At 45.3% G+C, this 236490-nt stretch overlaps 3 protein-coding genes and 1 long non-coding RNA gene across 10 annotated transcripts; 2 read left to right on the top strand and 2 right to left on the bottom strand.

The window, feature by feature from the left end:
• The first annotated feature begins 4426 nt into the window (after positions 1-4426).
• LOC144894251 (uncharacterized) lies at positions 4427-39583 on the top strand. The gene is made up of 4 exons (XM_078786522.1): positions 4427-4566; positions 17498-17561; positions 37274-37372; positions 39001-39583. Exons 2-4 carry the CDS (start codon positions 17519-17521, stop codon positions 39231-39233), a joined length of 375 nt encoding a protein of 124 aa, XP_078642648.1. The 5' UTR covers positions 4427-4566; positions 17498-17518; the 3' UTR covers positions 39234-39583.
• Positions 39584-54830: 15247 nt separating this feature from the next.
• LOC137436561 (uncharacterized) lies at positions 54831-61654 on the bottom strand. The gene is made up of 2 exons (XR_010986308.2): positions 61563-61654; positions 54831-56115 (listed from the first exon to the last, which is right to left on the bottom strand). It is a non-coding gene; the product is annotated as an uncharacterized LOC137436561 (long non-coding RNA).
• On the top strand, positions 61650-145782 carry ZBTB11 (zinc finger and BTB domain containing 11). 2 transcript variants are annotated; one of them, XM_068130439.2, is made up of 16 exons: positions 61650-62144; positions 63664-63787; positions 63951-64138; positions 65879-65998; positions 73599-73713; positions 100392-100559; positions 100751-101952; positions 116574-116708; positions 117024-117212; positions 119257-119401; positions 120480-120594; positions 125789-125947; positions 129702-129877; positions 130699-130931; positions 140316-140384; positions 145236-145782. In XM_068130439.2, exons 1-16 carry the CDS (start codon positions 61956-61958, stop codon positions 145404-145406), a joined length of 3498 nt encoding a protein of 1165 aa, XP_067986540.2. In that variant the 5' UTR covers positions 61650-61955; the 3' UTR covers positions 145407-145782. The 2 variants fall into 2 exon arrangements, with proteins under 2 accessions (XP_067986540.2, XP_067986541.2); XM_068130440.2 differs by lacking the exon at positions 117024-117212 and having other exon boundaries at positions 61792-62144.
• Positions 145783-155616: 9834 nt separating this feature from the next.
• Positions 155617-212824, bottom strand: LOC137436560 (1,5-anhydro-D-fructose reductase-like). 6 transcript variants are annotated; one of them, XM_078786525.1, is made up of 12 exons: positions 212670-212824; positions 204191-204237; positions 186609-188010; positions 183738-183854; positions 183462-183539; positions 178503-178619; positions 175297-175397; positions 169176-169251; positions 165479-165562; positions 161078-161166; positions 156077-156135; positions 155821-155926 (listed from the first exon to the last, which is right to left on the bottom strand). In XM_078786525.1, exons 3-11 carry the CDS (start codon positions 186741-186743, stop codon positions 156099-156101), a joined length of 834 nt encoding a protein of 277 aa, XP_078642651.1. In that variant the 5' UTR covers positions 186744-188010; positions 204191-204237; positions 212670-212824; the 3' UTR covers positions 155821-155926; positions 156077-156098. The 6 variants fall into 6 exon arrangements, 4 of the variants coding, with proteins under 4 accessions (XP_067986546.2, XP_067986548.2, XP_078642651.1 ...); XM_068130446.2 differs by having other exon boundaries at positions 186609-186776; positions 212670-212819; XM_068130445.2 differs by lacking the exon at positions 161078-161166 and having other exon boundaries at positions 155617-155926; positions 186609-186776; positions 212670-212819.
• Positions 212825-236490: the final 23666 nt, after the last annotated feature.

Raw genomic sequence — 236490 nt, 5'->3', positions numbered from 1 at the left:
TCATTCACCACTCAAATAAAACATTTAGCACAGCGTCACGTGTAGAAGAAGAGTCTCATCGTTACATTTATTCGGTTACATATACAGTTATACATATTGGCCGAAGGATGTTATAGGGGTGAGTTAGGTGTTTGGTTGACGTTGACAGAAATGTGGTTCGTTGTAATTAACTAACCCCCAAACGCTCCGAAACAACATAAAACAAGTAGAGCTAGAGCTACAATTTCCAAGTACGTACACCGCTCCCATTCCAAATAAATAAACAAGAAAAAGAGCAATTAGAGATTGCAAACCCTCGCCAGGATGTATTTTCAGTGTTTTTTTAAAAAGGCTTTTGTGTTAAAACAAATATGGCGGCCAAACCACGTGACTGATGACGTCATCTTTTTTTTTTCTAAACGAATTTATTCCTAGATTATGCTCAAGAAATTTAATCTTGATCGATGAAGTTTTATACTTGTCGAATTATGACGCCATAATGGAGGCACTTATGACATCACCATTAGAACATGGAGAGTTCTTTTCAATGAGCCTTGTCTCAATTTTTTCTATTCAGCGCTTTCGGAGATATAGAGGTGCAACGTTTTTCGGTTTTTCCAAGATGGCGGCCGAACCACGTGCCCTATGACGTCATAATTATCATAAAAAAATTCTACAGGTGGAGTTGCACCTATGGTGAAAATTTCCTGTCAATCGGACTAACGGTTGCAGAGAAAATCATATTTATTCTGTGTGGACAAACAGACAGACAGACAGACAGACAGACAGACAAACGGACTCAAATGCAATACCCTCTCCTCTGGCGAGGGTAATAATAACATACCCTCCAGCGCAGTAATTGCGTAATTAAACTAAACAAATAATAATCATAAAATAATTTCTTAATCAATTGGCGAATAGCATACCTCAACCACCAATGTTTCATCCGAAGCTGTAACTTTTTGCAAAATAATTAAATAAGTCATTAATCGGGAATTTTTTTTTGATTAATCAATATATAATAAATCGATTAAGTGATTAATCAATAAATCAAAAATAACCTTTATAGCCACATCACTTGGTCACTGTCGTGTCCGAATATTAGCTTCCTATCTCAAAAGGTGCCTGAGATATTGCACAGATGAGAAAGAAAATAAATAAATGATTAATAATGAAAATAAATAAATAATAATCGCGACATAATTAATGAATTTATAAATTGGCTAATAGAATAGGTAAACCACCACCGTTTCATCCGAAAGTGTATCTTTTAACAATCCTGCTGGTCCGACTTGGCTGTTGTCTTGCTTTTCACCCCTTAATCCTGTCGATGTCACAATTGGTGACGAGTTTGACGCATTGCAAACTTTGGCATCCGTGGGAATTCTGTCTGAGTACCAGTCAGATGAGGACTGGGAATATTTAGTAGATCTTTTTTTTTTTTTTTTTTTTTTTGTATACTGAATCGAGGCTCGTGAAAACAATGATCTAGCAAGATGATGGAAGAAGAAGATGTTGATTGGTGCTGGGCCGTTCTGCTTACCGTGTGTGGCAACTCAACATATGCCCCGAAGAAGGACCTCATTCCCTCTGATAAACGGAAGGACAAAACCTATGATTCACTTGTCGAGATGCCAAACACTACAAGCCAAAATCGGGAAAATTGTGTCCGAAACAAGTTCTACCCGCACCGGAGGAAGCAAGGTCAGTCGGTGTCTGCATTTGTTGCTGACCTCCACCAGCTTGCTGAACATTGTGAGCGAAACTCCCAGTAGAGTTAATTTCATGTGAACAACATGAACTCGTCAACGTCAGCTGAGAAGCCCAGTAAACCTCACCTGGGCATCTATGCGAGATGTGTCACCTGACATCCCAACATGGTGCAACTCACCACGTGATCGATTTGGCTGCACCAGTGGTGGTGAAGCAACACCTGCTGCTTCTGAAAGGTATGATTTGCTCGGGAAGTGAAGGTCACATACAATGATGTGTCACGGAAACTACCCTGGTGGATCATACTGGGCAATGGGCCTACACTATTTGTGTGTAATTGCCTTGATTTTGGACGTAACTGGCTTGAATCCATCAAACCTGATTGGCCTGCGATCGAATCGATTGTTTGTGATGTTAATAGCAATGCCAATCTTGGCAAATACCCATAATTGTTTGAAGGTGGTGTCGGCACCTTTAAAGGTGTTAAAGGCAAAATCTATGTGGATGAGATTGCTAAACCCGTTTTCTGTAAAGCTAGGTCTGTACCTCAAATGGTGTGTCCTTAAGTTGAGCCAGAGCTTGACTACCTGCAGAAGGAAGGTGTTATCAGTCCTGTTGAGTTTAGTGATTGGGCATGTCCAATAAATTGTCCCTTATATTGAAGTCTGACAGTAGTGTTGGGATTTATTGTGATTACAAACCAACAATCATTCAACAGGTATTCCAAACAGGTATTCCAAACAGGGCCATTATCCTCTGTCCAACACCGATAACTTGCTACACTTTTTTTTTTTTGTATACTGAATCGAGGCTCGTGAAAGAGCTAACATTTATTTCACAAACAAATCAACCAGACAAACAAAATATACAAAAAGAGGGAGCGGAAGACAAGATGGGGAGAGAAGGGGAAGCACACAACCACAACATTTGAGAGCAGGGAGAAGTGTGGGAGGGAGGGGGAGGGGGGCTGGTGGAAAGACATTTAGCCACATGGATTTGGAATCTTCTTTCACGCAAATGGTACTGGATCAGGGCTCCAATAAGTATACGTGTTCTAACACTCACAAGGAGTTGTTTGTGTATAATTGCTGTCCTTTCGACATCAAAACGGCCGCTGCCATATTTCAACATAACATGGAGAATCTGCGAAAAAACTTTTATGGCCATTCCCCAATGTTCTATTTTTTTCAAGATGATGTTTTGATCACTGGTCACTGATGCTGAACACTTGTGCAACCTTGATGCGGTTCTCAAATCTTGTCTTGTTGATGCGGTCAAATCTTGATGCGGTCTTGTCAAAGCCGATGTTGAGGGGAAACGTGACAAATGTAGGTTTTTGGTACCAGAAGTTTGCAAGTCTAAGACTGAGGCTATCAGTGATGCTCCTATTGCTACAGCAACGAAACGATGACAGTGTTCTACAGCCTGTAGCTGTAGAATGATGAATAATGAAGGGTGACGTCATCTTTGAAGGGGGATAGAGTGGAGTGGGGATAGGGCGGTGGGGGTGTTCAAAAATAGAATAATGAATGAAGGCATCACACACTTTGGCAGCTGTTTTTCACCACTTTTGGTGTTCAAAAAATTCCAAAATTACCACTTTTTAAAAATACACCATTTTTGATAAATATTCACCATTTTTGAAAAAAATTCACCATTTTTGAAAAACAATCACCATTTTTTATTTTAAAAATTCACATTTTTGAAGGAAATAATCAGCATTTTTGAAAAAATTCACCTTTTTTGATAAAAAAAATTCACCATTGTTGAAAAAAGAATCACAATTTTTGAAAAAATTCAGCATTTTCTTTTAAAAATTCACCATTTAAAAAAAATCACCATTTTGAATAAAAATTCACATTTTTGAAGAAAAGTCAGCATTTTTGAAAAAATTAACCTCTTTTGATTAAAAAAAAAAAACATTCACCATTGTTGAAAAAAAATCACAATTTTTGAAAAAATTCTGCATTTTTGAAAAAAAATCCATTTTTCAAAAGATTTCACCATTTTAAAAAATCACCATTTTCAATAAAAATTAACATTTTTTGAAGAAAGTAATCAGATTTTTTAAAAAACACCTTTTTTGATAAAAAAAAAAAAAATTCACCATTGTTGAAAAAAAAAATTCACCATTGTTGAAAAAAAATCACAATTGTTGAAAAAATTCAGCATTTTTGAAAAAAATTATCAGCATTTTTGAAAAAAATTATCAGCATTTTTGAAAGAAAATTCACCATTCAAAAAAATCACCATTTTAAATAAAAATTTGCCTTTTTTTTTTTAAAACAGCATTTTTGAAAAAAATCTCCCTTTTTCAATAAAAATTCGCCATTTTTGAAAAGAAATCAGCATTTTTGAAAAAAAAATCATTTTTGAAAAGAAGTGTAAATTTGCACTTTCACTCACCTTATGTTCATGAAATGTGTTTTCTTGCATTTGCAATAAGAAAAGTAAGTGTTCAGGAAGATTTTCTTTTAAAGCTAAACATGTCATGATAATTTTAAAATAAACGAACTGATAAATCAAAAGCGTACAGTTTTGCCACTCTCTCTGTATTCGAAAGAATAATGATCCCTGTGGTTGATTGTATCAGACAGGTTTCCCTACAAAACACATCGATTCACATTGCCTCTAATTGCCTCTTGATGAAGGAGAATGCAGCTCACATATGAATATGATTTATATGACGAAGGGGCTTTGGAGACATTCCTGGAGGGACCAAGACACGCCTCCCGCCCTTCCCAATGCGGACGAGCAGCCAATGGGCGTGAGGAATAACGGGTCTCGACGCCAAGTGCCCGCCCATTGCGAGCTGAGCCTGTGTGAGTGAATTGGCAGAAATCTAACTCATTGGAACAGAGAACCGTTTTCTTGGTGAGACGTGATTTACCCTTTGTTAAAGTTTCGTGATTGCATTTAAGACTAAGATAAGGATGAATTGACTATTGGATAACGTGGTTGATTATTATGGTGATTCTGTGAAGGTTGACCTTTGTTTTGGATGCCGCAGTGCTTTACATTTCTGTTTATTGTTGAATTTCCAACCACGTAACTCATTCTTCGGCGGATCTGTCGAATAGTCCATTTCGTCTGCACTCCATATGTTGAGGAATCTGATCTGTCCGACAGCCGACCTGATGATTTATGAACAAGGGCGCCACTGTCTCACTGCCTTCCCCTTTTTCTCCGAAATTCCTTATATGCCTTTTTTTTTTGCAGTCGGTTAAAATGAAGAATTTAAAAATGAGAAAAAGAGAACAAATAAGATCGAGGTGAATGAGTAGAGAAGGAATTGGCAGGGAAGGGACAGGGAGTGGAAAGCCATAAATAAACAGATGGAAATGATATGTGTTGGGCGTATGAAGAGGTGAACGAATGTCAAAAAGATTGCTATTTTGTAAATGTAATAAATATTCGCAAATGCGTTGCAACTTTACATTCTCTATTCTTACCCCACTCCCTCATCCCTATCCCCCCTCCGCCCTCTCCCCACTCAGTTGTATTCCCACTCCTCCCTATCCCAACTTCTCCCTATCCCAACTTCTCCCTATCCCCTTCCACCCTATCCCCATTCTCCTTATCCCCCCTCCACCCGATCTCTCCCTCCCTATCCCCACTCCGCCCTATCCCCACTCCGCCCAATTCCTCCTCTCATCACTATCCCCCTCCACCCTATCCCCACTCCTCCCTATCCCCACTCCTCCCTATCCCAAATCCTCCCTATCCCCACTCCTCCCTATCCCTCCTCCGCCCTATCCCTACTCCTCCCTATCCCCACTCCACTCTATCCCCCCTCCTCCCTATCCCCACTACACTCTATCCCTTCTCCTCAATATGCCCCTCCTCCCTATGCCTACGCCACCCTATCCCCCCTTCTCCCTATCTCCACTCCACTCCATCCGCCCTCCTCCCTATCCCCCTCCTCCCTATCCCTCCTCCTCCCTATCCCCACTCCACTCCACTCCATCCCCCCTCCTCCCTATCCCCCTCCTCCCTATACCTATCCCCCCTATTCTCCCTATCCCCCTCCACCCTATCCCCCACTCCTCCCTATCCTCCTCCTCCCTATGCCTACGCCGCCCTATCCCCACTCCGCCCTACCCTCCTCCTCCCTATCCCCACTCCACTCTATCCTCCTCCTCCCTATCCCCCTCCTCCCTATCCCCACTCCGCCCAAACCCAACTCCACTCTAGCCCCCCTCCTCCCTATCCCCACTGCGCCCTACCCCCCTCCTCCCTATCCCCACTCCACTCTATCCTTCTCCTCCCTATCCCCCTCCTCCCTATCCCTCCTCCTCCCTATCCCCACTCCATCCCCCCTCCTCCCTATCCCCCTCCTCCCTATACCTATCCCCCCTATTCTCCCTATCCCCACTCCACTCTATCCCTACTCCTCCCTATCCCCCTCCACCCTATCCCCCACTCCGCCCTACCCCCCTCCTCCCTATCCCCACTCCACTCTATCCTCCTCCTCCCTATCCCCCTCCTCCCTATGCCCACTCCGCCCAAACCCCACTCCACTCTAGCCCCCCTCCTCCCTATCCCCACTGCGCCCTACCCCCCTCCTCCCTATCCCCACTCCACTCTATCCTCCTCCTCCCTATCCCCCTCCTCCCTATCCCCACTCCGCCCAAACCCCACTCCACTCTAGCCCCCCTCCTCCCTATTCCCACTCCACTCTATCCCCATTCCTCCCTAACCCCACTCCACACTATCCCCCCTCCTCCCTATCCCCACTGCGCCCTATCCCCACCCCACTATATCCCCCCTCCACCCTATCCCCACTCCACTCTATCCCCCCTCCTCCCTATCCCCACTCCGCCCAAACCCCACTCCACTCTAGCCCCCCTCCTCCCTATCCCCACTGCGCCCTACCCCCCTCCTCCCTATCCCCACTCCACTCTATCCTCCTCCACTCTATCCTCCTCCTCCCTATCCCCCTCCTCCCTATCCCCACTCCGCCCAAACCCCACTCCACTCTAGCCCCCCTCCTCCCTATTCCCACTCCACTATATCCCCCCTCCACCCTATCCCCACTCCACTCTATCCCCCCTCCTCCCTATCCCCACTGCGCCCTATCCCCACCCCACTCTATCCCCCCTCCTCCCTATCCCCACTCCACTCTATCCCCCCTCCTCCCTATCCCCACTGTGCCCTATTCCCAGTCCACTCTATCCCCACTCCTCCCTAACCCCACTGCACCCTATCCCCACTCCACTATATCCCCCCTCCACCCTATCCCCACTCCGCCCTATCCCCCCCGCCCTCCTCCATACCACCTCCTCCGTATGTCTCTCCTTCCCTACATCTGTTTTGGCCTATTTATTATCCACTTTTGTCCATTTCCAGGCTATTTATTATTTATATATTAATTTTTCCAAACATCTTCCTTCCCCAGCCAAATCCCACCTTCCAACACCACAACGTATCCCTCCATTAAACCTCTCCCTGTACTCTCCTCCCATTTTTCTCTCCACTGTATCTGCCTTTTCCATCCTTTGTGGTTTTTTTGGATACACAGTCCAGGCTCGTGGAAGAGCCGGAACACCGAATGGATCAGGACGCAAAGGACAAATGGAACGGTGTGGGGTGGGGGCGGAAGGGTGAAGGGCAAAGAAGCACTAACATTGGAGCTGAATGACAAAATAGATAGAGAACCGGACAAACTGGTTGTGGGATGGAATGTGGACAGTATATAAATACAGAAGGAAAATCTGAAAATCTGGAAGGAGGAGGGATTGGGGGTTCTTTCCATGACTAACCTTCTAATTGCGTCCCTTCTTCCATTCTGCCCCTCCCTAAAGGGGTAGCTTAAAGCTTGGAAAACGTCCTGCCTCTCCCTTCCTTTGGCAAATACTCTCTGAGCCTTTTCTCAAAATTTCCAGTTGGTTGCGTCGTTGTTGTAGTTTTCCATTTTGTGATGATCTCATCTTTTAAAAACTCTTCAACTACATTTTTCTTTTGGTACATCTTAGACTTGCAGTTAAATCGCATGGAAGACACAGACATTAGTATCGATCAGTGTATCCATAACTTTTTTGGGATATCGTGCTACATCTCGTTTTTGCCTCATTTCTCTCTCTCTCTCTCTCTCTCTCTCTCTCTCTCTCTCTCTCTCTCTCTCTCTCTCTCTCTCTCTCTCTCTCTCTCTCTCTCTTTCTCTTTCTCTTTCTCTCTTTCTCTCTTTCTCTTTCTCTTTCTCTTTCTCTTTCTCTTTCTCTTTCTCTTTCTCTTTCTCTTTATAATAATAATAATAATTCATTTATTTTGTATAGCGCTTTTCCAGAAGCCCAAAGGCGCTTTGACAGAGTGGAAAACATAATGCATAACAATACATGAAAACAACAATTGCAAAAAGACAAGAATCAAGAAAACAAACAGCAGCGATATACGGCATATATATAAGACAAGAATCAAAAAGACAAGACAAGAATCAATAGGGAAAAATTTAAAGCAAAAGGAGGGAGAAGGAGAAGAGATAGTCAGGGGTTAAATGCTGTGGGTTGAATGTTGAATGCAGCGTTGAACAGGTGGGTCTTTAGTGATGTTTTGAATGTGGTGAGTGAGGAGGAGTCTCTGATGGTGTGAGGTAGTGAGTTCCAGAGGGTGGGAGCAGCGATGGAGAAGGCCCTGTCCCCCCAGGATCTGAATTTGGTCCGGATGGAGGGGGTCAGGAGGTTGGTACCAGCAGAGCGGAGGTTGCGGGTGGGAGTGTGTCTGGAGAGGAGGTCAGCCAGGTAGGATGGGGCCAGGTTATGGAGGGCTTTGTATGTCAAGAGGAGGATTTTGTACTGGATTCTCTGGGGGATGGGGAGCCAGTGAAGCTTGTAAAGGACGGGGGTGATGTGGTCACGGGTCCGGGAATGAGTGAGTAGACGGGCAGCGGAGTTCTGAATGTATTGGAGTTTATTGGTGATTTTTTAGGGTGAACCATAGAGGAGGCTATTGCAGTAGTCCAGACGGGAGGTGATGAAGGCGTGGATGAGGGTTTCTGCAGCCGTGGAGGAGAGGGATGAGCGGAGACGGGCAATGTTTTTCAGGTGAAAGAAGGCTGACTTTGTGATCTGTTTAGTGTATTTGTCGAAGGAAAGGGTTTGGTCAAAGATGACGCCAAGATTCCGGATGTGAGGGGAGGTGGATACTGGGATACCGTCGATGTTGAGGGCAAAGTTATGGGTGGATTTTGTGAGCGTTTTTGGGCCAATGATGATTATTTCAGATTTATCACAGTTAAGCTTGAGGAAGTTGATTTGAAGCCAGGATTTTATTTCAGTGATGCAGTTTGTCAGGATAGAGTGGGTGTCGGTGGAGACGGACTTGGTGGAGATGAAAAGCTGGATGTCATCGGCGAAGCAGTGGAATTGGAGACCATGACGGCGGATTAAGTGACCGAGCGGGGACAGGTAAAGGATGAAGAGGAGGGGGCCAAGAACTGAACCTTGGGGGACACCTTGGGGGAGGGGAGCAGTGGGGGATTTGCAGTTATTGATGGAGATGAACTGGCATCTGTCAGAGAGGTATGATTTAATCCAAGAGAGGGCAGTGCCGGTGACGTTAAAGGTGGATTCAAGTCGGGTGAGGAGGATAGTGTGATCGATGGTGTCAAAGGCAGCGCTGAGGTCGAGGAGGACGAGAATGTTGAGGTTGCCAGCGTCAGAGGAGAGGAGAAGGTCGTTGGTGATTTTGAGGAGAGCAGTTTCAGTACTGTGGTTGGAGCGGAATCCGGATTGGAATGTTTCATACAAGTTATTGGCAGAGAGATGATGTTTGAGTTGAGTGGCTACAGCGCGTTCCAAAACTTTTGACAGAAAGGGTAGGTTGGAGATGGGTCTGAAGTTGTTTAGGGTGTCAGGGTTTAGACCAGGTTTTTTTAGAATGGGGGTAACAGCAGCAATTTTGAGGGAAGGTGGGACGATGCCTGTAGACAGGGAGGAGTTTATTGTTGCAATGATAAGTGGAGAGAGAGCAGGGAGGGAGGCTTTGACAAAGCTGGAGGGGATGGGGTCAAGAGTGCAGGTGGCAGTTTTCATTCCTATGAGGAGTTCAGAGAGGTCAGTAGGAGAGATTGGGGAGAACCGAGACAGGGGATGGCAGGACAAGGGGGGGCAGGTGGTTGGAGGGGGAGCGGGTGCGGCGGTGGTCAAGCTGTTGTAGATGTTGTCAATTTTGCGTTGGAAGAAAGAGAGGAAGGAGATGCAGTTGTCTACTGTGAATGACTGGGTGGTGGTGTTCAGGGGGCGGAGGAGTTTGTTTATTGTCGAGAAGAGTGCTTTTGGGTTTCCGGAGCCAGAGTGGATAATTTGAGAGTAGTAGGCAGAGCGGGCGCGGGAGAGGGCATCTTTGTAGTGTTGTATGTGGTCCTTGTAGGCTTGGGAGTGAACTGTGAGACCCGTTTTATTGCGGAGTCTTTCAAGTTGGCGAGCACGAGTTTTCATCAGGTGGAGTTCAGGGGTAAACCAGGGAGCAGAATGGGTGAAAGAAACTGTTTTGGTTTTTACAGGCGCAAGCTGGTCAAGGCAGGAGGAGAGAGTGTGGTTGTAGTAGTCAGTGAGGTCGGAAGGGGTGTGGAGGTCAATGAAGGGAGAAGTGGACATTTTTTCAGAGAGGGTGGATGAGAATGAGGTAGGTGAAAGAGCGTTTAGCTTACGGAAGTTGATTGTGCGATAATGCCTTGGTGTTGGGGCGGGGATGTTGATGGTCAGAGTGATGGCTAAGTTTCTTTCTCTTTCTCTTTCTCTTTCTCTTTCTCTTTCTCTCTCTCCCCGAATCGTTTAAAAATTCTCGTATCCAGATCCGGATCTTCACCAAAATCTTGTCATTTCGGTCTTGTCACACACTCAACGTGTTATCCAAGTTTCGTCTTCCGAGTCCGTCATTTTGAGATGTGCTCTCAGACAGACAGACAGACAGGAGTGAAAACATAACCTTCATGCGCTTCCTATCGCTCGCCAAGCCACAAATTCTTATCGACCATTTCGTTGCTTTGCTTCCTTGAGTGCTGAAGCCACTTTTGCCTTTTACTCCCGCCAGGGAGTAATGCATTCGATCGTGTGTGTGTGTGTGTGTGTGTGTGTGTGTTCGTGTGTTTGTGAACAAGATATCTGGAAACGTTCTGAACGGATTTGGATGAAAGTTGGTGGGATGATTGTCCTTGGGATAAGGAAGAATTGATTAGTTTTTGGTGAAGCTCAGGATATTATTCCCGATCCAGGAATTTTTTACCATTGGAAGATAGGGCTCTTTTTTTTTAACATTATCTTCTATACATTCTATATTTAACATTGTGATATGAAAATAGTTTTCATATTTGTTGTAAATGTAGTTTAAACTCGTGGTTATGCGTTAGAGCGGTGTATTTTTTTTAGCAGCGTCGTCTTCAATGTCCTTTTTTTTCTTTTCTAATAAAGATATAATCTGTCATTTTAAAACCACCAAAGTGTGTATTAGGTTTCCCCGTTTCATAAAATGTATCGTTTGATACGTGTAATGCTTTAAAACTGTTTTTTTTTTTTACCTCAGAACAGAAGAGATATCAACATTTAGCTCAGCGAATGTCATTCGCGGTGTCAGTATTTGATGAACTTATAAAGACTTAGTTCCAGATTTGTCAATGGCTGAGGTATATTAACAAACGAATAAAACAGATTTGGCAAAATTCCAAATTTTTTTTAAAAGATCGCATATTCACCCAGGGTTGTGATGGGCTGAAGAAGAAGAAACCTTGCATGGGCTTCCCAGACCAAATAAAGAATTCTGGTTCTGGCTCTGCGATTTTCAGGCGATTTTCAGGTTTATTACTCCCGCCAGGGAGTAACGCATTCGATCGTGTCCGTCCGTGTGTGTGTGTGTGTGTGTGTGTGTGTTCGTATGTTCGTGTGTTTGTGAACAAGATATCTGGAAACGTTCTGAACGGATTTGGATGAAAGTTGGTGGGATGATTGCCCTTGGGATAAGGAAGAATTGATTAGTTTTTGGTGAAGCTCAGGATATTATTCCGGATCCAGGAATTTTTTTTGGAAATTTTTTTGGGAAGATTTTTTCTGTTTTAACTGCATTAAAGCTTTTATTCTTATTCTTAAATGATGTTTTTCTCCTCCAATTCTGAGATATATCAAAATAAATTGTCTGACAGTTAGGGCCTACTTTATTTTTCATTTATTGTTTTGGGGAGAGGGGATGTTAAACAAAACGTATTATTCCAACTAAACCCACGGCGGGAGTATGCGCTCCACTGAGTGGCGTTCTAGTTTATCTTTATATTTTAACTTGTCAATTTTACCCTTTCAAGACAGCAAGTGTAACTTTGTAACTGGTCATTTACAACTCGACAAATTCTATTTTTTTGGTCAACGCCCATCCACCCACTCCTCTGACCAACTTATTCCTTGCTCTTTTCCAAATACAGTATAAGGGCTTTTTAACAGCAAATAAACATTTTTGCTCAATTAGTCATAAACTTCCCTTCAAAAGGCTCCACTAATAAGCCTAAACCGTTTCCCATGGGATGGACAAGGACCAATTCGCCTGTCTGTTCTGCAACGGACGAGGCTAATTAGAAAACTACCAAATCTTTTGACAGTTCTCCAACCTGTGCAGGGAATGGTCAAAGTATTTGGTAGTTTTCTTGGGTCCATTGTTGCCTCCGCCACCGAAGGTGGATGGAGGTTATGTTTTCACCCCTGTCTGTTTGTCCGTCCGTTTGTCTGTGAATAAAATATCTCAAAAAGTTGTGGACGGATTCGGATTAAATTTGGCAGAGATGTAGAGTATGTGACAAGGACGAAATGATTAGATTTTGGTGAAGATCCGGATTCGGATCCGGCTAGTAGAATTTTTAAAGTGATTCTTCACCAGTGGGAGATAGGGCCAAAAACGATACATAGCAGGATATCTCAAAAACATGTGGATGGATTTGGACGAAACTTGGTGGACAGGTTGTGTGTGTGACGAGGAAGAATCGATTTGATTTTGGTGAACATCTGAATATGGATTCCGATATGATAATTATTTAATTTTTAAAGTGATTCTTCACCATTGGTAGATCGTGCCAAAAACGATACATAGCAGGATATCTTAAAAACTTGTGGATGGATTTTGACGAAACTTGGTGGACTGGTTGTGTGTGTGACAAGGAAGAATCGATTTGATTTTGGTGAAGATCTGAATATGGATTCGGATATGATAATTATTTAATTTTTAAAGTGATTCTTCACCATTGGTAGATTGTGCTAAAAACGATACACAGCAGGATATCTCAAAAACTTGTGGATGGATTTGGACGAAACTTGGTGGACCGGTTGGATGTCTGACAAGGAAGAATCGATTAGATTTTGGTGAAGATCTGATTATGAATTCAGATATGAGCATTATTTAATTTTTAAAGTGATTCTTCACCATTGGTAGATCGTGCCAAAAACGATACATAGCAGGATATCTTAAAAACTTGTGGATGGATTTGGACGAAACTTGTTGGACAGGTTGTGTGTGTGACAAGGAAGAATCGATTCAATTTTGGGGAAGATCTGAATATGGATTCGGATATGAGCATTATTTAATTTTAAAGTGATTCTTCACCATTGGGAGATAGGGCCAAAAACGATACATAGCAGGATATCTCAAAAAATTATGGATGGATTTGGACGAAACTTGAGGGACAGGTTGTGTGTCTGACGAGGAAGAATCGATTAGATTTTGGTGAAGATCTGAATATGGATTCGGATATGAGCATTATTTAATTTTTAAAGTGATTCTTCACCATTGGGAGATAGGGCCAAAAACGATATATAGCAGGATATCTTAAAAAATTATGGATGGATTCGGACGAAACTTGTTGGACAGGTTGTGTGTGTGACAAGGAAGAATAGAGTCAATTTTGGTGAAGATTCGGATCCGGCTAGTAGAATTTTAAAAGTGATTCTTCACCATTGGGAGATTGGGCCAAAAACGATACATAGCAGAATGTCTCAAAAACTTGTAGATGGATTTGGACGAAACTTGGTGGACAGGTTGTGTGTGTGACAAGGAAGAATCGATTTGATTTTGGTGAAGATCTGAATATGGATTCGGATATGATAATTATTTAATTTTTTAAGTGATTCTTCACCATTGGTAGATCGTGACAAAAACGATACATAGCAGGATATCTTAAAAACTTGTGGATGGATTTGGACGAAACTTGGTGGACCGGTTGGATGTCTGACAAGGAAGAATCGATTTGATTTTGGTGAAGATCTGAATATGGATTCGGATATGATAATTATTGAATTTTTTAAGTGATTCTTCACCATTGGGAGATAGGGCCAAAAACGATACATAGCAGAATGTCTCAAAAACTTGTGGATGGATTTTGACGAAACTTGGTGGACTGGTTGGGTGTGTGACAAGGAAGAATCGATTTGATTTTGGTGAACATCTGATTATGAATTCGGATATGAGCATTATTTAATTTTTTAAGTGATTCTTCACCATTGGGAGATAGGGCCAAAAACGATACATAGCAGGATATCTTTAAAAATTTATGGATTGATTTGGACGAAACTTGTTGGACAGGTTGTGTGTGTGACAAGGAAGAATCGATTTGATTTTGGGGAAGATCTGAATATGGATTCGGATATGAGCATTATTTAATTTTTTAAGTGATTCTTCACCATTGGGAGATAGGGCCAAAAACGATACATAGCAGAATGTCTCAAAAACTTGTGGATGGATTTTGACGAAACTTGGTGGACTGGTTGGGTGTGTGACAAGGAAGAATCGATTTGATTTTGGTGAACATCTGATTATGAATTCGGATATGAGCATTATTTAATTTTTTAAGTGATTCTTCACCATTGGGAGATAGGGCCAAAAACGATACATAGCAGGATATCTTTAAAAATTTATGGATGGATTTGGACAAAACTTGTTGGACAGGTTGTGTGTGTGACGAGGAAGAATAGCGTCAATTTTGGTGAAGATCCGGATCCGGCTAGTAGAATTTTAAAGTGATTCTTCCCCATTGAGTGATTTGGCCAACCAGGTGGAGGTTTGCTCTCTACTGAGTGCCCTTCTAGTTATAGTCTGAAATCTCCACACAGACTGCTAAAAATAAACCACTCCTTTGGACAGTGGCAGCTCTTGTGATGAGATGAAATAGCTCCTCTGTTCAATGCAGCATTATCTCATCCAACATCTAATTAGCGTGTCCATTTTTCGAACATAAATTGGTTGTGTGGGTTGAGGGAAAAATTTAGTGACGTTTCTTTCTGTCTTTCTTTCTTCTTTCCAGCCTAATGTCTGCACTGATGACGTGATGGGTTATTCAATTGAGGCATTTGTTCAAAGTACCAATCAAGTATTGGTGCCATACATACAGATTATAGACAAAAGTCTGTATTTGGTTACCTCCATCACCAAAGGTTATGTTTTCACCCCTGTCAGTCTGTCTGTCTGTCTGTCTGTGAACAGGATATCTCAATTTGGACAAAAAAATGGTGGACAGCTTGGGTTTGTGACAGGAAGAATTGATTCAATTTTGGTGAAAAGTTTAATCCGGATTCGGATCAAATAATTTTAAAATGATTTTTCACCATTGACTGATCGGGCTCGAAACGATATGTCAAAAGGTTATGGACGGATTCGGGCTAAACTTGGTGGACAAATTGGGTGTATGACGAGGAAGAATCAATTCAATTTTGATGAAGATCCGGATTCGTATCCGGCCCATCAGTTGGATACAAAACTTAAACTGTTCAGCCTGGCGCAGTTATTCTCTGTACCGAGTGTCGTTCTCGGTTTGATATATGCTTTTATTGAAGCCTCTAGACAGAAACACATGTAAGACAAGCTTAAGATGGTTGTTGTTTCTGAAATCTCCCACATCCCTTTTCATTTCAACCCTCTCTGCACATCCTTTATATCCTTACTCTCATATCTTCAATATTGTACACCGCTCCTTTCCTATGCCATCTCGAGGCATTGCAAATCGTCATTGCCGGGCACCGAAGGGGGCTCGGCAGTGACGCACGCTGAAAGGGAGTACTCAGTTTTCACTCTGGTTGTTTCTTGTACACCGCACCTTTCCTATGCCATCTCCAGGCATTGGAAATCGTCATTACCGGGCACCGACGGGGGCTCGGCAGTGACGCACGCTGAAAGGGAGAACTCAGTTTTCACTCTGTTGTACACCGCACCTTTCCTATGCCATCTCCAGGCATTGCAAATCGTCATTGCTGGGCACCGAAGGGGGCTCGGCAGTGACGCACGCTGAAAGGGAGTACTCAGTTTTCACTCTGTTGTACACCGCACATTTCCTATGCCATCTCCAGGCATTGCAAATCGTCATTGCCAGGCACCGAAGGGGGCTCGGCAGTGACGCACGCTGAAAGGGAGTACTCAGTTTTCACTCTGGTTTGTTTGTTTGTTTGTTGTACACCGCTCCTTTCCTATGCCATCTCCAGGCATTGCAAATCGTCACTGCCGGGCACCGAAGGGGGCTCGGCAGTGACGCACGCTGAAAGGGAGTACTCAGTTTTCACTCTGGTTGTTTGTTTGTTTGTTTGTTGTACACCGCTCCTTTCCTATGCCATCTCCAGGCATTGCAAATCGTCACTGCCGGGCACCGAAGGGGGCTCGGCAGTGACGCACGCTGAAAGGGAGTACTCAGTTTTCACTCTGGTTGTTTGTTTGTTTGTTTGTTTGTTGTACACCGCTCCTTTCCTATGCCATCTCCAGGCATTGCAAATCGTCACTGCCGGGCACCGAAGGGGGCTCGGCAGTGACGCACGCTGAAAGGAAGTACTCAGTTTTCTCTCTGGTTGTTTGTTTTCTTTCTTTCTTGTTTGTTTGTTTGTTTGTCCGGGCGATATCTCAGCCATCCTTTGAGCTAGGAAGCTGAAATTTCGGCACAATAGTGAGCAAGTCCTTTGTCAAAAACAGAATTTTTTGTTTTTTGATTAATCAATTAATTGAGGAGTTATTTAATTATTAGCGATTAATTAAGTACTTATTTAATTAATCAAATTTACTTTCTCTTCTGACCATTAACTCAGGCACCTTTTGAGTTAGGAAGCTGATATTTGGACATGCCAATGACCAGGTGATTTGGCTGCAAAGGCTATTTTTGATTTATTAATTAATCAATTAATCAATTAATCGATTCATTATTTAATTATTCGATTAATGACTAAAAAAAATTTTATTTTTCATTTACAGATTCTGATGAAATGGAGGTGGTTTATGTGTTCTCTGACCGAATTGATTAATAATTTAATTTTTTAAGGATTATTATTTATTTATTTTCATTATTAATCATTTATTTATTTTCTTTCTCATTTGGCCAATATCTCAGGCACCTTTTGAGCTGGGAAGCTAATATTTGGACATGACAGTGACCAAGTGATGTGGCTATCAAGGATATTTTTGATTTATTGATTAATCATTTAATCGATTAATTATTTATTGATTAATTGATTAATTATTTATTGATTAATCAATTAATTATTTAATTTTTTATTAATGACTTATTTAATTAAATTTCTAAAAGATACATCTTCGGATGAAGCACTAGTGGTTTAGTTATGTTATTAGCCAATTGATTGAGAAAATATTTTGTGATAATCTTTTATTGATTTTAATTATACAATTAATCAATCAATCAGTGTACACCTCTCCCTCCCAATGCAGCCTCTATGAGCTGCACTGCGGTATTGCCGGGCGCCGGAGGCGTCCCGGCAATACCACGCTGTAGGATATTTAATTATTTGGCATGGGCGCGGTGTACTTTGAATGTATCTTTACTTGTTTCACTTCTGTTTGCTGCATGCAGGTAGGAGCAAACAAAAGAAAAATGTATCTCTCCATTGCTGTTTCTCTGGCACTGCTTACTGCAGGTAAGGAAAACAAATTCATATATTATTGTATATACGTATTTAGTAGTTAGCCTAAGCCTGGTGTTAGCTTAGTGGTTAGGGTGCCGGCTTGGGATCCTAGGATCCTGAGTATGAATCCCGGTCGATCGTTGAATTAACACCAGGGGGTATTACTCAGCCTGTCATCCTTCAGAGGTCGGCAAATTAAGTACCAGCTCACTGGTAATTGGGGCACTGCATCAGCGGCCCAAACGCGCCTCCAGAAAAATGATGCAACCAGCAGCCACAGCTGCAAACGAAACAACAACAACAAATGGTTAACCTGAGAGTCGACGTTGGCAAAATAGTCAACTAAAAGTATCATTACATACGGTTCTGATTTGTTCACTGAATCATCGAATGTGCTAGCAATAAAAGGTAATGTTAGGCCGGCTATCCCATCTCCTTGCAATCACTTGGGGATGCCAAATATCATACATCTTTATGCTATGAGGAGCCTGGACATTACCTTCACTCAGTCCAAAGTTCTCTGTATGCTTTTTATTTTCTTAGTAGGGTTTATAGGGCTCTATAAGGATCTTAAAGGGTGTAAAGGTCTTCAGGAGTATAAGGGGTCTAAAGGGTTTTAAAAGGTCTAAAGGGTCTCGTGCCTTTGATATGGTCTGGCACCCTGCCCTGCTCACCAAACTCTCCTCTTATGGTATCCATGGAGATCTCCACACATGACTCGCAGACTTCCTCTCCTGTCGTCGTCAACGTGTGGCTCTAAATGAAATTCTCTCATCTCCCCTTCCTGTTCAGGCTGGAGTTCCCCAAGGCAGTGTTCTGGGCCCTGTGCTTTTTCTGGTCTTCATTAATGATTTCTCCAACTCTCTGGAAAATCCACTCTATCTTTTTGCTGATGAATCCACCATCTGCCGCTCCATATCTCAACCCTTAAATTAGCAGGTAGCAGCTTCTTCACTTTCTGCAGACCTGTATAAAATCATAAACTGTTCAAACAAGTGGAAAATGTCTTTCAATCCTGACAAATCTCACACTCTCACTATGTTTCTCCAAAAAGATAATCTGGACAACCCTCCCTTCTACTTTCCCAACAATCCTCTCCAAGAAGTTCTGTCACTCAAGCTCTTGGGTCTCACAATCTGCCATGATCTTTCCTGGGAAAACCGCATTTACAAGCTGGCCTCCAAAGCCAGTTGCCGACTGGTCATCCTCCGTCGTGCAAAGTCCTTCTTTGGCACACCTGAGCTCCTCACCACATACAAAGCTTTCATCCCCAGCTTGATGGAATACTGCTCTCCCTTCTGGGCTGGTGCTCCTGCCTCACACCAAGCTCGGCTTCACGCTGTAGAAACCAAAGCTTTCAGAATCATTGGTATGTCCCACCTTTCACTCTCTCACCACAGGCAAGTAGGCAATCTTTCTGTGTTCTACAGACTCCCCTTCGGCCTAGCCTCCCCAGCTCTGTCTGTGCTCTTATTGCCGAGTTATTTTCTTCACGACCCTCTGTTAACTTCTATACTGATGTGAGTTGGACTCAAGTGCTGTCATTTTGTTCTTAATGAATTAATGAATGTCTTCTGCTTATCCTTAATAACACTGCTTTCCTCCCAGCTCATCCGTCCTGCTTTCTTTCTGTCTCGACCTTTCCACCTCACCGGAATTTTCTGCATCCTACACATTTGCTCCTTGATGTTTGTTAATTTCGCTGATGCAGACTGCCCATATGTTAGGTTCTCCCAACTTAGAACACCTAACGTTCCTCTCATTACCTTTCTGAAATCAAAATGTCTTATCTTACTATCCCAAACTCCATATCTTAACAATAAAGTTCCTTCCTTTCGATTTTTTCTTTTTCTGTATTTCTTTACATACTGTACACTCATTGTTATAATCGGAAACTCATTGTCCAGCAGAGAACATTTAATATTTGACATAACTTGTGCCATCTTGCTTAATTGTGCAGGAAAAACCTATTTCCGCACTCGTGATGCCCTTTATTTTCGTATCCGTGTATATGTGATCAGTGTCCGATTTCCCGCATGACTTTGTTGTATCCATGTATATGTGAGCGTTATCCTTAAGGTATACCACTTTACTTACTGGGTATTGATTGTCAACCTCATAATGGAAAATTATGAAAAATAACTTAAGAATAATGATATCTTCTTTCCATCAATTTGTGAAATATTCAAACTAGCAACGGTACCCGCCCTATGGGCGGAGCTTCAATTGGGAGGCCCAAATGAAAAGGCAAAATTTCAGAAATTGAAGGCTTTTTTTATTTTAAACGATTCATATAAACATCCGTTGAATCATATCACATGCAAATCATCAAAATCTAAACAGTACATGATGCCCATTTTGAAAAAAGATTGAATTCTGCAAAACGGAAGTGGTCGCTACACATCTTTCTCAGTCGCACGTTTATGTGTGAAGAGTGCGTGCCGAATCAGTAACACGGAAGCGGCCGCTGTTTCTCAGCTGTTTCTGTTTCTCTGTTTGTTTCTCTCAGCTGTTTCTCAGTCGCTTTGCACACGCTGCCGTGTTACTTTGGAGCCGCACGTTTATATAGGAAGAGTCTCGACCTTTCCACCTCACCTCACCTCCTCACCTCCTATTTGATCATGTGCTTGTCAAAGTGGACATCTCTCTGGCCATTCTCAGAGAGCCTCCTCAGCGTCGACGAGTCTGGCATTTCACTCAGGCCGACTGGGACGGTCTTCAAGCAGCCATCAATCGTCTGGATTGGTCTCCCATCTCCACTGCCTCTGACATCAATTCTTCCTGGGAATTCTTCCAAAGCAAACTGATCTCTCTCATGCACAGATTTATCCCATCTCGCCTTCAGTTGTCTTACCCTTCCTCCCGTCCATGGTACACTGAATCTTGTGGTGAGGCAGTTGCCCTGAAACAACTTGCCTTTGCCTCTTGGAAGGCTAATCCAACTGAAGGAAATCTCAGTTCCTTCCACCAAGCTCGGAACAAGTGTGTGTCTACCCTCAGGAGTGCCAGGAAGCACTATCTCTCCTCACTCAAGAATGAACTCTCAAACCTGTCTCCTTCCTCCAAATCCTGGTGGCATCTGGTCAAATCCGTTTCTGGTGTTTGTTCCCCCTCCATCCCCTCCCTTACCTCAAATGGCCACACAGTTGACATCGCACGTGACAAAGCCGAATGCCTCAACTCTGTGTTTGCCTCAAAATCCTTAGTCCCAAACCCATCTCTCTCTGTTCCCACCTTTCCCAGTCGAACCAAACTGCTCCTGGACTCTGCGACCTTCTCTCCTGACAAGGTGGAGGAGTTTTTGTCAAACCTCGACTCTGATTCTGCAACTGGACCAGATGGCATCAGCCCACGGGTCCTAAAATCCTGCTCTGCCGCTCTATCTCACCCTCTCTCTGTTCTTTTCACCCTATCTTTTGCTCAAGGTCATCTGCCAGCATCCTGGAAATCAGCAAACATTACCGCTTTACACAAAAAAGGTGCAAAAACAGATCCTTGCAACTACAGACCAATCAGCCTGCTCCCAATTATCAGCAAAGTCATGGAATCCATCATTGCTTCGGATATGAAATCTTTCCTCTTCTCCAATGGCTTGATCTCTGATCATCAATTTAGTTTCAGACCAGGTCACTCTACTCTGGACATGCTGCTTCTGCTGTCTCAACAATGGATGGAGGTCCTCAATGCCAAACAGGAAATCAGAGCTGTCTCCCTTGACATATCACGTGCCTTCGATACGGTCTGGCACCCAGCTCTGCTCACCAAACTCTCCTCCTATGGTATCCATGGAAATCTCCATGCATGGCTTGCGGACTTCCTCTCTGGTCGTAGTCAACGTGTGGCCCTGAATGGATTTCTCTCATCTCCCCTTCCCGTTCAGGCTGGAGTTCCCCAAGGCAGTGTGCTGGGCCCTGTGCTTTTTCTGGTCTTTATCAATGATCTCTCCGACTCTCTGGAAAATCCTCTGTATCTCTTTGCTGATGACTCCACTCTCTGCCGCTCCATTCCTCTTCCCTCAGATCGGCAGTCTGCAGCCTCCTCACTCTCTGAAGACCTGGACAAAATCACAGACTGGTCAAACATGTGGAACATGTCTTTCAATCCTGACAAATCTCACACTCTTACTATGTCTCTCCGAAAAGATCGACTGGACAACCCTCCCATCTACTTTCTCAACAATCCTCTCCAAGAAGTTCTGTCGCTCAAGCTTTTGGGTCTCACCATCTGCCATGATCTTTCTTGGGAAAACCACATTTCCAAGCTGGCCTCCAAAGCCAGTCGCCGACTGGGCATCCTCCGTCGTGCGAAGTCCTTCCTAGGCACACCTGAGCTCCTCACCACATACAAGGCTTTCATCCGCAGCTCAATGGAATACTGTTCTCCCCTATGGGCTGGTGCTCCTGCCTCACACTTGGCTCGGCTTCACGCTGTTGAATCCAAAGCTTTCAGAATCATTGGAATCTCCCGCGATGAAGCTATCTCTGAGGGCCTTTCACTCACTCACCGCAGGCAGGTAGGTGGTCTTTCTGTCTTCTACCGACTCCTCTCCGGCCTTGCTCCCCCAGATCTCTCTGTGCTCTGTCCCCCAAATATTCCTACAGGTCGCACAAGATCTGCCAGCCACCCTCTGATGGTTAAACTGCCGAAATCTCGGCTCTCTGCTCACCTTCACTCTTTCATTCCTCTTTTCTCCCGCCTCTGGAACAAACTCCCACACTCACTTCAATCACACTCCTCCCTCCAGGTCTTCAAAACAGCTGTTCACCACCAGCTCTTATCTTCCCCCATCCAAAACCTTGATCTTTTCTACCCCCACTAATTCACCCCAGATCCACCTTGTTTGAAATTCCAACTTCTTTCCTGGAAGTCTTGGCAGTGTCCATATGTTTTATACCTCTCCCACCCCCCCCCTTCCCATGCCTACCCCCCAAAGCCCTCTCCCTCCCACAGTTCTCTCGATGTCTCCATGTCTCTCGGTCCCTGCTCTCAAATGTTGTGTTTGTGTCCTTCCCCCTCTCTCCCCATCTTGTCTACCGCTCCCGATGTTATTTGTTTTGTGTGTCTGTTTGTCTTTCTGTGTGATTAATGTTCGCTCTTTCACGAGCCTCGATCTTGTATACAAAAAAAAAAAAAAAAAGTTCTCAGGAGTCGATCTACTCTCTCCTGGTATGTAGAATTTCAACAAAAGCCACATCACTGTTCATATCGGTAAATATTATTCCATCATGTTTGGAAAAACTGGAAAATGGGAAAACTTGGAAAAATTGGAAAAACAATATGGCCTATTTTACTCCAAGGGGGCCCAAGGATTACCCATCCAAAATATTGTTGCAATCGGTTCAGCCGTTTTTGCGGTACCTTCAGACGGATGGACATTTGGTGAATTATAGTAAGACTAGTGAGGTACCCGTGCTAAGCACGGGTGGGAGGCCAGAAGTAAACCGACAATGCAGAAACGGCGAATGCTAAAGCATAAAACCAATAAATTCGACATTGCTGTAGCACTTTCAGTCACACGTCAGACATGGACAGCAAGTTCGTGAAGGACTTCCATGAAAAACGTACCCGTTCGCAAACAAACGGGTACGTTTGTTCCATACGCAGTCAATGGCGAATCTGCATATGGCGATCCACGAATGTCACGTTTAGAAAGTAAAAACCATCACGGCATTCCGTCATTCACTTGAACTCGATATCTCTTTTTTCATTCCAAACAGCATAACTCCAATCACAAATTAAATAAGATTAATATAAAAAATAAACTTTTAACAACATTCGTCACATAAACAAATATTTAAATCCTGATGTAAAGTTCCGTACGGTTGGGTGAATACAATTACGAATTCAAAATCGTAATTGCATTCACTCAATTCCAATCGTCAATTGATACTTTAACAAACCGATTAACACGATTAACGTTTAACGATTAAACATTACGATTGAATGATGGTTGTATTGGGATATTATCAAACCCGCGCATTGCGTAATCTGTCCACTTCCGGATTTGCTGCAGGTTTGTAATTCTCATCAAAATCGAAACAATATTTGTAGAATTTCAATAAAAGCCACATCACTGTTCATATCGGTAAATATTATTCCATCGTGTTTGGAAAAACTGGAAAACTTGGAAAAATTGGAAAAACAATATAGCCTATTTTACTCCAGGGGGTCCTAGGATTAGCCACCCAAAATTTTGTTGCGATCGGTTGAGCCGTTTTTGCGGTACCTTCGAACGAACAGACGGACAGACATTTGGTGAATTCTAGTACGATGTGCTCCGTTGAAAAACTAGGTAGTTTATTATCTTAGAATTTGGCAATATATTCTGTATATAGTCTATTCTGTATAAAGTCTATATATATATAGACTATATATATATATGTAGTCTATATATATATATATATATGTCTATATGTATATAGTCTAGATATAGTCTATAAAGACAATTCTGTATATTACTTTCGTTTCTTCTTTGGTTTTGGTGTACATAATTAGTAAATATCTGGTATTCCTTTACTTTGGTTTCATTCTCCCCCGATCGCTTTAGTCTTTTCCCTGATTGAATACCTGTGGCATGATTTGGCCAAACGCTCGGAGTCGGGTTAGTCCTTTGTTAATGGCTCGAGCTGCGGATTGCTAAACCGCTCGGCAATCTTCCATCTTATCCGCGGCTCGGGTGGGGCTCATTTCCTCGCTTAAGCATAAGTCACATTTGCTCTACGGCTAGGATACGGCGGCCGTACCCCCCCTAAATTGACAGAAACGTGCGGCGGCCGCAGAGTTTCTGAGGTGGCCTCAGGGTGGCCCTAGGGCGTATGGCTATCTTTTACAAGCCGTAGGGGTCGCCGTGGAATTATAGCGCGGAGTTATAACTTTTTTCATTTCTAGGGTGGCCGTAGCAATTCGACAAGCCGTAGCCATGACAACTGTAAGTGCTGTATACATATGAAAAAGAACTGGTATATATACCCACTCGTTACCGTCCGTCTGGCCGCACGTTCGCCCTAGGGCCCCCCTGCGGTCACCTTGCGGGCACCTTGAGGCTACCTTGCGTCTGCCTTGAAAATTCTATGGCCGCCGCAGGGACGCCCTAAGGTACACCGTGCGACATCAAATCAAATACCGTACGGCACCCCCACGTTTTCGGTCTCCACAATTTCTAAATACCCCGTGCGGCTACCCGAAAAATAAAAACATATGTGACTGCTACATTGTGTGACCGTGGAAATACTGCGGCCGCCCTATAATTGCTAGTGGCCGTAGATTTTTTAGACCCTACGGCCGCCGAGCCAAATGTGACGGAAGCATTACTGGAAGGTGCTGGTAATTAGGTCATAGGAATAATTGGCCTACTACCCTATTCAGCGCTGACCGGAAGTGACGTGATAGCTCCAGGACCGGCGGAGACGGCTAGCTTAACAGGACAATGGGGTTAACCCCCCCTTGCTAACGGGAGTGCCGTCCCCCGGATCCATAACAATTGGAGAGTATTTCTTTATTAGAAGCGAGTATCCACTGTTTTTATCTTTTTTTTAATGCTTCTGCCACCGAAGGTTGCCAGAGGCATTATTTTTTCAGGTTGTCCGTCCGTACGTATAATAATAATAATAATGCATTTATTTTATATAGCGCTTTTCAGGAAGCCCAAAGACGCTTTGACAGAGTGCAAAACATAATGCATAGCAAAACATAAAAACAATTGCAAAAAAAGAAGAATCAATAGGGAAATATTCAAAGCACAAAGGAGGGAGAAGGAGAGGAGATAGTCAGGAGTTAGATGCTGTGGGTTAAATGTTGAATGCAGTGTTGAACAGGTGGGTCTTGAGTGATGTTTTGAATGTGGTGAGTGAGGAGGAGTCTCTGATGGTGTGAGGTAGTGAGTTCCAGAGGGTGGGAGCAGCGATGGAGAAGGCCCTGTCCACCCAGGATCTGAATTTGGGTGGGGGGGGGGGGGGGTCAGGAGGTTGGTACCAGCAGAGCGGAGGTTGCGGGTGGGAGTGTGTCTGGAGAGGAGGTCAGCCAGGTAGGATGGGGCCAGGTTATGGAGGGCTTTGTATGTCAAGAGGAGGATTTTGTACTGGATTCTCTGGGAGATGGGGAGCCAGTGAAGCTTGTAAAGGACGGGGGTGATGTGGTCACGGGTCCGGGAATGGGTGAGTAGATGGGCAGCGGAGTTCTGAATGTATTGGAGTTTATTGGTGATTGTTGAGGGTGAACCATAGAGGAGGCTATTGCAGTAGTCCAGACGGGAGGTGATGAAGGCGTGGATGAAGGTTTCTGCAGCCATGGAGGAGAGGGATGGACGGAGACGGGCAATGTTTTTCAGGTGAAAGAAGGATGTCTTTGTGATCTGTTTAGTGTATTTGTCGAAGGAGAGGGTTTGGTCAAAGATGATGCCAAGATCCCAGATGTGAGAGGAGGTGAATACTGGGATACCGTCGATGTTGAGGGCAAAGTTATGGGTGGATTTTATGAGCGTTTTTGGGCCAATGATGATTATTTCAGATTTATCATAGTTAAGTTTGAGGAAGTTGATTTGAAGCCAGGATTTTATTTCAGTGATGCAGTTTGTCAGGATAGAGTGGGTGGCGGTGGAGATGGACTTGGTGGAGATGAAAAGCTGGATGTCATCGGCGAAGCAGTGGAATTGGAGACCATGACGGCGGATTAAGTGACCGAGGGGGGACAGGTAAAGGATGAAGAGGAGGGGGCCAAGAACTGAACCTTGGGGGACACCTTGGGGGAGGGGAGCAGTGGGGGATTTGCAGTTATTGATGGAGATGAACTGGCGTCTGTCAGAGAGGTATGATTTAATCCAAGAGAGGGCAGTGCCGGTAATGTTAAAGGTGGTTTCAAGTCGGGTGAGGAGGATGGTGTGATCGATGGTGTCAAAGGCGGCGCTGAGGTCGAGGAGGATGAGAATGTTGAGGTTGCCAGCGTCAGAGGAGAGGAGAAGGTCGTTGGTGATTTTGAGGAGAGCAGTTTCAGTACTGTGGTTGGAGCGGAATCCGGATTGGAATGTTTCATACAGGTTATTGGCAGAGAGGTGATGTTTGAGTTGAGTGGCTACAGCGCGTTCCAAAACTTTTGACAGAAAGGGTAGGTTGGAGATGGGTCTGAAGTTATTTAGGGTGTCAGGGTTTAGTCCAGGTTTTTTCAGAATGGGGGTAACAGCAGCAATTTTGAGGGACAGTGGGACGATGCCTGTAGACAGGGAGGAGTTTATTGTTGCAATGATAAGTGGAGAGAGAGCAGGAAGGGAGGCCTTGACAAAGCTGGAGGGGATGGGGTCAAGAGAGCAGGTGGCAGTTTTCATTCCTATGAGGAGTTCAGAGAGGTCAGTAGGAGAGACTGGGGAGAATTGAGACAGGGGATGGCAGGATAAGGGGGGGCAGGTGGTTTGAGGGGGAGCGGGTGCGGCGGTGGTCAAGCTGTTGTAGATGTTTTCAATTTTGCGTTGGAAGAATGAAAGGAAGGAGATGCAGTTGTCTGCTGTGAATGACTGGGTGGTGGTGTTCAGGGGGCTGAGGAGTTTGTTTATTGTAGAGAAGAGTGCTTTTGGGTTTCCGGAGCCAGAGTGGATAATTTGAGAGTAGTAGGCGGAGCGGGCGCGGGAGAGGGCATCTTTATAGTGTTGTAGGTGGTCCTTGTAGGCCTGGGAGTGAACTGTGAGACCTGTTTTATTGTGGAGTCTTTCAAGTTGGCGAGCACGAGGTTTCATCAGGCGGAGTTCAGGGGTAAACCAGGGAGCAGAATGGGTGAAAGAAACTGTTTTGGTTTTTATAGGCGCAAGTTGGTCAAGGCAGGAGGAGAGAGTGTGGTTGTAGTAGTCAGTGAGGTCAGAAGGGGTGTGGAGGTCAACGAAGGGAGAAGTGGACATTTTTTCAGAGAGGGTGGATGAGAATGAGGTAGATGAAAGAGCGTTTAGCTTATGGAAGTTGATAGTGTGATAATGCCTTGGTGCTGGGGTGGGGATGTTGATGGTCAGAGTGATGGCTAAGTGGTCAGAGAGGGTGAGGTCAGAGCCAGAGAGATGGTGCAAAATTAGTCCAGTAGAGCAGACAAGGTCCAAAATGTGACCATGGTTATGGGTAGGAAAGTTGACATGTTGAGTTAGGTTAAAGCAGGTGAGTAAATCAGTGAAGTCAGTGGTTATCGTGGAGTCAGTGGAGTCCATGTGGATATTGAAATCACCAAGGAGGAGGATTCAGGGGTAGAGGGAACATAGCTGGGTCAGAAAGTAGGAGAAGTCAGACAGGAATGATGGGTGTGGTTTGGGAGGGCGGTAGACGACAGCCATGACTGACTGTGTGTGACCAGAGAGTTTAAAAGCCAGGTGTTCAAATGATGGAGCAGATGAGATGGAGATGAGGTTGGGATGGACGTATGTCCGTCCGTACGGGCTAAACCTCGTTTTTCTCAGGAACCACATGCCTGATTGAGATGAAACTATCAGGGTAGGATTGACACCCATGTATAATGTTTTTTAAATGATAATTGTGATGTCATGGGTCACGTTGTATGGCAGCCATCTTTGATTAAACTCAAATAATTTGTTTTTTATTTCTCAGAAACCTTAATGTGACACTTGGCACATTAAGTACTCCCAATGGGGAACAAAAGCATAATAATAATGACATCATAAGTGAAGTGGTATACCAGTGTTACATGCTCCTCCCCAAACCCCGGTCACAGTGTACCTCCGAGCCCCGAAAGGAGTCACGGCAGAAAGATGTGCTATTATGTGTGCCAATGACCAATGGTGAAACCACACCAATCAGTTGTTACCAAGAACCAAGTATTGTATTAGTATCGCACAATAATAACAGCACAAGTACAATATACTTCATTTGCACAACAAAATACCATACAATTCCTATGATGGTACCACCAGTTTCTTTACTCGATAACTCACGGTGCTCCACGTGAGCGAAATGTAACACCCCCAAAGTCACTGTCCCGGCACCAGGCCAAAGTCGATCCACGCTCTGGTGATCACAAGAAAAAGGTCGTATCGAGACCAGAACCCCGGATGGCTGACAGTCAATGCTGCCGAAGAGCCGCTGGGTGGGTGTCGGGCCGACATCGGTCAGGCAAAAGTTCACCCAAAAGGCGAATGGGAATTCACACCTTCAGTTCACCAGATAAGGACGCTGATATGAACGAGCAGCGGCTCCCAAGCGGAAAACCGTGAATTCCCAGGCGAAATCCACGTCACACACGCGAACCAGGCTAACGGCTGGCTCGAGGTGAAATGGCTCGTGCGAGGCAAAATGGCGGATGGGCCCGTAATGGAGGCGTACCTGCTCTCCAACAATGATTCACTTTTTGGAATCAACAGCAAAACCCGTCACGCAGGTTTATCTGCCGCAGCGACACTGTCACAGGAATCCCTTTCCCGGAGAAACCAATATTCGCTTGTGACCAGCGTTCGCCAGCGTCCGCTCGACACCTCCAAGCAGATAGGTGCCGGATCTCCTCTTCGGATCTCGGATCTCCTTCGGATCTGCCGCCGGCCTTCTCCCCTTATCAAGGGGGGATTAATCTCCTTGTCTATACTGACCTGGCTCGACCCGAGACCTATTACGTCCCTTCCGGACAGCGCCAAATAGAGTTTCGGGACCAAATTCGCTCGTACCTAAGTAATAGCACTGCCCTGGAAGCGAGAAAATAAGCCTCGCATGAATCACGTGTGATGGTGATACGCCGAGCGGTTTGCGTACACGTGATCCGCGCCGTTATAGATAATGGAACCCGATTCAAGCGATCTTATTCATGCCATGCTTAGTCAATGGAGAAATCATGGAGACGATTGAATACAGAAGAAAAGGAAGAACAAATATGTTTAATTATTATGCACGTATTTACAGCTCAGGACGAAGAGACACAGGGAAATCCTTAGACAGTCTTATTCTTAATACCCCAGGACAAACGGGCCCGTCTCACTCACACTCACACGGGGATTGCAGATGGGCAGGATGATGTTCACCAGCGCCGCGGTGGTCGTCCAGGATCGGCTCCGTCTCACTCTCCACAGTCCTCGGCACGTCCGGCGAAGATGGAGGTAGGCAAAGGCAGGAACTCGTATCGTGTCGCTCGAACAAACGGGTAATAATCTCGGGGCAAACGGTAGAGGGCGGACTTTGCGTGGCTGGCGGTTATTCAGCCGCGTTCACTCGCTTTGGCCGAACCGCGTAAGTTATCAACGCCCTGGCTGCGCCCACGTATTCCTCGTAACAAAGTTCATACAGCACGAATGATTCTCTTCAAGTGCGTCTACCTTCTCAGAACTCAGAAGTCACTCCAGCGCACCTCTCCCATAACTCTGGGGGCTCCCGACTGAACTCACGCGCAACTCAACTCAACTGAGTACTGACGAGCGCCTCTCCCATAACTGGACTAGCGCCTCTCTCATAACTGGACTAGCGCCTCTCCCATAACTGGACGAGCGCCTCTCCCTTCTCATAACTTGACGTGGGGGCTTTGCGCGATCGGTTTTATTGCCACGCCCTTAGCCCGATCGATGTTCCAACCACGCCCTGTGACGCAGGGCTGCAGCCACACACTGTGAGCCCTGATTGGTGACTCATGCTTACCATCCTCGCCTCGCTGCTGCGACGACCTCAACCCTCCTCCACCTGCCGAGGCCCACCTCGTGTTAACTCGACTAGTGAGCAACCAATGCTTAACAAACTGGATCGAGCCTGTAGAGGTGGAATGGTTTGTAGAAGTAGGGCCTATACTCCTGTCTTTACAACAACGCAGGATTAACACTGGAAGGGGCCTACTCTCACATATACTCAGACACAACTATACTACAAATGAGGCTACATGTTGCTCGTGTGACTATCTATGGGGGGCAACTTTTAACCTTTATTGAACTTTACTCTACAAATCTCAAAACCGCAGCACTGCCCCCCTCCCTCGTCAGACTCGTCCCCGAGTCAAACCCACACAAGTGTGAACGACCGGTTTTGAGAAAGACTTGGGACTAGTTTTTAATTACATGCGACACTTAGATGTGGTTCCCCCTAGCGTTTAATCTAACCCCGTGTATGCGACAGTTTTACAACACTAAATATGTCCCACCTACTGCGTTGTGTAACTAACTAACAGGCTCGCACCCACAACTAACCGAATTGCGGAATTAATTCTCAAACTACACATAAAGCCGGTGGGTAGCATGTTATTTACAATCACAGAACCTAATTATTTACATTTCTATAACCCAGGACCTGTTCTTTTTGTGGAAAGAAGATTGGAGGGGAGAAAAAGCACAGCAATGCACCAATACACAAAACACATTCATAAAAAGAGTTCACAGTTCACCATTTGCTGCTGGGCCGCATCTTCTTCTTGCTTCATATTCTGTGTGCAATAAAAACTTAAAGTTCTTCTTTCCTGGCACACCAAGAATAAAATGTACAAGAACCCGTGTTCGTTTTTATTTGTCAGCAGGGCCAACCCTATGTGGTCCAACTGCGTGACATTGATGCCACTCAAAATACATGGTCCGAAGATGCAAGGTAAGTTTGCAGCAAATGACTGCTCAGCAAAGTGTAAAGCCACAAAACGTGTGGTCCATGTGTAATGTGGTGCAACAAAGTGTCTGTGCACATGCAGCAAAATTATAATAAGGAGTACGGCAGCAAAGAACTGCGCAGTTCATCTGCACGGGTGTAGCAATGTGCAGCCGCACAGGTGTAGCATGATGCAGCTGCACAGATGTAGCAAAGTGCAGCCGCACAGTTCGAGGTTGCTGCACAACTCCTCCAAAATGGGTCCATGGGTGGGGAAGAGAGACAAAGCACAGTTAGCAGAGGAAATGGCGCAACGGTACACATCAATCAAGGCAATGCAACATGAGGGTCGCGGGAGAGCGAGCAGAGCAAGCTCGTCCCTAACCGTTCGTACCCCCCCCCCCCCCCATGTGAGCTTACACTACCCTTGCCCTTCCCTGTATTTACAAATTACAAATCCGTCACTACGTCTTGTCTCCCATATCCCCCTCTATACCAAATTCGTCGTCCAATCCCTCCCAAGAAGGAAGGAATGGAATAACACACAATGTCACATCACGTCGAGATGCGTCTTACTTACTCAAATCATTGCACTTGGTGCTGGTGCGGAGCTTTGTTACCTTGTGAATGAATGTGGATGGTGCGAAGGGAATTCCTCATCCTAACTACACCAGTTACATTAACTCACTTACACTACCCCGGGGTCATGTCCTGCCAATCGGCATTTTAAAACTATGTGGTTCTAAAAACCAATTCCCATTGACCACTCTGCGATGCCCATGAATTTGGGTCTCACTCCCAAATTTTTCAATCTGTGCCTTTGCACAATTTCGGGGCTGGGTCGTGTGGCTCCACTAGCAGGTCTACATACCTGCGCACCTCCGTGACTGAAGTCGCCACCCGAGCTTACCTTGCTCCTTGCGACTACCTAAATTGGGGAAGGCCCCTCCTGGCTCTCTCACCCCCTGATGCCCTCTCTGGCATTGGGATACCAGGGTCCTTCCCTAGGATCCTCGGGCCCCACTGAACACTACTCATAACTCTAACTGGCTCCCAGAGCCTACCTGCGGCCTCACCTGGCCGACAAACTACCAGTGGCGGAGTGCTCCAATAACCATACGCACCAACAAAGCCCACACGCCCAGCCATTTCATAGACTCATGCACCCATCCAAGCACTTCATTGCCACTACCTGCACCGCAGGTGTCGATATCCAAACAATTTACCTGAGCCCTCTACCTAACTTTAAACTACCAACCCCGGGTATTCGTGAAGGGGTCCATCTCCCCCCATTCACTCCTTCGCACCATGCATTCCACACCTTTTACTTCACACTAAGCATTCCACACCAAATATTCTCACACGCACCAAGTTCTCTTGCACACCTCTTGTGCTCACACACCTGTCCCCCACTTGCACACCATGCAAGTCAATTCACTTCAACACAACTCCATTCGTCCTCAATACACCACCTCTGGTTATCCCCAACCAATTCCTCATTTGCTCAAGCTCAGCACACACAGTGATTCTCATTCAATTCCTCATTTGCTCAAGCTTATCCACACACAGTGATTCTCATTCAATTCCTCATTTGCTCAAGCTCATCCACACACGCACAGCATCATCTAACTAACTACTTCTCCCCCTAATACTCGTGCTCCCCTGTCTTCACTTACACTAAGCACTCCCTCGTCATTAACAACCAGCTAAGTTAACTACGTCCCCTCTACCTGTACCAATGTCCCTACTGAAACCTTGTCCCTACTGTCATTTCTAAATCCCTAACAATTATCCTAGCCCGCCCTCGGCTAGTTTACACTGCCACCCCATAATCTAGTGCTCATGTGCCCCAAGATTCGTGAGGAAGGGCGAAACTTCCATTCCTACACACCGAGCACCATTCGCCGCCAACACTATTGCTATTCCAGTCCTCTGAACTATGAGCCTCTCCGTGCGGAAATACATTCTCGTCACAGCTCGGCTTCGAAAAGCCGAGCAATGCATGTGGGTGGTTGGTCTCCTGTTGGTTGGGTCCGTCCGGCATTTTCGATTTAGGGGAAGAGGCATGCTTGGGCCAAGGCTCCAGGTGCCATCTCTGCGCGGAGCCTTTCGGCCCCCTGCACGATGGCCCAACCGCCCACGGTCAGAGCACCGCAGCCGCCAGGGGGTGCGGTTCCGACCTCTCCTACCCCCCCCCCCCCTCGAATCGTACCGTTTGCCTCTTTCGCCACGGCACGGCACTGACCATACAGGGCGGGGCCCGGCACGAATCGTGCACGCCGCCGCGGCAACGATCCCCGCTGATCCACACTGCACACAAAGCACACCACGCACTGAGGGCTCGCGTCGGCTATACGTCGCCCTAACCGCTCCCCCGGTCTGCGTCGATGCTCGAGCCGCGTTCTCAACACACGCGACCCGTTCCACTCTCGCACATCGAGGCGCTCCAGCGCCTTCCATACATTTCATACATTTCGTTAATGCACTCTCCCGTGCATTCTCTTCTCTTGCACACTCAGGTGCACACCACACAGGCACACTCACGCCGCTCGCACACTCCATTATCACACATCCTCGCACACACCCTGGCGCACTCATACTACTCGCGCACTCCGTTACACACTTGGCCATCGCACAACCTCGCACACACTCTCTTGTCACACCCTCAGTAACAACCACGGGTGTGCACTCTCCGGGTACACACCCAATCACGCGCTATGGTGTGCACTCCTGCACACTCCCTACAACACGCTCCGGTGTGCATTCGCTCTCACTCTTGGCCATCGCACACTCTGTATCGCACTCTTCTTTGACACACTCTTCCCACTCACACTCCGTCATACACTCACGCTTCGGTGCACACTGTTTTTGCACACGCGCGCCATTCACTCGCGTACACCTCACAAAGGACCTTCCACGAGCGCCCAGGTTTCGTCGCGATCCCAAGCGCGCCAAAAATCTTTTCGCGCCAAACACTTTCGCGCCATACACACTCCTGCTCACATTAAGGACCTTCTTCCGTGGCAGCACCTGCGAACCTTCATTGGGGTTAGCAAGCACGGCATCACAATGCGAACAAGGACTTTGCGTGCATTCCATTTCTTCCCTCGATTTAATCTCTAACTCTGCCTCTCTTCGGCCCCAATTTCAATTATAATTTATTTTTCCTCGACGACCGCCGGCGCCAATAAAATTTCTTTTTCCAATTCGGCGGCCGTCGGCTTTTCCACACCCCGAGTCGGGATTTCTATCCCCCCGGTCAATTTCCCCGCGCTCTGCTCTACCCCGCTCTCCACGCGTTCCTCACATTGCGTTACCTCGTCGCGTCCCTTTGCGACCTCCTCGCCCAACTTGCGCCCTATGTCCTTCCCCATTTCTTTTTTCCCCCGGATGTATTTGTCCCCCAATTCTTTCAATTGGCCACCCATGTTGTTTTCCAGCCCCAATAACCCATCTTTCATCTCCTGGGTGGATTTGTCACTCTGGGCATCCAATTTTGCAGTCAACTCGCCCTTGCTACACCTTGCATCGTTCCTCATTTCTTTCAGGCTATCCTCCGTTTTTGCCACAAAGGCCATCATGTGTGCCATAAATAGGCCCATGTCCATTGGTAGCGCGGGCTCAGCTCTCGCCGCCATGTGCGAGGCGCCGCAATTTCCTACCCCTGCGGCCAGCCCTTCATCAATTGCCTCTTCTTCCCCCAATTCTTCCTGTGGGTCCTGGGTTATCAACTCTTCCTCTTCATTTACCCCCACCAGCATTTGACTGCCTTGGCTAGCCATGGCACGAATACAATTTTGTATTTTTTTTTTAAACGAAATTTTGGTCGCTCGTAATTTGGAGTGCGTTAAGCGCACTTTGGGTCCTATCCCAAACTCCTGACACCAAATGTTGCGGCCAACATTACATTTGGTGTCCAAAATTTTGTCTAACAAATTTTGTCCCAGGTTCCAAATCCCACTCCCCGACACCAATTGTTGCGGATCTGCCGCCGGCCTTCTCCCCTTATCAAGGGGGGATTAATCCCCTCGTCTTTACTGACCTGGCACGACCCGAGACCTATTACGTCCCTTCCGGACAGCGCCAAATAGGGTTTCGGGACCAAATTAGCTCACACCTAAGTACTAGCACTGCCCTGGAAGCGAGGAAATAAGCCTCGCACGAATCACGTGTGATGGTGATACGCCAAGCGGTTTGCGTACACGTGATCCGCGCCGTTATAGATAATGGAACCCGATTCAAGCGATCTTATTCGTGCCACGCTTAGTCAATGGAGAAATCACGGAGACGATCGAATACAGAAGAAAAGGAAGAACAAATATGTTTAATTATTATGCACGTATTTACAGCTCAGGACGAAGAGACACAGGGAAATCCTTAGACAGTCTTATTCTTAATACCCCAGGACAAACGGGCCCATCTCACTCACACTCGCACGGGGATTGCAGATGGGCAGGATGATGTTCACCAGCACCGTGGTGGTCGTCCAGGATCGGCTCCGTCTCTCTCTCCACGGTCCCCGGCACGTCCCGCGAAGATGGAGGTAGGCGAAGGCAGGAACTCGTATCGTGTCGCTCGAACAAACGGGTAATATCTCGGGGCGAACGGTAGAGGGCGGACTTTACGCGGCTGGCGGTTATTCAGCCGCGTTCACTTGCTTTGGCCGAACCGCGTAAGTTATCAACGCCCTGGCTGCGCTCACGTATTCCTCGTAACAAAGTTCATACAGCGCGAATGATTCTCTTCAAGCGCGTCTCCCTTCTCAGAACTCAGAAGTCACTCCGGCGCACCTCTCCCATAACTCTGGGGGCTCCCGACTGAACTCACGCGCAACTCAACTCAACTGAGTACTGACGAGCGCCTCTCCCATAACTGGACTAGCGCCTCTCCCATAACTGGACTAGCGCCTCTCTCATAACTGGACTTGCGCCTCTCCCATAACTGGACGAGCGCCTCTCCCTTCTCATAACTTGACGTGGGGGCTTTGCGCAATCGGTTTTATTGCCATGCCCTTAGCCCGATCGATGTTCCAACCACGCCCTGTGACGCAGGGCTGCAGCCACACGCTGTGAGCCCTGATTGGTGACTCATGCTTACCGTCCTCGCCTCGCTGCTGCGACGACCTCAACCCTCCTCCACCTGCCGAGGCCCACCTCGTGTTAACTCGACTAGTGAGCAACCAATGCTTAACAAACTGGATCGAGCCTGTTGAGGTGGAATGGTTTGTAGAAGTAGGGCCTATACTCCTGTCTTTACAACAACGCAGGATTAACACTGGAAGGGGCCTACTCTCACATATACTAAGACGTAACTATACTACAAATGAGGCTACATGTTGCTCGTGTGACTATCTATGGGGGGCAACCGTTTAACCTTTATTGAACTTTACTGTACAAATCTCAAAACCGCAGCAGTGACCAACGTTCGCCAGCGTCCCCTCGACACCTCCAAGCAGATTGGCCTTTTCTCTTCCCGATCTCACTTGTTCCGCTCAGCCTCCTCCTCCTCTCCTTCCGGTTTCTCCCGATCCATTTCGTTTTTCTTTTAAAACACGAATTTTTCCTTTTGAAAACAGTTATCTCCATTTCACTCAAACTATAACAATAATAGTATAGGAAACTAAAAATGCTTCCAGTGGATGAAAACCACAAAGACGGAAGTGACGAATCCGTAACAACCAGCCATAAATGTTTTAATCGAATATATATCCTAAAAATCTGAAATTGCATGCACATGATCAATTTTGCATCCGTCTTGGAAAGAAAAACGAACCTTATCCGATCAACACGAAACTTCACAAACGTGATCCCCTCCCCTTACATATGCAGAGTGTACATTTTTGATGTCATAAGTCACGTGGTTTGGCAGCCATATTAGCTTGAAAACCGATATTAAAAAATCCCTTCTCCAAAATGGCTTCACCGATTGATGTGAAACCAGTCATGTGGTAAAAATGTGAAACTTCAAAACAGCTGAAGGGAGTTAAACCAAACTTGTTCACTTTTAGGACAGTGAACAAGGGCATATACCCATTGTCACGGGCAGGGACTACGCGGAGGCATATTGGCGACACAGTCGCATTGCTCTAGTTTAATGTTCAGATGCTTTATGACACCACATGTGAGAAATGTATTCACAAATAAGATTGTGGGGATAACGTTTAATTTGTTTTCATTCATTTTTGTTTGCTTGTTGTCATTGCAGTGACAGGATTACAATGCTATGAAGGCAAGGATGGCTATAAAGTCAGTGAGTGTGCACCTTTGCCAACACCTGCTTGTTTAAGCCTTGAACTTCAGGCAGGTGAGGCTTATTCATCTGCAAGCCCAGTTCAATAGCCATACATGGTTAATGCTTAACTACGAGTCAACAACATGATCTTTTATTTCACAAGCAACAAATTGAATGAAGGATTTTAAAATGGTTTGTCAGAGGCCTCCTCTGACGATATCATTATTGCAACGTCCAGTGGTGGGTACCAGAGCATCTGCTCTTAAAGGCCTGTTGATCGCCATTGCTCTCTCTCTCAAATAAATGTTTACACAGCCACAGCTGGCTGAAAACAATGACTGCCATTTCCCACATTGTTGACTTGATTACCTTCCGGCTTCCAGTCAATGCATAATAAGATTTTGATGAAAAAAAAACCCACCGTTTAGAGGCCATTTTTTCCCCGCAAAGCTGGGGTTGGCCTTTTCGGGGACCGTGGTAGTTGTTGTTTTTTGGTCCCCTTTTTGAAGCAATGTTTTACGGCTGGATGCCCTTCCTGACGCCAACCCTTTTTGCCGCCTTCAACGACAAACAGGGAATTACCAGTGAACTGGTACTCAATTAGCCGACCTCGGAAGGATGACAGGCTGAGTCAACCCCCCTGGCATTAATTCGGCGATCGACCGAGATTCGAACCCAGGATCCTAGGATCCTAAGCCGGCACCCTAGCCGCTAGCCCAACACCAGGGATTTTGATGATTTTGATGAAAGACGAGGCCAAATTCCAGCCCTGGTATCCAGCAGCCATTTTTACCTGATTTGTAACTAATTTCTTGCCATGTGCTAAAGAATGACATTTTTAGGGGTGTCAGGATAAAGCCACACTAACATGACTGGGGTTCCGCTCTTTCTTTCATGACAAGTGACGTTTTCTCATATTGTGAAGATGTACACGATTGCATCGGCGAACATTTTCCCACTCACACTTTCGTGGGCAAAACATGTTGTTAATCGAACCATCACTCAAGCATAAATCATCGATGCTTATTGGGATTGATGCCTAATCTACCATATAAAACACAATGTCAGTTTGTCTGCTTGTACAGATGTCTGTCCCCCTTCATAAGGGTTGGTTTTAAAGGGCAATCTTTTAACATGAATTAATGTTCACTACGGTCTATTTTTGAGAATAAAACAAACTCGCAAAACATTTTCCATAAAAGAGTAATTATGTCTCTTTTATTGGAATTGTAGATGGTGGCTTGCAAACCGAGCCTCAAGGGCGGTGTACAGAAGCGTTTTTTAAAATAACAATAAATACAAGGCACAGGGAGGTGAAATTTGCTGCACATGATGTGCAATGAATACAGAGTAAAATGAGTGTTCATTTACGTCCGTATGATGTCTAATAAATAAAGATTTTTTGAGCACACCTGACACAGGCCGAGGCTTCAGACTTTGGCAGGCTCACAAACAAGGCTGCATAGTCGAATAAACTCTTCCAACCCATCATTGCATTGCATTGCAATTGTTGTTTTCATGTATTGTTATGCATTATGTTTGCCACTCTGTCAAAGCGCCTTTGGGCTTCTGGAAAAGCGCTATACAAAATAAATGAATTATTATTATTATTATTATCATTTTTGATGGACTTTTTACTTGTATACAATATCAATTAATTGATTGACAATTTTATGTTTTCTTTTGCTCCATCCTTTTAGCGGACACGACCTCATTAAGAGCATGCTCACAGAAAACGGTATGCGATACAATACAAAACGAGGAAATCCTGAACGAAATTGCTAAGGGAATGTTTGATGTCGCCAAAATTACTGGGCATTTGAATGCATATTGTTGTTTCTCAGACCTATGTAACAATGCTGAGAGGTTTTATTCCTCCAGCTTTCTCTTGGTCTCTCTTTCCCTCTTCCTGACTGCCATGTATATTCTGTAGTGCCTGCAACCTGTTACTACTTTGCTACAACCACTTGTTTAAATGCAACAGTTTGCTTTACAACCTTCATTTAGCATCTACATTTTCATACCTATCGCACTGATATAAAAGGGTAGGCAGCATTTGTATTTGAATGTGTCATAGGGCTGCTGTTTGAAAAGTTTATTATGAAGTTGTGCAAAAGAAAATGAACATCTATCTTGAATAAGGACAGCTTGTCTTATGAACATAAAATCTTTGCCACCGCAGCATTTAAAACCAAGCCCAGTATTATGTGATGTATGACATGCACGGGTTTGTATTCTGAGCTCTGAATTCCTAATAAAAGCAGAATGCTTCTTTGATTTTCATTTTTTGAATTGTGAATACTTACTAGAAACACATGCTCCCTTCTGGAGCATTGGCAAGTAGTCTCCTTCACCGCCCCTCCTCGCAAGGGGGTTGGGGGATTTTTTTCCTTGTGCATAGGAGCTGACCCTGGGTGTTACCAACACGTATGGAGAATTTGGTGGGGATCGCGCCAGCCATATTTTTTTGTATGATTTTCAGATGTGTACACACACACACACACACACCAAGATGGCGGTGAGGGGGAGGTGGCATAGCTTGGGGCCCGTGCTTTGGGAAACTCTCTCTTGCAAAGTTCCGACTATTGAGGATGAGAGAGACTGAGGTTTGTGGGATCGAGGACCGTGCCAAATACAAAGGTTTTGATGGGAATGAGAATCGAGCCATGCACAACAGCTTTGTTGAGGCAGATGTCTGTGCACGTGGTGCATGAAGTCATGAGGATCATTTGGGATGTGGCCTGGTCTTGCGGCTTGTTGCATTTTGCCAACTCCATCATGCTGAGAATGAAAACCCGAGCTTTGTCCCCCTTCGGTGCCTGGCGATGATGTCATGCAGCACCTGGAGATGGAATAGGAAAGGAGGGTTCCTGCACAATAATTGGGTTGTTCCTGCTGGAGTAAAAGGTAGGGCAAGGTATTTAAAAATGCATTTTGGAAGCGTTTTTTTTTTTACCCTGCGTTTGTGAAGTGAAAAGCTAGGGTTAGGCATTTGGTTGCATACGTGTGGTGTGCGTGCGTCTGCATTAAAAAAAAATCATTTTCTGGGCGACGGTTGGTCCAATTGACACGAAGTTTTACCATGGGAGTGCCTCTGCCTGTATAATTTTTTTAAATCATAATTATGACGTCATAGGTCATGTGGTACGGACGCCATCTTGGAAAAACGTTACACCTTATATCTCCCAAACCGCTAAATGGAAAAAGTTGAAACAAGGTTCATTGTTAAGTACTCCCCATGAGGAATAAGATATGTTGATGATGATGATGTCATCAGTGCCTTCATTATGATATAATTCAACAAGTACAACGCTTGATTTGATCAGTTTGAAGAAAAAAAATTCCTCTGCAACTGTTAGTCCAATGGACACGGAATTTTCACCCTAGGAGCGCCTCGACCTGTAGGTCCCCTGCCTTTTGTGTGGTATGAGGAATATATCTGTGTGATATTGTTTTGGAATCGGCTTCAGGGATTACCACAAGGGGCCTCCTCAAACCCTCTGCCTGACCTCCGGACCTAAGGCCGCCAACCATGGATAACTTCACAGTCCGGCAGGTTGCCTGGCAACCGCAGACGTCAACTGAAATCACCAAACTATGCAGGGTCCTTGCTGATTAACTACCATGCTACCTTACCGGTGGTTTGGTGGTCCCAATTGGGAAACCACACCCTTAATGTCCACCTGTCTACTTAATTTGCTGAGCTGAGCGAACTATGGATGAACGTTGGCTATTGGTACAAGCGAATTTGTGGGGTAGAACGGCCCATATATCTACTTTTACACACTATGTCAAACCAATAAAGAAAAGGACTATTGAGCAGGTTGGAAATATGCTTATGAACAGCACTGAAAGCATTTATTATGAAAGACACAAAAGAACAGTAATTTTACTCCCTTAGAACATCTGAAGCTCCTTCTGCGATCTTACTTATTCTATACACAGGACAGGTGCACTATCATATAACCATTCCATGAAAACGTAGAGAGCAAGAAGAAGAAAGAAGCAGAGCGAGGCTTGGTTGCAGCGTCTTACTCACCTCGGCGCTAACATGCGGGCCCACACAAATCCCAAAGTGTAGGGAAGGAAAGGAATGGAAGGCAGAGGTGTGTGGATCCGATATTATAGGAGTGGAGGGTCTCGGGTCTAGCCTTTTCAGTCTCCCGGGCCAGGAGGCGGGAGGAATGGCGTGGGAGGGAGGGGGTTGGGTGTTGTAACTGATACAGGGTGTGAAAAGCAATTTTGAGGTGGCCCAGTGAATAGAGGTTCAGGAGTGAAATGGCGAGTTATGCGAACGGACTATGAGTGGATGATGTGATGGATTGAAAAATGTATAGTGATTGGAAGATGGATAGATGGAAGATTGAGTGGGAGAATTACTATAAGGGGAAAGCCTAGCTAAACCCACACAATGCATTTGTCCCCCATCCCCTATGCAACGAGCAAGGGATCAAACTAAGTACACAGACTACTGAAATAACCAATTCTGTGAGATTCTACGTGTTCATGGATGCTCTCCCCTGAGGTCCGGTTCCACAACCGTCGCAATATGAAAGCTAAATCCTGAACGGTTTTTGAAATAGTGTACACAATAGTTCATGGACAGATAGTTGGTCGGATGGAGCTCATTTTAATGTCCCCCATGTCATACTCTGTATCACTCATCTAGTTCTGGAGTTTTTATGTGCACAGTTGACATTGAAGGGACCAAGGCTGTCATGGAGATAGGTACGTGAGTGTCTCTGGAAAATAGACCACCATTTCTTCGTTCTCTCCGTACTATTGAGACACTCACTGGTGAAACGTCGAGGTCAGTAACAATCATTGCGAGTGGTTGTTACTTAAAGTGGCCCAAGTTTATTGGGCAGGAACTGGCATGAACAGCTGAAGATTAACTTGGCGATGAGATGAAGCAGCTCAATATGCATACATTTTTTTGGGGGGGTATACAAGATCGAGGCTCGTTTAAGAGCTAGCATTGATCACAAAAAGACAAACTGGCACATAAAACATATAATAAAGGGAGCGGGAGACAAGATGGAGAGCAGGGACATCGGGAGATCTGTGGGATGGAGCGGGCTTGGGGGGAGGAGGCATGGGAAGGGGGGGGGGGGGGGGTGGAAGAGGTAAAAAAAAACAAAAAAACATGGACACTGCTAGGACTTCCAGGAAAGAAGTCGGTATTTCAAAAAAGTGGATCTGGGGTGAATTAACGGGAGTAGAAAAGATCAAGGTTTTGGATGGGGGAAGATAAGAGATTGTGGTGAACAGATGTTTTAAAGACCTTGTATTGAGGGATAAGTAGGATTGAAGAGAATGAGGGAGTTTGTTCCAGAGGCGGGAGAAAAGAGGAATGAAAGAGTGAAGGTGAATAGAGATCTCCCGATGTCCCTGCTCTCTACTGTTGTACTAGTGTGCTTCCCTCTCTCTCCCCATCTTGTCTCCCGCTCCCTTTATCTTATATTTTATGTGTCAGTTTGTCTTTTTGTGATTAATGTTAGCTCTTACACGAGCCTCGATGTTGTATACAAAAAAAAAAAAATGGTAGTCAACTCTTAAGCCAGCAGAATGTAATTATGCGCAGATTGATAAAGAAGAGCCGGCCATCATTTTTGGAATTGAACATTTTCACCAGTATGTTTGCGGATGTTAGACTGAAATCCATACCGACTACAAGCATTTGCTTGGGTTGTTGGGTGAAAACAAGCCTGTACCACAGTTGGTTTTCCCGAAGGTTATTACCTCCGCCACTGAGGGTGGATGGAGGTTATGCTTTCAGCCCTGTCTGTCTGTTTGTCTGTCCGTTTGTTTGTACTGTTTGTGAACAAGATATCTCAAAAAGTTGAGGGCGGATTCGGACGAAATTGAGCGGAGGTTAGTAATGGGACAAGGATGAAATCATTAGATTTTGGTGAAGATCCGGAGCAGGGAATTTTTTTAAAGTGATTCTTTACTACTAGGGCATGCCCGTACTATATCTATATCTAAAATTATATCCCCCCCTCTATTTACATGAAATGGTTTGGTCCATGAAATGTTTTGGTCCATTCGCAACGCCAAAGCGAACGGCGAACGCTTTACATGAAATGGTTTGGTCCATGAAATGTTTTGGTCCATTCGCAACGCCAAAGCGAACGGCGAACGGCTTGCGAGTACAGTGACAATCCCCCCGGGGTTTTAATTAGTTTTAAAACGGAGCTTGGCAACCGCTGGCGTTCTTTAGCCGGCAGCTTCGCCCGCCCGAACGCCGTTACAGTACCTTCGACCGCGGGTTGCTCGGACTTCACTTGGCGGTCAGGCACTTCCGCCATCTGCTCGTGCGAGTACAGTGACAATCCCCCCCCCCCCTCTATTTACATGAAATGTTTTTTATTAGTTTTAAAACATAGTTTAACGCCAACATAGCGCCAACATAGTTTGCAAACGTGAAATAAATGAATACGCTCTCAAATGTGCCATCCGAGGCAGAGTGTGTCCGCCACGTTCGGCACACGTGATAGCTCGCTGCTCTCTGATTGGTTGAATCGTTTTTTGGACATAGCTCGGTAACTACTTCTGCGATTAATTTAAAACCTTGAAAAGGCACATCCTCGGGTCCCCAGCAATATACCTGGCAAGTTTAAAGTATATCGGACCCGTGGTTGTCGAGAAACAGCGGTCACAGACAAACAAACGTAGAAACACACAGAGATTACTGGAATTATAGATAGATTGGAAGATAGCGCAAAAATGATATATAGCAGGATATCTCAAAAAGTTATTTATGGATTTGGACGAAACATGGTGGAGAGGTTGGGTGTGTCACAAAGACGATTTCATTCGATTTTGGTGAAGATCTGAATATGGATTCGGATACGAGGATTATTAAATTTTTAAAGTGATTATTCACCATTGAGTGATTGGGCTAAAAGCAACACATAGCAGGATATCTCAAAAAGTTATGGATGGATTTGGACCAAACTTGGTGGGCAGGTTGAGTGTGTGACAAGACCAAATCGATTCGATTTTGGTGAAAATCTGATTATGGATTCGGATACGAGATTTATTTAATTTTTAGTGATTCTTCACCATTGAGAAATCGGGCCAAAAGCGATATATAACATATTTTAAAAAGTCGTGGACGAGTTATGAATAAACTTGGTGGACGAGTTGGTTTGGTGACAAGAACAAGCCGATTAGATTTTGGTTCAGGCCCGAATCCAGATCCGGCCTATCAGTGGGATACAAAACATATTGTCGTGTGAATACCCTCCGGTTAATACCAGGGCTCGCGAATAACCAAACGGCTTTAATTGAGGCGACGACCAAAACGGATTTTGCTATAAAAGCACGGGAGAAAGAAGTGAAGAAGAAGAGGCAGTGAAGCGCTTACCTAAAGCGAACCGACTGCAGCTCCGATCCTGGAGGAGATGAATTCAAACGAAACCGAAATGCTATGTACAAAAATAAGGATTTATTAAACGGAACCCGATACAATGAAACGCGATGATGAAATGAATAGGCCTAAATTGGGATCCCACACACAGACTTCGAATACACCACAAAGGAAAATGAATTACGAAAGGAAATGTCTCATCGTATAATGGTCCGTGGGTGCGAGCTTATCTGTCCGAAATGTGTCCTTCATCCAACGCGGCTCCCTCAGTCTGCCTCGCCCACGAGCTCCGTCAGGCCCGAGCGACCCGCCCCACTCCAGGCTCCTCGTCGACCACCCACGAGGTCCATTCGCTTCAAGGCACGCCTCGCTCCAGCACCAAAAGCAACTGGGCTAGCGATCTCCCTACGAAGCCGATCTCCAACACGAGGCCGATCTCCACCATGAGGCACAACGAGAGCCAGGAATGGAGAGTGAAGAGCGAAGAGCGAAAGACCAGCACAACTCAATACCCAGAGCGAAGCGTCCAGAATCCCGCCAGCCAGTCCTTTTGTCACTTGGCATGTGACGTCAGTTTTGGCGCGCCACCAAACAGAGCCTCGTAGCTTCCCGCCGTCTCCTCAACCGTCTCGCGCCTTCCGCGCTGATTGGTTCAAGGCTCAAGCCTTCCGTGCCAACCAATCACACATTCCCTGTGGCGTGGTTACAGCTCGTCTCACGCGATGTTGCTAGGCCAGCTGGTGGTGCGGCTGGCGGCGGCCATCCGGCGGTGCCCTGATCTGGCTTCCTGCCTGTCTTCTTCCAAGGCCATTGTAAGGGAAGGGGAATTATTTAATGTTGCACTAAAGGGCCTATCTAAGTGTTTATATGAGTGCGTTGCCATAAGGGACACAAGTTTGACGACAGAGGGGACGACGAACAAAGGAATCTTATCCATAATCCCTGTACTATTTAGCATGCCCTGCTCCCTCGTAGCGGGGACATCAATACAGCGTATCCCGACAAACCGGGGCTAACATAGAACTTATTACAGGGTAGATTCCCTATCGTGACAGTCGGATACCTACCTATACACTGGCTCTACATATTCCTCTACCCCCGAGACATAACAATATACTGTTCAGCCTGGCGGAGGTATGCTCTCCACCGAGTACCATTCTAGTTCGTTGGTGTATTACTCTGTGCATATTCGTATACCGTGAGGTTCAAACCTAGTAATGCAAATAGTAATTGTGACACTTTAAGTCGTTTACCCCATACCCGAGGGAAAGTTACCAGATGCCCCAGAGGTAGCCGAGTTTGAGTTTGTCCGGCAGTTGATGCCCGATGGACAATCTTTCACAACCAAACACAGCGTCACAAATACGATACTAGACTGGAATGGACCCATAGTTGTGTCAGGTGTGTCATTATGTACAGACGCTTTGGCCAGAAAAATCACCATCCGAGGAGTGGTTACCATTTTTCCATAGCCGAACAGTATTAATCATTGACACGAACAGTGAGTGTATTTATTATGTGGGGAAATATGGTGATTGCACCCAAACCAGGGTACAATGCTATTGTGTTTCCTTCGCTGTTCCTGCCATTGAGCTGTGGTGATGTTTGATATGTGCGTCGTGCCTTGTGAAAGATGCAGCAATAATGAAATAAAGGGAGGAATTTTGAAGGGATTGTATTGTAAATAAACAGCTGCATAGCCGGGCTTGTAAATATTATAAACCACAAACACACATTATTAGCTTTTTAAACAGTCGCTAATGCTGTTGATAACATTAAACAAAGAAATTTGGAGGAATCCAGACATCCATTGGAATTTCCCGCGATGAAGCTAACTCCGAGGGCCTTTCACTCACTCACCACAGGCAGGTTGGTGGTCTTTCTGTCTTCTACTGACTCCTCTCTGGCCTTGCTCCCCTAGCTCTCTCTGTGCTCTGTCCCCCAAATACTCCTACAGGTCGCACAAGATCTGCCAGCAACCCTCTTATGGTTAAACTGCCAAAATCAAGACTCTCTGCTCACCTTCACTCTTTCATTCCTTTTTTCTCCCGCCTCTGGAACAAACTCCCCCACTCCCTTCAATCCCACTCCTCCCTCCAGGTCTTTAAAACAGCTGTTCACCACCATCTCTTATCTTCCCATATCCAAAACCTTGATCTTTTCTACCCCTGCAAATTCACCCCAGATCCACTTTTCTGAAATACCGACTTCTTTCCTGGAAGTCCTTGCAGTGTCCTTGTGTTTTATACCTCTCCTACCTCCCCCCCCCCCCCCCTCCCCAGCCCTCTCCCTCCCACAGATCTCCCAATGTCCCTGCTCTCAAATGTTGTGTTTGTGTGCTCCCCCCTCTGTCCCCATCTTGTCTACCGCTCTCCTCATTATATGTTTTATGTGTCGGTTTGACTTTTTGTGTGATTAATGTTAGCTCTTTCACGAGCCTCGATCTTGCATACAAAAAAATAATAATAATAATAAAAATCCATGACGTAAGTTTTACTGACAGAACTGAGGGAAGATCTACTCTAATTTATATTATACCCCACAAGGGTTGGGTCTGTACCGTTTTGTTGGAAGAGATGTAACGCCGATGCTTTCGATATTTGATGGTCATTTTAACAATCGGTTTATTTGTGTTTCACACCGAATGAAAAATGTAAAGGTAGAGCATGGCGATTGTGATATATGACAGGTTCGACGATATGTTCGGCATGAACGAAATTGGAATCAAAATGCCGGAGTGTGGAGAGTCAGCCTCTGTACCGCCATAATGACATCAGACGTAATCACATCACCCTGTCATGTGACCAGATCCCAGCTCTGATTGGTATACGTTGGAGGGGACATACATACATCCAGACAGACAAACACTGTTCGGGACGGCTTTGCCCTGTGGGCTACGCTGCAAAAAGGGTTTTCTAACCGGTACAGGGTGTGGTGCACATGGCTCAGTTGTTGGGGGAATTACATGAGGCTCATCCTTGAGAAGCACGCATGAAAGGTGTAGTGCCATGTACGGCCGAGTGAGGCCTGTGTTGACTGCAGTATTGTGTTGAATGACGTGATGACGGAGTGAGGGGTGGCGCATGCGCATAATAAAGCAGTCCTGTAATGGTGTCAGTTCCACCAAGTACGTGGATTCCAACAGCGATCATGAATCAGATAGGCAACGAGACCATTAAGGGTTTGGGTCGTAATGAAACGGTGAAGACTCTCACAATAAGGTTAAACCCATTAAAGTAAAGGTGGCTGTAGGACAATGTGATATCACCATGGACCTGGATACTGGAGAGTCATGCTCCACAATTTCAGAAACTGTGTATAGAAATAACCTAAGTATACCTTGATTGATACAAACATAACTCTTCGTAGTTACACGGGGGAAGTAGTCCCTATATTGGGTTGTGTAAAGGTACCAGTCAAATACCCGGGTAACCCAGAGATGTTGTTGGAAGTTGTGGTGGTAGAGGGGACATGTCCATGCCTATTGGGGAGAGATTGGTTGAGTAAAATCAAACTGAATTGGGAAAATATTTTCTCAGTGTCAGACATCTCCAAAACCAATGTCCCAGAATCAAAAGATTACCCCCCAGAGTTCAATAGGTTGCTAAATCAGAACAAGGTACTGTTCTCGACTACCGGGGCAGGGATAAAAGGATACACAGCGATACTCAAATTAAAGCCCTATGCTAAACCCGTATTCCAGAAAGCGAGGCAAATTCCATACTCCATGGCTGGAAAAGTAGACAAAGAGTATGATGGGCTGATGAAAGCAGAAATACTGAAACCAGTAGCAGTTAGTGATTGGACGTCACCAGGAGTACATGTTCCCAAACCCAATCAATCTATCAGAGTTTGTGGTGATCACAAAGCCCTAAACGAGGCCATTGAGGATGATAATTACAAACTACCAAACACTCAGGACTTGTTTGCCAACATTACACAGAATGGCACAGCCTAAAGTGTTTTCCAAGCTTGATTTGACAGGAGCATTCAATCAGTTATTTATTGATGAGGATTCCTCTAAATTACTCGTGCTAAACACACAGAAAGGTCTTCCAGCTCCAAAAAGACTACGTTTTGGTGTAAAAACAGAACCATATCAGTTTCAAGCAACGATGGACAAAATTCTGTTCGGCATAGAAAATGTCCATTGCTATGTGGATGACATCGTGGTAGTCACGGACACGGTAGATCAGCATGTGAAGGTGTTGGGAAAGGTTGCAAGCATTGAAGAAGCACAATGTGCGACTAAATTGTGTAAGTAAAATGTCAATTTTATAATACACGACTTGACTTTCTAGGTTATAGTTTGAGTGCTGAGGGGATTCGTCCATTGCAAAACAAGGTGGAGGCAATTCGAAAAGTGGGAAAACCAACGAATGTATCCGAATTGAAATCCCTGTTAGGAATGGTTAACTACCATGGAAAATTCATTCCAAATTTGTCCTCAAACCTGACACCTCTCTATGACCTATTGAACCATTCCAAGAAGTGGACGTGGTCTCAGCAACGTGAACAAGCGTTCGAGTACGCGAAGATGGTTCTCACGGGAGATGAAGTCTTCGTACATTACGATCCTACTAAACCGCTCGTGTTAAGCGCAGATGCCCAAAAGGGTTAAGGTCTTGTCTCAGCCATACATTGGCAGATGGGACCGAACGCCCGATTGCGTACGCGTCACGTACCCTGAGTGCAGCAGAAAGAAATTACGCACAAATCGAAAAAGAGGGATTGGCAATCGTGTATGGATTGAAGAAGTTTCATTTGTACGTGTATGGACGGAAGTTCAAATTGATCTCGGATCACAAGCCACTGACCCGAATATTCGGTCCCAAAGTAGGAATACCTCCATTAGCAGCGGCTAGAAAGCAACGGTGGGCATTGTTGCTCAGTGGGTACACCTACGACATCGAATACCGTACATCGCAACAAAACGCGAACGCCGACATGTTAAGCCGATTTCCAGTCGACGAGCCAAGTTCGGCAGATCCGGAAGAAAACTTTGTATTCAAAACAATGGTGGACTCGTTACCGTTTAATGCAAAACAATGGTGGACTCGTTACCGTTGTTTTCAAAACAATGCTGCCCTCGTTACCGTTTAATGCAAAACAATGGTGGACTCGTTACCGTTTAATGCAAAACAATGGTGGACTCGTTACCGTTTAATGCAAAACAATGGTGCACTCGTTACCGTTTAATGCAAAACAATGGTGGACTCGTTACCGTTTAATGCAAAACAATGGTGGACTCGTTACCGTTTAATGCAAAACAATGGTGGACTCGTTACCGTTTAATGCAAAACAATGGTGGACTCGTTACCGTTTAATGCAAAACAATGGTGGACTCGTTACTGTTTAATGCAAAACAATGGTGGACTCGTTACCGTTTAATGCAAAACAATGGTGCACTCGTTACCGTTTAATGCAAAACAATGGTGGACTCGTTACCGTTTAATGCAAAACAATGGTGGACTCGTTACCGTTTAATGCAAAACAATGGTGGACTCGTTACCGTTCAATGCAAAACAATGGTGCACTCGTTACCGTTTAATGCAAAACAATGGTGCACTCGTTACCGTTTAATGCAAAACAATGGTGCACTCGTTACCGTTTAATGCAAAACAATGGTAGACTCGTTACCGTTTAATGCAAAACAATGCTGCACTCGTTACCGTTTAATGCAAAACAATGGTGCACTCGTTACCGTTTAATGCAAAACAATGCTGCACTCGTTACCGTTTAATGCAAAACAATGGTGCACTCATTACCGTTTAATGCAAAACAATGGTGGACTCGTTACCGTTTAATGCAAAACAATGGTGGACTCGTTACCGTTTAATGCAAAACAATGGTGGACTCGTTACCGTTTAATGCAAAACAAATTGCAGAGAGTACGGGGAAAGATCCGGTATCAGCGAAATTGTACGAGTACACTTTTATCGGGATGGCCGAGTTATTGTACGGATAAGACGTCACAACCGTACGTCACACGGCGAGACGAGCTGTCGGTCGATGACGGATGTTTGTTGTGGGGACGACGGGTTGTAGTTCCCAACCCGTTACAAACGCGTATGCTCGGTGAACTTCACGAAGGTCACCCCGGTGTTTGTCGAATGAAAGCGTTAGCGAGGTCGTTCGTTTGGTGGCCCCGGCTAGATGGGGACATAGAAGACAGGGTCACATCATCTATCTATAATTCCAGTAATCTCTGTATGTCTGTGTGTATGTCTGTGTGTCTGTGACCGCTGTTTCTCGACAACCACGGGTCCGATATACTTTAAACTTGCCAGGTATATTGCTGGGGACCTGAGGATGTGCCTTTTCAAGGTTTCATATTAATCGGACAAGTAGTTACCGAGCTATGTCCAAAAAACGATTCAACCAATCAGAGAGCAGCGAGCTATCACGTGTGCCGAACGTGGCGAACAGACTCTGCCTCGGACGGCACATTTGAGAGCGTATTCATTTATTTCACGTTGGCAAACTATGTTGCCGCTATGTTGGCGTTAAACTATGTTTTAAAACTAATTAAAACTAATTTGCGATTCTTTCGCTTTCCTGCGCGTTTGTGCACGCTATGGCGATTTCTTTACCAAACTCCGCAAGCCGTTCGCTTTGGACCAAACCATTTCATGTAAATAGAGGGGGGGGATTGTCACCGTACTCGCAAGCTGTTCGCTTTGGCTTTGCGAATGGACCAAACCATTTCATGTAAATAGAGGGGGGGGATATAATTTTAAATATATATATAGTACGGGCACGCCCTAGTGTAGCAAATGCACAGACGCACAAATAGCACCGAAAGTTGTTCCTCTTTTGTTATGGCCTTGGGCTACAGAAACGTGGCAGAGAATTCATGTGGACTATGCAGAGGTCAGGGGTCAAAACTTTCTTGTGGTTGTAGACAGCTACTCTAAATGGCTGGAAGTCTTCCCTATGTCTAGCGCCACCGCGGGGGGTTTGATCGAGGTTATACGACCCTTATTTGCAAGATACGGGTTGGTCACTCAGTCTCAGATAATGGACCACAAGTCATTGCGGACGAATTTGTTGCATTTTTGAAATCCAATGGTGTTGAACATACTTTATGCCCTGCCTACCATCCCTCTTCAAATGGATTGGCCGAAAAGAACGTACAGACATTCAAGAGAAAGTTCAAGAAACCAGATAATTCATTGTCGATACAACATAGGGTAGCAAAAGTACTCCTGAATTATTATTATTTTTTTGTATACTGAATCGAGGCTCGTGAAAGAGCTGACATTTACTTCACAAACAAATCAACCAGACAAACAAAATATATAAAAAGAGGGAGCGGAAGACAAGAGAAGGGGAAGCACACAAACACTTGAGATCACACAACATTTAAGAGCAGGGAGATGTGTGGGAGGGAGAGGGCTTGGGGGGAGGAGGCGTGGGAAGGGGGGGGGGGGGTGGGAGAAGTATAAAACACAAGGACACCAAGGACTTCCAGGACAGAAGTTGGTATTTCAAAAAAGTGGAATTCGGGTGAAATTAGCGGGGATAGAAAAGATCAAGGTTTTGGATGGGAGATGGTGGTGAACAGCTGTTTTAAAGACCTGGAGGGTGGAGTGGGATTGCAGAGAGTGAGGGAGTTTGTTCCAGAGGCGGGAGAAAAGAGGAATGAAGGAGTGAAGGTGAGCATAGAGTCTTGATTTTGGCAGTTTGACCATAAGAGGGTTGCAGGCAGATCTTGTGCGACCTGTAGGAATATTTGTGGGACAGAGCCCAGAGAGAGCTGGGGGGGCAAGGCCAGAGAGGAGTCGGTAGAAGACGGAAAGACCACCAACCTGCCTGCGGTGAGTGAGTGAGAGGCCCTTGGAGTTAGCTTCATCGCGGGAGATTCCTATGATTCTGAATGCTTTGGTTTCAACAGCGTGAAGACGAGCTAGGTGTGAGGCAGGAGCACCAGCCCAGAGGGGAGAGCAGTATTCCATTGAGCTGTGGATGAAAGCCTTGTATGTGGTGAGGAGCTCAGGTGTGCCAAGGAAGGACTTCACATGATGGAGGATGCCCAGTCGGCGACTGGCTTTGGAGGCCAGATTTGAAATGTGGTTTTCCCAGGAAAGATCATGGCAGATAGTGAGACCCAAAAGCTTGAGTGACAGAACTTCTTGGAGAGGATTATTCAGAAAGTGGATGGGAGGGTTGTCCAGTCGGGCTTTTCGGAGAGACATCGTAAGAGTGTGAGATTTGTCAGGATTGAAAGACATGTTCCACTTATTTGCCCAGTCTGTGATTTTGTCCAGGTCTGCAGAGAGTGAGGAGGCTGCAGACTGCCGATCTGAGGGATGAAGAATGGAGCGACAGAGAGTAGAGTCATCAGCAAAGAGATAGAGAGGATTTTCAAGAGAGTCAGAGAGATCATTGATGAAGACCAGAAAAAGCACAGGGCCCAGAACACTGCCTTGGGGAACTCCAGCCTGAACAGGAAGAGGAGATGAGAGAAACCCATTCAGGGCCACATGTTGACTACGACTAGAGAGGAAGTCCGCCAGCCATGCGTGGAGATTTCCATGGATACCAAAAGAGGAGAGTTTGGTGAGCAGAGCGGGGTGCCAGACCGTATCGAAGGCACGTGATATGTCAAGGGAGACAGCTCTAATTTCCTGTTTGGTATTGAGGACCTCCATCCATTGTTGAGAAAGCAGAAGCAGCATGTCCAGAGTAGAGTGATTAGGTCTGAAACCAAATTGATGATCAGAGATCAAGCCATTGGAGAAGAGGAAAGATTTCATATCTGAAGCAATGATGGATTCCATGACTTTGCTGATAATTGGGAGAAGGCTGATTGGTCTGTAGTTGCTGGGATCTGTTTTTGCACCTTTTTGTGCAAAGCGGTGATGCTGGCAGATTTCCAAGCAGATGGCAGATGACCTTGAACAAAAGAGAGGGTGAAGAGAACAGGGAGAGGGAGTGAAAGAGCGGCAGAACAGGATTTTAGGACCCGTGGACTGATGCCGTCAGGTCCAGTTGCAGAATCAGAGTCGAGGGTTGACAGAAACTTTTCCACCTTGTCAGGAGGAAAGGACACAGAGTCCAGGAGCAGTTGGGTACGACTGGGTACGGTGGGTACAGAGAGGGATGGGTTTGGGACACAAGATGTAGAGGCAAACATAGAGTTGAGGCATTCAGCTTTTTCACGTGCGGAGTCAGCCGTGTGGCCGTTTGAGGTGAGGGAGGGGATGGAGGGGGAACAAACACCAGATCAAACAAGCACCAACAAACACCAAATCCATTAGAGAGACCTTACCTACCGGAGGTGGTACCAAGACCAGACGTCCCATCGATTAGTCTTCCGGTTCGTTTAAAACCTCCAGAGAGGTTGGTAAACACAATTATAGGAACACACCGCACACCACAACTGGGATAACACCCGCAGAACTGTTCCTCAAACGCACTCCCAGAACTCGACTTTCGTTAATCAAACCATGTCTCCAACGAAAATTCGAAAAGAGGCAGAGGGCTTCAAAATTCCAACACGACGGATTACACCCGAACGTTCGTCAATATGACATGTATCAGCCGGGTACGTGTTAGAAATTTAAGGGGAGGAAAAGAGAAGTGGATACCTGCTACCGTCGTATCCATTAAGGGTCCTAATACGTACGTAGTCAGGATACCGGGAAATAACCGCCGATTTGTACACACCGATCATTTGATCGCAGATGACCCTCAAGAGCAAACACCAAATCCGTTAGAGAGACCTTACCTACCGGAGGTGGTACCAAGACCAGGCGTCCCATCGATTAGTCTTCCGGTTCGTTTAAAATCTCCAGAGAGGTTGGTAAGTCCAATACCAGAACCAGGTGATGATAAAACTGGTGTAAATGAGAAACCAGTAGTTTCACCCTCACCAGTCGGCAGTGAGGGTGCAACCATGACACCAACAACCGTCAGAAGGTCCACTAGAATGATTAACCTCCATCCCGGTTAGATCTGTAGTTCTTCAACTCGAATGGTACAACAGTGGGGTTTGGGGATTTCTTTGGGAGTAAAGGAATTCTGATGCCTTAAGTAAATTTTGTGTTGTTCCAAAAGGAAAAAAAAATGTTCTTGTTCTTCCAATGTTCTAATGTTCCTTTTGGTACTCAACTGGTAACAACTGTGGTGAAAGCAATAACTGAAGAGATGAAGGAAATTGATGTTTTATTCAAAGGTTCAGAGTCATGGCATAATACCAATGTTAAATTAGAATGGGTATTGCGTATATAGGATGGAGGAGTCCAGTATTGTGTTGAATGACGTGGACGGAGTGAGGGGTGGCGCATGCGCATAATAAAGCAGTCCTGTAATGGCGTCAGTCCACAGTGTCTGTCTCCTTCACTCGGCCCGGTTCCTATACTGAAACGTCGACGTATTCAGTATATTACATTGACGTTGCCTGGAATAAAGATGGTGCTTGATCCTATCTGCGTGTCCGCATCTTTATAACAAAGGTATTACAAAAGGGTTAGCTCCTAGTTATTTCTGGTGGCCGAATTTGCACAAGGACATTGAGAGTGTTGTACATCTGTGTAATGTTTGTGAGATGAATGTGAAGAATCCTCCCATTGATATGTTGTATCCATGGAAATTGCCTGTAAAACCTTGGCAGAGACTGCATGTGGATTACGCAGGTCCGGATGTTTTTGTTGGAGTGGATGCTTTCTATAAACTGGTACAGATTAGGATTGTGGCCTCAAGTTCAGCATAAACAAAGGCAACTATAAAGTTCCTCAAAACTCATGAGATAGTTGAACATTTGGTATCGGACAATGGAACCTGTTTTACGTTTGCTGAATTCAGGAGATTTTGCCATCGTAGTGAAATCTATCACTCCACATCGGCTCCAGTACATCCGGGCAGTAATGGGTTAGCAGAAGGTTAGGTACAAACTTTTAAACAGTCTATGAAAAATATGGCAGCGGACACGGACTAGTTGTATAACAAAGTTGCTCGGTTACAGCTAAGGTATAATGTTATACCTCATGTAGTCATTAGGGTTTCTCCAGCACAGTTGTTATTTAAAATATATCCAGCACAAATGTAACATTGCATCTCGATTTGATCAAACCCAGGTTGTGCATACAGGTAGGAATGTATTAGGATAAGCACAGTTGGAGTACAGCCAACAACGATTGCAACTCACACAGTAAAGGTAACACCGACGGTGAATGTTAGGTCTTCTGTAACACCTGTGTGACGTTTGGAACAAATATCCAAATCACCAGAGTACTTGAAGGATTATGTTGTGTACCTTTATGGAAAGGTATGTGATGTATCAGAGAGTCGACAGGGATCGTGGTCTGTAGCCACCGGCTCGTGGATGTGGTAATAAACATGTGCTGATTGTTCTTGGGAACCCTTTGTCATTCTGGTGTCTTTGCTGTACTCTGGACGAAACAACACCTTTCAGAAAGTGATGCGTAACCTGTTGCTGTGAAAAAGGAAATGTACAGAACAGAGACCAAACGGAGTACTCGGTTTAAGTATTTAAACTTGAGGATTGTACAAATATTTCACATTAAAACTTCCTTTTTGTAATTAAAACTTTGTTGCACAGTTCCGTATTTACCTGTTTTATGGCCCACCCTGTATAACCGTTTCCCAAAGCATAACGACATTTCCAAGCATCAGTACAGACCGCCGCTCTAGATTAGAGGTCAGAGGTTAACAGGTGAATCCTGATTTTAATGCATAACATCATGAAAAAGCAAGATCTTCAATGGCTCAGGGTAGAAGGCAAAACAGGAGTGCCAACTCTATCGATTTACACGATTTATCCGGCATCCACGACTACAGTTTTTATGGAAAAATCTATCTCCTACCTCGTTACATCACCAATGTGTACCATTTTTGGCATGTTTCTGTTGTCTTTCTCACTTTTCTGGAAGGACGACCATGCTATCATCACGGCATACGCTACACTTTATGTAGCCCACTTGAGGTGGACATGGACCTTTTTCCAGGGCACATGGTTGTGTTCCAATAGAAACAACTTCACATTCAAATGTCGTCTGCTGTGCCAATAAAATTGAAGAAACAGCCAACAATCATTTTTAATCCGACAACGGCAGCCATTTTTGGGCTCGTTTCTTTATCAAGCGGCTTGCTTGATTCAAAGCACTCTCGCAAGCACTCCAACAGAACGGAGCGCTCGGCACCGCTTAACAACATCAACATGGCGGTCTCCATCGAAACATGCAATGCCATTGTGGTACTTGAACAAATGCTGTCTATGCCGTTGTTTTCATATTTACTCATTCATCTTGTGACAACTTCCCCAAACGAATTTATTGTGTTAGCAGCGGCTACAGAGTACGAGGAAGAGGGAAAGAAAGATAAAGAAATTGGAGTCAGGAGGAACCCCTGCCAAGCTTATCTAGGGACCCGACCACTGTGCATTTTGTGGAGAGATGAAGGAGAGGAAGAGGTTTTGCATATTTGTGGATCTTGACAAATTAGGCTGAATTATTATCCAAGTTATTAATTATTATCAACTGATCTTTCAGATCTCGGTGTGTACCCTGGTTTAGAATAGGTACACCGTATCCCTGCGTGTCATAAGAGGCGACTAAGAGGTTTGGCGTCAGGAAGGGCATCCGGCCATGAAAACATTGCCTCAAAAAGAGAACGATGACAATTACAACTACATATGGGCAGGGTACAGCCCGAAGTGGAGATCGGTTTCTGAGGTTTGGGACATGGAATGTAGGGACAATGACAGGGAGATCAGGAGAAGTGGTGGAAATATTGATCAGAAGAAGAGTGGACATATGTTGTGTGCAAGAGACGAGATGGAAGGGAAGTGGTGTGAGAATGGTGAAGGGCAGGCAGGGACAGAAATACAAGTTTGTGTGGCAAGGGTGCCCGGAGGGCGTGAATGGTGTTGGTGTCCTGTTTTCTGAGGAGTTTGTAGACAGTGTGGTGAGTGTGACGAGAGTGAGTAATAGGTTGATGATGGTGAAAATGATGATTGGAAAGCTCTTGGTGAATGTCATCTCGCGATATGCTCTGCAGGTTGGTCGGAGCGATGAAGAGAAGGACAAGTTCTGGTGTGCGATAGAGAAGCTGATGGAAAACGTGAAAGATGAGGAAGTTGTTGTGGTAGGAGGAGACCTAAATGGACATGTGGGAAGGAGTATGGACGGTTTTGAGGGAGTTCATGGGGGTTACGGATATGGTGTGAGAAATGGAGAAGGTGAAAGGATTTTGGAGTTTGCTGATGGAGCTGATTTGTTGATTTGTAATACTCAGTTCCAGAAAGAGGATAATAAGCTTGTTACATACACGTCAGGTGCGTCGACGACAACCGTTGACTACCTGATGGTGCGTAGGCGAGAAAGGGGGCACCTCCGGGACACAAAGGTGATCCCGGGGGAGGAGGCCGTTTCACAGCACCACTTGGTTGTCAACGACATAATGGTGAAAGGTGCGAGGAGAGCTCGGCGGGTGAAGTACCAACCGAGAATGAAGGTGTGGAAGTTGAAAGAGGTGCCAGTAAGGGAGGCATTAAAAGAGAGGCTGAATAGGGTAGAGGATGATGTGGTTGAGCTTGAAAGTGGTTGGATGTCAATGAAAGATAGTCTGTTGGGAGCCGTTGGTGAGGTATGTGGATGGACAAAAGGACCACCGAGGCACTCGGAAACATGGTGGTGGGATGATGAAGTTGGAAAGAGGATTGACGAGAAGAGGAAGAAATTCAAGGAGTGGCAGAAGGCGAAGGGTACGGGAGCAGAAAAAGCAGAGCATGAAAGTTATAAGGCAGCCAAGACGGCTGCAAAGAAAGAGGTAGCAAAGGCGCAGGAGGCATGTAGGAAAATGTTCGGAGAACGCTTGGATTCGGCAGAGGGTCAGAGAGCGGTATTCAGGATTGCAAAGCAGATAGCAAAAGAGAGGTGTGATGTAATGGGGGTGAGTTGCTTGAAGGATGAAGTGGGACAAATCGTTGTGGACCCAGATGGAATTAAAGGAAGATGGAAAAGATATATGGAAATGCTGTTGAATACAGAGAATGAATGCGATGTCAACATAGAAAGTAACCCAGTTTTAGGACCGGCAGAGAAGATAACTGAGAAGGAAGTTGAGGAAGCGATAAAAGCAATGAAGAGTAGAAAAGCGGGATGGCCGACGGGAGTTGTGGGAGATATGTTGAAGGCAGCGGGATATTGGGGTGTGAAGAGAATGACAGAGATCTGCAATCTGGTGGTGGAAGAAGGCCGCATTCCTGTGATGGAGGTGCTGGCTCAGGACGTAAAGGAGGGTTTACCGTGGGAGTTGTTGTATGCAGATGATCTGGTGTTGATTGCGGAAAGTATGGATGGACTGAAGGAAAAGATGAACAAGTGGAAGGAATGTATGGAGACAAAAGGTCTGAAGGTGAATATCGGAAAGACGAAGGTGATGGCAAGTGGTAAAGCATGTGGTGAGGTGGAAAGAACTGGGAAGTGGCCATGTGCTGTGTGCAGGAAGGGTGTCGGAGTGAACTCCATTCAATGTACAATGTGTGCTGAGTGGGTTCATCAAAAATGCAGTGGTCTGAGAGGGTCATTAACCAGTGTGGCAGCTACATTCAAATGTAAGGTGTGCACAGAGGGAGCTGCAGATGGAGGAAATGTTGAGTTGGATCTTGGAGACAGCGTGAAGCTGGAAGGTGTGAAAACATTTTGCTACCTCGGAGACATGCTGAATGGAGAAGGTGGATCAGACTAGGCAATGGTTGCTCGAGTGAGATGTGCATGGAAGAAGTTTCGGGAACTGAGTGGCGTGCTGATGAGGAGGGGAGTGTCATTGAGGCTGAAGGGAAAGGTGTATGCTGCATGTGTGAGAAGTGTTATGATTTATGGGAGCGAGACATGGGTAATGAACATAGAGCAGCAAAGAAGGCTGGAAAGGGTGGAAATGCGAATGGTTCGGTGGATGTGCGGAGTATCGTTGAGAGAGAGGAAGACAAATGACGAATTGCGAAAGATGATGGGAATAGAGCCTGTGAATGATGCTGTGAAGAGGAACAGGTTGAGATGGATTGGTCATGTGTTGAGGAAGGATGAAAGTGACTGGTTGAGAAGAGTTATGGAAATGAATGTAGAAGGAAGTAGAGGAAGGGGAAGACTGAGAAAGTCTTGGCTAAAGATGGTGGAAGAAGAAATGTGGGCAAGGGGGTTAACAAGGAGAGATGCAGAAAATAGGGCAAAAGGGAAAAGATTGTCATGGGGACCGCAAGGCTAACCCCCGCTATAGCAGGGAAAATGGCCTTAAAATGCATGTTGTTGTTGTTGTTTTGACCTTTCAGAATCGTTGGAATCTCCCGCGATGAAGCTAACTCTGAGGGCCTTTCACTTACTCACCGCAGGCAGGTTGGTGGTCTTTCCGTCTTCTAACGACTCCTCTCTGGCCTTGCACCCACAGCTCTCTCTGGGCTCTGTCCCCCAAATATTCCTACAGGTCGCACAAGATCTGCCAGCAACCCTCTTATGGTTAGACTGCCAAAATCAAGACTCTATTCACCTTCACTCTTTCATTCCTCTTTTCTCCCGCCTCTGGAACAAACTCCCTCACTTTCTTCCATCCCACTCCTCCCTCCAGGTCTTTAAAACAGCTGTTCACCACCATCTCTTATCTTCCCCCATCCAAAACCTTGATCTTTTCTACCCCCGTGAATTCACCCCAGATCCACTTTTTTGAAATACCAACTTCCTTCCTGGAAGTCCTTGCAGTGTCCTTGTGTTTTATACTTCTCTCACCCCTCCCCCACCTTCCCACGCCTCCTGCCGCCAAGTCCTCTCCCTCCCACAGATCTCCCGATGTCCCTGCTCTCAAATGTTGTGTTTGTGTGCTTCACCTTCTCTCCCCATATTGTCTACCGCTCCCCTTATTATATACTTTGTGTGTCTGTTTGATTTTTTTTGTGTGATAAATGTTAGCTTTCACGAGCCTCGATCCTGTATAGTATCCAAAAAAAGAAAGAAAGTAATAATGAAATAATTATATCAAAGTAAATAAAAAGAGAAACTAAACTAGATTGTATTCATAGAACACTTACCCTGCGCACCTTGATGCGAGCCAACTCTTCTGTTTTTGAAGGTTTAAAAAAAATCTTTTATCCAATATGGCTGCCAGCCAGGTGAGCGATTACATCATAAAGTTATATTCTCTAATGCAATTGTTGCATAGATCACGCTCAATACATTTAAAACTGATCAGACGAAGAGTTGTCCCTGTCAAATTATGACGTCATAATTAAGGCACCAATGACGTTATCGTTAACAACACTTATTCCCCATATTGAGTTCTTTGCAATGAGCAACGTTTCAATTTTTTCCACGGAGCAGTTTTGGAGATATGGAGGTGTAACATTTTTTCCAAGATGGCGCCGGTACCACGTGACCTATGACGTCATAATTATCATTAAAAATGCTGCAGGAGATGCTCCGATGGTGAAAACTTCGTGTCAATCGGACCAACAGTTGCCGAGAAAATGAATTTTAAAAATGCAGACGCGTACATCACGCGTACTCCTCACGTACACCTCACGTACTCCTCACGTACTCCTCACGTACTCCTCACGTACTCCCCACCCTGCTTTTCGCTTCGCGAGCGCAGGGTAATGAAAGGAGCAGCAAAATAAAAAAGAAAGCAACATTAGGACAACCCGGATCATCGATTTCGCCAGTCCTTCATTTTTCCCAGTTCTCCATTCCCAGTTTCCCAATTCCCACATTTTATCGTTTTTGATGGATCGAATGTCTGACAGCGACCTCCTATGGATAACTGAAGTATTACAGACTAATAAAGTATGGCGGTGTTAGAACGTAATCCATCATCTAGTTATCTAAAAGCGACACAAAGGTTTATCTTCTTACCACTGATGCATATAATACGTACATCGCGGAACTTGCTTGAACTCTTGAAACCATTCGCTTTTTTTCACTTCCGCCCGCCATCTTGTCGCGTCCATCTTTTTTGGCGGACGCCGTGTTCCGATATTGGGTTCTCCTTTCTACATTAAGCGGTTGTCCTTGTTTGTTTGTCCTTTTTAGGATTCGGATTTTACAAGTTAAAATTTCGTAACTGGAGTTCCTAGGTTATTGGAAACATTGCGATCGACTTATCGCGTGTTATTGCTTATTTGGTGTGGTGATTAATAATTGTTTCGGATTCTGTGGTGATTTTTAAGATTACACGATGACGTGTTCATTTTGAAGAAAGAGTACTTGAGGTTTAAGTTTGAGGTTTAGGAGGAGGTTGAGGTTTAAGTTGTGCTTAGTCTGCGGCTGGATGTCGAGCGAAGAGAGTTACAAAGCAATTCAGCGCTACCTGGCGAACCCCCTGAGCCCTTATGATCCGAACTTGTCCGAGAACGAACGACGTGGAGTTCGTAAATCCGCCGGAAGTTACGTTTTGCGAGAAGGCGAGTTATTTTTCCAGCGGAAAAGGCGTGGCCAAGTGGGCTTCGATGAACTCGAGGTAAGTCATACAGGTTGTTATAATTTGTTGTATTGTGTAGGTATCCAATTTTTCTTTTGAAGCTTTATTTACGGAATCCTCTCATAGTCATAATAAAGTTATAATGAAACTGAGATAAAGAAAGATTGATTGATCCAGTCAAACAAGTTTGTGAAAAAAGATACACTTTACTTAATAATATCGCTTATTTCACTGCTTTCGGCTTAGCATCTTCGATTTCTGGGGTGTGTTCCGTCACCATTAGTTACCAACTACAACGGATCTCGGTAGAGAGCATACCTCCGCCAGGCTGAACAGTTTACGTTTTGGATCTACTGATAGGCCGGATCTGGATTCGGACCTGAAACAAAATCTAATCGGCTTGTTATTGTCGCCTAACCAACGCGTGCACCAAGTTTCGTCCGAATCCGTCCATAAATCTTTGAGATATCGTGTTTACAGACAGCCCTCCTCCACTCATCACACTACCCCCCTCCACCTCCCACCAACTTCCCCCACCAACCTCCCCCTTCCCCCCCCCACCAACCTCCCCCTTCCCCCCCCCCCACCAACCTCCCCCTTCCCCCCCCACCAACCTCCCCCTTCCCCCCCCACCAACCTCCCCCATTCCCCCCCCCCCACCAACCTCCCCCATCCCCCCCCCCCCACCAACCTCCTCCCTCCCTCCCCCCCCATCAACTTCTCCCCCCCACCAACTTCTCCCCCTCCCTCCCCCCCACCAACTTCCCCCCTCCCTCCCCACCAACTTTCTCCCCACCTATTTCCCCACTCTTCCCCCACCTACTTCCCCCCTACCTCCCCCCTCCCCCACCTACTTACCCCCTTCCCTCCTCCCCCCACCTACTTCCTCCCCATCCCCCACCTCCCAAAACCACCCCCTTCCCACGGCCCCCACCATCCACGTTCCCCCACTCCCCCTTCCCACCCCCTCCCAACTTCCCACCTCCCACTACCCCCCTCCACCTCCCACCAACTGCCCCCCTTGCCTCTACCTCCCACTACCCCCCCCTCCTCCACCTCCCACCAACTTCCCTTCACGCCCCGCCCCCGCCTCCCACAACCACCCCACTCCTCACGGCACCCACCTCCACACCATCCTCCCACACCCAACCAACTCCCCCCCCCCCACCCCACCTCCAACCACCCTCTCCCCCACCTCCCACCACCCCCCTCACCTCTCACCCCCCCCTCCACTTCCATTCCCACCCCCCTACTGGTTTTTTTCTCAAAAAGTGTGGGAATAATGAAAAGCGATTGTGTAGGATAGAAGTAAATTTATTCCTTTAAACACCATTACTATTACAACTGCTGTCAACCTTTACATTCTTTCGGAAACAGTGTCAAATGTACATGTCCAGATAGGATTTGCTACTCTCGTGGTCCTCATGAATGACATATGTGGCAGAATATGATTCGTAAATATTGATTCTGCATCTGTCATCACCCAATATGATCTGACATGTGTTTGGTATGGAGATTTTCTTAACAAGAAGTACTATGTGGTTGCTGGTATTTGCAGATTGTGCGGGATGAGGGGAAGAGAGTGGAGCTGATAACGAGTTTTCACGAAGGGGATGGCTTGATTCCACATCATAACCGTGACGTAACAGGTCGTCTGCTGACCAAGCGGTACTGGTGGCGTGGCAAGTCTACTCCCCTGGACTTATTTCTCACTTTTGCTGCTGTTTCTATTGATATCATTCTGGTGTTGAACAAAAATGCAAAATTTCAAGATGGCATACTTCCTGCTTTTACATTAATCAGCTGCTCTGCGGTTGTCTTTTCTGGCCTTCTACAATACACAAGGTGTCTTCAAGCAAGTACACCAGTGCGTGCAGGCATGCCCAGCCTGCCAGAAGCATGGGCCGGAGAAGGTCATTCTCCGACAGACGAGCCAAAAATTGCCGAGTGGCCCGTCTGGTAGGAATGTCGATGAATATGCAGAAGAATGCACCAATCATGGAAGCAGGCCTCGTAAATCGACGGCACAATTGGTAGGGTTGCATTCGGTGCGGTGAGAAATTGTCATTTCACAATTTAAGGTTCATTTTTGAAAATACAAATTAAAGTGGAGTTACCTGCTTCTTATGCTTAACTACATCGTTGTGGGTTTATCTCTGTTACCATCAGTTGTTTTTCACTTTTGTTTGTGTTGACTGTTGTTCATATGGTGTTATCGTGTGCACATTCCCTTCTCCTTTGCCTGCCTGTTTGGTTGTTTTGATCTTCTGCATCTGCCTTCGTTGGTTAGTCCTCCCCATTTAACTGATCACATCATTTGCACACCCATTTGTCGTTCTTTTCTCCTATATCTCACCATCCCTTTTCCCACCCTCGCTCTGACCCCTTCATTGCACTTTGTAAAAAAAAAGAAGAAAAAAAAGAAAAAGGTAAACCATCTCATTCCATTTTAGATTGTCCGTTTCCTTCTTTGATGGGCACGTGTTCGGCATGTCTGATTGTTCATTGACTCTTTCCCTACCCTTTTCATTCCTCCTTTTTGTCACACTTGTTCTTTTCAGCTTCATTTAAACCCCCTTCCTTGCTCTAGATTTCTTCCTTCTCAAGACTATTGAGAATAATGAACATCTTCACCATTCATTATTACCCCTTATTCTTCAACACATTTAGTCTGAAAACTGTATCTTCTTTCCTCTTCCACAGAGGTCTCTTCCACAAATGTTGTCTCGTACCACATCCCACCTACAGGCAAACAGCAGCTGCATCACTCACTGCTGATCGGGAAATGGATATATGCTGGTTGGATAAATGCAACATGTCTTCAACCCTTGCAAATGCCACAGTCTCACTCTGTGGCCGTAGAAGCATCGGCACAACTCTCAGACTAAACGAACTTGAGGGTTGTCAAACGAACCCAGCTATCTATTTATATTGTCAGTCACTGGAAGAGGTGCAGTCTCTTGAATTTCTAGGCCCCACCATCGTCAATAATCTCTCCTGGCTGGTCTCAAAATCCAACTGCACATTGGGTATCCTCTCTTGTCCTACGTCATCCCTTCAAAAATCAGAATTACTTGCAACCTACGTGGCCTTTGTCCATAGGTTGTGAACTGCTCTCCCTTATGGGCTCGCACACAGCATCACATCTCCTTCACCTGGTATCTGTTTCAAGCTGTCAACTTTAATAGTATCTCCTGCAATGAAGCCGAAGCAAAGGCCTACTGTTCTCATATCGCAGACGAGTCGATGGGCTCTCTCTCTCTCTTTAAAAAAAATATTTTTTCCTTTTTTACTTCTTCTTTGTTTCTGCCTCTCGTACGGTCTAGCTCTTTCTACTCTCTCAGCCCATTGACCCTCCTAAGCAACTCAAGAAAACAAGTGTTTCCCCTCCTCCCCCCAGTAACACCATCCTGGTTGACATCCCAACATCTAGGTTTGCTGTACACCTTAACTCCTTTGTTTCTCTTGTCTTCCTTTTGTTGAACTGTCCTCTTGAAGAAGCTGTTCAATCCCACTCTTCCCTCTTGGGCTTCAAGCAGGGGGTGCTTTATCACCATATGTCATCTCCCATTTCCACCTGCAATTTTCCTACCCCGAGTAACCCTACCGAACTTAGCAATTCGCTCTCTTGTTACATATGCTCTCAAGTGTCTTGTGTGGTTATTGTTTTGTCACATTGTATGCAAGTTATAAACTTGCTTTTCGCAAATAGAATGAAGAGCTTGTGCCAAGTAGTTTTTCCCTTTGTTAATCTTCTCTTTTTCATTCACCAGCCACTGGGTGCACAGGGTTTCGTCAGTGGCTCAGACCCAGGTCATGCTGCTGCTTTGATGAAAGATCTAGATTCACAACGACTTTCTAAAGCATTCTGTGATGTCACTTTACTCATTCAGGTAAGGGAGAGAGTCGTGGAGCAGTGGCATATTTAGTAGTTCCCTCTGCCACTGAAGGTGGATGGAGGTTATGTTTTCACTCTTGTCTGTCTGTTTGCTTGTTTGTCTGTCTGTGAACAAGATATCTCAAAAAGTTGTGGACGGATTCAAACGAAATTTGGCAGAGAGGTAGTGTATGTGACAAGGACGAAATTATGAAATTTTGCCGAAGATCCGGATCAGGATAGTAGAATTTTAAAAAGTGATTCTTCACGGTTGGGTGATAGGGCCAAAAATGATATATAGCAGGATATCTCAAAAAGTTGTGGACAGATTTCAATGAAACCTGGTGGAGAGGTTGTGTGTGTGACGAGGACTAATTGATTCGATTTTGGTGAAGATCTGAATATGGATTCGGATACGAAAATTATTTAATTTTTAATAGATCCTTCACCATTGGGAGATCGGGCAAAAAGCGACAAACCACATGATATCTCAAAACGTTGTGGACGAGTTATGAATAAACTTGGTGGATGAGTTGGTTAGGTGACGAGAACAAGCCTATTAGATTTTGGATCAGGTCCGAATCCAGATCCGGCCTATCAGAGGGATACACACCGTAAACTGTTCAGCCTGGCAGAGGTATGTGCTCTACCGAGTGACATTGTAGTTCAGTCTTTGATCTCGAGATAAATTTTCCTCCTTTATATTATAACTTCTATAGTGTGTAAATTTATTGTGGTAGAAGTTGTCCAAGTAACAGCACGTTTTAATGTCCGTGAATCAATGTAATTGTACGACACCATACATTAGCATGACATACGATGGAAAAGTTAATTTTTTGAATATGATTTATTGATACGTGTGTGGTGTACACACGCTTGAAGGGCATGCAATGTCGGCATTAACTTTTGAGTATTGATTTGTATCGGTGGCAATCACATATCTGATGGAACGATACAAAGTGTTTTCATAAAAAGTTGTGTGGAACCTTCAACATCGTGCTACGTATTACACTTTCCCTCACCAAGTAGGCTGCTAGAAAAATAACCTCGTGCATTTGCTTTGTCGTAAAAGGCGACAAAAAGGGTTGGCGGCAGGAAGGGCATCCGGCCGTAAAACATTGCTTCAAAAAGGGGACCAACAAAAACAACAACAACCACGGTGCCCGAAAAAAGCCAACCCCTGCTTCGCAGGGGGAAATGGCCTCTAAAGGTAGTTTTAAAAATTTTTTTTATTTGCTTTAACCTCGTGCTTTAACAAATGCTCAATGGCTTTTGTTAAAGCAAGAGTGAGCAATAAATTTTCCATGATAAGGAACCAGGTGGAGGCACCTGGAGTACCATGGAAAGTATACGTCGTGACGCGCTGCTCCGGCGCATGCTCCCATACCTGACCTGACCTGATAAGGAACCGACTGTAGAAGATCAAAGCAATGAAAATATTCTCGATGTATCAGATGTCTTTGTTTGCATTCCCCCATTCTGATTTTTGCCCATAGTCTTGCCCCATGAAACATTGTCAGGGATTTAGGAGAGAAACGACCTGGTAGTTGGTATGTTGTGATAACTTGCGATACAGACTGGTGATTTTTGTCACCTCCATTGGGATACTTTCCAATTGCGAATTTTACCCTGACTTTTATTCATTTTGAGGTAATGAGAAATTATTTTTATGATAAAAAAGAAAAGAAAACGTTTGTTTAGAATGCAAGCTGGCATATGCATGGATAGAGTGGTTCATTCACATGTTCATTGGATTATAAACTTTCTCTGTGCAATAAATAAAGTAATTAAGTCGATTAAATAAATTGCCTATCCTCATTTGACGTGACTGATTAATTTAAACAGTTTTATAACTTCTTCACACAAACCTAGTTCTACACATTTTGCATTTTATAATTTAACTCGATTTATAATTATTATATTATAATTATTTTATTTATTTATTTAATATTAATTTATAATTTCGATTTATTATTATTAATGGCCTTAAAACGATCATTCATTCATTCATATATTATAACTATAATTTTATAACTCGATGTCCCTGCTCTCAAATGTTGTTTGTGTCCTTCCCCCTCTCTCCCCATCTTGTCTACCGCTCCCCTTATTTTGTGTTTTATGTGTCGGTTTGACTTTTTGTGTGATTAATGTTAGCTCTTACACGAGCCTCGATCTTGTACACACAAAAAAAAAAAAACATTATTGCAACAGTGGCACATTGTCACCCCTATACTGTGCTGTATTTATCCCCCCTTACACACCTTTACCTTTATCTTACCTTTACCCCTTTTTAGTGGTACCTTTATCTTAAGGGTATCCCCTTAGTGGCAAGGTTTGATTGGCTAAATTATGTTGCCATGGCAACCATCTCGTTAACTTGGCTTGTGTATGTGATATTTCAAAAATGGCTCAAGATTTAGCTTTCATATTACAGATCTATTCCTCATACCACCCAAACGGCAGGGTACCTATAGTATCAGCACCTTGTTTTATATACAAGGATCTCGACTAGAAAAATGCCAAAAGGCAGAAGGTTTCCAAAAAAACACAAAACTCAAGGTTTCACCAGGCCTCGATAGGTATGGGGATGGAGCTACACATGAAGGAAAGGAGGAATACCATAAAAAGGAGTAACAATGACATACAAAGGAACATAATAGGAAATAATCAGCATGTAGAAGATGTCATGGATGTGCATTGGTGAAAACACAAGATAGTAATGGGCAGACCATCTGAAAGGCTGAAGTGAGGAGGATAAGACAATGGACATAGACACTTTCACAATTGAGAAAGTAAGAGTTAAATGAATGCAATTGGGCAACCAGCCTGGATATTGGGAGGGTGAGCAGGTGAGGATCTTTTGAGCAGCTTGTGGATGTATCGTTCTACATAGCATGGAGTCGTCGGTAAAATGTCAACTTATTTTTTGAGAGAATCATATAGATCAACAACAACATCATCAGGCACCGCCTTGTGGAACCACAGCCTGAAGGGAATGACCATGGGAAAGAACACCATCAAGGATCATTTACTGTCTCTTCTCATTGAGAAAATATGGTAAACACTTGAGCAGGGGGCCCTGAATACCAAAGGAAGACAACTTGGAAAACATGGCTGGATGCTGGACAGCATCAAAGACTTAAAGATATCCAGAGAGAGATTATCCAAACCTCTTGTTTGTGGCTCAGGACATCCTTTCACTGGTGTATGTCAGGTTACCATATCCAAGGTAGAATGGCCAGGTTGGAAGCCATATTTGTCAGATTAACAAGTTTGAGAAGAGATAATAATAATAATAATAATTCATTTATTTTGTATAGCGCTTTTCAAGAAGCCCAAAGGCGCTTTGACAGAGTGGAAAACATAATGCATAACAAAACATGAAAACAACAATTGCAAAAAGACAAGAATCAATAGGGAAATATTTAAAGCAAAAGGAGGGAGAAGGAGAAGAGATAGTCAGGGGTTAAATGCTGTGGGCTGAATGTTGAATGCAGTGTTGAACAGGTGGGTCTTTAGTGATGTTTTGAATGTGGTGAGTGAGGAGGAGTCCCTGATGGTGTGAGGTGGTGAGTTCCAGAGGGTGGGAGCAGTGATGGAGAAGGCCCTGTCCCCCCAGGATCTGAATTTGGTCCGGATGGAGGGGGTCAGGGGGTTGGTACCAGCAGAGCGGAGGTTGTGGGTGGGAGTGTGTCTGGAGAGGAGGTCAGCCAGGTAGGATAGGGCCAGGTTATGGAGGGCTTTGTATGTCAAGAGGAGGATTTTGTACTGGATTCTCTGGGGGATGGGGAGCCAGTGAAGCTTGTAAAGGACGGGGGTGATGTGGTCACGGGTCCGGGAATGGGTGAGTAGACGGGCAGCGGAGTTCTGAATGTATTGGAGTTTATTGGTGATTTTTGAGGGTGAACCATAGAGGAGGCTATTGCAGTAGCCCAGACGGGAGGTGATGAAGGCGTGGATGAGGGTTTCTGCAGCCGTGGAGGAGAGGGATGAGCGGAGACGGGCAATGTTTTTCAGGTGAAAGAAGGCTGACTTTGTGATCTGTTTAGTGTATTTGTCGAAGGAGAGGGTTTGGTCAAAGATGACGCCAAGATTCCGGATGTGAGGGGAGGTGGATACTGGGATACCGTCGATGTTGAGGGCAAAGTTATGGGTGGATTTTGTGAGCGATTTTGGGCCAATGATGATTATTTGAGATTTATCACAGTTAAGCTTGAGGAAGTTGATTTGAAGCCAGGATTTTATTTCAGTGATGCAGTTTGTCAGGATAGAGTGGGTGTCGGTGGAGACGGACTTGGTGGAGATGAAAAGCTGGATGTCATCGGCGAAGCAGTGGAATTGGAGACCATGACGGCGGATTAAGTGACCGAGGGGGGACAGGTAAAGGATGAAGAGGAGGGGGCCAAGAACTGAACCTTGGGGGACACCTTCAGGGAGGGGAGCAGTGGGGGATTTGCAGTTATTGATGGAGATGAACTGGCGTCTGTCAGAGAGGTATGATTTAATCCAAGAGAGGGCAGTGCCGGTAACGTTAAAGGTGGATTCAAGTCGGGTGAGGAGGATGGTGTGATCGATGGTGTCAAAGGTAGCGCTGAGGTCGAGGAGGACGAGAATGTTGAGGTTGCCAGTGTCAGAGGAGAGGAGAAGGTCGTTGGTGATTTTGAGGAGAGCAGTTTCAGTACTGTGGTTGGAGCGGAATCCGGATTGGAATGTTTCATACAGGTTATTGGCAGAGAGGTGATGTTTGAGTTGAGTGGCGACAGCACGTTGCAAAACTTTTGACAGAAAGGGTAGGTTGGAGATGGGTCTGAAGTTGTTTAGGGTGTCAGGGTTTAGACCAGGTTTTTTTAGAATGGGGGTAACAGCAGCAATTTTGAGGGAAGGTGGGACGATGCCTGTAGACAGGGAGGAGTTTATTGTTGCAATGATAAGTGGAGAGAGAACAGGGAGGGAGGCCTTGACAAAGCTGGAGGGGGTGGGGTCAAGAGTGCAGGTGGCAGTTTTCATTCCTATGAGGAGTTCAGAGAGGTCAGTAGGGGAGATTGGGGAGAACCGAGACAGGGGATGGCAGGACAAGGGGGGGCAGGTCGTTGGAGGGGGAGCGGGTGCGGCGGTGGTCAAGCTGTTGTAGATGTTGTCAATTTTGCGTTGGAAGAAAGAGAGGAAGGAGATGCAGTTGTCTACTGTGAATGACTGGGTGGTGGTGTTCAGGGGGCGGAGGAGTTTGTTTATTGTCGAGAAGAGTGCTTTTGGGTTTCCGGAGCCAGAGTGGATAATTTGAGAGTAGTAGGCGGAGCGGGCGCAGGAGAGGGCATCTTTGTAGTGTTGTAGGTGGTCCTTGTAGGCTTGGGAGTGAACTGTGAGACCCGTTTTATTGCGGAGTCTTTCAAGTTGGCGAGCACGAGTTTTCATCAGGCGGAGTTCAGGGGTAAACCAGGGAGCAGAATGGGTGAAAGAAACTGTTTTGGTTTTTACAGGCGCAAGCTGGTCAAGGCAGGAGGAGAGAGTGTGGTTGTAGTAGTCAGTGAGGTCGGAAGGGGTGTGTGGAGGTCAATGAAGGGAGAAGTGGACATTTTTTCAGAGAGGGTGGATGAGAATGAGGTAGGTGAAAGAGCGTTTAGCTTATGGAAGGTGATAGTGCGATAATGTCTTGGTGTTGGGGTGGGGATGTTGATGGTCATAGTGATAGCTAAGTGGTCAGAGAGGGTGAGGTCGGAGCCAGAGAGATGGTGCAAATTTAATCCAGTGGAGCAGACAAGGTCCAAAATGTGACCACGGATATGGGTAGGAAAGTCGACATGTTGAGTGAGGTTAAAGCAGGTGAGTAAATCAGTGAAGTCAGTGGTTATTGTGGAGTCCATGTGGATATTGAAATCACCAAGGAGGAGGATTGAGGGGGATAGGGAACATAGCTGGGTCAGAAAGTAGGAGAAGTCAGACAGGAATGATGGGTGTGGCTTGGGAGGGCGGTAGACGACAGCCATGACTGACTGCATGCGACCAGAGAGTTTAAAAGCCAGGTGTTCAAATGATGAGGATGAGGCGATGGGGATGAGGCTGGTCCTGATGTCTTGACGGTGGATAACGGCAATTCCACCACCTCAGCCCCCCGAGCGTGGTTTATTGACGTAGGAATATCCATTGGGTGTGGTGAGGTTGAGTGTGTAGTAGTCCAGAGGTTGTTGCCAGGTTTTGGTGAGACAGAGAAAGTCCAGTTTGTTATCCAGGATGTATTCGTTCAGGATGAGGCATTTGTTGTTGAGGGACCGGGTGTTGAACAGGGTGAGCTAGATGTTGTTTTGAACAGCAGGGATGAATTCAGGTGATTTAGCCAGGGTTCGTAGGCAGGAGGTGCGATCGTGTGCGTTGCTGTGACCAAGTGCGCTGGGACGAAGAGTGAGAGTGCACTGAGCCGACCAGAGGACGGGGATGGAGTGACCTGATTGCAAATATACAAACTTACGACCGGAGCCACGGTGAATGTACCTGGGTCGTCGGAGGAGTCCATTTGATTTGATGGCAGAGATGCATGATGGGGTGGAGTGGGTATTGAGCAGAAGGAGCCTTGCGGCGGAGTACCGCAGAGCCATGCCAGGCAGGAGCGGAGAGACGAGACGAGACGAGGCCAAGGTTGAGGAGGTGAAACAATGGTCCCAACCCATGGGAGCGGGCCCGAGGAAACGAAGGAGCCAGGTAGGTGAAGCCAGGAGCAGAGCCGGGACTAAGCAGAGGGCAGGCAGGAGCAAAGAGACGATCACGAGGCCAAGGTTGATCACGGCAAAGCGGCAAATGCAGCGGCAATCGACCGCCGCCGCTACAAATCTAGATCACGGCGGGAAACCGCCACCAAACCGCTGCGATGGTCACAACCCACGAGAGCGTGCCCGAGGAAACAGCGAGCAGGCGAAGGAGCCGGGCAGGCGAAGCAGGGAGCAGAGCCGGGGCTATGCAGAGGGCAGACTCAATGGCCAAAAAATCCGCACGACCACCAAAAAAGCAAGCAACTGACAGTGGCCCGGTCGAAGAAGCGGCGAGCATGTGACGCCTGCGTCCTCTTCATACCGGACCGGAAGCGGACCGGAGATGGTGCCTGATGTCGGCTGCAATGATGGACTCCATGTCTACATTGCATTGCTTGTGATTCGGAGAATGCTGATCTAGGTCTGCAGTTGTTGGGATCCATTTTTGAACCTTTCCTTGTATTGATAGGAGTTTGACACTTTCCAAGATAAAGGAAGTTGCCCATCCAGGAAGGGACTGTGAAAGAGAAAGAGGAGATTAGGGTATGACAGGTCTGAAGCACAGGTATTGAGGATTGGAGTTCCTGAGGACTTGCATCTTGAACATAAGCAGAGCCTGATTGATTCATATGTGAAATTAACCAAATTGTACAGACCCTTGAAATACTTGAAAATAATTGCACAAATGCACATTCACAATGAGTATATGCAACTACATGGTGAAAGTACAAGTATTTTTGGTTAAATAAACTACTGCAAGAATATATCACGGTGGAAAGCGTTTTAAGATGAAAAGGCAGATTATTTTGTTACACTCTTAAATGTGTGTTTTGTTAATGGTGGTTCTTGTCATATCTCCTCTTTCCCCCTCTTCAGGGCCAGCAACTGATGGCTCATAAAGCTGTGTTGAGTTCCATTTCAACTTATTTCATGTCTCTCTTTACCACATTGGAGGAGAATTCCGAGCGCAACATCGTGATTGACCTACACGGTATTATTTACTTCTGTTTGCTAATATTTAGATTTTCACAATGTCATCTTGTTTCATTATATTGATGTGCATCTAATACAGAATTGATTTTTCTGCTGAAATTAATTTTATTATTTGGAAAGAACATTTTATTTTATATATATATATATATATATATATATATATATATATATATATATATATATATATATATATATATATATACGTATATATATATATGTGTATATATATATATATATACGTATATATATATATATATGTATATGTATATATAGATATATATATATATATATATATATATATATATATATATATATATATATATATATAGATATAGATATATATATATATATATATATATATATATATATATATATATATATATATATATATATAGATATACAGTGGAACCTTGACTTACGAGTTTAATTCGTTCTGTGACCGAGCTCGTAACTCAAATTGCTCGTATCTCAAATCAAATTTCCCCATTGAAATGCATTGAAATGCTATTAATCCGTTCCAGCCCGCCAAAAACCACACCAATTTTTAAAAATATATACAGTATATATAAAAATATCTCGCGCTTTATATTTCACCTGTATGCAGCATACAAGTTGGCAGGATGGCCTGGACTGGAGGTACGCACACTTGACTCTAAAGTCTAAACTGTCCAGCCTGGGTTTGAATCCCGACCCAGCTATAACCTGTCATGGGTGAATCACAGGCAGGGTGATTCATCAATGTGTGTACCGCTAAACTGGGCGCCCCGTTTGCGTCCCATTAGTTGTTGGATGTTAAGGATCTCACCGTGTTTTCCACAAAGAGAAGGCGAGCTATCGCCGGCACTCTGAACAAGTTGTGGCCTGGCATGCTCTTCTCCTCTGCCGTTATATACGTCCTCCTCGGCACCTCGCTCATGTTTTTCGACGATTGCGTGTTTTATATCCAAGCACAAGTTTTATATAAAACACGACGATTGCGTGTTTTATATCCACAAGTTGTGGCCTGGCATGCTCTTCTCCTCTGCCGTTATATACGTCCTCCTCGACACCTCGCTCATGTTTTTCGACGATTGCGTGTTTTATATCCAAGCACATCATCCTCTTCTTCTTCTCAGTACCGTGTTTTCCACAAAGAGAAGGCGAGCTATCGCCGGCACTCTGAACAAGTTGTGGCCTGGCATGCTCTTCTCCTCTGCCGTTATATACGTCCTCCTCGGCACCTCGCTCATGTTTTTCGACGATTGCGTGTTTTATATCCAAGCACAAGTTTTATATAAAACACGACGATTGCGTGTTTTATATCCACAAGTTGTGGCCTGGCATGCTCTTCTCCTCTGCCGTTATATACGTCCTCCTCGACACCTCGCTCATGTTTTTCGACGATTGCGTGTTTTATATCCAAGCACATCATCCTCTTCTTCTTCTCAGTACCGTGTTTTCCACAAAGAGAAGGCGAGCTATCGCCGGCACTCTGAACAAGTTGACGGCAGAGATACTGTACTTGCACGGCAAGATAACCACGTGACCAGAACCCACCTGGTGGCGTAAACTCAAAATAACCAACATGCGAAAACAAAAATGCAGCGCTATACGACAGAGATACTGTACTTGCACGGCAAGATAACCACGTGACCAGAACCCACCTGGTGGCGTAAACTCAAAATAACCAACATGCGAAAACAAAAATGCAGCGCTATACGACAGAGATACTGTACTTGCACGGCAAGATAACCACGTGACCAGAACCCACCTGGTGGCGTAAACTCAAAATAACCAACATGCGAAAACAAAAATGCAGCGCTATACGGCAGAGATACTGTACTTGCACGGCAAGATAACCACGTGACCAGAACCCACCTGGCGGCGTCAACTCAAAATAACCAACATGCGAAAACAAAAATGCAGCGCTATACGACAGAGATACTGTACTTGCACGGCAAGATAACCACGTGACCAGAACCCACCTGGTGGCGTAAACTCAAAATAACCAACATGCGAAAACAAAAATGCAGCGCTATACGGCAGAGATACTGTACTTGCACGGCAAGATAACCACGTGACCAGAACCCACCTGGCGGCGTCAACTCAAAATAACCAACATGCGAAAACAAAAATGCAGCGCTATACGACAGAGATACTGTACTTGCACGGCAAGATAACCACGTGACCGGGTGGCGAAAGCTCGTAACTCTGATCTCGGCTCGCATCTCAAAGCAATAAACCGCCCGAGCGACGGCTCGTATCTCGAAAAACTCGTAAGTTGGGGCACTCGTAAGTCAAGGTTCCACTGTATATATATATATATAGTTTTATATATATATATATATATATATATATAGTTATATATATATATATATTGTTACGCAACTGTGATTAACACCACAGTTACGGATGGCCGATTTGCGAGACTTTAACTCCCGAGGCGAAAACTCAATGGCGGATTCAAGTTCAACACAAAGTTAAACGCGCGGAATGGCGCACGCAGCAAAGCTCCGCAACCTTACCTATTAAAATCAAACACCCAGGAAAACTGCGTTCAGATATATATACAGAAAATAATATAAGGATTTATTATCGAATAGTAATACAGTGAAAAAGCCGCGCCGGTAAATCTAATAACTCTAAATCGGGACGTCCCCACACGACTGACAGCAAACACGATACGAGGGAGATTATGGATACAAAAATAACACGTCACGTCGTTCAAATGTACGCGGATGCGGCTTATCTGTCTTTCGTCGTCTCTCGGGGCGGCCGTCCAACACCGCTCCTTTTGGCCCGATCGCACACCACCAGGTCCTTCGCTCCAAGCTCCACGAGGCCCCGCTCCAAGCACCACGCGTCCGACGCGTGGCCAGCAGCTTCACACGAGGACGATCTCCACAAGGCCCGTGCACCAATGGTTCAACGGAGGGCTCGACTTGCAACGAACTGCTGCGAACTGCCGCGTGCTCTGTGTGCTTGGTGTTCTAACGAACTCTCCACCAACTGCCTTCGGGGAGCTTTTCCACCAACTGTCTTCGGGGAGCTTTTTCCACCAACTGTGTCTCCGCGTCGACTGTGTGCTCCAACGAACTCCCTGTGTACTCTCTGGACTGCCACGAACTCAACTCAACTCAACTGAAATGGCGTCCGACCGTCGCATATATTGGTCGCCGATCACGTCACATTGGCGCACTCCTCAGCCAATCACAGCCTCCCAACTCGCCCAGGTCACGCCCTCTGCGGCATGCGACTCCTGACATCTCCCGTCCGCGACCCCCCCGCGGTCGTTTTGTAACACGTGCCAGCGAGGTTGGTAGGCCTTTGAGGTGCGAACGGCGGCGGCCAACCGCGGCGGTGTTTTTGGCCTGGTTTCCTGTCTATTTATTACGAAGTCAATGTCAGGGAAAGGGAATTATTTAATGTTGCGCTAAGGACCTAACTAATGTTTATGTGGTTTGCAGTGCCATAATGGACAGAGGTTTGACTACCAGGTGAGACTCACAGGGGCGTTACCTTTAATCCCTCACTATTTAACACTCGGACCTCCAGGTAGATCCACAATCATACATCTTACCCCGACAAACGCCTAAACATCAAGAACTTATTACATGTAGAGTCCCTGTCACGACAGCCGAATACCTACCTATTCAGATCTACCTAGCTCTAGATATTGCTCTACCAAATTCATAACAATATATAGTTATATATATATATATATATATATATATATATATATATATATATATATATATATATTGTTGTGGATTTGAGAATTGTGTTTTTTTTTGTGTGTAAATATCACCCTCCGTGTTGTGTGTAAAGGTCAAAGGTCGTCCCTTAGTTAGTCCATATACAATCACGTAGCAAATCATAGAGTTCCCTTTTCAGTAGTTATCTCCTTATTATGTGTATTAGTTTAAGGCTCTGTTCCCACTAGTTGACACTGCATTGCACCAGATGACATAAGGTAGCTCCCTTCCATTCCCAAAGCCCCCATTCCCAAAGCCTCCGTTGCCAACTGCATCGGGCGGTTTTCAGCATTTGCCGCCATTGGCCATGTGCTCCGTCTCGGGGAAGAAAGGCGTGGCCCCCACCTCATCATGAAGGGTGGAGCCCCAAACGACCAACCAAGGCTCAGGGGTATGGCTTGAGAGGGTGTGGCCTATATAACCCGTTGCCGGGAGCCCCCACAGGAGATGAGTGAGGGAGCCCCACGAGCAGTTCTGCAGAGGGAGTTCTGAAGTGAGAGTTCTGTGGAGGGAGGTGCTTGAAGGTTCATGAGAATTGGACAGAGAAGGTACAAGGTCGGTGAGAAGGCACGAACGAGAGGCGTGATCCAGCAAGACTGAAAGAGAGAGACGTGAGGGGGTGCCTGTATTGCGGCAATAGGCCGAGACACTCTAGGCCCTATTGCCGGTCGGTGAGACGCGAAGCGGAGCTGTGTTTGCCGGGTTTTCGCCCCGACCCAAAAGCGTGGATCGGAGCGCGCGCTTGGAGCCGGACCTCGACGCCACCATCTACCTGGACCCTCCTCTGCCGTCCCAAACCATTCCTGTCCTTCCATCCTTTTGTGTACGTGAGTTTGTTTTGTGTGTCTTGTCCCTGGGTGAAGTAAGACCGTTTAGTTAAGCTAGTGTTGCACTGTGTCCTTCTGGTCCGTCCCTCTTTCTGCCTTTATTTTCTTATCTTTCCATTCTCCTTGGTTCTTTTGGTCTTGTAAATAATAATAATAAATTAGATTTGTTCTTCCTACCTTGCCTTTCTTTCCCTTACATCCGTCGTCGTTGTGATTTCCCTCATTGGACACCTGTGGCACGATTTGGCCAACGTTTAGGAATCGGGTCTCGTCTCTTGTTAATGGTTCGTGCCGTGGTTGCTAGACCGCTCGGCAATTAACATCTGTCCGCGGTTACAAACGAGGTTGTGCACCTGCCTCTTCGGGGGTAGCTGTGCAACTTCAGGACTCACGTCGGTCAGTCAAAGACAAGGGGGTTGATCCCCCCTTGATAAGGGGAAGAAGGCCGACGGAGAGATCCGCAACAAATTGGTGTCAGGAGTGTCGGATGCGGACCCGAAGCGCGCGTAGCGCGCTCAAAATTTCGAGCGGCCAAAATTTAATTTTAATATTTCAAATTTTAAAATCGTGCCATGGATGGTCAAAGTGATCGGATGCCGGTTGGGGAGTTAGAGGGGGTAGAATCGACCCAGGACCCCAGGGAAATGTATATGGGGGAGAGAGGAGGAGAGCAATGAAGATCTGGTTGCAGGGGTATCAGGTGCACAAAATGGCGGCGCTTCGCACGTGGTCGCGGCAGCCGAGCCCGAGATGCTGGAGTACATGAGAGTATTTATGATGCAAATAATGGCCAAATTAGACACCCAAAAAGAAGAGACGAGGGCTCAGGGTGAGCAGTTGGGGGGCCAAATGGGAGCAATGAGGGACCAAGCGCAAGGTACCAGTGAGCAATTAAGAGACGGGTTAAACAATATGAACAATAAATTTGAGGGGTTAGACAATAATTTTAAGGGGTTGAACAATAAATTTGAGGGGTTAGACAACGGGATAAAAGGGGTGAAGAATGGGTTAACGGGGCTAGAAGACAGGATGGAAGACAAATTGTGGGAAATAGGGGAGCAATCCGCCCCGGAAATTCAGCAGATGGGAGATCAGATAGAGCAGGTGAAAATCGGGTTCGAAACTAAATTGAATGCTCAAAGTAATGAACTGGAACAGATGAGGGCGGCATCTACCAAAGAGATGGGAGAAATGGGGGAGGAGATCAGACGAGGTGTGGGCGAGGATGTCTCGAGGGTACGCGAGGATGTCTCGAGGGTGCACGAGGAGGTAAAGCGAGGTGAGGAGCGTATGGAGAAAGAGGTGAGAAAGGGGACGGCAAAGTTACAAGGGTGCATGGAGGAGTTGACGCAGGGGGTGGGGCAGCTGACAGTGGGACAAAGGGAGTTGAAGGAACAGGTAAAAAAGAATACGGCTGTGATCGAGGGGCTGAAGGCGACCCAGAAGGAAATAAAGAGGGACGTAGCAGTCATAAAGAAGGAGTGTCAGACGGTACATGAGGGACTGACCACGAGGTTGGACGAGGTGACAGAGGCAGTGGAGACGAAGGACCGGGAGGTGAGGATGCATATAGAAACGGTCAAGGTGGCATTAGAGGAAGAGATCGAGGGGGCGCACCGGGAAATGAAGGAGGTAAAGGAGAAATTAGAGGAAGTGGAAGAGGGGGTGAGTGAAATTAAGAAGAGACGGAGGGAAACTAAGAAGGAGATAAAGGAGGAAGTGATGGAATATGTGCAAGGTCTGTGCTCAAATCGTGATGGTGTGCTCACTAACCAAATAAAGAGTTTGCAGGTGGCGAAGGAGAAGCGGGGACGAGGTGCCAAGGTGAGTGGCGGTATACTAGGAAATGTATATGGTGTGAGGGGAGATTCAGTCGGCTTGGGGGTTGGTGTAGACCCGGGTGTTTGTGAGGGACCAATGGTGAGGTGTATGACTGGTCCGGAGTGTATGGATAGAGGAGGTGCGCGAGGATGTCCGACTATGGGGTGTGTGAGGAAAAAGTGCGCGCCGAGGAGTGAGTGTGCTGTCGAGAGTGAGTTGGTCGTAGCGCGTGTGCGGGGGGGCACATGGAAGCGCGTAATGGGGAGTGTTACAGGGGATGTAACGGAAGAATGCACACCTGTGGTGAGTGTTACGGAGGGCGTAACGGAAGAGTGTGCGTGAGAAAGGTGTGTAACCGAGGAGTGCATGCTTACAGAGTGCGCTGTCAAGAGTAAGGGTGAATGCGCGACCGAGTGTGGTGGTGAGAGTAGTGCGAGTGACACGGAGCACGAGTTGGTTGTAGCAGGTGAGAGAGAATGTACACCTGGAATGGAAGGATGCACACCTGGAATGGTCAAGCGCGTATGGGAATGCACACTGGAGTTAGTAGTGAAGCACGTGATTGGGTGTGCAAGTGAGTGCACACCCGTCATTGTCACAGAGGATGCGACCGAGGAATGGGCGCGAAGAGGTGTGTTGATGAGGTGTGCAATCGGCGAGTGTGTGCCAAGGTGTGCGGTGGTCAGGTGTGTGACGAAGTCTATGAGTGTACCTGGGGGTGTGTGTCAGAGAAGGTGCAATGACGAAGAGTATGGAAACAGCTGGATGTGTGAGCAAGGAGCGGAACGCGGGGTGTGAGCATGCAAGTGGAGCATCGACGCTAAACGGGATAGCGGTTAGGTCGACCTTTAGCCGAGGCGAGCCCGCGGTTTGTGCTGGGCTTGGTGTGCAGTGGGAACCAGCGGGGATCGTAACCACGGCGGTTTCAAAAGAACGCCGTGCGCGAATCATGCCGGGCCGCGGTCTGAACGGTCGCGTCCGTGCTCTGCTCAGCGGAGCGGGCGGGCCGGTTCAAGGGAAGGTAAGAAGGGTCGGCACGGCGACCCCTTGTGGTCGCGGCATACCGGCCGGCCGAGATTGGGGCATCGGACGGCTCCGTGCCGAGATGGTGCGTGGAATCTCGGCCCGCGTAAGCCCCCTTCCCTGCACCAAATGCCGGACGGACCCAACTGCCGGCAACGAACCACCCGCATTCATTGCTCGACTTGGCGAAGCCAAGTTCTGAGCATGTAACGACGCACCGAGGCTCAAGTTTAATGGACATGTGGTAGGGATAGGGAATTTGTGGATGGCAAAATTGATAGTTGAAGATGCCCGTTGTAGTGGGATGGCAACTCTGTCATCCCTCACACAAAGGGGGCAAAGGAGCTATAGTTTTATGGGGTTTGGCAGTGAAAACTAGCCCGGGGGGGTTAGGATAAAGTGTGTAGGGATCTAGAGAATGACCATAGGTAACAGTAAGGTTGAGTAGTGACATTGGACAGGTAGTGGGGACATAGAGAGTGTAGTTGGATTATAATGACGAGGGAGCGCAAGAATATAAGGGGCGACGGGGAAGCGCGAGTTTTAGAGGGCACCAGGTAGATCAGATGATGCCGAGTGTTTGAGGATCGAAAGTGTATTGAGCAGTGTATGAGCGAGTAATAGTGATTGTGTGTTGTGTTGACCAAATGGTCCAGGGAGGAAGGAGGGTGCAGCAAGCACCAGGTGTAGGAGTGATGGCACAGGTGTGCAAAAACAGGTGTATGGAGAATGGTTGTATGGAATACATGGGGTATGGAATATATGGAGTATGGAATGGATGGTGTGGAGTGAGTATGGTGGAAACTGTGGAGTGGAGTGGATGGTGCGAAGGTGTGGATGGGGAGGATGGACCCCATCACGAATACCCGGGGAGGGTAGTTTAAGCGTTAGGTAGAGGTAAATAGTGGTTGGATATTGGCATCTGTGGTGCGTGTGGAAGAATGGTGTTTGGATGGGTGCATTGGTGACGTGGAAATGGCTGGGCGTGTGGCCTGTTAGTGTGTGTAGTTGGTTGAGCACTCCGCCACTGTTAGGATGTCGGCCAGGTGAGGCCGCAGGTGGGCTCTGGGAGCCGTTAGAGTTGTGGATGGGGCCCGAGGATCCGGAGGACGGACCCGGGTAGCCCAGTGCCAGAGAGGGCACCGAGTGGGGTAAGTGCCAAGGAGGGCCTTCCCCAGTTAGATAGGTTAGGTTAAGGAGCAGGTAAGCTCGGAGGCAACTCCAGTGGTGGAGGTGTGCAGGTGGGCAGACCTGCTGGGAGAGCCACACGACCCAGTCCTGAAATTGTGCAAAGGCACAGGGAGTTGAAATCGGGGGATAGGAGTGAGACCCCAAATTGAGGAAGCACCACAGTTTGGTCAATGGGAATTTGGTTCTTAAAACCACATTGAGTAAGATTGCCAATGGTTTGGCAGGGAAAGACCCCGGGTAGTGTAAAGTGTGTTAATGTCATTTAGGAAGTAGTTAGGATGAAGAATCCCCTCGCACCATCTACATCCACTCACCTGAGGTAACGACGGTGCTCCACACCATGCCATGGTTTGTTTTTGTTATTTTCTGTGCAAATGTTTGGATGTGAGACGCATCATGACGTGGGTGTGACATTGTGCTTTGTTGTTCCATCTCTCCCTCCTTGTGAGGATTGATGATGAATTGGGGGTGGCAAATTTGGATTAGAGGGATTGTGATGACGAATTTGGTATTAGGGGAAATATGGGGAAGACGTGACAGTAGCGACGAATTTGTAAATGTGTAGGATTTGTAAATACGGGGAGGGGCAAGGGGGGGTAGTGTAGGTCACATGTGGGGGGCGTACGGTAGGGACGAGCTTTCTCACTTCGCTCTCCGTACGCACCTCGTTCTGCATTACCTGTTTTGATGTGTACCCTTGTGACCTTACCCCTCGCTCACATGTCTTCTGTTCCCCTGTCTCCCACCCGAGGACTGTGCTCTCTGGGCACCGAGGGGAGCGTGCGGGAGTCCGCCATTGTGTGCCAGAACCCCTTCAACCAGCTGCCTGCATCGATGCACCACTAATGGACCACATGTCTGTGGCTGAGCACCACTTATGGACCCCACGGGTTGGGGCATGGCCCCTCTGCTGGAGCCGGCCACGATGGCCCAAGATCTTGCTTGCGGACCCGGTGAGGTGGCACCAAGCCCACAGGTGAACCACTCATAGTCGGCCCCTGTGGGCCATAAATAAAAAACGGACACGTTTGTGCATTTTAAAAATGAAATCCAAATAGGCTGCCAGCAAGAAGATGAGAATGACAACATCAAGAACGACAACAGCCAGCAGAGGGAGCCGAAGAGGAAGACCAGCACCAGGGGTGTGTTTATTGTTTATTACGAACTGTGATGACTGTGCACTGGTTGGTGCTTTTGGTGCTTTATGGTGTTTTGGTGCGTTTTTGGTGCTTTCTGGTGCGTCGATGCAGGGCAGGCTGTCTCCCCCCCAAAAAAGAACAATCACAGGTCCTGGGTTAGTTTTGTAAATACCAGCGTCAATTGTAAATAATGCTCCCCACCGTAAACGTTTCGTTTGAAAACCATTCCGCAATTCGGTTAGCTGTGGGCGCAAATCTGTTAGAATGGGTGCAATGCAGCAGAGGGACATACTTATTTGTGTTTTAAAACTGTCGCACTCAGGGTTAGGTTAAATGTAGAGGGAACTACACCAACGTGGCACACTAAAGGTAAAAGTTTAATAGGCCCGGGACGTGCCCAAGAGGATGAGGGTGCAGTGTTGTGGATTTGAGAATTGTGTTTTTTTTGTGTGTAAATATCACCCTCCATGTTGTGTGTAAAGGTCAAAGGTCGTCCCTTAGTTAGTCCATATACAATCACGTAGCAAATCATAGAGTTCCCTTTTCAGTAGTTATCTCCTTATTATGTGTATTAGTTTAAGGCTCTGTTCCCACTAGTTGACACTGCATTGCACCAGATGACATAAGGTAGCTCCCTTCCATTCCCAAAGCCCCCATTCCCAAAGCCTCCGTTGCCAACTGCATCGGGCGGTTTTCAGCATTTGCCGCCATTGGCCATGTGCTCCGTCTCGGGGAAGAAAGGCGTGGCCCCCACCTCATCATGAAGGGTGGAGCCCCGAACGACCAACCAAGGCTCAGGGGTATGGCTTGAGAGGGTGTGGCCTATATAACCCGTTGCCGGGAGCCCCCACAGGAGATGCGTGAGGGAGCTCCACGAGCAGTTCTGCAGAGGGCGTTCTGAAGTGAGAGTTCTGTGGAGGGAGGTGCTTGAAGGTTCATGAGAGTTGGACAGAGAAGGTACAAGGTCGGTGAGAAGGCACGAACGAGAGGCGTGATCCAGCAAGACTGAAAGAGAGAGACGTGAGGGGGTGCCTGTATTGCGGCAATAGCCCGAGACCCTCTAGGCCCTATTGCCGGTCGGTGAGACGCGAAGAGGAGCTGTGTTTGCCGGGTTTTCGCCCCGACCCAAAAGCGTGGATCGGAGCGCGCGCTTGGAGCCGGACCTCGACACCACCATCTACCTGGACCCTCCTCTGCCGTCCCAAACCATTCCTGTCCTTGCATCCTTTTGTGTACGTGAGTTTGTTTTGAGTGTCTTGTCCCTGGGTGAAGTAAGACCGTTTAGTTAAGCTAGTTTTGCACTGTGTCCTTCTGGTCCGTGCCTCTTTCTGCCTTTATTTTCTTATCTTTCCGTTCTCCTTGGTTCTTTTGGTCTTGTAAATAATAATAATAAATTAGATTTGTTCTTCCTACCTTGCCTTTCTTTCCCTTACATCCGTCGTCGTTGTGATTTCCCTCATTGGACACATGTGGCACGATTTGGCCAACGTTTAGGAAACGGGTCTAGTCTCTTGTTAATGGTTCGTGCCGCGGTTGCTAGACCGCTCGGCAATTAACATCTGTCCGCGGTTACGAACGAGGTTGTGCACCTGCCTCTTCGGGGGTAGCTGTGCAACTTCAGGACTCACGTCGGTCAGTCAAAGACAAGGGGGTTGATCCCCCCTTGATAAGGGGAAGAAGGCCGACGGAGAGATCCGCAACTATATATATATATATATATATATATATATATATATATATATATATATATATATATATATATATATATATATATACAGACTTGGCATTTAATATGGAATATATTTTTTTTCGTGACTTGGGTTTACTTTCTGAACTCAGTATATCAATCTGGTGAGTTTCTTTTACGCTTTGGTGATTTCTTTGTTAAAAGAACCATGTCACTGATTGTCTGTCCCAGCAAGAAGCCAATAACAGGATTATATCACAGGTGGCGTGACAAAATGTACGGACAGGTACATTTGACGATTGGCTTCACAATCGGGTATATAAGGGTTGTTGCGTTCTGTATTAGTGGAAAACAACTACTGCACGTCTACAAAAGTTATTGCCGCTTCCCCTGGAGATGGTCCGTCAACTCGACAATGCTGTTTGTCATTTAGTGGTGGCTTTACGAAATTCCGGCATGAAACAGCGTGCTATTGCTTGGCAGTATGGCATCACTCAAGGTCAGGTGTCAAAGATCCTGAAACGAAATGCTCAGAGGGGTGTCCCTACTCCAATACCGAGGTCAGGACGTTCCCGCAGAACCACAAGGAGGGATGATCGCCAGCTGCACCGGTTAGTCCGCAATGGCCGTACCAAGTCAGCTAATCGGCTTCGGGCTGAGTGGCAGCAACTGACAAATGTGCCTGTATCCAGAAGGCGAGTCAACCAACGACTGGTTCAAGCAGGCTATCGTGCCAGGCGTCCCCTGAGAAAGCCACGTCTGACCAGACAACACTGCCAGCGTCGATTGCAGTGGGCCAGAGAGCACCGTCAATGGCAGCCAGGGCACTGAAATCACGTGATCTTCAGTGACAAGTCTAGGTTTCTGGTCTATCATCAATATGGCCGCGTCCGAGTGTGCAGACAAGTGCATGAAGCCTACAACGAAGATTGTATAGTGCCAAGAGTCCATGCTGGAGGTGGTGGGGTGACCGTTTCAGCTGCTTTTCATGCAGGGGGAAAAACTGACCTGGTTGTTCTGAATGGAAACCTGAACCAGTTCAAGGACAGGGCCATTCTGAAAGAAACATTGCTTCCATTTGTTCGTGCAGCCTAGCGAGGAAACTTTGTCTTCCAAGATGAGAATGCACGGCCTCATCATGCTCGCATGATCCAACACTTTCTTGCTGACCGTGGTGTAGAGCATATGGAGTGGCCTGCCATGTCCCCGGATATGAATCCGATAGAGAACTTGTGGGCAGAATTAACGCGTCAAATCGACAACTTGGACCAGCAGCCTGCCTCTGTGCGTGAATTGCAGCAGGCTATTGCAACTGCATGGCAAGCGATTCCTGTCCAAACCTTGGCAAAACTCGTGAACAGCATGCCTCAATGTGTACGTGCTCTCCTGAATGCTCGTGGGGGTTACACGAAGTACTGAACTGTAATTTTACTGTCCGTAATCCCAGTCGTAATTTAACTTTTGTTTTTGTTAAAAAAAATTTTTGGCTAATGTGCAAAATAAAGAGATACTTCTGGAAAACGCACAGAGGTTTAACACAGTACTGTCCGTGTATTGAGTTCCATATCAGTTTACATCACTTTCAAGGATCAATTTACTTGCTTCGAAATGTCAAATGTGGTTTTTGTTTCTTTTAAAGGTCACATTAACAAAATCTAGAATAATTTCAACATAATTCCAATGAACTTTTGGTTCTAAGTCATCTTGAAAAGTAAGTTCACCCCCACAAAAAAAATATTCCATATTAAATGCCAAGTCTGTATATATATATATATATATATATATATATATATATATATATATATATATATATATATATATATATATATATATATATATATATATATATATATATATAGATATATATACTGTATATAGATATATATACTGTATATATATATATATATATATATATATATATATATATATATATAATGTGTATATATATACAGTGGAACCTTGACTTACGAGTTTAATTCGTTCTGTGACCGAGATCGTAACTCAAATTGCTCGTTTCTCAAATCAAATTTCCCCATTAAAATGCATTGAAATGCTATTAATCCGTTCCAGCCCGCCAAAAACCACACCAATTTTTTTTTAAATATACAGTATATATAAAAATATCTCGCGCTTTATATTTCACCTGTATGCAGCATACAAGTTGGCAGGATGGCCTGGACTGGAGGTACGCACACTTGACTCTAAAGTCTAAACTGTCCAGCCTGTGTTTGAATCCCGACCCAGCTATAACCTGTCATGGGTGAATCACAGGCAGGGTGATTCATCAATGTGTGTACCGCTAAACTGGGTGCCCCGTTTGCGTCCCATTAGTTGTTGGATGTTAAGGATCTCACCGTGTTTTCCACAAAGAGAAGGCGAGCTATCGCCGGCACTCTGAACAAGTTGTGGCCTGGCATGCTCTTCTCCTCTGCCGTTATATACGTCCTCCTCGGCATCTTTTTCCAGAAGAGCCCTGTCTCGTCACAGTTGAAGATTTGCTGGGGGATGTATCGTTCGGCTTCTATCAGTTCGGCAAAAGTTATAATAAAATCTTCAGCTGCCTTCACATCCGCCTCACCAAGTCGACAACACGCACACCTCGCTCATGTTTTTCGACGATTGCGTGTTTTATATCCAAGCACATCATCCTCTTCTTCTTCTCAGTACCGTGTTTTCCACAAAGAGAAGGCGAGCTATCGCCGGCACTCTGAACAAGTTGACGGCAGAGATACTGTACTTGCATGGCAAGATAACCACGTGACCAGAACCCACCTGGTGGCGTAAACTCAAAATAACCAACATGCGAAAACAAAAATGCAGCGCTATACGACAGAGATACTGTACTTGCACGGCAAGATAACCACGTGACCAGAACCCACCTGGTGGCGTAAACTCAAAATAACCAACATGCGAAAACAAAAATGCAGCGCTATACGACAGAGATACTGTACTTGCACGGCAAGATAACCACGTGACCAGAACCCACCTGGTGGCGTAAACTCAAAATAACCAACATGCGAAAACAAAAATGCAGCGCTATACGACAGAGATACTGTACTTGCACGGCAAGATAACCACGTGACCAGAACCCACCTGGTGGCGTAAACTCAAAATAACCAACATGCGAAAACAAAAATGCAGCGCTATACGACAGAGATACTGTACTTGCACGGCAAGATAACCACGTGACCAGAACCCACCTGGTGGCGTAAACTCAAAATAACCAACATGCGAAAACAAAAATGCAGCGCTATACGACAGAGATACTGTACTTGCACGGCAAGATAACCACGTGACCGGGTGGCGAAAGCTCGTAACTCAGATCTCGGCTCGCATCTCAAAGCAATAAACCGCCCGAGCGACGGCTCGTATCTCGAAAAACTCGTAAGTTGGGGCACTCGTAAGTCAAGGTTCCACTGTATATATATATATATAGTTATATATATATATATATATATAGTTATATATATATATATATATATAGTTATATATTGTTGTGGATATGAGAATTTTTTTTTAATTTTATTGTTGTGGTAAAATGTTGTTGTAAAAGGTTGTTGTAAAATATCACCCCTCCTCCCTCCGTTTGTGGTTGTATAAAGGTCAAAGGGCGTTCCCGTAGTTAGTCCATAAAACATACATGCAGGACACGATATATCTTTTTATGACAGTTATATCCTTATTATGTGTACTAGGGCATGCCCGTACTATATATATATCTAAAATTATATCCCCCCCCCCTCTATTTACATGAAATGGTTTGGTCCAAAGCGAACGGCTTGCGAGTACGGTGACAATCCCCCCCCCCTCTATTTACATGAAATGGTTTGGTCCAAAGCGAACGGCTTGCGGAGTTTGGTAAAGAAATCGCCATAGCGTGCACAAACGCGCAGGAAAGCGAAAGAATCGCAAATTAGTTTTAATTAGTTTTAAAACATAGTTTAACGCCAACATAGCGGCAACATAGTTTGCCAACGTGAAATAAATGAATACGCTCTCAAATGTGCCGTCCGAGGCAGAGTCTGTTCGCCACGTTCGGCACACGTGATAACTCGCTGCTCTCTGATTGGTTGAATCGTTTTTTGGACATAGCTCGGTAACTACTTGTCCGATTAATATGAAACCTTGAAAAGGCACATCCTCGGGTCCCCAGCAATATACCTGGCAAGTTTCAAGTATATCGGACCCGTGGTTGTCGAGAAACAGCGGTCACAGACAAACATACAAACATACAAACATACAAACATACACACAGAGATTACTGGAATTATAGATAGATTAGTGTAAGGCTGTGTCTTCCATTAATTGAAATACTCCATTGCACCAGTGAAAGAGATAGATTCCCTTCATTCCCACTCCCAACACTTCCATTCCCCCCTTTCCGTCAATTGCAATTCGCATTGCCAACTGCATGTTGGGCGGTTTTCCCTTCATCCGCCATTGACCACGAGGCAGGGTTGGGGGAAAAAAGGCGTGTCTCCACCTCGTCATAGCGGGGAGGAGGGGCGTGCCCGCCCGTCGTCATCCAGGGCGGAGCCCGAGGGTCGCGCGACCAACCAGGGCCGAGGTGAGCACCCCGATGGGCGTGTCCAAAACGCCGGCGGCGTAATCGCTGGAGGCGCTATAAAAGGCGCAAACGGAAGTGAGTAGTGAGTTGGTCTGAGTTGGTTGAGAGTCGGTCGTCAAGTGGAGAGTGGTGAAGAGTCAGTCAGTAGAGGTGGTGGTCAAGTGGTTGCGTTGGTTGCGGTGAGGAGTCGGTGGTAAAGAGTGAGGGACCAAGAAAGAGTTGAGGGTTTGGACCAACGAGTCAGACAAGTCCTGGGAACGCAGCGGACGGAGGCCGCAGCAGCAAGAACACCCAACAGCCAAAGGGGGCCTGAACGGCGGTTTGGAGCAGGGCCGAAAAGGAACGGCGGCTGCTAAACGTGCCGGTTGAGCTGCAGGACCCCCTTGGACCTTTCCTCTCCCTCCAGCCATCCACCTCCTGCCTTTCCACCCTTCTTGTATACGTGAGTTTGTTTTGTTTGTTCTGTCCCTGGGTATTTAATTAAGTCTGTAGGTAAGCTAAAATTTGCACTGTGTCACCTGCGTCTTATGTGTTGTAAATAAACCTTGATTGCTCCTTTTTGCTTGTGTGAATAATAAATCAAATTACTCTTCTGTCCGTCTATTCGTTTTATTCCTTTTCCTCTTGCATTTCGTCGTTTCAGTCTTTTCCCAGATTGGGCAGCTGTGGTGCGATACGGCCAAAGTTCTGGGTGAATCGGGTGAGTCAGGGATCCTGTAATGGTCGCGGCAATACCACCGCTCGGTAAATAACATCTTAATCCGCGATCAGTAACAATATATATATATATATATATATAGTTATATATATATATATATAGTTATATATATATATATATATAGTTATATATATATATATATAGTTATATATATATATATATATATAGTTATATATATATATATATAGTTATATATATATATATATAGTTATATATATATATATATAGTTATATATATATAGTTATATATAGTTATATATAGTTATATATATATATATATATATATATATATATATATATATATATATATATATATATATATATATATATATATATATATATATATATATATATATTGTTATGAATTTTGGGGTAGTGATATATAGATTCAGGTAGATCTGTATCGGTAGATGCTCCGCTGATCGGGGGTAGAAAGAACCATTTTGATGTACATAAGTCAGGGACCTGTTTAGCCCGAATGTCGGATTAAGTGTATATTTGTACTTACGCATACATATACTTACGCTAACATTCGGAGTCTGCCCAGCAGGCACGTAAGACATCGGCCATTATAAAGCTCACAGTGTTAAGTGTGGAAAGTTCTGAGGAGATTGTGGCTGGCTCAATTGCGCAGTGGGCTATTGACTCATATAATCAATGGAGGTCCGTGGTTCCAGTCCCGTATTGAGTCAGAATTTTTCACACTTAGCCCCTCACAGGAATTTGATTCCTGTTTATTAAAAAAAAAAATATATATATATATATATATATAGTGTTATGGTTTTGTGAATAAAGGCAACCCCCCTATAGTTAGTTGCACCACAACATGTAGCCTCCTTATTTCACTGGTTATTTCACTTATTTCACTAGTTATTTCACTTATGCAATAAGTTTCACTTATTTCACTAGTTGCACTAGTTATTTCTTATTAAATGTAAAGCATAGGCCCTTTCCAGTGTTTAGTAATAAAGACCAAATATGCGTTGAGTCAGGCAGGATGACTGTGGGCCTCGTTGAGGCCTAAAGTGCCTCGTCTTGGGACTAGACTAGGCCCTGCAGGCCTGAAGGAGGAATAAAACCTTCCCCGAAGGAGGAACGAGACATTCCTGGGAGGAGGAGCAGCGAGCAACCAATGGGAGCTAAAGGGAGTGGCTGAGGGTGGCCAATGAGGGGCTGTCATGTCACGTGACCCCTGGCGGCCAATTGAGACCCATGGAACATTCGGGAAGGGGTTCGGGGGGTTATAAAAACCCGGCCCAGAACACTCTCTCTCTCGCTGGGCTCCTGCTATCCTGATCGGTCCTCTCGTTCCTGCTCCTGGTACGTCATCGCTCTTCGTCCCTGCCGCGATCTTCTCCGGCTGTTGGTGCCTTGGGTTGGAGCGATTCCTGGGGCTTTCGTCTACCAAGCTCATTCGCACGAGCTGCACGACCGAGCCCATTCACACGAGCTGCACGACGAAGCTCATTCGCACGAGCTGCACGACCGAGCCCATTCACACGAGCTGCACGACCGAGCCCATTCGCACGAGCTGCACGACGAAGCTCATTCGCACGAGCTGCACGACGAAGCTCATTCGCATGAGTTGCGCGACCGAGCCCATCCAGGCAAGCTGCACGAAGCGGCCGCGCTTCCCTGCGCATTACCCTCTCCCCCCACCCCCCTTCCCCGAACGAATGAGGGCCCTTGTTTTGGAACGTAGGTAAGGCTGTTAAGATTCTTTGCTTTGTCTGTGTTCTGTACATACTGTAAATAAATACTGTGTTTGTTACTTCCAACCTGGCTGTCATTGTCATTTCCCATCCATTGACCTAGCATCGCCCAAATTAAAACTGCTCGATCGGGTTCGATATTCTAACGGCACGGGTCACGCGACGCACAACCGCTCGGGCGTCAGGAAGAAGTGTGACTTGTGCGGGGGTTCAGTCCCCGTTCTCACGGCTGCGTGTGTCCGAAGGTATTCGGGTTGTGACCGTTAACCCTTCCACGCGCAGCTGCGGGCTCGGCGGCTGGAGTTGCCTAGCAATCCGTCAACCATGAGTGTAGTTATGGTCGGCGGCCTCAGTGGACCCAGAGTTCGAGGGGGAGCAGGGCCTGAACCCCCCCTTAGTACATTGACGAACCCGGGATCCGCAACAAAATTGGTGTCGGGAGTTGGGATTCGATGAGGGAGTTAATGAGGGTGCAGCAGGAAGAGGTGAAAATGGCGTCGATTCACACCCGGGGCCGGCCGGACGGGTTGAGCCCGTGGTGCCGATGGATATGGGTCTATTTATGGTGCAAATCAGAGCATGCTTTGAGGTGCAAAGGGAAGAAGCAAGGTGTGACAGGAAAGAGATGGTTGATCGGATGGACACCATGAGGGAAGAATTAAGGTGTGACAGGAAAAAGATGGGAGAGGAGATAAAAGAATGGAGGTGTGACATGAAAAAGATGGGAGAGGAGATTGGGCGTAAGCCGAGCGAAGAGGTGGCAGTGGTACGTGACGAGGTGAGGCGGTGCGAGGAACGCGTAGAAGAGGAAATTGTAGGGGCGCACCGGGAAATATAGGAGGTGAAACAGAAGCTGGAGGAGGTAGAAGAAGGAATGATTGAAATTAAAAAGACACAAGGAGAGACAGGGAATGAATTACAGGAGGAAGTGATGGAATATGTACAAGGTTGGTGTTCGCACCGTGATGAAATGCTGACTGACCAAATGAAAAGTTTACAGGTGCTGGAAGAGAAGCGGGCGAAGGGGAGCCCCGAGGTGAGTGGCGATGATTTCGGAAATGTGTTTGGTGCAATCGGAGGCTCAACGAGCTTGGGGGTCGGGATAAACCCGGGCATTCGTGGGGGGCCCATTGTGAGGGGTGCGGCTGAGACGGAGTGTGTGAAAGGAGTGTGCGCACTGGTGTCTGCGAGTACGGAGTGTGTGGAGAGAGTGTGCGCACAGTTGTGTGCGAGTACGAAATGGAGTGCGAGGGGTAATCAGGCTCAGGCATCGACGCCGACAGGGATAGTGCTTAGTGAGACGAATAGAGTACGCGAGCCCCCGATGGGTGGTGCACTGTGGGGACCCGAACGGTTCGGCCCCGCGTCGACCCCGCAGGGAGCGGCGTGTGGGGTACGAACGTCCGGTATCCATAAAGTGTTGCTGGCGCCGTACGACGGCAAGAGCGATCGGTCGAGGGGAAATTCGAAATTGCGGAGGTACGCACCTTACCAGGTGAGGTGCTGTGACTACAGCAGGTTGGGTCATCGTGCGTGGGACGGGATGGACCCCGGCACCTGGGACCACCAACTCCGCCCCCCCCCCCCGGATCGTCAATGCCGGCCGGATAACACCCCATACAGGCGACCAAGCACCCTCATGGACCGCTTTGGCCTTAGAGGCTGGGGCACGACCCAGTACCTCCACCGATGGGGCTCATAGTGTAGAAGCCTGGGGGAGTATTGTACCCCCCACGTGGGGGTATGGTGGTGTGACCATTCCCCACGATAGGGGGGCCCATGAGCACTAGTTTAGGGGGATGGCAGTGTTAGGCCCATGGAGGGACCAGCAATGGTTGCCTCCATGGGGCACCGGAACTAGCCGAGGGAGGGCGCGGATAATTGTTTGGGATTTAGAGAGACAATAGGGACAAGGCCACTCTGCCATAAAGCCCAGATCGGTGGAGTGTTGCAATGATGGTTGTCCTTCTGGAAGTTTCTCCCATCTCCATACAGGATCTCTGGAGCTCAGCCAGAGTGACCATCGGGTTCTTGGTCACCTCTCTTACCAAGGCCCTTCTCCCCCGATTGCTCAGTTTGGCCGGGCGGCCAGCTCAAGGAAGAGTCCTGGTTGTTCCAAACTTCTTCCATTTGAGAATTATGGAGGCCACTGTGCTCTTGAGAACCTTCAATGCAGCAGAGATTTTTTTTGTAGGCTTCCCCAGATCTGTGCCTCGACACAATCCTGTCTCTGAGCTCTGCAGGCCGTTCCTTCGACCTCATGGCTTGGTTTTTGCTCTGATATGCATTGTCAGCTGTGAGACCTTATATAGACAGGTGTGTGCCTTTCCAAATTAGGTCCAATCAATTGAATTTACCACAGGTTGACTCCAATCAAGGTGTCGAAACATCTCAAGGATGATCAAGAGAAATGGGAGGCACCTGAGCTAAATTTCAAGTGTCATAGCAAAGGGTATGAATACTTATGTCAATGTGATATTTCAGTTTTTTCTTTTTAATAAATTTGCAAAACTTTCTAAAATCCTGTTTTCTCTTTGTCATTATGGGGTATTGAGTGTAGATTGATGAGGGAAAAAATGAATTTAAACGATTTCAGCATAAGGCTGCAACATAACAAAATGTGAAAAAAGTGAAGGGGTCTGAATACTTTCTTAATGCACTGTATATATAAACCTGGTGGTTTTGGCTTAGCGGTTGGGGTGCCGGCTTGGGATGCTAGGATCCTGAGTTCAAATCCTGGTCGATCGTTGAATTAACACCAGTGGGGTTGACTCAGTCTGTCATCCTTCCGATGTCGGCAAATTGAGTACCAGCTTGCTGGGATGAATGTGCCTCGGTTTGTGTTTGCATCCGTTCAGTTATTTATATCCGTTGGTTTATTTTAGTTTGGATGATTGTGTGCGTCGGTTTAGAATAGGTACACCGTATCCCTGCGTGTCATAAGAGGCGACTAAAGGTTTGGTGTCAGGAAGGGCATCAGGCCATAAAAACATTGCCTCAAAAAGGGAACCATGATTATTGCCGTGGGGCCCACAAGGCTAACCCCTGCTCTACCAGGGAAAATGGCCTTAAAAAAGGGAATTTTTTATTTATATATTTATTATATATATATTTTTTTTTAAGTGGGCAACTCGATATTGTCAAAGTCTTCGGACCAAAAGAGGTGGTTTAAGGGACAAGAATGGAAGAAAGCACGTAGTGAAAGTAAATGATCAAAAAGACAATAAAATGACATAGCATTTGATCTAATAAAATAAAGTATACATTTTATCTCGTAAAATATATAGCCCAAAGGTAAAAATAAACACCTAGTATTTTATCATTTGTGTAACCCCTCTCACCTTCCCCCTAGTGTTTTTATAAAAAAATGTTTCTGTGAACAATTAATTGGAATTTTATCCCCTTAACCATTTATTAAATATAATGTTTTCCTCTGCCACCAGAGGTGGATGGAGATTATGTTTTCACCCCTGTCTGTCTTGTCTGTTTGTTTGTTTGTCTGTGAACAAGATATCTCAAAAAGTTGTGGACAGATTCTGACAAAACTTGGTGGACATGTTGGGTGTATGACAAGGACGAATGAATTCGATTTTGGTGAAGATTCGAATCCGGATCCGGATCAGAGATTTTTTTTTTTTTAAAGTGATTTTTCAACATTGAGTGATGGGGCCAAAACCGATATGTAGCATGATGTCACAAAAAGTTGTGGATGAAGTATGACAAAACAAGGTGGATGATTTGGGTAAGTGACAAGAACAAGTCGATTAGATTTTGGTTCAGGTACGAATCCAGATCTGGCCTATCAGTGGATAGAAAACGTAAACGGTTCAGCTTGGCAGAGGTATGCGCTCTACCGAGTCCCCGTCTAGTTTAACAGTGTGATCATCCTGAACTATAATATTCATTTTGGTGTTTAATATCTTGCTATTATTGAAAAACCATTGAAGCAAAATACTGTAAACCATTAAAGTGACAGGAAATACTTGCCATTTGATAAAGTAACAGTGACATTACCTTTTATCATTGTTTTTGAATCTCATCTGATGAAAATGGTTAACTTATAAACTGCCAATAATACCCTTGCAAATTGAGCTTACTGCAGCGTGTACCCCAAAACCTATGGATTAAATAAGATTCCATTTTAAAATCCGATGTGTATCGTATTATCCCAACCCGATTAGATCACGGCTGTGATTGGCTGAATTATATTGCCATGGCAACCATCTCAGTAACTTGCTTTGTGCACGCAATATTTTAAAAAAACCTTCAAGATTTAGCTTTCACATTTCACAGATCTATTCCTCATACCACTGAAAAGGTGGGGGACCTTGAGTATCAGCTCCTTGTTTCACATTTTAATTGAGGCTAAATTTTTTGGGGAGGAGTATACAGTGCCTTCAGAAAGTATTCACACCTCTTGACTTTTTCACATTTTGTTATTGTGGTGAAAATGAAGAAGAAGAAGAAGAAGAGCCTTCATAGGAATGGGGCATATTGGATGCCTATTTATGGGTGAGCCCGAGGTGAGTGAGGGGGTCAGTATCTTGTCTGCTGAATGAGTTATGCAGAGATGAGTCCTGGATCTTCTTGGTAAGAAGTGACTGGGATTGATGACTAATGTTTAGAATGCTTGCTTTACAGCCTGAATTTAAAATTGTTTAAATTGAGATATTTTTTTTTGTCACTGATCTGCACATAATATCAAAGTGGATTAAAAAAATTTTATTTATGCAAATGAAAAGGTCTTGAGTCAATAAATATTCAACCACTTTGCTATGACACTCCAAATTGAGCTCAGGTGCATCCAATTTCCTTTGATCATCCATGAGATCTCTCTTCAACTTGGAGTCCACCTGTGGCCAATTCAATTCCCTGGACATGATTTAGAAAGAAACACACCTTTCTATATAAGGTCCCACAGTTGACAGTGCATGTCAGAGCAGAAACTCTTCCATGAATTCCAAGGAACTGTCCGTATAACTCTGAGATAGAATTGTGAGGAGGCATCGATCTGGGGAAGGGTATAAAACAATTTCTAGTGTGTTGAAATCTCCCAAGAGCACAGTGAGCTCCATCATCTGGAAATGGAAAGAATATGGAACTACCCAGACTCTTCCTAGAGCTGGCCGTCTGACCAAACTGAGCAACCGGGCAAGAAGGACCTTGGTCATGGTCAGGGAGGTGACCAAGAACCAAATGACCACTCTGACAGAACTACAAAGTTACTTGGCTGAAATGGGAGAACCTGCCGTAAGGACAACAGTCTCTGCAGCGCTTCACAAATCTTGGTTTTATGGGAGAGTGGCCAGATAGAGGCCACTCCTGCGAAAAAGACACATGACAGCACGTCTGAAGTTTGCAAAAAGGCATGTGAAAGACTGTGAGCATGAGGCAAAATATTTTGCAGTCTGATGAGATGAAAATTGAACTCTTTGTCCTGAATGCAAAGCGCTATGTCTGGCAAAAACAGAGCACAGCTCATCATCCATCTAACACCATCCCTACCATGAAGCATTGTTGTGGCAGCATCATGCTGTGGAAATGCTTATCAGCGGCAGGGACTGGGAGACATGTAAGGATAGAGGGAACAATGAATGGTGCCAAATACAGGAAAATCCTTGAGGATAACCTGCTTCAGAGTGCAAAAGACCTTAGACTGCAGCGAAGATTTACGTTCCAACAGGACAATGACCCCAAGCATACAGCCAAAGCAACACTGGAATGACATCAGAACAAGAATGTGAAAGTCCTTGAATGGCCCAGCCAAAGCCCAGATTTGAACCCCATTGAGAATCTGTGGAAAGACTTGAAGATTGCTGTTCATCAACACTCCCCATCCAATTTGACAGACCTTGAGCAAATCTGCAAGGAAGAATGGAAGAAACTCCCCAAATCCAGATGTGCAAAGCTGATACAGACATACCTATACCCAAGAAGACTCAAAGCTGTAATCGCTGCCAAAGGTGCTTTGACGAAGTATTGACTCAGGGTCTTGAATACCTATGTAAATGAGATATTTCTGTGTTTCAGTTTTACATTATTTTGTAAAAAAATTCCACTTTGTTATTATGGGACATTATGTTTAGATTAGTGACAAAAAACCTCAATTTAATCCATTTTAAATTCGGGCTGTAACGTAACAAAATGTGGAAAAAGTCAAGGGGGTGTAAATACTTTCTGAAGGCACTGTATTATTTGTGATCTTGTGCAGATATTGGCTTGAACTTTGATGCCACACTGTATCTCTCAGGCATTCTGACAAAAGGAAAAAAAAACACTTTGGAGGCCATTTTTTTCCCCGCAGAGCAAGGGTTGGCCTTTTTCGGGCACCGTGGTTCCATTTTTGAAGCAATGTTTTATGGCCGGATGCCCTTCCTGCCGCCAACCCTGTTAGTCGCCTCTTGCGACACACAGGGAATTACCAGTGAACTGGTACTCGATTTGCCGACCTCGGAAGGATGGCAGGCTGAGTCAACCCCCTGGCGTTAATTCAGCGATCGACCCGGGATTCGAACCCAGGATCCTAGGATCCCAAGCCGGCACCCTAACCGCTAAGCTCAGGCATTCTGACAATTGGTCATAAACCCTAAATTGTTCATTTTCTAAAAATCTGTCATTTTCTTTATACTGCTAGCTTCATCGTCTCATTCTAGCTTCCACATTAACAGCACTGTTAACCTTAGGTTGGTCAAACATTTTTTTTTTCCTGAAGGTATCAGGAGCCCCATACAGCATTTATCTATATCTCGTAAACACTTACTGTATTCATTTATTACTTGTGAAATCAAAGATTCGCAAGTATATTGGTTGGTCTGGTTTGTTATGCTGTCTGTTTGTCTGTCTGTTTGTTTGTTTGTCTGTATGTATGTAAATCGTCTACAGGTCACAATTTTACTCCAGTCTTCATGGAACCTAACTACCCAGTAGAGGTAGTCTCAAGCTAAAAGACTGGTTTCTGAGGTCAATAGATCAAAGCTCAAGGTCACAAATCATAAATTTTAATCCGATTCGTCGAAGTGAAGCCTCAGTCAACCTACATGAGTTTGCCCATTAATTACCTACTGTGTGAGTTGGTGCATGAGTACCTCTATTGATTACGTATTATAGGACCATGACTACGTCTATAATTCTGGACTATTTTAACTTACCTTTAAGACCTTTTAGACCCTTTGAACCTTTTAAGACCCTTTATACCCCTTTCGACTCTTTAGATTTTACACCCTTTAGACCTTGACACCCTTTAGATAGCTTTGACGACTTGACCATATAGCCCCCTTAAACTTCTGAAGATCTTTGCCCACTTTAGATCACTTTGACCCTGAGACCCTTTAAATCTTTAGACTCAGTTGGACCCCTTTTAAACCCGATAGACCCTTTTGACCTGTAACTACTGTTGGAACATACGCTTTAGACCCTTTTAGACAATTTTCGATCCATTGAACCTTTAAAGACTTTGACATTTTTAGACCATGTAGATCCCTTGAGCATTTAGATCTCTTTAGAACAGTAGTGCCCATGGAACAGTGGAACATTTGTCCATTACCCAAAATTTGAAATCACTGTCACCTTGTGATCCAATTGGTACCATTACTTACTTGGTACCGGTACCGACGACAAAAATTGTCTGAGAAAACGCTTTTGACATGAACCCCCCCCCTCAAAAACGGGGAATTTGAGTGGGGATTTTCAAGTTTGGGTCGTGACCCTGGGTTTGGGAACTCCTGCTTTAGACCTTTTAGAGCCCTTTAGATTGCTTTAGACCTTCTATATCTCTTTCGACCTTTTAGACCCTTTAAGACCCTGTAGACAACTTAGACTCCTGAAGACCTTTATACCTATTAGACACCTTGATACTTTAGACCCTCTTTGACCTTTAGACCTCTTAAGACCCTTATACAACCCTTTGGACCATTCAGACATTTACACCCCTTGGACACCTTAGATCCTTGAGACCTGTAGACCCATTAGACCCCTTTAGACTCAAACCACACAAACATCTATGAGTCTTCTTGCAATACATAGACTATATATTTTTTTCAGCAAGTAATGCACAATCTCCACCCACCCGAAGACTGGGTATTCTGCAAGATTGAACAGAATTGGCATATTTGGTCGCTGAATTGGTTCACCAATCAAAACATATGCACAGAGTATTTCTTGCTTGGTTCTTTGTTGTTAATACATAACCATTTAAAAAAAGATTGATCTTATATTTCTTCTGCATTCTTGTCTTTACTTGACTGATATTTATTTTCAGGATTTCAATTGGAAACATTTTCTCCTTTACTGGACTTTGCCTACTCTGGTCATCTGTCAGTGCCACTAGCATTGCTGCCAGATGCAGCAGAGCTGGGCAAACATCTGGGAATGTCTGGAATAGCCACAGCCAGTGAAAACATCCACCGGGAACTAGAGGGTATTTCAGGTATGATGAGCATTGACAGATTGACTCAATTGACTGATTGTAATTGTGGATATCGTTGAGATGAGAAAAAAAAAGATAGATGGCTTCAAAATAGCAAACAATGAGATTTTTGCTTTGAAGCAAATGTTTTTGTATCCCTTAGATTAATAAACTTCAAATTACTAACCTGAACTGCTGCACTGTGATTTCAGTCAGTCATATGGTGGAACATGAATATGGTCTGATGGAAGAAAGACAAGCGAAAGACGAAGACGAGTATGGAGGAAACCAGGCCTGTGATGGTGTACCTGCTGTCAGTAGTGATATTGTATTGGTAATACCAGCTATGGATAATGCAAAAATGGTGGATGATCAGATGGTGGTGGTTGCATCAATAAATGAACAGGATGAGAAGGTTGAAGAAATGAACGGGAGTGCGCAGAATTTAACAGGTGACGACAGAAATGAGGAGGTTGTACTTGGGTGCGATAGAAGTGGCACTCTGAATAATTCACTTTTGGAAAGAAATGATGTACCCATGGAAATTCCAGCAACTGACATTGCTGGAGTTGAAGGAGCTCCAGAAAGAGATAACAATCAGGTTGTGTTGTTTCCCCCCAAGGACTGTGATGGGAACGTGGCAGCTTCAACAGGAGATAGTGAGGTTGTGGAAGTTAAGGAAAGAGATTACGATCAGGTCGTTGCAGTTTCTGCAAGGGATGATGAAGTGATGGAAGCTTCATATGATGAGACAGGGGTGATTTCAGCCAAGGATGAGATAGCTGCAGACAGGAGAGACGATGGTATTGGTGCCATTTTGACAAGGGAAAACGATGAAAAAATGATGACATCGTCGCAAAAAGGTGGCATGCCACCAAACAGTACGAACGTTGATTCATTGTCCCCAACACCTGTATATTTGAGCTTGAATCGGCCCTGCTGTTGTGCTCCAATGCCAGCACTTTATGCAGAAGGAATGGCAGACAAGCAGTACAATATCTTGAGAGAAGGAGGCAAGAGTTGTTTGCATGTTGCAGAAGAAATGTCAGAAAACGGGAAGGAATTAACTAGAAACGATGCAATAGACAGCAGTGATAAATTAAACTTACTTGAGGAGATTGAAAATGTAAAAATGACCACAAAAGGAAGTGAAGAATCGAGAGGAAATGGTTGCTTGGTCGTGGTGGATGACAAAAATGACAGAAAGCAAAGGGTGCTGGAAGGCGAGGATTTGGACCAAGAAACAGAAATCTGCAATGTTTTGAAGAGGAGCGAAGAGACAGTGCGACAATCTAGAAAGCACAAAGCAGATGCAGATGCAGATGGACATGGAACGGAGAAGAGTGGACAAAGAGAAGAAAACGAAGGTGTGAACATCAAATCTATCCAGCGCCAAATGTCAGCAGCACAACAGGTTTGTTTCGTGAGTTTTGTGTTTTACCATTGAGAGTACACCAACAGAAAAATTTAACTTTTCAGTCACGTCTTTCACTATGAAGTGCATTGACTCTTGCATCCAGCAAGCACAAGATCAATTTTTATAAAATGTTACAGTTGGTGGCATTTTTGTACACGTTCATAGGAAATTGTGAAGTTTCATCGGTCTGTGCCGTCCTCGGATTAAACAGGCTGTTGAACGGGCGTCCCATCTGCCAGCATTAGTTGGTGGATGTTAAAGATCCAATGGTGTCTTTCGCATTGAGTAGGCGAGCTATTGGCGGCACCATGGGCAAATTACTAATTCCTGCCCTAACCTACAGAAGGCACTGCATCAGCGGCACAGCCACGCCCTCAGCCAATGATGCAACTCCGCAGCCTGGTGCTGCATACAAAAATAAGGAGATAATGCCGCAGTGCATCAGATTTCATTACTACTAATCGTGGATTTTTGTGCCGTACTTCATTGTGAGACAATAGCAGAATGGGATAATAAACTACACGACTGTAGTCCCCTACCACGGTTATGGCCTGGGCTGGTTTCGTTGTCCGTTCTGATGGATGCACATTGGATGATAAAGGATGAGTTCTGAAAGGCCATTGTAATCATGGGAGGATGTTGTCAATGCCATAAATTAAATACTGTTGCGAATATGGAATTTGGCCTCCATATCCGCTTGTAAATATTCCCCTATTTTCTCCGATACTCCCCAACTCTCCCTTACCCCATTCCCTAGTCCCATTGTCTGTAAACAACACCCATTAGAGCCGATCTTCCCCTTCATCCCCCCATTAAATGTCGTGCCCAGGTCCCCCGCACCACACGTAGACAATTATAGGACATCTTGCTAGTTATTCTTAATCTATGTCAGTTAAGGACTTGTTTCCATTAATTATGACTCTTCGTTGCACCAGAATGTGATTATATGGCACCTGTTAGGAAGTTTAGGACCTCCCCATACCTCTCCGCATCTCTTCCCCATGAAGAAGCGCCAACTACAACAACAACAACAAAAGAGGGGGGCGGCGCGGTGACGGCATGGGGAGTGGGCGTCCTCCTTCCGGCTCGGTTAGCCGCCATTGACCACGCGCTCCACGGGGTTACCACGAAGGGGCTCCCTGTCGGCCCCTCGTCAAGGGCGGAGCCGGTAACCCCCGCACCCAATGAGAAGCCATGGGCCGATGCCATCTGGGGCGGCGCTAACGAGCCGAGGGCGTGTCACTCCCCGCCGGATATACGCGGCCCCGCGCCGGACGTGACGTCAGATGCGCCCCGAGCTTGGAAGGACAAGACGCCACCCTCCCGAGCGCTGAGCGACCTCCCCGGCATCTCCACCAAAGTCGCGACCCACGAGCGCTGAGCGACCTCCCCGCATCTGCTGGACACCACCGTACGTGATTCTGTCCCTGAGCCAGGTGCACCTGAGCCATCGACTGCCGCTTTCCTTGCCATCAAATCCCGTGTGAGTCAGCGTTGTCCCGTTTATCTGTGGTCTGTCTAGGGTTAATATAAGAGTGTGTCTAAGTGCCTGTCTTCCTATGCTGTCCCTCTTGTAGTTGTAATCTAACCTTTTTCCGTACGAATATACTTGAGAACTGAACCCCTGGTGTCGTATTGTGTCATTATAATCCAGCCGGGGGTCTTCTTTTTCTTATTGAGCCAGCATAGCGCGATTAGTCAACCCCGGGTGCAATCGGGGTAACTTGTACGGATACGGCGGCCATCCCGCTCGGCCCACCATACCATCAAAGTCGTATCTGTAACAATTGGTGTCGGGAGTGAGATTCGAGGCCCGACCAAATTTTGAAACAAAAACGAATAGAGGAAAAAAAAAAAAAAATTTGGTCAAAATTTGGAGCGGCCGAAATTTGTTTTGTTTTACGAAACTCGAATTTTGCAAGTCGCGCTATGGCGGATCAAGACGGCTGGGGTCCGGTAGGGGAGAGTGAAGCAGGGTCGGTCCAGGACCAAATTGAGACACGTGAGGAGAGCGAAACAGCGGGGGTAGCAGACGCGCGAAATGGCGCCTCGCACATAGCTACGGCGGCCGCACCCGCTGCACAAGTGGGAGGGATGGCCCAGATGCAGGTCCTCATGGAGCAATTTATGGCGCAAATGCAGGCGTCCCTCAAACTGCAGAGTAACCAATTGGGGAACCGGATGGATGCTCAGGGTGAGCGATTGGAGGGCCAAATGGGGGTAATGGGAAACCAAATGGGGGTAATGAGGGACGAAGCGAGGGGTACCGGTGAGAAGTTAGACAATAATTTTGAGGAGTTAGACAAGAAAATTGAGAAGTTAGACAATAATTTTGAGGAGTTAGACAAGAAAATTGGGAAGTTAGACAATAATTTTGAGGAGTTAGACAAGAAAATTGGGAAGTTAGACAATAATTTTGAGGGGTTAGACAACGGGATAAAAGAAGTGAAAAATGGGTTAATGGGGGTAGAAAATAGAATGGCTGCCCAGGAGAATCAGATAGAGGGAGTGAAAAATGGGTTAGAGGGGTTAGAAAACAGTATGGAAGGCAAATTGAGGGACATGAGGGACCAAGCGGAAAGGGAAGTTAAACAAATGGAGCAGCAGATAGAGGGGGTCAGAATGGGGGTAGAAACCAAACTGGATGCTCACAGGGAGGAAATGGAGCAGATGAGGGTGGCATCTGGGCAGGAGATGCAAGTGATGGGAGAGGAGATCAGAAGAGGAGTGAGTGAGGAGGTCGGAGGAGTGCGCGAGGAGGTGAGGCACTGTGAGGAGCACATGGAAAAGGAGGTGAGAAAGGCGACTGTAAAGTTACAAGGGGGCATAGAGGACCTGACGCAAGAGGTGGAGCAGCTGACGGTGGGACAGACGGAGTTAGTGGAGCAGGTTCAAAGGAACACTGCGGTATTAGGAGGTTTAAAGGCGACACAGAAAGAACTAAAAGACGACTTGATAGCGACGAAGAGGGAATGTCAGATGGTACGTGAGGGACTGACAACGAGGTTGGACGAGGTGGTAGAGGTAATGGAGACGAAGGACCGGCAGGTGAGGACGCACCTGGAAACGGTCAAGGTAGCCTTGGAGGACGAGCTTGAGGAGACGTACCGGGGAATAAAAGAGGTGAAGCACAAATTAGAAGAAGTGGAAGAAGGGATGAGTGAAATTAAGAAGCGACGGAGAGGGGATAAGAAAGAGATAAAAGAGGAGATAAAAGAATTGGTCCAAAGTCTGTGTTTGGATCGTGATGATGTGCTCATTAACCGGATGAGGGATTCGCAGGTGATGGAGGAGAAGCGAAGAGGAAGAGGACCCGGTGTAAGTGGTGACCAATATGGTCGTGCGTATGATGCGCCAGGGGATTTAAGAAGCTTGGGGGTCGAGATAGACCCGGGTGTTCGTGAAAGGCCGTTGGTGAAGTGTGCGACAGGGCTGGTGTGCGAAAAAGGAGGTGTGCGAGAAAGTCCGACTCTGGGGTGTGTGAGGAAAAAGTGCGTGCCAAGGAGTGAGGGTGCTGGCGAGAGTGAGTCGGTCGTAGCGCGTGTGCGAGGGAGCACATGGAAGCGTGGTGTGGTGAGTGTTACAGAGGGTGTGACGGGAGAGTGTGCGCAGGAGTGTGCGCGAGAAAGGTGTGTGACGGACAGGTGCATGAGGAAAGAGTGCGCTGTCAGAAGTAAGGAAGAGTGTCCACCTGTGGGGAGTGTTACAGAGGGTGTGACGGGAGAGTGTGCGCAGGAGTGTGCGCGAGAAAGGTGTGTGATGGACAGGTGCATGGGGAAAGAGTGCGCTGTCAGAAGTAAGGAAGAGTGTCCACCTGTGGTGAGTGTTACAGAGGGTGTAACGGGAGAGTGTGCGCGAGAAAGGTGTGTGACGGACAGGTGCATGAGGAAAGAGTGCGCTGTCAAGAGTAAGGGTGAGTGCGCTGTCAGGAATGGAGGTGAAAGTAGTGAGAGTGACATGGAGCGTGAGTTAGTTGTGACAGGTGAGCGAGGATGTACACCTGGGATGGAAGGATGCACACCTGGAATGGTAGAGCGTGAGTGGGAATGCACGCTGGAGTTGGTGGTGAGGCACGTGGTTGGGTGTGCGAATGAGGGCACACCTGTGATTGTCACAGAGGAGGTGACAGAGGAGGGGGCGCGAAGAGGTGTTTTGGTGAGGTGTGCGAGCAACGAATGTGTGCCAAGGTGTTCGGTGGTCAGGTGTGTGACCAAGGCTGTGAGTGGAATGGGTGTACCTGGGTGTGTAAGGAAAGGTACGAGGAGCATGGGCACGGCTGGATGTGTGAGCAAGGAACGGGCTGCGGGGTGTAAGCATGCAGGTGAAGCATCGACGTTACACGGGTTAGAGGTTAGAGCGACTTTTAGCCGAAGCGGGCCCTCGGTGCGTGCCGGGCCTCGCTTTGAACGGCCGCGTCCAGGCTCCACTAGGCGGAGCTGGCAGCCCGATAGAAAGGGTCGTCATGGCGACCACTTTTTGGTGAGACGTGCCGGCAGGTCGAGATCGGGGCATTGGATGGCTCCGCGCCGAGGTGGTGCGTGGGATCTCGGCACGGGTAAGCCCCCGTCCCTGCACCGAGTGCCGGACGCATCCAGCCGCTGGCACAAAACAACCAGCATCCATTGCTTGGCTTTACGAAGCCGGGCTTTGGACAGGAATTGGCGCACCGAGAGGCAGTAGTGAGTAGACTGGGTGATGAGGATAGTGTTTTGGCCCCAAAATTAGAGAAAAACAAAATTTGATGATTGGCAAGGGATTGGCAGTAGTGATTGGCAGATGATGGGCAGTGATTGGCAAATTTTTAATTTGTTGAAATTTGACGTGCAAAATTGATAGTGAGAGACCCCCGATGTGGTGGGATGGCAAATCCACCATCCTTCCCATGTGGGGGGCAAAGGAGCAATAGCTTATGGGGTGTATGGCAGTGAAAACTAGCCCGGGTGGGTTAGGATATTGTGTGTAGGGATCTAGAGAAGATGACCTTAGGTAACGTTAAGGTTAGTTAGTGACTGATACCTGTAGTGGGGACGCAGGTAGATTAGTATGGATGATAATGACGAGGGAGCGCAATAGTTTAAAGGGACGACTGGGAAGCGCAAGTTTCAGAAGGGAGTAGTTAGCCGAGATGATGCCGTGTTTGTGAGAATTGAACAGGTGTGATTGCACAGGTGTGCAACTGGACAGGTGTGTGGAGCAGTGTATGAGTAGTGAGTGTTGTGGATCAGCGCGAATGCGCTTGGGGAGAGAAGGGTGCAGGTGGCACCAGGTGTGAGAGCACAGGTGTGCAGGTACAGGTGTGTGGAGAGAGTTGGAGTAAGTGGTACGGAGTGGTGTGCATGGTGCGAAGGTGTGAATGGGGGAAGAGTGGACCCCCATCACGGATACCCGGGGCGGGTAGTGTAAGTGTTAGGTAGAGGGTGCAGGTAAATTGTGGTTGGATATTGGCATTTGTGGTGCGGTTGCAGAATGGTGTTGTGAATGGGTGCATTAGTGTTGTGGAAATGGCTGGGCGTGTAGCCTGTTAGTGTGTGTAGTTGGTTGGGCACTCCACCACTGTGAGGATGTCGGCCAGGTGAGGCCGCAGGTGGGCTCTGGGAGCCGGTAGTTGTGAGTGGGTGCCTGAGGATCCCGGGTGTGGATCGGGCAGCCCAGTGCCAGAGAGGGCACGGAGTGGGGAGAGAGCCAGAGGGCCTTCCCCTGGTAGTTAGGTTAGGGTAAGGAGCAGGTAAGCTCGGAGGCAACTGCAGTGGTGGAGGTGTGCAGGTGGGTAGACCCACTGGGAGAGGTACACGTCGCAGCCCAGAAATTGTACGAGGGCACCGGGAGATGAATCGGGGGAGTGAGACCCCAAATTGAAGAGCACCACAGTTTGGCCAATGGGAATTGGTTTTTAGAACCCATAGTGTAAGAGGGCCAATGGTTTGGCCGGAGGAAGACCCCGGGTAGTGTAAAGTTGTTAAAGTCATTTAGGAGATAGTTAGGATTGATGAACCTGTCGCACCATACGCAGCCACTTGCCTGTGGTGATGATGATGACTCCACACCTGTGTTTTCTTTGGTAGTGTTGCAGAAATGAGAATTGCTGTGAGGATTTGTGAGACGCATCACGACGTGGATGAGACATTGGGGTGATTCCATCTCTCCCTCCCTAGGAGGGACTGATGATGAATTGGTAATGGCAAATTTTGATGTTGAGTTGAAAATGGCAAATTTTGATGAGAGTTGAAAATGGCAAATTTGATTGGTTAGGAGGGAGAGAAGACGAATTTGGTATATGGGAGGAACGGGGAAGACAGTAGGGATGTTTGTTGATTTGTAAAGTAGATGTTTATGGGTAGTGTTGTGTTGTGTGGATGCAGTAAGGGGTAAGGGAGGGGCCATGTAGGTTACCTGGTGGGGGGGGGGGGCGTACGATAGGAACGTACCTGTCTCACCTGGTTCCCATGTGCCCCCAGTGTGCATTACCTTACATTGCGTGCACTTTTGCGCCCTTACCACCTTACTCACTTGTCTGCTTCTTTTGTCTCCCACCTCCGAGGATCTGGCTTTGGGGTAGAGAGAGAGGAGAGAGAGGTGCTGGCTGCGCAGTTGTGGGCCTGCACTTTCGCTGTTCGCTGCCTGGATCGGTACACCATATGGACCGCAATGTTTGTGGCCACCCACAATGGACCGCAGTTCGTTTGCGGCCAAGCACCACCCGGGGATGGACCTATGGGTCAACGTGGCACCTATGCCATACAGGTGAACCACTTTTAAGTAACACCAAGTGCACCACAAGAAGAGCAAGAGACACCTGCAGGGTTAGGGGTTGTTGAAGTTATTTTTATTCCAATGAACAATGGTGACTGCACCGATTGGTGGTGGGGTGGTGCTTTTGATGCTCGGGAAGGGTGCTCTGCACGTTATTAAAGGCCGTCGGCCACAGAGCACTCGTGGGTTGGTGTATCGATGTTGGCAAGCGCGCTCTCTCTATGCATAACATCTGCATGTGTTCCTCCAAAAACAGGTCCTGGATCGTAGTGTAAATAGCAGCGTAGTCGTGTAAATAATGCTCCCTACCGGCTGTATGTGTAGTTTGCGAATTCTTTCCGGATTCGGTTATCCTGTGGGTGTGTTTCTGTGAGGAGAAGGGTGCAACGTCGCAGGGGGACATATTTACTCATTTGTGAATATCTGTAAAACTGTCGCACTCAGGGTAGAGTTAATAGTAGAGGGAACTACATTGCGTGCCACACTAAAGTAGGTAAAAATTTATCGGGTCGGGACGCCCCGAGGGTAGAGAAGGGTGCAATGTTGCGAATATGGAATTTGGCCTCCATATCCGCTTGTAAATATTCCCCTATTTTCTCCGATACTCCCCAACTCTCCCTTACCCCATTCCCTAGTCCCATTGTCTGTAAACAACACCCATTAGAGCCGATCTTCCCCTTCATCCCCCCATTAAATGTCGTGCCCAGGTCCCCCGCACCACACGTAGACAATTATAGGACATCTTGCTAGTTATTCTTAATCTATGTCAGTTAAGGACTTGTTTCCATTAATTATGACTCTTCGTTGCACCAGAATGTGATTATATGGCACCTGTTAGGAAGTTTAGGACCTCCCCATACCTCTCCGCATCTCTTCCCCATGAAGAAGCGCCAACTACAACAACAACAACAAAAGAGGGGGGCGGCGCGGTGACGGCATGGGGAGTGGGCGTCCTCCTTCCGGCTCGGTTAGCCGCCATTGACCACGCGCTCCACGGGGTTACCACGAAGGGGCTCCCTGTCGGCCCCTCGTCAAGGGCGGAGCCGGTAACCCCCGCACCCAATGAGAAGCCATGGGCCGATGCCATCTGGGGCGGCGCTAACGAGCCGAGGGCGTGTCACTCCCCGCCGGATATACGCGGCCCCGCGCCGGACGTGACGTCAGATGCGCCCCGAGCTTGGAAGGACAAGACGCCACCCTCCCGAGCGCTGAGCGACCTCCCCGGCATCTCCACCAAAGTCGCGACCCACGAGCGCTGAGCGACCTCCCCGCATCTGCTGGACACCACCGTACGTGATTCTGTCCCTGAGCCAGGTGCACCTGAGCCATCGACTGCCGCTTTCCTTGCCATCAAATCCCGTGTGAGTCAGCGTTGTCCCGTTTATCTGTGGTCTGTCTAGGGTTAATATAAGAGTGTGTCTAAGTGCCTGTCTTCCTATGCTGTCCCTCTTGTAGTTGTAATCTAACCTTTTTCCGTACGAATATACTTGAGAACTGAACCCCTGGTGTCGTATTGTGTCATTATAATCCAGCCGGGTGTCTTCTTTTTCTTATTGAGCCAGCATAGCGCGATTAGTCAACCCCGGGTGCAATCGGGGTAACTTGTACGGATACGGCGGCCATCCCGCTCGGCCCACCATACCATCAAAGTCGTATCTGTAACAATACTGTACCTAGAGCTTGTACTTTGTATGACTCCTTTTTTTTGTCCCCCGTCGCACCATGGAGCAAAAGGGGGACTATGGTTTTCCCCTCTGTCCGTGTGTCCGTGCGTGCATGCGTGCGTGCGTAAGCGAAGGACCGAATTCTAATTTAGTGTGTGGGTCCAACCCACGTCAAAATCCAAGATGGCCGCCACCATGTATGTCTGACGACATGAATGTCTGAACCATGTGAGCGGAATATCTTGAAAAATAAGCGAGGTACCAACTTCTAATTTGGTGTGTGGGTGTATCTAGGCATAAGGAAGAACGCTGTTGAAAATTGGGTCACCACGTCAAAATCCAAGATGGCCGCCACCATATATATGTCTGAACCTTGTGAGCGAAATATGTTGAAAAATAAACGAACTACTAACTTCTAATCTGGTGTGTGGGTGTATCTACGCATAAGGAAGAACGTTATTGCAAATTGGGTCGCCATGTCAAAATCCAAGATGGCCGCCTTGCGTCTTCCACTTTGTCAACTCACATCACTTCACCGACGGGGGACCTAGGCGTAACGCTTGTTTTATTTTGTATTAAACCTCCTCTCACCCCATTCCTCTTTGCAGAAGCCATGTTTGTGTTTGTATTTAGTTTAAATGGGGCTATATCCTCAGGGACAGTGGGTGGGAGGGGTATTGTTTAACGTGAACGGATTGCAGGAAAGAAAGCCTTTATAGTCAGGTTCACTATGTTTTTTCGTTCAAAATCATGGTAGATTAGCAAACCTATACATTTTTGGAAACGTTATTACATGGAAAATCTGAAAATCAATGTTTACATTTGCCAATTCCGACCAATTCAATTCGACCAATTCGACCAATTCCATTCGACCAATCGTTTCGATCGATTGGATTCGATTCGATCGACCATTCGACCAATTCGATTTGCCAATCAATTTGACCGACCTTTGCTTGTGTGGAACGGACTGTGAAAACGATGCGGACTATATTGTCGGATACGACACACAGGACGGTGATGACGAACTCTAAATGGCATATTCTGTAATCGTGTATGTTTGATGCCATTGACTGCCTGTGTATATTTTGTCATTGACTGCCTGTGTAGATGTGAAGTTATACTGACTGCATGTGTATATATGATTTTGCTGACTGCCTGTGTATGTTTGGTGATATGAATTATTGTGACACATTTTGATGTTATTAACTGCCTGTACAAAATGATAACATGTATTTGATTATGCAACTTATCGCGAATATAAAGACAGTATTTTGCAATTCAAAACCTTTGATTCGTGTCTTACCATTCCCCATAGCACTAATTTGATACTTTCATTGGATTCCTTGTCCCTGAAAATATAGGTTTAGTATATTTTTAAAAGTTTTTAGGGTAATTAGAGGCAGAAATAGAACAAAATATGTATTTTACAGTGGCCATTTTGAAAATCCAAAATGGCCGCCATACAGGTATCTCTCCAAATGTAAACATTGATTTTTAGTTTCCTTATGCTATAACCTTTCCAAAAATGTATAGGTTTGCTAATCTACCATGATTTTGAACGAAATATAATTTATTGACAGTGAACCTGACTATTAGCCTAATTGCCCAATAGAGTGAGGGTTTGGACCCACTTGTTGGACAATGGATGTGGGGAGAGGGGTATTACTTGTAATAATTGCAATAAGGAAGGGTTTTTATGCCTTATAGTACAATTGTACAATTTTTATGCCTTACTTCAACCAGCGGGGATATCAGTGCACGGACTTTGGGGATTGTTACATTCCACTCACGTTTGTCGTATAGTGAGTGTATTGCTTTGAGAGCATTGGGGGAATGATGGTACCATCATATGTATTGTTCATTTGATGCAAGTGACATTCTCATTGTACTTTCTTCAATAGTGTTGGTATTGTGTATGTGAGAGTTATTAATACAATTACTTTTTTTTTTTTCTTGTTTTTTTTTGTATACTGAATCGAGGCTCGTGAAAGAGCTAACATTTATTTCACAAACAAATCAACCAGACACACAAAATATATAAAAAGAGGGAGCGGAAGACAAGATGGGGAGAGAAGGGGAAGCACACAAACACAACATTTGAGAGCAGGGAGAAGTGTGGGAGGGAGAGGGCTTGGGGGGAGGAGGCGTGGGAAGGGGGGGGGCGGGGTGGGGGAGGAGGTATAAAACACAAGGAGACCAAGGACTTCCAGGACAGAAGTTGGTATTTCAAAAAAGTGGATTTGGGGTGAAATTAGCAGGGGTAGAAAAGATCAAGGTTTTGGATGGGGGAAGATAAGAGATGGTGGTGAACAGCTGTTTTAAAGACCTGGAGGGTGGAGTGGGATTGAAGAGAGTGAGCAAGCTTTTTTTTTTTTCTTTTTTTTTTTTTTGTATACAAGATCGAGGCTCGTGAAAGAGCGAACATTAATCACACAGAAAGACAAACCGACACATAAAACATATAACATCGGGAGCGGTAGACAAGATGGGGAGAGAGGGGGAAGGACACAAACACAACATTTGAGAGCAGGGACCGAGAGACATGGAGACATCGAGAGATCTGAGAGAGGGCGAGGGCTTTGGGGGGGGGGGCATGGGTAGGGGGGGGGAGGTGGGAGAGGTATAAAACATATGGACACTGCCAGGACTTCCAGGAAGGAAGTTGGAATTTCAAACAAGGTGGATCTGGGGTGAATTAGCGGGGGTAGAAAAGATCAAGGTTTTGGATGGAAGATAAGAGATGGTGGTGAACAGCTGTTTTAAAGACCTGGAGGGAGGAGTGGGATTGAAGGGAGTGAGGGAGTTTGTTCCAGAGGCGGGAGAAAAGAGGAATGAAAGAGTGAAGGTGAGCAGAGAGCCGAGATTTCGGCAGTTTAACCATCAGAAGGTTGCTGGCAGATCTTGTGCGACCTGTAGGAATATTTGGGGGACAGAGCACAGAGAGAGCTGGGGGTGCAAGGCCGGAGAGGAGTCGGTAGAAGACAGAAAGACCACCTACCTGCCTGCGGTGAGTGAGTGAAAGGCCCTCAGAGATAGCTTCATCGCGGGAGATTCCAATAATTCTGAAAGCTTTGGTTTCAACAGCGTGAAGCCGAGCTAGGTGTGAGGCAGGAGCACCGGCCCATAGGGGAGAACAGTATTCCATTGAGCTGCGGATGAAAACCTTGTATGTGGTGAGGAGCTCAGGTGTGCCGAGGAAGGACTTCGCACGACGGAGGATGCCCAGTCGGCGACTGGCTTTGGAGGCCAGCTTGGAAATGTGGTTTTCCCAAGAAAGATCATGGCAGATAGTGAGACCCAAAAGCTTGAGCGACAGAACTTCTTGGAGAGGATTGTTGAGAAAGTAGATGGGAGGGTTGTCCAGTCGATCTTTTCGGAGAGACATAGTAAGAGTGTGAGATTTGTCAGGATTGAAAGACATGTTCCACTTGTTTGACCAGTCTGTGATTTTGTCCAAGTCTTCAGAGAGTGAGGAGGCTGCAGACTGCCGATCTGAGGGAAGAGGAATGGAGCGGCAGAGAGTGGAGTCATCAGCAAAGAGATAGAGAGGATTTTCAAGAGAGTCAGAGAGATCATTGATAAAGACCAGAAAAAGCACAGGGCCCAGAACACTGCCTTGGGGAACTCCAGCCTGAACAGGAAGAGGAGATGAGAGAAACCCATTCAGGGCCACACGTTGACGACGACTAGAGAGGAAGTCCGCCAGCCATGCGTGGAGATTTCCATGGATACCAAAGGAGGAGAGTTTGGTGAGCAGAGCGGGGTGCCAGACCGTATCGAAGGCCTGTTTGGCATTGAGGACCTCCATCCATTGTTGAGACAGCAGAAGCAGCATGTCCAGAGTAGAGTGACCTGGTCTGAAACCAAATTGATGATCAGAGATCAAGCCATTGGAGAAGAGGAAAGATTTCATATCCGAAGCAATGATGGATTCCATGACTTTGCTGATAATTGGGAGAAGGCTGATTGGTCTGTAGTTGGTAGGATCTGTTTTTGCACGTTTTTTGTGCAAAGCGGTGATGTTGGCTGATTTCCAAGCAGATGGCAGTTGACCTTGAGCAAAAGAGAGGGTGAAGAGAACAGAGAGAAGGTGAGATAGAGCGGCAAAGCAGGATTCTAGGACCCGTGGGCTGATGCCGTCGGGTCCAGTTGCAGAATCAGAGTCGAGGGTTGACAGAAACTTTTCCACCTTGTCAGCAGGAAAGGACACGGAGTCCAGGAGCAGCTGGGTACGACTGGGTATGGTGGGTACAGAGAGGGATGGGTTTGGGACACAAGATTTAGAGGCAAACACAGAGTTGAGGCATTCAGCTTTTTCACGTGTGGAGTCAGCTGTGTAGCCGTTTGAGGTAAGGGAAGGGATGGAGGGGGAACAAACACCAGAAATGGATTTGACCAGACGCCACCAGGATTTGGAAGAGGGACACAGATAAGAGAGTTCGGTCTTGAGAACGGAGAGATATTGTTTCCTGGCTCTCCTGACGGTGGACACACACTTGTTTCGGGCTTTGTGAAAGGAAATGAGATTTCCTTCCGTTGGATTTGCTTTCCAGGAGACGAAGGCAAGTTGTTTCTGGGCAACAGCCTCACCACAAGATTCCGTGTACCAAGGACGGGAGGAAGGGTATGACAACTGAAGACGAGATGGGATAAATCTGTGCAAGAGAGAGAGCAATTTACTTTGGAAGAATTCCCAGGATGAGTTGATGTCGGAGGTGGTAGAGATGGGAGACCAGTCCAGATGATTGATGGCTGCTTGAAGACCGTGCCAGTTGGCCTGAGTGAAATGCCAGACTCGTCGACGCTGAGCAGGCTCCCTGAGGATGGTCAGAGAGATGTCCACTTTAACAAGGACATGATCAGATGATCCGATTGGAGCAGAAGAAGAGCAGCAGACATTTTCAGGGAAGTTAGTCATAACCAAGTCCAGAAGAGAAGATGCTCCGTTGACTGAGATCCGGGTCGGGAAATTGACAGATTGTGTCAGTCCCAGTGAGTCGCAGAAGTCCTTTGCTGAGGAGCCTTGGCTGGTGAGAGAGGTACCCACACCCAGCCAACTGGCATGATGACAGTTGAAATCACCACATATGAGGAAGAGAGAGTTGGGATGAGTAGATAGAAGTTGGTCCATATTATCAGACAGCGAGATGTAGATGGAGTCATCACTGTTTGGTGGACGGTACAACACACATATGAACAAGAGGTGGGAGCGAAGGGGAAGCCGTAGCCAGAGGTATTCCTGGGGGTGAGGTGGAGAGAGTGCAGTGCAGGGCGAGTGAGGAAGAGTTTTTGATAAAGATAGCAACCCCACCTCCAGGACGAGGCTCAGGTCTATCATACCGGAGGAGGGAGTAACCCGGGAGAGATACTAAGGAATCAGAGACATCATGAAGGAGGAAAGTTTCTGTTAAGCAGATCACGTCTGGTTTGTGCCAGACGTTTGTGCGGGGTGCCAGACCGTATCGAAGGCACGTGAAATGTCAAGGGAGACAGCTCTAATTTCCTGTTTGGCGTTGAGGACCTCCTGTTTTGCTCTGCATTGGTGTGATTTTACCATGGTTTATTGGAATACTCAAAAATACAAATCTTTCTGCCGCATTCCCTCTCGAGACTCCGAGGTGCACCGTAACTGTGGTCTGGGGAGGTAATACATCAAAGATACAAAGGAGGGAGGCAAAAAAAATGATGAGATGTAGTAATTCTGCATTTTTGAATTTTCAGCTGTGACGTGTCACAGGTCTACAAAAGCTCCACGTGGTTGTTGTTGGTGTTGATCGATTTTTGAAATGTGCACCCATTGGTCAGATAGCTGCCGGACCCCACCCACAAGTGGACGGAGGAGGCGAAAAATATATATTTTGTGTCGCAGGTTGTGACCACAGTGTGGTCATTCTTTTTCATTCAACAAAAGGATTGGGTTATATTGCATTTCATTTGCCCATTTGTCATAACCTCACTCCTCTTGTTCACCATGACAAGCATTTTGCATTTGAAGTTGTCCGTTGTGCCATCAGCCAGGGCTGAGACCTCTCAGGGTGTCATGGTACTGAATGTCAGGACCAAGGACGTTAAAAGTGTTCAGTTTTGTGTCTGGTTGCAGTCTGATAAAATAGCACTTGAGATCAGCATATATTGTACCTATTTCATAATGTTTTATTTTTATTTGTGCTGTGTCAATTACTTCCAAATATCCTCTGTTAACAGGCTGCACGTCGGTTAGTTGAGCGTGGGAAGAGGAGAGGAGAATGTAACCCTGCCAGAATGGCAGAGTCGGGTGGCGCCTTTGATTTGGCCACAGTGAAAAGTCCTCCAAACCATCCTGGTGATCTGTTATGTCCGGTGAGTATCTTTTTTAACCCTTTATTTATCATTATCCTGTTTCCTGAACAATTTATTTTCAATATCGAACTGATTTTCAAGGCAATCATTACATTCAAACCTTTTGGGGGGGGGGGGGGGGGTAGGGGTAGGGGGGCATTTTACTCCTTGAAACTTGGGCCTAAATGGAGAAAGGCTTGAGTAGTCAATAATTTTTTTTGTCTTCTTTTGTATGAAGGTTAATTGTACTTGAATCTAACTTTTTATTGTTCACTTTGGAATGATGATCGTTTTCAAATTGACACCCTTTTGCTTCTCCATTCTTCCTTCCCTTAGCTGTGCAAGAAGTCTTTCCGTTACACAGTTTCATTACACGCACACTTAGCACGGCACAGCACAACCGAAACCCAACCTGCAAGGCCGTCACTCTTTCCCTGCACAGTTTGTGGACGAGAGTTCAGAAAGGCATACCTTTTGCGAAAACATTTACTCCAGCACACAGGCGTGCTGCCATACAATTGCCCAGTGAGTGTATGTCGAGAAAATGTTGAGGGGGGTTATAGGAGAAAAGGGAAAGGCTAAGGTGGAATTTTGTGAGGTGGACAGTGAAGAGTGCAGTAGAAATCAGACACGAGTTTAAGAAAGTGGTGGTGATGTAACAACATATGGTACCATTTTGGTCGAAGTCCAAATGTGGTAAGGGGTCATGAGCATATCATAGACATTTAACATAGATTGTAAAAAATATATATACTCTACCAGTCAAAAGTTTTAGAACACCTCAATTTTTCCAGTTTTTATTGAAATGTACGCAGTTTAATGTCTCAATGTACTCTGAAATTAAGCACAGAACAAAAAAACAATTGGAGATAAAAAAAAGAAATCATAGAATCATTTTGTTTAACAAAATTTAATTTTAATTTTTGACCCAGCAAGATAGCCACCTTTTGCAGATATAACCACCGAACACAGTCGTGGCATTCTTTCTACAATGGAAATCAAATATTGTTCGGGAAGTTCTTCCCAACACTGTAACAGAAGTTCCCACAAATGTGTTGCACTTGTAGGTTGCTTTGCTTTCAGCCTTCTGTCCAGTTCATCCCAAACCAGCTCGATGGGGTTTAAGTCTGGAGACTGTGCTGGCCATTCCATGATTTGAAGCCTACCGTCTTGTTCTTTTCCTCGAAGGTAGTTTTGACATAGCCTGGAGGTGTGTTTAGGGTCATTATCTTGCTGTAGGATGTACCCCTGACCAACTCGGCGTATACCAGAAGGTATTGCATGGCGCTGTAAAATGCTGTGGTAGCCCTTTTGGTTCTAGGTGCCTGTCACTCTGTGCAAGTCGCCGACTCTGGATCCAGCAAAAGAGCCCCAGACCATCACGCTTCCTCCTCCATGTTTGACAGTTGGTGTCACACACTGAGGAACCATCCTTTCACCTACTCGACGACGTACAAAAACCCTGCGTGATGAACTAAAGATTTCAAATTTTGATTCATCGGTCCATAAGACCTTCTTCCAGTCTTCAGTAGTCCACTGGCGGTGCTTCATGGCCCAGGCAAGCCTCTTTTTCTTATTTTGCCATCTTAGCAATGGCTTTCTTACTGCCACTCGACCTGTCAAACCTGCAGCTCGAAGTCTTCCCTTCACAGTTGAAACTGAGACTTACTTACTTCGATCAGTGTTAAGCTGTGCTTGAAGCTGTTGTCCTGTGAGCCGCCTATCACGCAAGCTGTTGACTCTCAGAAACTTGTCTTCTGATTCTGTTGTGGCTTTGGGTCTGCCAAACCTCTTCCTGTCAGTTTCCTTCATTTTCCAAGTGCCTTTCGATGGTGTAGGAAACTGAACTCACTGACACCTTGGTTTTCTTTGCAATTTCTCTGAAGGAAAGACCTACACTTTTAAGGGTTATAATGGTATATTTGGTATATATACCTTTGTACCACTTAAATTTCAATGAAAACTGGGAAAATTGAGGTGTTCTAAAACTTTTGACTGGTAGTTTATATATATATATATATATATATATATATATATATATATATATATATATATATATATATATATATATTATGACAGGTGACAGAACAAGTTTGAATGTCGTGGCGTTTCACTAATTTTCCACAGTTATTCTCTTTTTGGACTTAGAAAACATCACATGTTATACAAGGGGCAGTTTTCCAGACTTTTTTTTCCCTTACCCTTTAACATATTGAACTCAAACTTTGTACACGGCTTTAGCTTTATTGTGATCAGTTACAGAACAAGTTTAAGTGTCAGGGCGTTTCGTAAATTTTCCACGGAGTTGTTCCCTTTTTGGCCTTAGAAAATATCACAAGTGTCAGTTTTCCAGACCTTTCCTCTTACCCTTTAACATATTGAACTCAAACTTGGTGCATGGCTTTACTATGATAAGTTATTGAACAAGTTCGAGTTTCAGGGGGTTTCATCAATTTTTTTAATTTGTCATGGCTTTATGATGCAAAATATTGGGAACGGTAAGGGAAATATATTGCAGAGGAATGCTCCCTCTTGTTTTTCTTTGTGTAAGAGTGTTCTCTACCTGCAGGAGTGTAGAAAACCTTTTCCAACAGCTGCCAAGTTGCGGTTGCATTTGATGCGACACCAACAAAGCCACAGATATTCGTGTCCCGTTTCCAAGAAGGAGCTCGCATCCTATAGCAGCCTTTCATCATGCAACTTCATACATACAGGTATAACGGTTCTTCCACATAGATGATGACACAAAACTACTATGATCTCATAGCTTCAGCTGAACCTCCACACAGGTTTAGCAACCAATTTCGAAATTAAATGTATTGGTTATTCTGGACGACTCTAAATGTGGGAAGTGTCTGCAATAAAACAGCATTGTGTGCATGCATTTATAGTTTCATTCACTATTCGCACATCTTTCAAACATTTGGTCACATCTGCTCCTCTGCTGCATCAAATGTCTTCCATTTGATTTGCATGGTGAATATAGCACGTCCTACTATTTAACCCGAGATAGATGTACCACTGGGGGTACCCATTCTGTATGGATGGGTATACCTAGGGATACACCTTTATTGGGTTAAACTCTCCAATCTCCATGAGTGCAGAAATTGCATGTGAAAATCTTGTGCATGATGCACACATGTAATTGCATGATCTCATGTACGAGTGTTGGCGCCCTCCCATCTAAACTGCCCACAATGCTCTGGGTCAATGAATGTCGGTCATCGTTATGAAAACATGAGGACAAGACGGGTTACAGCCGCCGTTTCCGGTTCAGCAAATTTTAACTCCACTCGTCTCCTCTGTATGTGCACTTCATGACCGAATTGGAAGCTCCTAGATCCCGAGGAAGCTCATCCATCAGTACACCTGGTACAGCAATGATTGATGGGATGACCCACAAGGTTATTGACCATGTCCTATTCTCCAGACATTGTTTTCAAGCGTGCAATCCTGCCTTGTCTACAGAAGTGCCAAACTTGGCTCATGCAGCCTTTGACTTCTGGCTTTTTCCCTTCATCTTCACCTTAAAGCAATGCCAGAGGCACCACACTGTCATTCCTAAAACAATTCTCCTCTAAAAGACACCCTGGTTCTCTACAAATGCAAGGTGGAGATTAACTTATTATGTTGATGCTGAAGATTATGTTGATGATCTCAAGGAACAACTTTAAGTGTGTGCTTGTCCAGGCCACCTCAGAAATGCTTAGTAAACCCTAAACTGAAAAATAAATTAAGGATAAATGAACCAAAATGGAATTTTGGAGTGTGTGTGTGTTTCATTCTGAACAGACAAGTCAAGGTTCTTATGCTCTGAATGCGGCCATCTGTTCTACTGTTCATCGAGTCTGAGCAAGCACAAACTGAGTCACCATCAGGCCACCACTGTTCCACAAGCATGCCTGCAGTAAGCTGGTCATAATCATTAGCATACTCATTGTGGATGTACAAGAATCAATTTCCTTGATACACTACTCACAATAAGTTAGGGATATTGGCAGGTTCTTCGGTGTGGTTGATTTTGTGTATTAATTATGTTGAAAAAAGTTGTTGGTCCTAATTCTATGGTTATTAAAGAGTGTGAAAAAAGACAGCATTCTTGATTTCAATACCGTAACCCTAACCCCTATAAAAAAACAAAAACTCACCCCCACAATATCCCTAACGTATTGTGAGTTGTGTATGTAATATATACAGTTATTACATATATATATGCGGGGCTTGAGACCCCTGCCCCCCTTGTGTCCTTATATTGTTTGACCAATTACCGAACATCACCAGGACCCTCGGATGGATGCCAGAATCGGCAATCCAGGTCTGGATTCCCGCACCGCAAGCGGCCAATCACAATGATTCGAAGCCCACACAGTGGTGTTGCACATCAAGTGGTCATCAAAATCCACATTCGTTCATGTTCCTCATACCACGTGACTGTCAAACCGGCTCGCATTTCATGCGTTTCCTTCTATCCCACCAACTTGACACTAACCGCGTACATTACAGCACACGTGGATTCATGCACACCCATCAATCTCAGAGCATCTTGTGCAGCAATTCCCATTCATTCGTATATGTCTCATTTCATTCAGAGGAAAAGGGGATTTTTGGGACAATGGGAGGAAAGGGGTGAGAAGGGTGAAGCAGGGGAAGGGGGGCAGGGGGGACTCGCTGCGCAGGGGGTGTTGCCTGAAGCCCCGGGACAGAGCTTAGGGCTTGGGGGGTAGGGGTTTGATCTACCTAACCCCTCCACGGGTCTTGATCTTCAACGAGCGACATTGGTCGCTCCCTGGCTCGCTTACCTATCTTATTTCCTTAATTGCCTCATCCTGCACATGCAATTAGTTTGCCTGCTTCCTCAGGCCATCGAGAGGCTCGACCGCCTGCACTTTCCGAGAGGCTCATCCGCCTGCACAGCTGTCTACCCTAACTCCTAGAGGCTCGCCCACCCCACAACTTTCTACCCTAACTCCTAGCTTTCTAGTGTAACTCCTAGAGGTTCGCCCACCTCATCTCAGCTCTCTAACATAACTCCTGAAGAGGTTCGACCACCTCATCTCAACTTTCTGTGTGCTAACCGTATCTTACCTGTCCAGCTAACCGCCAGGTAATCAGGCAACCTTACTCCTTATTCCCGAGAGATCTCTCCTACATATAGCCGCCTAATCAGAGATCTCTCCCGCATATATGCTAACTGTACCTTACTTTTGCCGGCGTCCTTATGACGCTTCTAACCTTACTTTACGAAACCAATCTATTCCTTATCCTCGGCGCCCTCTTGGGGCACCTTACTCTCCCGTCCCGTAACGTTACCCTGACGAATCCTATAAACAGCTCAGTTGTTCTGGAGCCCAAAAACGGCTCGTTCTTAAATTTTGTTCGAGGATCAGGCTCGAAGCAGGAAACAGGCAAACGACACCGAGCGACAGAGTGAGTTCCAATTTAGCCTAACATCCCAGTCTATAACAAAATAAACCCAAGGCTCACCTCACCCAGACCGATCAAACCAGCTGGTGTTTTTTCCCACTCACTCGCGCCTGGAGCCGCGTCTCGAGACTGCCGGAGCTGATCTCCTGCCTGGCTCGCCATTTGATGGATCTGTGACTTAGGACTCAAGACTCATGATTGAGAGAAGGAACAACTGAGATATTTATTTGATTCATCAAACACACAAGCTTGTGGAAAGCAAAATGCTTAAACTGAGGCCCACAAGGACCAGGATTCCAACATGATGCTCTGAAATAATTCGGTCGAGTTTCACTTTATAAAGGGAATATTGGGGTGTGGTTTTTAGCTCAAGACAAAGAGAAGGACGGAGTGGTCTTCGGTGTCACTCATGGGTCAACCATGTTGACGATTCTCTAGAAACCAGTTAATTGAGGGAAAGTTCAGCAAGTCGTTAAAATGTCAAACATGAAAAGTGATCTAGCACAGTTAAGGGGGACTGGGAAGATACGGTTTGGTCTTCACAGAGTGAAGGATAATACCATCAGGGCCTGGCTTTTACAAGACATATAATTCTTTATAAGGATATAGTAAGTTCCATAAGGATATTTCGACAGTAAGAGACATGCTATAAAAAGTCACACAAAGTATATCATCCTTGAGATATATGACAGGCAAAGTAAGTCTTTTAAAGGGAAAAGCAGGGTTTCAAAGGATCTAAAGGATATGATATTTTTAAGCAAAGCAAACATGGTTGGTTTATATTTGGTAATTGGTCAAACAATATAAGGACACAAGGGGGGCAGGGGTCTCAAGCCCCGCATATATATATATATTATATATATATATATATATAACGCAGTTTGTGTGTGTGTGTGTGTGTGTGTGTGTGTGTGTGTGTGTGTGTGTGTGTGTGTGTGTGTGTGTGTGTGTGTGTGTGTGTGTGTGTGTGTGTGTGTGTGTGTGTGTGTGTGTGATGTTACCGATAGACTCCGAAATGGAGAGGCTCACGTGCTTGATATTTGGCATAGACATGGCCATTGAGCCTGGGACGAACATGGCTGAGACCATATTTGACGAGATCCATATTTTTTATTCATATTTATCTCAGCGCATTTCAGCGAAGTACCCGCTAATCTCAGCCAGTGTGAGCAGCTCGCTGATTCGCTCAGAGCGATCACATGATGTTCCATCCCGTCACACGTCACACGTTTGCACGTGATTCAGGGCGAAAAGCCATTGCGTTTTTCACCTTTATGCGACCGTGTTTTGTGTCGATTTTGTGCGATATGAATTAAATTTTAATTCATATTTCGTGTTTACGAATTCGAATACGAAGGATTTCCCCTTTCCCCTTTCGATTTCGAATACGAATCGAATACGAGCTTGAGTCGAGAGGGCGAATGTACGGGTTGGGAATGTACGGGTCTCCCCTCCCCCACCCGGCAATGCCGGGTACTTCTGCTAGGATCACGTGATGTTCCAACTTTGCCGCCATTATCTCACAGTTATGCGTTCGCACGTAATTCAGTTTTTTCACATTTCAGCGAGGAACATTGCCATTCACACCACATAGGTTTTTTTTCACTTTCATCTGATATTTGTGATTTATTTCAAACAAACTATTTTCCATCTACACGGCCATGTATTCCTATTAACGTTATGTAAAGTACATAAATTGTGTGGATTACATCATTTCTGGATGTGATCAATTGCCAGTAACCATCTATATCCCTCCCCTCCCCTTCCCTCCTCCCCCTCCCTTTCCCCCCTCCCCCTCCACCCTCCCCTCACCCCTTCCCCCCTCCCCTTTCCCCTCCCCTCCCCCTCCCTTTCCCCCATGCCCCTCCCTTTCCCCCCTACCCCTTCCTTTCTGCCCTACCCCTTCCCCATCCCCCTCCCCCCTCCCCCTCCCCTCCCTTTCCCCCCTACCCCTTCCTTTCCCCCCTACCCCTCCACCCTCCCCTCACCCCTTCCCCCCTCCCCTTTCCCCTCCCCTCCCCCTCCCTTTCCCCCATGCCCCTCCCTTTCCCCCCTTACCCCTTCCTTTCTGCCCTACCCCTTCCCCATCCCCCTCCCTTTCCCTCATGCTCCTCCCTTTCCCCCCCTACCCCTTCCTTTCTGTCCTGCCCCTTCCCCACTCCTCTCCCCCTCCCCCCTCCCCCTCCCCCTCCCCCGCCCCTCACCCTCCACCTCCCCCTCCACCTCCCCCACCCCCTCCACCTCCCCCACCCCCCTTGCCCTCCCCCTCCACCTCCCCCTCCCCCCACCCTCCCACTCCTCGCTCCCCCCATCCTCCCACTCCTCGCTCCCCCCACCCTCCCACTCCTCCCTCCCCCCACCCTCCCACTCCTCTCCCCCTCCCATCCCTCCCCCTCCCCCCTCTCCTCCCCCTCCCCCTTCCCCTCCCCTCCCCCCTCCCCTCCCCTCCCCCTCCCCCTCCCCTCCCCTCCCCTTCCCCTCCTCCTCCCCTGCCCCTCCCCCTGCCTCTCCCCTCCCCCCCCTCTCCTCCCCTCCCCCCTGTTCCCTTCCCCCTTCCCTTCCCTCCCCCGCCCGGCAATGCCAGGTACTTCTGCTAGTAATATATATTGTTATGAATTTTGGGGTAGTGATATGTAGATCTGTGTAGGTATCATGCTCCGGTTGTCGTGATAGGGAACCCCGCATGTAATAAGTATGTTTAGGCGGTTTGTTCGGATTAAGTGTATATTCGTCCCCGTCGCAAGGGGGCGGGGCTTGTTAACTAGATTAGGGTATTAGACACGAGTTAGGAATCCATCCCCATTAGCACACACACTAATTAAATTCCCCCCCCCCCCCCCCCCCCTCCCCCACAACGAAACTCACTGGAAGCCAGTTCGGGGCATTGCCGATGGAGCCACAGCCGGAATAAGATAATAAGATAAGATAATAAGATATGTTAATGATGATGCCTTCGTTATGACATCATAATTCGACAAATACAACACTTATCCATCTGATCATTATTTAAAAAAAATTCAGCAACTTTTGGTCTGATGGACATGAAATTTTCACCGTAGGAGCCTCTCCTCCTTTAGAATATTTTAATGATAATCTTGACGTCATAGGTCATGTGGTACAGGTGCCATCTTGGAAAAACCGAAAAATGTTGCACCTCTATCTCCAAAACCGCTGCATGGAAAAAATTGACACATGGCTCTTTGTAAAGAACTCCATATGGGGAATAGGTGTTGTTAATGATGATGTCATTGGTGCCATAATTATGATGTCATAATTTGACAGGGGCAACCCTTAGTCTGATCAGTTTGAAATGTATTGAGCATGATCTATGCAACAATTATATTAGACAATCTACATTTATGATGTCATAGCTCACGTGGACTGGCAGCCATATTAGATCAAATAAAAAAAATGTTCAAAAACAGAAGAGTTGGGTCGCATTAAGTTGACTGCTCAGGGTAAGTATTCTATGAATACCATCTAGTTTCATCGTTCATTCATTTGTTTAATTGAAATCTTCCAGCTTTTACGTTGCCTTTTTGTATCCTTGTAGAGCGATACACTGGCTTTTAGGCCAATTAACAATAAGTGGATATGGTACTTTATCAAATCTTGTTTGCTTTGAAGTCAACTTTGAGTTATTGTCAACCTTGATTTACTTAATGCCAATCTTGCAGACGTGATGCTGTCATTGATTCAATGGCTGATCAAAGGTGTCAAATGCAGAATCCTGGTGGAGCAAAACCTTTTGTTTGCAAGGTCTGTGGCAAAGGCTACAGCTGGAAAAAGGATTTGTATGCACATATGGCATCCCACTCCAACACACAGCCCTTCAGGTGTGCATTTTTCATATTTTTCAATCTCTCCTGTTTTTGTTTTTGTTTTTTTTGTAAAGAGCTAACACGCAGAACATATAACAAAGGGATCAGGAGACAAGAGGGAGTGAGAGAGGAAAGTACAACAACAGTAGAGAATAGGGATATCTGGAGATATGTGGAAGAGAGGGGGCTGGGGGCGAGGTACACGGGATAAGCAAGATGGACACTACGAGGACTTTCAGGAAAGAAAACAGGGAATCTATCTGAAGGAGGTGGGTTTGGGGTGGATTAACAGGGGTAGAAAAGATCAAGGTTTTGGATGGGGGAAGATATGAGATGGTGGTGAACAGCTGTTTTAAAGACCTGGAGGGAGGAGTGGGATTGAAGAGACTGTGGGTGTTTGTTCCAGAGGTGGGAGAAAAGAGGAATGAAAGGATGAAGGTGACTGATCCAATGATTGATGATTCTTATTTGTGCGTTTTGTAAGGATTATACAGTTTGTAATACGGAGTCAGTAATCTATCACTCTTGAGATGAGCATGACTGGTCGGATGGCTTGGAGGCAATCGTACTCCCCTCTGAGCTGTCTAGCCTGGGTTTAAATCTCAGCCTAGCTATAAATTGCCATCCTGCCACACCTTAGCAAAAAAATTGAGGCAAACTTGCAGCCATGTGCTCCATACAAAAGAAGAGACAAACGATGCCTGTTGTATCTTTAGAGATTATCATAAATATTAGAGAGTACTTTAGACTCAACAACCCAACAGTCAAGGATGAGTCACAATTGTTTAAACGAAGGCATCTCTAAAGTACCTTGAGCCACGAACTGCTTCTTTCAGACTTTATTTCCTCATCAGAAAGGTGAAAGTTTATTCGTATGAAGTTGATGTAAAATGGCCCATTGCTTCATTTACAGGTGGAGGACAGGAGGGCAAGGAAATATGCATTGTAATGGCGAAGATAGGATAGGTACAATCAGTGATAATACAAGGAATTTAGTATGGTAAGTTACGTATAATCGGCATTACCAATCGTTTATGGATAACTTAACATATGTTAGCCTTACTTTAATAATCTTCATTGTGCAGTTTCATCTTTAAATAATAAGCAACCCAAGAGAGGGAAAAAGGGGCCATTGAAGATCAATGCATTCTTCAGATATTGCATATCATTAGCATAATTAATTTATTAATCACTAAAATAGAAGGTTGAATATTCCATTCAATGAGCAAGTTAATGAATTTAAACAGAAAAAAAGCTCATTACATTCTAAGAATTTTGTTCACTCACCATTTCTCCTCCACGTGGCATAGTCACTGTACAGGACTTCCTGCATTGAAGCAGCTATCTATATACACTCGCCACCACAAAATAATGAATATGTAGAATTGATGATGTAATTGCTGAAGAATTGTTCCAGCGTTTATTCCAAATGCCTTTTTGGCATGAGTGATGTGCAGAATACTTGATTGCAAGGTTGACCCATGCAATAATCGTTCAGCATGTGCAACGCATGCACCCTTAGGTTTTCTAGAGGTGACGTGAGGCATACGGAGCAAATTCAAAACGGTCGTTCCGAGACGATGGTGTGTGGTCATCCAAAAAACACACCAATTGCATTCTTTAACAATTTTTAACAACTACAATACCATGTCTGTCAGAAAATGAGAGGAATGAAATCATTGGACACCTTCAAGCAGGGTCTATCATTAGCCATGTTGTCAGGTTCTTTAATATGAGGAGAGAAGTGGTTTATGACCTAGGAAGACGTTTCCAAGCCACCGATCAACACGAGATATGCCAAGAATTGTTCATCCCAAGATGATGAGTCCCACTCAGGAATGATACATTAACATGACCCATCTATGAAATCTGTTTCAAACTTCCCAGAGTACAGTACTGCAAACACACTCCATGGACCTCGCAGGATATGTCAACACTGTATTGAGGCGTCTCCGTGTTGCAGGGATCAATGCGTGTTCTGTTCAGCGTCTAAGACTTGCATCATGACACATACATGCACGCTTGCAGTGGTCAAATGGGCATGTCTAATGGGCAAGTGTTATGTTTGTTCAGTGACCAATCCAGTTTTGTTCTTGAGAGGCATGTATAATGGCCGTGCATAGGTCAACAGAAGACTAAATGAGGAATATGCCCCAGTCTGTGTCCAGGAAACTGCAAGTTTTGGACGTGGTCGTGCCGTGAGGTGGTATTGGTGAAACGTTTTCCACTAACTTGATCCCTATTCATGGCAATCTGACGGCAGATCAATACATTAATGAGATTGTGCAGCAACGTGTGTTGCTTACCCTTTATCAACATGATCCAGGAATCATCCTTATGCACGATAATGCTCCTGCTCACCTGGCCATTCGAACAATGAACATTCTTGTCAATGCCAACGTTCATGTCATGACACTAACCTGCCATCTCACCAGATTTAAGTCCAATTGAACATCTCTGGATATAATTGCTCATCGTGTTTCAACCTTGCCAAGACGGCTTTGAACCTCTGCAACCGTATAGACCTGCGATGCGCTGAAACAGGGGCAGGTTCGGGCATTGAATGCCATTGCCCAGGCTCGGGTTTGAGTGCTCATATGGTCAATGCGACCATGGTGCATTGCAGTGATTGCTGCCGCAGGTGGACATAACCGGTGTTGTGATTATTTCCACATTGGATCTCGATGTGAAAACCTTCGCCACAACGCAGCATTACGTGATGAGATCACAATGAAATGGATATGTAATTATTCAGCACATATCTCCTCTGTCAGATGTTTGCACCTCATCTGTGTCCCTTGATTTCACATAAATAAATCATATCAACAAAAATCATGTGTTTGGCTTTTTTATGGTGCACAGTGTAGTATTGAATACAAGTAGTAAGTAGTATAAGCTTAAGTAATGAGGTTAAATCGTTATTAAAATTAAAAAAACTTTTGGTTTGAGTTTCATGAAATGGGAATAGAGATTCCACCGCCACCGGAAATGGAGATTCCACCACCATCGGAAATGGAGATTCCACCACCATCGGAAATGGAGATTCCACCACCATCGGAAATGGAGATTCCACCACCATCGGAAATGGAGATTCCACCGCCACCGGAAATGGAGATTCCACCACCATCGGAAATGGAGATTCCACCACCATCGGAAATGGAGATTCTACCGCCATCGGTAATGGAGATTCTACCGCCATCGGTAATGGAGATTCCACCACCATCGTTAATGGAGATTCCACCGCCATCGGTAATGGAGATTCCACCGCCATCGTTAATGGAGATTCCACCACCATCGGAAATGGAGATTCCACCGCCATTGGTAATGGAGATTCCACCACCATCAGAAATGGAGATTCCACCGCCATCGGTAATGGAGATTCCACCGCCATCGGTAATGGTAATGGATTTTTTTTTCTGCTGTGAGAAAGGAACAATATTCTTGGAGTTGGAGGTATTGAAGGCAATGTTCGTCTGACAGAAAAAGTAGATGTTCATGAACGAAACAGGTGAAGGTAGAGGTCATATCATGAAAAAGGTGTGTGTGTGTGTGTGTGTGTGTGTGTGTGTGTGTGTGTGTGTGTGTGTGTGTGTGTGTGTGTGTGTGTGTGTGTGTGTGTGTGTGTGTGTGTGTGTGTGTGTGTGTGTGTTTGCGCGTGCACGTTTAAAGGTTATGACAAGATGAAGAAAAAACAATGAAAGAATTATAGAGAATTGTGATTTATTTATTTTTTGTGATTCAAATGCCCAAGGTGTGCTTTCACCTACAGGTGTCTTGAATGTGGCCACGAGTTCTTTCAAAAGGCACTGTTTCACCACCATTTGCGGAATGCCAAACACAAAAAGCGTGGCAGACCACCAAACCCACGGACCTTGTACTGCGACATCTGCCAGAAAAGTTTCTCTTACGTTCGCGAGTTCACCCGGCACTTCAACAACCACACAGGTTTTACTCCAGTCAAAATCTTTGTGACGTCCTGACTGTAGCTTTTGTGGTCTTTCTGTCGACTCCTCTTATTGTGTACTTCATCAAATAGTCTTTTTAAAATACTGTACTTACCAAATGAGCAATTATTTTTGGACCTTGCCAATAACTCTAAATGCATTGTCATTTTCTTGATATGTTTCTTGAGTTTATCTGCACGTTTCGCCCCAACTGTTCTTTCTGACTGTTTTCGATTGTAGCCATTACTTTTGAGTGATTGGTTTCCCAATTGATGAACCTCAGTGGATTCTTTAAAACCGTACTACACCCTCACTTGTTTTATTCGGAGAACCCATAAGCAAACCCACGTTGATTGTTTCTTCCACTCTTAAATTACATTAACTTGCTGAATGATATAAAATGAAGAGGAAAACAAATTACAACTAGAACGGTACTCGGTAGAGCGCAAACCTCCGCCAGGCTGAAAAGTTTACGTTTTGTATCCGACTGATAGGCCGGATCTGTATTTGGACCTTAACCAAAATCTAATCAGCTTGTTCTTGTCACCTGCCTAGCTCATTCACCTTGTTTTGTCATAACGCATCCATAACTGTTTGAGATGTCCTGCTGACAGACAGACAAATAAACAGAGGTGAATACATAACCTATGCCCACCTTTGGTGGCAGAGGTAATAATCACTGCTTGGCTACCCTACAGGCCTTTACCTCTACTAAAGGGAAATTAACCATGAAGTAGATCAGTTTTAGCTAATTATAGGTGCACTTGCTACAAGATATGATCTCCTTTGTTTTATTTTTCTTGTTCATATTTGTGCACACAGGAATGAAGCCATTCTCGTGCATCACTTGTGGGCTTACATGGGCAGACTCACGCTCTCTCAAACGCCATGTGCGTATGCATACTGGTGAACGCCCATACATATGCCCAATGTGTGACCACTCGCATCTGGATGCAAGAACACTGCGTACACATCTGGCACGTGCTCACGGTCAAACACCGGCCTCCGTGCACCTGCAAAATGATTCCCTGCCTTTCCCACACACCGGCACACAGGCAAGAGATTAAAACATTTTTGTTAAGAACCTCAATGAACATGGCACACATGAACATCATGGTTTGTTTTATTTAAAAGAACAATAAATTTTTTTACGTGCAGTTCGTTTTCGTTTTAACATTTTGCAGTATTGAATTTAAAAGGTATGGACGATATACCGTATAAGACGCATAATTTTGTTTTTTAACTCAACTGGACTATGTCCAGCTGAGTTTTTGTCGACACCCAGTGTCCGTCGTCCGTCGTCCATCTGTCGTCTGTCTATCGTCTGTAAACAATTCGATGTCTACGCTCTAAAAGTTACAAATATTGATAAAATTTGATGAAACTTGTTTTTTTGCACCATCTTTAAGACATAAACTAGTTTGGGATTGCATTTGGGCGTTGCATGCCCAAAAATGGGCGTGGCAGGGTGGCCATATTGAAAAATCAATTTTTGTCATATATTTTTAGCACATATAAACTATATAATTTGTGGTTCTATTATGCATATTCTAACCATATTGATATAGACCAGTTGAGTTCAGGTTCCCTGGAACCTCTAGTTTAACTATAAGGTTGTTCCTCACGATCATAACTATTCCTAATATATTGTATTAACATTGAAAGGATGTTGTAAATTATATAAACTAGAAGCACCTGCTCCTGTCGGGAACAGCCAGTGGGATTATGTTATTATCCTCCTTCTAATGGGTAATTCAAAATGCATCTCCAAAATGCCACTCATTGCGTAATTCAAAACACCTCACTGCACTGGAAAACGTGGGGACAGCAATACTGTATTGTAAAGGATGTGGACTTGTAATACCCTTTCCCACCTATAGGTGCTATACGATTCACATTTACATATAAAATTTTTGTCTCACTCTCTCCATCCCAAGATCACCTGCAAAGATTTTTTTTAAAAACACCCAGGTACACTAATTTGGGTCATGCTGATGCGAGCCTCGATGTAATTGGCCCAGAACTGTAGGAGTAGCTCGCCACACACACACACACACACACACACACACACACCCGTGAATTATAGTAAGGTCTTGCAGAGGACCTGCCCTATTGGCATTGTTCCAAGCATGCAACACGTTCTTCTGACATAAACCTTTATTTGGACTGTACTGTAAAACATAGAACGAGGTTGAAAACACTTGATATTAAATGTGTCCCATCAATCTGGATACTATCTGCATAATAAATCTTTGGAATTTATACACAGCTGCTTTAGAACTAGTGCTCTGAATTCGTCAATCATAAACTTAATTCCACCCAGATGTCCTTTCAATGGTCCAAAAAGATGAGAATTACAAGGTACAAATCTACACAGTATGAGCGTGATTACTTTGAACGTAACAACCCATCTCCACTAGTAGTGGTTAATTGTGCCATGTATGGTTAATATTTGCTGTGGATTGAGCATTAATGTGCAAGAAGGTTGCACCTTGAGAATGGATACATGGCCTTTATCTGTGGATTGCTTGTGTCCCTCAATGAAGAAGTTCCACATGAATTAAGCTTCGTCTCAAAACACTGCCAATGCCTTTTAGTTGATGATTAAACCTTGAAATTCGTCTTCTTTTGTTTGGTGGCGGAGACCAAGGATGTCTCCACTCCATGCTGGTTTGGCTTTAATCTGGCATGAAATGATATGCTGGGTTCTCTTCACATCAATTTTCAAGAAACGTTTTCTCACCCTTTGCCAGCATTACAGCTCTATTGCAATGGCCACACAAGTTGCCTTTTGATCAAACGTGAGGTGAGGTTCATTGGTACCCACATTCCACGATATTGAACTTCACATTGGAATGAGTGATTGTTTCTCCAATTTCAACTTGGGGTATAGCTGGATTACTATATGTGAAATCGCTGAAGAATCACGTGCAAAACTAGAACGGCACTCGGTAGAGCGCATACCTCCACCAGGCTGAACCGTTTGTTTTGTTTCCCAATGATAGGCCGGATCTGGATTCAGACCTGAACCCAAATCTAATCGGTTTGTTCTTGTCACTTAATCAACTAATTCACCAAGTTTAGTCATAACTCGTCCATTACTTTTTTAAATATCATGTTATATATATATATATCGCTTTTAGCCCAATCTCCTTTCACCTCTCTCACCAGCCATGGCTCTTCAGCAAAGGACTTCTGTGACACTGGGACTGACACAATCTGTCAATTTCCCGACCCGGATCTCAGTCAACGGAGCATCTTCTCTTCTGGACTTGGTTATGACTAACTTCCCTGAAAATGTCTGCTGCTCTTCTTCTGCTCCAATCGGCTCATATGATCATGTGCTTGTTAAAGTGGACATCTCTCTGACCATTCTCAGGGAGCCTCCTCAGCATCGACAAGTCTAGCATTTCACTCAGGCCAACTGGCACGGTCTTCAAGCAGGCATCAATCATCTGGACTGGTCTCCCATCTCTACCGCCTCTGACATCAACTCATCCTGGGAATTCTTCCAAATAAATTGCTCTCTCTCATGCACAGATTTATCCCATCTCATCTTCAGTTGTCATACCCTTCCTCCCGTCCATGGTACACGGAATCTTGTGGTGAGGCTATTGCCCAGAAACAACTTGCTTTTGTCTCCTGGAAAGCAAATCCAACGGAAGGAAATCTCATTTCCTTTCACAAAGCCCGAAACAAGTGTGTGTCCACCCTCAGGAGAGCCAGGAAACAATATCCCTCCGTTCTCAGGACCGAACTCTCTTATCTGTCTCCCTCTTCCAAATCCTGGTGGCGTCTGGTCAAATCTGTTTCTGGTGTTTGTTCCCCCTTCATCCCCTCCCTCACCTCAAACGGCCACACGGCTGACTCCGCACGTGAAAAAGCTGAATGCCTCAACTCTGTGTTTGCCTCTAAATCTTGTGTCCCAAACCCATCCCTCTCTGTACCCACCGTACCCAGTCATACCCAGCTGCTCCTGGACTCTGTGTCCTTTCCTCCTGACAAGGTGGAAAAGTTTCTGTCAACCCTCGACTCTGATTCTGCAACTGGACCTGACGGCATCAGCCCACGGGTCCTAAAATCCTGTTCTTCCGCTCTTTCACTCCCTCTCTCTGTTCTCTTCACCCTCTCTTTTGCTAAAGGTAATCTGCCATCTGCTTGGAAATCTGCCATCATCACCGATTTGCACAAAAAGGTGCAAAAACAGATCCCAGCAACTACAGACCAATCAGCCTTCTCCCAATTATCAGCAAAGTCATGGAATCCATCATTGCTTCAGATATGAAATCTTTCCTCTACTCCAATGGCTTGATCTCTGATCATCAATTTGGTTTCAGACCTAATCACTCTACTCTGGACATGCTGCTTCTGCTTTCTCAACAATGGATGGAGGTCCTCAATACCAAACAGGAAATTAGAGCTGTCTCCCTTGACATATCACGTGCCTTCGATACGGTCTGGCACCCCGCTCTGCTCACCAAACTCTCCTCTTTTTGTATATATGGAAATCTCCACGCATGGCTGGCGGACTTCCTCTCTAGTCGTAGTCAACGTGTGGCCCTGAATGGGTTTCTCTCATCTCCTCTTCCTGTTCAGGCTGGAGTTCCCCAAGGCAGTGTTCTGGGCCCTGTGCTTTTTCTGGTCTTCATCAATGATCTCTCTGACTCTCTTGAAAATCCCCTCTATCTCTTTGCTGATGACTCTACTCTCTGTCGCTCCATTCTTCATCCCTCAGATCGGCAGTCTGCAGCCTCCTCACTCTCTGCAAACCAGGACAAAATCACAGACTGGGCAAACAAGTGGAACATGTCTTTCAATCCTGACGAATCTCACACTCTTACGATGTCTCTCCTGCAGCCTCTCTAGCTCGTCTTCACGCTGTTGAAACCAAAGCATTCAGAATCATTGGAATCTCCCGCGATGAAGCTAACTCCAAGGGCCTCTCACTCACTCACCGCAGGCAGGTTGGTGGTCTTTCCGTCTTCTACCGACTCCTCTCTGGCCTTGCCCCCCCCCCCCCCCAGCTCTCTCTGGGCTCTGTCCCGCAAATATTGCTACAGGTCGCACAAGATCTGCCTGCAACCCTCTTATGGTTAAACTGCCAAAATCAAGACTCTCTGCTGACCTTCACTCCTTCATTCCTCTTTTCTCCCACCTCTAAAACAAACTCCTTCACTCTCCAATTCCACTCCACCCTCCAGGTCTTTAAAACAGCTGTTCACCACCATCTCTTATCTTCCCCCATCCAAAACCTTGATCTTTTCTACCCCCGCTAATTTCACCCCAATTCCACTTTTTCGAAATACCAACTTGTGTCCTTGTGTTTTATACTTCTCCCACCTCCCCCCCCCCCCTTCCCATGCCTCCTCCCCCAAGCCCTCTCCCTCCCACACATCTCCCTGCTCTCAAATGTTGTGTGTAATAATAATAATAATAATACATTTATTTTATATAGCGCTTTTCATGAAGCCCAAAGACGCTTTGACAGAGTACAAAAAACAAGTGCAAAAAGACAAAAATCAATAGGTAAATAATCAAAGCAAAAGGAAGGAGCAGGAGAAGAGATAGTCAGGGGTTAAATGCTGTGGGTTAAATGTTGAATGCAGTATTGAACAGGTGGGTCTTGAGTGATGTTTTGAATGTGGTGAGTGAGGAGGAGTCTCTGATGGTGTGAGGTAGTGAGTTCCAGAGGGTGGGAGCAGCGATGGAGAAGGCCCTGCCCCCCCAGGATCTGAATTTGGTCCGGATGGGGGGGGGGGGGGCGTCAGGAGGTTGGTACCAGCAGAGCGGAGGTTGCGGGTGGGAGTGTGTCTGGAGAGGAGGTCAGCCAGGTAATAATTTTAGCTTTAATTGTTTGTGTGCTTCCCCTTCTCTCCCCATCTTGTCTTCCGCTCCCTCTTTTGATATATTTTGTTTGTCTGGTTGATTTGTTTGTGAAGTAAATGTTAGCTCTTTCACGAGCCTCGATTCAGTATACCAAAAAAATTTTTTTTAAATCTCTCAATGGTGAAGAATCACTTAAACAATAAATAATTATCTTATCCGAATCCATATTCAGATCTTCACCAAAATGAAATCGTTTCGTCCTTGGCGCACACCCAATCGATCCACCAAGTTTCATCCAGATCAGTCTCTAACTTTTTGAGATATTCTGCTATATGTCGGTTTTATCCTTATCACTCAATGGTGAAAAATCACTTAAAAGTTAAATAATTCTCATATCCGAATCCATATTCAGATCTTCACCAAAATTGAATCAATTAGTCCTTGTCACACACACAACCTGTCCACAAAGTTTCGTCTAAATCCGTCCATAACTTTTTGAGACATCCTGCTTTGTATCGTTTTTGGTCTTATGGTGAAGAATCACTTTAAAAATTCTACTAGCTGGACCCGGATCCGGATCTTCACCAAGATCTAATCATTTCGTCCTTGTCACATCCCCAACCTCTCTGCCAAATTTCGTCCGAATCCATCCACAACTTTTTGAGATTAATAAATTTACTGTTTAATACATTTTGTATTTGCTTGAGTGGCAGTAGTTGGTGTTGCATGTGAACATTCTCAAGATCGCTCGCCAATTTGTGCCCATTCTTGAACTCGAGGCACCATTTAAACCAGGGGTTCCCAACCTTTTTGTGTTATGGCCCCCTTGGCTCCCAGAGCACATCCCCAGCATCCCCCTCCCTTTCGTGAGGATCGAGCGGCGGAGCACGTATAAGTAGGCTAGGGGGGTGTGGGGGCATGCCCCCCAGAAATTTTTTGATTTTTAGATGCTCTGTGGTGCATTCTGAGAGATGTTTTTTCCTTTAATTGGTTATTTTGTTTGTATGAGAATTGGTAAATTATTACACACAAAAAGGAGGAATTCCAAGTAGCCAACATGAACATTTAGTTCCATAGTTTTTTTCTGTTCCTTACTGGCTCCCAACTACATCGTTCTTGGAAGAAGCAAACAAAGCAACGTCGCTCGAATGATGCATGTTTGATATGAGATTTTAATATTATCAGTAGCAACACTATGTACAGCATAAAATAGAACTGTCACACAAGAAAACAGTATGAAAAGGTTCCAAGTCAAGAATATGTGAAAACTAAAAACCTCTGTTGTGTCTGTATTTAACGCAGTGTGTTATAATGTCACAAAAAGAAACTCAATTTGACAACAACTCAGGTAATCAAAACGAGGGACACGGTGCATGCGCCGTAAAAGTGAATTAAAAACTCGGTGGGATGGCTGAAATTGCATTTTAGCTACCAATTGGGGTATCCGTGGGTGAGTCACAGTCAGGGCACAGCGGAGGTCATCTTCCACGGGGAGCCGATTACGCTGTTTCGATTTGATATTCAACAGCATGGAAAACCCCGCTTCGCAGAGATAGGTAGACGAGAATGGCAGAAACACCCGGATAGCTATCTGGCTGATATTAGGGTAGCGATCCATTCCCACCCAAAACTCCGTCAAGCTCTTCTCTTCGAATGTGTCTTTGGCAAATGAATCGTTTCGGAGATCCAAGAATTCATCTTGCATTGCCTCCGGCATGCTCTCTACGCAAAGAATGAATGAATGAATGATCGTTTTAAGGCCATTTTCCCCGCTGGAGCAGGGGTTAGCCTTGCGGGCCCCATGACAATCATGGTTCCCTGTTTAAGGCAATGTTTTTATGGCTGGATGCCCTTCCTGACACCAACCCTTGGTCGCCTCTTATGATGCGCAGGGATACGGTGTACCTATTCTAAACCGGGGTACACACCGTGATCATTCATCCCAGCAACCTGGTACTCAAAGGTTGACGGAAAAAGGATTCCTCACACTTTTTGCCTCATTGTCGTCTAAATCAGGAAAATACTTATGAAATTCTAGCTCCAGTGACTGCAGATGTTCAAGAATGTCATTTTTCAGGTCGGGATCAAGCTCTTTTCCCATGCTGTCTTGCAATTCAGACATTCTTTTGAACATAGCAATGTTTCCTGTGTTCACTTTCCTGCGCCAGTTTTGGAGCTTGGCAACAAATCCTCTGAGGTGATCGTGGAAAAGAATAATATTAGTCACTCTTCCTTGGAGCTTGAAGTTCAGCTGGTTCTGCTGCTCGAAAATGTCAGCAAGATAAGCAAGTCGTTTGTTCCACAATTCTTCGTCGTAATGCTGCAGGTCATGTTTGCCCTGAAGATTCAAGAAATGTTTGACTTCTGCACGAAGTTCAAAGACGTGGTTCAGAACATTCCCTTTCGAAAGCCAGCGTACAGCAGTATAGTACAGCAACGTTTCATGTTCCGCATTCATGTCTTTACACAGCTCCTTGAACATTCGGGTGTTGAGAGCCCCTGCCTTGATGTAGTTAACAATCTTGATTACAACTTCAAGAACTTTCTTCAATGAGAGAGGGAGAGTCTTACAAGCCAGGGCGTAGCGATGAATCGTACAGTGGGTTCCTTTCTCTTGTGGTGCCATCATCTTCACTTTTGCTTGGAATCCGGATTTGGAACCAAGCATGGCAGGAGCACCGTCAGTACAGACACCGCATACATTCTCCCACTGAATTCCTCCCGCATCGAAGCACAACTTCATTTTTTCCATGACGTCGTTAGCTTTTGTCGTTGTTTCCAGGGCAATGCAGAACAATAATTCTTCCTTGATATCATCTCCCTTGACATAGCGAACGAATGCCAGTAACTGGGAGCAGGAACTAACATCGGTCGATTCATCAAGTTAAAAAGAAAACAAGCCGAAAGGCACCGCCTTAATCTCATTGACGATCTGTTGTTTCACATCTTCCGACATGTCACGGATACGATGCTGCACTGTGTTATTCGATAAAGACACCTGTTCAACTTTGCGAGCCTCTGCCTTGCCGAGAACCCGTTCGACATTGAGGAGGGTACAAGGCTTGATGAGAGTCTCCCCAATCGAGTGGGGTTCTTTCTTCTTTGCAATTTCAAGAGAAACTTCATAAGAAGCCTGGACAGTTGCTACATTTTGTTGTTGAAAAGCTCCTCCCTCATCCAACTTCTGTCGCTTTAAATTTCTTTCATGCCACTTGAAAAATTTGGGATCCTGCTTTGCATGTTGTGCACGATTCGTCTCGAGGTGCAACTTCAACTTGGATGGCCTCATGGATTCAGTACTCAAAACCTTGTGACACAGCACACATTGTGGTTTCTCTTGGCCAGACATGGTAATGGACGTGAATCCAAGCTTTATGTATTCGTCAAGATACTTTCTTTTTTTACTCCCAGAAGCCATAACGTCAAATCTGTAATAGGGGAAAAACAAAACAATATCAAAGTCAAAACAATAAATAATTTTTTTTTTTTAATTGTTGGTATGGTTCAAATTACCCCATGCCCCCTCCGAGAAATACACCATGGCCCCCCCGGGGGCCATAACCCCCAGGTTGGGAACCACGGCTTTAAACACTACGTGAAAAGGTTGCGTCACCAAATTGTGCAAGCGGCTTGTTGCGAATTTCAGCTGCTTGTGACGTTTTCCTTCGCAATGAACAGATGGACCTCTGTGACACAGCAAACGTGATACGGCCTACCATCTTCATCACATCCAGAAAGCTTTGACCAACAGTGATGTCACTTCCTGCTCGACCTGCTCAGGGTAGACATCATTATTGCACAAAATTTGAGCAATTAACTCATATTTTGACATCTACAATATAAAGTCATCAAACTTGAAGCCACCCTTGCACAAAATATTTTGTGGCTTGGTCTAATATTCATATCTTATTCCAAGAACGTTTTGAACTCCCTATGTACAACAATATTATATTGGATGCTATTCATTTCAAAATGAACGTAGAGCAGCAACGAAGGCTGGAAAGGGTGGAAATGCGAATGGTTCGGTGGATGTGTGGAGTATCGTTGAGAGAGAGGAAGACAAATGATGAATTGCGAAAGATGATGGGAATAGAGCCTGTGATGGATGCTGTGAAGAGAAACAGTTTGAGATGGTTTGGTCATGTGTTGAGGAAGGATGAAAGTGACTGGTTGAGAAGAGTGATGGAAATGAATGCAGAAGGAAATAGAGGACGGGGAAGACCGAGAAAGACTTGGCTAAAGATGGTCGAAGAAGAAATGCGGGCAAGGGGGTTAACAAGGAGAGATGCAGAAAATAGGGCAAATTGGAGAAGATTGTCATGGGGACTGCAAGGCGAACCCCCGCTCTTGCAGGCAAAATGGCCTTAAAATGCCTGTTGTTGTTGTTTGTTGTTGTATTCATTTCAAAATCACTGTAAATTATGCATTTTTAAACTATATGATATTTTATCATTTGATTCTTCTAAAAGTGATGTTTGCATTTTCATCTGGGGGAGGGGAGTGAGGGGGGTGTGCAATAGCATTTGAACTCATTCATCACTGTAAAGTGGAAGGGCATAAAAGTAATGCATTGACTTCCTGAAATGTCGAATACATTTTTCTCTCCCAACCAGGTGAAACACGACTTGCATCTCGAGGAAGGACAAGGGGGAACAGTTACCATGTCATTACAATGGACAGAGGTATTGCAACTCGAATAATTAACTGAGATGCAGCAAAGCACCGTTTATAAAACTGTCATGAATTGCAACTATCTTCAGACAATGAAATTTTTGAGAGAACAACAAAAAAGTTAATTCAATTTTAAATTACAACCACATGGTAAAAGCACAATCACTTACAAATATTGAAGCCCTCTGATGTTTGCAATAATTATTTTGCCACCAATTGTTTTTAAGCCTGGTGTCGTATCTTATAAGACACCAGGCTTAAAAGTTGTTTTTAAGCCTGGTCAGATCTTAGGGTCTTGACTTTGAGCCCTTGTCGTGCCGTTGAAATAACACCAGGTGGGTTGACTCAGCCTGTCATCCTTCCGAGGTCGGCAAAATGAGTACCAGTCTACTGGGGTAATAACTCATTTCAGTATCCTGCGTCGGAGTGGTGAGCCATCCAGGATTGTACTCCTCTCCTTAGCCAATGAAACTGCCTCGGCAGCCCGATATGTCTAAAAGGAATGGTTATTATTATTCGTAATTGTTTTTGACAAATAATTTCAATGGATATCTGCTCTCACAGTAAAAGTCTAACGATTGTACTCGACCTTTTAAACTATATATTAATGTTGTTGAGTACAGTAAAAGGAATATAGTATAGATTAGCAGGGGTGCACTGTTGGCATTTTGTGCAAAATCCTTTTTGGCATTTTGATGGATACAATTTTTTTTTGTGGGAGTCTAAAACACTTCGCGACACCCACTAAGGAATGTGGGTGGGGATCATTTAATATTACCTTTCAAATAGCTACAAAGGCTATAGAGCGATTTAAAAAATAAAATAAAAATCCAACTTTATTTTCAGTTTTCAAAAAAAATTGTTTTCCTAAAACACTCCCTAGTTTATGAACCTCTGAAAGTTGATTAATATCTGTTCAGCCATCTCTGAGAAAAATGGTGACCCAAAAACACACACATACCTCTCATATAGCATAGTTATGAGTTTGTTTGTTCCTTATTTTGTTTCCAAATCCCTGTACCAATTTCTTCAAAACTTGCTGTACTGCATTATTTTCACAGGCAGAATGTCAATGTCACAATAAAACTTTAAATTACTAATCAAAATGATGTAAAAACAAAACATGAAATAACAGCACTTTGGATGATCGTGAGTCTTATTTTGGATGCCCCTCTTGATGGGGAGGGGGCGGAGCTTGACTTGTCCCACTGTGTTCGAAGGTCTATGCTTTGTCGGGAATCAAATCATTTGCATTTAAATATTTATGTTCCATATGCAGAATGACAATATAGAAATAATCCACAGTTCTGCGTTGTCCCATTAGTAATTCTGTGGGAATTGTCCCATCCAAAATTATTTGGGAACTGTCTCGTCTGAGGATGGGTTCTTCACTCCTATATGTTAATTAAAATGTAATTTCCAGCTTTAGTTGCAGTCTGTGAAAGTTACAGAACCACCCACGACTAAAAACAATGTTAGTTGCTGCACATTTAGTTCAGGTACAGAGAAAAGGCAAGGTGGAAGAAGAATTTCTAGATTTTGTCCAGTATTACTGTTTAAGACCATTTGGTGATCAGCATACAAAAGGAGGGCACTGTTGGACCTCTTTTTAGGTACCGTAAAATTCGGACGATTAGCCGCAACTTTTTCCCTCAACTTCGACCTCTGCGGCTAAAATAACGATGCGGCTTGTTTATGGAATTTTCCGATGTTGCGGGTTTTCCTGATGACGCGTTCAGGCCAAATCAAGTTGTTGTCGTCAGTCTCCAGTCTATGTATAGAATCGCATTAGGTTTCAAAACTGGTTTTGACTCTTCGTGAATTCAAAACTCACTGTAAAAGTGTGCTCGTGATAACTGTTTACGGTTTTTTCCTCCAAATTTACACACGGCCTTTACATACACGAAACATTCAGTTACCGGTAATCGCCCTTGCACAGACAACAAAGGCTTTCAGAGGTAGGAAATGCCGATGGCCCGAACTGGAAGACGAACTTGAAGACTGGGTTAACACACAGAGAGTGGATGGTCGGGGTGTTTCTACTGTTCAGATTAGACTCAAAGCAGCGTGGGGAAAAGTAAAACAATCTACGATCGTCAACAGCTTTCGCAAAGCTGAAATCTTGTATGTAGCAGACGACAGAGAAGCCACCAGCTCCAGCCAGCAAGACTGGGATTCATCCGACAGTGAAAAAGAGGCCGGGGTCAGCGATGCAGCCATAGCAGAAGAAGCTGTGCTTCTGTTGTTCAACTCTGACACTGAAGACGAAGCTTTCAGTGGCTTCAGTGGAAATTATGACGACGACGAATAAATGTGACTACCGGTATTTTTTGATTGTGTGTATTATTCTGTATCTTTGGTGTAGCTCTATTTTTATTTTTGTGTTGCTTTGTCACTGAATTTGTAATTGAATTTGTGCTTTGCGTGCGTCTGACAAGTTTCTGTGGCTGTCGAGTTTCTCACTTTTTGTGGTTAATTTTCGGACGTTTTTGTGCTTGGTTTTTTGTGCAACATTTGCGGCTTATAAACCAGTGCGGCTTGTGTGTGTTTAAATTCCAGATTTTTTTTAAAATTTAGGGGATGCGGCTTATATAACGATGCGCTCAATGGTCCGAAATTTATGGTAATCATCTGAAGAAGGTGGAAGGAGATTAGCATATAGAGACGAGTGACCACAACATGTTACCAGCAAGGATTCGATTTGGAAGGGGAGCTTGAAATTGTAGACCAAAACAATTGGATTTTATAAGGCAGGAAAAGCAAGTTAGATGCTTCAGTTTGTGCCAAGATCACAGAAGGGTAATCTGCATCAGAGAAATGGTCAACCATTCTGATCGGTGCAGAAAATAAATTGGGAGAATGGAAAGTAACTATATTTCAGTCAGGTGCAAATCTAGAGGCAGGAAGAGTCGAGAGTGATGAGCAAGGAAGTGAGAAATATAATTTTGGAGAAGCAGAAGGTACTTATTATGCAATAGAAAAAACACTGAAGGCAAATTGGCAGTAATTGTTTTAAGCTGAGTCTAGTTAAAGAAAAACTAACTTGTAAGTCAAAAGAGGTTATGAGAGGGTTATGGCAAGGACTATAAACCAGACTCGGTGGCATGATGGTTGTAGTGTTTGAGTCTGAAAGGTAGGCAGTTTGATTTTGACTGGAGGAGAATCCATGTGGAGGAGGAAATTTCTCCTTTATTGCCCCACTGAGTGTGAAGAGAAAAGCGCCATCAAAGATGGCGTCGCCGATACCCCTGGGAGATTGTCGCTAACCCTAAGCTGCTCTTTGTCTTAAGTCAAGAATGGTGTTGTCTTGTGTAATTGTCTGCATGCAAGTATATGATTTGTGTTGCAGTTCTTTCATCAGCATTAGACCATGTAAAAAAAAAAAAAAAATTGCAATGCTTTGCCTTGTGACAGCATTGAGGACTGTGTATTAAAATATATATATGATGTATATAAAAATAAAAAGACTGGAGAGAAATTGGCACATATAGGAATAAGCTGAGTCCAGTTAAATAAAAACAAATTATAAACCTGGAGTTGAACCCAGGAGAGGTTATGAGGGTTCGGGTAAGGAATATTAAATACAACAAGGAGAAAAAGACAAATGTCATAGCCCCCATGGTTTTAGTTATTTTGCTCAATGGAGTTAAAAGGCCACTAGTCTGCCATTTTTGGTTGGATTACAAAACAAAATCTTCTACATGTATATATTCTCATATATTCTCTTTGTGCCAAGTTTGAACAAAATCGGTCTATGTATGTCAGAGAAATGGTTGAGGACACGTTTAAATAACAAAATGGCCGCCAGTTGGACATATTGCATCTAATCTCGAAAAAAATGGCATGCATATGTAAGTTATCATTCATTTTCGGTGTGCCAAGTTTGAATAAGATTGGTAAATGCATGTCTAAGAAATGGTTGACGACGTGTTCAGTATCGGTTTTTTTTTTTTTACAAACAAAATGGCTGGCAGGCTACTAGTCGGCCATCTTTGATTGCATTGCAAAATAAAGTGAGGTACAAATGTATGCCATCATGTACTGTGTTTGTGCCATGTTTGAACAAAATCAGACCATGCATGTTCAATAAATGGTTGGGGATACGTTTAAGTACCAAAATGGCCGCCCGCCAGCCATATTGGATCGGATCTCGAAAAATAATGACCTGCATATGTAAGCCATCATTTATTATCTGTGTGCTACGTTTGAATAAGATTGGTAAATGCATGTCTGAGAAATGGTTGAGGATGTGTTCAACATAGTTCTTTACAACTAAAATGGCCACCAGTCGGCCATCTTTGATTACATTGTGAAACAAAATGACGTACATATGTATACCATTATGGGTTGTGTTTGCCCCATATTGGAGCAAACAAGATCAGGTTGTATATGCATAGACAGACGAAACCCAATCCATAAGCTCACGTTTCGGACTAAGCACTAAGTCCAATGGGGGCTAATAACATCTTGCCCTGAGGGCATTGAGTCTGACTGTGGACTGGCACAACTAATAGATTACATCGAGGTTAAGCAGATTACACCTTTCCTAAAAGTTATTAATGAGCCAGCTGTGTTTATAACCAAAAGTAATCATGAATTGGCAATTCTCATGTCACTATATTCGGTTCCAGAAGCTTAGAGTCCAAGTCCTAATAACTTTCAGCTGGGATTTGAACCTATAACCTCTGGGATGCCAGTTTGGTGTTCTTCCCATGAGGTATTATTATTACTACCTGACCATTAACATAAGCTAAAGTACTAGCCAGCAAAGAAGTGTCACAAGCTATGGTAAGAGTGTATTTTTGCTATTTTAGTTAATGTCTCATGATCTGCTTTTGAACCTCACCCTCTCGTCCATGCAGCCTCAGTGCGCACAACCCAGCACAGATACAGCGATGGTAGAAGACTCTTCTCTTCTTGTGGCCCCTGTGGAAAGACCTAATATGGTGGTCCCTCTCAATGAGGAAGGCATTCTTGAGGTTGTGAATGTGGTTTTGGCTCATTCGGGTAGACCAAGTGGAATACAAAGTTAGCGGAGAACAAAGATGTATGTGAAAAATCCAGTGAGTATCAGACTGAAGAACAAACATTGTAATAGGCTGTTTATTCTTGAAAAAATAACAAATAAATGTCACTTTATGCATCAGCTTACATTTCTTATACAATTTCCAGCAAATGAATAAACTCTCCATGATCTTCTAAAATATCATGGCATTTTAATGAAAATTAACAGCAGCTGTCCATAAAACCATTCCCTTTGACATCCAACCCTCTCTCTGACTCCCTTCCTACTTGTAAGCGTAAGGTCTCATTTCCCATTTATTGTTCACTATCCATTCCATTCCACTTTGGAGACCTTTCAAGTGAAACACTTGTGAAATTAAAAAAAGAAAGATATATTCCTTATCATTGGTTGTTTTTATTATCATTATTATTTTTGCAGAACATCGCTGAAATTTCATATATCTTTTTTATTTTTTTATTAGTTATTAGTTTATTATTAGTTATTATTTTATAGTTAATTTATTTATTATTATTATTATTTATTATTTATTTTTTATTTAGTACACAACTTGGTCCTCACACAATTGTTCCTAAACACAAAAAATGTTATTCCATTTGTTAATAAACCATGTTATATTTCTGGAATATCTTACTATAATTCACCAAATGTCCGTCCGTCTGTCTGTCCGTTCGAAGGTACCGTAAAAACTGCTGAACCGATCGCAACGATATTTTGGGTGGATAATCCTGGGATCTCCAGGAGTAAAATAGGCTATTTAGTTTTCCCAATTTCAGCTTTGGCCTCCAGCATTCTCAGGTTTGGACTCCCGCATAACATTCGCGTTCGCATAACGTTCATTGTGACGATGTTCTCATTGTGACGATGTTGTTTTCCCGGGTGCCACACAAACGGCTGCATCGTCTCGGTAACCTCGGACAAGACTCGGTGACCTCGGACAAAGACCTTTTATAAGGACACGGGTTGAATCCCTGCTTGAGAGAATTCCAACCCCCTCGCCGCCATCACGGCCATCTCTCCAACTCACAATCCCACGAGATATGTGGAAAGGACGACCCAAAACCAATATAAACATCATTAAACATCATTTGTATATAAACATCATTAAAAGTAAATAATGACCTCGGCCAAAGTTCAAACGACATTTAATCTCTACATGAGAGAATTCCACATAGCTATTTGGGTGGTGAATACGCTAACAGATCGCTGTCTCCATCGATCTTGCCAAGGCCGTAACAGCTATCGGCTCAAAATCCTTTTAACTGTTGATTTGGTAGATTTTACAATGAAGGAAACATCAACAATGTTGTTAAAAGTTTGTTTTGTGATTAATTGGTGTTATGTTGTTTGGAATTAAAAAAGAGATGTCGAGTTCAAGTGAATGACGACATGCCGTGATGGTTTCTACTTTCTGAACGTGAACTTGGTGGATCACCATATGCAGATTCGCCACGGACCCACGATCGATGTTTCTATACGTGAACGTACCCGTTTGATTGCGAACGGGTACGTTTTTCATGGAAGTCCTTCACGAACTTGCTGTCCATTACTGACGTGCGACTGAAGGTGCTACAGGAATGTGGAATTTATTGGTTTCATGCTTTAACATTCGCCGTATCTGCATTGCCTATTTGCTTCTGGCCTCCCACCTGTGCGTAGTACGGGTATCTCCCTAGTTGTTTTAATGCCTTATAATTCTGTCATCAAATAGCAATGAGGTGCAATTTTTTTATTTTTTTTTTAAAGAGGTAATTCTTTAGGATTAAGGGAGTGTTTGTTAACGGAGCAATATGACAGCTTCCAATGTTCATTCTCTTGTGTACGAGCCAGAAATTTGATAAGGACACAGTTCATGAAACACTTTGGTAACACATTGGCATTTTTTACCCCTGTCTGTTTGTCTGTCTTCGTTTGTGAGCAGATCTAATAGTTATGAATGGATTCGGACAAACGTTGGTGGACATGTTGGGTGTGTCACAAGGACGAATTGATTCGTTTTTGGTGAAGATCTGAATCTGGATACCTTAATTATTTAAGTAATTCTTCACCATTGAGAGCTGGGGCCAAAAACGATATTGTTATGGGCGTCGAGGATGAGGACCTGAGTTCCAAACGTCACTCCCGACTAAGTGTTTTATAGGGTGACTAATGTCAGCGACCCCAAGTCCTATCCCTAACCCGCCGGGCCGAGGCCCGCAAGCTGGCCGAGCGGTTTTTGGAAGCTCAAACTTTTGGTTTAGTGCAAAGAGTTTAAACTGCCACACTGTCAGCTCAGGGGAGCTTGGAACCCGATCCGAAAAAGGTCAAACAAACAAAATGAAATACAATCAGTTTACTTCAAATAATGCAAAACGATACAATAATCAAATTATATAAGTCCAAGTATGACAGACTTAATTAATTAATAATGACAGACTGAAACAATTAACACAGGCCACATACAACTGATATGAAAGGCTGACACAACATCCACACACAACACTCTATCTAACCCAGGGAAGGGAAGGGAAGGTAAGCAAAGTAATAAAATAATAATCGCAGGGAATTTAAATAAAATGTGATATGGGGATGGAATGGGGTTCAGGCCTGTTTGAAGAGCAGCTTACTCAACGTTCCTCAGAGCGGGCTTGGCAGGAACCAAGGTTCATCAACGTTCCGCAATCCCCCTCTCCTTTCATCAACCTCCATGAGCAAGGATCGCGTTTTCACCACCCTGCCAAGAGCCGCTATTCTTTTTCCCTCTATTCTTCTCACCCACTTTCTTGCTTCTGGAACTGCTTTTGGTTTCCGAGGATCTTCGACTTCTTCAGGCACACTACTTTTGCTAGATCCTTGTAAATCTGCTTCACAAAGTCCAGGAAACGGTAAATCAGCAAGGCCTCCACGCCGGCCGCGTTTCTTCTTCCTCTCCCTTTTCCAGCCCTTTTTTTTTGCTCGTCAGAAAAAGGGTTGAATCCTTCCCAAAGCTGTTTTGTGCAACACCACCAACAGTCAAAATCACGTGGCGTAAAGGGAGTCGGTATGGGGTAAACTTTAGGAAAAAGGAAAAATAAATACGAAAAGGTCCTATTTGGGGAACCACAACCGAACTGACACCCCCATGCAACACACCCCAAACAACACACCTCCCAAATGACCGACATTCCCACAAACGTAACAATATATAACATGACATCTCAAAAAGTTTTGGATAGGTTATGACAAAACTATTTTGGTTAGATGACAAGAACAAGCAAATTCGATTTTGGTTCAGATCTGGCCTATCGGTGAGATACAAAACGTAAATTGTTCTGCCTGGTGGGAGTATGTGCTCTACCGAGTGCCGTTCTAGTTTCCCTTGTAATTCTCCATTTTATTGAATGCTATTCAAAGGCTCGACATCATCCTTTGGGATTAGGGTTAGGATTAGGGTCTTAAAACTTCACAAAACAAGAGCAGTCTCCTTTAACTGTTGCATAACTAAGTACATCAGAATTCATCTGAAGCTAACGAAAGCCAAACTTAACAGAAATACTATCATTCGTTTATAAGCCACATCTTTTTCCTCAGAAATATCTCGTCCAAATCTGGGGTGCATATTATCCACAAGAACTAAAGTGAAAGATCTATTTCTCCAGATGTTTCGCACTGACACAAGACCAATAGTCGTTACTGGGAGCTGCCATCTTTAAAATGCAGTGCATTGTGGGATATCTTGTGTAACATTGAATGTGTATTTTTTGTTCTGAATAAGAATTATTTTGATAGAAGAATTCAAATTGTTTGGTTATTATACATTAGTTTGCTTTTAAAACCCTTTATCTAATTAAAAATATATATACACCACCATAGGAGCAAAATAAGTTTGGGGGATTAACACTGTGCTGCAGCACAATAGACTACTTGAGAATTACCGCAAGCGAATGACTTGCTAAAGACTTGAGAGTTACTAACGAACTCTTACTGTACTAATCTGATAGATGTCATATCGAGTTTATTTTTAGAGTGCAGGTTATGAGAATTTAACTGAAAAGTGCGCACCGTGTTATACATGATAGCGGGCGGATTAGATGCGAATGATTATGATACTTGTTATGATTAAAATTCTGTCGGAAATGTATTTTTGTTCTTGGGAATACCACTTTAACTTTGGAATTTCAAAGGCTTGCTTGGATTTAGGACCCTGAAATTATACATAAGGGGATTTTGATTGATGCACAGAACTTCCAGCTTTACTGTTGAACAACAACAAGTGTGTAATGGCAAACAAAACTGGTAAACGGAAAGCATTACATACATCTCTTTTGCAATGTTATGGGATTATGGACATAGTATAGTATATCCCTTTGGAAGTAATGTCCAGTAACATATGGGATCCAGGAATTGTATTAACAGATGGGACCCAGGAATCGTGTCTTTGATGTTCTTTATTGGTTCACGAGTTATCAAGTGACCACTATATTCGTCATGTGTGTGTGTCTGTGTGTCCGCAGCATAACTACCCGATGATATCATCCGATCTTGATGAAACTTGGGTGGGTGGTTGATATCATGATCTGGTTGTGTCCTGCCTAGAGTGGGCGTATTGCACCCATTGTGGGCGGAGCCACGCCCAAAAAAGATGTCTTTTTAGGGGGTAATCGAGTTCAAGCTACATCTTCTCCGAGGGGTTTGGTGGAATCTGACAGGGGTTTCGGTATTTGGTTAGGCCAATGTCATGTGTCTAGCCCCACAGAGCTCGATTTTTCATTTTCGCCCCAAGGTCAAGGTCACAAAATTTAGAAAAGTCGATTTTTGATTGTTTTATTACATTGTTCGCTTCCTGATAGGGTGAAATGTCGTATATGATCTTATATGATCACATACATCATGAAATACAAGTTTTCCAATAAATTTCAGAATCTTCGACCTTTGACCTTTGAAGGTCACAAAGGTCAAAGTTTCAAAGTTGTCGGAATCGAACCGAATTTTCGGTATTGTGTATCTAACTAACCTCATAACTGATTATACATTATTTTCTATCTCATTTCAAGGTCAGTAACCTTCGTTTTGACATTTCCGGGCCTGGCCTGTCCGGACCTGTTTCGGTTATAGTCCGTCCTTTGTCATTGAATACCGCTCGCTCGTGAACCATCGTCGTCTCCTGACTTGTTGGCTTTATTTTAGAGAATTACAAAATTTTTGGGGGGAAAAAGTGATCATTGAATAAATGTGTTGGAATGGGTAAATAGATGGACCCTGTATAAAAACTACCCAGCCATTTTTACTTTTTATTTTTCCACGACGAAGTTGCCGGAGACGTTATGTTTCCAGGTTGTCTGTCCGTGTGTCCATGCATCCGTGATAAGTTTTTGTTGCTGCAATAACTTGAGAACAGCTAAAGGGATCTAAGTCAAACTTGGTGCAGGTATGTATATATAAGGTAAAGATGAACTGATTATATTTTGGGGCCATGAGGTCAAAGGTCAGAGGTCATGTTTGGTGAAAATCCTGTTTGCACGATAACCTGTGAATCAGTAATGGGATTTTGACCAACGTTGGTACAAGTATGCATTATGATGTAAAGATGAACCGATTTCATTTCAGAGTCAAGAGGTCAAAGGTCAGAGTCTGTAATAGTTTTATAACTTGAGAATGGCTGAAGGGATCCAAGTCAAAATTGGTACAGGTATGAATAATGATGCAAAGGTGAACTATTGGATTATGGCATCAAGACTGCGCATGCGCAAGATTGGAGGTCTCGTCTCTTCAAAGCTGTCCATGCACGCTCGCTTTCGAAGTTAAGTAACTTTTCACAATTGTGTTTTTGTCGAAACTGGTCTTGTATGTACCTATTGGGGTGTCTTTAATAGTATTCTTGGCGTTGGTTTTTTGTACCTGTGTACAGAATCGGCGGTCTTTCTCATCGTGTATTCTGAGGCCTAAGTGTAGTACTAGGCTACTGTGTCCAACCTTGGCTTTAGGCTTTGTTTTTGTCTCAGCGGTTCTCCGATCACGCTGAAATTTTTTTCCGGTCTCTGTTTTCACGGTCTTTTCATCCCATACTTCCTTGTTTTAAAATCTCAAAAAAAAAAAAAAAAAAACCCAAAAACATTTCCTTCCGTTTTTATTCGTTTATTCGTTCTTAGTTGTTCGTTCGTTCATTCTTCGACCACGCTGTTTGTGATCACGTTGTTAAAAAATGTCTCATCTGAACCCTGAAGACCTGTATTCTGTCATTTTCTATAACACCTTTTTCTTCTTCTTCTATAAAAGGATGCTTTCGACTTGCTCACCAAATCCATTCATTCCAAAAAAAAATTCCATCTCTTATAGTGCATCTTTCATCCATTCCCTAAACTCTCCAGCACTCCATCCTCCCTCCAGCGTCCTCAAACGTATTTTTGACTCGAATGTCTCAAGAAACTCATTTTGCAATAAATGTTCGTTTTCCATTAATCGTACATTTTTCAAAATCCCATCACCCCAAAATCCCATTTCCCATCACCCCTCCCCTCTAAATCTACCCCCTTGCCCATCCCCTCCAAACCATCCCCATCACCCATCTCTTTCAAAGCTTCCCCCTTGCCCCTCCCCTCCAAATCTTCCCAATCACCCATTCCTTTCAAATCTCCCCCCACACCCCTCCCCTCCGAGACTCTCCCTCGCTCCTCCCCTCCTAGACTCCCCTCTCACCCCTCCCCCTCAAAGCGTCCTCCCCGCTTCTTCCCCCTTCCAACTTTCACCTTCATCTCCCTCAACCTTCTGCCTCGCTCTTCCCCCTCGTCAAATAACACCTCACTACGCCTCTCCCAATCACCATCAAACCTTTTGTCTGCCCCATCCTTCCCTTTCTCCGAGCTATTCTGTAATCTCTGACACACCTTCAACAGCTCTCCCTACTTCTTCCTCCTCTTCCACATCTTACCCTACCGCTCCCCCCCCCTGTTCTGTATCCGATGCTCCCACTTCCTCTTCCTTAACAGTATGGACCTCAAACATCCGGGGCCTTCGCTCAAACATGTCTGATCTCTCCGTACAGGTTGCTTCTGACAAACCAGACGTGATCTGCTTAACAGAAACTTTCCTCCTTCATGATGTCTCTGATTCCTTGGTATCTCTCCCAGGTTACTCCCTACTCCGGTATGATAGACCTGAGCCTCGTCCTGGAGGTGGGGTTGCTATCTTTATAAAAAACTCTCTTCCTCACTCGCCCTGCACTGCCCTCTCTCCACCTCACCCCCAGGAATACCTTTGGCTACGGCTTCCCCTTCGCTCCCACCTTTTGTTCATATGTGTGTTGTACCGTCCACCAAACAGTGATGACTCCATCTACATCTCGCTGTCTGAGAATATGGACCAACTTCTATCTACCCATCCCAACTCTCTCTTCCTCATATGTGGTGATTTCAACTGTCACCATGCCAGTTGGCTGGGTGTGGGTACCTCTCTCACCAGCCATGGCTCTTCAGCAAAGGACTTCTGTGACTCACTGGGACTGACACAAACTGTCAATTTCCCGACCCGGATTTCAGTCAACGGAGCATCTTCTCTTCTGGACTTGGTTATGACTAACTTCCCTGAAAATGTCTGCTGCTCTTCTTCTGCTCCAATCGGCTCTTCTGATCATGTGCTTGTTAAAGTGGACATCTCTCTGACCATTCTCAGAGAGCCTCCTCAGCGTCGACGAGTCTGGCATTTCACTAAGGCCAACTGGCACGGTCTTCAAGCAGCCATCAATCATCTGGACTGGTCTCCCATCTCTACTGCCTCTGACATAAATTCTTCCTGGGAATTCTTCCAAAGCAAACTGCTCTCTCTCATGCACAGATTTATCCCATCTCGTCTTCTGTTGTCATACCCTTCCTCCCGTCCATGGTACACGGAATCTTGTGGTGAGGCTATTGCCCAGAAACAACTTGCTTTCGTCTCCTGGAAAGCAAATCCAACGGAAGGAAATCTCATTTCCTTTCACAAAGCCCGAAACAAGTGTGTGTCCACCCTCAGGAGAGCCAGGAAACAATATCTCTCCGTTCTCAGGACCGAACTCTCTTATCTGTCTCCCTCTTCCAAATCCTGGTGGCGTCTGGTCAAATCTGTTTCTGGTGTTTGTTCCCCCTCCATCCCCTCCCTCACCTCAAATGGCCACACGGCTGACTCCGCACGTGAAAAAGCTGAATGCCTCAACTCTGTGTTTGCCTCTAAATCTTGTGTCCCAAACCCATCCCTCTCTGTACCCACCGTACCCAGTCGTACCCAGCTGCTCCTGGACTCTGTGTCCTTTCCTCCTGACAAGGTGGAAAAGTTTCTGTCAACCCTCGACTCGGATTCTGCAACTGGACCTGACGGCATCAGCCCACGGGTCCTAAAATCCTGTTCTTCCGCTCTTTCACTCCCTCTCTCTGTTCTCTTCACCCTCTCTTTTGCTCAAGGTCATCTTCCATCTGCTTGGAAATCTGCCAACATCACCGCTTTGCACAAACAAGGTGCAAAAACAGATCCCAGCAACTACAGACCAATCAGCCTTCTCCCAATTATCAGCAAAGTCATGGAATCCATCATTGCTTCAGATATGAAATCTTTCCTCTTCTCCAATGGCTTGATCTCTGATCATCAATTTGGTTTCAGACCTGGACACTCTACTCTGGACATGCTGCTTCTGCTTTCTCAACAATGGATGGAGGTCCTCAATGCCAAACAGGAAATTAGAGCAGTCTCCCTTGACATATCACGTGCCTTCGATACGGTCTGGCACCCCGCTCTGCTCACCAAACTCTCCTCTTTTGGTATCCATGGAAATCTCCACGCATGGCTGGCGGACTTCCTCTCTAGTCGTAGTCAACGTGTGGCCCTAAATGGGTTTCTCTCATCTCCTCTTCCTGTTCAGGCTGGAGTTCCACAAGGCAGTGTTCTAGGCCCTGTCCTTTTTCTGGTCTTCATCAATGATCTCTCTGACTCTTTTGAAAATCCTCTGTATCTCTTTGCTGATGACTCTACTCTCTGTCGCTCCATTCTTCATCCCTCAGATCGGCAGTCTGCTGCCTCCTCACTCTCTGCAGACCTGGACAAAATCACAGACTGGGCAAACAAGTGGAACTTGTCTTTCAATCCTGACAAATCTCACACTCTTACGATGTCTCTCCGAAAAGACCGACTGGACAACCCTCCCATCCACTTTCTGAATAATCCTCTCCAAGAAGTTCTGTCACTCAAGCTTTTGGGTCTCACTATCTGCCATGATCTTTCCTGGGAAAACCACATTTCCAAGCTGGCCTCCAAAGCCAGTCGCCGACTGGGCATCCTCCGTCGTGCGAAGTCCTTCCTTGGCAAACCTGAGCTCCTCACCACATACAAGGCTTTCATACGCAGCTCAATGGAATACTGCTCTCCCCTCTGGGCTGGTGCTCCTGCCTCACACCTAGCTCGTCTTCACGCTGTTGAAACCAAAGCATTCAGAATCATTGGAATCTCCCGCGATGAAGCTAACTCCAAGGGCCTCTCACTCACTCACCGCAGGCAGGTTGGTGGTCTTTCCATCTTCTACCGACTCCTCTCTGGCCTTGCCCCCCCAGCTCTCTCTGGGCTCTGTCCCGCAAATATTCCTACAGGTCGCACAAGATCTGCCTGCAACCCTCTTATGGTCAAACTGCCAAAATCAAGACTCTCTGCTCACCTTCACTCCTTCATTCCTCTTTTCTCCCGCCTCTGGAACAAACTCCCTCACTCTCTTCAATCCCACTCCACCCTCCAGGTCTTTAAAACAGCTGTTCACCACCATCTCTTATCTTCCCCCATCCAAAACCTTGATCTTTTCTACCCCCGCTAATTTCACCCCAATTCCACTTTTTTGAAATACCAACTTCTGTCCTGGAAGTCATTGGCGTCCTTGTGTTTTATACTTCTCCCTCCACCCCCCCCCCCCCCTTCCCATGCCTCCTCCCCCCAAGCCCTCTCCCTTCCACACATCTCCCTGCTCTCAAATGTCTCAAGTGTTTGTGTGCTTCACCTTCTCTCCCCATCTTGTTTTCCACTCCCGCTTTTTATATATTTTGTTTGTCTGGTTGATTTGTTTGTGAAGTAAATGTTAGCTCTTTCACGAGCCTCGATTCAGTATACAAAAAAAAAAGAAAAAAAAAAAAAAAAGTCAAAGGTCAGAGGTCATGCCAGGTAAAAATGTGATAACTTTAGAACTGCTGAAGGGATTTAAATCAAACTTAGCACAAGTATATATCATGATGTAAAGATGAACTGAGATTTTGGGGTCAAGAGGTCAGAGATCATGTTAAGTAAACATTGTTTTGTTACTGCGATAACTTAAGAATGGCTGAAGGGATCCAAGTCAAACTTGGTACAAGTATGTAATGTATCATGATGTAATTATGTTGGCGGAGGCACATCAGTCGGCGTCGAAGAATGCCATTCTAGATTTTGAAGTTGTAGGAATAACCAAGGCTATAAAACAGAAATATGGAGTTAAAATGTCTTGAATTTAATGAAAGGATAATTGTAAAAGTCAAACACAACATTTTCTCTCTGTTTTTTTTTTTTTTTTGCAACTGTGGATTTTCATATCTGCAAAGAGAAGAAAAAAAAATCTTAATCATTGTAAAATCATGAAGACTTTAGTGAAATAAATTGTATTGTCATTGATCAGGTTTATGTAGCGAAGGTTAAATGTTTGTACAACAAAAATGCAAACTAAAATGAACCATTTTTTGTTACCTGTGTCTGTTTATTGGAAAAGTTATTCGGAAAATGGAAAGTAGGGATGGGTGTTGCATCTGCAACAGAAATATGAATGCATAATTGGTCATTGACAGAATGCCTTGAATTTAACAATCTCAGCATCAGGAGAACCTTTGTTCAATAGCCCAGCGTACACAGGAATAAAGCAAGATGACATTATCAAGCTCTTTTTGGGCTTTTTCTACACAAAAGGTACAGAAACACCTTTAATACAGATTTCATAACTATCGTTTGCCAGAATTGCACAAAGTTACTGCAAGTTTTTTATGCCTCCGTCGACGAAGTAACTGGAGGCATTATGTTTTCGGGTTGTCCATCTGTGCGTCCGTCCGTCCATCCGTGATAGGTTTTCGTTGCTGAGATAACTTGAGAACGGCTGAAGGGATCTAAGTCAAACTTGGTGCAGATATGTATAATGATGTAAAAATGAACTGTTTAGATGTTGGGGTCAAAAGGTCAAATGTCAGACGTCTTGTTGTGTAAGAAATTCTGTTACTTAGGTAACTTGTGAACCAGTCATGGGATTTTCACCAAACTTGGTATTATTATATATTACTAGGGCATTGCCCGTACTATATCTATATCTAAAATTATATCCCCCCCCTCTATTTACATGAAATGGTTTGGTCCAAAGCGAACGGCTTGTGAGTACGGTGACAATCCCCCCCCTCTATTTACATGCAATGGTTTGGTCCAAAGCGAACGGCTTCCGGAGTTTGGTAAAGAAATCGCCATCGCGTGCACAAACGCGCAGGAAAGCGAATGAATCGCAAATTCGGTTTTATTAGTTTTAAAACATAGTTTAACGCCAACATAGTTTGCAAACGTGAAATAAATGAATACGCTCTCAAATGTGCCATCCGAGGCAGAGTGTGTCCTCCACGTTCGGCACACGCGATCGTTCGCTGCTCTCTGATTGGTTGAATCGTTTTTTGGACATAGCTCGGTAAGTAATTGTCCGATTAATATGAAACCTTGAAAAGGCACATCCTCGGGTCCCCAGCAATATACCTGGCAAGTTAAAAGTATATCGGACCCGTGGTTGTCGAGAAACAGCGGTCACAGACAAACGTACAGACGTACAAACGTACAGACGTACAAACAGAGATTACTGGAATTATAGATAGATGATGCAAAGATGAACCGACTAGATTTTGGGGCCAAGATGTCAAAGGTCACAGGTCATGTTAAGTTTCAATTATTTTGTTACTGCAACAACTTAAGACCGGCTGAAGGGATCCAAGTCAAACTTTGTACAGGTATGTATAATGATGTAAATATGAACTGATTCGATTTTGGGGTCAACAGGTCAAAGGTCAGAGGTCATATGAAGTAAAAAAAATTATGTTATTGGGCCAACTTATGAACCAGTGATGGGATTTTTTTTAACAAACTTGGTATAAGTATATACGAGTATAATGCAAAAATGAACTGATTGGATTATGGCATCAAGAGGTCAAAGGTCATGCCAGATAAAAATGTGATAACTTTAGAACAGCTGAAGGGATTCAAATCAAATAGGTACAAGTATGTATCATGATGTAAAGATAAATGGATTACATTATCAGGTTAAAGGTCAGAGGTCCTGTTACGTAAAAAAAATTCTGTTACTGGGCTAATTTGTGAACCAGTGATGGGTTTTTGTTGCTGTGATAACTTGAGAACGGCTGAAGGGATTTAAGTCAAACTTGGTACAGGTATGTATAATGAGGTAAAGATGAACGGTTTAGATTTTGGGGTCAAAAGGTCAAATGTCAGACATCTTGTTGTGTAAGAAATTGTGTTACTGAGGTAACTTGTGAACCAGTCATGGGATTTTCACCAAACTTGGTACAAGTATATATTATGATGAAAAGATGAACTGAGGAGATTTCTGCAAAGGGCAGAGGTCATGTCATGTAAAAATGTTGTACTCGAGAACAGCTGAAGGTATTTCAATCAAACTTTGTATAAATATGTATAATGATGTAATAATGTGGATGGATGCATATCGGTTGATGTCACGATGTCGAAGAGTGCCGTTCTATTTTTTTTTTTCTTTAAACAAATCTGTATCATCGTGGAGGTTAAATTACAGACCTCTTCAACCCAAGGTTGCAGGACAGATTCATTGGCTGAGGGTGTGGCTGTGTCATTTATGCAATACCCTCTGCTGGTTAGGGCAGCAATTTGTAATGTGTTTCAGGGTGCCTGCGGTAGCTCAACTCTTTGTGAAGGACACCGTGGGATCTTTAATGTGAACCAACTAATGCTGGCAAATTGGGACGCACAGTTTAACCTCCATTTGAGGGATGACACATACATTGATGAATCTCCATCTGTGAAACACCAGCATTTTATAGCTGGGGTCGAGATTTGAACCACATACCTTGAAACTACCCTACTAGCTCCCTGAAAATACTGCAATTTATTTTCTGATTAATCTCCAGAGCACATTGGCCTCACGAGCTGCTATATATAAACTGTCGTTGGCTGATCATGTCTCCAACTTGGCCTCCAAAGCCATCAGGATTATCTGCAAGGCAAAGTCATTCATCCGTTGTTCTCAGCCTGCAACAGTTTACAAGGCCTTCATCCAAAAGGCAATTAACATGGCTTGCCCCTGTGGGGTGGTGCTACTGTTGCCCTCCCATCTTGTATGTTTTGCCAGAAATCATAAACTTGTTACCCTTCCCAATTATAAGCGAATTGTCACTTCTATAATCTTCTCTCATGTGGAATTGACTTCCCAATTTTGTTGCCTCTTCTGCTCTTCCCTCTCTCCCCTTGGTACTTGTGAACCTATCGCAATCCACTCATATACTTTTCCCCTTTCACATGCATCTCCCAACATGTTGTGGTATATCCATGCATTCTCTTCCAGTTGTTTCATCTTCACTTGATTTTTGTTAATTTTTTTCCCTCTGTTGTTCTGCTCTTGCAGCATCTCATCTCCTGTATTAAAACAGATTTGGTAACTTGGTGTTCTGCTTTAATTTTGTTGGTCTATGGAGGATATGAGAGAATATTGTGATTTCGTTTTTGTCACACACCATGGTTTGCAGAGAATTTCACATAATGGTGTTTGTAATATATTGCTCATAAGGGAGAATAGAAAAGTGTTTCTACTGCCAAATGTTTTTCCAAGCCAAACACATGACTTTCCAATGAGATCAGGAAAATTGCTAACTTCTGGGGAAACATTATCACTGTCTGGAAGCTACATTGAAAATGACGAACATCTGTGCCAAGATTCACTTCATGCTTGGGGGGAAATGTCCCCTCGTTGCATCCCAAAGAATGTTCTCAGTAAGTTCTTATAATTTAATTTGCTGTTAGAAACTTGCTATGTTCAACATCTGATATGCACCTTTGTGTATAACTGCCCTGTTCTGTTGAAGATTCAAGCTTGTTGATTATGAAAGTTTAATATTAATGCATGTATGAGGGTTGATACAAAGGTAATACCTCTTATTTTTCAGTTCATAAAGAAAACGTCTTGGGAAAGCTATGTGAGATCACAATGAAAGGTTTGTATCTCTCGCCCCTTTTACGGTGAGCAGCACTATGATCGGTCACATGACAACATCAAACCACGCTTGCAAAATGACTATGCTAGATGTGTGTACGAAGCAGAGTACAGTTATCTTACTATAATTCACCAAATGTCCGTCTGTCCGTTTTAAGGTACCGCAAAAACGGCTCAACCGATCGCAGCGATATTTTGGGTTGGTATTCCTGGGACCCCTTGGAGTAAAATAGGCTATATTGTTTTTCCAAGTTTTTCCCAATATTCCAGTTTTTCCAAACACGATGGAATAATATTTACCGATATGAACATTGATGTGGCTTTTATTGAAATTCTACAAATACTGTTTAGATTTTGATGAGAATTATGAACCTGCCGCGAATGCGGAAGTGGACAGATGATGGCAATGCGTGGGTTTGATAATATCCCAATACAACCGTCATTCAATCGTAATGTTAAATCGTTAAACGTTAATCGTGTTAATCCTTTTGTTAAAGTATCAATTGATGATTGGAATTGAGTGAATACAATTACGATTTTAAATTCGTAATTGCATTCACCCAACTGTACGGAACTTCACATCAGGATTTAAATATTTGTTTGTCACGAATGTTGTTAAAAGTTTATTTTTTATATTAATGTTATTTAATTTGTGATTGGAGTTACGCTGTTTGGAATGAAAAAAGAGATATCGAGTTCAAGTGAATGACGGATTGCCGTGATGGTTTCTATTTTCTAAACGTGAATTCGTGGATCGCCATATGCAGATTCGCCATTCACTGGGTATGGAACACATGTACCTGTTTGTTTGCGAACGGGTATGTTTTTCATGGAAGTCCTTCACGAACTTGCTGTCCATGTCTGACGTGCGCCTGAATGTGCTACAGGAATGTGGAATTAATTGGTTTCATGCTTTAGCATTTGCCGTTTCTGTATTGTCTGTTTGCTTCTGGCCTCCCACCCGTGTGTAGCACGGGTACCTCACCAGTTGAATTAATTACTGCAGAAGAGGTTCCTCTGTTGGATATTCATTGAGGCATTTAAAGAATGTGTACGGCAACAATACCATTGAATATAACTTCATATTTGCCACATATGTATCTGTAATTTTCATTGTGATTGTAATTATATTTGGTGAGAAGTAAAACAAGAGGGAGAATTGCTTTGCAATACTTGTCCCCTACGAGTCCCAATGAATGTTCTTGTCCCAAGCACTCAGCAATTGCTACAGAATACGTTGCAGTTTCTGTAACTTATCATAATAAAGCCATGTACCAAGTTTCAGTTGGATATGTTAAAGGGTATGGGGAAAAAGTCTGGAAAACCATAGGTGGGCTGGACAGACGCAGAGCAAACCTAAAGTACGTCTTCTCCGGGAAAACCGGCAGGAGACTAATAAGAGGCAAGACTTTTGTACCGACCCTTGAACATTGTATGTTTTGATTTTGATCTCGTACTGAAATACGTACTGAAAAATATTAAAGCTGTAGCGTCGCCAGTTTCTGTCAAGTGCGGCGATTCTTTGCATCTCCTCTTCATCCAATTTAAAATCGAATATCTGAAAGAGAGAGGGACTTGACATGTAACCAGGAAACAGAGAAAAATTGACACCTGTTGTCAAGCGTCGTTCATATTTCGTGCTCATTGCAGCATATTATTGTGTGCATGTTGGGTTATTGTAATCTAGCATGCTCTGTTTCGGTTGATTTGGCCTAACCATTGTGTCCTTTCATCGGTCGTTCTTTCCTTCTTCCATATTCAGTGGGATGCAAAAGTATGAGTCCAGGAGGAAATGTATTCATTGAGACAGGATAACAAAATAAATCATTGTAATACGAAACCAATTTAAGGGATTTCCATGAACTCAAGGATATAAGAGCACTTATTATAATAGGAAAAATCAAATCTGTCTTTCCAGCATAATCATTATAATCGGTGCGACCCCCTTTTTGTCTTGAGAACTTTCTCAACTCCATTTGATGATGACGACCATTCCTTTTTGCACCGTGATGATGCATATGGCTGCAGAAGCCGTTTCCTTGGATATTGGGCACAATCGTGGATGGGTCGCCACTCCGACGCAGGATACCCGAATGCCTCATTCATCCCAGCAAGCTGGTACTCAATTTGCCGACCTCGGAAGGATAACAGCCGGCCCGCTCTAGCAGGCTAACCCCCGCTCTAGCAGGGAAAATGGCCTTTAAAATGCATGTTGTTGTTGTGTTGGAAGGATAACAGGCTGAGTCAACACCCCTGGCGTTAATTCAGCGATGACCAGGATTCAAACTCAGGATCCTTGGATCCCAAACCGGCACCCTAACCGCTAAGCCAACACCAGGCTTAACTCCATTTGGGATTGCTTTAATAGTTTATGGATTAGGTTTGAGTCCATCTTTTGCCAACAGTGTTGTAATGCATACCAGAGCATAGTCACACTACTCCCAAAAATTTCATCTTTCTCTCAAGCCTGGTGTTGGCATAGCGGTTAGGGTGTCGGCTTGGGATCCAAGGATCCTGAGTTCGAATCCCGGCCATCGCTGAACGTCAGGGGGGTTGACTCGGCCTGTCATCCTTCCGAGGTTGGCAAATTGAGTACCAGCTTGCTGGGATGAATGGAGTGTACTCCGATTTAGAATAGGTACACCGTATCCCTGTGCATTGTAAGACGCGACTAAGGGTTGGCGTCAGGAATGGCATCCGCCATAAAAAGAAACAAAAAAAAGCATTGCCTCAAAACAGGGAACCATGTTTAAGTTAAACACGACCCAGCGAAAACGATCATTCATTCATTCTCAAATGTATTCACTCGTTATTTATTCTGTTAAGACAAATTGTCAGTCAATAATAACGATAACAAACTAGAACGGCACTGTTACGTGCTCCTCCCCGACCCACTGGTAACGATGTACCTCCGAGTACCGAGAGGAGCCACGGCAGAAAAATATGTTATTCTGTGTCAGAAATCAATAGTGAAACCACACCAATGATTATCAACAAACAAATGTTGTATTAAAAATCACACAAGAATAACGGTACAACAAATAGCAATCAAAAGTACACTCAATACATCTTATGATGGTACCATCAACTAGCATAGGATAACTCACAGTGTTCCAAGTGAGTGGAAAAACCTTCCCCAATGTCTCTATATTCCCGTCCTCAAGACGAGGTTGACTCACTCCAGCGATCGCTAGAACAATGTCCAATCAAGACCAGAATCTCGTGCGGATGACAAGGGCAGTCGCACCGCCGAAGCAGCTCTCAGGCGTAGGTGGACGAAGCGACGCAAAAAGTCACGTGGTCCAAAACCAAAAGCAAACTCGTGGCGGAAGGGGAAATCCCAAAGGCCCCCTCCAGATAGGAACGTTCCCGGTTCAGTCGGCGAACCGCCACTTAAACTTCAAACTCAGCGTTGCGCACACACATCCCCGACAGACGACAGGATGGTGAAAAAGCTGACGCGTAGCCAAGACCTTTTATTGAACAAAGCGCGAGTGTCAAAATGGCCGACGGCTCTTACTTGAGTCGACACGACCCAGCGATGATTCTTCAGAATCGCAACGCCCAAACCTGACCACGCAGGTTTTTCAATCCCCCAGCGATAACACCTATCGCAGGAACTCCTTTCAAGGAAACTCAAAGTTCACTCGCGACTTTCGTTCAACAATGCTCGCTACGGAGCTGGAAGCTACTCGCTTCTTGTCCGACTCATTCGCTCCGCCTTCTTTTCTCTCTCCTCTTCCTCGTCTTCCGGCTCCCGATCCGGCTTCTTGTCTCTTTTTAACATTAACGCTTTTATCCTTTGCAAACAGTTCAGGAACAATAAACCTTTTGAAGCCAATAATAGTACATAGAATCAGAAATATTTCAAGTGGATGAAAACCACAACACCGGAAATGACAAATCCGTAACAGGCACTCAGTAGCGCACATACCTCCGCCATGCTGAACAGTTTACGTTTTGTGTCCCACTGATAGGCCGGATCTGGATTTGGACCTGAACCAAAATCTAATCGGCTTCTTCTTGTCACCAAACCAACTCCTCCACCAAGTTTAGCCATAACTTTTTGAAATATCATGTTACATATCGCTTTTCGCCCTATCTATTAGTGGTGAAGAATCACTTAAAATTAAATAATTCTCGTATCTGAATCCATATTCTGATCTTCACCAAAATCGAATCGATTCGTCCTTGTCACACACCCAACCTCTCCAACAAAGTTTCGTCCAAATCCGTCCATAACTTTTTGAGATAGCCTGCGATGATATATTATCTTATATTATATATGATATAATATAATATGATTATATGATAGATGATATTTTGAGATTTTTGAGATGGAGGTTTATATGTTTTCACCCCTGTCTCTGTTTGTCCGTTTGTGAACAAAATAGCTCAAAAAGTTGTTGACGGATTCGGACGAAATTTGGCAGAGATGTAGCGTATGTGACGAGGACGAAATGCTTAGAATTTGGTGACGATCCGGCTACTAGAATTTTTTAAAGTGATTCTTCATTATTGGGAGATCTGGCCAAAAATGATATATAGCACGATATCTCTAAAAGTTGTGGACGGTTTTGGACAAAACATGGTGGTCCAGATGGATGTCTGACAAGGACAAATAGATGCGATTTTGGTGAAGATCTGAATATGGATTGGGATATGAGAATTTTTAAAGTGATTCTTCACCATTGAGTGATGGGGCTAAAACCAACATATAGCAGTATATCTCAAAGTTATGGATGGATTTGGACGAAACTTGGTGGACAGGTTGTGTGTGTGACAAGGAAAAATCGATTCAATTTTGGTGAAGATCCGGGATCTGGCTTGTAGAATTACTTTAAGTGATTCTTCACCATTGGGATATAGGGCCAAAAACGATATAAAGCAGGATATCTCAAAATGTTGTGGATGGATTTGGACGAAACTTGGTGGACCAGTTGGGTGTGTGACAAGGAAGAATAGATTAGATTTTGGTGAAGATCTGAATATGGATTCGGATATGAGAATTATTTAATTTTTAAGTGATTCTTCACCACTGGGAGATCGTGCCAAAAACGATATAAAGCAGGATATCTCAAAATGTTGTGGATGGATTTGGACGAAACTTGGTGGACCAGTTGTGTGTGTGACAAGGAAGAATAGATTAGATTTTGGTGAAGATCTGAATATGGATTCGGATATGAGAATTATTTAATCTTTAAGTGATTCTTCACCACTGGGAGATCGTGCCAAAAACGATATAAAGCAGGATATCTCAAAAAGTTGTGGACGGATGATTTTGATTAAATGCGATTCTGTATTGTGATTTTCTGGTCCACTCAAGGATACAAAACGTAAACTATTCACCTGGCAGAGGTATGCTCTCTACTGAGCGTCGTTCTAGTTTAATTTTGTTTGTTGACAAGTGTGTTTGGCACCATCTGTAACCTATTTTATCTCCTTCCCCACTGCTCTCTTTCCTCACTCTTCTATTGCATCCACAAATGGACTTATTTTACCTTTTATTCTGCTTGACCTTCTTCCTCTACCTGCGTTTGTGTTAAGACGTGTAATTAAGTAGACTGGCTTAATAAACCTTTCTTTGTCAATGAGACCGTCATCTCGTTAGAGATCACAAAATGGAGTGAATTGGGACATTCCCGACACTTGATTTTCCTGCAGCCCATTGTGCTTGTGCACACGTGTCCTTAAATTACACTGCGTGTCCAGAGGTAAAACTGCCAGCGGGACTCGGGGTCTTTTATGACATGCCCGGTCACGTGACTAATTCTCACCCATGTTTGGCTAGATAGATAACTTGTCTGCAAAAAGCCAAATCGTTTAGTCCTGGTAAGCGGGTTTGCAGTTAATCAGTAATTTCCTCTTACCTGTGAGTTTTGGACAATCCTCGATGCATTCATGCTCTTTGGTATCACAACGATGTTCCTCTGGACTTGATAACGCAAAATTATCTGGAGGGGCAGATCGAGCAATAATATTTGAAACTGGTACAAATGTGAAATCTTAAAATATAGCAGACAAACATTCTATGTTAGAGAGCTTCGTAAGCGAATCTCTATGGCAATTGCATGTATATGTAAATCCATTCAAAATTTCACTGTCATTCCCCATTCCCTTGGGAACAAAATTTCATGTTGTCATTTCAAATGTCCCTTCCATGATCCGCCATCTTGTCCCTTCCATGATCCGCCATCTTGCTCACGTGATCTTGCTTTCGTCTGGCGCGACTGATAAATTATTTTCACCTGGTGATTAAAATCAAAAAATTACAATACAGTACTGTACAGACCGGATTTTGAATTCGAAACCGCTCATCATTTACGCCAGCTACACCGACTTCTTTTTTCCGCCAGCTACACCGACTTCATTTAAGCCAGCTACACCGGCTTCAGTTTTCCGCCAGCTACACCGACTTCATTTAAGCCAGGTACACTGATTTCAGTTTTCCGCCATCTACACCGACTTCATTTATAATTCTAAGCCCAAGATCAAACAACCTAGCCTAGCTAGGCCTAGGCCTACAGATGTTTGCGAGGGCTGCGTGCCCGATCGACTGACCATTGTCGACGAAGCTCTCACTCTACGCAATGCGTATTTTCATATTACAAGATATGCACAACTGAAACAATCAGGTTTTAGAAAGTGGATGCATTGCAAAATATGAAGGCAACCTTAACAAATTGACCTTTGAACCTTCACTACATTCATATAGTTACATAGAACCATTGAACACGGACTTGCACATTGGTGTGTTTTTTTTGTTATTTACTCATCTATCTGTCTATCTATCCGTTTCGGCCATGTTACGGTATATTTAGCATGTTGTGAATGTGGAAATAGTCCATATTTGATCAGGTGCATGTTTACCTTCGCAAAAGCGGAAGGTTATGTTTTGATCGCTGTGTATTTATTTGTATGTCTGTGTGTGTGTGTGTATGTTATTCGCATAACTCAAAAAGTATTCAACCGAATTGCATGAAATTTGGTGGGATGATTGGTTATTATACGGGACACATTTGATTAGATTTTGGGAGCAATCGGGTCAAAGGTCAAGGTCAAGGTCACGAAAAGGTCAAAATCGTATTTTTACCATAGCTGCGGCGAAGGTATGCGCTCTACCGAGTGCCCGTTCTAGTTACGAATGTGCGTGTCCACAAAATGTTTGTTTCAAATTTAGTGTTAGGATCATGCTTGCAGGTTTCAAAAACTGGAAAGGCCACTTGTATACAATCTGTCTGTTTTTGTAGTGCAGACAAGCATCACATAACAACACGACATCGGACAGAATTACATTTGAAAACTAGAACGGCACTCAGTGGAGACCATACCTCCACCTGGTTGGCCATATCACTCAATGGTGAAGAATCGCTACAAAAATTAAATAATTCTCATATCCCAATCCATATTCAGATCTTCACCAAAATCGCATCTATTTGTCCTTGTCAGACATCCTTGTCTCAGCATCCTTGTTTAGGGTCGGCAGGAAGGGTGGGGTTGGGGAGGGGGTTGAATGGTTCTGGTCCGTAGCTTTCATGAATCGGCGAGCTCGGCCTTAAGTTCGACTGGCAGAAATTTGGAAATTGTTCTGGGTATTGGCGAGGACTTGCTTACCCTTCGGAAAAGAAACTCTGATCTTTATTGTCCACCTTGCAACCTTCTGTACACCTTCAACGTTTGCCTTTTAGCCTTGAGCTAATCTCAGACTGGCAGAACAGCTTGTATAGCAGACATCACCAGGAGATTACTCCCCCTCCACAGCCGGAAATTTGGGCTGTGCTGCCCAAGGCATCCCCTGTCTTTGGCTGATGGACATCGCAACATTGCTTGGAACACCCCAAGGTTGGCATCTTGTGACGGCACAAGGGCATTTTTCAAAATCTCACGTCTTCTACCGACTCCTCTCCGGCCTTGCTCCCCCAGCCCCCAAATATTTCTACAAGTCGCACAAGATCTGCCAGCAACCCTCTTATGGTTAAACTGCCAAAATCAACACTCTCTGCTCGCCTTCACTCCTTCATTCCTCTTTTCTCCCGCCTCTGGAACAAACTCCCTCACTCTCTTCAATCCCACTCCTCCCTCCAGGTCTTTAAAACAGCTGTTCACCACCATCTCTTATCTTCCCCCATCCAAAACCTTGATCTTTTCTACCCCCGTTAATTCACCCCAGATCCACTTTTTTGAAATACCAACTTCTTTCCTGGAAGTCCTTGGTGTCCATGTTTTTTTTTTTACCTCTCCCACCTTCCCATGCCTCTTCCCCCAAGCCCTCTCCCTCCCACAGATCTCCTGATGTCCCTGCTCTCCATCTTGTTCTCCCGCTCCCTTTATCATATGTTTTATGTGTCAGTTTGTCTTTTTGTGATCAATGTTAGCTCTTACATGAGCCTCGAACGTGTATCCAAAAAAAACCAAAAAAAAAACCCCTAGGCCGCAGGGCACCACTCTCTCGTTTGGACTTTCTGGCTGGATCGAGCTCGCCTCCCTGTTGTGTCCTCAAGAGCATACCTCTTTACCACGTTTACACCCGCTCTCCTACCACCCTCACCTACATCCCGCGATCCTTCATTTTTGCATTGTCCTGAAGCACACTCTGCTTTAGCCTGGTTCCATGTGACTGTTTGGTGGCAAGGGATTGAGTTTGCTTGTATATATTACGTTATTACCCTCACCAGAAGAAAGGGTATTGCATTTGAGTCTGTTTATCTGTTTGTTTGTTTTTCCGCACAGAATAAATATAATTTTCTCTGCAAGCGTTGGTCCGATTGACAGGAAATTTTCACTATAGGTAAAACTCCACCTGAAGAATTTTCTTCATAATTATGACGTCATAGGTCACGTGGTACGGGCACCATCTTGGGGGGAAAAAAAACAAAAAAAATTGCACCTCCATATCTCTGAAAGCACTGAATAGAAAAAATTGAGACATGGCTCATTGGAAAGAACTCTCCATGTGCAATAACATATATTAATGATGTCATAGGTGCCTCCATTATGACGTCATAATTCGACAAGTACAAAACTTCATCTGATAAAGATGAAATTTCTTGAGCATCATCTAGGGATAAATTGGTGGAGAAAAAAAACAAAAAACGATAGCGTTATTGGTCACGTGGTTCGGCCGCCATATTTGTTTTAACACAAAAGCCTTAAAACAACACTGAAAACACGTCCTGGCGAGGGTCTGCAATCGCTGATTGCTCTTTCTTGTTGTGATTTGTGTTTGTCCTTCCTCTGGGATTTTGTGCCATCCATCCTGTGCCAATATATTCTCATTATTTATTTATCAAAGGCTAGGTGTGCGAGTTCATTATTGATTAGTAACCCTTAGAGGCATAAATTGTGCAACTGCTCAAGTATAATCGACGCAGTTTTCGACTGAATTTGGGGTATAAGGTGACGTAACCTGCGCCTCGTCCACATTTAGCCTCAAGTCAGCTTTGCATGGGATTACAATTCCTGGTGTATGCATTTCCCACCTTTAATTGCTTGTGCTTTTCAGGTGGAGGTTGTAACACAACAATATGTTTAATATATATACTCACTCAATCCTCTATTTGCTTTCACCTGTGCAGCCGTCTTCCCATTCTTCTCGGCAATGGAGATAATGACCGGTTCTCGCAGAATCTCTTCTTTAACATTGCTGTTGAAAATGTGGGATTTCAGAAAAGCGTCATTAAAATTAAATGAAAATCACTACAAGATCACATCAATCGAGGCTGCATACTGAGTCACATAAGTTGTATGAATAATGATACATTTGTTGATAATTATGATGTACAGCAGCATAGGAGTTGCCCATTCGGGCCATCATTTAATTACCTCCGCCACCAAAGGTAGATGGAGGTTACGTTTTCACCCCTGTCTGTCTGTCTGTCCGTTTGTTTGTGAACAAGATATCTCAAAAAGTTGTGGACGGATTCGGACGAAATTTGGCAGAGAGGTAGCGCATGTGACAAGGACGAAATGATTAGATTTTGGTGAAGATCCTGATTCGGATCCGGCTACTAGAATTTTTGAAGTGATTCTTCACCATTGGGAGATGGGGATAAAAACGATACATAGCAGGATATCTCAAAAAGTTATAGACGGATTTGAACGAAACTTGGTGGAGATGTTGCGGGTATGACCAGGAAGAATCGGTTCGATTTTGGTGAAGATCTGAATGTGGATTTGGATATGAGAGTTATTTAATTTTTTAAGTGATTCTTCACCATTGAGTGATAGAGCTAAAACCAACATACAGCAGGATATCTCAAAAAGTGGTGGACGGATGATTTTGATTAAATGTGATTCTGTATTGTGATTTTCTGGTCTACTCTGGGATACAAAATGTAAACTGTTCACCTGGCGGAGGTATGCTCTCTAATGAGTGCCGTTCTAGTTTCATTCTTTTTTATGGTGCCCGTGAAACATGGGATTTTTTAAATCAAGTGCCCATTCAATTTAAGGAGGGTGTATCACGTCCTTTTCACATTAGCATTGAAACGTGAAAATTGCATTAGACACAAATTATAATCTAAAACGACAGCACAAGGTAAGTGGAGCACGAAGGCAAATGCCTGATCAATTGAAACATGCCTGCGTTGTTCCTGTTCCCGTTTGTTCAGAAGAACGTCAAAAGTAAATAATGATGCAACATAAAATTCACAATCCCTTCCCTCTTTCTTCACGTTTTTAACAACATTGCTGTGTTCATGAAGAACAATTTTAAAAGTAAGCTAGATATCTGCGATCACAAAGAAAACGGCAAGGGTAAGCCTCTCCCAACCAGGGGAAGCTTACTCTTGGAGATCGCCTGCGACTTGCATGGCCTGCACAAGTATTCACCTCCTGCCCCCCTCAAAAGTTTTCACATTTTGATGCCACCTGAGCTTATTTCATGATGCTTTCAAATCAAACTCTTCGCAAGAATTATTGCAGAATTTTCTTTTTCTGGAAGGTTCACGTGGCTGCGCTTGGATGGGTTTGAGGGTGGAGGAGTAGCGGTTGAAACCCGAATCCTATGCAGGTTCCTCCTGATGACTCCAATGTAGTATTTGGTTTTCTGTTTCATTTTAAAGATCTGCGAGGGTCTATGTCTGAGATGGGGGTCAGTGTTCATCATTCACCAACATACTGTTCCCTTCACAAAGCTGGCCCCTTATGGACAGATGGAAAGAAAGAAGCCATTACTGAAAAAGACACATCTAAAAGCTTGTATGGGGTTTGTGGGAAAAAAATATATATTGATGATCCTGTAAGCATAGTGAGAAACCTTTTGTGGTCAAACAAGACAAAAATTTAACTTTTTGTCTGAATTTAAAGCATTATGTATGGCGCAAGTCAAACATTGCACATCACCCAGTCAACACCATCCCTATTGTCGAACATGGTGGTGGCAGCATCATGTTATGGGGCTGCTTTTCATCAGCAGGGATTGGCAAGCTTGTCAGGATAGAAAGAATAATGGATGGTGCAATGTACAGAAGAATACTTAATGAAAACCTACTTGAGTTAGCCATGAATCTGAAACTGGGTGAGAGATTTAGGAGATTCATATTTCAGCAGAACAATAATCCGAAGCACAAAGCAAAAGCCACACTGGAGTGACTGATGAAGAAGAAAATAAATGTTTTTGAGTGGCCCAGTCAAAGTCCTGATTTGAACCCAATTGAACATTTATGGTGAGACTTGAAGATTGCAGTCCATCGACGATCCCCATTAAACATGGCAGAATTAGAGCAAATTTTCATGTGAAGAATGGGTAAATATTTCACCATCTCACTGTGCAAAGCTGGTAGAGACCTACCAAAAAAGAGATTCATCGCAGTCATTGCTGCAAAAGGTGCTTTCACCAAGTACTCGCCTGAGGGACTGAATATTTTTGCAACCAGTGAATCTTGATTTGTCCATGCTTTTTGCAGATATTCCTGACATGTAACCTCCTTCAACTATAACAGTGTTTCGTTTGATCTTTTCAGTTAAGAATAAAAAAGTTCATTTGGAAAAATTGTCTCTACATAATTCGTAATTCATCTAAATGTGGCATTATTAGTAAGGGGTGAATACTTTTGTAGGCCACTGTACCTGCGACTTATCCAATGATGGCCATTTTGTTTTTCGGACCACCATATGACCTTGATAGTCTCAGACGTCCCCGATAGTTTCAATTTGGAGTGTTGAGTGTGGGAAGAGAGAAAAAAAGAAAGAAAAATAATTTTCTAAATTGTGGTTTAGTACTCTTATCGGTGTAATAAACTCTGTGGTACCATAAAAAAAACATCTAGGGGCAATACCCCTGGCGCTCACCTGGTAGAATAAACAGTATACTGCACCGACTAAAGGTATTTTAAACCAATTTCAATGGTTGCTAGAAGACAGGGCAGCATGTAGAATCATACTAACATAATCACAAGACTGTAAACAAAAAAAAATACATATTTTGGGGGGCAACCCTCCCACCCCGTGTACCTCCTCAGACCCCAATTTTTCCAATGCCTTGAAAAAAAACATTGGTACATCAAGGACGATGGAGGTTGTGGTGAAGTTTTATCAAAATCGCGTGTGTAGGTTCTGAGAAAAAAAGCAAATTCCTATTTTTTTGGGGGGGGGGGGGGGGGAGGGGTGGGTCATCCACCTAGACCCCCTTAAACCCCGAATTTTTTTAATGCCGTGAACAACTTTATACACAATACAACAAATAAAATTTGTGCCAAATTTGGTCACAATCCCATCTGTGGTTTTGGAGAAGAAGTTGCAAGTGTTTACGGACTGACGGACGGACGACTTGCCATCGCATACGCTCCCCTGAACTTCGCTCCAGTTGAGCTAAAATGTGGCCGCTAATTGTGAAACACCATACAACAGCAATCGTGTTGTTTTGTAAACAGCCTGTGGTTGCTAGTTGCATCATTTCTGGAAGTGGGCAAAACAGCATAAGCCTTCCCCTATGCCAGAGGGGAAGGCTTAATAAAAAAGTGTTGCATATTACCTCCCCAAACCCCGGTTATGGTGCACCTCAGAGTCTCGAACAGGAATACGGCAGAAAGATTTGTTATTTTGCGTTTTCTAATAAACCATGGTAAAACCACACCAATGCAATTGTAGAACAAAACACGTAATTGTATTAAGAACTCTCACATACACAATAATAACGCTATTAAAGAAAGTACCATGAAAATATCACTTGCATCAAATGAACAATACATATGATGGTACCATCATTCCCCCAATGCTCTCAAAGCAAGGAACTCACGATACGCCAAATGTGAGTGGGATGTAACATTCCCCAAATTCCGTGCACGGATCTCCACACTGGTTGGAGATCGAGGTCGTGCAGAACGGCAAATCAATAGGCAGGTATTGGCGTGACTGTGAATGAGGAGTTACGAGGTGAGAGGTCGATATGTGAATTGAGCCGATAGGTAAACCAACGGCAATTAACACGATGAGGTCGATACGGAAATCCCAACGGCAAAACAAGATGCACCAAGCAGACAGCCTCTTCTTCTTCGAGGACAAAATGGTGTATAGGCCCATAATGGAGGCGCTTTATTTCTCCAATGATGACTCACACCTGGTGATAAAACCTGAGACGCAGGTTTAATTGCACTCGCAATATATGACGATGTAGTGGACAATCTCTTTCACGGAAAGCCTCAACTCCTTCACGACCAATATCAAAAAAGTCTGCTCGCAGCCTCGACGCGATTCACGCCTGTATCTCTCTCCTGGCCGTTCTCCTCCTCCTCATCCTCCTTCCGGTTCTTTGCCGCGTTTTTCCTTTTCCTCCACAAACATTTCTTTTTACCTTTTTACTAAAGTCATCTCCATTTCACACAAAAATCTTAACAACAATACTACCTGAAACTAAAAAAAAGCCTACAAGTATATTTTAACAACAAAGGCAGAAGTGACGGATCTGTAACAAAAGGTTTAATTCCACAAGGTCGAGGCTGTTTATTCCTGATACAAGAAACACCCTGCAACCCATGCCTACAGAAAACAGACACATTTTCCATCCAATCATCATGCAACTGCTATGTTGTAGGAGGTATGCACTTCTATGCTGTAAGTTTTGTGTCTACCATTCAAGCGGTTGTGGAGAAAAATAATTTAAAAGCGAATGAAGCTGAAAAATCTCATGAACTTACAATCTCGTGAGATTGTGTGATCTCGCAATTCTTCAGTAAAAATAAGGGATCAGTAAGCTAAATTATAATAAAAACATACAAGGTTATTCATGGTGGAAATAATAATATACAACCAGAACTCCTTGGACAAGGACCGTTATTCGGATAAGGGTTTCATGATCCTGGTTGAGTAGTTCAAGAGAAAATAGTCAAAAAGACAGACAAACACAGGATAATGATGTATTATTTATAGGCCTATAGATTATACGACAGCCGGAACCCTTTAGAAGGACACGGAAGGAGCACACAAAATGATATATCGTAATACTTCAAGCAATATGTAAAATATATAAAAGTACTCGGCAGGAACAAACAACATAAACTAGAATGGCAGTTGGTAGAGAGCCTCCACCAGGCCGAAGAGTTTACACTTTGTATCCACTGATAGTTGATGTTGGGCTAGTGGCTAGGGTGCCGGCTTAGGATCCTAGGATCCTGGGTTCGAATCCCGGTCAATCGCTGAATTAACGCCAGGGGGGTTGACTCAGCCTGTCATCCTTCCGAGGTCGGCTAATTGAGTACCAGTTCACTGGTAATTCCCTGTTTGTCGTTAAAGGCGGCAAAAAGGGTTGGCGTCAGGAAGGGCATCCGGCCGTAAAACATTGCTTCAAAAAGGGGACCGAAAAACAACAACAACCACGGTGCCCGAAAAAGGCCAACCCCCGCTTTGCGGGGAAAAATGGCCTCTAAAGGTGGTTTTATCCACTGATAGGCCAGATCTGGATCCAGACCTGAACCAAAATCAAATTGTCTTGTTATTGTCACCTAGCCAACTCAAATCCACCTAGTTTGTCATAATCCATCCACAACTTTTTGAAATACCATGCTAAATATAGTTTTTGACCCGATCACTCAATGATGAAGAATCACTTAAAAATTTAAAATGTTCTTTAAGACAGACAACAGTTCAAGACAGACTAAAACAATTAATTACCTTGCTCCATCCTCTATGCGCATGCGCCCTGGGGACGAGATTCCATTAAATTTTCCAAATTCAGAGCCAAAGTACTGCTAAACTAACGGTCGGTTCAGCTTCAAATGACATTCAATCGAAAGGGTTGTTCCTCGATTATAAACTGCCATTTGTAGACAGACAGACAGACAAGGTGAACCAGTTGCTTGACCCCACTTTTTGTTTCGTGTTCGCAGGGTAATTAACTCTTCTACATAATGCAATGAGATTAGAAAGCGTCTTTTGGGAAAGAGACCCTTTTCTGGCCTAGTGCTAGTTGAAACAGGATGTTTCATTGTGGAACACTACTTATGCTGGATAAGGCACTGGAACAGTGCTGTTGGAGCACTGGAACAGTCCAATGAGAATGAGGAATTACACTACTTCTTCCATCACCATTCATTCTATGAACAAGTTACGCGAATACAAATCTAAATTACAAATGTCAATATTACTCCGATTGGATATGTCACAGTAGTGTGAGTGTGTCAGTGCTCAATTGAGTTGATGAAAGAACGGGCAGTATTAGATTCTTAAAGGAATTGAGTGGTGGAAGACTTACGGTTGAGGTGATCCAAGAGGTGTGTGGGCTGTCACAACTACACCATTGGACTGGCAGTATTTGACCATCTCCTGCTGAGCCAGGTATGGGTGTAGCTCAACCTACATGGCAATAAAGAATATATAAGGAATTATGTTAACCAATATAAAGCTATGCTCTCTTGAAACAAATCACAATTGTTGGGGTCAAAGTGGAACAATAACCCATTCTGGCTTTGAAAAGTCCACCATAAAGTGTTCTGTATTTATTGGTCAGATTGGGTACTTCACTGGATCTCCAGAATATTCAGAGGAATTTACAAATCAATATCTACAACCCTGCACTGTGAGCTTAGTACTCAGATGGGTACACATGAAAGGCTAACTCAATAGTATAGCACTAACTTCCTTTGGGTTTGCAATAACCCTTCTTTTTAACCTAGTCACGATACCTGTCTTTGTTTGACAGAATTAGGGATCCATAAGAAAAACGTGGTCTGCAGAGAATGCAACCATTTCCGGAAGAACTATGTTCCTCATTTTCCATAGTCCTCACTCTCACCTCCTAGTTCCAGAAGAACTATATTCTTCATTTTCCATAGTCCTCACTCTCACCTGCTAGTTCCAGAAGAACTATGTTCCCCATTTTCCATAGTCCTCACTCTCACCTCCTAGTTCTGGAAGAACTATATTCTTCATTTTCCATAGTCCTCACTCTCACCTCCTAGTTCCGGAAAAACTATATTCTTCATTTTCCATAGTCCTCACTCTCACCTCCTAGTTCCAGAAGAACTATATTCTTCATTTTCCATAGTCCTCACTCTCACCTCCTAGTTCCAGAAGAACTATGTTCCTCATTTTCCATAGTCCTCGCTCTCACCTCCTAGTTCCAGAAGAACTATGTTCCTCATTTTCCATAGTCCTGACTCTCACCTCCTAGTTCTGGAAGAACGATGTTCCTCATATTCCATAGTCCTCACTCTCACCTCCTAGTTCCAGAAGAACTATGTTCCTCATTTTCCATAGTCCTCGCTCTCACCTCCTAGTTCCGGAAGAACTATGTTCCTCATTTTCCATAGTCCTGACTCTTACCTCCTAGTTCCGGAAGATCTCAGCACTCAAGATGTCCGAATCATCTCGGTGGAATATATATTATGCATTCAACACAGACTGGCATCCTGTTTTAATTTTCAAGCTCTCAACCTGTGGCATAGAAGGAAGTTAACCAAACAGACTTGAATGTCTTCTTCCTGAACCTTCTGCACAGGGCTTCTGCAGATGCGCAGTTTCACCGAGCGCTTCCTGGTTGACTTATGTGGATATCGATCAATGGAGGTCTCAAGAACCTGAACATGTACCGAGTGGGTTAGGAATCTACCACGTCAGTAACACAACCTGTTGTAAAGTCTTTATCTTCCCATTCTTGCAAAATTCATGGTGTTGGTGCATCCCTTCCAAAATGTCCAGGAAACGCATGCCTAAAGTCTGGGACTTTCTGTTTGGTCCGTGTTCGTTTATGCATCCACAATGAGGCTACACTTCCTGAAAACAAACAAACTTTTTTTTTTACAAGAATGTAACGATTTTATTGTCCTTGACAAAAATCTAAGAAGAACATTCAAAATATCCTGATCCCCACCACCCTGTAGGCAGGTCAGTGACCTGTTTTTAATTTTTACCACCTCTGCTACAGTATAGTGCCCTCTACTCCCAGTGTCCTCCTCCACTCCCCATGAAATCCAAGGTGTACGTATCCGGCTTTCCAGGGGCTGTACTACCCCTTTCTTCCCGTGACGGATTCAAGTAAACTATCATCTCACAGGTCATCCCTTACCCACAATCTTTATTAGTCTCATCAATCTTTCCAAACCCAACCCTCCAGAGTTGCAGTGTTTCCTTCCCTCCTCTTTCTCCTCATTTTCTGTTAGTTTATTCCCTTGCTTATTGTGTCCAAGATTGCCTCGCTGCCTCACTATCAGTTTGCTCCTTCCGTCACCTTGCATTTCTATGTTGGTTCTTGTGTAGGAAAAAGAAATCCAGGTTCTTCCATTATTTGGAATTGCTGATTCTCTCCAGCTGTTCAACTTGTAACTGTTTGGGTTTAACTGTAAGGAAGCCATGGAATTATTGTTTTTTAGCCGCGTCGCAAGACGCTGGTCATAGAGTGCCCTCTGCTGTTGTTGTTGTTGTTCTTCTTCTTCTTGTTCTTCTTGTTCTTGCAGAGAAGACAAAACCTCAAAGCTCCACCCATTCTGGGAACCATAGCTCCACCCATTGTGGGAGAGGCTTCATATAAACAAATATCCACCATTTTATTAACTCGCATAGCTTTGAGGCCTGTTTTGTAGGCCTGTGGTGTCTTCCTCTCTCACACAGTTTTATTTCAAATCAAATTCGATATATCATTTCATTTTTCACAGTCGCTAACATAGTTTTAGACTCGGTTGAAAAAAAACGGGAAGAAAATCCGATGGAAGTTGCCCTTTATAGAACGAAATGAATTCTCAAAGGCCTGTAACTTCAAGTCCATTGAGATTTTTTTTTTTTAAATCGCGGCATGGTCAGTCATACACCGCCCGAAATAACAGACGGGAAAATGCCGAGATATATTAAAAATTCGTCCATTTGATGACAATCGTCACGATGAAATATTTAATTTATACGTCGTCACAATAATGTGGAGAGAGGAGCATAGCTTCGTTCACGTGTTGCCACATACGGGAAATTGCCGAGATATATATTTTTTAAATCGCGGCATGGTCAGTCATACACCGCCTGAAATAACAGATGGGAAAATGCCGAGATATATTAAAAATTTGTCCATTTGATGCCAATCGTCACGATGAAATATTTAATTTATACGTCATCACAATAATGTGGAGAGAGGAGCATAGCTTCGTTCACGTGTCGCTACACACGAGAAATTGCCGAGATATATATATTTTTAATCCCGGCATGGTCAGTCATACACCGCCTGAAATAACAGACGGGAAAATGCCGAGATATATTAAAAATTCGTCGCCACACACGCGAAATTGCCGAGATATATTTTCACTTTGCACAAAAATAACATCAAGTAATCGAATCAATAGGAATGTCCTGTGCCTATAACATCGACGTTATAGGCACAGCTGCATCTAGGCATTGTGTAACATCGACGCGGCTTTTGTTTTAATTAAAACTTTTTGTACTTGTTTCATACTAGAAGACTGTGAAATTAAGTAGCACCTGATTGACGACAGGTTTGATTCGGGCAACAGAAAGCAGACGCTCCACCTGAGAGCGGTTGAAGTTGGAGACACCGATGGACTTCACGAGACCTTCATCTACCAGTTTCTCCATGGCCTGCACACAAATAAAAAAAAGAAGACGAATACCGGTATTTGAAACTTTATCCAGAATTTTGCCATTCTCAGTAAAACTTCAGTTTTAAAAACTAGTGAGATACCCATGCTGCGCATGGGTGGGAGGCCAGAAGCAAACAGGCAATGCAGATACGGCGAATGCTAAAGCATGAAACCAATAAATTCCACATTCCTGTAGCACCTTCAGTTGCACATCAGACATGGACAGAAAGTTCGTGAAGGACTTCCATGAAAAACGTACCCGTTCGCAAACAAATGGGTTCGTTCACGTACAGAAACATCGATTGTGGGTCTGTGGCGAATCTGCATATGGGGATCCGTGAAGTTCACGTTCAGAAAGTAGAAACCATCATGGCATGTCGTCATTCACTTGAACTCGATATCTCTTTTTTCATTCCAAACAACATAACTCTAATCACAAATTAATCACAAAATAAACTTTTAACAACATTGTTAATGTTTCCTTCATTGTAAAAACTACCAAGTCAACAGTTAAAAGGATTTTGAGCCGATAGGTGTTACGGCCTCGGCAAGATCGATGGAGACAGCGATCTGTTGGTTTGTACACCGCCCAAATAGCTTTGTGGAATTCTCTCATGTAGAGATTGAACCCACATCGTTTGAACTTTGGCCGAGGTCATTATTTATTTTTAATGATGTTTATATACGAATCAAAAATAAGGTAAATGGTTTTGGGTTGTCCTTTCTGCATATCTCGTGGGATTGTGAGTTGGAGAGACGGCCGTGATGGCGGGGAGGGTGTTGGCATTCTCTCAAGCAGGGATTCAACCCATGTCCTTATAAAAGGTCTTTGTCCGAGGTCACCGAGTCTGATCGGAGCAGCTGTGCAGCGATCGGTGCAGCCGTTTGTGCGGCACCCGGGAAAATAACGTTATGCGGGACTCCAAATCTGAAAATGCTGGAGGCCAAAGCTGAAATTGGAAAAACAATATACCCTATTTTACTCCAGGAGATCCCAGGATTACCCACCCAAAATATCGTTGCTATCGGTTTAGCCGTTTTTGCGGTACCTTCGAACGGACGGACGGACATTTGGTGAATTATAGTAAGATAAAAAAAATTAAAAGAAAATAATATATATATATATATTTTGAATACTGAAGAAATGGCTAATAAAATAGTCTTTCGTTGGTAATGGTAACATACGGTATTAATGGGTTTCCTTTACTGCTATTTAGTTTGTACTTGTAAAATGTACCTTATTGCCGATTGACTTCGTTAATCATTAGTTCATCATGCTACAAGCTACATCATTCAAATAAAGCTTCTTTTATGCCTCAAAAGACTTTGGTCTGGCTCTCATGAGCAGCAGTTGCTCATGTTACCCCCAGTTGCTGGGTTGCATCATTGTTGGGATGTGGCAGTGCCACTGATGCATCAGTGCCTCCTGTAGGTTGAACATCATGGGAATGAACAAACAGGATGAGGAAGGGAGGACAACTAAAACGAGCAAAATGTTTGGGTTTGGAAAGGTTAATGGGGGGGATAAAAATTATGTGACAGAATTGGGGATGACAAGAAATGACGGTGCACCGCTTGCTGCAAATCCTGGAGGGATTAGTGTGAGAGAACAGCCTATGGAATGTTGTTCCATATGGGGGAGATGATGATGACCATTCCTTTTTGCACCGTGATGATGCATATGGCTGCCGAAGCAGTTTCCTTGGCTATTGGGCACAATCATGAATGGGTCGCCACTCCGACGCAGGATACCCGAATGGCTCATTCATCTCTAGCAAGCTGGTACTCAATTTTGCCGACCTCGGAAGGATGACAGGCTGAATCAACCCCCCTGGTGTTAATTCAACGATCGACCGGGATTCGAACTCAGGATCCTAAGCATATAGCGGAGAATAAGGAATAAAAGAGATGAGTTATGCATTCGGTCTGGATTTTAGAATTTAATCAGGAGGGGGTTACCAGAAGATCCCATGCATCCCGGAGTAGATATGGAGGATCGGACAACTGAGAGAGCAGAGGCAGCAATATTGGAGAAGAGGTGGTTAAAAAAAAGCAGAGATGCCAACGACCTCTCTGTGATGTGAGAGCAACAGGCCTTGTGCATCGGCTTCTTCAAGGGAGATTTCAATAATTTGAAGAGCTTGACATGCCACATAATCTAGGAGAGAGATATGATGCTGGGGTGCTATCTCGTAGTAAAGAGCAGTACTCCATTGAGCCACAGACAAAGGCCTTATAGACTGTGAGTATTTCCGATTTTCCAAGGAGAGAATTGGATCAATGGAGGATGGCCAGTCTGCGGATTGCTTTGGAGGCCAGCTTTGTTATGTGGTTCACCCAGGAAAGGTCATGGCTGACGGTGAGGCCTACAAGTTCATGAGAATGAACCTCTTCCAGTGGATGACCAAGGAAATAAATAAGTGGATTAATTAATCCATCCGAAGCAATAGGGTGAAACTGAGATTTTCCAGAATTGAGAGACATGTTCAAATTATCAGACCAATGTCTAATCAATTCTATTTCAGCAGAGGAGGGTGCAGCTTATATCTGCCTAGCAGAGGGATGTGGGTAGTTTACGACACAATGTGAAGTCGCCTGAAAAATGGAAGAGAGGGTTTGCCAGAGCATCGGAAATGTCATTCACGTACAGAAGATGATAAACAAGACTGGGCCCAAAACACTGTCTTGAGGAACTCCAGACTCCACCAGGAGAAGGGAGCAGCGGGTTGCATTGATGACAACATGTTCACTGTGTGAGTGGAGGAAGTCAGAAATCCAGGAACGAACGCAGGCTTTGCCACAGGCAGAACTTGGCAGGATGTCAGACTATGTCAAATGCCCGAGCCTTAATGCCGATCTTTAATCTTCAAACTAATCCCAAAAAAAACAACAAAGTAGGCTCAGAGAAGAGAATGAATGTAGCTTGACAGAGGGAAACAAAGGTATCATACAGACAGTGGGACACCAGGTGGTCACCCTAACACGCAAGATAATGAATGATGAACGGAAGGAGAAGAGAATCGAGGGGAGAGATACAAGGGAGGATTATATGAGTCGACATGATCTTATGTGTTGAAATAGCAAAGGGAACTAGACCACAATAGAGGTGGTTAAAGAAACAGGAAATGACACCAACGTGTATGTGATGGGAGAACTGCAGGCCTTGTGCTACGGCTTCTTTTTGGAGGCTCCAGCATTCTTGAGAAGTGAGAAATTTGGGCCCTGGTCCAAATTGCAAATTTGGGCAAAGTGTAGTCTGTGGCTCGGCTTCAAATCCAACTTCAAAACATAGTCTATCCACAAGAGGTTGTGGCTGATGCTGAGGCACAGAAGGTCAAGAGACTGAACGTCATTCTTGTGGTTCATTGTGCAAACATAGGTGGGTTTATGAGATGACCTTTCTGGAGAGACAGGTTGAAAACGTGAAATTTGCCCAGATTGAGGGACATATTCTGTTTGTCGGACCAGCAACTGATCCTTTCCTGGTCAGGAGAGAGGAAAGCAGCTGCTGCCATACTGTCGGTCGGATGGGGTTACAGCACTTAATAAAGCGGAGTCATCTGCAAAGACAATAATCATAAATGAGGAAGAGTAATGAAAATATCATTGTGGAGCTCAATCAAGTCTGAGTACTGAAATCTCAAGATCAGGTGTAGATGTTTGAGTGAAAACATGAGATCAAATTAGATTTTAACTCTTAGATGTAGGCGTCAAAAATCCTACATATATGCAGCCATTGGGCCTTGGAGGCCCAACGGATGTATTCGTGGTTTTTTTTTTTTATCGATTTTTTTCTTTCATATCCTTTTTCAATCCAAGGCGATGCTCATGGATGTGTATTTGCTCAGAAAATGTTAATCATTGATCCTATTGTTTGGAAGAATCCCATACAAGTAATGAATCTTTTATTTTATTTTTGCAAAAAAATTTTTTGTTCTTGGTTTTTCAACTTTTTTCTCTCTTCAAAGTTGAGGCTCATGGAGGAGTATTTGCTCAAAAAATATGATTCACTAATCCTTTTATTTAGATTGTATATGTCCACAACTGTCAAAAATCCTACACCTATGCAGCCATTGGGCCCCGGAGGCCCCACGAATGTATTCGTGTACAGTTTTTAAATTTTCATATTTTTGTCACTGAATTATTTGTAACCAAATTCTCTGAGCAAATAATGAGGTGCATATCAAGAAAATAATGATATAACATAGTAGTACAACAACATTTATGCGGGGCCTCGAAGGCCCCAGGCCTGCATTCGTGTCGGATTTTGGGGTTATAAGTGAAGAATGAAGATTTTCCCACGAGCCTGAATGAAATTTTTATTTATTTATGTCACTGAATTTTGGGTAAAAACATGAAAGTCGGTGAAAATGAGGCTCATTCCAAAAAATATTGTACACATAGTTTTTGCAACAAAAAAAACCTTGTGGGCCTCCGAGGCCCAATCACTGCATCCAAGTGTTAAGATGGGTTTGAGGGTTGTGGAGTAGCGGCTGAAACCCGAATCCTATCCAGGTTCCTCCTGATCACTCCATCTTTGCTCTTCACTTCGGGTTCCTTCTGATGACTCCAATGCAGTATTTGGTTTTCCGTTCGAATTTGGATGAGAGTTCGATGGCGCTGGTTTGTGGAATATTTCATGCTTGCACAATTTCAGTGACTCCAATTTCATCTTTCAGCCTGTTGTTTTATTTCTCTCACACCCCTTATTGCTTTCACACCATAACAAACCTCAACATGTATAAGCATCATAAGTGAGGGTGTTCAGAAAAATAAATAAAAAGTGCTTGTGTTTAAAAAAGAATGTATCTTTTCAAAACGAAACGAAATAAATGACCACCTTCCAAGTGTCGATGAAGTCCACGTTTGAGGCAAGTATCATATTGTCTTTGTGTGGAAATACTTCACCTGGTATATTCTGGAACACAAATAGCACCATTATACCTTTTGAATAGCAACAGTGGAATTATCAGGCTGCAGTTGTCTCTATCACATGTTGGCAAGTTGTCTATATCACACAAAACTCCTGCTTGAAGCTTTCGGAAGGAAATCACCAAATAAGTTTGACTATCATTTCAAAAATATGATTTGTATATCTTCTTATATGTATTCTTACTTGGAAACCCATAGGGGTGTGCATGAGGTAAAGGTCAAGGTATGAAAGGCCCAGGTTAGACAGGCTTTCCAAGCAGGTGGCTCGTACATCAGCAGGATCATGAAACGTATTCCACAGCTGGAAGAAGTCACCAAGAAAAAGAAACTAGTTATGTCTCCCCAACAGAACCACTATTTTTAAGCATAAAAGTTTTTTTTCTGTCATTACCCATCAAGCACTTCGCCTTGGGGAGCCTTTTCCACTGTACTAGATTACTAGGCCTGGCTGTGGTGGGCTGGGGCCAGTCAGACCAGCCAAGCACAACTTGACTTCAGTTTGTGTTTCCATTTCAAAATCCTGCTGAGACATCTCCACCAAGTGATTCCTGTATTGATCCAACTTGTTGTGGTATCCAAGGTCACCTTAATTTCTGGCTCATAGACCCGAAGTGCGCAATCAGTGTGTAAAGGTATCCTTTAGTCTCCTCTTCCAGTCTCCACTGGAAGTCTCCTCTTCCTCTTCCAGCCAGATATCCTGAAAGCCAGAGGAGCCAGAGGAGAGGAGCCAGAAGTCTCCTCTTCCAGCCAGATATCCTGAAAGCAGCGACCTGGGTCGTTTATATTTCATCAACATTAATGACTTCTCCGATTCACTTGAAACACTCCAACATTTTGTAAATGACTCTACATAATGCCAAGCTGGATCTTATCCGATTGACAGATTGACAGCACCAGCATCCCTCTTAAAATGATTTCGAAAAGATCATCGGCTAGTCAACACTTGAAACACGCCATTTAATCCAGACAGTCTAACACTCTCTCCGTGTCTTCCCCTGCAAGTAGCGACACTCATAGAACCTCCTTTGTCGGTCTGCTCAATGTCATTGTTCTCACCAGGCCTTCAACAAGCAAGTCGTGCAGTAACATCTCACGTCACCCCCAATTCCCTATCTGCAGTCTCTTGTACCAGCGTTAGCCATACCCGATGAAACCCTCTTACTTACAGGTTCCTGTGCTTGCTCCGCTCATTTTGTTTGGTATACAAAGTCGAGGCTCGTGTAAGAGCAAACACATATACCATATAACAAAGGGAGTGGGGGACAAGAGGGGGTGAGAGAGGGAAGCACAACAACAATAGGAAACAGGGACATCGGGAGATCTGTGGAAGGGAGAGGGCTGGGGCGGGGTACCACATCCACTCCTCCATTTTTTTCTTGTTTGTTCATCCATTTCCTTGCCTCATCCTACATCCGCTTGTTGCTGCACTGTCAGTACATTGTGTTTTACCCTCTGTCTCCTTCCTATTCCTTGAGCCTAAATGTGTTATCCAAAAAAACCCCAACTTAATTCTTTAATTAATACGTTTCATCTCCGTGCGACGCTCGATGTGCAATGTGGGAGTAGACATGGTGTGAACAAACCCCCCCCCCCCCCTCCCCCGACCCCCCATTAAAAGTACAACACACGTGTTACTCTTCTCTTAAAGATTAAAAAAAAAAAAACAATCAACCCTTTGTGTTCCACCAATTTTATTTATGAATGATTTTTATTCTTAACAAGATCACAGAAAAGCTGAAAATTATTTGCCTTATTCCAATATGTGTTTTGGTGGCCAGCCAAAGCATTGCAAATCAGTAACAAGAAAAAGAGCAATCAGAGATTGCAGACCCTCGCCAGAATGTGTTTTCAGTGGTTTTTATGGCTTTTTTGTTGAAACAAATATGGCGGCCGAACCACGTGACCGATGACGTCATCATTAATATTTTTTTCTCCCTACATTATGCTCAAGAAATTTGATCTTGATCGGATGAAGTTTTGTACTTGTCGAATTATGACGTCATAATGGAGGCACCTATGACATCATCATTAACAGATGTTATTCCACATGGAGAGTTCCTTACAATGAGCCATGTCTCATAAAAAAATTTATATGCAGCGCTTTCGGAGATATAGAGGTGCAATTTTTTTCGGTTTTTCCAAGATGGCGGCCGAACCACGTGACCGATGACATCATCATTATTATTTTTTCTCCACCAATTTATGCCTACATGATGCTCAATAAATTTCAGCTTGATAGGATGAAGTTTTGCACTTGTCGAATTATGACGTCATAATGGAGGCACAGATGGTTTCCTCATTAACATGTTATTCCACATGGAGAGTTCTTTACAATGAGCCATGTCTCATTTTTTTTCTATTCAGCGCTTTCAGAGATGCAATTTTTTTCGGTTTTTCCAAGATGGCGGCCGAACCACGTGACCTATGACGTCATAATTACCATAAAAAATTATACAGGTGGAGTTGCACCAATGGTGAAAATTTCCTGTCAATCGGACGAACGGTTGCAGAGAAAATCATATTTATTCTGTGCGGACAAACAAACAGACAGACAAACAAACAGACAGACAAACAGACTCAAATGCAATACCCTCTCCTCTGGCGAGGGTAAAAATGCTAAAATTAAATAAGACCGCGGGTCATGAAGCTCACCAGGATCAGGAGCTACTCTCACTCAAACCCCCCACAGACCCCTTCAGTCCCCAATATTTTTAATGCTGTGAACAAGCTTTGGTGCATCATGGGCGATGAAGGTTGTGCTCAAGTTTCATCAAAATCGTGTGTTTGGTTCAAGCCATAATGACTGAAGTGTTTACAGACCGACTCACTCACTCTCTCACTACTCCCTATGGACACTGCTCGATCGCATAAGCCTAACGGACTAAAGTCCAGGTGAGCTAAAAAATAATATATAGCATGATATCTCAAAAAGTTGTGGACGGATTCAGACGAAACGCGGTGGACAGATTGGGTCTGTGACAATGTGATTGGGTCTGGTCTGTGACATAAAATACGCATATATAAATGCAATGCACCTTTCTCTGAGCGTTTTCACCTTGCTGGTAATGAAGATCTCCTTGCGTGTGAAGTCACCACGCTCCAACCGTGAACGCACGGCCATTCCCACCACTTTCTCATTGAAGTAAAGATAAGCTGTATCCACATGTCTGTAGCCAGCATCGAGTGCCATCTCTACGGCAGTCTTGATCTGTTCACTTTGAGACTATGGAAGAAATAGTGAGTGAAAATGTCCAAAATCAATTTACAATTCGAAAACAATGGGCCAGAACCCAGAGGCTCCAATTTGGTGGGGAAAAATGTGGATTCAGACCCATCAGTGTGACAGGCATGTATTGAAATAATCACCTGTGTGTGTAACAAAAAAATGCACATGGGAGAATTGCAAATACTATGCATCATGTGCACTCCATGTCGCTGTAATGCCAAGAAGTGCACCAATCTATTTGATCAAGTTGTGGACCATGTCAGAGGAGAGGTGTAGTAATTATAGCATATGTTGTGATTTCCTGGGATGCCATTCAATTGGTTGCAATGTAGATAAAGACCTCCAAATCATGTGTTTTATAACATGTTACTTTGTCTTGCTGGTGTGCTGCCTCTGTACACTTTCCTGATGGACCTGTGCAACAGCATAACATACTCCCACTCAATCCCACTCCACCCTCCAGGTCTTTAAAACAGCTGTTCACCACCATCTCTTATCTTCCCCCATCCAAAACCTTGATCTTTTCTACCCCCGCTAATTTCACCCCAAATCCACTTTTTTGAAATACCAACTTCTGTCCAGGAAGTCCTTGGGGTCCTTGTGTTTTATACTTCTCCCACCCACCCCCCCCCCCCTTCCCACGCCTCCCCCCCCCCAAGCCCTCTCCCTCCCATACTCCCGATACATACTAGATACATACATACATACATACATACTGCCACGTCACCTGGTAATTGAGATCACCAGGGACGGATAGCCGAACCAGCTTTAACTCCGAGGAAACCTTCCGATGATGATGATCGTTATTTTTGGTGCGCGCGGAAGGAAGGGATGCAAGAATATTAACTGTATGGAACACATGGGTTTATTCCGAAACCACGAACAAATAAACATTACAAATAAAAGTTCAACAATGGTTTGATGAAAATAAAACGCGGATGAAAATGTCGAAATAAAGACTGAGGTGAAATAAATTCCCTACGTTGAGAATCCTCCACATACTGTCTCAAACACGCACACAGGGGAAATATGAAAAAAAAAAAAATGTTTCCTTTTTGTGTCAGCACTTATCTGTCTCCAAAGGTGTCTTTTCAGAAAGTGCTGGCGATGGTCAAGTTCAGCACTTCCCGCGCCTGAGCGCACAAGATGGCGACGGCCGACGAAAAGCCCGGGCGTCGAAGGCAATTGGTGAAGATGGCCCCCTTCGCCTTGCTTGCGGTCTCCTCCGCCTCTGAAGAGCACCACAGCCAAAACCTCCCTCACAATCCTGCCCACGCAGCCAAGCACTCCTCGCTCTTCAAAAGTGGGCACCAAAACTGTCCACCACCCAAAATGGCCAGCTTCTTGTTCAATCCATGGCAAAAAAGCGAACTCTGCCTCCTCCCTCATGAGAGCCAATCTTGTTGTTTCCCTCCCAGTTGTCCCTACAGATAATTAGCACAGCACCATCCCTCACATGATGCACAATTAAACAACCTTAAGCTACAGTCTCCCTACTTAATACATTGAAATGCTCCTACACGTCACGCGGTCCATGCTAATCCTTATACAGTTCTACCTCTCATACGGTATTCTTTTACCTACCCCCCAGAAACATAACAATACCTTACATACTGCTATGGTTTTGAGATTGCACATATTGATCATCAAAGGTTAAAGGGTTGCCCCCCATAGTTAGTTCCAGGAGCAACATGTAGGCCACCTGTAGTATTAGTTATGTCGTAGTATGTGTAAGTATAGGCCATTTCCCCTAGTAATATCTGCGTTGTGTAAAGACACGAGTTTAGGTCCCGGTCATTTTGCGTCCACCCTCCAATTCCACCTCAATGGGCATAATTGATCCCGCGCCCCATTTGGCTGACCCACTCAGTTTGTTACGCTTTGGCTGCCCGCAGCATTTGTTACGCTTTGGCTGCCCGCAGCATTTGCTGCCCTTCGCTCGCTCACTAGTCGAGTAACACGAGGTAGGCCTGAGAAGGAGGAGCGCGAGGTTGGGGTGGTGGCGGCGTCAAGGCGGAGCGTCAGATGCGATGACGGTAAGAGCCACCAGCCAACCCGGGCTCTAGCGGCATGGCATGAGAGGGCGTGGAGAGGTGCGTCTGGTGAGTTCTAGAAGGTTCGCAGGGCATGCCCATATAAGTCAGTGCACAAAGCCCTTGAACAGGACTGCCCTTGGAGAGGACTCGCAGAGAGGAAGACTTGTGTGGAGAGAGCTTGACTCGCATCACTCGCTTTGGAGGCATTGAACTGTAACTCATGCAGTATAACATACGCGCCAGAGAGGAGAGGAAGAAGAGGCGTTGAGTACACGGCTGCAGCCAGACGCACCGGTGGCGAATAGTGCCTACTACAGCCACGCGAGTAAACGCGGTAATAACCTGCGAGTGATTAACCGCCGAAGTCCGCTCCCTACCAAATCGCCCCGTATTAACCCTTGTGCACCAAACGACACGCGGAGAGCTCCTGCCTTCTCTACTTACCATCGGGACGGGCCGGAGACCGGAGTGAGCTGCACGGGAGTACATGCATACACACATACATACATACATACATACATACATACATATGTAGCGGTTACCGCTGGATGTACATAATCGCCTTGCACCGGCCAGAACACGGCCAGACGCGCCTCTCCCGGGCATGCCCGGACTCACTGTTCCCGGGCACGCCCGAACCTCCCGGGCACGCCCGGTCTCGTCTTTCCCGGGCATGCCCGCTCTCGCCTTTCCAGGGCTCGCCCAGAGCGTCCGGGCATGCCCGCTATCGCCTTTCCAGGGCTCGCCCAGAGCGTCCGGGCATGCCCGCTATCGCCTTTCCAGGGCACGCCCAGAGCGTCCGGGCATGCCCGCTATCGCCTTTCCAGGGCTCGCCCAGAGCGTCCGGGCATGCCCGCTATCGCCTTTCCAGTGCTCGCCCAGAGCGCCCGGGCACGCCCAGCCTCGACTTGCCAGGCCGCAGCCAAACACGCCCGGGCAGGTCCAGACTCGCCTTTCCAAGGCTCGCCCTTGATACCCGGGCATGCCCGGTATAGCTTTTGCCGGGCAAACTTCCCGACATAAATATGTATATATATTGTTGCCCGAAAAACGGGCTTGTCAGAATACCTGAGCTGTTTTGTTTCAATAAAGCAACTCGGACGAATTCCGTCTTTGGTCGCGTCAATTCTTTCGACTCGCGTTGGAGCGCAGTTCCTTCATTGGTGACCTACCGACATGGATACGGCAGTGACGCTTAAACTGCCTACCTTCTGGGAGACTCACGCGGCTGTTTGGTTCGCCCAGGCGGACTCCCAGTTCGCCCTGCTAGGCATCACCGCGGACGACACCCGCTTCCACCATGTTGTGGCGGCGCTCGGTTCCACCACCGCGGCCCGCGCCTTGAGCCTCCTCCAGCACCCGCCGGCTGCTGACAAATACGACGCGCTGAAGACGCTCCTCCTCGGCGCTTTCGCCCTCTCACCGGCAGCACGCGCACGGCGCCTGCTTGACCTGCCCGAGCTCGGCGACACGCGCCCGTCCGAGCGCATGGACTATATGCTCTCGTTGCTCGGCGAGCACTCTCCGGCATTCCTGTTCCGGGAGCTGTTCCTCCGTCAGCTGCCTAACCCGGTACGCCTCGCCCTGGCTGGCACGTTGATCACGGATTCCCGCGCCCTCGCCAGGGAAGCCGATAAGATCTCCTCGGCGGGCCAGCACATCGGCGCGGTTACCTGGAGCCCGCCGCCGTCCGAGGCGACGCCCACGACGCCCGAGCGCCCTGCGCGGTTGGAGGCCGAACTGCCGGTGCAACTGGCGGCCGCCACGCCGCACCGCCCGCTTCCGACACGACGGCCGGGGCCTCCACCTGACCGGGCGTGGTGTTATTACCACGCCAGGTTCGGACACAAGGCTCGGACGTGCCGGCCCCCGTGCACTTTCGGCAGGTCGGGAAACGGCCGGGCCGGCGTTCATTCCCAGCCATGAGCGCCGGCGACTCGGGCAACTTGCTGTTTATTCGGGACAAAGCGTCTGGACGGCGTTTCCTGTGCGACACCGGCGCCCAGCTGAGCGTCATACCTGCCTCCGAGCAGGACAGACTGGACGCAGTTTGCGGCCCCTCTTTGGTCGCTGCTAATGGCTCGGCCATACGCACTTTCGGCCCACGCGTCGTCACCCTCTGCTTCGGCAGCCAGCGCTTTCAATGGACTTTTGTTACCGCCAGCGTCCCCGTGGCTTTGCTGGGCGCCGACTTCCTCTGCGCGCACTGGCTACTGGTCGACGTCAAACGACGTCGCCTTGTCCACGCCGAGACCTTCAGCTCCCCGGCGTGCACAATGAGCAGCTCCGCGCCGACCGAACTGGCGTGCGCCCTCCCGGCAACGAACGAGTTCGCTCGCCTGCTCGTGGAATTCCCGGCCCTCACGCGGCCGACGTTTTCGGCCGTCGCGGTGCGGCACGGGATCGAGCACCACATACCCACTACGGGCCCGCCGGTCTACGCCAGGGCCCGCCGCCTCGACCCAGCCAAGCTCGCCGTGGCAAAGGCCGAATTCGACGCATTGGAGCACCTCGGCATCGTGCGGCGCTCCGATAGCGCGTGGGCCTCGCCACTGCACATCGTGCCAAAGCCGGGGGGTGGATGGCGCCCGTGTGGCGACTACCGCCGTCTCAATGAAGCTACCACCCCCGACAGGTACCCGATCCCGCATATTCAGGACTTTTCCGCCCGTTTGGCGGGACGGGTCATCTTTTCGAAAATTGACCTGATACGGGGCTACCACCAGGTACCTGTCAGGGCGGCCGACGTCCCGAAGACGGCCGTCATCACGCCGTTCGGCCTGTTCGAATTTTTGCGGATGCCGTTTGGCCTCAAGAACGCGGCCCAGGCGTTCCAGCGCTTGATGGACGGCGTGCTGCGCGACCTGCCGTTTCTTTTCGTCTATCTGGACGACATCCTCGTCGCCAGCACGTCCCGCGCCGAGCACCTCCTCCACCTCCGAACACTGTTCGGTCGCCTCAGCGAGCACGGCTTAATTGTCAACCCGGTCAAATGCCACTTCGGCGCGATGACCGTTGACTTTTTGGGCCACCGCATCACCAAGACCGGGGCCGTGCCGCTGCCGACCAAGGTCGAGGCCATCACCACGTTCCCGCGTCCCCGTTCCATCAAGGCCCTCCAAGAGTTCCTCGGCATGGTGAATTTTTATCACCGATTCGTGCCCCGCGCTGCTCAGCTCATGCGGCCCCTTTACGAGGCCCTCCGGGGCAAGCCGGCCAAGCATGACATTGTTTGGTCCGCGGCCATGGACGCGGCCTTCGCCAGTGCCAAACGGGCCCTCGCCGACGCAACACTGCTGGCTCACCCGGTGCTCAACGCGCCCATCGCCCTCACTACGGACGCCTCCAACTACGCGGTGGGCGCCGTCCATGAGCAATGGGTGGACGGGGTTTGGCAGCCACTCGCTTTTTTCAGCCGGCAACTCCGGCCGAACGAGTTAAACTACATCACGTTCGACCGCGAGCTGCTCGGGCTATTCCTGGCCGTTCGCCATTTCCGACACCTCCTGGAGGGCCGCCCGTTCACGGCTTTCGTCGACCACAAGCCGTTGGTCTACGCAATGGCTAAGGTCACGGAGCCGTGGTCGGCCCGCCAGCAGCGCCACCTCTCCGCCGTGTCGGAGTTCACCACGGACATCCAGCACGTCGCCGGCAAAGACAACGCCGTGGCCGACTGCCTTTCGCGGGCCAGCGCGAACGCGGTCCACCTCGGCGTGGACTTCACGCTCATGGCGGCCGACCAGACCACCGACGCCTCGGTGCAGGCACTCCGCGTGGCGGACACGGGCCTCCGCCTGGCCGACATCCCCTTCGCGGGCACCGTCCTGCTCTGCGACGTCTCCCAGGGCCAGCCTCGCCCCATCGTGCCCGTTTCCTGGCAGCGCCGCATCTTCGCCTCCATCCACGGCCTTTCTCACCCGGGCCGGAAAGCTTCTCAGAAGCTGGTGTCGGCGCGTTTCGTCTGGCACGGCCTTCGACGAAACATCCGCGACTGGGCCAACGCCTGCACGGCCTGCCAGCGAGCCAAGGTCCACCGCCACACCCAGGCCCCGCTGGCACCTTTCGCCGTGCCTGAACGGCGTTTCGACCACGTCCACGTGGACCTGGTGGGTCCCCTGCCCCCCTCGCGGGGGTTCACCCACCTGCTCACCATGGTGGACAGGACCACCAGGTGGCCGGAGGCCGTGCCCCTCACCTCCACCACCACCGCCGACGTGGCGCAGGCGTTCATCGCCACCTGGGTCGCGCGCTTCGGCGCACCAGCGGACATCTCATCCGACCGCGGCCCACAGTTCACGTCTGAGCTTTGGGGCGCGGTCGCCCGTTCGTTGGGGGTCACGCTGCACCGCACCACGGTCTACCACCCCCAAGCCAATGGGTTGTGCGAGCGGTTTCACCGCTCCATGAAGGCCGCACTCATGGCCGGCCTTCAGGACGACGGTTGGGCCGACCGGCTGCCGTGGGTCCTTTTGGGCCTTCGCACGGCCCCCAAGGAAGACCTCCAGGCGTCCGCCGCCGAGCTCGTCTACGGCCAGCCACTCCGCGTCCCGGGCGAATTCGTGCCTGACGCTACCAGTCCCTGGTCCGCCGCTCGCCAGCGCTCGGACCTCCAGGAGGCCGCCCGACGATTTGCCCCCGTGCCGACGTCCCGCCACGGTGGCCCCCAGTCCTACGTCCCCCCGGCGCTTCGCACAGCGGAGTACGTCTTTGTGCGTCATGACGCGCACCGGGGGCCACTCCGGCCGCCGTACGACGGGCCCTTCCGGGTCCTGCGACGGGGCGACAAGTCTTTCATCGTCGACTTCGGCGGCCGGCCGGACCAGATTTCTGTGGACCGCCTCAAACCGGCGCACATGGACGTCGACCGACCACCACGGTTGGCCCTTCCTCCGCGGCGAGGCCGCCCCCCGTCCACAGTTCCCCCCGCTCGACCACCCACCACCACGTCAGACCCCTCCCCACGACCCTCCAGGGGTCGCTGGGGCCGGGTCATCCGGACCCCCCTTAAATTGACCCTGCCGGTGCAGGTCGATTCTGGAGGGGCGTGTGTAGCGGTTACCGCTGGATGTACATAATCGCCTTGCACCGGCCAGAACACGGCCAGACGCGCCTCTCCCGGGCATGCCCGGACTCACTGTTCCCGGGCACGCCCGAACCTCCCGGGCACGCCCGGTCTCGTCTTTCCCGGGCATGCCCGCTCTCGCCTTTCCAGGGCTCGCCCAGAGCGTCCGGGCATGCCCGCTATCGCCTTTCCAGGGCTCGCCCAGAGCGTCCGGGCATGCCCGCTATCGCCTTTCCAGGGCACGCCCAGAGCGTCCGGGCATGCCCGCTATCGCCTTTCCAGGGCTCGCCCAGAGCATCCGGGCATGCCCGCTATCGCCTTTCCAGTGCTCGCCCAGAGCGCCCGGGCACGCCCAGCCTCGACTTGCCAGGCCGCAGCCAAACACGCCCGGGCAGGTCCAGACTCGCCTTTCCAAGGCTCGCCCTTGATACCCGGGCATGCCCGGTATAGCTTTTGCCGGGCAAACTTCCCGACATAAATGTGTATATATACACAAAGAATTAAGTTAAGCACCCCTACACAACGAATTAAGGTAAGCACCCCCTAATATATATTCTTTGTGTATATGTATACATTGGCATATATTCTAAGGTATGTGAGATCAAATAATGATTGGTATGACATTAGCAATTATCCATTGATGAAATTGAGTGATCAAAGTGAAAAAAAGTGATTGGTTGAGTCAGTGATCCGATCACGTGGGTCCTACACACGTTATTGACGCAAAGATCGCTAGAGGTCTTCTCAGAACAATGACTGTACGTTAGAAAACATAAACGTCATCCACACTGTCCGTGATGGACCTATAGCTCCATACTTAAATTGAGGTGAAAATATGCCTAAAATTCCCAAAAAATTTCACCTTAAATTATTCAGAATAAAATATTGAAAACGGCATGATTGTTATGTTTTTATGTGACCATAATATCACTTCTCCAGAAAATATAGCAATATCATGGGTATATTACACTGTTTTGACGACAACAAACTTGTAATGTGCGAGGTTGTAAAAAAACGGGGGGGGGTGCTTAACTTAATTCTTTGTGTATATATTGTTGCCCGAAAAACGGGCTTGTCAGAATACCTGAGCTGTTTTGTTTCAATAAAGCAACTCGGACGAATTCCGTCTTTGGTCGCGTCAATTCTTTCGACTCGCGTTGGAGCGCAGTTCCTTCACATACATACATACAGTCATGGGCAAAAATTTTGGCCCCTGTGCACTTTTTCCAAATAATGCACCATTTCCTCCAGAAAATTGTTGAAATAAAAAAATCTTTTGTAATCCACATTTGTGTTTCCTTGGTTTGCAGTGGAACAAAACAAAAAAAGCTTTAAATTTTTTTTACTAAATCTTAGCTTATTCCACACAGAAATCCTAAAATGGCCCGGACAATATTATTGGCACCTTTTAGAAGTTGTTAAAAATAATTAGATTTCAAGCAGGTGATTCTCCTTTACTTTGGAATTGAACTCACCTGTGGTGAGCTGCAGGTGCCTGCAATATAAAAATCACTCATTCACCCAGTTTGAATGGAGAAAAGCAGACATTCTGCTGTTTTGTGTCACTGTGTGTACTGCAATGAGCATGGAGAAAAGCAAGAAAACCAGAGAATTGTCTGAGGAGGTCAGACACAAGATTGTAGCCAAGCATGGACAATCTCAAGGCTACAAGTCCATCTCCAGAGACCTTGGTGTTCCTGTGTCCACCATACGCAATGTTATCAGGAAGTCTAAGGCCCATGGCACTGTAGCCAACCTCCCTGGATGTGGCCACAGGAGAAAACTTGATCGAAGATTGCAGCAAAGAATTGTTTGAATGGTGGAGAAAGCACTTCGATCAACTGCCAAACAGATTCAAGCTGACCTACAGACACAAGGTACGACAGTTTCAACTCGAACCATCCATCGCCAACTCAATGAAAGGGGGTTCTATGGGAGGAGACTCAGGAGGACCCCTCTGCTGAGAGAGAGACATAAGAAAGCCTGACTGGAGTTTGCCAAAACACACCTGAATAATCCAAAATCCTTCTGGGAGAATGTCCTGTGGACAGATGAGACCAAATTAGAGCTTTTTGGTGAAGCACATCATCTCTGTTTACAGAAAACAAAATGAAGCCTTCAAAAAAAAAGAACACCTTCCTGACAATCAAACATGGAGGAGGTTCAGTGATGTTTTGGGGTTGCTGTGCTGCCTCTAGCACTGGGTACCTTGAATGTGTGCATGGCATCATGAAATCAGGAGATTATCAAGGCATTTTGGAGCGCAATGTTCAACCCAGTGTCAGAAAGTTGGGTCTCTGTCGAAGGTCATGGGTCTTGCGGCAGGACAATGACCCCAAACACACTTCAAAAAGCACCCAGGAATGGTTCAAGACAAAACGCTGGACTGTTCTGAAGTGGCCAGCAATGAGTCCAGATCTAAATCCCATTGAACGCCCGTGGGGAGATCTGAAAACAGCAGTTGGGAGAAGGTACCCTTCAAATAGGGGAGAACTGGTGCAGTTTGCACAAGAAGAGTGGGCCAACTGCCAGTAGAGAGATGTCGGAAGCTCGTTCATGGCTATAGGAAGCGCTTCACTGCACTTATTTTGTCCAAAGGCTGTGGTACCAAATATTAAGTTGAGGGTGTTAATAATTTTGTCAATGCCATTTCTTTTTTTCTGATTTAAAAGGATATATTAAGTTCTGAATCAAAAACAAAGGTTCTGTAATATTAACAGTGAAATAAAGAATTGTGGAGACCAAATACTTTTGTCAATTTCAACTTATTTTAGAGAAAAGTGTGAGATATTTGGAGAAAGTGCAAGGGTGGCAATATTTTTGGCCACGACTGTACACACAAATTTGGCCACGACTTACATGCATACATACCATACATACCTTACATACATACCTTACATAAATACATGCATAATTTACAAACATAACTTCCATACATACATAATTACATATATTACTTACATACATACATAATTACATATATTACTTACATCTTACTATAATTCACCAAATGTCCGTCCGTCTGTCCGTTCGTTCGAAGGTACCGCAAAAACGCCTGAACGATATTTTGGGTGGGTAATCCTGCGATCTCCTGGAGTAAAATACGTTATATTGTTTTTCCAATTTCAGCGTTGGCCACCAGCATTTTCAGGTTTGGACTCCTGCATAACGTTATTTTCCCAGGTGCTGCACAAACGGCTGCACTGATCGCTGCACAGCTGCACCGATCGGCTGCACCGATCGGACTCGGTGACCTCGGACAAAGACCTTTTATAAGTACATGGGTTGAATCACTGCTTGAGACAAGGCCAACTCCCCCCCCCATCATCACGGCCGTCTCTCCAACTCACAATCCCACGAGATATGCGAAAAGGACGACCCAAAACAAATTATCTTCTTTTTGATTCGTATATAAACATCATTAAAAGTAAATAATAACCTCGGCCAAAGTTCAAACGACGTGAGTTTAATCTCTACATGAGAGAATTCCACATAGCTATTTGGGCGGTGTATAAGCCAACAGATCGCTGTCTCCATCGATCTTGTTAAGGCCGTAACACTTATCGGCTCAAAATCCTTTTAACTGTTGACTTGGTAGTTTTTACAATGAAGGAAACATTAACAATGTTGTTAAAAGTTTCTTTTGTGATTAATTTGTGATTGGAGTTATGTTGTTTCGAATGAAAAAAGAGATATCGAGTTCAAGTGAATGACAAAATGCCGTGATGGTTTCTACTTTCTGAATGTGACCTTCGCGGATCGCCATATGCAGATTCGCCACGGACCTACGATCGGTGTTTCTATACATGAACGTACCCGTTTGTTTGCGAATGGGTACGTTTTTCATGGAAGTTCTTCACGAACTTGCTATCCATGTCTGACGTGCGACTGAGGGTGCTACAGGAATGTGGAATTTATTGGTTTCATGCTTTAGCATTCGCCGTATCTGCATTGCCTGTTTGCGTCTGGCCTCCCACCTGTGCGTAGCATAGCACGGGTATCTCGCTAGTACATACATAATTACATACATTACTTACATACATACAGACATAATTACATACATTACTTACATACATTACTTACATACATACATCATTACATACACTAGCAGAGTACCCACCCTACGGGCACCCCTATGGGCGTTCTTGTTCCACACGTACAACACATTTTCAGCCATCTCTTATTGGAGGATATTTTCTGCTGATACAACTGATTTGACTTGGATTTCTTGATTATTTCCTTTGGTAATATTGCTGGATCTCTGTTCAACTTAGGTGGCCTTGGTTTTTGAGGCATCTCAATTTTCCAGAAAAAACAAACATGAACCATCATCCAAGCTAACAATACCCACGACCAAACCGCACTCACCTCTTCCCCCCTCCTCCCCCTTCCACCATCTCTTCAAAATACCCCTTCAACTATCACCTGAGCTAGCATTACCCACGACAACCCCACACCACTCTCTTTCCTCCCCTCCACCATCTCTTCACAAACTCCCATCAACCGTCACCCCAGCTAACAATACCCACGACAACCCCACCCCCCCCCCCCCACCCTCCCCTTCACCATCTCCTCAAAATCCCCCTTCAACCGCCACCCTAGCTAGCAATACCCACGGCAACCCCACAACACCCTCTTTCCTCCCCTCCACCATCCTCTCACAATCCCCTATCAACCGTCACCCTAGCTAACAATATTCATGACCATCCCACACCATCTCTCTGTTCAACTTAGGTGGCCTTGGATTTTGAGGCACTTCCCCCCCCCCCCCGCCCCTCCACCATGCCCTCACAATCCCCCTACAACTGTCACCCTAGCCAACAATACTCACAACCACCCCTCACTGCCACTACACAATCCCCCATCAACTATGTCCGTAACTAACGATACTCACGACCACCCCACACAAGCCCCCATCAACTATCACTGTAACTAACAATACCCACGACCAACCCACAAACCCCGCCCCATCCAACATCCCCAATCATTATTGGAATCCGAGCAGCTCGGAATGCACTGTCTCTATGTACTGTCACCAGCAGGACCACAGTGAGTTCACAATGTGATGTCACTGGCAAACTCGAGAATCGACACTCTAGGGATTTTTTCAGCACTTTGTGATTCACAAATAAAATAAAATCCCCTTCAAATTAGACCGTGATTGATTGTCAATGGTTTTCAGAAGAAAGAAAATTTGCATTTGGGTTCTCCTTTAAGAGACTTTTGGGTCTTCGGTGTCTTTTCAGTCTTTTGGGTCTTTGTGGTCTTTTGGGTCTTCAGGGTGTTTTTGGTCTTTTTGGTCTTTGGTGTCTTTTCAGTCTTCAGGGTATTTTTGGTCTTTTGGGTGTTTTGGTCTTCAGGGTCTTTAAGGGTATTTGTGATATTTTGGGTCTTTGGGGTATTTTGAGTCTTTGCGGTCCATTGGGTCTCTGGGGTCTTTTCAGTGTTTTGGGTCTTTTGGGTATTCAGGGTATTTTCGGTGTTTTTTTTTTTTTTTTTTTTGTTTTGTATACAATATCGAGGCTCGTGAAAGAGCGAACATTAATCACACAGAAAGACAAACCGACACATAAAACATATAACATAGGGAGCGGTAGACAAGATGGGGAGAGAGGGGGAAGGACACAAACACAACATTTGAGAGCAGGGACCGAGAGACATGGAGACATCGAGAGATCTGAGAGAGGGCGAGGGCTTTGGGGGGGGGGGGGCGTGGGAAGGGGGCAGTGGGAGAGGTATAAAACATATGGACACTGCCAGGACTTCCAGGAAAGAAGTTGGAATTTCAAACAAGGTGGATCTGGGGTGAATTAGCGGGGGTAGAAAAGATCAAGGTTTTGGATGGGGGAAGATAAGAGATGGTGGTGAACAGCTGTTTTAAAGACCTGGAGGGAGGAGTGGGATTGAAGGGAGTGAGGGAGTTTGTTCCAGAGGCGGGAGAAAAGAGGAATGAAAGAGTGAAGGTGAGCGGAGAGCCGAGATTTCGGCAGTTTAACCATCAGAGGGTTGCTGGCAGATCTTGTGCGACCTGTAGGAATATTTGGGGGACAGAGCACAGAGAGAGCTGGGGGTGAAAGGCCGGAGAGGAGTCGGTAGAAGACAGAAAGACCACCTACCTGCCTGCGGTGAGTGAGTGAAAGGCCCTCAGAGATAGCTTCATCGCGGGAGATTCCAATAATTCTGAAAGCTTTGGTTTCAACAGCGTGAAGCCGAGCTAGGTGTGAGGCAGGAGCACCGGCCCATAGGGGAGAACAGTATTCCATTGAGCTGCGGATGAAAGCCTTGTATGTGGTGAGGAGCTCAGGTGTGCCGAGGAAGGACTTCGCACGACGGAGGATGCCCAGTCGGCGACTGGCTTTGGAGGCCAGCTTGGAAATGTGGTTTTCCCAAGAAAGATCATGGCAGATAGTGAGACCCAAAATCTTGAGCGACAGAACTTCTTGGAGAGGATTGTTGAGAAAGTAGATGGGAGGGTTGTCCAGTCGATCTTTTCGGAGAGACATAGTAAGAGTGTGAGATTTGTCAGGATTGAAAGACATGTTCCACTTGTTTGACCAGTCTGTGATTTTGTCCAGGTCTTCAGAGAGTGAGGAGGCAGCAGACTGCCGATCTGAGGGAAGAGGAATGGAGCGGCAGAGAGTGGAGTCATCAGCAAAGAGATAGAGAGGATTTTCGAGAGAGTCAGAGAGATCATTGATGAAGACCAGAAAAAGCACGGGGCCCAGAACACTGCCTTGGGGAACTCCAGCCTGAACAGGAAGAGGAGATGAGAGAAACCCATTCAGGGCCACACGTTGACGACGACTAGAGAGGAAGTCCGCCAGCCATGCGTGGAGATTTCCATGGATACCAAAGGAGGAGAGTTTGGTGAGCAGAGCGGGGTGCCAGACCGTGTCGAAGGCACGTGATATGTCGAGGGAGACAGCTCTAATTTCCTGTTTGGCATTGAGGACCTCCATCCATTGTTGAGACAGCAGAAGCAGCATGTCCAGAGTAGAGTGACCTGGTCTGAAACCAAATTGATGATCAGAGATCAAGCCATTGGAGAAGAGGAAAGATTTCATATCAGAAGCAATGATGGATTCCATGACTTTGCTGATAATTGGGAGAAGGCTGATTGGTCTGTAGTTGCTAGGATCTGTTTTTGCACCTTTTTTGTGCAAAGCGGTGATGTTGGCTGATTTCCAAGCAGATGGCAGTTGACCTTGAGCAAAAGAGAGGGTGAAGAGAACAGAGAGAGGGTGAGATAGGGTTAGGGTTTTTTGGGGTCTTTGTGGTTTTTTAGGGTATTTAGGATATTTTGGTTCTTCGGGGTCTTTTCAATATTTTAGGTCTTTGGGGTCTTTTGGGTCTTTGGGGTCTTTTAAATCTTTTAGATCTTCAGGCTCTTTTGGGCCTTCGGGGTATTTTTGGTTTTCAGTGTCTTTTCAGTCTTTTGGGTCTTCAGGGTCTTTTTGGTGTTCAGGGTTTTTTGGGGTCTTTGGGTTTTTTTAGTGTCTTCAGGATATTTTGGGTCTTCGGGGTCCTTTCAATATTTTGGGTCTTTGGGGGTTTTTCGGTGTTCGGGTCTTTTGGGTATTTTCAGTGGTTGTTTTTTGGGGTCTTTGTTTTTTTTTTAGGGTCTTCAGGATATTTTGGGTCTTTGAGGTCCTTTAAATATTTTGGGTCTTTGGGGTCGTTTGGGTATTTTCAGTCTTTGGGGGTCTTTTAGGTCTTTGGGGTCGTTTGGGTCTTTGGGGTATTTTGGGTCTTCAGGGTCTTTTCAGTATTTTCAGTCTTTGGGGTCTTTTAGGTCTTTGGGGTCTTTTCAGTCTTTGGGGTATTTTAGGTCTTTGGGGTCTTTTCAGTCTTTAGGGTATTTTAGGTCTTCAGAGTCCTTTGGGTCTTCAGGGCCTTTGGGTCTTCAGGGTATTTTGGGTCAATAAATATTAAATGTATTTTTAAAATATTTCTCTGCTGTTTGTTTTTTTTTTTTTGGTTTTTTTGTATACAAGATCGAGGCTCGTGAAAGAGCTAACATTAATCACACAAAAAGACAAACCGACACACAAAACACAAAAAACAAGGGGAGCGGCAGACAAGATGGGGAGAGAGGGGGAAGGACACAAAAGAGAGGGGGAAGAGGGGGAAGGACACAAACACAACATTTGAGAGCAGGGACATCGGGAGGACTTGGGGGGAGGTGGGAGAGGAATAAAACATATGAACACTGCAAGGACTCTGGGGTGAATTACCGGGGGTAGAAAAGATCAAGGTTTTCGATGGGGGAAGATTCGTTTTCGATCAAGGTTTGTTAATTCATTATTTGAATTTTATATGTTTTTTTATCTTGTAAGCAATCTTTGATTGCAAATTATGAATACTAGTGGGGTCACCCGTGGGAATCCCACGGGCATGGAGGTGTATCTTTGCGATCGGTGCAGCCGTTTTTGCGGTACCTGGGACAATAACGTTAGGCGGCGGGAGCAAGTCCAAACCTGGAAATGCTGGAGACCAAAGCTGCAATTGGAAAAACAATATAGCCGATTTTACTCCAGGGGATCCCAGGATCACCCACCCAAAATTTCGTTGCGATCGGTTCAGCCGTTTTTGCGGTACCTGGGAACGGACGGATGGACAGACAGACGGACGGACATTTGGTGAATTGTAGTAAGATGTATGCATGTGTAATTCAGCCATTCGCTGCCAGACATGCTTTCAATAAACCATTTTGATTGATTTGATGACCCAAAAGTCTCCAAAGACCTAAGCCAAAGACCCAAAGGACCATGAGGACCCAAACGTCACCACAATACCCCAGGCATGATTATTCCCTCCATAATTGACATTCTCAATACTTTGTAATACTTAGTTTGTAATACGTTTTTGCTTCCTCTTTTAAAACCCTGTTCTTATATCTCTCAGAAACTGCACTTTAGACTGTCTGACTTGTCTAGACTTGAAACAATGAGTGAATGGAAAAGGCTGAAAATGCCAAATGTCACTCCTCAAATCTTTATTTACTGAAGTACCTGAAAATTATAACTACAACAGAACCATTATTGATTACATGACGTTGATACTTCATTTGACAGACGTTCACAGTGGGTGTTTTGATGTATGTATAATTACTTCTCTAAAGTAATTATACATTACTTTAGAGAAGTTAGAAATCTTTGATGTATTGAAAACGAGAGTGGTTGTGATTATTTATGAAAAATCGCCATGGTTTAGTCAAAGCAATTATTTTAATAAAGCAAAGACAACCTTAGGATTTTGAATTTTTAAAGTATGTTGTCCATTCTTCAAGTTCATCGAGTACAATAACCCATGTGTTAGTGGTGCTGGAGATACGAGTCCTTAAAAATTGCCGAATTGCCAAGAAGTGGCTTTTTGGACCCTGGTAGCAAACCTCAACACCCCCACAGCGCCGTGATGGATTGATATTTAATGGAGAACTTTTTACCCAGAATCCACCATATAGTTGTCTGTACATATGCAAAATTTCAAGTTGCACTTCAGTCATGGAACGAAAACAGATTTCCAGCTGCTTTTGCCACCTGCTGCGCACGGCCTATTACCTCCCGAACATCCTTAGAACTCTGGACAGCTAACAAATGCTTCATCATGTAGAACTCATTTAATCCTTCAGTTTAAATGAATTCCCTTCCTTCCCTGCATTTTCCCCATTTAAACACATTACAAGTCAGTCCTCGTACTAAAATGGAAAGAATCATGCCAGAAGATTCTTCCAGAAGGATGTCCACTGGTCGGTTGTGAGGGATCCTTCTGGAACGTTTCTTGAAGACTCGGCGAGCAGGAAGCCAATGAGAAGAGACCACGAGCAGGTAGGAGAGGCCCTGGCGGTGTCTTTGCCATGTCTGCGCCAGGCCCTATAAAGGCTGGGCAAGCAAGCGATTGAGTAGAGCCGCCGTAGGAGGAGAAATCACCCGTCAATAACAGGAGCTGTGTTGGATCCTCTGCCAAGCCTTTTAACCTCAAGTCTCTGAACGAGTTGACACCTGAACATTTTGTCTTGAACGAGTTGTTATCTGAATGAGCTGTCACCTGTATGGGCTGTGACCGGCTTCAGGGTTGGAGGTCAAGCGGTGGGTCAGAGCGACATCGTGCATCCTGGTGTGCTCACCCCAGTGTCCGCAACAATGCAAACACCATAACAACAGCAGCGATTTCAATAGAAAATTCACCATACAGATATTAGGGAAACTGGGAATGGGCAACAAAATGCTTTGCTGGGAAACAATGTGCCTACAACCTATATACAGGTATGAAAAACGTGTTAATTATGACGAATCGAACCGTTTTTGACTTACCTGCGCAGATATGGGAATCGCAAAGTTGAAATGCCGAACTGCATGACCTGCAAAACACGTACATTGTGTACAGATAATGAATGGCTTTAAAGTTCTCAAAATGATGTAAAAAGTTCTCAACAATCCTTCCACCCTGAACCCCAGGATCAAATCTACCTGTGCACACCCTGAGTACAACCACCGATTTTAATGAAAATTTACAAGAAACTTCAATGCAGGAGAACGCTATTAGGCCCCTCAATCCTGTGCAATTGTACCATCTTGGTACGAACCCCCATCCCCAGCACTTGCAGATACCTCTCCAACTCAATTTTAAAACTATCCACCAATTCTACTGTCATTGCCCTTGCAGATAGATAATTCCAGGTATTCACCACTCTCTGAGTAAAAGACCCCTACATTACTACCTTGTCCTGACTCTCCTCTTCGATCTTTACTCTTAAATTGTGGCCCCTTATCCTATCAGCATCCATTCTGCTGAAAAATCATTTTATATGTATATTAATTGACACTTGTGGGAAAATTACACGCCCAGACCTGGAATCGAACCCAGCAAAGCCGGCCGCTGGTATAAACACTCTACGCGGTTGTTTAGGGCCACAACCGCTAGGGGGGGGGGCCACACATGGCTAACTCGGTGTGTAGCCATGTAACGCTGGGGTAATGTTGCCGTTGTAGCGACCCATGGGTCCCCCAAGCGAGACCAGCGGCAGAATCTCCTTGCTCCAGCCGGTGACGTCACCGGCAGACAACCTCGGCGCCGGGGTGGCTGGTCACGTGACCACCAAAGCGTGCCGCGCGTGCGGTTATGGTCCTTTGCACCTGTCGGTCACGTGACCACCGCAACGCGCCTCGCCTGAGAGGCGTGGCTTTCGGTTTCGGTTATGCTTTCGGGTTGGGATATATATGCAGCCCGATAAACGGGCTTTAGAGAGTCCCCGAGTTGGCTTTTACAATAAACATCTTCTCGGACGAGTTTGTGTCTTGCCCGTGACTTCGTCCGTATCAAGCAAGAGCCCTGGCACTTCATTGGTGACCCCGACGTGATCTGAACACGCAACCCCGACTGCTCCTGCACAGATGCGGGGGCTGAGAACGGACACGGCAAGCACGCCCTAGCCAGGGAAGCCACCTAGGCTGGTGACGCCGGCTTCTCCCGCACGGCTTCGGGCACAGTTTCGACCGCGGTTTCGACATGCCGGAGTTTCGGTAACGACGACGGCCATGACTATGAGGTTCGCGCACCGCGCTCGGCTCCTCCTATACGACCGGATGGGCGAACCTATTCCAAGACCCTCCGAAGGCACGGCTGCTTCGTCACCTTCGCGCGCACTGACGTTGGCGGAACGGCTGCTTCATCACCTTTGCGCGCACTGACGTTCGCGGCACGGCCACTTCGTCACCCTCACGCACCTACAACTACAACCGCAACTACTTCTCCGACCCTGCATCCTCGGGAGGCCCGCAAGGAACCTCGGCAGCCTCCCCCGAGGCCTTGACCAGCCCCTCGGTTGGCTCACCTGCTTTTCGCGTGCACCGCTCGAGCCTTCTCGGCACTGCACCCGCGAACTGCAACCTCGGGAGGCCCGCGAGGAACCTCGGCAGCCTCCCCCGAGGACTTGCCCGGCCCCTCGGCCGCCTCCCGTCCACTGCATCCCCCGAGGCCTTGACCAGCCCCGCATCCTTGGGAGGCCCGCGAGGAACCTCGGCAGCCTCCCCCGAGGCCTTGACCAGCCCCTCGGTTGGCTCGCCCGCTTTTCGCGTGCACCGCTCGAGCCTTCTCGGCACTGCACCCGCGAACTGCAACCTCGGGAGGCCCGCGAGGAACCTCGGCAGCCTCCCCCGAGGACTTGCCCGGCCCCTCGGCCACCCCCCGTCCACTGCACCCCCCGTCTGACCACCCGCCACCACACCGGACCCCCCCCCCCCCCCCCGCGACTGGCCAGGGGTCGTTTCGGTCGGGTCATCCGGACACCCCTCAGGTTGACCTTCCTGGATCAAGTCCATTCTGGGGGGGCGTGTGTAGCGACCCATGGGTCCCCCAAGCGAGACCAGCGGCAGAATCTCCTTGCTCCAGCCGGTGACGTCACCGGCGGACAACCTCGGCGCCGGGGTGGCTGGTCACGTGACCACCAAAGCGTGCCGCGCGTGCGGTTATGGTCCTTTGCACCTGTCGGTCACGTGACCACCGAAACGGGCCTCGCCTGAGAGGCGTGGCTTTCGGTTTCGGTTATGCTTTCGGGTTGGGATGTACCGATAAACGGGCTTTAGAGAGTTCCCGAGTTGGCTTTTACAATAAGCATCTTCTCGGACGAGTTTGTGTCTTGCCCGTGACTTCGTCCGTATCAAGCAAGAGCCCTGGCTCTTCACCGTCAACGTTTTGTTGTTATGTCGCAGCGCCATCGCCAGCACCTGCCTTCTCTCTCCCAATCTCCCATTCGCAACTTATTTTGACCAACAGAGTACACAAATGGCTCCTAAAAGAAAATTTATGTCTGGCACTCAAGGGAGGAAGAAGAGAAAATTGGAGATGGTAAAAAGAACACAGGATAAAGGTATGTGATTGTTTGTTTGTTTGTTCTGATTGAATGAATGTGACAGTCGTTTTTCTTGCAACATTAAAGTCGTCTTTTAAAATAACTAGTGCAGTGCCCATTCAAAACATGCCTGTTCCAAATAGGCATTATTTGGATAAACTGACTACATATAAATAGGCTTGGAAGATACATATAACATACCCATGCAATGTCTTCCAGCCTATATTTAAAAAATAATAATAATCGAATGTATAATCTTTTCAGGGGCATTATTGAAATATTTTGGAGCAACCTCCGCTGCACCAGGACCATCTACCTCGTCAGCTGACATGACTGCTGCTGAGGGAGGGAACATCGTCAGATTCAGAGACTTCGGGGGCATCTACGCCCTCCTCTGACGTGACTGCGTGTGCTGCAGAGGTCTTAACTGAGGTACCACAGCCTTCGACATCATCCACTGATATTCCATCTGCCACCTCCCAATATCCAGTTGCAGCACAACCGCAAGATCCATTTGACTGGCCAACTATCCTGTCAGATGCAGACAGGACAGATATTGTACGCAGAGGGCCGTTTCAGGTTGCCCCAGCATTCACCTTTCCCAGAAGGCAGGATGGTAGACGTTTTCATCACCACTACACATACAGGACACTGGTAAATGAGGAAACAATTAAGGGGAGCTGCCTCGTCTACTCCAGGAAAAACAATGCAGTTTACTGCTTCTGTTGCAAACTGTTCTCCAACAAGACATACAAGTTGGTTAAAGAGGGACTGTCAGACTGGATGAACATTGGGGCCTTGTTGAAAACCCATGAAAACAACCCTGATCACGCAAAGCATATGGTCACATGGAAAGAACTGGAGCTTCGACTCCACATGCATGTGGAGACCATACTCAAGGAGAAGACACTGCGAAGCACGAAGACTCACTTTGCCTATGAAGCACCAGATGAGCCAGTCAGGGATGCCCTGAAGAGGCTAGAGACCACATTTTTCAATGTGGTTGTCAACTCTGCCATTGCATCTTTGGACAACTGGTTTGAAACACTTGGACAAGTTAAAAGCAAGTTTGGGGTACTGCAAAACTTCCCAACCTTGGATGATGAAGCACTGGAGAAACAATGTGAGGAGCTTGAGAACACACTGCGGAGTGGAGAGGAAGCCGACATTGATGGGAGAGAGCTGGCCATGGAAATCAGGAACCTTCCTCAGTTACCCACAAACAGGATGACTGCATTTGAACTGCTGGACGTTGTCCACAAGAAGGAACTGACAGAGTTGTATCCAAATCTTTGGATATCCCTGAGGATTGCCTGTACCCTGCCAGTGACAGTGGCATCAGCTGAAAGAAGCTTTTCAAAGCTTAAGCTGATGAAGACATACCTGCGATCATCTATGGCACAAGACCGCCTCACTGGACTTGCCATCATTAGTATTAACCAAGAGGTTGGCAGGCAGGTGTCTTACGATGATGTCATTCACGATTTTGCTTCAAGAAAATCAAGGAGGCAAAGATTTTGAGGACTTTCTCACTGATGTTGGATGGTGGTGAAAGGATGGATCGCTATAGTTTCTACAGTAGCCTATAGCTGTTGTTTTGTAGAATAGTTTTTTTTTGTTTTTTTTTTGTATACTGAATCGAGGCTCGTGAAAGAGCTAACATTTACTTCACAAACAAATCAACCAGACAAACAAAATATATATAAAGAGGGAGCGGAAGACAAGATGGGGAGAGAAGGGGAAGCACACAAACACAACATTTGAGAGCAGGAAGATGTGTGGAAGGGAGAGGGCTTGGGGGGAGGAGGCGTGGGAAGGGGGGGTGGGGGGGGGGGGAGAAGTATAAAACACAAAGACACCAAGGACTTCCAGGACAGAAGTTGGTATTTCAAAAAAGTGGAATTGGGGTGAAATTAGCGGGGGTAGAAAAGATCAAGGTTTTGGATGGGGGAAGATAAGAGATGGTGGTGAACAGCTGTTTTAAAGACCTGGAGGGTGGAGTGGGATTGAAGAGAGTGAGGGAGTTTGTTCCAGAGGCGGGAGAAAAGAGGAATGAAGGAGTGCAGGTGAGCAGAGAGTCTTGATTTTGGCAGTTTAACCATAAGAGGGTTGCAGGCAGATCTTGTGCGACCTGCAGGAATATTTGCGGGACAGAGCCCAGAGAGAGCTGGGGGGGCAAGGCCAGAGAGGAGTCGGTAGAAGATGGAAAGACCACCAACCTGCCTGCGGTGAGTGAGTGAGAGGCCCTTGGAGTTAGCTTCATCGCGGGAGATTCCAATGATTCTGAATGCTTTGGTTTAAACAGCGTGAAGACGAGCTAGGTGTGAGGCAGGAGCACCAGCCCGGAGGGGAGAGCAGTATTCCATTGAGCTGCGGATGAAAGCCTTGTATGTGGTGAGGAGCTCAAGTGCGCCAAGGAAGGACTTCACATGACGGAGGATGCCCAGTCGGCGACTGGCTTTGGAGGCCAGATTTGGAATGTGGTTTTCCCAGGAAAGATCATGGCAGATAGTGAGACCCAAAAGCTTGAGTGACAGAACTTCTTGGAGAGGATTATTCAGAAAGTGGATGGGAGGGTTGTCCAGTCGGTCTTTTCGGAGAGACATCGTAAGAGTGTGAGATTTGTCAGGATAGAAAGACATGTTCCACTAGTTTGCCCAGTCTGTGATTTTGTCCAGGTCTGCAGAGAGTGAGGAGGCTGCAGACTGCCGATCTGAGGGATGAAGAATGGAGCGACAGAGAGTAGAGTCATCAGCAAAGAGATAGAGAGGATTTTCAAGAGAGTCAGAGAGATCATTGATGAAGACCAGAAAAAGCACAGGGCCCAGAACACTGCCTTGGGGAACTCCAGCCTGAACAGGAAGAGGAGATGAGAGAAACCCATTCAGGGCCACACATTGACTACGACTAGAGAGGAAGTCCGCCAGCCATGCGTGGAGATTTCCATGGATACCAAAAGAGGAGAGTTTGGTGAGCAGAGCGGGGTGCCAGACCGTATCGAAGGCACGTGATATGTCAAGGGAGACTGCTCTAATTTCCTGTTTGGCATTGAGGACCTCCATCCATTGTTGAGAAAGCAGAAGCAGCATGTCCAGAGTAGAGTGACCAGGTCTGAAACCAAATTGATGATCAGAGATCAAGCCATTGGAGAAGAGGAAAGATTTCATATCTGAAGCAATGATGGATTCCATGACTTTGCTGATAATTGGGAGAAGGCTGATTGGTCTGTAGTTGCTGGGATCTGTTTTTGCACCTTTTTTGTGCAAAGCGGTGATGTTGGCAGATTTCCAAGCAGATGGAAGATGACCTTGAGCAAAAGAGAGAGTGAAGAGAACAGAGAGAGGGAGTGAAAGAGCGGAAGAACAGGATTTTAGGACCCGTGGGCTGATGCCGTCAGGTCCAGTTGCAGAATCAGAGTCGAGGGTTGACAGAAACTTTTCCACCTTGTCAGGAGGAAAGGACACAGAGTCCAGGAGCAGCTGGGTACGACTGGGTATGGTGGGTACAGAGAGGGATGGGTTTGGGACACAAGATTTAGAGGCAAACACAGAGTTGAGGCATTCAGCTTTTTCACGTGCGGAGTCAGCCGTGTGGCCATTTGAGGTGAGGGAGGGAATGGAGGGGGAACAAACACCAGAAACAGATTTGACCAGACGCCACCAGGATTTGGAAGAGGGAGACAGATAAGAGAGTTCGGTCCTGAGAACGGAGAGATATTGTTTCCTGGCTCTCCTGAGGGTGGACACACACTTGTTTCAGGCTTTGTGAAAGGAAATGAGATTTCCTTCCGTTGGATTTGCTTTCCAGGAGACGAAAGCAAGTTGTTTCTGGGCAATAGCCTCACCACAAGATTCCGTGTACCATGGACGGGAGGAAGGGTATGACAACTGAAGACGAGATGGGATAAATCTGTGCATGAGAGAGAGCAATTTACTTTGGAAGAATTCCCAGGATGAGTTGATGTCAGAGGTGGTAGAGATGGGAGACCAGTCCAGATTATTGATGGCTGCTTGAAGACCGTGCCAGTTGGCCTGAGTGAAATGCCAGACTCGTCGACGCTGAGGAGGCTCGCTGAGAATGGTCAAAGAGATGTCCACTTTAACAAGCACATGATCAGAAGAGCCGATTGGAGCAGAAGAAGAGCAGCAGACATTTTCAGGGAAGTTAGTCATAACCAAGTCCAGAAGAGAAGATGCTCCGTTGACTGAGATCCGGGTCGGGAAATTGACAGATTGTGTCAGTCCCAGTGAGTCACAGAAGTCCTTTGCTGAAGAGCCATGGCTGGTGAGAGAGGTACCCACACCCAGCCAACTGGCATGGTGACAGTTGAAATCACCACATATGAGGAAGAGAGAGTTGGGATGGGTAGATAGAAGTTGGTCCATATTATCAGACAGCGAGATGTAGATGGAGTCATCACTGTTTGGTGGATGGTACAACACACATATGAACAAAAGGTGGGAGCGAAGGGGAAGCCGTAGCCAAAGGTATTCCTGGGGGTGAGGTGGAGAGAGGGCAGTGGAGGGCGAGTGAGGAAGAGAGGTTTTTATAAAGATAGCAAGCCCACCTCCAGGACGAGGCTCAGGTCTATCATACCGGAGGAGGGAGTAGCCTGGGAGAGTTAACATTTTTGTAGTGTTCACTTTATTTATTTTGAATATTTTGAACTCGTATTGATTGTTCATTGCTATTTAATTGTCAAAATATTTTTTGTTTTTATTGGTGTTCATTTGTCATTGTCTACTTACTTGTTTCTTAACTTCTCAAATTTTTATATATTTTTAATATACATTGTTTTCAAATAAAGTAAGAGATTTGTTATTAATTCATTTGTCCATCTCCATTGTGTGTGTGTGTGTGTGTGTGTGTGTGTGTGTGTGTGTGTGTGTGTGTGTGTGTGTGTGTGTGTGTGTGTGTGTGTGTGTGTGTCCATTCAGTTATGAGCAGTGCGTGATTTGGGGGTTGCGCTGGGAGTGTTTTGGGGCCACAAACAAATTGTTTAGGGCCACCAAAATCCTAGGGCCGGCCCTGGAACCCAGGTCCTCATGGTGAACCATGCCAGTGCTCTGCCATCTTAGCTATCAGGGGCGACCCTGACCAAGCATGCGAATTTTCCTACATATAGAATTGCCACTCTCTTTCCGTCAATGCACTCGCAAGGGCAGGATGGAGCATACAAGTGGAAACAAATCTCATTCTTCCTTCCAGGTCTTCAAGACAGCCGTTCACCATCGTCTCAGATCGGCCATTTTTCCTTCCTCTACTGCCCCCTTCTCTTCATTCCTCCCACACCCATTGGTTCTCCTCCTCCATTTGTCTTGTCCTTGGTTCTGCTGTTGGGGGTTCCCCTCGCGAGAGCTGTACATCTTGTCCTGTTACATCCTGATCCGTTTAGTGTACTAGTACGAGCTCTTCCACGAGCTTCGACTATCTATACAAAAACAAACTGTGTACAAGCGACCACGATGAAGCCCAAAGACCCGTTGAATAGACTACTTTAAGAGGTATTGTACTAGGGAGACGAGTTACACGACACATTTATGAAATATCAAATAAAACTGGATTGGAAGCAGTGGCAAGAGTCAAGTGAAGGTAATGCGACTGATCTGTCAACTGCTCAATATGGCAGACAGTTGATAAAATGTGACTTTTCATGAGGAAAACATCATTGCGAAGCAAACACTGTGCACAAAATATGTCAGAAGGAAAACGGCGGCCATATGCTAAAGCAGTTATTAGGCAATCTCTATGAATCCTCTTCTACAATATCTCAACTAAAGCATACATGTCCTTCACCAGCGACACTTACAAATCGGGACCATCTTGTTACAAATTCAAAGAACAGGTTTTACTTGTAAATACATCAGGTGCATGAAAAGGTCAATAGTTTTCAAATATAGTTACTGAATTCGAATGTTTATTTCAAAATATTCATGACATACCTTCTACAAATGTTCCCAGGCCCAGGAGAGGGATAGAAAGGCCATTGTTCAAAGGAGTTCTGGCTTCTGATGCAGACATAGCTCTTGTGAAAAGCAAACTCGAGCAGTTCATGCAGGCAATGTGAGAATCCTGATATTGAATGGACTTTCACCTTGCTCCGCCCATACGTTTAATCTATTGCATTTGCTCCACCACTCAATGGAAACGATTCTTCAGTGTCTACCGCCCCTATTCCCATATATATACTATATAATGTTTTCATACATACATACATTACTTACGAACATACATACATTACTTACATACAAACATACGCACACATACATACATACATAAAATACATACATTACATACATATAAATACATACATTACTTACATACATACATACATTACACACATACATACATACATACATGCATACATACATTACACACACATACATACATACATACATATATTACACATACATACATGCATACACACATACATACATACATACATACACACACACATACATACATACATACACACAAACATACATACACACATACATACATACATACACATACATACATCCACACACATACATACATACATACATAGTCGTGTGGTTTGCTCAGTTAACACCTAGCATCACCACAGATTAATCAAGCTTAACGAGGCGTTTATTCAAATCAATGGCGGATCGATACACGAGCCGGGAGATTTTATTTTTTATTTTTTTTTGTATACAAGATCGAGGCTCGTGAAAGAGCGAACATTAATCACACAGAAAGACAAACAGACACATAAAACAAATAACATCGGGAGCGGTAGACAAGATGGGGAGAGAGGGGGAAGGACACAAACACAACATTTGAGAGCAGGGACCGAGAGACATGGAGACATGGAGAGATCTGTGGGAGGGAGAGGGCTTTGGGGGGGAGGCATGTGAAGGGGGGGAGGCATGTGAAGGGGGGGGGGGGTGGGAGAGGTATAAACATATGGACACTGCCAGGATTTCCAGGAAAGAAGTTGGAATTTCAAACAAGGTGGATCTGGGGTGAATTAGTGGGGGTAGAAAAGATCAAGGTTATGGATGGGGGAAGATAAGAGATGGTGGTGAACAGCTGTTTTAAAGACCTGGAGGGAGGAGAGGGATTGAAGGGAGTGTGGGAGTTTGTTCCACAGGCGGGAGAAAAGAGGAATGAAAGAGTGAAGGTGAGCAGAGAGCCGAGATTTCGGCAGTTTAACCATCAGAGGGTTGCTGGCAGATCTTGTGCGACCTGTAGGAATATTTGGGGGACAGAGCACAGAGAGAGCTGGGGGAGCAAGGCCGGAGAGGAGTCGGTAGAAGACAGAAAGGCCACCTACCTGCCTGCGGTGAGTGAGTGAAAGGCCCTCAGAGATAGCTTCATCGCGGGAGATTCCAATGATTTTGAAAGCTTTGGATTCAACAGCGTGAAGCCGAGCCAGGTGTGAGGCAGGAGCACCAGCCCATAGGGGAGAACAGTATTCCATTGAGCTGCGGATGAAAGCCTTGTATGTGGTGAGGAGCTCAGGTGTGCCGAGGAAGGACTTCGCACGACGGAGGATGCCCAGTCGGCGACTGGCTTTGGAGGCCAGCTTGGAAATGTGGTTTTCCCAAGAAAGATCATGGCAGATAGTGAGACCCAAAAGCTTGAGTGACAGAACTTCTTGGAGAGGATTGTTGAGAAAGTAGATGGGAGGGTTGGGGGAAATTGCCGGAGCATACCTTTTCGGCCCCGACGATGTCTTCTCCCTGCAAATTATTAACTCAACCCGAGACGGAGGTAAAATGTACAACAAGGAATATTTATTAACGGAACCGAGAACAAGGAAATGCGACGGAAGAAACTAAATTCTAAATTGGGACGTCCCCACAGCAGACCTCAGATACGAAACAATGGGCGAGGATGAATAAAATAAATGTCTCGTCGTGTTGTGGAATGTGGTGCGTCTTATCTGTCTCTGTTGTCCAGGCCCCAAGCTCGTGTCCGGATGCGGCCCCGATTGGCGCGAACCGCTTGGGCGTTGGCATGAACCCTCCTCTCTGCATGGTCCGTCTCGCGCCATAGCTCAGCACGTAGGCACCAGGAGTACGAACAACAGGGGAGGATGATCGTCAGTGCTGGTCTCTCCACCAAAGTCCAAAGGCAAGAACAGGTCAAAAGTCCATATTGACAGTCCAGAGCAAGAGGCCAAGGGAAGAGCTACGGGCAGGCAGGAACCAGAGACGAGAAGGCAAGGGAAGAGAGGAAAATGCCGGCGAGCGAGCGGTTTTTGTCACTCGCGGTCACGTCAGCCCTCCTCCTCCACCAACCAATGCGTCGCTTAGTTGTCACCTTTCGTGCCCTATTTTGTCACCGGTGCTTTCCCTCCAACAAGTGCGTAGCTTGTTGGTCGTTCATTCATGCCTTCCGCACTAATTGGCCGTGGTCTCATCGGTTGGTGGCCAATCAGTGTGTCGCTCCTTTACCTTTCTCACCCCCAATCATGGAGAAGCTCTCTGTCCTTCCTTTGACCAATCGCATGTCCTCCCCTACTCTGCCAATCGGTGTGGTGTTTGTTGCTCGCCCCTCCCCTGGCCAATCACTAGTTCTCCTGGGCGTGGCTCCCAGCCTGCCTGGTCAATATGTGAAAGCCATGGTGTACCACTGCGTGGCCGCTGCCTGCTTGTCTTTCTGGTCAGTTCTTATGGTCAGTCATTGTAAGGGGGGGGGGGGGATTTAATTAATGTGGTGCACTAATAGGCCTATCTAATGTCTACAAGAGTGCGTTGCCATAAGGGACACAGGTATGATCACCAGGTCTGACACACAGGGGAATTATTTTAGTCCCTAGAACTATTTATCACCGGATCATCTTCTTATGATCACAGGTACACACTTACCCCACCAAATCGCCTAAACACAGAAATTACAGGTGAGGTTCCCTATCATGACAGACGAAGCATGATACCTATTCAGATCTACCTAAATCTATATATGCCTACCCCAAAATTCATAACAATACATAGACATACATATATACATATACATACATACACATGCATACATACTGTTACATTTATGGGGGTAGGTAAAAGAATACCGTAGGAGAGGTAGAACTGAAAAGGGAGTAGCATGGACCGCGTGACGTGTAGCAGCATTTCAATGTATTAAGTATGCAGACTGTAGCTTTAGGTTGTTTAATTGTGCATCATGTGAGGGATGGTGCCGTGCTAATTATCTGTAGGGTTTAAGGATAACGTTCCCTAGTGCGTGCCTTCCCTCTGTAATCTTTCCCTTGCGTTTTTGTGCACATCCCTCAAATTACAATGACGGCTGACAAAAGTCAAGAACAAGCCGGTCGGAACTAAGCCTGTTCATCTTGTCCTGTTACATCCTGACAGGACTCATTGGACCTAATAAGGCAAAAGGCCCTGCCCAGAAGAGGCGGGAAATCAGAGGAGTGGAGAGGAAGGCCAGCAGGCCACACGCCGAGGTACGTGATTGGCCCATAGGACGTGGGTAGGGTGAACTGGGAGGGAAACAGCACGATTGGCTCTCAGGAGGGAAGAGGAGGAGTGCGCATCTTTTGCTCGAACAAGAAGGCTTCGCTATCTTTGGTCCGGGGGCTGAGAGATTTTATGCATGCTTTTGGAGCTTTTGTTGCATTGGTGGTAAAGTGAAGGAGGTTTTGGCGGCTGCTGGGCCCGTGGTGGGCTGAAGGCCGTGCTGTCCGCCACAAGGAAGAAGAGGTGGAGCGAAAGAGGGCCATCTTCACTCGTAGCTTCATGATTCTGGGTGCCTTCAATGCCTGGACTTTGTGGTGCCTCGGTCGCCATTTTGTGCGCTTACCACGTGGTGGCATCGAACTTCAACGGCCACCAACCACCTAAAAAGACCCTTTGGAGACAGCTAAGTATATCCACAAAAAGAGAACATTTTATTTCTATCATCTTTTCCCTGTGCGCGTGTTCAAAACAGTGTGTGGAGGATCCTCAACATATGGAGTTTAGTTCACCTCAGTCTTTATTTCGATATTTTCGTCCGTCTTTTATTTTCATAAAACTATTTGTTGTGTCGTAAAGTATTCCAATAATGAAGAATTCAGTAAGGTCCAACAGTTTTATTCAATCCAACATCGGACACACGTCCCGTTCCAATCCTCTCCATGCTCCGTCCTCTACACGGAACTCCTCCTCCTATTGGCCACGCCCCTCTTGCGTACCTTCTATGCACAACACCACATGTCCCCCTTTCTTTAACCACATGCATACCATAACTCAGTGACCAACAATATATATAGTTAACTGGAAGATGGAATGTAGTAATGCCACAGCATGTATTAATCATTAAACAAGTAATAATACACATGCAAGAGTTTATCATAGCTTCTTTTTCTTACTCTCTAAGAACTTTAGACTACATCATCACATAATTCGTGTCCAGAATGGAGGTCTGCGAACTCTGGCATCCCGGCCAACCGGCACAGATTCCGATGTGTCTTGAGCTGGTGGTGCGGTGATGCCAGGAAGGAGTGGTTGCTTGGTATCGTCTCTTTCATTCCCTTGGCAGGCAGATGCTAAATGAGAAGCATTCCAGATCTGTCCATCGGACAGTTTGCATACGTGAGATCCTCTTCGCTGATTCGCTCCATAACTTGGAGAGGCGCTGAAAATTTAGATTGTCCCTTTCGGAGGACGCCAGGTTTCCTCACTCGGACGAAGGAGCCACATTCAAAGTTCACATCCTTTGCCCCCCACCGTTTGTCGGTGTACACCTTTTGCTTGTTCTGCTTCTCTTGTACTGTGAGAGCTGTGTCTTTGCGTGACGGTGTGTTGGCAGTTGGCATCTGTAACCCAGATACATGCAGCTTGGTGTGCATCTCTCTCCCATGAAGCAGTTCAGCAGGTGATTGCTGTATTGTGGCATGTCGGGTTGCCCGGTATGTTTGAAGAAAGTCTGTTGTAAATGTTTTCCAGTCTTTCCCCTCGATGTTAGCAGTGAGGAAGCATTCTTTTACGCTTTGATTGAATCGTTCTATTTCTCCATTCGCTTGCGGGTAGTAGACTGTTGACTTTCTGTGTGTAATGTCTCTGTCTTTCAGAAAGGTTTCAAATTCCCGGGAGGTGAATTGTGAACCATTGTCGGGGGTCGGGGGCTGAAGACAGATGACAGGAACTTGATCACTGTAGTGGAAGTGACCTGGGAGGTGAAGGCAATTTCTGGCCATTTGCTAAAGTAATCGATGAGTGTGATAGCAAAACGACAGTCCAGTGGTGCAGAATCGAAGGGCCCCACTATGTCGATTGCCAGTTTCTCCCAAGCTGCATCAGGATAAGGAACCGGCTGCAGTGGTGATGCGTGTGTCACAGCTGTCTTGCCGTGCTGCTGACAAGAGATGCAAGCTTTGATTGCGGACTCTACATGCGCGTCCATTCCCGGCCACCAGTACAGATTCCTTAACCGCTGATTTGTCCTCACTATACCCTGGTGAGTGTCGTGCACTAATTTGATGAAATGTGGTTGTAGTGCATCTGGGACAAGAAGGCGGTGAGTACCTCTCATCACGCAGTCCTCTTGTAATGACAGTTCACTTTGCAATCTGAAGTAAGGAAGGAGATCAGGATCCAGGCCTTTTGACGTTTTCGGCCAGTGCTTTGTAAGCATTTCCCGCAGCTTTGCTTGAACAGGGCAGGAAATACAGGCAGTTTTGAATTCTTCAGCTGTCACAGCAGTGAGGGTTGATGTGAGTGCGACAACCTCAACATAATCCTCTAGGCTTGGCTCTGAAGTAGGCAGTGGCAGGTGAGACAAGCAATCAGCTGTTACATTTTCAGAGCCAGGCTTGTACTGAATGTCATAATTAAATGACAGAAGCCGTGCGGACCATCTGGCCACGCGCATTCCAGCTCTTCCCAATCCTTTTGTGGAAAGCAGTGTAGTGAGAGGACTGTGGTCAGTGTGTAATGTGAAATGTCTGCCCCAGAGATAAGTCCTCCACTTCTCTGTCGCCCACACGCATCCAAGTGCTTCCTTTTCCGCAGTGGAATATTTTCTTTCCGATTCAGTCAGCGTTCGGGATGCAAATGCAATGGTTTTCTCTGTTTTGTCAGCATGGATTTGCGTCAGGACCGCTCCAAGACCATAATCAGAGGCATCAGTTGTCACTATGGTGTATAGCTCTGGATCAAAAATAGCGAGAGTTGGACTACTGACAATCAGTTCTTTAACTGAGTCAAAACTTTGCTGTGCCTTGACTGACCAGGAGAAGGTGGATGGCCCCGTAGTAATTCTCTCAGAGGTTCCACAACCGATGCATAGTAAGGGATGAATTTTGCATACCATGTCGTGAGTCCGAGAAAAGAGCGCAAACTCTGCATTTCTTTCGGTGGGGGTGCTTGTGACACCGCAACAACATGAGCAGGGTCAGGTTTCAGTCCTGCGTGTGACACCACATGTCCTAAAAATGACAACTCCGTCTGTCTGAAGTGGCATTTTGAAAGGTTCCGTTTCAGCCCAGCTGCATCGATACGTTGTAGTACCTCTCTGAGGTTTTTATCATGTGCTTCGGGAGTCCCTCCAAAAACGATTACATCGTCTAGTAACACCGAGCTCCGGGCTGGATTTTTTTAATGGCAGACATCATCCTCTGGAAACAACTGGGTGCTGAAACGAGCCCGTAAGGGATTCGTTTGTAGCGAAACAGTCCCTCATGCATAATGAAGGCAGTGAGGTCCCTGCTGTGCTCATGCAATACAACCTGGTGGTACGCACTTTGCAGATCCAGTGTGGAGAAAAGTGTGCTGCCTCGCAGCTCAGCAAACATCTCCTCCATATGCGGAAGAGGATATCCGTCAATCATCACCGATTTATTTGGTTCTCTTAAATCCACACATAGGCGAATCCCCCCGTTTTTCTTCATTGTCATTACAATTGGTGAAAACCACTCTGAAGATTCAATTGGCTCAATTACATCCAATTTAACGAGCTTTTTCAACTCCTGAGAAACAGCATCTCTCACAGAAAAAGGCAAGCGGCGCAGCTTTTTCTGGACTGGTCACATTGGGTCGTATTTTAACGAGTTGAATAAACCCCTTTGCACAGCCCAGGGTGTCCTCCTTGCTGTCACCTGTAACATTTGCGGCTGGCGTTTGATTTGCCTTGTTTTGGGTGGTAGAAGTGATGCTACCATTCAGCAATTGCATGTCGAGTGCAGCAACTAGGTCTCTGCCCAGAATGGTAGTGCCGCTCCACACTATGTAGAATTCAGCAGGTGCACAGTGATTCTCGAAAATCACATCAGCATGCAGGCAACTACGCACAGTAATCGGGTTTCTCAGGTAGATAACCAGGTGTAGTTTTGGCTCAGTCAGTGACACATTATTGAAACATTGCCTGTAGACAGATTCAGGAAGTATCGATACTGCCGAGCCTGTATCTAACATTAGTTCAATGTCCATGGGCTCTCCCCCGGCAGCAGTAACATGTACAGTGCACATTATCTTATCAGCATCTCGAGTCCTATTGTCGACACTCAACACATTCACGTCCGGTACAGTCACTTCATGAACGTGTTTTGAGCTCCGGCATACTTTAGCAAAATGTCCTCTCTTTTTTCAGCTGTTGCACTGTGCGTCCTTTGCTGGGCAGTGGGCATCCATAGTAATTAGCTGTGTGGTTTGCAGAACCGCATCCACAACATGTCTTCCCTTGGGCCAATTGGGATCGCTGATCTGAAATACCTCTCCCAGCGAGTCTAAAGGGTCTTTTGCTGCTCTACGAATCCTGTGTCTGCACAGGGTGTATGTATGGCCTGTATAGCGCTGGCAGTCCCTTGGCCTATGATCTTGGCCTCCGCCATTGCCGACTTAGTCTGTGTAGCGATGGTTATAGCTTTCTGTTATGTCAGTCCCGTTTCTAGCAGTAACCGCTCTCTAATGCGAGGTGAATTTGTTTTCTCGACCAGCTGGTCCTGGATCATTTCATCTGCCAGCTCTCCAAGCTCACATGGGACGACCATCTCCCTTAATGAAGCAATGTTTTGTGACGTAGACTCGCCATTTTCCTGACCACGTTGCCGAAATTTATATCATTCTGCCACGACATTAACTCTTGGGACGAAAAGAATTCCTCAAGGCCGCAAGTGCAGTCTCATAGCTATTATCAGCTCCTGTTAATGTATAGAAGAGTCTCTGACTTTCGGTGCCTAAGCAATGTATGAAAAGTGCGTGCTTTCTCGCATCAGCCAGTGTCGTCTCCTGTATCGCCAGCACGAAGTTTTCAAAGACACGAGTCCAGGCCGTAAAAGGAATCGAAGACTCACCCGGGTTTTGCAGAAAGGATGTCGGTGGATTAAAGTTTACGTTCACTCCCATTCTCATCGCCAGTTTGTTGTGTCGTAAAATATTCCAAGAATGAAGAATTCAGTAAGGTCCAATAGTTTTATTCAATCCAACATCGGACGCACGTCCCATTCCAATCCTCTCCATGCTCCGTCCTCTACCCGGAACTCCTCCTATTGGCCACGACCCCTCTAGCGTACCTTCTATGCACAACAACACCCCATTGTTGAACTTGGACCTCTTCTCTTCTCTTTCTCAGTGGGTGTCCTCAAACTCCACGAACGACTTGCCCAGAGCAGTTCCTGCAAGACCATGAAGCCGCACGTTGCCTCTGGCCGGCTCAGACGAAACTTGATGAGGAGCAAAAGCTTCTGCTCCCTCTACCACTTTTCCTCACGAACCCACGTGCACCGAGAAAACCCTCCTCCACCCAAATCTCTCCTACACCGACTGCCCTTCCAACAGGCAGCCTTCAGAGAGATTAATCAAATCCTCAAAAAGCTCACACAGGCCGAATTTCTCATCACAACTTGGACCGTACGTGCTGCGTTCGTTTTCACCTTTCTCCACCGACCCGACGCACTCTTCTTCCTCCTCTTTTTCTCTTCTTTCTTTTTTTCTTCCCAGAAGTTCTTTCTCTATTCAATTATGTAGAGCTCTGGTGGGAGGGAGAATGTAGATAAGGAAGATCTTTGTTTGTTTTTTAACAAAAGAATAAAAATAAAGTCGAAAGAGAAGGAAGAAAGAAAAGAGCAAATCTGGTTTCACAGCCGGCCCGGAATTTCACATAAGATACACCCTAAACGATCACAGCTTCTCGTCATTGCAAGCCCAGCCCCATGAGTGTACAATCATTAAACAATCCACCCCACGAGTGTAACAGCATACGTACACATACATACATATACATACAAACATACTGTCTTGTTCACGGGCTGGTTAACACCGCCCCTGAATGGATGGACCGAAGCAGACTTTAACTCTCGGGGCTCTGTTCATTTATTGGCGGTATATGCACATGCGGACCTGAGGATAATCACGAGGACCTTATAGCTTTTATATGTGTCAATAAATGAATTTAATAATAGTTATATACGATGAGGTAAAATAAATCCTATAAAAACAAAGGCATCTCACTCCAGTCACAGTCACAGATGAGGAAGAGGGACAAAGCCAGGTGACTTATCTCTCTGGTGGCAATGGGAGAGGGAGGAGATTGGCGTGGAACAGGCGATGGGGTGATGGGCAGGACGATGAGGAGACAGCAAGTCAATGAAGAGGTGATGACGAGACTAACAGGATGACGAACAGGCAATGGAGGAAGACAAGACCAGCACCTGGACCAAGGCAGGCAGGCAGGACGTCCTCCTTTAAGCTCTCCTCCTTCTTTACACCACCAATCTCCTCCGACCTCTCGGAGTTATCCTCACAAAACGTGAGCTCCTCAGCACACTGTACCCGCTCAATCCAGGCTCCTCCCCCTTCGCCTCAGAACTCTCACAATCCCTGCCCGCCCTTATCAGCTCCCCACTCTTCTTCTCAGAACAAGCGTGAATCCTCTTTTGCATTTTTGTCAGCTCCTTGTCTCCCTTGACAACTCTCTGCCCATCCAGGCGGAGGGCTCCACCCCTTTCCATGAGATGATCGTAGCACCGACCCCTCTTTCCATTGCCTGGCAGAATCCCTTTGCTTTCTGCCTCGATTCTCCCTCTGCTCCACAGACCTGTAACCCACCATGCCCGGTGGATGTTTACGCGATGTTTTACAATTGTTTATAATTAACTTGAATCCCTCTTTTTCTTATCACAACCATAACCCTCCTATCGTGCACATTCAAACACAACCCTTAAGTTGACAGGTCCCTACTTCCTTACATCGAGATTTGCTTCCGACTCGAACACGGACCATTTTACTCAATACAGTTCTATATCTTCTCAGATAATCTCTAACCCGCCCATAAATGTAACACAGCCCTCTCCTCCCCCACCCCCTCCCTTTTGGAACCTCAGCTCCTGTAAGGTTCAATGCAAGGGCAGTCTCACACCAAGTTCACAGACTCACACCTAATTAAACTCAACAAAATAAATCAGGAGGGTCTGTGGTAAGCGAGCCATAGCTAACTTACCTATTCTCCTTACTGTACGGTAGTACGTTTCAAACAACAATTCAAAAATGTACAATTCTCTGAACAAAATTATTCTCATCTCTTTGGTCCGATGTCCTGGGGCGGGGAGAGAATGGCTCCAAAACACACCAACAAGCCTACCTCAATGACAATTTACCATAACCAATTTACAATCCCGTCTAGTTGACCACATCACCCAGGGGATGGATGTTACCTGCTCTAGCTGTCAGCTGAGCTCAAATACCCAATTTTGAATCTACCTATTCAATTTCACGGGCTATCTGCCCTCTATAGCACATATCAAGTCGCACGGAACTGAATGGAACTTTCCCTCATACACTCATGCACAGCAACCACCATCACAACAATTATTATTTTTCCTGCAAGGCCATGGCTTCATTCCTTATACACTGCAGGTGTAGTCCTCAACTCAGCAGTGGGGAAGTCTTGCACAAACAAAATGTGGTGGCGCTTCAGGCTGTGGTGCCTGCAGTCCCAAACACAGTTGCCGACTCATGACTTCTGTGCACCCCTCCACCCCCTTCAACTTCTCGGCAAACAGCTCCATCGCTCTTGGCCTCACCCCGGGTCGCCAAGGGTCTCCATACCCGTTGGTCGCCCAAACCAGACCCTCCTCCGACAGCCCCCAAACCTCAGACACTACTGGTTTCCAGGGACGAGTTACATGGGGAGGGGGAAGGGGAGAGGGGGAGGAACAAGGGGAGGGATTGGGAGGAACGCAGTCACAGTCACCTCCAGAGCCTGATCCGTACCTGCAGACACACACCTTCACCCCCCCACAAAACCCCAAATGTCACTCCCTCCCCCGCTGCCATACAAATCTCCACCACCTGCAATAAAGGGTAAGCACTATAATCTACCCTGCCATGGCCTGTGTACACACTATAATCAACACACAATAAAATACAATTCCTTACTCACAACATATCACATGTTAACCCTTTCCACCCGATCCACATGCTTGGCTCTCATGGCCCCTCTTGCCCGTCACCCATACCAATTCCCCAACTCACCTGCATACCCCTAAACACAAATCATGGCAAGTCGTGATAATGGGGAAAGGTAAATTTGACACAAATCCAATTTCCACTGGGGAGCACTTTCAATACCATGGTGTCTGCTGCAGCCAATATCCTCGTGTCTCCCATGCCAATCAAACCCTGGGCTCTCTTTCCAAACCGAGAGCCCATTAATCACAGCGGACCATCTGTGGAAGGCCATACAGCCCTCACCAGGCCTTTCCCAAACACTTAATCACTGTCCACAGATGCTCCAATGGTTGTCCGGTGGGCTGTACTCATACCCAGTCCATGCGAATTGACCCATGTCCATAGAGCAGCAGCGCATGGTAGGTCACCACATGCTGGCTGCCCCAGAGGCTCATGGAGAGACTGTCAGGCCGCAAGCCCGGGCGGTCACCACAACAGCCCCTTGTTGGCCCTCTGTGGTGCCACCACCAAAGCACGATCCGCAATACCTTCCTCTAGTGGTCCTCATGGTGTCGTGCACCATGCCAGGTGCCATGAGTAACCACCTCAAACCCCCAGAGATCTCAACCTCTTCCAGGGTCCGGCAACCCCACCGGCCTGAGACACTTGTTCAGACGGCGCCCCGATGGACAAGGGATGCCACACTCCACCAGATTCCCCGTGAGGACCGGGTCATGCCACAACACACATGGTCAGACCTCACGTCCAAATCCTGCCAGTGCATATGTTTTCATAGACTAGTTTGAGACTAGCTATACTTCATAGACAGGGAACAAATTGGAACAAAACATGAGGTAGATGGCAACAACATTTGTACAGACACTTTCGTCATCACCTCCATGCTCCTCTTCTATCATAAGAAGCTTCTGCAAATGTTTTGAACGTGGGGCAATCACTCCCCCATCACTGCTACTGAAGTATGAGAACAAGGCAGGCCATACTTTTAAAATATGACCACCAGCTTTTCCCAGTGACAACCAACGTGTTACTACACGGTTGATAGGCACAGTCCACTCAAGATCAACAAACTCCACAAACTCTTCGAGACTTTCACGGCACACTGCCGATGATGAAAATGGTTGTATATTTTCATCACCACAGCATCAATGTCACCATCTAACTCCACAACTATCGGGGATTGGTCTGCCTGCCCTCTTGCATGGAGATGCCCTGATAAAAGGAGGGGTTTACATGGCTCACTCATCAATTACCCTAATATGCATGATGTAGCCAGTCGGGTTCCATACCATGGTTAGAATCAAATGAAGAACAGAAAAACAAGTATTACTTCAGCAACCTGGAATATTAGAACTCCACAGGATTGTTAGAAATCAAGGACCAGAAAGGTCTTCCTTGAAAGGAAATCAAGGACCAGAATCACTCTAGTGGCACATGAGCTGGAAAGACTGAATATTGATGCTGATGCTCTTCACGAAATACATTTTGCAGACAATTCCAGCTTAGGGAAAGAAGCCACAGTTTTTACTGGAGCAGTAGAGCTTCACGTGAACGAAAGGAGGGTGATGTCGGTTTTGTCATTGCCATTTCCTTATTTCAACAACTGGTTTCTCTGTCAAATGGAATATGTGACCGGCCCAGGTTTTTGGGCTGGTACTCCTGCCTCACACCTAGCTCGCCTTCGCGCTGTTGAAACCAAAGCATTCAGAATCATTGGAATCTCCCGCGATGAAGCTAACTCCAAGGGCCTTTCACTCACTCACCGCAGGCAGGTTGGTGGTCTTTCCGTCTTCTACCGACTCCTCTCTGGCCTTGCCCCCCCAGCTCTCTCTGGGCTCTGTCCCGCAAATATTCCTACAGGTCGCACAAGATCTGCCTGCAACCCTCTTTTGGTTAAACTGCCAAAATCAAGACTCTCTGCTCACCTTCACTCCTTCATTCCTCTTTTCTCCCGCCTCTGGAACAAACTCCCTCACTCTCTTCAATCCCACTCCACCCTCCAAGTCTTTAAAACAGCTGTTCACCACCATCTCTTATCTTCCCCCATCCAAAACCTTGATCCTTTCTACCCCCGCTAATTTCACCCCAATTCCACTTTTTGAAATACCAACTTCTGTCCTGGAAGTCCTTGGTGTCCTTCTGCTTTATACTTTTCCCTCCCCCCCCCCCCCCCCTTCCCATGCCTCCTCCCCCCGGGCCCTCTCCCTTCCACACATCTCCCTGCTCTCGGATGTTGTGTTTGTGTGCTTCCCCATTTCTCCCTATCTTGTCTTCCGCTCCCTCTTTTTGTGTATTTTGTTTGTCTGGTCGATTTGTTTGTGAAGTAAATGTTAGCTCTTTCACGAGCCTCGATTCAGTGTACAAAAAAAAAATATATATATATATATATATATGCATATATATGCAAGTCAAATTCAAGATATATATGCATTTACATTTCATGTTTGAGCTGAAAACTTTAGACATGAACAAGTTGCTGCAGCTGTGGAATTGATGGAAGCATTTGGCCCAGGGCAATGTTTGGGTTGTCACATTATTTTGCACTGTGATAGATGATTCTGAGCTGCAAAGCTTATCGTCTGCAAGAGCAAAGTGATCATTCTTTCTTCCCAGATATTTTGCTGTTAAGTTGCATTCAAGTGTGCTTCTGAGTTGACATTGCTGAGCTAGAATTGCATATGCATATATAACTTGGTAAGTACTTGGTAAAGTTTGGTAAGGAAAGGATCAACTCAAATGGTGATCTACTTCTTGCACATGATTCTGAATTTAACTTAGCCATTACTGAAAGCTTCTTTCAAAGACCAGGTAAATGTTTTTTCTCTTGAAGGCAATGGATGGAGGTCCTCCACACAAAACAGGAAATCAGAGCCATCTCCTTTGACATATCTCATGCCTTCGATACGGTCTGGTACTCCGCCCTGCTCACCAACCTCTCCTCCAATGGTATCCATGGAAACCTCCACGCATGGCTTGTGGACTTCCTCTCTTGTCACAGTCAACATGTGGCCCTGAATGGAATTATTTCATCTCTCCTTCCTGTTCAGGCTGGAGTTCCCCAAGGCAGTGTTCTGGGCCCTGTGCTTTTTCTGGTCTTCATCAATGATCTCTCCGACTCTCTGGAAAATCCTCTCTATCTCTTTGCTGATGACTCCACTCTCTGCCGCTCCATATCTCAACCCTCAGATCGGCAGTCTGCAGCCTTCTTACTCTCTGCAGACTTGGACAAAATCACAGACTGGTCAAACAAGTGGAACATGTCTTTCAATCCTGACAAATCTCACACTCTCACAATGTCTCTCCGAAAAGACCATCTGGAAAACCCTCCCATCTACTTTCTCAACAATCCTCTCGAAGAAGTTCTGTCACTCAAGCTTTTGGGTCTCACTATCTGCCATGATCTTTCCTGGGAAAACCACATTTCAAATCTGGCCTCCAAAGCCAGTCGCCGACTGGGCATCCTCCGTCGAGCGAAGTCCTTTCTGGGCACTTCTGAGCTCCTCACCACATACAAGGCTTTCATCCACATCTTGATGGAATACTGCTCTCCTCTCTCGGCTGGTGCTCCTGCCTCACACCTTGCTCGGCTTCACGCTGTAGAAATCAAAGCATTCAGAATCATTGGAATCTCCGGCAATGAAGCTAACTCTGAGGGCCTTTCACTCGTTCACCACAGGCAGGTTGGTGGTCTTTCCGTCTTCTACCGACTCCTCTCTGGCCTTGCTTCCCCAGCTCTGTCTGTGCTCTGTCCCCCAAATATTCCTGCAGGACGCATAAGATCTGTCAACAACCCTCTTCAGGTGAAACTGCCGAAATCTCGGCTCTCTGCTCTCTTCCCTCTTTCATTCTTCTTTTCTCCCGCCTCTGGAACAAACTCCCTCACTCTCTTCAATCCCTCTCCTCCCTCCAGGTCTTTAAAACAGCTGTTCACCACCATCGCTTATCTTCCCCCATCCAAAACCTTGATCTTTTCTACCCCCGTAAATACAAATACAAATCCACCTCTTTCAATCTCCGACCTAGTGTTGTACATTTGTTTTATACCGTGGCTGCTCCTCACCCTCTGCCCTCTCCCTTCCACAGATCTACTAATGTCCCTGTTCTCCACTGTTGTTGTGCTTGTATGCTTCCCTCTCTCCCCCCCTTTTGTCTCCGGCTCCCTTTTTTATATGTTTTATGTGTCAGTTTATGTTTTTCTGTTTAATGTGTCAGCTCTTACATGAGCCTCGACTCTGTATTCAAAAATAAAAAAAGAAGGCATCCATGCTAAAAATAATAAAAGCAAACTTACCCGCTTTCGTGATTTATCATATATCACATCTAATGGAGCCCTGAGATGTACAGAATGCAGTGCAGATCAATATCTCATTCACGTCATATCCAACTTTCAAATAAAACCTATCCATTGTACACAAGGATCAAAACCACCAAATAAGTTGGTTATCAGGAAGCTTCCAGATGTTGATATTCAAAAGGAAATGGAGACAAACCTTGCAATCCACAGAGCAGTGTTACAAGATGAAGAATCAATAAAAAAAAACAGTGGGAAAACCTTTCCAAATGTGTTTACCATGTTTCAGCTGAAACTTTGGGTTACACAAGAAAGAAAAATGTTGACTGCTTTGATGAAAACGATGAGGAGATACAGCAGTAAGTCAGAGAAATAGAGATAATATGAAAGAACACTGTCAACTAGGACGACAAGATCAGTGGCACGTAACTTGAAAAAGTTGAAAACTAAGCTCCAGTAAAATAGACTATAGGGCATGTAGTCAAAATCCCTTCAGAAAGTGCTTTTTGTGGTCTCCACATTGGAACTACATATATTATGTCTTAAAATAAAGGTATTGCATGTCTTATCAATATCCCCTTTGTTCCCACGCTCAAAAGTGGAGCATTAATTAGTAATTCCTGCCTAAAAATAATGCGTCAAACAGGTAGTGCCTTTTAAAAGGGAACAAGTGAGAGCAACAGATGTGCTGTTTAAAATGGTTTCTTTACACATTATGATCCTCATTATGGCCCGACATTTACAGGAATTGTTCAAAATTTATTATTTTAATTATTGTCCCCAAAAATAACGTTCACTAGATTTTTTTTTTTTTAAATACCACACGGTTGATGAATACGTGGAAAATAACAAAACTGAACTGATATTTTTTTCCTTCTAACAACCGTGTATTTTCATGTTTATCATGAGATCTTTTCATTTAAGCACAAAAAAATTCCCAAATCTAATAGCAACCTTTAGATTGAATTAAAATACACCCATTGCTTTGCTGAATAAACATATTTAAAGTCAAGTTTACTTAAAAACCATGCCACGTGCTTGTCTTTCATGCAGCCAACTTTTACTTGACATCTAATTGATATACAATGTATGAGTGCACATTCTGAAAACAAGGCAAGGCATAACTCTGGAATACCCTTTTTGCACCATGTACAAATTGCCCTTTATTCTATTAATCAGTGAATAGGTGCGAAAGGTATTCCAGAGTTATAATCCCAAGTAAGTTTTCCTTACAATTAAAAAGATTCTTCCTCTTCAAAGTTTTCTTCATCGAAGCAGATACCTCCAACTTCATCCATTTCTTCTTCACTTTCTTCAGCATCGTCATCGCGTACATGCATGTTGTCACAGTTCTTGCACTCGCACAGTTCGGTACAACATAGCCCCAAAGACACACAACACTGGTCATCTGCATCTGATGCTTTGCACTTGGACTTCTTGCAGGTGCAGCGTGAGAGTTCAAGAATGCTCTGTTGAGCAGGTTGCATTTCCATCCAGTTTATTGAGAGGCTGCCATCGATCAATTTCCAACCATGTCCAGCTGGTGATGGGATATCTGGGTGATTGTCAAAGCTGCGCTTGCAATCAGCTGCCTGGAAGTTGGCTCGTTGTACGTGTTTGATGAGGGCATCTCGGTTTGGTGGCATGACACTTTCGTTTCTTGTAGCCATCGAAAACATAGAATACCGTGCATCGTTGACATGACTGTACTCCTGCTGGCTGTAAAGCTTGCAAACGAAGTCCTCCAGTAAAGAAACAAGCTCGTCTGTTACGGAGAAAGACTCGCCAAGCATTTGACATGCATGGGAAAAGGATTTATTTTGGGTGAGAAGTTTGATTGCTTTTGTTTTCCCTTTGCCGTAAAAGGAACTTACAGAATCGCATCCTGTGAAACAGTGGAGACCTATGATGGCTTTTGCGATGTCGTCTCCAAGCTCCTGCTGTATGGCCTGTAAGTCAATGGTACGTACATTGTCGTCTCTGCCAGTGTGGAAATACAACTGGGAACCCACAAGGTGCGATACAAGTGCCACACCAATAACAAACACGTCAGTGTCTGGGCTTTTGATGATGATGCTTCTGATGCCTTGTGTGCTGATGTAATGTGCATGTAGGAGCATCCTGGTGTCGGCCTCCTCTTGGGTGGAATGGAGCTGCGGTATTTCTTCAATGCTGATGGTACCATTTCTTGGTGTGATGGAATGACACATCTTGCCATGTGCAACATACAGTGTGATGCCCTTAAAGTTGTCTTCTCCACAAGTACTCCAATGGTTGAACAAGAAGTGAACCAGCTGTTCCTTATTGAAGCTGTTTGCCAGATATTTCTTCCATTGTTTAGGTACAGGTTGGTCTGCCTTGGATATTTTAATCCTCTGGGAACCACTCGCTGCCCGTCGTTTCCTCTCAGCACCCTTAATACTGATCGATGGATACGTGTCTGTTACAAAGTGTACAGAGTTGGAGCTACTACTTAGTGCCAGGTACACTAACTGTCTCAGAATTTTTTCCGCCAGTTGACCCATGCTTGCGGGCATTCCTTTTGAACTCATTTGCTGAAGCATGGCCATGCCATCAACTACCCATACGCCTCCCTTTGGTGAGTCCACGACAGGGGAACTCTCAGGTACACTTTCTAGGTAGTGTAGCAGCCTCGCCTTGTTAGTTTTAACTAAGCATCCCTCATAAGTCGCAAGGGCTGGTGGATACGGGCGCAACGAGTATGTCATCATGCTTTTGAGATTCACTTTTCGTACTTTGCCAATGATGACCAGCCTTGCCAACAACTCACGATCACTTTTCAAAGTAACATCTTTCCCTTTAACCTTGATGGTTTGCTTGCCTGCATCTGAAAATGTTTTCAGTTTCATCTTCTTCAGCGTTTTGTTCAGGTCTACATCATTACCTTGCAAGCGGCTTTTAGAAAAATTGACGAAAGCTTCATCGCCCTTTACTTTTGCGGTCATGAGGTCAGAATACACATCATCTGGTGCAATGACTCCAGTTGACAAGTGAACCAGATCATTAGCATCCATTTCCGGGTCATTTTCGAAAGGATTCGTCATGCTCGTGATGGTACTCATTATGTTGTTTACGTCGTCTTCATCCCTAGTCATTCGACTGTTGGTAAGGTCTGCCCTGTTTGAAGATTTCTGCCCTTTGCCAGCCATCTCTTCACATTGTCTGGTTATCGCTGCTCGTTGATGGTGCACTCGTATCCAACGATTGGTAGCTCCTTGGTTGGTTGAGAACCCTTTGATCCCACCTCTTGTTTTGGAGTCTCTATTCGCCGTTTGCTCGATCGTCATATCACAAGCTACCTGTGCAAACCCGTGAGTATCTTGTCGCTGAACGGCAAAGTGTCCACTGACCAATTCTTTGTAGATGTACTGATGTGAAGTAGGTAGCTGGCTCATCTCAAACCAATAGACTGGGAGGTAACGTGAGTAGTTGGTTCGGTCATACGCAAATATCCACGGTAGGAGTGCCCTAACTGCAGCAAGATGAAGGTGCCAGTTTCCTTCCCGTGTAGCCCTGATGAAAAGGAGGATGTCCTCTATCATTTCCAGGTAGGAGTTCCAAAAAGCAAAGGTAGCATTCTTGTTCCCCTCTGTGATGAAACTGTCATATTCATTCATCATGGCCTGAAAGGATGCGCCTTCCACATGCTGCACATACTGGCCTGGGAATGATGATTGTAATGATGAAATCACATCTCGATACTGCTCTTGCATTTCCAAAGGAACACTCTCCATAAAGCTTTGCCAGCAAAGCCGATGTAATGCCTCTGCCATAAGTTTGTGGCAGCGGATGCTTCTGTTGTAGTTGTGGCCATTCATCACACCGCTCACAGAACCTGGTGCCACTGCACTGGATTCAATAAGGACATCTTGCAATCCCGCATCCTGAAATCTTTTTCCCACACACGCCAAAGCTGTCATGGTTGTATGGAATGCCCCAAGTCTTATCACAATTCTGTCCATGAAAATAGGTGTTTGCCATTTGATTGTCTGGGCCTTGGCATAAATAGCCTGATCCATCACCACTACAACTGACGGGAGCTCCAGTTGGTCTGCTATTTCAATGCTTCGATGGAGGATGGTATTCACAGTATTCAGATCAGTTGGACTAGCATTTACAACAGGAAGGTATGCAATGGTTGCTTTTGGTGGGATGCTGGATGTCAGTAACTGATTGAATCCAGTCCAAGCAGGAAGAAGACGTTTCTGTGGCCATTTTGTAATGTAGAAGGCGGCATCTTTCTTCTTGTGAGGATATAAAGTTGGCTCATAGTGTGTCATTTCCAGCTTCATATTGCCAGCAAATGCCTTCGGGGACGACTTCTTCTCACCACTGAATGTAACCACCTCTGTATGTGGTGCTGGTAGTGAGCGCTTTCTTGTCTTTCTCATTCCTTGTACTGGTGGAAGTGTAGAATGTGCATCTGCATCCTGATGAATCTCTGCATGCTGCACAGCTATGCCATTGGTATTATGGGTTGTGTCTTTTCCCGAAAGTGTCTGCTCCCCAAAATCATTGTTGTCCCAGATGAGAGTTGTGAAGACAGACTTCTGCAAGCACGATGGAAGAGCTCTAGAACCTCGTTGGACTTCTTGCTGTGCCAAGGCAGTATCATGCTCGAGAACACTGGTGTGCGAAATGCTATAGCCAAAACCATTAAGTAAGCCTATTAGCTGTGCCGATCCACTAAGATGCCGTATCGCCATTGCTAGAGATGACTGCTTCGGTAACATTGTCTTGCCTTTAGTAGCTAGGTAGATGATGTCCTGGGCAATGGTTAATATTCGATGGTCTTGCACATCACCAACCTTTACACGGTTTACACCCTCTGGATCATCAGATGCTCCAACAACCCATGCAAGAAAGTTGTATAGCATGGTTGGAACTATCTGGCGGGCAGCATCCATGGTTAAGTCACCTGAGGTTGGAGGCCAGGGAAGAGTTGTAGAGTTTGTTGTATCCATCACAGCATTCTTCAGATCTAGGGCTGTTGAATAACGCTCTCTTAATGATGATATTTGAGGTACGACCTGTCTTCTGTTGCACTGTTTTGGCCGTTTCACTGGAGGTGGAGACTCCTCAGCATCAGCTGTATCTGTGTCGGTTGTATTTGTGTCTGTTTCTGAGGTGACCGTTTCCCTACAAGCTCTTCAGCTGATAGGGTGTCAATGTATACCAGTTCACTCTGGTATTTTTTTTTGGGCTGCATGAAGCAAAGCTGGGGATATCTCCTTCTGATTCTTTGTTTCAGGCTATGGGTTTTGTAGTTGGACGAGTCCTTCCCTTCAATGTCTTTTACTGCCTTATCAAAGATACGTTTCAATGACGTAAGCCGGTAGATCTCTTTGTTCTTCAGAATTTTCTGGTCAATTGTATAGTTACAAAAACTGTCAAATGCTTGAGAATATATCTGTTCTGTAGCTGCATGAACATGTTGAGGGTTAGATCTTCTCAAATAGTCTGTGTATCCCTTGTAGCAGCTCCGGTGATGTCTGACTTCTATAGCTACACAGTCACGATCTCTGATATGAACAAGAATATTTTTGTCATCTTTTTCCTCTGCAGCTAGTCGAAGCTTGCCTCCATCAATCTGTTCACAAAGCGTCAATGGTTCTTTCTGCTTTCTGCCTCTTGAATCCTGAAATGTCTTACCACTCCTGCATACGATACAAACTGTTGGCAAGATGTGAGAAGATTTAGTCGGCTGTTTTGCAATGTTAGAAGTGGAACGCAAGTGTCTTGCATCAGATGTAGCAGATGTATGTTTGTCTCTGTCTCCGCTTGAAGAACATGCAGAGGGATCCAGTTCTGTATACAACAAACACAAAATATTAAACTCATAAGTGTATACATCGATCTACTACATGTAAAAACAAAAGTCCCACATTTTACGATTCATGTAGACTACACAAATCACAACATTTGGGACTGACCTGACCCAATTTCATAGGCCTCCCTACGTGATTGTACATGCAATTTTCTCATTCGTGATGTATTTGTAGGCTACTTTTAAACTTACCGGATGATTGGGTGACATTCTGATGCCTCTGTTTAGCAGTTTGGGCACGTTTTTGCTTGGTAGAATCAGTGAAATACCGGTAACACACTGCGTGGCAACCCCCAGTTTCAGGGACCGGCAATGCACTTTCACATGCGCTGCGGTTAGACCATGATCGCGGACGAAAGACCTCGCTAAGTCGGCCTGGTTTCCCACCAAATCGCTCCAAATATCTACAGCACTCAAGAATGTTCTCCACCTTTTTTCGGTAAATGGCACAATATCACCACCGGCACCTGGAACATGTGCATAACACCTATTTTTTACACCAAATTTGACACCAACTGATGCCATTTTCACGGATACTTTTCACCAAACAACATCTGTTTACACACGTGACCCGCTATTCGCCGTACCGCAGCACTCTCGTACGATGTTGCTGATTGGCTCCTTTTGCTATATGAGGCCCATGTTGATATTTTCCGGACCAATCGCATAAATGAAAAATCGCAGCAACGTTGATAAATGAAACGTACAATTTGATTGGATAAATATCGAGATCGTGATAATTATTCTAACCTAAAATTCGACAAAATGCTCCAACCGATGACGCGGGAATATGAACGATAATTCATAAAAAATATTTAACTTAATTATAAAATAAGTTTTGTTTAGTCGGGAGATGGAGACCACAAGACAAGCTCTTAGGACCACATGCCCTATCGTCTAAAAGGTAAGAGAAATGAAAAGCAAGTGGTCGGACGAGAAGGCTCATGAAATTCAACCACAGCAGACTCAAATAATACCATTAGGTTATTTGCAGCTTTGAGACAAGTCTACCCAGCCAACGCAACAACGTTGGGCCAACGCTGGACCAACGTTGGAAAATAGACCTTGCGTTTACAACTGATAAACAACGTTGTACCAACAATGGAAAATAGTTGTCATGTTTAGAACAATAAACAACGTTGGGCCAATATTGGAAAATAGATGTCATGTTTAGAACAATAAACAACGTTGGGCCAATATTGGAAAATAGATGTCACGTTTAGAACAATAAACAATGTTTGGCCGACGTTGGAAAATAGACATCACATTTACAACCAATAAACAATGTTTGACCGACGTTGGAAAATAGACATCACATTTACAACCAATAAACAATGTTTGGCCGACGTTGGAAAATATACGTCATGTTTAGAACAATAAACAATATTTGGCCGACGTTGGAAAATAGATGTCACGTTTAGAACAATAAACAATGTTTGGCCGACGTTGGAAAATAGACATCACATTTACAACCAATAAACAATGTTTGGCCTACGTTGGAAAATAGACATCACATTTACAACCAATAAACAATGTTTGGCCGACGTTGGAAAATAGACATCACATTTACAACCAATAAACAATGTTTGGCCGACGTTGGAAAATAGACGTCACATTTACAACCAATAAACAATGTTTGGCCTACGTTGGAAAATAGACATCACATTTACAACCAATAAACAATGTTTGGCCGACGTTGGAAAATAGACGTCACATTTACAACCAATAAACAATGTTTGGCCGACGTTGGAAAATAGATGTCACGTTTAGAACAATAAACAATGTTTGGCCGACGTTGGAAAATAGATGTTACGTTTAGAACAATAAACAATGTTTGGCCGACGTTGGAAAATAGACATCACATTTACAACCAATAAACAATGTTTGGCCGACGTTGGAAAATAGATGTCACGTTTAGAACAATAAACAATGTTTGGCCGACGTTGGAAAATAGATGTCACGTTTAGAACAATAAACAATGTTTGGCCGACGTTGGAAAATAGATGTTACGTTTAGAACAATAAACAATGTTTGGCCGACGTTGGAAAATAGACATCACATTTACAACCAATAAACAATGTTTGGCCGACGTTGGAAAATAGATGTCACGTTTAGAACAATAAACAATGTTTGGCCGACGTTGGAAAATAGACATCACATTTACACCCAATAAACAATGTTTGGCCGACGTTGGAAAATAGATGTCATGTTTAGAACAATAAACAATGTTTGGCCGACGTTGGAAAATAGATGTC

Source organism: Myxine glutinosa, chromosome 11 (genome assembly GCF_964187855.1).
Source record: "Myxine glutinosa chromosome 11, kmMyxGlut1.1, whole genome shotgun sequence".
Lineage (NCBI taxonomy): Eukaryota > Metazoa > Chordata > Myxini > Myxiniformes > Myxinidae > Myxine > Myxine glutinosa.
The sequence above is the reverse complement of the archived record's forward strand: the minus strand, read 5'-3'. Positions and strand labels throughout refer to the sequence as shown.

Excerpts from the sequence above, each read along its gene's own strand:
- ZBTB11 (XM_068130439.2), top strand. The coding sequence starts at position 61,956 with ATGTCGAGCGAAGAGAGTTACAAAGCAATTCAGCGCTACCTGGCGAAC. Across the intron at positions 63,788-63,950 it reads CAAGCGGTACTGGTGGCGTG|GTGTCTTCAAGCAAGTACAC; the intron begins GCAAGTCTACTC and ends ACAATACACAAG. Across the intron at positions 129,878-130,698 it reads GCACTTCAACAACCACACAG|GAATGAAGCCATTCTCGTGC; the intron begins GTTTTACTCCAG and ends TTGTGCACACAG.
- LOC137436560 (XM_068130445.2), bottom strand. The coding sequence starts at position 212,781 with ATGAACTGCTCGAGTTTGCTTTTCACAAGAGCTATGTCTGCATCAGAA. Across the intron at positions 183,855-186,608 it reads AGATCTTCATTACCAGCAAG|CTGTGGAATACGTTTCATGA; the intron begins GTGAAAACGCTC and ends GACTTCTTCCAG. Across the intron at positions 178,620-183,461 it reads ACTTCATCGACACTTGGAAG|GCCATGGAGAAACTGGTAGA; the intron begins GTGGTCATTTAT and ends ATTTGTGTGCAG.
- LOC144894251 (XM_078786522.1), top strand. The coding sequence starts at position 17,519 with ATGTATCTCTCCATTGCTGTTTCTCTGGCACTGCTTACTGCAG. Across the intron at positions 17,562-37,273 it reads TCTGGCACTGCTTACTGCAG|TGACAGGATTACAATGCTAT; the intron begins GTAAGGAAAACA and ends TTGTCATTGCAG. Across the intron at positions 37,373-39,000 it reads AAGCCTTGAACTTCAGGCAG|CGGACACGACCTCATTAAGA; the intron begins GTGAGGCTTATT and ends CCATCCTTTTAG.